Source organism: Pogoniulus pusillus, chromosome 30 (assembly GCF_015220805.1).
Source record: "Pogoniulus pusillus isolate bPogPus1 chromosome 30, bPogPus1.pri, whole genome shotgun sequence".
Taxonomy (NCBI): Eukaryota; Metazoa; Chordata; class Aves; order Piciformes; family Lybiidae; genus Pogoniulus; species Pogoniulus pusillus.
The window spans coordinates 1456093-1677159 of NC_087293.1; the positions used below are offsets into that span (position 1 = coordinate 1456093).

Consider the following 221067-nt stretch of genomic DNA (forward strand, 5'->3'; position numbering starts at 1 on the left):
GCACATACACTGCACACACAGACCCTGGGCACGGCAACACGCTGACCATGCACACACAAGGACAGTTGTGCAGGGCAGATGTGCATACATAGAACATATGTGCATGTACAAGGGCAGGTGTGCACTTGCAGGGCAGATGTTCATGTGCAGGGGCAGGTGTGCATACCAAGGGGCAGGTGTGCATGGGCACGTGTGCATGCACAAAGGTGGATGTGCACATGCAAGGCAGATGTGCATGCACAAAGACAGATGTGCAGGGGCAGCTGTGTTTTCACAAGGGCAGATGAACACATGAAGGAGAGCTGTGCAGCACAGATGTGTGTGTGCAGGGGCAGGTGTGTAGACGCAAGGACAGCTGTGCAGGGCAGGTGTGCATGCACAAGGGCAGCTGTGCAGGGACAGCTGTGCTTCCAAAAGGGCAGATGAACACATGAAGGAGTGGTGAAGTGCAGATGTGTGTGTGCAGGGGCAGGTGTGCAGACACAAGGACAGCTGTGCAGCGCAGATGTGTGTGTGTGCAGGGGTAGGTGTGCATGCACAAGGGCAGCTGTGCAGGGCAGGGGTGTGTGTGAAGTGCAGGTGTGCATGCACAAGGGCAGCTGTGCAGGGCAGGGGTGTGTGTGCAGTGCAGGTGTGCATGCACAAGGGCAGCTGTGCAGGGCAGCTGTGTGTGCAGTGCAGGTGTGCATGCACAAGGGCAGCTGTGCAGGGCAGACGTGTGTGCAGTGTAGGTGTGCATGCACAAGGGCAGCTGTGCAGGGCAGGGGTGTGTGTGCAGTGCAGGTGTGTATGCACAAGGGCAGCTGTGCAGGGCAGGGGTGTGTGTGCAGGGCAGGTGTGCATGCACAAGGGCAGCTGTGCAGGGCAGCTGTGTGTGTGCAGTGCAGGGGGGTGTGCAGTGCAGGTGTGTGTGCAGTGCAGGTGTGCATGCACAAGGGCAGCTGTGCAGGGCAGGTGTGTGTGCAGTGCAGGTGTGTGTGCAATGCAGGTGTGCATGCACAAGGGCAGCTGTGCAGTGCAGGTGTGTGTGCAGTGCAGGTGTGCATGCACAAGGGCAGCTGTGCAGGGCAGGGGTGTGTGCAGTGCAGGTGTGCATGCACAAGGGCAGCTGTGCAGGGCAGGGGTGTGTGTGCAGTGCAGGTGTGCATGCACAAGGGCTGCTGTGCAGTGCAGGTGTGTGTGCAGTGCAGGTGTGCATGCACAATGGCAGCTGTGTGTGTGCAGTGCAGATGTGTGTGCAGTGCAGGTGTGCATGCACAAGGGCAGCTGTGTGTGTGCAGTGCAGGTGTGTGTGCAGTGCAGGTGTGTGTGCAGTGCAGGTGTGCATGCACAAGGGCAGCTGTGTGTGTGCAGTGCAGATGTGTGTGCAGTGCAGGTGTGCATGCACAAGGGCAGCTGTGCAGGGCAGGGGTGTGTGTGCAGTGCAGGTGTGCATGCACAAGGGCAGCTGTGCGGGGCAGGGGTGTGTGTGCAGTGCAGGTGTGTATGCACAAGGGCAGCTGTGCAGGGCAGGGGTGTGTGTGCAGGGCAGGTGTGCATGCACAAGGGCAGCTGTGCAGGGCAGCTGTGTGTGTGCAGTGCAGGGGGGTGTGCAGTGCAGGTGTGTGTGCAGTGCAGGTGTGCATGCACAAGGGCAGCTGTGCAGTGCAGGTGTGTGTGCAGTGCAGGTGTGCATGCACAAGGGCAGCTGTGCAGGGCAGGGGTGTGTGCAGTGCAGGTGTGCATGCACAAGGGCAGCTGTGCAGGGCAGGGGTGTGTGTGCAGTGCAGGTGTGCATGCACAAGGGCTGCTGTGCAGTGCAGGTGTGTGTGCAGTGCAGGTGTGCATGCACAATGGCAGCTGTGTGTGTGCAGTGCAGATGTGTGTGCAGTGAAGGTGTGCATGCACAAGGGCAGCTGTGTGTGTGCAGTGCAGGTGTGTGTGCAGTGCAGGTGTGCATGCACAAGGGCAGATGTGTGTGTGCAGTGCAGGTGTGCATGCACAAGGGCAGCTGTGTGTGTGCAGTGCAGATGTGTGTGCAGTGCAGGTGTGCATGCACAAGGGCAGCTGTGTGTGTGCAGTGCAGGTGTGTGTGTGCAGTGCAGGTGTGCATGCACAAGGGCAGCTGTGCAGTGCAGGGGTGTGTGTGCAGTGCAGGGGTGTGCATGCACAAGGGCAGCTGTGCAGGGCAGGGGTGTGTGTGCAGTGCAGGGGTGTGCATGCACAAGGGCAGCTGTGCAGGGCAGGGGTGTGTGTGCAGTGCAGGGGTGTGTGCAGTGCAGGTGTGCATGCACAAGGGCAGCTGTGTGTGTGTGCAGTGCAGGGGTGCATGCACAAGGGGAGCTGTGTGTGTGCAGTGCAGGTGTGTGTGCAGTGCAGGTGTGCATGCACAAGGGCAGCTGTGTGTGTGCAGTGCAGATGTGTGTGCAGTGCAGGTGTGCATGCACAAGGGCAGCTGTGCAGGGCAGGGGTGTGTGTGCAGTGCAGGGGTGTGCATGCACAAGGGCAGCTGTGCAGGGCAGGGGTGTGTGTGCAGTGCAGGGGTGTGCATGCAAAAGGGCAGCTGTGCAGGGCAGGGGTGTGTGTGCAGTGCAGGGGTGTGCATGCACAAGGGCAGCTGTGCAGGGCAGCTGTGTGTGTGCAGTGCAGGGGTGCATGCACAAGGGGAGCTCTGTGTGTGCAGTGCAGGTGTGTGTGCAGTGCAGGTGTGCATGCACAAGGGCAGCTGTGTGTGTGCAGTGCAGATGTGTGTGCAGTGCAGGTGTGCATGCACAAGGGCAGCTGTGCAGGGCAGGGGTGTGTGTGAAGTGCAGGTGTGCATGCACAAGGGCAGCTGTGCAGGGCAGGTGTGTGTGCAGTGCAGATGTGTGTGCAGTGCAGGTGTGCATGCACAAGGGCAGCTGTGCAGTGCAGGTGTGTGTGTGCAGTGCAGGTGTGCATGCACAAGGGCAGCTGTGCAGTGCAGGGGTGTGTGTGCAGTGCAGGGGTGTGTGCAGTGCAGGTGTGCATGCACAAGGGCAGATGTGTGTGTGCAGTGCAGGGCTGTGTGCAGTGCAGGGGTGTGTGCAGTGCAGTGTGCATGCACAAGGGCAGATGTGTGTGTGCAGTGCAGGGGTGTGTGCAGTGCAGGTGTGTGTGCAGTGCAGTGTGCATGCACAAGGGCAGATGTGTGTGTGCAGTGCAGGGGTGTGTGCAGTGCAGGTGTGTGTGCAGTGCAGTGTGCATGCACAAGGGCAGATGTGTGTGTGCAGTGCAGGGGTGTGAGCAGTGCAGGGGTGTGTGCAGTGCAGTGTGTATGCACAAGGGCAGCTGTGCAGGGCAGGGGTGTGTGCAGTGCAGGGGTGTGTGCAGTGCAGTGTGCATGCACAAGGGCAGCTGTGCAGTGCAGGTGTGTGTGCAGTGCAGGTGTGTGTGCAGTGCAGTGTGCATGCACAAGGGCAGATGTGTGTGTGCAGTGCAGGGGTGTGTGCAGTGCAGGGGTGTGTGCAGTGCAGGGGTGTGTGCAGTGCAGTGTGTATGCACAAGGGCAGCTGTGCAGTGCAGGGGTGTGTGTGCAGTGCAGGGGTGTGTGCAGTGCAGGTGTGCATGCACAAGGGCAGCTGTGTGTGTGCAGTGCAGATGTGTGTGCAGTGCAGGTGTGCATGCACAAGGGCAGCTGTGCAGGGCAGGGGTGTGTGTGAAGTGCAGGTGTGCATGCACAAGGGCAGCTGTGCAGGGCAGGTGTGTGTGCAGTGCAGATGTGTGTGCAGTGCAGGTGTGCATGCACAAGGGCAGCTGTGCAGTGCAGGTGTGTGTGTGCAGTGCAGGTGTGCATGCACAAGGGCAGCTGTGCAGTGCAGGTGTGTGTGTGCAGTGCAGGTGTGCATGCACAAGGGCAGCTGTGCAGTGCAGGGGTGTGTGTGCAGTGCAGGTGTGCATGCACAAGGGCAGCTGTGCAGTGCAGGGGTGTGTGTGCAGTGCAGGGGTGTGTGCAGTGCAGGTGTGCATGCACAAGGGCAGATGTGTGTGTGCAGTGCAGGGGTGTGTGCAGTGCAGGGGTGTGTGCAGTGCAGTGTGCATGCACAAGGGCAGATGTGTGTGTGCAGTGCAGGTGTGTGTGCAGTGCAGGTGTGTGTGCAGTGCAGTGTGCATGCACAAGGGCAGATGTGTGTGTGCAGTGCAGGTGTGTGTGCAGTGCAGGTGTGTGTGCAGTGCAGTGTGCATGCACAAGGGCAGATGTGTGTGTGCAGTGCAGGGGTGTGTGCAGTGCAGGGGTGTGTGCAGTGCAGTGTGTATGCACAAGGGCAGCTGTGCAGGGCAGGGGTGTGTGCAGTGCAGGGGTGTGTGCAGTGCAGTGTGCATGCACAAGGGCAGCTGTGCAGTGCAGGTGTGTGTGCAGTGCAGGTGTGTGTGCAGGGCAGTGTGCATGCACAAGGGCAGATGTGTGTGTGCAGTGCAGGGGTGTGTGCAGTGCAGGGGTGTGTGCAGTGCAGGGGTGTGTGCAGTGCAGTGTGTATGCACAAGGGCAGCTGTGCAGGGCAGGGGTGTGTGCAGTGCAGGTGTGTGTGCAGTGCAGTGTGCATGCACAAGGGCAGCTGTGCAGTGCAGGTGTGTGTGCAGTGCAGGTGTGTGTGCAGTGCAGTGTGCATGCACAAGGGCAGCTGTGCAGTGCAGATGTGTGTGCAGTGCAGGTGTGCATGCACAAGGGCAGCTGTGCAGTGCAGGTGTGTGTGCAGTGCAGGTGTGTGTGCAGTGCAGGTGTGTGTGCAGTGCAGGTGTGCATGCACAAGGGCAGATGTGCAGTGCAGTGCAGTGTGCATGCACAAGGGCAGCTGTGCAGTGCAGGTGTGTGTGCAGTGCAGGTGTGTGTGCAGTGCAGGTGTGTGTGCAGTGCAGGTGTGCATGCACAAGGGCAGATGTGCAGTGCAGTGCAGTGTGCATGCACAAGGGCAGCAGTGCAGGGCAGCTGTGCACGCGGCAGGCAGCTGTGCGCGGGGGGCGGGGCCGCGCTCGCGCCTCCTGCGCCTTTAAGGCGCCGCGCAGGTGGGGGGCGGGGGCTGACGTCACGGGAGGGGCAGGGCCGCAAGGTGAGCCGGGCCGGGGGGGCCGGGCCGGGCCCGGGGCCGCTCGCTCAGAGCTCCGCCGATGGAGCTGGCCCGGCGCGGCAGCGCGGACCAGGGCTCGGCCGCCGCGGCGGGGTCCCGGCCCGGCCCTCCGTGGGGTCCCGCGGCCGCCGCCTTTCCCGCGCGGCCGGTGTCCTTCGGCTCCGGTGGCACGGCCCGGCCACAGCCCGGGAGCGGGACCCCGGCGGCGCCTTTCCTCGGGAACGGCGGCGTCTCAGGCGTCCGCAGGAGCTCCCGCCCGGACGCCGCCTGCGACCCCTTTCTCTATGCCTGCCCGCGGCCCGGGGGCGCGCCCCGCGGCGGGTCGGAGGAGCGGGCCCCGGGCAGGGCTGCCCAGCCGCTGCCGCTGGAGCCCGGCCGGGTCCAGCCTGAGGGGACCGGCGGGCATCACAGCTTCGCGCTGCCGGCGCTGCTGCCGCCCAGCCCGGGCGCCCCCGCGCCTCGCCCCGCCATGCCGTCCCCCGTAGCGCCTGGCCCGGCACCGAGCCGACCCGCCTTCGCCGAGCTCAGTCCTCTGGAGCATGACGCCCCCGGCAAGCCGATGCCCGCCGAGCGGAGGGAGATGCTGCCCAAGGCGGAGTCGAGCGACCACATCTCGGCCTGGGCGAGCTCGTCCCCCCGCGCCGCCGGGCTGCCCAAAGCCATCTCCAGCGAGTTCATCGCCGGCGGGCGGGTGGGCCTGGCCAAACCTGCCGCCCTCTCCAAGCCGGAGCCGGACGAGCTCTCCCTCTTCGGCAAGTCCCTCGGCCTGCCAAGCTCCGCCGACTCCTGCGATGCGCTGCTCGGCGGCTCGGGAAGGGGCCCCGAGGACGGCTCGTTCCGGTGAGCAGGTGTCGCCGCCGGCGGAGCGCAGGGGGACCCACGCCGGGCAGAAACTGCCCTTGCTATGAAGCAGCGAGCGAAACCTGCCGCGGGCTGGAGATGCCCCTGGGCTCCTGCTGGGGGGAGTAGGGCGGGAGGTGTTCGGCTGGAGGAGATCTGGGGTGAGGGGCTGTGGACAGACAGTTTTCGAGGGAGGGGGAGGGGATGCCCAGCGCCTGCTGTCTGTGCAGGCAGCGTTCGCGGGAGGGGATGGGGGATGCTGCGTTGGGCGGCATGGCAGCGGCGCAGGCTGAGGAGCGGGTCTGCAAATGCCGTGGCATTGCCCCCCCTCGCTGTTGAAACGCGTCCCCTGTGTCTGGGGCTTGTCCCAGCGCTGCCGAAAGCGCCCGCGGGCCGCTGGTGCATGCTGCGTAACGGCACTAATGTGTTGTGACTGCTGATGTCTTTGCGCCGGTGAAGGACACTGCTGCGGGGCTTGCAGCGCTGCTGTCACATGCGATGCCCTGGCGTTTGGGGCTGGCCGCGTTCTGGGGCAGGCTGGGGGCTGAGGAGCCCGAAGGATTCCTGGGGAAGGGAAGTGGGTTTCTGGCGATGTCCTGTCTCGCAGGCTGCCTGCTGTGCTAGGCTGCCTGTGCCAGTCGGCAGCGATGGAAATGTGGGCTCTTTGTTTGGAATTTCACCAGGGCTTGGTTTGCAGCAGGGTTTGCCATGTGCCAGGGAAAGGTGCAGCCCCTGGGGGAGTTGAGAGGCAAGAACCTGTTTCCCTCCAACGGGACTTAAGGGCCTCCTGTAAATGCCCTGGCTTAAGCTTCAGCTGTGGCCACTTCTGTTGTAGGCAGAGAGCTTCTTTAATGGAGTTAGAAGCTGAGTAGGGGGGGAGACGCAGACGACAAGGAACACTTCTGAGCCCCAGGGTTAGTTTGTTCTTCCTTTGTCCTCCTAAGCATCACAGTGGTCACCTGGAACGTGGGCACAGCCATGCCCCCGAGCGATGTGACATCCCTGCTGCACCTCAACACGGGCGAGACGAACGACGCAGACATGATTGCCATTGGGTAAGAGCCTGAGGTGCAGGGCCCCACCTCTGCCCTGCAATGCCCCTTTTTGGGGGATCCCCATAGCCCTGGGTGAGGGGGTCAGGCAAGAGAAGAGCTGCAGCCCCAGCCCCCCCTGGAGTGAGGTGAGCAGGGAGGGCTGTGTGTTGCAAGCCATAAGATATGGTGACAGGCTCACAGGATGTCAGGGGTTAGAAGGGACCCAGAGGATCATTGAGTCCAATCTCCTTGGCCAGAGCAGGACCATCCAGTGTAGCTCAGGGCACACAGGAACACATCCAGACAGGCCTTGAAAGTCTCCACAGAAGGAGACGCCACAACCTCTCTGGGCAGCCTGTGCCAGGGCTCTGGGACCCTTCCAGTCAAGAAGTTCCCCCCTGTGTTGAGCTGGAACCTGCTGTGCTGCAGCTTCCATCCATTGTAAAGAAAGCCTGGATGAGGCACTTAGTGCCATGGTCTGGTTGATTGGATAGGGCTGGGTGATAGGTTGGCCTGGATGAGCTTGGAGCTCTCTTCCAACCTGGCTGATTCTATGATGAGTGCTGCTTGTCCTATCCCAGGGAGCCAGTGAGCAGAACCTGTCCCCCCTTTCCTGACCCCCAGCCCTCAGATAGTTATAACCATTTATTAGATACCCTCTATGGTGATGGAGAATCTTCTGCTAGTAAAATGGGGGTGCTGAGAGGAGCTGAACCCCTGGGATCCTGGGCAGCCCATAGCAAGCTGTGCCTTGGTGGGCAAAGCTCCTGCTTGAGCCTTAGCAGTGCTGGGCTCAGGTCTGTAGAGGCATTCAGCTTGCCTCGGGAAGTCCTCTGGGAGCGTTTTCCTCCTCTCAGCCTTTGCCCACGGTACGTAGGCCTCAAGGGCACAAATGTGCTGTGCCCACAGCTGGATTGGCTCCGTGCCTCTGGCAGCACTTAGCGGCTGGGCGAGCCGGCGCCGTGCCCGTGCGGGGAGGCGGTGTCGGTGTGGCTGGGCGAGGCAGGGTCCGTCGGTGGGGCGGACTGGTCCCTCAGGCTTCGCTGCGGTGTGTGCCGGTTCCTGCTGCGCCCGGGGACGTGCTGCCTTTACAGAGGCTGTGAGGACCGGTTCTGCCCGTGGGTGTGAGGTGAAGGAGGGCCCCTAGCGATCCTGAGCCCAGGCTGAGGGCGGGCAGAGCTGCCTCGGGCTCCTCCATCCTGGGCTGGAGCTGCACGGGGCTGTGGATGGATGGGGCAGAGGCGTAGCTGGCAGCCAGGGACATGCTGGAACTGTGTCCTGGCCAGGGCAGGGTGTCCTGCTGCTCCCCACCTCCAGGGTGTCTCTGCCTGGCTTCGTCCTTCTTCTGACCCGTGTCTTTGTGCCCTGAGTACTTGATATTTTTGGGCAAGACATTTCCTGATTCTGCCGTTCTCTGCGGATGTTCTTCCCTCCCTTTACTAACTGCTGAGCCATGAGGAGCTCTGTTAACCTTTTCTTTGCTGCTGCTCCCAGCTTTGGTGGCCAATATGCATCTGGACATCCTGTGCTGAAGTACTGGTGAGGCTTAGCTTCTCTGTAGAGCCCAGTGCAGCTAAAATGTCCCCTAAGCCCTTCTTGGACCTAGAGAGAGGCTTTGAACTGCTGTCCAGCCCCATGCAGCTGAACTGCTCCTGCTTTAAAATGGGCTAAGGCCTCATGGGCTCAGGGCCACTCGTGCCCTGCTAGCCCAGCATTGCTGGAGCGAGGATGTGGCTGGTTTGTGCTCTGAACCCAAGGTCTCCCTTGAGCTGCTCTTCATGCCCTGGCCCCACTCCCCAGCGCTGTGCTTTGGCACCTTTCTTGCCAGCTGGGGCGCAGACTGCTTCCTGCTGTGGCTGAGGAGTGTGTCCCTTGCTTCCCAGGCTGCAGGAGGTGAACTCTAAGATAAACAAGCGCCTGAAGGATGCCCTCTTCACGGATCAGTGGAGTGAGCTCTTCATGGATGTGCTGAGCCCCTTCCACTTTGTCCTGGTAAGGAGGCCTCAGTGAGGCTGTGCAGCTGGGGTTCCCTCTCTGTCTGAAAGGCAGGTGGACCATGGGCAGGCGAGTTTGGATGGTGTTGGGTGATAGGTTGGCCTTGATGATCTCAAAGGTCTTTTCCAGCCTGATTAATTCTGTGAGCTGGGCTGCAGAGCGTGAAGGAGGAGATGCTGTGGGACAGTCTACTGGAGGGACATACTGCAGCTGTCCAAGTAGCAAGTGGGGGCTGATCTGAGGGCATCTCACCAGCGTGCCATCTAGCCCGTGCCACCCTGTGCCTTAGGCTTCCCCTGTGGTGCTCTGGGGTCTGCACCAGGGCGAGGGGGCGAATGTGGGAGCAAGCCTGTGGCTGCCAGGCCAGGTTCACCTGGCTTAGGTGAGCCTTGGCTCTGCTGCACTGTTCAGCTGCCACTGTTGAGGAGGGTGTGCACAGATCTCTGACCTAAACGTGCTGGTGGCCAGCTGCAGGATGGGGGATGTGCAAAGGACGGAGGTGGGGGGAAGTTGTCCCTGCAGCCCTGGGCTCTGCTGTGGCTATCGTCTTACCTCATCCCCCGCTGCCACTGCAGGTCAGCACGGTGCGGATGCAGGGTGTGATCCTCCTGGTGTTTGCCAAGTACTACCACCTGCCCTTCCTGCAGGACATACAGACAGACTGCACGAGGACGGGGCTGGGAGGCTACTGGGTGAGTGTGGCCCGAGGGGAGGCCAGCAAGGGGCTGGCTTCCCAAGGAGTCATGGGATCCTCTCGGTGCAGGGCAACAAGGGTGGGGTGAGCGTTCGCCTCTCCGTCTTCGGCCACATGGTCTGCTTCCTGAACTGCCACCTGCCAGCACACCTGGAGAAGGCTGAGCAGCGCAAGGAGGACTTTGCCACCATCCTGCACATGCAGCAGTTTGAGGGGCGCGTGGCCAACGGCATCCTGGACCATGAGTGCGTACCCCATGAGGCTGCTGGCAGTACCCCACTGGCCAGGGTGCCAGTGCCAGCCCCCACCCTTCAGCCCTTCCAGATAGGCTCTGGGGTCTGTCATCTGAATGCCACCATAGCTCAAAGATGAGGTCCTGCTTGCAGAGTTGCAGAATTGTCCTGTGGGCCCAGTGGGAACTCAGCAAGGTGTTAAGAGGAGCCCTTGGTTCCCCCTGGGGCACATCCAGGCCTGGTGCTGCAGCTTTACAGCTCCACAGATTGCATCGAGTTGAAAGGGGCCCTCCAAGGTGATCTTGTCCAGCCCCACTGCAGTCAGCAGGGACACCTTCAACTAGGTCAGGCTGCCCAGGGTCACATTGAGTCTGATCCTGGATGTCTCCAGGGATGGGGCTTCTGTCACCTCCCTGGGCAGCTGCTGCCATATTGGTGCAGCTGAGGGTTTGGGAGCGGCGAGGTGGAGGGCCTGGCATCGCCCCAGTGTCGTGACTGTACAACTCGACTCTGGCAGGTGACTCATAGTGGAAATTTCCATCCTCAGTGTCTGCCCAGGGAAGTCAGGGCTACTTGGGTAATGGTGCTTGAGCCTACCTGAGGAACCCTGGCAGCGCTGGCAGCCACCCAAGCCGTTGGCTAAGTGCTGACCTGCATCGGTGCTCCCAAGAGCGCCTCTGCTGCAGGCTGAGGGCTGCTTCCTCCCTGCCGTGCTGCCTGGCGCCTTCCAGCCTGTCGCCCTCCTTCCCACCCTCAGCCTCGTGTTCTGGTTTGGGGACCTCAACTTCCGCATCGAGAGCCTGGACATCCGCTTCGTCAAGTACGCCATCGACAGCAACATCCTGAGCCAGCTCTGGGAGAAGGACCAGGTGGGCACACGTCTGCCTGAGCCTCAGATGGGCCCTGGCTGCACTGTGGCTCTTGCCAGATCTGCCTGTGCGGCTGTGCCCTTGCTGCTTGCAGGGCACAAAGGGCCAAGGGGCAGCACAGCCCCGGCATGGTCTGTCAAAGGGTCTGCAGGAAGGCTGGGGAGGGACTACTGACAAGGTCTTGTGATGACAGGAGGAGGAGGAGGAGGAATGGGTTTGAACTGGCAGAGAGGAGGTTCAAACTAGGTGTTAGGAAAGGGTTCTTTACAGTGAAGGTGGTGAGACACTGGCACAGGTTGCCCAGGGAGGTTGTGGAGCACAGAAGCACAAATCCCAGGGAGGTTGTAAAGCACAGAAGCACTCAATGTGATCTTTGATCACATTGAGTGCTTCTGTGCTCTACAACCTCCCTGGATGTGTTCAAGGCCAGGTTGGATGAGGCCTTGAGCTACCTGTTCTAGTGGGAGGTGTCCCTGCCTATGGCAGGGGGTTGGAATTGGATGATCCTTTAGATCCCTTCTGACCTAAACCATTCCATGATTCTATCTGCTTCCCTTAGCGTGCTGGGAAGAGCTTAGGGGCATTGGATGAGGCATGAGGACTTGCTGCTTGCATGGCATGGAGAGATCCCCAAGAGCTGTGTGGGGCAGGGATGTGTGTGCTGTGCTGGAGCAGTCCCGGGGGCTTGCAGTGGGGGCTGCTGTGCTGTGCTGGAGCAGTCCCAGGGGCTTGCAGTGGGGGCTGCTGTGCTGTGCTGGAGCAGTCCCAGGGGCTTGCAGTGGGGGCTGCTGTGCTGTGCTGGAGCAGTCCCAGGGGCTTGCAGTGGGGGCTGCTGTGCTGGAGCAGTCCCAGGGGCTTGCAGTGGGGGCTGCTGTGCTGGGGTGGAGCAGTCCCAGGGGCTTGCAGTGGGGGCTGCTGTGCTGGGGTGGAGCAGTCCCAGGGGCTTTCAGTGGGGGCTGCTGTGCTGTGCTGGAGCAGTCCCAGGGGCTTGCAGTGGGGGCTGCTGTGCTGGGGTGGAGCAGTCCCAGGGCTTGCAGTGGGGGCTGCTGTGCTGGGGTGGAGCAGTCCCAGGGGCTTGCAGTGGGGGCTGCTGTGCTGGGGTGGAGCAGTCCCAGGGGCTTGCAGTGGGGGCTGCTGTGCCCTTCTACCTGCTCTCTTTGCCACAGCTGAACATTGCCAAGAGCACCTGGCCTGTCCTCAGCGGTTTTCAGGAGGGACCCCTGAACTTCCCACCCACTTTCAAGTTTGATGTGGGCACCAACAAGTATGACAGCAGGTAGGAGAGCAGAGCTCAAGTGTGTGCTGGGCATGGGGACAGGTGGCATGCCTGAGGGGTGGTGCAGGAGTGGTGGGGCTCAGAGCCAGGGCAGGAGCTAATACTGGTGTGGATGGCTGAGAGAAGCCCATGCAGGGGCAGGCTTGGGCTGGACTGGGGATGCCAGGCTGGCACACAGCTGTTATGTTGGGGCAACCCTGGCCAGGCTGGGGGTGGCAGGCTGGGGCACAGCTGTCATGCCGCGACGGGCACGGGCTGGACCGAGGGTGGCAGGCTGGGACACCACTGTCATGCTGGTGCCAGCACGGGTCTGTCCCTGCAGCTGCACTGAGCTGTATGCTGAGACCGGCTGCTTCCCCTCCCAGTGTGTGCCGTAGTGCCAGGGGGAGGCAGTTTGGGCTGGAGCCCGCTGCCCTCTGCCAGGCAAGAGATGCCCCTCTGTGCCCCGCAGTGCCAAGAAGAGGAAGCCTGCCTGGACCGACCGCATCCTCTGGAAGATCAAGGGCGGCGTCGGGGCGGGCGGGCGGCGGCCCAGCCGCAGCGTGCTGTCGGTGAGCCAGCTCTGCTACTGCAGCCACATGGAGTACACCATCAGCGACCACAAGCCCGTGGCCGCTCTCTTCGCCGTGCAGGTGAGCAGCAGGCAGGAGGTGCTCCTGCGGGCACCATGGGGTGTGCAGGGCTCGGCTTTGCTCGGCCAGCTCAGCTGCTGGGGGTGGATGTGCAAGCACCCAGCCCTAGGGGGTGGTTCTCTCTGGCGTGCCCCTTGCTGTCAATGTGTCTCTGCCAGTTTGCTTCCAAGGCAGACAAGCCCCCGGTTGAGATCTACGTGGCTGATGAATGGAGCAGGCCTGAACAAGCAGTTGTCAGGTACAAGATGGCTGCTGGCTTCCACCGGAGCTCCTGGGACTGGATAGGACTCTACCGGGTATGGCCTTGGGGGGGCTGCTGGGGCTGCAGGGAGCGGGGGAGCCCTGCACGGCACCACAGGAGCCTCTCTGAGCCACCCCCCACCAGAAGGCACAGACACAGGGCATGGACCATGGTCTAGTTGATCAGACAGGGCTGGCTGCTAGGTTGGACTGGATGATCTTGGAGGTCTCTTCAACCTGGTTGATTCTGATTCTGTGACCTGTGCTCTGCATTCTCCCTTCCCCTCTGAAGCTCTGGCAGTTAGCAGCAGGATTTGGCCCTGCTTCAGGAGGCTCAGATCCAGCAGTCCTCTTTTGCTCCTGCTCCATGGGACTTATAGGGTCCAGAGCCTGGCACTCAGGGCTGGGGGTCGGAGCACTGCTGGGTGGTTTTAAGGCAGCTCTTTGTTTCCCTATGCAGGGAGAAGGGGGTCAGAGAGAGAGGAGAGCTGAGGCCAGGCAGGGGCGATGGTGCTGAGCAGAGCTGATGTGTCCCTGTGCACACACAGGTGGGCTTCCGGCACCCCAAAGACTACGTCTCCTATGTCTGGGCCAGGAGTGATGATGGAGAGCGCTGCCTGGAGAAGCAGCTGTGTGCCCAGGTGAGCCGGGGCCAGCCCTGCTGTGCCACCTGTGCCCCAGCCGGCCCCCTGTGACCCCAGCGGGGCAGGAGGAGGACTCCATGGTGGTTTGTACTGAGCCTCGGGCAGCCCCACTGTGCTGTGTCTTTGGGGACTTCTGCTGCCAGCTGGGGCTGGGAGGGGGCACTCCTGTGCCCAGCCCTGATGCCCATGAGCTGTCTCTGGGCTGCAGGTGACGTTCTCGGAGGAGGCACTGCCCAAGGGCAAGGGCGAGTACATCCTCGGCTACTACAGCAACACCTCCAGCAGCATCGCTGGCATGACCGAGCCCTTCCAGGTCAGCGTGGCCGAGGGAGGAGGGGGGCAGGGAGGGAATCGGTGCAGGGCTGCTTGGCTGGCAGGGGCCAGCCGCTGTGCTGCCCCCACAGCCCCCCGTGAGGCAGCGGTGCTGATGCGGGGACACAGATCTCGCTGCCCAGGTCGGAGGAGGGCAGCAGCCCCACGGACAGCTCGGGCAGCAGCTCGGAAGAGGAGGATGACAGCACCCTTGTCCTGCTGGCCCCCAAGTCCCGCAGCCCCAGCCCGGGCAAGATGAAACGGCACCGGAGCCGCAGCCCCAGCCTGGCCAAGTTCCAGGGCCTGATCCTGCGTCCGTCGAGCCGGGACAGGGGTACGAGCCGCAGCCCCTCGCCTCAGAGCCGCCGCGGCCCCGCCGGGGACATCCCCACCATCCACCTGCCGCAGGAGGAGCCGGCCCGGGCGGCGGACGGCCAGGAGGGCAGCGCCTTCCACCGGACTGCGCAGGAGCAGAGCCGCTCCCGGCTCGGCGCCGCCGACAAGCCCCTGGCCAGGGCCGACCCCAGGAACCTGGGGCTGCTGCCCGCGCTGCGCCTGGAGATGATCGACCAGGCCCTGGGCCGCCGCAGGGAGAGCGCCGACCAGGGCTACCCTTGCCAGAGGATGAGCCCCAGCAGCCCCCTGGGCAGCACCCCGAAGGAGGGCAGCAGCCCCCAGGAGCTGGACAGCCATAGCTGCGCCCTGGGCCGCTGACAGGCTGGCCCTGCCTCCCCTCTAGTCTGCTTGCTGTGTGCTTTCCTCTGCCCCTTTCCTGCTGAGCCTTCCCTCCCCCGTGTTTACCGCAGCGATTGCTCACCCTGAGTGCGGGCCAGGCTGCCCCCGGCTGAGCTCCTGCCCTGGGGCTGGTAGGGCCGGCAGGTGGCACAGGGGAGGGCGAGGCTGGTCCAGGGCAGGGGGGAGCCCCTCATGCAATTCAGAGTGCAAGACCCCTTCGGTCACCTTGGGGGTGCTGGCCTTGCACCTGGGGAGGGACAGGAGGCCAGGGCAGGGCTACGGTGGCATTGGTGATGGGCATAGAGTGAGGATCACCCCAGGGTACCCGAGATCAAAGCTTGCTCCTTCCACCCGTTAACCACTGTGCCTCAGCCTTGGATGTAGTGCAAGCAACGAAATAAACTGTCCCGCCCCGCCCGGCTGCGCTGTGCTCACTGCTGGGGGCCACAGTGTGAACGAAGAGGGGCAGGAGGCTCAGCCCTGGCGCCATAGACCATGCTCAGACCACCCTTTATTTTAATCTTCTGCCACACACAGGGGCTGACTCCTCCCCAGGGCACAGCCCCAGGCCTGCCTTAGCTGCTCCACCTCCCCCAGCAGACCCCAGCCCTCTGCACTGCCTCCTGCCCTGCCTGGGGGAGGGTCAGCCACACCACCCTGCTCATGCCCCCCAGCTGAAGGAACGCAGTCCAGGGAAGGGGAGGGGGGGTCCTGCTCTCCTGCCTGCCTCATCAGGGAACACCTTGGTGGCTTTTCCTTCCCGTGGTGCCCGTGGATGACAGCCATAGCTTGTTAAGAGCCTTCTCACTCCAGCTATGGGCCCCCAGCTCCATGCAGTCATGCCAGCAGCCATGCTTAGTGCCACCCAAGGGCCAGAAGTGGAGCAGCCCCACTCCGTGGCTGCAGCACAGCACATCTTCCTCCCCACCGGAGGCAGTGCTGCTTGGGCATCATCGAGGCACCGCATGGTGCCAAGTACCCGGCTTCTGCTCCAAGGCCAGCTGCAAGCATTGCTCATAGAGGGTGCCTCCACTGTACTGTGTCTTCCAGTCGGGATGCCTGGCCTTGGAGGTGCCATGCAGGGGAGCCCAGTGCCTTAGGGCCTTTCTGAGGTGCTGTGCAGGTACAAGGACCGCCCGGGCTGCTGCCGTACAGCTGCCAGAGAAGCAAAGCTGAGCATCAGTAAAGCTGCAGCACTGACATGCACTGCCTTCTACCCGGCCCTGCTCACAGCAGAGCAGAACAGGAGATGCATTTGCAATGCCAGCTTCATGCCAAGCCCGCAGGACAGCACCCAGCCCTCCTGCCCACCCATGGCATGCAAACTGTGCTCCCTTGACCCTCTCCACTTACTTGTGCTGTGCCCCTTCGCCCGGGCTGCAGTCGGTGGGTGGCTCCAGAACAAAGCAGTCCATGGCGATGCGGTCAGCCAGCACAGCCACCTCGGCGGCGCTGAGCTCCCTCGCCCTGCGCAGGAACCGTGCCAGCCTGCAGGCGCGGGACGGCAGCCATCAGCAGCTGCTGGCCAAGGTGGGCATCCCTCTGTCCCGCCTGGCCCCAAACTAGGGACAACGCGGGACACAAAGCCCTGCCTGCTGCTACTGGCCACACACCTGCGAGTGCAGTTGCAGTGGAAGGCGGTGCGGGTGCCCACGTTGTGCAGCTGGTACTTCACCCCCTGGGCTGCGACCTGGTGCTCGCACCTCTCCAGGCGCTTGTAACACCTGCACGCTCTGCCCGCCCCTGAGGACAGCAGGGGGGTGAGGAACCCCCCAGCACAGCACCCCAACGGGCTGAGGCATCCAGAGACCCCAGCTGCAGCACCTCAACGGGCTGAGGCATCCAGAGACCCCAGCACAGCACCCCAACGGGCTGAGGCATCCAGAGACCCCAGCACAGCACCCCAACGGGCTGAGGCATCCAGAGACCCTAGCTGCAGCACCCGAATGGGCTGAGGCATCCGGAGACCCCAGCTGCAGCACCCGAACGGGCTGAGGTGGCTGGAGACCCCAGCTGCAGCACCAAGGCTGCCCCCAGCACCGACTCACCCCGCTGCCGGCGCCCCTCCAGGGCAGGCACCGAGGTGGCTCTGCACTGCTGCGTGGCCAAGCTGGATGCGGGGCTGTCGTGGCGGGAGCGGGCGGCGCAGGGAGGCTGTGCCGAGCCCGCAGTCCGCGGCTGCGCTCCTATTAACGCTTGCCTTCCTCCAGCGAGGTCCTGCTCCAACACAGTCACCGCTGTTGGGGGGCCGGGCTCCAACCCCACACCTGCTGCCGGGTGCCTGGTCGTGGGCTCAGCCTTGTCCCCTGTGGCTGCAGGGGACAGGGGCTGTGGGCCCTGCAAGTGCTGTGCTGTCACAGGTCTCTGCGCCTGTCGGAGCCTCGGGCTTTGTTCCAGTCCTTGTCGGAGCCGCTTGCGCCCTGCCCTAGAGCCCTTCCTTCCCTCGGCCGCGGGCCGCACGGCAGGGCTGCCGGTCTCCTCCGCAGGCAGGCTGTACTGGTACTGACTCTGCTGCACCATCCTGGCCAGGGGCACTACTCCGTACCGCGCACACCTGTTGACACCGTGTGCCATGAGGCCCTGCCGCGGCCGTGCCGTGCCCCCTTCCAGCAGGTGGGGCACCAGGCAGGGCATGCTCGGGGCTGCAGCAGCAGCAGGCACGGGCAACCCCCGGGGACACTCACCCTCCCCACCAGTGCCACTGGACGCACTCTTCGCTCTCCTCCAGCACAAAGCAGGGCACCTCCAGCAGGTTGAAGAAGGTGACGCCGATGAAGTTGGAGACGGTGTCATTGAGGGCCAGCAGGCACTGCCGGAACCTGCGGGGCAGTCGGGGGCCGTGAGCTGCCCGGCAGCTCCCTTGGGCGGGGGTCGCAACCGCTTCCAGCCCCGTCCGGCCCGGGCAGCCCCCGGCGCACCTGGCGTCGCAGTCGCAGTGCGAGACGGTATGCAGGCGGTAGTTGCGGATGCCGTAGCTGAACTGCAGCGCCGCGATCTGCGCCGAGCACAGGTCGTGCTCCCGGCAGCACCGGTCGGGCCCGCGGAAGAGACCTGCGGGCAGCGTCGGTGAGTAACGGCCGCTGTCAGGAGGACGGATGGGGCGCTCCCGCCCGCCTCCCCCGTACCCAGCTCGCTGCTGTTCCCTGCCGAGTCACCGAGCCCGCACCACAGCGTGCCGGGCAGCGTCCAGCCCCGCCGGCGCCGCTTTCCCGTCGGCGCGGGGTCGGCGCAGGCGGCGCGGTGCCGCCAGAGCGCAGCCAGGTCCCGCCGCAGCGCGGCACCGGGGGCGGCGGGCGGGCGGCGGGCGCAGGCGGCGCGGAAGGCGCGAGCCAGGCGCGGGTCGCGGCGCACCCAGCAGGCGCGGAGGCGGCCGCGGCCGGCCCCAGGCGCTCTCCACCAGCGCGGCCGGGCCGGGCTCGGTGCCGCTGCCGAGGAAGGCCAGGTAGCGCGCGCCGCCGGGCCCCGCCGCGCCCCGCGCGCACACCGCACCCCCGGGCCAGGCGCGCGCGCACGCGCACAGGGCCGCGCACGCCAGCACCGCGCGCGCCCACATCCTGCCCTCCCCCCCCGCCCCGGGCCCGCTTTAAGCCCGCGCGCGGGGCGCACCCGGCGCTGATTGGGCCGCGCCCCCCCGGCCCCGCCCCCGCCCGGGCCCCTCTCGCCGCCTCCCTGCGCCCCGCGGCGTGGGCGCTCCGCCCGGGCCCCTTTCGCCGCCCCCCTGCGCCCCGCGGCGTGGGCGCTCCGCCCGGGCCCCTTTCGCCGCCCCTCTGCGCCCCGCGGCGTGGGCGCTCCGCCCGGGCCCCTTTCGCCGCCCCCCTGCGCCCCGCGGCGTGGGCGCTCCGCCCGGGCCCCTTTCGCCGCCCCCCTGCGCCCCGCGGCGTGGGCGCTCCGCCCGGGCCCCTTTCGCCGCCTCCCTGCGCCCCCGCGGCGTGGGCGCTCCGCCCGGGCCCCTTTCACCGCCCCTCTGCGCCCCGCGGCGTGGGCGCTCCGCCCGGGCCCCTTTCGCCGCCCCCCTGCGCCCCGCGGCGTGGGCGCTCCGCCCGGGCCCCTTTCGCCGCCCCTCTGCGCCCCGCGGCGTGGGCGCTCCGCCCGGGCCCCTTTCACCGCCCCCCTGCGCCCCGCGGCGTGGGAGCACCGCCCGGGCCCCTTTCGCCGCCCCCCCTGCGCCCCGCGGCGTGGGCGCTCCGCCCGGGCACGCCGCGCCGCGGGCACTCCTTGTCCCATGTTCCCTCTGCCTTGCGGCGCCGCCCGCACGCCCCGGGGTGCGCACCGCTGGCGGAGGCAGCGCTGCGCGGCAGCCCGCGGGCCGTGCGGAGCTCCCGGGCGGGCGGGCGGACGGAGAGGTGCGGGACCCGGCGGGAACACCCCCCCGCCGTGTGTGCACGTGCAGGTGCCCGTGTGCTGTGCGTGCCCGAGCATGTGTCACGCACCGGCACCGGCACCGGCACCGGGCGCCCGCACGTGCGTGCCCGAGGTGGCTGCGGACGGTCCAGGCAGGGAGGCATCGTCCTGCCCTAGCGCTGCTGCGCCTGCCGTGTGGCTCGGGACTGTCTGCTCAGGCGCTGGGGACCTCCAAGGATGGAGACTCCGCAGCCTCCCTGGGAAGCCTGTGCCAGTGCTTGACCTTCAGCGCTGAAAGGTGTTTCCCTGACCAGAAGCGGCACACCAGTGCCGCTTCATCTCTCTGCCGCAGGGTGCGAGGAAGGGTCTGGAAAGGGAAGGAAGCAGAAAGAGGCACCATGATTTTTCTGGGGCAGGTCCTGCTTCCGGGGCCAGCCCCGGGTTTATTTACTTGCTTGGGACGATGCTGTGCCCTTCTGGGATGCTGCATGCCGAGGGGTCATGACCGATGGTGTGTGGAGCCCTGTGTACCCAGGGGTGCTTGAGGGCAGCTGAGGTCTGGCAGCTAGGGTTTGGCTCTGGAGCCTTATCTCACTTTATCAGGATTTCCCTGATAGCCTGGCTGGAGGCCAACACCGTGCACAGTGCAGAGTCCACTCTGCAGCTGCTACAGGGCTGCCAGGTGCCACTCACGATACTGCCCGAGGGCTCCTAAAGGTCTCTCAGCTGCTGCATCACCTGGCTCGAGTGGCCCCTGCTCCGTGGAAGGACATTCCTGTCCCGGAGGCTGTTTTCTCCGAGGAAGAGCTCTGCTAGGAGATGCTGCAGCCCCGAGGGGTGCCAGCTTTCCACCTTCCCACTGGCATCCTCCTGCTGCAGACCCTGCCACACTGCACTGCTGGCCTGTCCCCTGCACTCCCAGTGGGCCGCTGGGCTGCCTCATGCCCACCCGTGCCCTTGTCACTCCCAGGGCAGCTGGGGCTGCCCCATGGCTGTGCTTACAGCCCCATGGGGAGAGCCTCGTGCCAGCAGCGCCGTGCAGCCTTGGCTGGCAAGTGTCTGAGTGCATCAGGGAGTCGGGAGCCAGTTTGGGTTTGTCTGGGAGATAAGCAGGGAGGGCTGTGGCTCTGCTCCTCACTCTCACAAGCAGCCAGCACGGGGGACGTGGCTGGCCCCATGCTGTGCAGCACTCTGCCAGCCAGATGGCTACTGCCCCACTGCCCGGGTGCTGCTGGGGTGTAGCTGCAGCGTGGGGCTGAGCCCTGGGCTGCCTGCCCTGATAGGCAGCGCCACGCAGCCCTGCCACCAGCTCCACTGACGTGGCTGAAGGTTGCTGTCAAGGACAGTGCAGGGCTGAGACACCAAGGGCTTGCTCTGCCTAAGCTGCTGCAGTGCTCGGGCACCACTGGGCCTGCAGTGGGGGAACGCTGGGCTCTGGCTCAGATGCCAGCAGCCATAGTCCCGTGCAGCAAAGGGGGTCAGTGAGTTCTGGACTGGGCTGACAGGAGTGCAAAGATGGCCTGGAGAAGTGATTCTCCTGCCCTGCACTCCACATCCCATTTGGGTCTCCCCAGTGCGAGGCAGACATCCCATACTGGGTCAATGGAGGCTGCTGAGCTGGCCAAGGCTGGAGCTCTGCTTCCCTGGGCTGGAGGAGGGGAGGAGAAGCTGAACCTCATCGCCTCTGAACTTGTGGTTGAGGCCAGCATAGTTTCTTCTCCCTTTGTACCCTAAGTCCAGCATGAACACTGAGGTGACCTTCTGTGCAGAGATCCTGCAGGCAGAGGCTGGATGTGTAGGTGACTGCTGGACCTGGGGTCTCATCTGTGCCACGCATCCCCAGCTGCCTCCATGCCCAGCCTTGCCCTTCGCCCCAGACAGCAGGCAGCACTGGCTCCCGCAGGCACGTCAGTGTCTGCACAGTGTGTGCTGCCAGCTGCACCCTGCTTGTGTCCCCACGGGAGAGGCACCAGTGGAGGGGGGACACAGCTCTCCCCACTGCAGGTAAGGGGCTTTTACTCTGTCCAGGACAGAGCTAGAGGAGTAGAGCTCTTCACAGCACAAGCAGGGGGAGGAGCTGGCTCTGCAGAGCCCGGGGCAGCCCTTGCCAGGTCCTGCATGTAAACACTGAGTGGTTCAAGGACTGCCATGGGACAGTGTCCTTCATGTGGGACATCCACAGGCATCATTACATAAGGAATTGCTGCAGTGTTGGACGTGAGCCTTTCTCCTTTCCACTGCTCTGGAAAGCTGGGCCATACAGCCATGTAGAGGTGGCAAGGAGAGGACGAGCATGTGTCCATCCCATGCAGCAGGGCACCAGGCACTGCTGCTGGCTCTTGGCACAGAAGGCAGAACTGAAAAGCAGCTGCTTTAGGCAAGCAAAGGAAGGTTGGAAACCAAAACAAGAGCTGCAGCAAGAGAAGGGATGGTGCAGCTGTTCCACACCTGAACTGAGGGGAGAGGGCTGATGTGGACTCTGCTATGCACCCATCCACAAGTTCCTCCGTCTCCTGCCAGGACCTGGTGGGTTGGAACTCAACTGCCTGACAGCTGCCATGGCCTCTCCCTGAGTGCCATCTTGTCCATCACTTGTCTCGGTCTAGAAGAGCCTGGGTCAAGCCATGGCTCCATGTCACAGGTTCACAGGCTCACAGATGTCAGGGGTTGGAAGGGACCCAAAGAGAGCATCCAGTCCAACCCCCTGCCAGTGCAGGACCATACAATCAGGGCACACAGGAGCACATCCAGACAGGCCTTGAAAGGCTCCAGGGAAGGAGACTCCATGGCCTCTCTGGGCAGCCTGTGCCAGGGCTCTGGGACCCTCACAGGCAAGAAGTTGCCCTTGTGCTGAGCTGCAACCTCCTGTGCTGCAGCTTCCATCCACTGCTGCTTGTCCTATCCCAGGCAGCAGTGAGCAGAACCTGTCCCCCCACTCCTGACCCCTAGCCCCCAGATATTGATAAACATTGATCCAATCCCCTCTCAGTCTTCTCCTCTCCAGACTAAGCAGCCCCAGGGCTCTCAGCCTCTCCTCACCAGGCAGTGCTCCAGTCTCTTCATCATCCTCATAGCCCTCCCCTGGACTCTCTCCAGCAGATCCCTCTCCCTCTGCAAGTGGGGAGCCCAAAACTGAAGGCAGTGCTCAAGATGAGGTCTCAGCAGGGCAGAGTAGAGGGGGAGGAGAACCTCCCTGGATCTGCTGGATACACGTTTGTGTCTCCCCTCCTTTGCCACCAAAACCCACACTTGGGCCACCCTGGCATGCTCCTGTGTGTACCCTCAGCACACAGCAGCCAGCAGTGCTCCCAGTGCCTCTGCCCCAGCCCTCTGAACTGATGCCTGGGCTGGCAGAAACGGGGCTCAGTGTTCCCATCAGCTGGTGGCACTAGGACGTGGTGGGAGTTAGGCTCTTCTGCAACTCTCCTGGCATCTGCCTGCTCCCTGGCTGCCACCCAGGTCCCGGGGTGAGGGTAGTGACCCATGCCCTGCAGCCCTACATCGAAGGGAGAGCACTGCTTCAGGCTGAGATTGCACTGGTGTCTGTGGGTGCTCAACCCCCCCGGGCAGGACCAGGCAGGGAATGCTCTGCCTTCACAGGCAGGCCCACATGGCTCTGATGCCACACTGGGGCTGGGATGTGCTGTGTGCCTGAAGCCCCTTAAGGAAAGGGCACCCTCTGGGATGTATATTCTAATATAGGCCTGTGGGGCACAGATTGCAGTGGGGGGGATTATCTCTGACTCTCAGTGCAGACTCTCAGTGCAAGCCCTGGCAGTCAGATCAGGCTCCACAGGCAGCTGCAGCTTCTGCAGCTCACACCACTCCTCTTCTGCCCCACCTTCTGCTGGGTTTCTGCAGGGCTCCTGCTGGGCTTCTGCAGGGCTTCTGCTGAGCTTCTGCAGGGCTTCTGCTGAGCTTCTGCAGGGCTTCTGATGAGCTTCTGCTGGGGCTTCTGCTGAGCTTCTGCAGGGCTTCTGCTGTGCTTCTGCAGGGGCTTCTGCTGGGCTTCTGCTGGACTTCTGCTGGGTTTCTGCTGGGCTTCTGCTGAGCTTCTGCAGGGCTTCTGATGAGCTTCTGCTGGGGCTTCTGCTGTGCTTCTGCAGGGCTTCTGCTGTGCTTCTGCAGGGGCTTCTGCTGGGCTTCTGCTGGACTTCTGCTGGGTTTCTGCTGGGCTTCTGCTGGGCTTCTGCAGGGGCTTCTGCAGGGCTTCTGCTGTGCTTCTGCAGGGGCTTCTGCTGGGCTTCTGCTGGACTTCTGCTGGGTTTCTGCTGGGCTTCTGCTGGGCTTCTGCAGGGGCTTCTGCAGGGGCTTCTGCAGGGCTTCTGCAGGGGCTTCTGCAGGGGCTTCTGCAGGGCTTCTGCAGGGGCTTCTGCAGGGGCTTCTGCTGGGCTTCTGCAGGGGCTTCTGCAGGGACTTCTGCAGGGCTTCTGCCGGGTTTCTGCTGGGCTTCTGCAGGGGCTTCTGCAGGGCTTCTGCTGGGCTTCTGCTGGGCTTCTGCAGGGGCTTCTGCAGGGACTTCTGCAGGGCTTCTGCTGGGCTTCTGCAGGGGCTTCTGCTGGGCTTCTGCTGGGGCTTCTGCTGGGCTTCTGCTGGGCTTCTGCAGGGGCTTCCAGCAACAACCAACCATGGTCTCTATTAAACAGCTATGCACTGAGACATGAGACATGAGAAAGCCACGATGAAAATCCCCCAGACTCCCCAGGAAACACAGGTTCCTTGTCAGAGGTCAGATTCTGATGCTAGGAGGAAATTCTCACTGGTTCCTGCTTTCCCTGTGGCCCCAGTCAGTGCCATCAGGAGGTAGCAGCTGTTAGTGCCCTGCCCAATGCCCTCCTCTTCCTTATGGGAGCTACCCAGCAGGAAGCAGTTCTGCAAGGAGGAGCTGGTACATGTCATTGGAGTGCCAGGTGAAGGTCAGGTAAGCAGTGATGCAATCTGGGAATCTGGGAATGAGTCAGCAAGGCCTGGGTGCAGCAGCTTCAGAGGCAGGGAGCCACTTGCCAGGCTTGGCAGGAATCCTGTGGGCTGAGGAGCTGGGGAGCAGCAAGGGCCCCGTGGCTGGGGGGTCACCTTGAAAGCAAAACCTCCTTCCTTTGGGTGTCCAAGGTAAACACTGTGCTGGGATTGTCATCTTTTGGGAAGTTACCAAAGCAATTGGGAAAGAACCACCAGAGGGATCAGTCCAGGTTGGGGACTGAGCTGCTAGAAGGCAGTGAAGGGGAAAAGGATCTGAAGGGTCCTAGTGGATGGGAGGGTGACCATGAGCCAGTGATGTGCTCTGGGGGCCAGGAGGGGCAATGCCATTCTGGGGTGAATTAGAAGGGCTGGGATTAGGAGGTCAAGGGAGGTTCTCCTGCCCCTTTGCTCTGCCCTGGTCAGGCCTCATCTGGAATACTGGGTCCAGATCTGGGCCCCCCAGTTCAAGAAAGACCTCAGGGAACTGCTGGAGGGAGCCCATCCCAGAGCCACAAAGGTGATATAGGCAGTGGAACATCTCTGTTAGGAGAGCCTGAGGGAGCTGGGGCTGGGAGCTTGGAGCAGAGGAGCCTGAGAGGTGACCTCAGTCATGCCCACCAATATGTAATGTTTATCAGTATGTGAATCAGTGGTTATCAATATGTGATGTGTGAATAAAGGTTTGTCAGGCTGCAGTGTTTGTGAGTACATAAATCAATGCTTGGCAACAGGTAATGTTGTAAATATGGACACCAATGGTTATCAATATGTGCAGGTGAGTGCCAGGAGCAGCAGCCAGGCTCTGCTGGGTGGTGCCCAGGGACAGCACAAGGGGCACTGGGTGCAAGCTGAGGCAGAGGAAGCTCCATGGAAACATCAGGAGGAATTTTCCCTGTGAGGGTGACAGACCCCTGGCACAGGCTGCCCAGGGGGGCTGTGGAGTCTCCCTCTCTTGAGATATTCCAAACCCACCTGGATGTGTTCCTGTGGGATCTGGTACAGGAGATCCTGCTCTGGCAGGGGGCTTGGACTGGCTGAGCTTTGGAAGTCCCTTCCAGCCCCTCACATTCTGTGGAAGCAACTCAACAAGAGAGAAAAAGATTCCCAGGTGCTTCATTGTCTGCATGCTGCACCTGCCTGAGCTCCTGCATCTGCTGAGCAGGTCTGAGTGCCTATGGCAGAAGTGCTGCATGGTCCCAGGTGAATCAGTAACCTGCAGAAGAAGGCTCACAGGCCATGGCTTGTATGTCTGCACCACTGCTGCCATGGGCAGAGGTGGGTCTGAGCATGCAGACAGCTCCACATGGGCCACAGCAGCCTTGAGGGATCCTTGTGCTGGCAGAGCTGCAGGCATCTGCATCACAGCCACACTGCACAGAGCTCAGCACAGGGCTGGGGAGTGCAGAACACACCTCAAAGCTGCAGGTTTCCTTCTGGAGCCCCACACAGCTCTCACCAAAGGCAGGTGCCCTGCTCCTGGTACACGAAACAGCCAAGTTCAGACAGTCACAGAATGGGTTGGGTTGGAAGGGAGCTTAAAGAGCAGCCAGTGCCAACACCCTGCCATGGGCAGGGACACCTCCCACCAGCACAGGCTGCTCAAGGCATCATCCAACCTAGTCCTGGACACCTCCAGGGAGGCTGTGGAGCACAGAAGCACAGAATGTGATCAAAGATCCACAACCTCCCTGGGAATCCTGTGCCAGGATCTCACCACCCTCAACCTGTGCCAGTGTCTCCCCACCCTCACTCTCAATAATCTTTTCCTCATCTCCACTCTCAATCTGCCCTACTCCAGCTCCAATCCATTGTCTCCCATCCTATCACTTCCCAGCCCTTGTCAAGAGTCCCTCCCCAGCTCTCCTGGAGCCCTTTCAGCTACTGGAAGGCTGCTCTAAGGTCTCCCTTGAGCCTTCTCTTCTGCAAGCTGCACAGCCCCAACTATCCCAACCTGTCCCCATAGCAGAGATTCTCCAGCTCTCTGAGCATCTTCATGGCCTCCTCTGGACCTTTTACACTGAGGGCACCAGAACTGGAACCTTCAGTCAGCTTTGGGCCCCAGGGGACTTCTCCTTCCCACTAGAGCTGATTCTGGTACAACCAGACCTTGGTTTCTCCTGGCTTGGTCCAGTGCAATGGTTGTTGTGGCTCCTATGTGTAGGTCCAGCCCAGAATCAAGGCAGACACACACAGGCACACAGCTTCTCCAGCAGTTTCCACAGAGGGTGACCCTCAGGAGCAGCCACACCATGCAGTCTCTAGAGTTCTGCCTTCAGTTCTGCTTCCCTATCATAAGAAAGGCACAGAGCTGTTAGAGTGAGGCCAGAGGAGGCCACAAAGATCACCAAAGGAGAGGCAGCAAGTCCCAGAGCAAGCTCCTGCAGCTGACTCAGGCCAAAGCCAGACACAGATCCAGGCTGGGTGCAGAGAGGTCTGAGAGCAGCCCTGAAGAAAAAGCCTTGGGGGTGCTGGGTGCTGAGCAGCTGCCTAGGAGCCAGCAGTGCCCTCCTGCAGCCCAGCAGGCAGCTGTGTGCTGGCTGCAGGCAGAGCAGTGTGGGCAGCAGGGCAGGAGAGGGCATTGTGCCCCTTGGCTCTGCTCAGAGCTCACCTCCAGTGCTGCCTCCAGTGCTGCTGTGGCCAGCAGGAGCAGGCCACAGAGCTGTGGAGTGAGGGCAGAGGAGGCCACAGAGATGCTGGCAGGGCTGGAGCAGCTCTGCTGGGAGCACAGGCTGAGGGAGCTGGGGGGGTGCAGCCTGCAGGGCAGAAGGCTCCAGGGGCAGCTCAGAGCTGCTGCCAAGAGCTGAAGGGCTCCTGCAGGGAGGCTGCAGAGGGACTTGTGCTGAGGGGGTGTGAGGCAGGCCCAGGGCAATGGTTTGGAGCTGAGGCAGAGCAGGGGGAGAGTGGAGCTGAGGAGAAGTTCCTCAGGATGAATTTTCCTGGAAAGGTTGTGGATTCTCCCTTCCTGGAGGTGTTCAAGGACAGGACAATCAGGTCATGTGTTTGTGCCACTCTCATGGTTGATGCCTCTGCAGTAGCACCAAGGTCTTGTGAGCAGCAGCAAGAGCCCATGGATGGGGACAGACCTCCGTGGGGCTGGAAGGTGAAAAATCCCTGGGGACTTGTGCCAATCTATCCTGGAGGAAAAAATACCCTCCTGAAAGTTGTATACAGCAAGAAACAGTAAACCTGACTTCATGACACTGGGAAGAGCCAGGGATGAGCTCCTGGCAGAGCCCAGACCCCTGTGAAAGCAGCTGTAAGATCTGCCACGAGGTAAAGGTTGATTCCTCTGAGGCTTTGGGATCACACTGGAACTCAGAGCACTCCAAGCCCCAAATGAAGCTGCCTCAGACACAGCCTGTGCCAAGCAGGACATGGCTGGGGGGGGCTGGAGCAGAGGGAGGTCACAGCATCAGGTGCCCCAGAGCAGAGGTGCAGCAGGGAGCTGTGTAGGACAGGAAGGGAAGAGAAGAAAGTGCTCTAGCGGCTGAAGATCGACTCTCTTGTGACACTTCAGATGTCTCCTAGGCCACCTCCACTTCTGTAGCACAGTCCTGGCCTGCTCCAGTAGCTGCCACTCGCATGTCCTGCCCCTGTGCCGCCTCTTCATGTCTGTGCCAGGGCTGGAGAGCAGCTGTCATGCGAGGGGACACAGGGCACTTCGTGCCACGTCGTAGCACACCACGCCGAGCCCACACGTCCCATCCGCATCCCCAGAGCGTGAGCATCGCCACGGCCTCTGCAACGGGTCCTGGTCGGAAAGGGCCCCGACGAGCTGTCTGCTCCGCACCCGAGGTGTGCCGGTGGCGTCCCCCCCGCGGCCGTTCTCACACAGGCATCTCTGGCTGGACCCGGATGCTCCTCAGCATCCCCGCGGGGCTCCGCTCGGGGTACTTTTCACACCGCTTCTGCTGCTCGGCCCAGCTCGGGTCCGTCCGCCTCTGCTCGGCTGCCTCCGCTCCTCTCACATTCGGCTCGGCTCGGCTCTGTTCGCCTCTGCTCGGCTCTGTTCGCCTCTGCTCGGCTGCCTCCGCTCCTCTCACATTCAGCTCGGCTCGGCTCCCTTCGCCTCTGCTCGGCTCTGTTCGCCTCTGCTCGGCTGCCTCCGCTCCTCTCACATTCGGCTCGGCTCGGCTCTGTTCGCCTCTGCTCGGCTGCCTCCGCTCCTCTCACATTCGGCTCGGCTCGGCTCTGTTCGCCTCTGCTCGGCTGCCTCCGCGCCTTTCACATTCGGCTCGGCTCGGCTCTGTCCGCCTCTGCTCGGCTGCCTCCGCTCCTCTCACATTCGGCTCGGCTCGGCTCTGTTCGCCTCTGCTCGGCTGCCTCCGCTCCTCTCACATTCGGCTCGGCTCGGCTCCCTTCGCCTCTGCTCGGCTGCCTCCGCTCCTCTCACATTCGGCTCGGCTCGGCTCCGTCCGCCTCTGCTCGGCTGCCTCCGCGCCTCTCACATTCGGCTCGGCTCGGTTCTGTCCGCCTCTGCTCGGCTGCCTCCGCTCCTCTCACATTCGGCTCGTCTCGGTTCTGTTCGCCTCTGCTCGGCTGCCTCCGCTCCTCTCACATTCGGCTCGGCTCGGTTCTGTTCGCCTCTGCTCGGCTGCCTCCGCGCCTCTCACATTCTGCTCGGCTCGGCTCCGTCCGCCTCTGCTCGGCTGCCTCCGCGCCGCTCGTACCCGCTCGGCTCAGCTCGGCCCAGCGCTGTTCGCCGCCGGTCGCGCTGCTCGTATTCGCTCGGCTTAACTAAGCTCGGCGCTGTTCGGCTGGGCTCGGCTCCACTCGTCTCTGTTCGGCCGGGCTCGGCTCCACTCGTCTCTTCTCGTCCGGGCTCGACTGCCTTCGTCTGGACTCTTCAGGAGACAGCCGCGGCCTGGCCTCAGCGAAGGCGAAGGCAGGCGCAGAGGCGGGCGCCAGAGGCGGGCGCGAAGGCAGGCGCGGAGGCGGGCCGGGTGGCTGCGCCGGTGGAGCCGTGGGCTGCCCGGTGGTCTCCAGCGCCGAGGCTGGCAGAGCGCCGCTGACGGCGGGGCTGGGGGGTCAGCGGCAGCGTCTCCGTTCTGGGCAGGCCGAGGAGCTAGGCCGTGCTCCGCGGAGGGCTTGAGCAGGCCCGGCCGGCCCTAGACGGCCTGGTGCGTCCCAGGCTTCCCTGCCAGCCCCCGGGGCAAGAGGCCTGTAAAGCTTTGGACGAGTGGAGAGGAGCACCTCCCCGGGAGCTAAGGCGCAGGTGTGGCGGCTGTCGGCTTTGAGTGTGTGATTTGGGTTAGAAGGGACCTTAAGCCACTGCCGTGGGCAGGGGCACAGGGTGCTGAAGGCCTCATCCAGCCTGGCCTTCAACACCTCCTTCAGGGAGGTTGTGGAGCACAGAAGCACCCAACGTGATCTTTGATCACGTTGGGTGCTTCTGTGCTCCACAACCTCCCTGGGAAACCTGTGCCAGGCTCTCGCCACCCTCAACCTGTGCCAGGCTCTCACCACCACCTTCTCCAGACTCAACCTGCCCTCCTCAAGCTTCTCCTTGCAGATGACACCAAGCTAGGAGCAGGTGTTGATCTGTTGGAGGGTAGGAGAGCCCTGCAGAGGGACCTGGCCAGGCTGGATGGGTGGGCAGAGGCCAATGGGATGAGATTGAACAAGGCCAAGTGCAGGGTTCTGCACTTTGGCCACAACAACCCCAAGCAGCACTACAGGCTGGGGCCAGAGTGGCTGAGAGCAGCCAGGAGGAAAGGGACCTGGGGGTACTGATAGATAGTAAGCTGAAGATGAGCCAGCAGTGTGCCCAGGTGGCCAAGAGAGCCAATGGCATCCTGGCCTGCATCAGGAACAGTGTGGCCAGTAGGACAAGGGAGGTTATTCTGCCCCTGTACTCGGCACTGGTCAGGCCACACCTTGAGTACTGTGTCCAGTTCTGGGCCCCTCAATTCAAGAGAGATGTTGAGGTGCTGGGAGGTGTCCAGAGAAGGGCAACAAAGCTGGTGAGGGGCCTGGAGCACAAATCCTATGAGGAGAGGCTGAGGGAGCTGGGCCTGTTTAGCCTGAAGAAGAGGAGGCTCAGGGGTGATCTTATTACTGTCTACAACTACCTGATGGGGCATTGTAGCCAGGTGGGGGGGTGGCCTCTTCTCCCAGGCAACCAGCAATAGAACAAGGGGACACAGTCTCAAGTTGTGCCAGGGTAGGTATAGGCTGGATGTTAGGAAGAAGTTCTTCACAGAGAGAGTGATTGGCATTGGAATGGGCTGCCCAGGGAGGTGGTGGAGGCACCGTCCCTGGGGGTCTTCAAGAAAAGACTGAATGAGGCACTTAGTGCCATGGTCTGGTTGATTGGATAGGGCTGGGTGCTAGGTTGGACTGGATGAGCTTGGAGGTCTCTTCCAACCTGATTGATTCTATGATTCTTGTCCTGTCACTCCTGACCCTTGTCACAAGTCCCTCCCCAGCTCTCCTGTATCCCACTTCAGCTGCTGCAAGGCTGCTCTTAAGTGTCCCTGGAGCCTTCTTTAGGCTGAACAGTCCAAACTCTCCCACCCTGTCCTTACAGGGGAGCTGCTCCCAACCCTCACTGTCAATTCCTTCCCAGTTTCCAGTAATCCTATAGTAGCTAATAATAGGTGTGTGGTGACAGGGAGTGACAGGCAGTGACAGGACTTGGGGAATGGAGCAAAGCTGGAGGTGGGGAGAGTCAGCCTGGAGGTGAGGAGGAAGTTGTTGAGTATGAGAGTGGTGAGAGGCTGGCAGGGGTCGCCCAGGGAGGTGGTTGAGGTCCCATGGCTGGAGGTGTTTAAGGCCAGGCTGGATGAGGGTGTGGGTAGCCTGCCCATGGGAGGGGGCTTGGAACTGGCTGCTCCTTGTGGTCCCTTCCAGCCCTGCTCAAACCCACCTTGCTGTTGTGAAACAGACACTTGGGCGTGTTCAGGCTGGTGGGAGACACTGGTGGGAGTTAAGATTGTTGCTGCAGATGTTCTCTAGAGGGAGGAAGTCCCCATCTGGTGTGACAGGATGAGATGTAGTGAGGAGTTAATTTGCTTCTCCTGCTTCCCTAGGCTGGCATTCAGGCAGAGAGAGAGATGCCACTGAAGCCATTTACCTATCCCTGGCCTGAAACAAGGTTCCTCCACGCAGGCAGGCTTGTGTACAAGTTCAAAATCCGCTATGGCAACTTCACCAGGTGAGCATCTTCGTGCTAAAGCTGCGGAGAACTCACTTCTTAGCAGCCCCAACAGTCACAGAGTCACAGAGTGCCAGGCACTGGAGGGCACCTCCAAAGCTCAGCCAGTCCAAGCCCCCTGCCAGAGCAGATCCCACAGGAACACATCCAGGCAGGGTCTGAGTATCTCCAGAGAGGGAGACTCCACAGCCCTCCTGGGCAGCCTGTGCCAGGGCTCTGGCACCCTCCCAGGGGAAAAAATCCTCCTGAACTTCCTCTGCCTCAGCTTGCACTCAGTGCCCCTTGTGCTGTCCCTGGGCACCCCCCAGCAGAGCCTGGCTGCAGCCTCCTGGCACTCACCCTGCACACACTGATAACCATTGGTGTCCATATTTACAGACAGTACATACTGATAAGCATTGGTTCACCCATTGATAAGCATTGCATAGTGATAGATCTTGATTCACATATATGCACACATTGCATATTGATAAGCATTGATTCACATATTGATAAGCATGGATCTGTGTCTTTGCAGACATTACTTATTGATAGGCATTGATTCACATATTGATCACATGGATCTATATCTTTGCAGGCATTACATATTGATAAGCATTGATTCACATATTGATACACATAGATTATATCTTTGCAGACATTACATATTGATAAGCATTGATTCACATGTTGATAGCATTGATTCACATATTGGTACACATTGATCTATATATCTGCAGACATTACATATTGATAAGCACTGATTCACATATTGACACACATGGATCTATATATTTGCAGACATTACTTATTGATAAGCATTGATTCACATATTGATAAGCATTGATTCACATATTGATCACATGGATCTGTATCTTTGCAGACATTACATATTGATAAGCATTGATTCACATATTGATAAGCATTGATTCACATTGACACACATGGATCTGTATCTTTGCAGACATTACTTATTGATAAGCATTGATTCACATATTGACACACATGGATCTCTATATCTGCAGACATTACATATTGATAAGCATTGATTCACATATTGATAAGCATTGATTCACATATTGATACACATGGATCTATATATTTGCAGACATTACATATTGATAAGCATTGATTCACATATTGATACACATGGATCTAAATATTTGCAGTCATTACATATTGATAAGCATTGATTCACATATTGACACACATGGATCTATATATCTGCAGACATTACATATTGATAAGCATTGATTCACATATTGACACACATGGATCTCTGTATTTGCAGACATTACTTATTGATAAGCATTGATTCACATATTGACACACATGGATCTCTGCATTTGCAGACATTACTTATTGATAAGCATTGATTCACATATTGATCACATGGATCTATATCTTTGCAGACATTACATATTGATAAGCATTGATTCACATATTGACACACATGGATCTGTATCTTTGCAGACATTACTTATTGATAAGCATTGATTCACATATTGATAAGCATTGATTCACATACTGATACACATGGATCTATATATTTGCAGACATTACATATTGATAAGCATTGATTCACATATTGACACACATGGATCTCTGTATCTGCAGACATTACATATTGATAAGCATTGATTCACATACTGATACACATGGATCTATATCTTTGCAGACATTACATATTGATAAGCATTGATTCACATATTGACACACATGGATCTCTATATCTGCAGACATTACTTATTGATAAGCATTGATTCACATATTGATGCACATTACAGAGGGATAGACATTGATTTACATATTGATACACATTACATAGTGATAAACATTACATAGTGATAGATATTGAGTCTCATATTGATAAACATTACATATTGCTAAACACTGATTTGCAGATTGATAAACATATTGATAAACATTGCAGATTGATAAACACTGGTTTACATATTGGTAAGCACTGCATATTGATAAACATTGGTTGGCATATCAATAAATATTGCATATTGATATGCATGTTGATAAACAATGATCTGCATATTGAGAAACATTAATTTGCATATTGACAATTAATAATCTTTACATATTGATAAACATTGCATATTGATAAACATTGATTTACATATTGTTAACCATTACATACTGATAAACATTGATTTACATATCAATAGGTATTGATTTGCATATGATGAACGTTGCATGTTGATAAACACTGATTTGCATATTGATGAACATTGACTATTGATAAGCATCGATTCACATATTGATAAACATCGATTTGCATATTGATTAACATGGATTTGCATATTGATAATCACTGCTTTGCATATTAGCAAACATTGCTTACTGATAAGCACTGATTTGCATATTGGTAAATATTGAATGTTGATAAGCAGTGATTCACAGGTTGATACACATTGCATATTGATAAATATGGATTTGCATATTGATAACCATTGATTTGCATATTTATAAGCATTGATTTACATATTGACAGACATTGCATACTGATAAATACTTATTTGCATATTGATGAAGATGGATTTCTATATTGACAAGCACTGCATATTGATAGGCATTGATTTGCATATTGATAAGCATTGATTCACATCTTGGTAAACGTTGCATATTGATAAACACTGATTTGCTTATTGATGAACATTGATTTACATATTGCTAACCATTACATACTGATAAACACGGATTTGCTTATTGCTAAGCATTGATTCACATCTTGATAAACATTGCATCTTGATCAGCATTGATGTGCACATTGATAAACATTACATGCTGATCAGCATTGATTTGCATATCGATAAGCATTGCAGCTTGGTAAACATTGATTTACATATTGATAAGCACTCAGCTCCTGGGGGGGTGTCCTCATTTCCTGGCTTCTTTCCCAAGCTCTGCATGTGGTTGCTTAGAAGTGGCTGCTGCTGCCCTTGCACACAGGGTAAATGGGCCCGAGGGAGTGATTTGAGCTGCAGTACTGCACTCCTGCTTCGCTGTCAGGGGTGGCGGTTGTGCTTTGATGGGACAAGAGGCTGATTTTACTGACAGCGGTTTGAAGTCTCCTAAGTGTTTAACTGAGAAGCTCTGGAGCCTTTGTCATGGTTTAACCCCAGCTGGCAGCTATCTCCTGGTGGCTGCTCACACACTGCCCCACAGTGGGGCAAAGGAGAGGATCAGAAGGGTGAAAGAGACAAAACCCATGGCTTAAGAACAGTGTAGTGAGTAGAGCAGAAGTCCCACTCACAAGCAAAGCCAAGTCAGGAGTTCATTCACTTCCACCAGTGGGCAGGAATCCAGGCTCCATCATGTCTAACAGTACCAAGCATCCTCCTTCCCCCCCCAGAGAGTGATGTCCTGTGGCCTGATGTATGCCTTAGGCCAGCTGGGTTCAGCTATCTCAGCCTTGTTCCCTTCCAACATCTTGTGCACCCCCAGCGTGCTCCCTGCTGGGGCAACGTGAGGAGCAGAGAAGACCTTGAGGCTGTGTAAGCTCTGCTCAGCCATGGCTACAGCCCTGTGCTATCAACACTGTTCTCAGCACGGAGCCAAAACACAGCCCTGCCCCAGCTGCTGTGGGGACTCAACTCTGCCCCAGTCAGAACCAGCACTGCTGTGGAGTGGTGAATGTCAGAAGCCTGGAATGGGCTAGGCTGGAAGAGACCTCAGAGGTGACCCTCCAGGGGCATGTTGTCCCTGCAGGCAGCAGGGACAGCTGCAGCCAGAGCAGGCTGCACAGGGACACAGCAAGACTGAGCTTGGATGGCTGCAGGGATGGGGCCTCAAGCACAGCCCTGGGCAGCCTGGGCCAGGCTCTACCACACCCTCCCTGGTCACAACTCCCTCCTGGTGCCCAACCTACCTCTGCCCTGCTCCACTACCAAACCACTGCCCTGGGCCTGTGCCCACAGCCCCTTCTGAGCAGTCCCTCCCCAGCCTGCCTGCAGCTCCCCTGCAACTCCTGCAGTGCAGCTCTGAGCTCTGCCTGCAGCCTTCTCCTCTGCAGGCTGCACAGCCCCAACTCTGCCAGCCTGTGCCCACAGCAGAGCTGCTCCAGCCCTCTGAGCACCTTGGAGGCCTCCTCTGGCCCCTCTCCAGCAGCTCCATATCCCTATTGTGCTGGGGCCTCCAGAGCTGGATGCAGTGCTGCAGGTGAGGTCTTATCGGAGCAGATCAAAGGGGCAGAATCTCCTCTCCCTGTCTGCTGTCCACAGTCTTGCTCTTAGCGGCTCTTTGCCAGCGTGTGGGGATGTGTGAGCAGCCGCAGGGTGTGAGAGCTCCGGGAGGGCTGTGCTGGCAGGAGCTGGCCAGCTCCCTGCTGCCCCTCGTGTTGTACCCTTCGTGTGCATTGCCACATCGGTTCTTGCAACACATTGTTGCCGTGGAACGGCTCAGGTTGGAAGGGATCCTACAGATCATCTGCTCCGGGCTGCCTGCCACGGGCAGGGACAACTCTCATCTAGCCTTGGGTGCTCTGTGTTTCATCCAACCTGGCCTTGATATTGGCAGGCATCTCTAAGGTCCTCCCAGAGTCTTCTGCAGGCTGAACAGTCCAAACTCTCTCAGCCTGCCCCCACAGCGGAGGTTCTCCATCTCTCTGCCCTTCTTTGTGGCCTCCTCTGGCCTCACTCCACAGCTCTGTGTCCTTCTGCTGGGGCCAGCAGCACTGGAGGCAGGATTGGAGGTGAGGTCTGAGCAGAGCAGAGCCAAGGGGCACAATGCCCTCTCCTGCCCTGCTGCCTGCTGGGCTGCAGGAGGGCACTGCTGGCTCCTGGGCAGCTGCTCAGCACCCCCAAGGCTTTTTCTTCAGGGCTGCTCTCAGCCCCCTCTGCACCCAGTCTGGATATGTGCCTGGGCTTGGCCTGAGCCAGCTGCAGGACCTTGCCCTGGGACTTGCTGAACCTTGTTGAACCTGAGAGATGAGGGCAGCAGACCTGTTACAGCAGCTTTTGTGTTTCATAGTACCTTCTGGAACTGGTGGTGACCTCACCAAGTCGGCCTGCCCAGCAGCCTGGTGCAACTCCTTTGACAGTGAAACTTCCTCCCTGCTGTGCCATGGCTGTGCTGAGTGGGGGTTGCTTACTCAAAGCAGCTGGATTCACTCCTGCAGACAGGCCAGGGGAAGCTCCTCTGGCCCACAGTGAGATCTGAAGACAGGTTCCCAAAAGAGCATGGAAAGAGCTGCAAGAGCTGACCTGAGCTGGTGACAGAGCTGATGACCTGTACCTGCAGGCAGGCTTCTGCTAGAGTGAAGTCCTCTTGCCTGAGGGGCTGCTGTGTCCCCAGGGCAGACCAGTCCACACTGAAGCTTCTCCCCTTCTTTACAGAGCCAAAGGTGTCTCCCTTTTCACATCTCCAAGCCCTCTCCAACCCAACCAAGGAGCCTGCCCCAGTCAGGTGGCAGATCTGGCACCCAGGTCATGAGGCCTTGGATGCTGCCTGCTTCTCTTCCTGCCAAGGGTCAGGGCTGGGCCAGCCAGGAGGCAGCTGCAGATGCTTCTCATGAGCCTCCAAAGGGAAGAAAAGAGGAAGAAGGGAGAGAGGCTGATGGGCTGGGAGAGGAACTCAGCCAGCTGGGATGGAAAGAAGAGGAATAGAGACACAGAGACAAACACTTGATGGCAGTGACAGCACCACTGGCACCACTGCTGACAGGGGCAGGCACTGGGCAAGGCCCACACTGCACTCAGTGGCAGATGGGAACTAGATTTAGGAGCTGGATTCTGAAACTGGATTCAAGAACACCTGGATCAAGAACCAGGCAGGAGGGACAGAATCCTCCTGGGATAGTGGCCAGTAAAGAACCTCTCAGCTAGACCCATCCAGCCTGGCCTTGAGCACCCCCAGGCAGGAGGCAGCCACAGCCTCCCTGGGCAGCCCAGGCCAGAGGCTCAGCAGCCTCACACTGCACAGCTTCTGCCTCAGCTCCACTCTCCCCCTGCTCTGCCTCAGCTCTAAACCATTGCCCTGGGCCTGCCTCACACCCCCTCAGCACAAGTCCCTCTGCAGCCTCCCTGCAGGAGCCCTTCAGCTCTTGGCAGCAGCTCTGAGCTGCCCCTGGAGCCTTCTGCCCTGCAGGCTGCACCCCCCCAGCTCCCTCAGCCTGTGCTCCCAGCAGAGCTGCTCCAGCCCTGCCAGCATCTCTGTGGCCTCCTCTGCCCTCACTCCACAGCTCTGTGGCCTGCTCCTGCTGGGCACAGCAGCACTGGAGGCAGCACTGGAGGTGAGCTCTGAGCAGAGCCAAGGGACACAATGCCCTCTCCTGCCCTGCTGCCCACACTGCTCTGCCTGCAGCCAGCACACAGCTGCCTGCTGGGCTGCAGGAGGGCACTGCTGGCTCCTGGGCAGCTGCTCAGCACCCAGCACCCCCAAGGCATTTTCTTCAGGGCTGCTCTCAGCCCTCTCTGCACCCAGCCTGGATCTGTGCCTGGCCATGGCCCGAGCCAGCTGCAGGACCTTGCCCTGAGACTTGCTGCCCCTCCTGCAGCTGGCACTGGCCACTGCTCAGGCCTGTCCAGAGCCTTCTGGCTGCCAGCCCTGCCCTCAAGTGAGTGCCCTGCACCACACAGCCTGGAGCCATCAGCAGACCTGCTGAGGCTGCTCTCAGTGCCACTGCCCCTGTTGCTTTTCTAACATTGGATGTTGTGAAGAGTTTCTTGAGATTCCACCTGCTGCCTGCTGTTTGCCCTGTGCAGTGGGAAAGGTGCTGTGGTGTTGGATAAACTCTTCCCACACAAGAAGCTGCTGTGCTTGGAGACTCTGCTGGAGCTGACTCCCTCTGCTTGTTTCACAGCTCTCCTGATCTTGACCACGTGGAAAGTGCTGCCGAGGAGTTAGAGGTAGGAGATGAAGCAGCTCTGCAGCCTGGAGAAGAGAAGGCTTTGAGGAGACCTTGGAGTGGCCTGAAGGGGGCTACAGGAGGGCTGGGGAGGGACTATTGACAAAGGCTTGTAATGACAGGAGGAGGAATAGGTTTGAACTGGCAGAGGGAAGATTGAAACTGGGTGTTAGAAAGGAGTTCTTTGCAGTGAGGGTGGTGAGACACTGGCACAGGTTGAGGGTGGTGAGACCCTGGCACAGGTTGCCCAGGGAGGTTGTGGAGCACAGAAGCACCCAATGTGATCTTTGATCACATTGGGTGCTTCTGTGCTCCACAACCTCCCTGAAGGTGTTCAGGACCAGGTTGGATGAGGCCTGGAGCAACCTGTTCTAGTGGGAGGTGTCCCTACCTATGGCAGAGGGTTGGAACTGGATGATCCTTGAGCTCCCTTCCAACCTATCCCATTCTATGATTCTCTGATCCAGGACCTTTTGGCTGAATGTTGTGCTGAGCAAATCTTTGGCTCACTTGGGGGCCTGAGGACCTTTTGTCCAATGCAACATTCCAAGTGGGAGGAGTGAGGAAGCTCTGTGGAGGGTGTGAGGGTGAAATGCATGATGGAAAACACAGAAGTCATACATCAGGCAGCAGCAGCTCTAGGGAGAGCTCCAGAACCTTCTGTGCCATGATCCCTGCAAACCACAAAGTAAAGCAAGAGCTGTAGGGAGAGCTCTAGAACCTTCTCTGCCATGATCCATGCAAACCACAAAGTAAAGCAAGAGCTGTAGGGAGAGCTCTAGAACCTTCTGTGCCATGATCCCTGCAAACCACAAAGTAAAGCAAGAGCTGTAGGGAGAGCTCTAGAACCTTCTCTGCCATGATCCATGCAAACCACAAAGTAAAGCAAGAGCTGTAGGGAGAGCTCTAGAACCTTCTGTGCCATGATCCCTGCAAACCACAAAGTAAAGCAAGAGCTGTAGGGAGAGCTCTAGAACCTTCTCTGCCATGATCCATGCAAACCACAAAGTAAAGCAAGAGCTGTAGGGAGAGCTCTAGAACCTTCTCTGCCATGATCCATGCAAACCACAAAGTAAAGCAAGAGCTGTAGGGAGAGCTCTAGAACCTTCTCTGCCATGATTCATGCAAACCACAAAGCAATTTAAACCAATAGGTGGAGGGAGAGCTCCAGAACCTTCTCTGCCATGATTCATGCAAATCACAAAGCAATTTAAACCAATAGGTGGAGGGAGAGCTCTAGAACCTTCTGTGCCGTGATCCATGCAAACCACAAAGTAAAGCAGAAGCTGTAGGGAGAGCTCCAGAACCTTCTCTACCATGATTCATGCAAACCACAAAGTAAAGCAGAAGCTGTAGGGAGAGCTCTAGACCCTTCTCTGCCATGATTCATGCAAGCCACAGAGTAAAGCAAGAGCTGTAGGGAGAGCTCCAGAACCTTCTCTGTCACGATCCATGCAAACCACAAAGTAAAGCAGAAGCTGCAGGGAGAGCTCCAGAACCTTCTCTGCCATGATTCATGCAAACCACAAAGTAAAGCAAGAGCTGTAGGGAGAGCTCTAGAACCTTCTCTGTCATGATCCATGCAAACCACAAAGTAAAGCAATAGGTGGAGGGAGAGCTCCAGAACCTTCTCTGCCATGATTCATGCAAACCACAAAGCAATTTAAAGCAATAGGTGGAGGGAGAGCTCCAGAACCTTCTCTACCATGATCCATGCAAACCACAAAGTAAAGCAGAAGCTGCAGGGAGAGCTCCAGACCCTTCTCTGCCATGATCCATGCAAACCACAAAGTAAAGCAAGAGCTGTAGGGAGAGCTCTAGAACCTTCTGTGCCATGATCCCTGCAAACCACAAAGTAAAGCAAGAGCTGTAGGGAGAGCTCCAGACCCTTCTCTACCATGATCTATGCAAACCACAAAGTAAAGCAGAAGCTGCAGGGAGAGCTCCAGAACCTTCTCTGTCATGATCCATGCAAACCACAAAGCAATTTAAAGTGTTTTCCAAAGCTTCATAGTGGAATTGTGTCTGGGTTGGTAATGTTCTTCCTTCCCCCCTCTCTTTTTCTGCCCTCTCCAGGAAGCAATTCGAGTCATCCTTGGAAATCTCCATGATTTGCATCCCTTTTCTACTGACCACTTCACTGTCTTCCCCTGTATCCTTTCTTTTCTCCTTGTGTCTGTTTGGCATTGCTTCATTGGACATTCAGGAGCAGGTCTTGGACTGGAGTCTGACTCCTCTGAGCTTTGCAGTTGGCTGTTAGTGAAAGATGCTGGAGAATAGGTTGGGAGAGTTGGGGCTGTGCAGCCTGGAGAAGAGAAGGCTGCAGGGAGACCTTAGAGCAACCTTTCAGTAGCTGATGTGGGCTCTGGGAGAGCTGGGGAGGGATTTCTGGCAAGGGCTGGGAGTGACAAGAGGAGGAACAATAGATTGGAGCTTGAGGAGGGCAGATTGAGAGTGTAGAGTGAGGGTGAGCAGACCCTGGCACAGGTTGCTCAGGGAGGTTGTGGAGCACAGAAGCACAGAATGTGATCTTTGATCACATTCTGTGCTTCTGTGCTCCACAACCTCCCTGGAGGTGTTTAGAACTAGGTTGGATGAGTCCTTGAGCAGCCTGTGCTGGTAGGAGGTGTCCCTGCCCTTGGCAGAGGGTTTGGCTCTGGCTTTGCTTTGAGCTCCCTTCCAACCCAACCCATTCCATGCATCTCTGAAGCTGATGGAGTCTTTGTGTCATGTGGGCAAACCTTGGGCTCCATCTCCAGATTTCAGGGTTACTGCCAGCAAATGGACTCGAATTCTCCCTTTGACCTTTGTCTCCCTGAGCTCAGAGGGGTGTCAGGAGGCTGCTGCCCAGTGTCATCCACCCTTGTGTGCAGGAGCTCCTGGTGTCAGAGTCGCAGCTGCAGGAAGCCTGGTGGTTGGAGATGAACTGAGCTGCTGCTCCTCCCTGACAGCCTGCTCAGCCCTTTGCAGTTTTTAGGGTGATGACTTTTTAGTGAGCCCAGCTGGGGAGATTTTAGTCATCAGGGTTGGTTGAGCCTGGAACACTGCAGGAGAACATCAGGATGGAAGCCAAATACAGTTAGGGAAACACAGCAAGAGATTGATGGGAGAGCATTGCCTGGGTGAGTGCCTCTTGTCAGGAGGGAGGCTGAGAGAAGACCTTATTGCTCCCTGAAAGGAGGGAGGGGTGGAGTGAGGAGGGGCTTGGTCTCTTCTTCCTGATATCAGGTGATAGAATGAGAGGCAATGGTTCCAGGCTGCCCCAGGGCAGGCTCAGGCTGGAGCTCAGAAACTCTTTCTGCCCTGGAAGGGTTCTCAAAGCTTGGCACAGGCTGCCCAGGGCAGTGCTGCAGTGCCCATCCTTGGAGGGTTCCAGCAGCTGTGGCCCTGGTGCTGAGGGGCAGGGTTCAGTGGTGCCCCTGCAGTGCTGAGCTGGGAGGGCTCTGCCAGCCAAAGCTATTCTGGGATGCTGTGAGTGCTGGTTCTGCACAGACAGGTTGCATCTGCTGCCTGTGCCCCGTGGTTTGGCTCTGGAAGCTGTAGATGCAGGCACTGTCAGGGCTGCTGCTCCTTGGAAGTCTCAGTGCCATGTCCTTAAGTCTTCCTCAGACCTGAGTAAATGGGAGAGGGTGTCCAAGATGAGGTTCAAACATGAGAATGTGCAGCTGGTGCCATATCCATACATCTGCACCATGTACCTGGAGCTCAACTCCTTCCAGCAGAGGCTGCATGGGGGTAAGTCCTGTGCTCTGCTTCAGAAACATCTACAGTCAGCCTCTTGCATTTCACAGCTGCACAGCTGGTGCTGGGCTGGAAGGGACCCTCCAGGCAGCAGGGACAGCTGCAGCCAGGGCAGGCTGCACAGGGACACAGCAAGGCTGAGCTTGGATGGCTGCAGGGATGGGGCCTCAAGCACAGCCCTGGGCAGCCTGGGCCAGGCTCTCCACACCCTCCCTGGCCACAACTCCCTCCTGATGCCCAACCTACCTCTGCCCTGCTCCACTGCCAAACCACTGCCCTGGGCCTGTGCCCACAGCCCCTTCTGAGCAGTCCCTCCCCAGCCTGCCTGCAGCTCCCCTGCAGCTCCTGCAGTGCAGCTCTGAGCTCTGCCTGCAGCCTTCTCCTCTGCAGGCTGCACAGCCCCAACTCTGCCAGCCTGTGCCCACAGCAGAGCTGCTCATGCCTCTGAGCACCTTGGAGGCCTCCTCTGGCCCCTCTGGAGCAGCTCCAGCTCTCTCTGCTGCTGGGGGCACTAGAACTGGACACAGATGATTTCAGAAGTCTTTTCCAGCCTTGATGATTCTCTGAGTCTGTGACAGGGGCAGAGTTGCTTTGCTCCCCACAGGCCTGCCCAGAAGTGGCTTTTCTGTGAGGGATTCAGCCCCAGAAGCAGCAGCCTGTGGGAAGGCAGTGGGGGGAGGTTGAGCCTCCTTTCAGCAGCCCCTTCTGTGGCTCACCAGGGAGCAGCTGAGCCAGGGCTGATGGGCTGATGCTGCAGTAAATGGGGGGGGGGAGGCGGAGGCGGAGGAGGAGGAGGTGGAGGAGGAGGAGGCAGAGGAGGAGGAGGTGGAGGAGGCAGAGGAGGAGGAGGAGGAGGAGGAGGAGGAGGAGGAGGAGGAGGAGGAGGAGGAGGAGGAGGAGGAGGAGGAAGCAGAGCAGCCACCTGAGGAGGGCTGTTTGGAAATGTGGTTGCTCATAGTGGGCAGGCTGAGAGCTGGCCCAGGGCAGCTCCTGCAGCTCATCAAGGAGCAGTGCAGAGAGGTTGTGGAGTCTCCTGCTCTGGAGCCTTTCCAAGCCCCCCTGGCAGTGTTGCTGTGTGCCCTGCCCTGGGTGCCCTGCTTGGGCTGGCTGCTCTCTGGGGCTCCCTTCCAATCCATAGCAGCCTTTGATTCTTTGATTTTAAGACTTCTTCAGTTCCTTCTCTTCTGAGGACTCCTCCCAGAAGCACTCTTGTCCCTCTCCCATCAGTGTGTGCTGTTGATTGCCAGGAACTGGAGCTCTGGGAGAGCTGTGTTCAGTTTTTCATAGAGCAGGAGACTCCACAGCCTCTCTGGGCAGCCTGCTCCAGGCTCCAGCACCCTCACAACAAACAACTTTCTCCTCAGCCTCACCTCCAACTTCCTGGCTCCCACCTTAGCCCTCTTGGGCCTTGTGCTGGCCCTGGGCACCCCCAGGCAGAGCCTGGCACCTTCATCCTGCCCCCAGCCCTCAGCTAGTGCCAGACATTGCTCAGGTTCCCTCTCAGCCTTCTCCTCTGCAGATTAAGCAGCCCCAGGGCCCTCAGCCTTTCTCATAAGAGAAATATCCCAGTCCCTCCAGTCCCACTTCTTCTATTTCCTTCCCCTCCAGTCCCATTCTTCTCTCCCTTCTGCCTCCCTCAGCTCCAGCAGGGTTTGTCCTGCTCCCAGCAGTGAGCTGCAGTGCAGGAGTGCACTTCTCAGTTGGTTAAAGAAATTCCACTCACCAAACCCTGCCCACATTGTCTCACACCTCTCTTACAGAGAAAGAAGGACCCCAGGGCAGTGATGAGCTGGTAAGTTGTGGCTGTGGGTTGGGTTTTAGGTTATATCTGGTCTGGAGAGGCAGAATAGCTACAAGAGCTTGGTGTAATTGTCAGTGTCATGGCTGGGGGGGGTGGGTCACAGAATGGTTTGGGCTGGAAGGGACTGTCCAAGCTCATCCAGCCCAAGCCTGCACTCAGCAGGGACATCCTCCACCAGAGCAGGCTGCCCACAGCCCTGCCCAGCCTCACCTGCAGCATCTCCAGGGCTGGGCCTCAGCCACCTCCCTGCAACCTGCTGCAGTGCTCCAGCAGCCTCCTGCTGCAGAGCTTCTTCCTCACAGCCAATCTGCATCTGCTCTGCTCTCATTCCAAACCACTGCCCTGCTGCTGTCCCTGCAGCCTGTGGGCACAGTCCCTCTGCAGCCTGCTTGCAGCCCCTGCAGGCACTGACAGGCAGCTCTGAGGTCTCCTTGGAGCCTTCTCCAGGCTGAACACCCTCAGCTCCCTCAGCCTGTCCTGAGCAGAGCAGCTCCAACCCCTTGAGCATTTTTGTGGCCTCCTCTGAGCCCACTCCCTAAGGTCCACATTGAAGGACCCTCCGAGGGCATCCTGCCCACCCCTGCAGGCAGCAGGGACAGCTGCAGCCAGGGCAGGCTGCACAGGGACACAGCAAGGCTGAGCTTGGATGGCTGCAGGGATGGGGCCTCAAGCACAGCCCTGGGCAGCCTGGGCCAGGCTCTCCACACCCTCCCTGGCCACAGCTCCCTCCTGGTGCCCAACCTACCTCTGCCCTGCTCCACTGCCAAACCACTGCCCTGGGCCTGTGCCCACAGCCCCTTCTGAGCAGTCCCTCCCCAGCCTGCCTGCAGCTCCCCTGCAGCTCCTGCAGTGCAGCTCTGATCTCTGCCTGCAGCCTGCTCCTGTGCAGGCTGCACAGCCCCAACTCTGCCAGCCTGTGCCCACAGCAGAGCTGCTCCAGCCTCTGAGCATCTCTGTGGCCTCCTCTGGAGCCTCTCCAGCAGGTTCAGGTCTCCTGTGTTGGGCTCCCACAGCTGCCCCCAGCCCTGCAGCTGAGCTCTCCCCAGAGCAGAGCAGAGCAGAGCAGAGGGGCAGGAGCTCCTCTCTGCAGCTCTGCCCACACTGCTCTGGGTGCAGCCCAGGCTGCCCTTGGCCTCCTGTGCTGCCAGTGCCCACTGCTGGCTCCTGCCCAGCTTCTCCCCCACCAGCACTCCCAAGTCCTTCTCTGCAGGGCTGCTCTCATCTCCTCCTCCCAAGCCTGCCCTGATCTGAGAAGGGTTGCCCCAGCTGGGTCCTGGTGTCCTGGTCAGAGGAGCTGCTTCCACCTGTTGAGTATAGCTCTCAGGATGGCCTCTCAGTGCTTTCCCTTTGAAGAGAGCAGCCAGCCTCTTGTTCCTGGATCAGTTTTTGGCTTTGCTGCATAAAGATGAGCCATTTCTCCCCACATCCATTTCTGCTACCTCTGATTCTGTTCTGAAATAGAAAAAAAACTACAAATCCAATTTCTTCAGTGCCAAACCTGCAATGTTTTGAAGGTCAAGAGAGGAATTGAAGCCTTGGAAAGTCCTGCAGTGGGAGTGACAGTGAAGAGGAGAAGAGTTGAAGTGGAAGCAGAGGCCTCATGCCCACAGCTGGGTCTGGACAGGTTTGCTGGCAGCAGAACACTCTCCTGGGCCTATCTCCTGGGCCTGCCTCCTGCTTCACTGCTGTGCAGAGGGCATCTGGCACTGTCCCACAGGACGTCCTGGTCTCTAAGATGGAGAGACAGGGAGGTGCTGGATGGACACTCAGTGCCTAAGGGCAGGCTGGATGAGGCCTTGAGCAGCTGGGGCTAGTGGGAGGTGTCCTTGCCAGTGGCAGGGAGGCTGGAACTGGATGATCTTCAAGGTCTCCTCCAACCCAAACCATCCTGTGACTCTCTGAGCTGCCTGAATGGTCACACTCAGAGAGCTGTGGCCAGTGGCTGCATGGCCAGATGGAGAGCAGTGACAAGTGCAGTTCCTCAGGGCTCTGCCCTGGGACCAGGGCTGTGTAACATCTGAGCAGTGGCACTGAGAGCACCCCCAGCAGGTCTGCTGATGGCTCCAGGCTATGTGGTGCTGGGCACTCACTTGAGGGCAGGGCTGGCAGCCAGAAGGCTCTGGACAGGCCTGAGCAGTGGCCAGTGCCAGCTGCAGGAGGGGCAGCAAGTGCCAGGGCAAGGTCCTGCAGCTGGCTCGGGCCAAGGCCAGGCACAGATCCAGGCTGGGTGCAGAGAGGGCTGAGAGCAGCCCTGAAGAAAAAGCCTTGGGGGTGCTGGGTGCTGAGCAGCTGCCCAGGAGCCAGCAGTGCCCTCCTGCAGCCCAGCAGGCAGCTGTGTGCTGGCTGCAGGCAGAGCAGTGTGGGCAGCAGGGCAAGAGAGGGCATTGTGCCCCTTGGCTCTGCTCAGAGCTCACCTCCAGTGCTGCCTGCAGTGCTGCCGTGGCCAGCAGGAGGAGGCCACAGAGCTGTGGAGTGAGGGCAGAGGAGGCCACAGAGATGCTGGCAGGGCTGGAGCAGCTCTGCTGGGAGCACAGGCTGAGGGAGCTGGGGGGGTGCAGCCTGCAGGGCAGAAGGCTCCAGGGGCTGCTCAAGGCCAGGCTGGATGAGGTCTGGAGCATCCAGGTCTAGCTGAGAGCCCAGCCCTGCCCATGGCAGGGGGTTGGAGCTGATGCTCTCTGAGGTCCCTTCCAGCCTGAGCTATTTGTGACCCTCTGAGGGGTCTGTCCTTGGCCAGAGGAACTAAGCTCCCTTGCAGTAGTCATGCACCGAATTGATTCCTTTTGGTGGCTCTCTGCTAACTGAGCCCTTCCTTGTCTGACTGGCAGAGCTGGAGCTGAGTGTGGGCACCAGAGGAGCAAAGCAAAGCATGGATTTGAAGTGGTAAGCTGCAGAGTGGTCAGGAGGGGAGCACAGCTCTTGGTTACTGCTGGGTTCTCACAGCAGCAAGCAGGGCAATGCCTTCCTGCTGCACAAGAAGCTCAGCAGGATCCAGCAGTCACTGCAGGGGCAAAGAAAGCCAAGAGGGTGCTGGGTGGCATCACCAAGGGTACCAAGGACACAGATAAAGGAGTCGTTGTCCCACTCTGCTCACTGCTGGTCAGGCCACTCCTGGAGCTCTGCCTGCAGCTTTGTACAAAGCAGCTGTGGACAGGCTGGGAAGTGCCCAAAGAAGGGCCAGGAGGGCACTCAGAGGCCTGGCAGCCCTGCCATGGGAGGCTGAGGGGGCTGGGGTTGTGCAGCCTGGGCAAGAGAAGGCTCAGAGCAGACCTCACCATGGAGCAGCAGGCAGAGGGAGGCTGCCAGGGGGATGGAGTCTCCCTTTGGCCAAGCTGGCCCATGGCAGAGACAAGGGGCATGGGGACAAGGCACTGCTGGGGAGATTCCCTCTGGGCTCCAGAAGGAAATGTTTGCCATGGGGACAGCTGGACACTGGAAGCAGCTCCCAGGGCAGGCAGTGGAGTGCCCTGCACTGGGCAGTTTGGCACTCAGCTTGGCAGGCTGCTGGGGCAGCTCAGTGCAGCTCCACCAGCCCCTGGGAGGGTTGGAGCAGGGGAGCCCTGGGGGCCCTTCCAAGCTGCCCTTCTGGGACCCTGTGGCCAGGGGGAATGGTTTGGAGCTGAGGCAGAGCAGGGGGAGAGTGGAGCTGAGGCAGAAGCTGTGCAGTGTGAGGCTGCTGAGCCTCTGGCATGGGCTGCCCAGGGAGGCTGTGGCTGCCTCCTGCCTGGGGGTGCTCAAGGCCAGGCTGGGTGAGGCCTGGAGCAGCCAAGCCCAGCTGAGAGCTGCCCCTGCCTGTGGCAGGAGGCTGCAGTGAATGAGCTCTGAGCTCCCTTCCAACCTGAGCCATTCTAGGTCCAATGAATCACAGCTCTCAGTTAGGCCTCTGAGGAGGGAGGGGTAGAAGGATCTTGGTGAAGGCAATCTGCATGCAGCAGCAAACTGCTTTGGAGCCTGTGACAGGTCCTGGGTTCCTTGTCCTTGCAGATTGCCTCCAGAGAAGAGGAGCCTGAGCTGCAGCCAGCACCCCCTGCTGTGGGCTGCACCCAAGGGAGCTGCTGTAAGTCAAGAATGCCTGTGGGACTGCTTCACATGGGTTATGCCCAGCTCAAGGCTGCCAGGGTGCCCTGGGCCTCAGGCTGCTGCTGGGCCACCTCCAGCAGGTGAGGAGCTGCAGCTGCCATCACCAGTGGTGCTGCTGGGCCACCTCCAGCAGGAGAGGAGCTGCAGCTGCCATCACCAGTGGTGCTGCTGGGCCACCTCCAGCAGGAGAGGAGCTGCAGCTGCCATCACCAGTGGTGCTGCTGGGCCACCTCCAGCAGGTGAGGAGCTGCAGCTGCCATCACCAGTGGTGCTGCTGGGCCACCTCCAGCAGGAGAGGAGCTGCAGCTGCCATCACCAGTGGTGCTGCTGGGCCACCTCCAGCAGGTGAGGAGCTGCAGCTGCCATCACCAGTGCTGCTGCTGGGCCATCTCCAGCAGGTGATGAGCTGCAGCTGCCATCACCAGTGCTGCTGCTGGGCCATCTCCAGCAGGTGAGGAGCTGCAGCTGCCATCACCAATGCTGCTGCTGCCTGAGATGCTCCTGCCTAGCAGATCCCCACCCCCAGAGCCCAGCTGCAGAGCTGACCCTGAGATGGGTTTCTCCCTCCAAGGAAGCCTGCACCGTGCTGGCTTGGGCAGCTCTCAGGTGGCACTGAGAGTTTGGGCTGGGCAGCCTGAGGGGCATTGACACAGATCAAGGGTGGGTGTCAGCAGGCTGGGGCCAGGCTTTGTGCAGTGGTGCCCAGTGACAGGACAAGGGGCAGTGGGCACAAACTTGACTATCAGAGGATCCATCCAAACATGAGGAGGAACTTCTGGAGCCCTGCAGCAGGCTGCCCAGAGAGGTTGTGGAATCTCCTTCTGTGGAAGCTTTCCCATCCTGCCTGGATCCATTCCTCTGTGACCTTCTCTAGGTGAACCAGCACAGGGATTGGACTGGATGATCTCCAGAGGTCCCTTCCAACCCCTGCCATTTCTGTGCCATGCCAGGCAGGGTCTGGACCTAACTTCTCAGTCTGCTCTTGGGCCTGCAGGGAGGGTGGAAAGAGCAACGTTGGGATTTGGTTCTTGCTGCTGCTTCTTACAGGGGGACCTGCAGAACCTAAGCTTGAGCAAAGAGCAGGAAGTGGCCAGGCTGAGGGTGCAAGGCAGCAAATGGACCAAATGGGGAACAGAGGAAACCTGCAGCCAGCTGGGAGAGGACTCTCAAAGTTCTGGAGAAGGTACAACCACTGTGGCTGGGAGCAGATGCAGGCCTGGTTAGGGAGGGCAGAGTGAGGCTGGAGGTGAGGAAGAGGTTCTTGAGAGGGAGGGTGAGGAGAGGTTGGCACAGGTTGAGGGTGGTGAGACCCTGGCACAGGTTGCCCAGGGAGGTTGTGGAGCACAGAAGCACCCAATGTGATCTTTGATCACATTGGGTGCTTCTGTGCTCCACAACCTCCCTGGAGGAGGTGTTCAAGGCCAGGCTGGATGAGTCCTTGAGCAGCCTGTGCTGGTGGGAGCTGTCCCTGCCCACGGCAGGAGGTTGGCACTGGCTGAGCTTTAAGCTCTCTTCCACCCCAACCCATGCTGTGAATCCATGAATCAATGTCTGAGCCTCTGACAGAACCTGTGGCTGATTCTGGCAGTCTTGGGGCCAGATTCTGCATCATCTCAAGGAGTGGATCCCTCTGTGCTTAAACCAAAGCCTGCCAAGGCAAAGGGACACTCAGGGATCTCCTTTAGTCTGGGGGGTGAAGGTGCAGAGTGCCCTGTAAAGCCTCTGAGCTCTCTTCTAACCTGGGGCAGCATCCCAGAAGACCTGCAGAGGAGAAGGCTGAGAGGGGACCTGAGCAATGTCTGGCACTAGCTGAGGGCTGGGGGCAGGATGAAGGTGCCAGGCTCTGCCTGGGGGTGCCCAGGGCCAGCACAAGGCCCAGGAGGGCTAAGGTGGGAGCCAGGAAGTTGGAGGTGAGGCTGAGGAGAAAGTTGTTTGTTGTGAGGGTGCTGGAGCCTGGAGCAGGCTGCCCAGAGAGGCTGTGGAGTCTCCTGCTCTGGAGCCTTGCCAAGCCCCCCTGGCTGTGCTGTGTGTGCCCTGCCCTGGGTGCAGGGAGGTTGGGTGTTGGGCTGGCAGGGGGTTTGGGCTGGCAGGGAGTTGGGCTGGCAGGGGGGTTGGGTTGGCAGAGGGGGTTGGGTTGGCAGAGGGGGTTGGGCTAGCAGGGGGGGTTGGGCTGCCAGGGGCCTTTGGTTGGCCGGGGGGGTTGGGCTGGCAGGGGGTTGGGTTGGCAGAGGGGTTTGGTTTGACAGGGGGGGTTGGGCTGCCAGGGGGGTTGGGTTGGCAGGGGGGTTTGGGCTGGCAGGGGGGTTGGGTTGGCAGAGGGGTTTGGTTTGACAGGGGGGGTTGGGTTGGCAGGGGTTGGGCTGGCAGAGGGGTTTGGTTTGACAGGAGGGGTTGGGCTGGCAGGGGGTTGGGCTGGCTGCTGGCCGCAGGTCCCTCCGCCCTCTCCCATGCCTGCGGTTCTCCGGGCGGGGTCTGACCCTGCTGAGCTCCTTTCCTTGCTTCCCCAGGATGATCTTCTCGCCGCTGCGGCAGCTCCTTGGAGGGAAGAGCTGAACCTGGGCGTCCTCTGGCGCCTGGGAGCTTTCTGCCTGCCGGAGCCTTTCCTGCCATTGGGCTCAACTGTTCAGAGCTCCCAAGGCCGTTCCTGGCGGTGCTGGGTTGCAGTGTCAGGGTTTGTTCAAACGTGGAGCTTCTGGGAGGAGTTGGTTCTTGAGTGTCAAGAGTTAGGAGCTTTACCTTTATGCATCCTTCAAACAAGTCTAATAAAGCTGGCATCAGCTTGGTGAGCTGTGGCACTGGCATCAGCCCTGCCCTGCCAGGGGAGGCTCTTTCCCTCCAAGAAGGAGCAGAGGTTTGTAGAGTTACAGAATGGCTCAGGCTGGAAGGGAGCTCAGAGGGCATCTGCTCCAGCCCTCCTGCTGTGGGCAGGGGCAGCTCTCAGCTGGGCTTGGCTGCTTCAGGCCTCATCCAGCCTGGCCCTGAGCACCCCCAGGCAGGAGGCAGCCACAGCCTCCCTGGGCAGCCCATGCCAGAGGCTCAGCAGCCTCACACTGCACAGCTTCTGCCTCAGCTCCACTCTCCCCCTGCTCTGCCTCAGCTCCAAACCATTGCCCTGGGCCTGCCTCACACCCCCTCAGCACAAGTCCCTCTGCAGCCTCCCTGCAGGAGCCCTTCAGCTCTTGGCAGCAGCTCTGAGCTGCCCCTGGAGCCTTCTGCCCTGCAGGCTGCACCCCCCCAGCTCCCTCAGCCTGTGCTCCCAGCAGAGCTGCTCCAGCCCTGCCAGCATCTCTGTGGCCTCCTCTGCCCTCACTCCACAGCTCTGTGGCCTGCTCCTGCTGGGCACAGCAGCACTGGAGGCAGCACTGGAGGAGAGGTCTGAGCAGAGCCAAGGGGCACAATGCCCTCTCCTGCCCTGCTGCCCACACTGCACACAGCTGCCTGCTGTGCCCTCAGCCATGGCTCTGTCCGGACCTGTTCCATCAGCTCCCTCCCTGCTGCCCTGCAGCCAGATGTGCCCACCCTGCCCCCAGCAAGCCCTGCCTGCCTCAGAGCCCTGCTGCTGCTCTGTGCCCTGCTGCTCTGCAGCCCTCCGTGCCCATAGGCCCTGCTGCTCTCCGGGATGCCTTTGCAGGTGGCAGGCGCCGTGCAGGGCAGCTTTGCCCTCTAGTGGAGCAGAGCATCTCTGCAGAGGAGGCTTCGTCTGGGGCTGCTGCAGCAGACACCGGAGTGGGAGTCAGAGAATCAAAGGATCGTTTGGGCTGGAAAAGCCTCCAAGCTCACCCAGTCCAGCCAGCAACCCAAGCCCACCATGGCCATCAAACCGTGGCCCCAAGTGCCATGGCCACACGGCTCTGGAACACCTCTTAGCAGTGAGAGTGAGGAGAGACTGGCACAGGTTGAGGGCTGTGAGACCCTGGCACGGGCTGCCCAGGGAGGTTGTGGAGCACAGAAGCACCCAATGTGATCTTTGATCACATTGGGTGCTTCTGTGCTCCACAACCTCCCTGGAGGTGTTCAGGACCAGGCTGGATGAGGCCTTGAGTACCCTGGGCTGGTGGGAGCTGTCCCTGCCCGTGGCATGCGGTTGGCACTGGTTGAACTTTAAGGTCCTTTCCAACCTAACCCATTCTGTGCCAAGGCTTTTCATTTGGTTCAACCATCCATGCTCTCTGGAGCTGTGAAGAGCTTTTCTGGCCAAGAACCTTCTCTTTGCAGGCTTCCTGATGTGAAACTGCTGAACACAAACCAGTTCCAAGCAGGGTTAAGAGAAATCAGAGTATTATTGGTACAGATGGTACTGAGGGGTTGAGAAAGTGAAGCTCCTGCAGCTGGCACTGGCCAAGGGCAGGCACAGATCCAGGCTGGGTGCAGAGAGGGCTGAGAGCAGCCCTGAAGAAAAAGCCTTGGGGGTGCTGGGTGCTGAGCAGCTGCCCAGGAGCCAGCAGTGCCCTCCTGCAGCCCAGCAGGCAGCTGTGTGCTGGCTGCAGGCAGAGCAGTGTGGGCAGCAGGGCAGGAGAGGGCATTGTGCCCCTTGGCTCTGCTCAGAGCTCACCTCCAGTGCTGCCTCCAGTGCTGCTGTGCCCAGCAGGAGGAGGCCACAGAGCTGTGGAGTGAGGCCAGAGGAGGCCACAGAGATGCTGGCAGGGCTGGAGCAGCTCTGGTGGGAGCACAGGCTGAGGGAGCTGGGGGGGTGCAGCCTGCAGGGCAGAAGGCTCCAGGGGCAGCTCAGAGCTGCTGCCAAGAGCTGAAGGGCTCCTGCAGGGAGGCTGCAGAGGGACTTGTGCTGAGGGGGTGTGAGGCAGGCCCAGGGCAATGGTTTGGAGCTGAGGCAGAGCAGGGGGAGAGTGGAGCTGAGGCAGAAGCTGTGCAGTGTGAGGCTGCTGAGCCTCTGGCATGGGCTGCCCAGGGAGGCTGTGGCTGCCTCCTGCCTGGGGGTGCTCAAGGCCAGGCTGAGTGAGGCCTGGAGCAGCCAAGCCCAGCTGAGAGCTGCCCCTGCCCATGGCAGGAGGCTGCAGTGGATGCTCTCTGAGCTCCCTTCCAGCCTGAGCCCTTCTGTGGTTCCAGAGGGGTTTGTCCTTCCTGGGCTTGCACAGGAGAACCTACAAATGGAGGAGGGGAGGAGGCCCCAGGGGCTTTGCCTTCCTGAACCAGTGCCCAACACAGGTTTGGTATGAGCCCTTCCCACCCCTCCCCTTCCCACCCCTCCCCTTCCCTCCTTCTCCTGAGCCAAGCTCAGGAGGGCTCCCTGGGAACATCTTGACCCTCCCAGCAGCAGGTCCCTGAGTGACCTCTCCCGATGTTTCTAACCCTGCCACACAGCTCCGTGGTGCTGCTGGCAGCTGCCCGAGGTCTCCAGGGCAGAGGCAGCCTCCTGCCTCCCTGCCCCCGCAGCAGGGCTGGTGGCTCCAGGCCGAAGTGGCCCCGGTGTGCTCCAGGGGGGAGCTCTGCAGCTCTTGCTGCTTTGGCTGGGGCTGTGGCAGGAGGTGAGGACCTCACCCCGGGCTGTCCCTGGGCCTCCTCTCGTGCTGTGGTGCCCATCTCTGTGCCCAGCACAGCCAGGCTCCCCGGGCACTCTGTGCTGTGCCTCCTCCAGCTGCAGCTCCTGCACGCAGCGCTGGATGTGGTGCAGGAGCCCCAGGGAGCCATGGAGACGCTGCTGGAGCCCAGGCAGGGTGCTGAGGGACCCCCGGGAGCTGGGCCAGGGCTGGAGGTGGTCACTGCACCCCTGTGAGGGAGGGAACCCAAGCTCAGCCCAGGCCTGGAGGCAGCAGGAGACACAGCCCTGCCTGCCCTTGGCTGGCCGTGGGCACACAGGGCCCTTGTGCCACATGGCTGGGCACACATCTGTGCCAGCTATGCCAGCAGCACACAGCTGGCCCTTGCAGCCTCTGGGGGGGGGGAGCTGGAGATCCCCAGGGAGCCCAAAGACCCCAGCCAGAGCAGCCCCTCCTGAAAAAAGCCACCTAAATCCCCCTCCCCAGCCTGGCACAGGCCAGAGGTAGCTCCGGGGCAGGAGCTGGAGCATTCCCCCGGGCCGGCTCCTCCCGCGGGGCTCCCGCAGCTGCTGCCCGCTCCGTGCAGCGCCGCTCGGGCTGCTGCCTCTGCTCGCCCTGCTGCGGCCGGCCAGAGAGCAGCGGCTCAGCTGGCAGCGCCTGGCACAGCGATGCCCGCAGGGCACTGCGCCACACCCCCCGCAGCCTGCGCTGCCAGGACCGAGGAGCAGGCTGCCCAGAGAGGCTGTGGAGTCTCCTCCTGCGCAGAGCTTCCAGCCCCACCTGGAGGTGGTGCTCCCGGGCAGGCTGCCGTGGCTGCCCCTGCTTTACTGGGGGGGCTGGGCTGGCTGATCTCCAGAGGTCCCTTCCAGCCCCCAGCACTCTGTGGCTCCTCCAAGGGCTGGCACCTGCCACGGGCTCCATCTGCTTCAGCTGCAGAGAGAAGCTGAGGGCTTTACAGGGGGCAGGGGGAGAGCAGGACCTGCCTGGCGCCATCACTGCCCTGCCCCGAGCAGCAGGCACTGCCTGGCGTGGGCAGAGGGTGCAAGCACACAGGCTGGAGCCCTTGGCCACGCAGGGCGTCTCTGGGGGGCAGCAGTGCCCCAGCGGAGGGGTGGATGGGTGCAAGGAATGCACCTGGAGCCCCAGCCCCGAGCCCTGGCTGCGTGGCACAGGCAGAGGGCACAGGCAGAGGAACCAGCACTGCCCTCTGGGCCAGGCACCGTCGGCCAAAGGCCACCCTGTGGGCTGCGTAGTGTGAGACCCTCCTGGCCCGCTCCGAGTCACCTCCTTGCTCTGCCCGGTGCGTCCCTGGGCTCCCGCTGCCCGCTGCAGCTCGCCAAGGTGGCGCTGGACCTGCTGTCGGAGGCCACGCAGGGCATGGAGCACATGGCTGGGGAGGGAGTGGGGAGGAGCTGCAACTGGGCCGTGCTCCAGAGTGCCCTCCAGGGAGGATGCCCACGGTTGCAGGGCACAGGAGCCCGCACCACCCATGCTGGGCAAACAGCTTCCCACCAAGGTGTGAAGCCCCCTGTGGGCATGGAACTCACCTGACCACTGCTGGTGAAGGGTCCTGCCCCACGGCATGGCTGGGGAGCCAGCAGTGCTGGCATGGGCACGCTGAGGTGGCCCCCAAGGCTGGGCAGCACCCAGCCTGCCCTGGCATCACTGACTCCCGTGGGTGGCTCAGGAGCTGCTGCAGACACAGCCGGGCACCTGTGCCAGTCCCTGCCTGGGCAGCAGCAACCAGGAGAGGTGGGTCAGAGGAGCCCCTGCACCACCCCGAGCTGCCCCCAGACCCACTCAGCCTCCTGGGTAAAAGCTGTCTGCCTCTGCCCTCCTCAGGCACCCAGGGAGGCACCCAGGGGACATCTCTGCCCTCCCCAGGCACCCATGGAGGTACCCAGGGGACATCCCTGCCCTCCCCAGGCACCCATGGAGGCACCCAGGGGACATCTCTGCCCTCCCCAGGCTCCCAGGGAGGCACCCAGGGGACATCTCTGCCCTCCTCAGGCTCCCAGGGAGGCACCCAGGGGTCATCTCTGCCCTCCTCAGGCACCCATGGAGGCACCCAGGGGACATCTCTGCCCTCCCCAGGCACCCATGGAGGCACCCAGGGGACATCTCTGCCCTCCCCAGGCACCCATGGAGGCACCCAGGGGACATCTCTGCCCTCCCCAGGCACCCATGGAGGCACCCAGGGGACATCTCTGCCCTCCTCAGGCATCCCCAGCTCAGTGTGCAGAGCTGAGCTTGCTGCCAACGAGCCCAGCAGATGTGACCATCTCTGCCCAGCCGTGGGCAGGGAGCAAGACCTGGCTGCTGCCAGGGGAGCAGCACATCTGGGCTGCTGTGCTCCCCACTGCTGCCTCCCAGCCCTGCCCCCGGGCAGCAGTTCCGCTGTGGCTGGATGCGAGCGGCTGTGGTGTGGCTGTGCCAGGGCAGCTGCCCCCTGCCCTGCGGTGTCCCCCTGGCACCTCAGCTCCGGAGTTACCCTCGGCCAGCTCCTGACCTGCTGCAGGCTCTCCCCCTTCTCCCTCCGGAGCAGCAGGAGGAGCTGGCGCAGGGCTCGGTGCCGCTGCCGCAGCAGGGAGCGGCTGCGCTGCTCCAGCTCCTGCAGCCTCTGCAGGAGAAGATGGGCACCCATCACCCCCTTGGCAGCCCATGCCAGCCCTCCAGGGCCAGGCAGGCTCTTCCCAGGGGCGGTGTCCGTGCAGGATGCCTGAGTCCCCCGTGGCCAGGGCGGCACCAGCTCGGCCAGCCCCAGCACAGGAGCTGGAGCCCTGTCTGGAGGTGCTGCTGGGTGGCCTGCTCTGGGTTGTGCTCCTGCTCTGCAGGGGGCTTGGACTCGATGATCCCCAGAGCTCCCTCCCAGCCCCTAACGTCCTGTGAGCCACGGTCCTGTGTGATCCCCGCCAAGCAGGGAGGGGTGGGAGGGAGGTGGCATCAGCATGGGCACCCCCACCCCGGATCAGTGCAGAGCTGTGAGCCCTGCCTGCTCCTGCTGCCCGAGCCCAGGGGGGTCCTGGGCTCTCCTGGCCTCTGCTGGAGCTCTCCAGGGCCCTTCTGCCCTGCAGCCACGGGAGTGGTGTCCCAGACAACTTCTTTAAGGAGCTCCTCTCCTCCATCAAACCTTGCTCCAGAGCCCTCTCCTTTGGCTGCTCAGGGACTGAGGGCATCAGCAGGCACCGAGGGGCATGGCTCAGCAGTGCCCTGCAGGGCTGCCTTGCACTCACTCATCTGAGAGGGCTTTCTGGACTGGTGATTCCCATGGGATCTGTGCCTGCCTGGGAAAGGGGCTCAGCCTTCATGGGGGGTCTGATGTCCTCCCCCCCAGGGTCCTCCATAGCATCCTGGGCCCACTGAAGCGCCAGGAGAGCACTGACCTGCCACAGCTCCAGTTTCTCCTCTTGCAGAGTTGATGTCCTCCTTCTCCCCTCCTCCACTCCCTCCTGGTGGCCTGCACAGGTTCTCTGTCCCTGCTGAGAACCCCAGCAGGGTGGGCTTGGAAGGGGCCTCTGGAGCTCAGCCAGCCCAAGCCCTGCTCCAGCAGGGCACCCACAGCAGCTTGCCCAGCAGCACAGTGCCCGGGGTGGGGGTGGAAGCTCAAGGACACTCCACAGCCTCTCTGGGCAGCCTGCTCCAGGCCTCCAGCACCCTCACAACAACTTTCTCCTCCTCTTCACATGGAAGCCCCTGGGTGCCACTTTGTGCCCTCTGCCCCTTGTCACCACTGAGCAGAGCCTGGTCCCAGCCTCCTGTCCCCCACAGCTCCTTTAGCTGCTGCTGAGCACTGCTCAGCTGCCCTCTGGGGCTGCTCTGCTGCAGGCTCTCAGCCCCAGGGCTCTCAGCCTTTGCTATTGCCAGAGCTGCTCCAGGCCCCTCAGCAGCCTGCCCTGGGCTCTCTGCAGCAGTTCCCTGTCCCTCCTGAACCGACCAGTCCCACATCCTCCTCTTTTCAACTCCCCACATCGTTGCCTCTCCCAGGAGCAGGCTGTGGCCCTGGCATGCTGCACAGCAGGGATGGCTCTTCCTTCTCAGAGCAGGGCACAACCCTCTGCACCCTGCTGCTCCCCAGCCCACCAAGGGATGCCTGAAGCCCCCCTCAGGCTGCCCTGCCACCTGCAGCTGTGCTTGGCCACACCTCACTATCTTCTCCAAGTTCTTGGGGTGCCCATGGCAGGAGCCCTGAGGTTGTGCCAGCAGCTTCAGGCCACCTTTGTGGTGAGGACACTGTCACCCACATATCATCCTTACCTCTCCCTGGCACTGTGGGCAGAGAGCCCATGGGATGCCCACCCAGCACCCAGGGACCCAGGACCTCCTTGGGCTTCAGGTGTCACCTTCTGCTGCCAGGGCACTGGCTGGCATCCCTCCAGCCTCAGTGCAGGACCTGTCCCTGCAGCCTCTGCTGTACCTGGCTCTGTCCCCTCTGCCTTGAGTGCCCCTCACAGCAGCTCCCAGCTCTCGTGTCCCCTCCTGGCAGTGCCAGCAGCCACCTACCTCACTGCACCTTACAAACCCACATGCAGCTCCACGGTCACCACATGGGACCCAAGGACTGGGGCTGGCTTGGAGCTCTCAGCCACATCCCCTCTGCACTCCACAGCTTGGTGGCCTGGAGCCATCAGCAGTGGCCAATCACCTGGGCAGCAGGGGCTGCCCCCTCGGTGGCAGGAGCAGCCACCCCCTGTGCCCCAGGGCACACACGGCCAGCCCAGGGCTGTACCTTGCAGGGCAGCAGAGCTCTGTGCTTCCCACGCTGCCAGCAGGGCTCAGCTGCTGCTGCTGGGCAGGAGGATGCAGCTGTCCCTGGTCCGCACCGCCCAGGGGGTCCCACTGCCATCCCAGCACCTGCAGCAGAAATGACCTTTTGGGGTGCAAGGAGCCCACACAGCCCAAGCAAACCCCACGAGCAATTGGAGCTGGTCTCTGCCACCGTGCCCTGCCCACAGCTCACTGCCCCTGCCCAGAGAGGGTCTCTGTCCCTCCCCGCGGGTCCTCTGCCCTCCTCCAGCACTGGCCCAGCTCTTGGCCAGCCCAGACTCACGGTGAGCCAAGCAGGGAGCTCTCCTCTGCAGGCTGCCTGCTCCTTCCTCCTGCACCTCAGCCGCAGCCAGGCCCATGCCCGCTCCGTGCCATCCTCGCAGCCGTGGTGGCTTCTGCTGGCTCAGCCCCGGGGACTCGCTGCCGGGATGTGCCCTGCTGCTGCCACCGCTGGCTCTGCCAGGAGAGCCTCCCCTCGCTCCAGCCCCGCTGCTGCAGGCAGAGCCGCCAGGAGCTCTCCAGCGATGCCTGGCGGCTGAGTGCTCCCCACGCCGGGCGGTGCCCAACACATGCCCCCTGCAGCACAGAGCCTCGCGGGGGGAGGGCTCCTGGCCTAGGGCTGGCTGTGCGGAGGGGCCTGGCCAGGGACCCCCCCCGGGCACCCCCAGAGCAGGGCTCTGGCTCAGCCTGGATATCCTCCCCCCCAGGGACTCCAGGCTGGCTCTCCTCCCCGGAGCTGCACACCTGCCCCGCAGGGCATCCCTGCCCGGGCCCCCCGCCCGCACCTCCAGGCTGCTGCCCGCAGGGCACCGCCACCCAGCCCGCCCCGCATCGCCTTCCTCAGCAGGGAGAGCCCCAGCGGGCTCCTCTTCCTCCTCCTCAGAGGACAGCAGGGGCTCCACCGTGCCCTCCCGAGACCCGGCGGTGAAGTCCTCGGTGCAGGCGGAGCTGGAGCTGCCCTGGTGCCCGGGGCAGTGCTCCTCCCACGGGGCAGGGCTGGCATCGCCCAGCGGCCACCTGGCACGGCGTCCTTCGAGCTCTGCGTGGGGGAGCAGAGCGGTGAGGCTGCCCTGTGCCCGGGCAGGGGCGGGCAGGAGCCACCTCCCCCAGCCGATCTCACCCAGTGCTGCCCAGGGAGCGTTCGGTGCCCTCCGGAGCTCAAAGCCTGAAGGATCCCAGCTCGGAGCCTCAGCTGCTGCCAGAAGGAAGACATCACAACAGCATCGGGGGTTACACCCAGGGGCAGTTCCCTGCATGCTGCCAGGCACAGTGCCAAGGCCTGCTGGGCTGACAGGACGCTGGTGGGGTCCTGCCAGCTCTGCTGTCATCCACCATGGCTTGGGTTGGAAGGAACCTTGGAGCTCATCCAGCCCAAGCCTCCTGCAGCCAGCAGGGACATCCCCACCCGCAGCAGGCTGCTCGGAGCCCCAACCAACCTGCCCTGCAGTGGTGCCAGCAGCGGGGGCAGCACAAAGCCGCAGGGCAGCCAGCGCCTGGTGCCAGCCTGCCCTCTGCAGCGCTGCACAGGAGCCTCTGCCAGGGTCGCTGCTGCAGGCTCCCAGGGCAGGGCTGCTCCGGGCTCTGTGCTGCTCTCCTCTTGACTGAGCACCTCCAGCATCTGCTGCCCCCCAGCAAGGCATTGCCTGCGGGGGGTGGGGGTGCTGGTGGAGGGGGCAAAGCAGGGCTGGGAGAGCACCCAAGTGCCCACCCCCACTCAGCAGCCAGCCGGCAGCCAGCAGAGGAGGCGCCAGGGCAGATGCCACCGCTTCTGCTGCCACCAGCGCCCTGCCGCAGAGGGGAGGAGGGGGCAGGGGGCACGGGCGGCAGCTGAGGGTCACTGGAGGGTGGGACAGTGCCGGCACTGCACTGCCCCCTGGCTCCCACTGCACTCCCGCGTCTCAGCCCCACGCCGTGACTCCTTCCCACACCCCACACCTGCAGCAGGGGCCAGCCCATGGTCCTGGCACTCCCTTTGCCCAGGCTGCAGGTCCTGGCTGCTTCCCTGGCTGCAGAGGAGGGCAGAGGAGCTGCTGGCCAGGACAGGCAGCAGGATAGAGGCCCTGGGGGGACAAACTCCCTGTGTCTGGGGTGGGACAGACCCCAGTGGGGCTGGGCAGGGAGCAGCTCTGGCTTGCTGCGCCCTGAGCAGGCTGCTCCACAGTGCCTGGCACCACAGGGGCAAAGGTGGGCTGGGGCTGGGGGAGAGCAGGGTACCCTTATGCCCTGGGTGCAGGGGTGGGCACCAGCTGGAGCCTTACTGCAGAGACAGCCTCCTCCAGCTGCCACCCAGGCCTGCAAGGCAGGGCAAGGTGAGAGTCACCTTTGGGCTTCAGAGTGACCATGCTGGGGATGACCCAGCTCAGCCCACCCAGGGCTGAGGCCATGCCCCAGGGGTGGCACTGAGTGGGCATGCAGGTTCTGTGGCCCAGGGCACGCAGGGAGGATCCTCCTCACCCACACACCCACCAGCAGCCAGTGGGTCCTCGAGGCTGGGTCCCCCAGCACAGCCCTGATCAGTGCTCACCTGGCAAGGCTGGGCTGGGGCAGGCAGGGCAGCAGCAGGGCAGCAGCAGGGCAGCAGGGCAGGACAGCAGGACAGGACAGCAGGGCAGGACAGCAGGCAGGCCAGCAGGGCAGGACAGGCAGTGCTGTGTGTGTCTGTCTCCTGGCAACGCCGCAGCCAGCCAGGCTCAGCCTGTCCTGGGCTTCCCAACCTGCCTCCACAGACCCTGCCCAGACCCTCCTCCTCCTCCTCCTCCTTCCCTGGGCCTCCTCTCCCGGGCCAGCTGCTCTTGCCCCAGATAACGTCCCCCAGGCCACCTCTGTCCCACCCCCCAGAGAAGCTGCTTTATCCCAGCCCACCTCCTGCTGCTCCTTCCCTGGAACTCCTCCCTCGGGCAAGCTCCACTGCGACCTCCTCCCTGGATGCTCTTCTGCCCTGGTCCCACTCCCTCCTTAGGCAACTCCTTCCCTTGTCCTCCTGCTCCTCTAAGCTGTGTCTCCTGGAGAACCTCCTTCCATGGCTACCTACCCCTGGGCCATCTCTCCTGTTCCTCCTTTCCTGCCTCTCCTCCCCTGGCTGATCCTCTCTTGGCCATCTCCTGCCTTGGATCGCCTCTCCTGGGCCATCTTCTCTCCTGCTCCTCCTCCTTGAGCCACCTTTCCCAGACCATCTCCTGTCCTGCACACCTCCTTCCCTGGACCTCCTTGTCCCCTGGGCCACTTCCCATAGCCCTCATTCCCAGGACAACCTTTCCTAGGCCACCTCTCCCCTACCCAGGCAACATCCCCCAAGTTCCTTCTCCCTCCTCCAACCTCTTCCCTGCATCTCCTTTCCCACTGGGCCACCTCCTCCTTCCCTCACCCACCTCTTCCCTGGCCACCTCACCCCCATGTGCCCTGGGCCTCCTGCATGCCCAGAGCTCCTGCAGGAGCCCAGCTGCCCCCCTGGGCACCGAGTCACCACCTCAGCACCACAGCTTTTCGACCTGCCCAGGTTTTGCTGGCAGGGAGGAGAAGAGTGCCCCACTGCCAGCACTCAGAGTGGGCTGGCAGCAAGGCCTGTGGGCAGGCAAGGGGGAGCTCAGGAGCTGCTGCTGCTGCTGGGTCACCTCTGGAAGGTGGAGCCTGACAACCAGAGGGGGTTTGGGATGCTCCTCCTGCTCCCCTGAGCTGTGCAGGGCTCTGTGGTGGTGACTTTTGGACAGGTGCAGCAATAGAGGCAGAGCAGAGAAGACCTCTCAGGGTGCCAGAGCCCAGCAGGACCCCTTGGTGCCAGCACCTGTGGGGTGGCATCTCCCTCCCTGCCCTCCCGCGCCGGGGTCCTGCTGCAGGAGGTTCTCCCTCCCCTCCATGCTCTCAGCTGACTCTTGCAGTGCCAAAGCACAACTGAGGCAGGCTGAAGAGTTCCAGTTCTGGCCCAGTTCACAAACCACCTCAGGCCTGGAGGGGAACAAACCCCCCCAGCAGCTTTGGTTGCCACCACAGCCCAAGGTGGCGGTGCCAAGGGTTAGTGTGGAGCCCAGGCCAGGGCAGCTGCAGAGCTCTGGAGCATTTCAGACCTGTGGCAGCTTCCCCCAGCCAGGGACAAGCCTCTGGGGAGAGTCTGGGAGCAGGCAACACAGCAGCAGAGCTGGGAGCTGGGAAGGGGCTGGCAGCAGCCTGCCCCTGACCACGAGGGGCACCAGAGCCCTCCCGAGCCCAAACCAGCCTCTGCACAAGGGGATGGCCTGGGCACAGCCCCTGGATGCCACCAGGTCTAGAAGGGGATGACTTGGGCACAGCTGAATGGCACCAGCTCTAGAAGGGACTGGCTTGGGCACAGCTGAATGCCACCAAGTCTGAAAGGGGGTGGCCTGGGCACAGCTGAATGCCACCAGGTCTAGAAGGAGATGCCTTGGGCACAGCTGAATGCCACCAGGTCTAGAAGGAGATGCCTTGGGCACAGCTGAATGCCACCAAGTCTGTAAGGGGGTGGCCTTGGGCACAGCTGAATGCCACCAGGTCTAGAAGGAGATGCCTTGGGCACAGCTGAATGCCACCAAGTCTGTAAGGGGATGGCCTGGGCACACCTGAATGCCACCAAGTCTGTAAGGGGGTGGCTTGGGCACAGCTGAATGGCATCAGGTCTGGAAGGAGATGGCTTGGGCACACCTGAATGCCACCAGGTCTAGAAGGGGATGGCTTGGGCACACCTGAGTGCCACCACAACCACCCCTGGAGCCAAATATGCCTTCCCTGCTTTGGCATCTCCTCGGTTGCCACCACCCCTCCCCTCAATGCCCTCTGACTGACAGGACCATGGAGTGCCCATGGGCAGGGACACCTCCTACCCAGCTCAAGGTGGGCAAAGCCTCACCCAGCCTGGTCCTGAGCATCTCCAGGGAGGTTGTGGAGCACAGAAGCACCCAACGTGGTCAAAGATCACATTGGGTGCTTCTGTGCTCCACAACCTCCCTGGGCAACCTGTGCCAATCTCTCCCCACCCTCTGCAAAGAGCTGGCAGCCCAAAGCTGCCTGGGCAAGCTGTGCCAAGGTGTCCCCAGTGGTACAACAAGAACTCAGACAGAGCCTTCCTTGGCTTCAGGGATTTTCATCTATTGTGAACCATAGAAATGTAAGCAAAATAATTTGATCTCTTTTGTTGTTGGTTTAGAGAGAGAGAAATGAGAAGCAAATAAATAAGATGAAGTAAGGGTGAGGGTACACTGGGCACTGCCACTCACTACTGACTGCCAGGCTGGGCACAGTCTCTAGCTACTGTACACGTCTTTTGCTGCGAGGATGAGGATGGAGGTGCTGGAGGAGAAGCTGAGCAGCAGGAGTGGATGGATGGATGGGTGGATGGATGAGGAACCTGATTGCATTTAAGTGGCCTGTGTGCAGCTTGGCTGCTCCAGTGGCCACTTGACTCCCAAGTTGGTTATTGCTAATTCCCATCTGGATGTGCCAGTTCAGCCCAGGCTGGCTCTGAGCTCCCAGGGAGCAGCAGGGATGGGATGATGGCAAAAAGGACATGGGAGAATGGTTGCTGCAGCTGGAAGGGACCTTTAAAGCTCGTCCAGTTCCAAGCCCCTGCCATGGGCAAGGGACACCAAGCTCTAGAGCAGGTTGCTCAAGGCCTCATCCAACACCTCCAGGGATGAGGCACCCACAGCTTCTCTGGACAGCCTATTCCAGAGCCTCACCACACCTCGGGGCGAAGAACTTCTTCCTCGTGCCTTGAGCTGGCAGACAAATGTGGCTCTCTGGGTCTCCCTGATCCTCTCTGGCCCAGCAGATCTCATCTTTGGGGGGGTCTTGCCAGCCTCACTCCCCCACCCTGTGGTGCTGGTGCTGGGTGGTAGCTGCCTGTGTGGCCTGAGCCCCTGCACTGCTCCCTCCTGGTGCCCACCGCTCATCGGCTGCGCTTTGCTCCGCTCCTCCCGGCGGGCCCAGGGCTGCTGCCAGCTGCTGGCACACAGCAGGGGTGAACAGGAGCCATGGGGGTGCCCCTGGGCAGGGCTGCAGGCTGCTGGAGTGATGGCTTGGAACTGCTTCTGGCAGAGAGCAGCCAGGAGGAAGAAGGGATGGAGCCAAGCACCAGGCTGCAGGTGACTTCCTGTGCCAGAGGACTGTGGATCAGTGCCCCCTGACGGCGAAGGCACAGGGATGGGAGACCCAGGAGCAAGGCTGCACAGCAGGGAGGCTCCAGCCTGGTGGCACCCTGGCATCTCTCCCCTCCCCTCCTACCTGCAGTAGGGCAGAACTCAGTGCACACCCAGCTCTGAAGCCCAGGCACCACCAGCCCCTGCATGTGCCAGTCTGGGGTGGGAGAGAGTTGGTCCTGGGTGCCCAGAGCAGCCCTGGCCTGCAGAACCCCTGGCAGCTCTCTGCCCTGTCTCTGCCCAGCCTCCCCACCCTGAGCCTGTTTCCCCCTTCAGCCACGGGTGCAGGAAAACCAAACCAAACCTCACTGCAGTCACTCTCACAAAGCATCTTTGCGGTAAGGCCAGGTCCAAAGCCTGGCCTGAAGCCAGCAGGGCACGGAGAGTCTGCCCCAGAGCTGCTGCCAGGAAGAACCAGAATCCAGGTCACAACCCCACAGAGTCATCAGCTGAAGCCCTCTGAGCAGTGGAGCTGGGGGGTGGGCATGGCAGAGCCCCTCAGAGCCTGGGGAGCCCCTGGGGGGGGGGTGGTTTGCTGAGCAGGAGGTGGGAGCTGTTTCCTTTCATGTCCACCTTTGAAGCAACCTGAACCAGGAGCAGGAGTTCCATTTTTGTTCTTCTTTTTTTTGGTTGTTTTGGGGTTTTTTGGCTTTTTTTTTTTCTTAAAAAAATAATTCCATCAAGTCCAGAGAGGAAGGGGGAAAGAAAACCAAACCAGGCTGAAAGGAGGGTCCAGAGCTCACACAGCTGCACAGCATCCCCCGCGGGGAGGGCATCTTCACAGCTCCTGGCCCGGGGGTGCTGACAGGGAAGAGGCAGCAGGTCCTGGCAGAGAGAATCAGGCTGCCAAGGAGCCAGCCCCAGCTGTGCTCCTCCTCTGAGTGCTGCCAAAGCCACCTCTGAGACACCAGGGGAGGGGAGGGGAAGGGAGGGGAGGGGAGGGGAGGGGAGGGGAGGGGAGGGGAGGGGAGGGGAGGGGAGGGGAGGGGAGAGGAGAGGAGAGGAGAGGAGAGGAGAGGAGAGGAGAGGAGAGGAGAGGAGAGGAGAGGAGAGGAGAGGAGAGGAGAGGAGAGGAGAGGAGAGGAGAGGAGAGGAGAGGAGAGGAGAGGAGAGGAGAGGAGAGGAGAGGAGAGGAGAGGAGAGGAGAGGAGAGGAGAGGAGAGGAGAGGAGAGGAGAGGAGAGGAGAGGAGAGGAGAGGAGAGGAGAGGAGAGGAGAGGAGAGGAGAGGAGAGGAGAGGAGAGGAGAGGAGAGGAGAGGAGAGGAGAGGGGGAAGGGGGAAGGGGGAAGGGGGAAGGGGAAGGGGGAAGGGGGAAGGGGGAAGGGGGAAGGGGGAAGGGGGAAGGGGGAAGGGGGAAGGGGGAAGGGGGAAGGGGGAAGGGGGAAGGGGGAAGGGGGAAGGGGGAAGGGGGAAGGGGGAAGGGGGAAGGGGGAAGGGGGAAGGGGGAAGGGAAAGGAGAGAAGAGAAGAGAAGAGAGAAGAGAAGAGAAGAGAAGAGAAGAGAAGAGAAGAGAAGAGAAGAGAAGAGAAGAGAAGAGAAGAGAAGAGAAGAGAAGAGAAGAGAAGAGAAGAGAAGAGAAGAGAAGAGAAGAGAAGAGAAGAGAAGAGAAGAGAAGAGAAGAGAAGAGAAGAGAAGAGAAGAAGAGGGAAGAGAAGAGAAGAAGAGGGAAGGGGGAAGGGATGGGAGGGAAGAGAAGAGAATATGGGAGAGAAGGGGGAAGGGAGAAGAGAGGGGATGGGAGGGGAGAGGAGGGAAGGGAAGGGCAGGGGAGGGGAAGAGAGGGGAGGGGAGGGGAGGGGAGAGGAGAGGATGGGAGAGAGCTGCTGGGGATTAGTGCATACAAAAATAGGTTGGAATCCCTGGGTGGAGTTGCTGCTGGAGTTGCGCCGGGCTCGGCTCTGTGTGCTCTCCTCGGGGGAGGAGCTGGCTGTGGCCAGCCTGTCCCTGCTGTCCCTCTGTCGGTCGGGCCGTGTCAGAAGATGTCCGGGCACTTGCTCCAGTCCTGCTTGTCCTTGGCCTCCCAGTAGCCTCCCTTATAGACGCAGATCAGCTCCCCGGTGACGGCATCCACCTTGCGCTCGAACCACTGCGGGATGTAGCCCTCGTAGTCCTTCCCTGGGGGGCAAGAGGCTCTGAGGGCTGTTGGGGGGGGTCTGGGACCCCACCCCAGCCCCACCCCCAACACCCAGGCTCACAGCATTGTTTGGGTTGGGAAAGACCTCCAAGCTCACCCAGTGCAACACCAACCCAGCCCCACCATGGGCACCAAACCATGGCCCCAAGTGCCATGGCCACACAGTCCCAGAGCACTGCCAGGCCTGGGCACTCCACCACCTCCCTGGGCAGCCTGTGCCAGTCCCTGACCACTCCTGCAGCAAAGACATTTTTCCTCCTCTCCAACCTAACCCTGCCCTGGCACAATTCCTGTCACCTGAGCCCAGGCAGCAGAGCCCAACCCCAGCTGCCTGCAGCCTCCTCTCAGGGAGCTGCAGAGAGCAATGAGGTCTCCCTCAGCCTGCTCTGCTCCAGGCTGCACCCCCCCAGCTACAGACTCACAGAATGGTTTGGGCTGGAAGGGACCCCCAGAGCTCACCCAGCCCAAGCCTGCACTCAGCAGGGACATCCTCCACCAGAGCAGGCTGCCCACAGCCCTGCCCAGCCTCACCTGCAGCATCTCCAGGGCTGGGCCTCAGCCACCTCCCTGCAACCTGCTGCAGTGCTCCAGCAGCCTCCTGCTGCAGAGCTTCTTCCTCACAGCCAATCTGCATCTGCTCTGCTCTCATTCCAAACCACTGCCCTGCTGCTGTCCCTGCAGCCTGTGGGCACAGTCCCTCTGCAGCCTGCTTGCAGCCCCTGCAGGCACTGGCAGGCAGCTCTGAGGTCCCCCTGGAGCCTTCTCTTCTCCAGCCTCAACACCCTCAGCCTGTCCTGCAGCAGAGCAGCTCCAACCCCCTGAGCGTTTTTGTCACCTCCTTAGGACCCACTGCACAAGGTCCATAGTGAGGGACCCTCCAAGGGCATCTTGTCCGACCCCCTGCAGGCCAGGGACAGGTCCTGCAGCAGAGGAGTTCCCTCAGCTGCTCCTCCCCTGCTCTCCAGACCAGCTCCAGCGCCCTCCAGTCCCTCGCATGCCCCATCCCATCCCCAGGCACCCTCGGGGTCCTTTCTCCAGCCAGCAGGGTGTTTTTTGCCCCCCCACATCCCATTCCTAGGGCGAGGGCTGGCAGCAGTCCTCGCCCAAGCGTCTCACCCTCCTCCAGGGCTTCCACGGCCTCGGCCTCCCTCCTCCTGCGCACCGCTCGCTGCTTCTCCTCCAGCCGCTGCTTCTCCACGTTGGCCTCGTCCCAGCGCCCGCTCTCCATCAGCCTCTGGTCGGGCCGCAGGCGGCTGTCGGTGGGGGCCACACGCTCCTCGGGCTCGTTCAGGGTGAGGGCCAGGTGGGAGAAGAAGTACATGTTCTCGGCGTTGTCCCTGCGGCGGCACACGGCGCTCAGCACGCCCGGCACAGCTCCGCCTGCTCCCGCCCGGCCCCGGCCCCGGCCCCGCAGCGCTCTGCCTGCTCCCGCCCCGGCCCCAGCCCCAGCCCCGCAGCGCTCTGCCTGCTCCCGCCCCAGCCCCGCAGCGCTCTGCCTGCTCCGGCTCCAGCCCCGCAGCGCTCTGCCTGCTCCCGCCCCAGCCCCAGCCCTGCAGCACTCTGCCTGCTCCCGCCTGGCCCCGTAACGCTCCTCCTGCTCCCGCCCCAACCACGCAGAGCCTGCTCCTGCTCCCGCACCTGCTCCCACTCCTACTCCTGCTCCTGCTCCCACTCCTGCTCCCACTCCTGCTCCCGCACCTGCTCCTGCTCCAGCACCTGCTCCAGCACCTGCTCCCACACCTGCTCCCGCTACAGCACCTGCTCCTGCACCTGCTCCAGCTTCCGCTCCTGCTCCAGCACCTGCTCCTTTTCCTGCTCCTGTTCCTGCACCTGCTCCTGCTCCCACTCCTGCACCTGCTCCTGCTCCTGCTCCAGCACCTGCTCCCTCTCCCACTCTCGCTCCCACTCTTGCTCCTGCTCCCACGCCTGCTCCTGCTTCTTCTGCTCCTGCTCTCACTGCTGCTCCTGCTCCCGTGCCTACTCCTGCTTGTGTTCCTGCTCCTGCTCCCACTCCTGCTCCTGCTCCCGCCCCTTCTCCCAGCCTGCACTCACGGGAGGGGGTACTTCTTCCACAGGACCTTTGGGGTCAGGGTCTGGTAGACAGTCTTCTGCTTGCCCTCCATGCTGGTGCTGCCATGGCTGCTCTGCACGATCTTGGAGCACTCCATCTTCTCATCCCAGGTGCCAGACATGACGTAGTGAGCCTTGCCATCCGCATCGCTCACCACGCCGGTCACCTGGCACAAGCAGAAGGCTCTGGTGGCGTTTGGAAGCACCCAGAGGGCAGGAAAGAGGTGCAGGAGGGCAGAGCAGCCCCCCCCCCCCCAGATGCCCCAGACAGAGCTCTGTGTCCTCAGGCACCAGCTAAGCCCAGTGCAGGGGGACACTGGCACCATCCTGCACACACCACAGGGTCTGCAGCCCAGCAAACCCTCGCCAGGTCTCAGTGCTGCAGCTCCAGAGAACCAAAGTGCAGGCTCTGCTTGGAGGTCCCCCCCAGCCCTCCCTGCTGCCCCATGGCACAGCTCCTCAGCCCCATGCTGGGGCTCACCCCAGCTGCAGTCCTGGGACCCCACGAGCCCATCTCGGGTCCCAGCCCACGCCCGGCTGCCGGGAGGAGCAGGGAGCTTGCTGGGTACCCACCTTTCTGGGCACATCCCTGGAGAAGTAGCTGTAGGGGGTAAATTTCAGCTGGCATTTATCTTTTGACTTATGGTTAACAATCTCAATTTCACCAGACTAGATGGAAGACAGAACCACAGCGAGTGAGAGGCTTGGCAAGGAGACAAAGCAGGCATTAGTCGCAGCGCGGGCACCGACCAACCCCCCCCGGGCACCCACCAGCCACAGAGCCCAGCAGGTGGATCACCACCCTTGGCAAGAGCCAGCAGGAGCTCCAACAAACTTCCTCTGGCCCCTGCCAGCCTCCCATGGTGGTAGCAGTAGGGTGGGGACATGGCAGAAGGGCAGAGCCCTGCCAGCCCCCATGCCAGGGAGGATGCAGGGGCTGGGCACTGCAGACACTGACCTGGTCAATCCAGAGCTTGCCCACGATGATGTTGTGGACAGTGGAGGTGACCTTCCTCCAGACATAGTGATTCCCACTGGAGTGAAACTCGAGGTGGATGGCTCCTGTGGAGAGAGAGGCACCCCCAGCTCAGCGATGGCACAGTTGGGGGTACCCTGCCCCGGAGCACACAACCACCCTGGCACCAGGATGAGCACAAGCTCGGAGTGCCCCTGCAGCTGCCACCAGCAGCCCCCAGCCAGGGCTGGGCTCAGCCACGCTCCATGCCGTGCTGCAGCCAGGGAGCTGCCAAGCCTCCTGCCCGCCCTCCCCCCTTGCCAAAGGCACTGCTCAGCACCATGGCACAGCTCTGGCACCAGCCCCAGGCACACTGCCCAGCCCAGGGAGAGGCAGAAGACAAATGAGACATCGGAAGGAGGCTGCCAGGGAGAGGGGCACAGCCAGCAGCGAGCTGCCCTCTCAGCACCAGCTAAGGAGTGAGCTGCAGGGCAGGGAGGAGCTCCCAGAGCAGAGCCCCTCCGGCGCTGGCGCAGTTCCCATCCCCAGGGCAGGCAGCTGGTGTGGAGCCGGGGGTGGAACTCCCTGAGCTCTGCCCTGTTGCTTTAGCTCCTTGGGCGCTGCAGGAGCAGCAGAGGGAGGCAGGCAAGGCCCAGGGGCCGGGGCCCAGCTCACCTACCCAGTGGCATGATGGAGAGGTATTTGCCGCGGAACTTGCTGGCGATGGTGATCTCCTGCCACAGCGTCCAGCCGCGCCGCGAGAAGACGTGGTGGGCAGCTGCCGGGGGGTGGTGGCTCACCTGGCACAGGGGAACAGCCTCTGAGGGCACACTCACCAGCGCCAGGGACGGCCCCACGCAGCTCGGGCCCTCAGGATGCTTCCCCTGGGCACTGGAGCAGCTTTCCGTGAGGCTCCTCAGCAGCGCTGAGCTCCTGACAGCATCTCCCAGAGCTCCACAGCAGGGCTGAGCCTCAGCCCCCTCCCTGCAACCTGCTGCAGTGCTCCAGCAGCCTCCTGCTGCAGAGCTTCTTCCTCACAGCCAATCTCAGTCTGCTCTGCTCTCTCTGGGCCCCTCAATTCAAGAGAGATGTTGAGATGCTGGAACATGTCCAGAGAAGGGCAACAAAGCTGGTGAGGGGCCTGGAGCACAAATCCTATGAGGAGAGGCTGAGGGAGCTGGGGGTGTGCAGCCTGGAGAAGAGGAGGCTCAGGGCAGAGCTCATTGCTGTCTGCAGCTACCTGAAGGGGCATTGTAGCCAGGTGGGGTTGGGCTCTTCTCCCAGGCAACCAGCAATAGAACAAGGGGACACAGTCTCAAGTTGTGCCAGGGGAGGTCTAGGCTGGATGTTAGGAAGAAGTTCTTCACAGAGAGAGTGATTGGCATTGGAATGGGCTGCCCAGGGAGGTGGTGGAGGCACCGTCCCTGGGGGTCTTCAAGAAAAGCCTGGATGAGGCACTTAGTGCCATGGTCTGGTTGATTGGTTAGGGCTGGGTGCTAGGTTGGACTGGATGAGCTTGGAGGTCTCTTCCAACCTGGTTGATTCTATGATTCTATGATTCCAAACCACTGCCCTCTGCCTGTCCCTGCAGCCTGTGGGCACAGTCCCTCTGCAGCCTGCTTGCAGCCCCTGCAGGCACTGGCAGGCAGCTCAGAGGTCCCCCTGGAGCCTTCTTATCTCCAGCCTCAACACCCTCAGCTCCCTCAGCCTGTCCTGTGGCAGAGCAGCTCCAACCCCTCGAGCATTTTTGTGGCCTCCTCTGGACCCATTCCCTAAGGTCCACATTGAAGGACCCTCCAGGGGCATCCTGCCCACCCCTGCAGGCAGCAGGGACAGCTGCAGCCAGGGCAGGCTGCACAGGGACACAGCAAGGCTGAGCTTGGATGGCTGCAGGGATGGGGCCTCAAGCACAGCCCTGGGCAGCCTGGGCCAGGCTCTCCACACCCTCCCTGGCCACAACTGCCTCCTGGTGCCCAACCTACCTCTGCCCTGCTCCACTGCCAACCCACTGCCCTGGGCCTGTGCCCACAGCCCCTTCTGAGCAGTCCCTCCCCAGCCTGCCTGCAGCTCCCCTGCAGCTCCTGCAGTGCAGCTCTGAGCTCTGCCTGCAGCCTTCTCCTCTGCAGGCTGCACAGTCCCAACTCTGCCAGCCTGTGCCCACAGCAGAGCTGCTCCAGCCCTCTCAGCATCTCTGTGGCCTCCTCTGGAGCCTCTCCCACAGGTTCAGGTCTCTCCTGTGTTGGGCTCCCACAGCTGGCCCAAGCCCTGCAGCTGAGCTCTCCCCAGAGCAGAGCAGAGCAGAGCAGAGCAGAGGGGCAGGAGCTTCTCTCTGCAGCTCTGCCCACACTGCTCTGGGTGCAGCCCAGGCTACCCTTGGCCTGCTGTGCTGCCAGTGCCCACTGCTGGCTCCTGCCCAGCTTCTTCCCCACCAGCACCTTCTCTGCAGGGCTGCTCTCATCTCCTCAGCCCTGTCTGTGTCAGGAAGCAGGGATGTGCCCTGATCCCAGTGCTCCCAGGATAACAGCACCTCTGCTGCCAGCAGTGGCTTCACTGCTCTGCCCAAATGCCCCCTGGGTACCCCAAGGCACTCAAGACACAAGGACCTGCCCAGCCAAGGTTTCAGCCTTGCTCCCACAGCCACACTGGGCTGCTGCTGGTGCAGCATCCAGCATGCAGGGATGACCTGTACAAGGAGGCTGCTCCCACTGCCCTGCACAGGAAAAGCTGCCCAAACCCAGCTGGGAGCAGCACATCCCACCCAGACTGCTCTGTCCTCAGCCAGGGTCTCACCCAGCTGGGATGTGCTGTGCAGGGGGGCACACACCACCCACAGGTGTGTGCCCAGGGGCCGTGCCAGCAGGCTGGAGGTGAGTTGCAGTGCTGTAGTTACAGGCTGAGCACCCCCAGCTGCTGGATTAGAAATGTGAGCAGAGCCAAAGGCTCTGTGAAATCCCAGGCCCAGGGGCAGGAAATCCTCTTTGGGTAACTGGATTTCAGGCACAGGATTATTGGAGTCCTGCTGGGCTGAGCAGCACAGCAGTGTCCCAGGGGATGCCAGAGCAGTGGAAGGGACTCTGCCTGCCAGCCCTAGCAGCACAGACAGGCTCAGGTTGGAAGGGAACTCAGAGAGCATCTGCTGCAACCCCTGCCATGGGCAGGGACAGCTCTCAGCTAGACCTGGATGCTCCAGGCCTCACCCAGCCTGGCCTTGAGCACCCCCAGGCAGGAGGCAGCCACAGCCTCCCTGGGCAGCCCATGCCAGAGGCTCAGCAGCCTCACACTGCACAGCTTCTGCCTCAGCTCCACTCTCCCCCCTGCTCTGCCTCAGCTCCAAACCATTGCCCTGGGCCTGCCTCACACCCCCTCAGCACAAGTCCCTCTGCAGCCTCCCTGCAGGAGCCCTTCAGCTCTTGGCAGCAGCTCTGAGCTGCCCCTGGAGCCTTCTGCCCTGCAGGCTGCACCCCCCCAGCTCCCTCAGCCTGTGCCCACAGCAGAGCTGCTCCAGCCCTGCCAGCATCTCTGTGGCCTCCTCTGCCCTCACTCCACAGCTCTGTGGCCTGCTCCTGCTGGGCACAGCAGCACTGGAGGCAGCACTGGAGGTGAGCTCTGAGCAGAGCCAAGGGGCACAATGCCCTCTCCTGCCCTGCTGCCCACACTGCTCTGCCTGCAGCCAGCACTTGGACTGGCTGCTGCCCAGAGGTGCCCTCCAGCCCCTGGCAGCCTGCGCCTCGGTGCTGCCCTGGGGGCTGTGTCCTGCCTCACCTGCTCGCAGAGGGAGCGGTAGCCGAGCTCCTCCAGCCGGTCCAGCTCGTAGGTCTCCCCCAGCAGGGGGTTGAAGGGCTTGGCCGTGCGGTGCACGGTGGTGGAGTAGGAGGAGACCGAGAAGGCAGCCACGAAGCACATCTGCTCCGTGGAGCTCTCGCACTTCACTGCCTTGTCCAGCAGCTCGTGGTACTCCAGGTCCTCCGTCAGCCGCTGCAGCATGGACAGAGGCTCGTTGAAGTTCACCTGCGGCACAACAGGCAGAGGTCAGCAGAGCAGCAGCGCTGCCCAGCTGGGCACAGCTCCCCCTGCCCCTCACCCAGCCCCGTGCCCTGCCAGCCACCTGCACACACCTTTGCCTCTCCAGGCACAGGATCCCAGCAGGGGAGGGGTTGGAAGACACCTCCAGAGATCACCCAAACCAACACCCCCTGCCAGAGCAGGGCACCCAGGGCAGGGCACACACAGCACAGCCAGGGGGGCTTGGCAAGGCTCCAGAGCAGGAGACTCCACAGCCTCTCTGGGCAGCCTGCTCCAGGCTCCAGCACCCTCACAACAAACAACTTTCTCCTCAGCCTCACCTCCAACTTCCTGGCTCCCACCTTAGCCCTCTTGGGCCTTGTGCTGGCCCTGGGCACCCCCAGGCAGAGCCTGGCACCTTCACCCTGCCCCCAGCCCTCAGCTAGTGACAGACATTGCTCAGGTCCCCTCTCAGCCTTCTCCTCTGCAGGCTAAGCAGCCCCAGGGCTCTCAGCCTTCCTCCCTGCCAGAGCTGCTCCAGGCCCTTCAGCATCCTCACAGCCTGCACTGGACTCTCCCCAGCAGGTCTCTGTCTCTCCTGAGCTGGGCAGCCCAGAGCTGGGCACAGCACCCCAGCTGTGGCCTCAGCAGGGCAGAGCAGAGGGCAGCAGAACCTCCCCAGCCCTGCTGCTCACAGACTCTTGCTGCCCCCAGGCTGCCCTTGGCTCTCTCAACCACGAGGGCACTGTGCTGTGCCAGGCAGCACTTGCTGCCCAGTGGCACTCCAGGGTCTCTCTCTGTGAGCTGCTCCCCAGCAGGACTGTCCTGCTCTGCCCTGGGGCCTGGAGCTGTTCTGCCCAGCTGCAGGACTCTGCACTGCTCCTTGATGAGCTGCAGGAGCTGCCCTGGGCCAGCTCTCAGCCTGCCCACTATGAGCAACCACATTTCCAAACAGCCCTCCTCAGGTGGCTGCTCTGCTTCCTCCTCCTCCTCCTCCTCCTCCTCCTCCCTCCTCCTCCTCCTCCTCCTCCCTCCTCCTCCTCCTCCTCCTCCTCCTCCTCCTCCTCCCTCCTCCTCCTCCTCCCCTCCTCCCCCTCCTCCTACCTCCTCCTCCCCCTCCTCCTCCTCCTCATCCTCCTCCTCCTCCTCCTCCTCCTCCTGCTCCTCCTCCTCCTCCCCCTCCTCTTCCTCCCCATTTACTGCAGCATCAGCCCATCAGCCCTGGCTCAGCTGCTCCCTGGTGAGCCACAGAAGGGGCTGCTGAAAGGAGGCTCAACCTCCCCCCACTGCCTTCCCACAGGCTGCTGCTTCTGGGGCTGAATCCCTCACAGAAAAGCCACTTCTGGGCAGGCCTGTGGGGAGCAAAGCAACTCTGCCCCTGTCACAGACTCAGAGAATCATCAAGGCTGGAAAAGACTTCTGAAATCATCTGTGTCCAGTTCTAGTGCCCCCAGCAGCAGAGAGAGCTGGAGCTGCTCCAGAGGGGCCAGAGGAGGCCTCCAAGGTGCTCAGAGGGCTGGAGCAGCTCTGCTGTGGGCACAGGCTGGCAGAGTTGGGGCTGTGCAGCCTGCACAGGAGGAGGCTGCAGGCAGAGCTCAGAGCTGCACTGCAGGAGCTGCAGGGGAGCTGCAGGCAGGCTAGGGAGGGACTGCTCAGAAGGGGCTGTGGGCACAGGCCCAGGGCAGTGGTTTGGCAGTGGAGCAGGGCAGAGGTAGGTTGGGCACCAGGAGGCAGTTGTGGCCAGGGAGGGTGTGGAGAGCCTGGCCCAGGCTGCCCAGGGCTGTGCTTGAGGCCCCATCCCTGCAGCCATCCAAGCTCAGCCTTGCTGTGTCCCTGTGCAGCCTGCCCTGGCTGCAGCTGTCCCTGCTGCCCACAAGGACAAGATGCCCCTGGAGGTCCCTGCCAGCCCAGTGCCAGCTGTGACCTGTGGATCACTGAGTCCAAGCACAACCCAGGCAGCAGCAGAGGAGCTGCCAGCAGGGCTGGGCCCCAGGCTGAGCCCAGAGCTCTGCTGCCCATTCCCAGCAGTGCTGGAAGCAGATCCCTGCCCCCGGCAGGGCTGCAGGAGCTCCATCCCCTCCCTGGCCCGGGGCTGCTGTGCCAGCAGAACATCCTGCTCTGGGCCTGAGCAGCTCCCCGAGGGCAGGGACAGGGAAGGGATCGATGTCCCCTCTGCAGTGCTGGCATGTCACAGCCTCAGCTTCTTCCTGCACCCAGCAGGCCCTCAGCTGCTGCTGCAGCTGCTGCTGCTGCTGCTGCAGGAACGCTGCCGCCGGGGCTGGGCTCTGCCTGGGGCTCCACACAGCAGCAGGGAGACACAACCTGAGGCCTGGGGCTCCGAGAGGGACAGGCTCTGCTCTGGGGCCAGGCAGCACCAACAGTGCAGCATTCCAGCCCCTCTGACCTGCTCCTTCCCTGCAGCCAGCAAAGCAAGATGCACAAATCCATACAGGGGGCTGGGCTGGCAGGCACCTTCAGGACCATCAGTGCCAACCCTACTGCCATGGGCAGGGACAGCTCTCAGCTGGGCTTGGCTGCTCCAGGCCTCACCCAGCCTGGCCTTGGACACCCCCAGGCAGGAGGCAGCCACAGCCTCCCTGGGCAGCCCATGCCAGAGGCTCAGCAGCCTCACACTGCACAGCTTCTGCCTCAGCTCCACTCTCCCCCTGCTCTGCCTCAGCTCCAAACCATTGCCCTGGGCCTGCCTCACACCCCCTCAGCACAAGTCCCTCTGCAGCCTCCCTGCAGGAGCCCTTCAGCTCTTGGCAGCAGCTCTGAGCTGCCCCTGGAGCCTTCTGCCCTGCAGGCTGCACCCCCCCAGCTCCCTCAGCCTGTTCTCCCAGCAGAGCTGCTCCAGCCCTGCCAGCATCTCTGTGGCCTCCTCTGCCCTCACTCCACAGCTCTGTGGCCTGCTCCTGCTGGGCACAGCAGCACTGGAGGCAGCACTGGAGGAGAGGTCTGAGCAGAGCCAAGGGGCACAATGCCCTCTCCTGCCCTGCTGCCCACACTGCTCTGCCTGCAGCCAGCACACAGCTGCCTGCTGGGCTGCAGGAGGGCACTGCTGGCTCCTGGGCAGCTGCTCAGCACCCAGCACCCCCAAGGCTTTTTCTTCAGGGCTGCTCTCAGCCCTCTCTGCACCCAGCCTGGATCTGTGCCTGCCCTTGGCCCGAGCCAGCTGCAGGACCTTGCCCTGGCACTTGCTGCCCCTCCTGCAGCTGGCACTGGCCACTGCTCAGGCCTGCCCAGAGCCTTCTGGCTGCCAGCCCTGCCCTCAAGCGAGAACCTCTCGGAGCTCCAACCCAAATCCTTGAGCTGTGCCTAACCTCCACTGCCAGTGCCAGAGGCCCCCCACCTCCAGCAGCCTCTGGCAGCTGGCACAGGCTCACTCACAGGCATGGGGATCTTGGAGAGCTCTTTGCCAATGCAGTTCTTCATGATGCTCCAGAGGTTAAGGCTGTAGTTGGGTTTGTCAGGGATGCGACTCCTCCTCCTCTTCTTAGGCAGCAGATCTCTGCAAGTGGACTCATTGTAGCTGCTTTGATTTGAGCTCTCAAACACCTGCACAAGCAACAGGAGACTAAAAACCAACCAAACCAAACCAACCAATAAAAATAGAGCTGAGCTGGATGTGCCCAGCACAACCTGGCAGCTCCTGGGAGCAGCAAGCAGAGCTCAGGTGATACTGGAAGCGTGGAATGAGCTGGGTTGGAAAGGACCTTTGAGATTCCAACTGCTACTGCCATGGGCAGGGATACATCCCAGCTAGCCCAGGGTGCTCATGGCCACATCCAGCCTGGTCCTGAACACCTCCAGGGAGGTTGTGGAGCACAGAAGCACCCAATGTGATCAAAGATCACATTGGGTGCTTCTGTGCTCCACAACCTCCCTGGGCAACCTGTGCCAGGCTCTCACCACCCTCACTCCAAAGACTTTCTTCCTCATCCTCAATCTCCCTCCTCCCTCTTCCAGTCCCTCTGCCCTGGATTCACCCCAGCAGGACCATCCCCTCCCCCTCTGCTCAACTCACACTGTCCTCCAGGTTCCACTCCTCGGGGTGGCCTTCGCTGGCCCCACTCAGGTTGCTGCCCGAACGCCTGCGGGGGAAGAAAAGCAGCAAGAGAGAGCAGGGGAAGGGAGAAGAGAGTTGGGGTAGAGACAGCACAGCCAGCAGCACCCAAAGCAGCTCCTCAGGGTGCTGCTGGGAAGGCCCAGAGGGTGACAGAGGCCGGGTGGGGGTGCTGGAGGTGGATGTGACCCAGCGCAGGGCAGAGGCAGCCCAGAGAGTTCAGCCCTCAGGTGCCTCCAGCCCAGAGAGATGCCCAAGGAGGTGCAAGAGAAGGTCAAGAACAGAGGAAGAGGAGATGGTCTCTGCTTCTGCCCAGTGCTCCAAGGGATCTCCCTCTCCATGTCCCTGCCCAGGCTCTCCTGGAGCTCACACTAGCTGCTGACACAGGACTTGGCTTTGCCACCTCAACCAACTCCCAGGAGCAGCAGCTGAGCCTCACTCATGCCACTGCCACCCCCCGTGGCTGTGAACTTGGCAGTGCCAGGGCACTCTGGCCTCCCTCCACGCACTGTGGCTGCCCTCCAGCAGCCAGAGGTGTGCCCACCACTGAGGGCTGAGGCTTCCAAACCAGCCTGGAACAGTGTCAGCAACCTGGGCACAAACCCTCTGCTGCAGCTGCACCTCTGGGACAGCCAAGGCAGAGACCCAGAGGCTCCTAAAGCACTTTGAGCTGGAAGGGACCTCCCAGGGGCACCCAACCTCCCCAGCCAGCAGGGACACCTCTGACCCCTGCAGGTTGAGCACGACCCCAGTCAGCCTCACCTGCACTGCTGCCAGCCCTGGGGCAGCTCCCAGCTCTCTGGGCAGCCTGGCACAGGCTCTGCCCACCCTCAGGGCCAAGCATTTCTCCTCTCTCTCCACTCTCCATCTGCCTCCTTCAGCCCAAACCCTCCCCCCTTGGGCTCAGAGTCTCAGACTGGCTTTGCTGGAAGGGACCTTTACAGCTGCCCCAGGCCAGCCCCTGCAGCCAGCAGGGACACCCCCAGCTAGAGCAGGCTGCTCACAGCCCCACACCCCCTGCCCTGCACTGCTGCCAGCCAGGGGGCATCCAGCACCTCTCAGGGGCCCTTCTCTCCACTCTCCATCTGCCTCCTTCAGCCCAAACCCTCCCCCCTTGCCCTGGCACCACAGGCCCTGCTCAGAAGCCTGTCCCAGCACTGCAAGGCCCCCAGGAGGTCTCCCTGGAGCCTTCTCCCCTCCAGGCTGCACTCCCCCAACTCTGCCAGCCCCCAGCAGAGCCCTGCCAGCCCTGCCAGCACTGCTGTGCTCCCCTCTGGCCCTGCTGCAGCAGCTCCCTGCCTGTGCTGTGCTGAGGGCTCCAGAGCTGCCCCAGCACTGCAGGGGGAGCTCAGCAGGCAGAGCAGAGGGGCAGAATCCCCTCCCTGCCCCTGCTGCCCACTGCTGGGGATCAGCCCAGGGCAGGCTGGGGCTGGGCTGGCAGCACTCAGTGCCAGCTCATGCCCAGCTCTGCACCCCCAGCACCCCAAGGCCTTCTGCAGGGGCTGCTCCCAGCCCTTCAGCCCCAGCCTGGACTGGCACCAGGGGTTTGATGTCTGTGCTTCCTCACTGGCTTTGCTATAGCTGCCACCATCCTCACCCTCAGCCTCTGCAGGGACACGAGCACAGAGGGGCACAGCTCAGAGCCCTGGGCAGAGAGGAATATGCAGACAGAGCAAGCCCAGGGAGCAGGATGCTGCCCTGGGGGGCACGGGAAGGCTCTGTCCCTGCCCCCCCTGCCCCCAGAGCAGGCCCCAACAGCCTGCACCCTGCAGCAGGTGCCCTGGGACAGAGGCTCCTACCTGTGGTGCTTGGGGTCTGCAGTCACAGTGATAAAGGCTGGGGCATCCTCCATGGCATCGAAGTACTCTGTCTCCTCATCTTCATCACTGGCCTCTCCTTTGGCTGCCTGCACACTCCCTGCTGGCACAAAGGGCTCCGACGCTCAGCTGCTGCTGCTGCCCTCTGGAGCCCACCCTGGCCTCCTGCTGTGCCCTGCCCGTGCAGCTTCTCCTCCCCCTCTCCACCCCACTCCCCGCCCGGAGGATGCTCTGCCCATTGCCAGCTCTCAGAGCAAGGCTGGGCCCTGGCACTGCAGCTTCTGCTGCCCACCACAGGCACACCAGAGCAGGCTGGCAGGGGCAGACTCAGCTGCACGCCCAGGCACAGCCCCGGTGCCTGCCAGGCCAGCACCAAACTGCCTGGGGCTGGAGCAGGGAAACACTGCCAGCTGCAGGCCGTGCCCAGGGGCATCCCCAACCCTCAGCAGTGCCAACCTTCAGCAGTGCCAGGTCTCAGCCTTCCCAGCCCTCAGCAGTGCCAACCCTCAGCAGTGCCAGCCCTCAGCCTTCCCAGCCCTCAGCAGTGCCAACCCTCAGCAGTGCCAGCCCTCAGCCTTCCCAGCCCTCAGCCTTCCCAGCCCTCAGCAGTGCCAGCCCTCAGCAGTGCCAGCTCTCAGCCTTCCCAGCCCTCAGCAGTGCCAGCCCTCAGCAGTGCCAGCTCTCAGCCTTCCCAGCCCTCAGCAGTGCCAGCTCTCAGCAGTGCCAGCCCTCAGCCTTCCAGCACTGCATTTCACTGCCTGTTTCAAACTAGCACACCCTTAAGGCCACCAAGTCCAACCCTGGGCCCAGCAGTGCCAGGGCACCACGAGGCCATGTTCCTCAGCACCATATCTGCATGGCTTTGAAAGCCCTCCTGGCATGGGGCCTGCTTTGGGCAGCCTGGCACAGGCCTTGACAGCCCTGCTGGAGAAGAACTCACTCCTCCTGTCCAGCCTAACCCTGCTCTGGGGCAGCTGTGAGATGTCTCCTGTCACTGTGTCCCATCTGAGCCCAGCCCCAGCTGGCTGCAGCCTCCTCTCAGGCAGCTCAGAGAGCACTGAGCTCTGCCTCAGGCTCCTCTGCTCCAGGCTGCACCCCCCCAGCTGCCTCAGCTGCCCCTCCCCACCCTGCTCTCCAGACCCTTCCCCAGCCCTGGTGCTCTTCTCTGGCCCTGCCCCAGCTCCTCAGTGTCCTTCCTGCAGTGAGGGCCTCAAGAAGTGCTGCTCTGTCCCCACAGCCCCTGGCCCTCAGCACCACCTCCACACAGCTCTGGCCCCCTTCCAGGGATGGGGATTCCACCACTGCCCTGGGCAGCCTGGCACTGCCACTGCTCCCTGCCACAGGCACTGCTCCGTCCCTTAAGTCTATTGTTTAGAACCAGAAACCTGCCACGGCCATGGAGCAGCAGCAATGGGCACCCAGCAGGGGAGGTGGCCCCAGGGCACTGCCTGCCACAGGGCACTGCCAGGTACACTGCACTGCCTTCCACAGCACACTGCCTGGCACAGGGCACTGCCAGGCACAGGGCACTACCTTGCGTGGATCACTGCTATTTGGAGTGCACTGCCTGCTGCAGGTCACTGCTATGCATAGGGCACTGCTGGCCAGAGGGCACTGCCAGGCGCAGGGCACTGCCTGCTGCAGATGCTTCCAGGTGCAGGGCACTGCCAGGTGCAGGGCACTGCCTGCTGCAGATGCTTCCAGGTGCAGGGCACTGCCAGGTGCAGGGCATTGCCTGCCACCATGCCAGGTGTAGGGCTCTGCTATTCGCAGGGCACTGCCTGCCACAGGACACTGCCAGGTGCAAGGCAGTGCCTGCTGCAGGACACTGCTATTGGCAGGACACTGCTATTGGTAGGGCACTGCTACTGGCAGGGCACTGCCACGTGTAGGGCACTGCTATTGGCAGGACACTGCTATTGGCAGGGCACTGCCAGGCACAGGGCACTGCCTGCCGCAGGACACTGCTATTGGCACGACACTGCTATTGGCAGGACACTGCCAGGCACAGGACATTGCTATTGGCAGGCACTGCTATTGGCAGGACACTGCCAGGCACAGGGCACTGCTATTGGCAGGACACTGCTATTGGCAGGACACTGCCAGGCACAGGACATTGCTATTGGCAGGCACTGCTATTGGCAGGACACTGCCAGGCACAGGGCACTGCTATTGGCACGACACTGCTATTGGCAGGCACTGCTATTGGCAGGACATTGCTATTGGCAGGGCACTGCCAGGCACAGGGCACTGCTGTTGGCAGGACACTGCTATTGGCAGGACATTGCTATTGGCAGGGCACTGCCAGGCACAGGGCACTGCTATTAGCAGGACACTGCTATTGACAGGGCACTGCCAGGCACAGGACACCGCTATTGGCAGGGCACTGCTATTGGCAGGGCACTGCCAGGCACAGGACACTGCTATTGGCAGGACACTGCTATTGGCAGGGCACTGCCAGGCACAGGACACTGCTATTGGCAGGACACTGCTATTGACAGGGCACTGCCAGGCACAGGACACTGCTATTGGCAGGGCACTGCAGGCACAGGACACTGCTATTGGCAGGGCACTGCCAGGCACAGGACACTGCTATTGGCAGGGCACTGCAGGCACAGGACATTGCTATTGGCAGGCACTGCTATTGGCAGGACACTGCAGGCACAGGACATTGCTATTGGCAGGGCACTGCTATTGGCAGGGCACTGCCAGGCACAGGACACTGCTATTGGCAGGGCACTGCAGGCATAGGACACTGCTATTGGCAGGGCACTGCTATTGGCAGGACATTGCTATTGGCAGGGCACTGCTATTGGCAGGGCACTGCAGGCACAGGACACTGCTATTGGCAGGACATTGCTATTGGCAGGGCACTGCCAGGCACAGGGCACTGCTATTGGCAGGACACTGCAGGCACAGGGCACTGCTATTGGCACGACACTGCTATTGGCAGGACACTGCTATTGGCAGGCACTGCTATTGACAGGGCACTGCCAGGCACAGGGCACTGCTATTGGCAGGGCACTACTATTGGCAGGACACTGCTATTGGCAGGGCACTGCTATTGGCAGGGCACTGCTATTGGCAGGGCACTACTATTGGCAGGACACTGCTATTGGCAGGGCACTGCTATTGGCAGGGCACTACTATTGGCAGGACACTGCTATTGGCAGGCACTGCTATTGGCAGGGCACTGCCAGGCACAGGGCACTGCTATTGGCAGGGCACTGCAGGCACAGGGCACTGCTATTGGCAGGACACTGCAGGCACAGGACACTGCTATTGGCACGACACTGCTATTGGCAGGCACTGCTATTGGCAGGGCACTGCCAGGCACAGGGCACTGCTATTGGCAGGGCAGTGCCTGCCGCAGCCCTCCCGCCGCCGCCCCCCGTGGGCGCCCCGCGGGGCCGTGCTCACCCTTGGCGGTGCTGGGGACGCCGGCGGCGGCGGGGGCGAGCCCGGGGGCGCCGCGGCAGGCCCGCTCCAGGCTGTTGTGCTGCTTGGCTAACTGCTCGATGGTCTCCTCCAGGCGGATGCGCTGCTCCCGCTCATGCTGCAGCGCTCGCTGCCATTTGCGGCTGTGGCTCTCGGCCAGCTCCAGGAAATCTCGGCAGGCCTGCGGGGGCAAGGCACAGGTCAGCGGCGGGCAGCAGGCGGAGGGCAACGGTGGGCAGCAGGCAGAGCGCAGCAGAGGGCAGCAGGCAGAGGGCAGCAGGCAGAGAGCAGCAGGCAGAGGGCAGTGGTGGGCAGAGGGCAGAGGGCAGCAGGCAGAGGGCAGCAGGCAGAGGGCAGTGGTGGGCAGAGGGCAGAGGAAGACAGCAGGCAGAGGGCAGCAGGCAGAGGGCAGTGGCAGGCAGCAGGCAGAGGGCAGTGGCGGGCAGCAGGCAGAGGGCAGCAGGCAGAGGGCAGAGGGCAGCAGGCAGAGGGCAGCGGCAGGCAGCAGGCAGAGGGCAGAGGGCAGCAGGCAGAGGGCAGTGGCGGGCAGCAGGCAGAGGGCAGAGGGCAGCAGGCAGAGGGCAGCAGGCAGAGGGCAGGGGTAGCAGGCAGGGGGAAGGGGCAGCAGGCAGAGGGCAGCAGGCAGAGGGCAGGGGCAGCAGGCAGAGAGCAGCAGGCAGAGGGCAGTGGCAGGCAGCAGGCAGAGGGCAGCAGGCAGAGGGCAGTGGCGGGCAGCAGGCAGAGGGCAGCAGGCAGAGGGCAGTGGCGGGCAGCAGGCAGAGGGCAGCAGACAGAGGGCAGAGGGCAGCAGGCAGAGGGCAGTGGCGGGCAGCAGGCAGAGGGCAGAGGGCAGCAGGCAGAGGGCAGCGGCGGGCAGCAGGCAGAGGGCAGCAGGCAGCAGGCAGAGGGCAGAGGGCAGCAGGCAGAGGGCAGTGGCGGGCAGCAGGCAGAGGGCAGAGGGCAGCAGGCAGAGGGCAGCAGAGGGCAGCAGGCAGAGGGCAGAGGGCAGCAGGCGGAGGGCAGAGGGCAGCAGGCAGAGGGCAGCGGCAGGCAGCAGGCGGAGGGCAGAGGGCAGCAGGCAGAGGGCAGAGGGCAGCAGGCGGAGGGCAGAGGGCAGCAGGCAGAGGGCAGCGGCAGGCCGCAGGCGGAGGGCAGAGGGCAGCAGGCAGAGGGCAGAGGGCAGCAGGCGGAGGGCAGAGGGCAGCAGGCAGAGGGCAGCGGCAGGCAGCAGGCGGAGGGCAGAGGGCAGCAGGCAGAGGGCAGCGGCAGGCAGCAGGCGGAGGACAGAGGGCAGCAGGCAGAGGGCAGCGGCGGGCAGCAGCGGCTCACCCAGCCGGCACCGGCACAGGCAGCAGCTCGGCTCGGGAGGGAGCTCAGAGGGTATCTGCCCCAGTCCCCTGCCACAGGCACCTCTGGGCCAGGGGAGGCTCTTCCCCTCCGGGAAGGGGCAGAGGTTTGCAGCGTCAGAGGATGGCTCAGGTTGGAAGGGAGCTCAGAGCTCATCCACTGCAACCTCCCTGGATGCTCTCAGCCAGGCTTGGGTGACCAAAGCCTCACCCAGCCTGGCCTTGACCTCCCCAGGCAGGAGGCAGCCACAGCCTCCCTGGGCAGCCCATGCCAGAGGCTCAGCAGCCTCACACTGCACAGCTTCTGCCTCAGCTCCACTCTCCCCCTGCTCTGCACCCCCTCAGCTCCCTCAGCCTGTCCCCATGCCCATTTACCACAGCCACACGGCGAGTCCAGAGCTGAGCCTCCACCTCACCTCCTCCTATCCCAGCACCATGGTGTGCCACAGAGCAGTGTGGCAGGTGCCCAGGGTGGCTCCTGCCAGCTCAGAGCACTGTGGCAGGTCCCTGGGCTGGCTCCTGCCAGCTCAGAGCAGTGTGGCAGGTCCCTGGGCTGGCTCCTGCCAGCTCAGAGCAGTGTGGCAGGTGCCCAGGGTGGCTCCTGCCAGCTCAGAGCCGTGTGGCAGGTGCCCAGGGTGGCTCCTGCCAGCTGAGAGCAGTGTGGCAGGTGCCCAGGGTGGCTCCTGCCAGCTGAGAGCAGTGTGGCAGGTGCCCAGGGTGACTCCTGCCAGCTCAGAGCCGTGTGGCAGGTGCCCAGGGTGGCTCCTGCCAGCTGAGAGCAGTGTGGCAGGTGCCCAGGGTGACTCCTGCCAGCTCAGAGCAGTGTGGCAGGTGCCCAGGGTGGCTCCTGCCAGCTCAGAGCACTGTGGCAGGTGCCCAGGGTGGCTCCTGCCAGCTCAGAGCAGTGTGGCAGGTGCCCAGGGTGGCTCCTGCCAGCTGAGAGCAGTGTGGCAGGTCTCCCTGCTCTGCTGTTCCTCTGCCTGCAAGCAGAGAGGTGCAGGCTTTCCTCTCCTCAGGCCTTTGCTGAGCTCCCATCCCACAGCCCCCCAGGCTGGCAGGGCTCATGCCCCCTGAGCCAAGGCCCTCGTGGAGCTGTGGGGCTGGGCACAGAGTGCCAGGCTGCTTTGCTCCACACGGTCTGTTCTCTGCAACCAGCTCAGCTCTTCTCCCTGGCTTGAAAACCACCCAAGTTGGCAGCCACCCACAGCCACAAAGCCCACGAGTGTGCCCTGCCCTGAAGTCTCCACTGCCAGGCTGCAGCCGAAGCCTCCTGCCATGCCCCGAGCTGGCACTCAGGCTGCCTTTATGCCACTGATGCATTGCACTAAGAGGATGAGAGCACAAAGGCAGTAATGAGATAGTGGCCATGACCCTCCCGCCCAGCAAAGCTCATTAGCTGCTCCTGAGGGCCCCCCCTGCAGGCAGCGGGCACACGAATGCCCATTTGGGCTCTGAGGGTGGGAAGTGCCAGTCCCAGCCAGCTCGGGAGCAGGCTGAAAAGATGCAGTGGGAGACCCCCTGGAATTGTCCTGCTGCAGTGAAACGTGGCTGGAGGGGCAAGAGGGGACACGAGGGGAAAGGGGGTGACAGGGGCAGTGGCACTGAGAGCACCCCCAGCAGGCCTGCTGATGGCACCAGGCTGTGTGGGGCAGGGCACTCACTTGAGGGCAGGGCTGGCAGCCAGAAGGTCTGGGCAGGCCTGAGCAGTGGCCAGTGCCAGCTGCAGGAGGGGCAGCAAGTGCCAGGGCAAGGTCCTGCAGCTGGCTCGGGCCAAGGCCAGGCACAGATCCAGGCTGGGTGCAGAGAGGGCTGAGAGCAGCCCTGAAGAAAAAGCCTTGGGGGTGCTGGGTGCTGAGCAGCTGCCCAGGAGCCAGCAGTGCCCTCCTGCAGCCCAGCAGGCAGCTGTGTGCTGGCTGCAGGCAGAGCAGTGTGGGCAGCAGGGCAGGAGAGGGCATTGTGCCTCTTGGCTCTGCTCAGACCTCACCTCCAGTGCTGCCTCCAGTGCTGCTGTGCCCAGCAGGAGGAGGCCACAGAGCTGTGGAGTGAGGGCAGAGGAGGCCACAGAGATGCTGGCAGGGCTGGAGCAGCTCTGCTGGGAGCACAGGCTGAGGGAGCTGGGGGGGGTGCAGCCTGCAGGAGCCAGGACTTCAGACAGCTCCATGGCTCTGCCCTGGGGGTCACAGCAGGGCAGGGCTGGGAGGGAGCTCAGAGAGCAGCCAGGGCAGGGCACCCAGGGCAGGGCACACACAGCACAGCCAGGGGGGCTTGGCAAGGCTCCAGAGCAGGAGACTCCACAGCCTCTCTGGGCAGCCTGCTCCAGGCTCCAGCACCCTCACAACAAACAACTTTCTCCTCAGCCTCACCTCCAACTTCCTGGCTCCCACCTTAGCCCTCTTGGGCCTTGTGCTGGCCCTGGGCACCCCCAGGCAGAGCCTGGCACCTTCACCCTGCCCCCCAGCCCTCAGCTAGTGCCAGACATTGCTCAGGTCCCCTCTCAGCCTTCTCCTCTGCAGGCTAAGCAGCCCCAGGGCTCTCAGCCTTCCTCCCTGGCAGAGCTGCTCCAGGCCCTTCAGCATCCTCACAGCCTCCACTGGACTCTCTCCAGCAATTCCCTGCCCCTCTTGCCCTGGGCAGCCCAGAGCTGGGCACAGCACTGCAGATGTGCCCTAACCAGGGCAGAGCAGAGAGGAAGAAGATTTGCTCTGCTCCCTCCCAAGGCCCAGGCACGGCTGGCAGTGCTGGGCACACAGGGTTTGGGGAGCCACCTTCCAGCACCCCAGAGCAGTGCCCATCGAGGGGGCAGCCACAGAGCCAGCAGATGCCCCAGGCTGGAGCAGAGCTTTGGGCCACAGGTGGAGCTGGGTGGAGGGTTGGCCTGGATGCTCTTCCAGGTCTTTCCCAACCAAAATAATCCTGGGATTCTGTGGCAAGGTGGTCAAAGAGTGTGAGGAAAACAGCACTGAGGCCCTTGCAATGCCCAGGGAGAAACAGGCAAGGCTCCATCCAGACCCTGCTGGGCAGCAGGAGGCAAGAGGTGGTGCCACCAGCTCCGAGGGCTCTGCCTGTGCCCAGCAATCACCAGGCAAACCTAGCACCTTCCTCACAAACCTTCCTGGCCAACCAACCCCATTTCACAGCTTGCTGCAGGCTCACAGCAGTGGTACCAGCCCCTGGGTGCTCTCTGCTGCTGGAAAGCATCACCCCTGGGCACTGAGCCTTGCCAAGGAGCCCCTGGGCAGCACCACAGAGCCCTCAGCTCTGGCTCCTCAGCTCCAGGCAGCACTCAGAAGCAGACAGAAGGAACAGGGAGGTGAGATGAATTAGCTGGAAAGTGGCCACGGTCAGAGTGAGCAGTGCCAGCCCAGGGCTCTGAGCCAGAGCAGTGCCAGCCCAGGGCTCTGAGCCAGAGCAGTGCCAGCCCAGGGCTCTGAGCCACGTTGGCTGAGGAGCTCCCGGGAAGTGCCAGCAGGGCTGAGCTGCAGCACCCCCAGCACGGCGCCGGAGGGACCTGCAGTGCCCTGAGCGCCCTGGAGCAGCAGCCCTGAGCACCCAACCGCCGGGGAGGGAAAAACCTGCCCACAGCTCTGGCAGCGACAGCCCTGCGGGGACAGGCTGCTGGGCACCGCAGGGCTCGGGGACAGTGACCACCTAGGGCTGGGGCAGGGCTGCTGTGGGAGGCTGCCTGGTCTGGAGCCCTTGGCCGTGTTGCAGCCATCTCCATCTGCCACAAGCAGCTCCTGGCACAGTTGGCAGCTTCTGGATTGGGCAGATCCACTCTAAAATTGATCAAGAACTGGCTGGAGGCAGGGCCCAGAGAGTGGTGGTGAATGGTGCCACATCCAGCTGGCAGCTGGCACCAGTGCTGTGCCCCAGGGAGCAGTGCTGGGCACAGTCCTCTTCAATGTCTCTACTGATGATCTGGCCCAGGGGATTGAGTCCAGCAGCAGTGAGTTTGCAGCTGACACCAAGCTAGGAGCAGCTGTGGAGCTGTTGGAGGGTAGCAGAGCCCTGCAGAGGGACCTGGCCAGGCTGCATGGGTGGGCAGAGGCCAAGGGGAGGAGACTGAACAAGGCCAAGGGCAGGTTCTGCACTTTGGCCACAACAACCCCAAGCAGCACTGCAGGCTGGGGCCAGAGTGGCTGAGAGCAGCCAGGCAGAGAGGGCCCTGGGGGTGCTGGGAGAGAGGAGCTGAAGCTGAGGCAGCAGTGCCCAGGTGGGCAGCAGAGCCAATGGCATCCTGGGCTGGCTCAGGAGCAGTGTGGGCAGCAGGACAAGGGAGGTTCTTGTGCCCCTGTGCTCAGCACTGCTCAGGCCACCCCTGGAGTGCTGTGTCCAGTTCTGGGCTCCTGCATTGCAGAGAGATGCTGAGGTGCTGGAAGGTGCCCAGAGCAGGGCAGCAAGGCTGGGGAGGGGCCTGGAGCAGAGCCCTGTGAGGAGAGGCTGAGGGAGCTGGGGGGGTGCAGCCTGCAGCAGAGGAGGCTCAGGGCAGAGCTGATTGCTGCCTGCAGCTGCCTGCAGGGAGGCTGTAGCCAGGTGGGGTTGGGCTCTGCTGCCAGGCAGCCAGGGGCAGAACAAGAGGACAGAGCCTCAAGCTGTGCCAGGGCAGGTTCAGGCTGGATGCCAGGAGGAAGCTGTTGACACAGAGTGAGCCTCCCTCAGCCTGCCTCTGCCGCTCTGCACCAGGGCTGAGGAGCTCTTAGAGGAGCTGTGCCCTGGGCAAGGGCTTCTTGGGTGGTTAAGCAGTGCTGAGCCTCCCTCCTGGTGCTGACGTTGGTGTCTTGGTGGCATTGATGCAGGCTGCCCAAAATAACCTGCTGAAGTAAGGGGAGTCCAGGAGACAGCACCAGGAGAGCAGGTCTGACCCCCCCATCCTGCCCAGCTCTGCCTTGGGTGTCTCCACCCTGGATGTCTCCTTACAGAACTAAAGCTGTGGTGGTGCCCCTGGCTTGGGCACTGCTGAGGGCACAGCTCGAGTGCTGGGCTCAGTTTTGAGCCCTTCACTGCAAGAAGGACATTGAGGAGCTGGAGCAGGGCCAGAGAAGGGCAGCAAAGCTGGGGAAGGGTCTGGAGAGCAGGGCTGGGGAGGGGCAGCTGAGGCAGCTGGGGGGGTGCAGCCTGCAGGAGGCTGAGGGAGGCCTCCTTGCTCTCTGCAGCTCCCTGAGAGGAGGCTGCAGCCAGCTGGGCTTGGGCTCCTGAGGACCAAGTGACAGAATGAGAGGAGATGGCCTCGAGTTGCCCCGGGGGGGGGTTAGGTTGGACACGAGGAACCATTTCCCCCCTTTGAGGGCTGCCCAGGCCTGTGCCAGGCTGCCCAGGGGCAGTGGTGGAGTCCCCATGCCCAGAGGGGTTTCAGAGCCGTGGAGCTGTGGTGCTGAGACCTATGGGCTGGTGGTGCCCTGGCACTGCTCACCCAAGCCAGGATGCTGGTGGCCTTCTTGGCTACCTGGGCACACTCTGGCTCACCTTCAGCCAGCTGCTGGCCTGCATCCCCAGGTCCTTATCCACCAGGCAGCGTTTCAGTGAGGGTTGAGGTCGACTGAACCCCTCTGGGGCAGCCTCCTGGGGCACCTCAGTGCAGGTTGTGGTGCCCTGCCAGGCGCTGAGCCCAGGTGGATGTGTTCAGAGCTGCAAGGATGCTGAGGACTCGCCCTTGGCTGGGGAGGCTGCGGTGCAGCGTCAGCAGCACAGCTGTGTCCCAGGCTCCTGCTGACTCCAGGAAGGAAAGGACCACTTCAGCTGCAGGCTGCAGGCACACCCAGCACAGGCAGGCAGGCAGGCACTGGGTCCCCAGCTCAATGGAGCCAGAGCTCCTCCTCCGATCGAGCCCTGAAAAGGAGCTGATTGAGCACAGCTGGTGGCTGCTTTGTCTGCTGCCCTCCTGGCGCTGAAGTGGCAGGCAAAGGAAGGGGCTGGGTGAGAAGCAGATCCATGGATGCACTGAACGGGTTGGGGGTTGGAAGGGAGCTTCAAGCTCACCCAGTGCCAACCCCTGCTCATCCAGCCTGGCCTTCAACACCTCCTCCAGGGAGGCTGTGGAGCACAGAAGCACCCAATGTGATCTTTGATCACATTGGGTGCTTCTGTGCTCCACAGCCTCCCTGGGAAACCTGTGCCAGGCTCTCACCACCCTCAACCTGTGCCACGCTCTCACCACCCTCAACCTGTGCCACGCTCTCAGCACCCTCAACCTGTGCATCCCCAGGGCTCTGCCATGGGGTTCAGATCAGCTCAGTCTCAGCAGTCAAGCCTGAATCAAGCAGCTTGGAAGAGACTCTCCAAGCCCAGCCCAGCACCCAGCCCTGCCCAATCACCCAGACCATGGCACTAAGTGCCCCAGCCAGGCTTGGCTTCAACACCTCCAGCCACAGCCACTCCACCACCTCCCTGGGCAGCCCATTCCAATGCCAATCACTCTCTCTGCCAACAACTTGGGCTCTGTGTAATCCAGCACTACAGAGAGGATTAGTGTGGAGCAGCAGCAGATCACTGCTGGGCTCACAGGCTCTAATCCTGCCCCCCACACAGCCCCATGGGCACCAGGCACTCAGCACCACCAAAAGCAAGGCTCTGGAGTCTCCTACTTTGGAGTCTTTCAAAGCCCACCTGGGTCCTCTACAGACAGCTCTGGGTGTCTCTGGAGCTCCCTCTCAACCTCTGATGTTCTGTGACTCTCTGAGGCCAACATCTGCCAAGGACCACAGCAAGGGCAGCCAGGAGCTGTGACCTGGGAAAGGCCACAGAAGGATGGAATGGTTTGGGTCAGAAGGGACCTCAGAGGTCATCCAAGATGCCAAATGGTTTGCATCTGTGCTCCCAAGATGAAACTCCTGCAGGCCTTGTGACTAGGAACTGAGAAAGTGAAAGGGGAAATGGAACCACAGAAGGGCTCAGGTTGGGAGGGACCTCAGAGAGCATCTCCTGCAACCTCTTGGCTGCTCAAGGCTTCATCCAGCCTGGCCTTGAACAGCTCCTCCAGGGAGGTTGTGGAGCACAGAAGCACAGAATGTGATCAAAGATCACATTCTGTGCTTCTGTGCTCCACAACCTCCCTGGGAAACCTGTGCCAGGCTCTCACCACCCTCAACCTGTGCCAGGCTCTCACCACCCCTCAACCTGTGCCAACCTCTCACCACCCTCAACACCTCACACTGCACAACTTCTCCCTCAGCTCCAAACCATTCCCCCTTGGCCTGCCTCAGACCCCCTCAGCACAAGTCCCTGCAGGAGCCCTTCAGCTCTTGGCAGCAGCTCTGAGCTGCCCCTGGAGCCTTCTCCCCTGCAGGCTGCACCCCCCCAGCTCCCTCAGCCTGTGCCCACAGCAGAGCTGCTCCAGCCCTGGCAGTATCTCTGTGGCCTCCATGTCAAGATCCAGGAACTGCTCTCCAAGCATCCTTCTCTGTTGGACCTGAAGTAGTTCCTTTCTTCCTCAGGTCCCTTCCTACACCTCAGGGATTTGCTGCATGCTCACAGCTTTTGCCCCCTTCCACCCTAAACCTCACCAAGCAGGACCTGGCATCCTGCATCAGCCACAGTGGAGGGACTGGCATGCCAAAGACGTGCCAGGACCAGCTCAGAAGATGCACAGGAAGCTGAGAGCATGCTGAAACCTCCTGCTGCAGAGTGGCCAGCCCTGAATCCTGCCCTTGCAGGGCTTCACTGCCCTCCCACAGCAGCTCTCATGCTTTTAGCTTCTCCACTCACTGCTCTCACCCACCTGGCATCACCCACCTGGTGCCAAAAAGCATCTCACAGAGCTGCAGCCTGGCAGGGGATGGAAGGGACCTGCAGAGAGCAGCCAGAGCAGGGCACCCAGGGCAGGGCACACACAGCACAGCCAGGGGGGCTTGGCAAGGCTCCAGAGCAGGAGACTCCACAGCCTCTCTGGGCAGCCTGCTCCAGGCTCCAGCACCCTCACAACAAACAACTTTCTCCTCAGCCTCACCTCCAACCTCCTGGCTCCCACCTTAGCCCTCTTGGGCCTTGTGCTGGCCCTGGGCACCCCCAGGCAGAGCCTGGCACCTTCATCCTGCCCCCAGCCCTCAGCTAGTGCCAGACATTGCTCAGGTCCCCTCTCAGCCTTCTCCCCTCAGACTCAACGCCCCCAGGGCTCTCAGGCTTCTCAGTTCCTGCCCTGGGGAAGCTCCTGGCAATCAGCTCTTCCCCTCCCACAGCTCCTGCAGTTTCCTCCTGGCTTGCCCAAGCCACCAAACCCTGCACAGGCACTCGCCCAGCAGCCTGCAGAGCACAGTGCCAGCCCCACGAGGGCAGCTGAGCTCTGCTCCCACCCCCGCCCCGAGCCCCGATCCTGCCTCTGCTGCCCCCGGAGGGCTCTGCCCTGCACAGGCTCTGACACAGAGGAGTTAAGGAGGCTCTGGCTGGCTTCTCTCCTGCCTCCCGATGGAGCCATCTCTGCGGGCTGCGGGCGCAGCTGTCCCCAGCGCAGGCGGGCGGCGAGCAGCTGGCATTGCCCATGGGCAGCTCCGACCCTGGGAGCTGGAGGAAGCTGCTGGGGTTGGACCCTGGGTTTCAGCCTCGTGTGGTGCCTTTGCAAAGAGCTCTGCTGTGCCAGGTGCTGCAGGAACAGGGCTTGCCCTGAGCAGCTCTGCTCCTTCCCACCCACCTCCTGCTGCCACAACTGCCCGGGTAAGGCCGGAGTGGTGCTGGCATCGCAGTGCCTTCTCTGGCAGAAGCTGGAGGAAGGAGGCAGAGAGAAGCAGCTGGGGGCACAGAATCAGAGAGTGGGTTTGGATGGAAGAGACCTTTAAGACCATCCAGTGCAACCCTGAACTCAGCAGTGCCAGGGCACCACCAACCCATGGCCCTCAGCACCACATCTCCACGGCTCTGAAACACCACCAGGGATGGAGACTCCACCACTGGCCTGGGCAGCCTGGCACAGGCCTGGGCAGCACACAAGGGGAAGAAATTGTTCCTTGTGTCCAACCTAAACCTCCCCTGGGGCAACTTGAGGCCAGTTCCTCTTGTCCTGTCACTGGTTCCTTGTGAGCAGAGCCCAACCCCCAGCTGGCTGCAGCCTCCTGTCAGGCAGCTGCAGAGAGCACTGAGTTCTGCCCTCAGCCTCCTCTCCTCCAGGCTGCACCTCCCCAGCTCCCTCAGCTGCCCCTCCCCAGCCCTGCTCTCCAGACCTTCCCCCAGCTTGGCTGCCCTTCTCTGGATCAGTTCCAGCCCCTCAATGTCCTTCTTGGAGTGAGGGACCCAAAACTGAGCCCAGGACTCAAGGTGTGGCCACACCAGTGCCAGTCCAGGGGGACACTCCCTGCTGTGGTCCTGCTGGCCACTGTGTCTGCATGCCAGGTACCTTCCCAGCCACCTGGGTGTAACTCTGGCTGATCTTCAGCCACCTCTCAGCCACTGAGCAGTTTCCATCAGCACCATCCTGGGCAAAAGCCAAGCACAACTTTGTGACCCCTGAAGACATTAACCCAGTGCCCCTCTGCTACTTGCCCTCGCCAGACTCCTGCCCCACGGTGCTAAGCAGCAGCAGGCACAGAGCTGGCAGCTGCCAGAGGACCACAGAAGCCTGGGCAGGACGTGGCAGGGCAGAGCCTGGCTGGGCTGCCTCAGGGCTGGGCAGGCTGCAGCGGGACACTGCTGACAGCGCAGTCCCCAGCTCTGCCGCGCTAAGCCCACCAGGAGCCAGCCCTGCTGACCCAGCAGCTGCCCGGGCACAGGCTGCCATGGCAATGTGGCCAGAGCACAGGGAGGCAGAGCTGGCAGAGGCACCCCCACGCTGGGGACAGATGTGTCCCCACCTCAGAACCAGGGAGGAAAGGACCTCTGCAGCTCGCCCAGGCCAACCCCTGCAGCCAGCAGGGACAGCCCCAGCTAGAGCAGGCTGCTCACAGCCCCAGTGGCCACTGCAGGTTGAGCACAGCCCCACACAAACTCACCTGCACTGCTGCCAGCCCTGGGGCAGCTCCCAGCTCTCTGGGCAGCCTGGCACAGGCTCTGCCCACCCTCAGGGCCAAGCATTTCTCCCCTCTCTCCACTCTCCATCTGCCTCCTTCAGCCCAAACCCTCCCCCCTTGGGCTCACAGTCCCAGACTGGCTTTGCTGGAAGGGACCTTTACAGCTGCCCCAGGCCAGCCCCTGCAGCCAGCAGGGACACCCCCAGCTAGAGCAGGCTGCTCACAGCCCCACACCCCCTGTCCTGCACTGCTGCCAGCCAGGGGGCATCCAGCACCTCTCAGGGGCCCTTCTCTCCACTCTCCATCTGCCTCTTTCAGCCCAAACCCTCCCCCCTTGCCCTGGCACCACAGGCCCTGCTCAGAAGCCTGTCTCCAGCAGAAGGTCTCCTTCTCTTCTCCAGGCTGAACAACCCCAAGTCCAAGCTCAGTAACCCCAAGTCCAAGCTCAGCAATCTCAGCTCCAGGCTCAACAACCCTCTTCTCACATGACACTAAGAGAAGAGCCCCAGTACAGAGTCTGAAGCCTCCTGGATTTGGGACAGTGAGGAGGAGGAGGAGGAGGAGGATGAGGAAGACAAGGAGGAGGAGGAGAGGAAGAGGTGAGGAGCCCCAGGGCATGGTGAGGATAAAGCAGGTCTGCCAGATCAGCAGGCACAGAGACCCCATGGACACCTGCGAGGTCTGAGCACCCACACCGGGGTACGACCTGGCTGGAAGGACTCAGGAGATGATGATGATGATGATGATGATGATGATGATGATGATGATGATGATGATGATGATGATGATGATGGGGGCTGGAGGAAGGCACTGCTTGCCTGGATAGCTCTGCTCTGCGATGCCCTCGAAGTCAGAGCAGCTGTAAAGGGCACACCAGAAGCCACCGCAGCAGCAGCAGCAGCAGCTCCGAACGCAGGCTGCCAACCTTCTGCCTGCCCCAACCCCTCTCTGGCAGCTGTCCCGACAGGGCCAGGCCCTAAGGTGACACCCACCACCCTCTGCCACCTTCCCCGGGGGCACAGCAGAGTGCCCATCAGTTATTTACCCGTCGGCGCGGCGCATCCGCAGCAGCAGGAGCCGGGACCCGCGGAGCTGCAGCCTCCCGGTCCCGGCAGGATTAGGCTTGGCTTGGGAGAGTTAATCCCGGGGCCGGGGCTTTTCTGGGTCGCTGACACGGTTCTCCCCGTGCCAATTAGCGCTCGTGGTTAGCGCCGCTCGTTACCGGAGCCAGCTCCCGCCCTGCGCCTTCGCCGCCGCCGGAGGCAGCGGCAGGAGGGACCCTGCCCTAGCGCCGGGGTCCCGCTCGGCGTTAGGGAGCAGAGCTCCTGCCTGGAGCTGCCGAGGCCAATCCTTCGCTGCTCGGTAAGCAAATCCAGGGGGGAAAGCGGCAGAGTCTGAGTTAACCCTGAGCTGGGAGGCTGCACAGAGCAGAGCTGCTCCAGCTCCGTCGCCTGCGCTGGGCTGAAACGTGCCCGGAGGGGGCTGCGGGAGAGCTGGGGAGGGACTTGTGACAAGGGCTGGGAGTGACAGGACGAGAAGCGATGGATTCGTGGATTCACGGAACGGTTTGGTGTTGGAAGGGAGCCTGGAGATCAGCCAGTGCCAGCTCCCTTCCCTGGCACGGGCAGGGACACCTCCCATCAGCACAGGCTGCTCAAGGGCTCATCCAGCCTGGTCCTGAACACCTCCTCCAAGGAGGTTGTGGAGCACAGAAGCACCCAATGTGATCTTTGATCACATTGGGTGCTTCTGTGCTCCACAACCTCCCTGGGAAACATGTGCCAGGGTTTCAGCACCCTCAACCTGTGCCAGTGTCTCCCTTGAAGGTCCTTTCCATCCCAACCCATTCCATGAATCTCTGAAGTGGGAGCAGCCCAGCAGCTGCTGTTCCCTTCTTGCTCAGCATCTCTGCCCCAGCAGTGCTGTGCAGGCTAAGAGGAGGCCAGGTCCAATGTCCTGCCTGTGCCACCATGGGTTTGGGAAGCCCAAGGGATGGCACTACAGAGTCACCCACACTGGCAGCTGCTTCTGTGCCAGGACCTGGTTGGGTTTGCACCCACAGCATCACCTTGAACATTTGGGCACCACAGGACTCTGTCTCCTGCCAGGTTTGAGGAGCTCTGGAACCAAACCCAAAGCCCTGCAGTAGCTAACCCAACACTAAACCACAGTGATCCACCACTGAGCCATGAGGAATCCACCACTGAACCACGAGGAATCCACCACTGGACCAGGAGGAATCCACCACTGGACCAGGAGGAATCCACCAAGGAAACATGAGGAATCCACTACTTGAACCACAGGAATCCACCACTGGACCATGAGGAATCCACCAAGGAAACATGAGGAATCCACCACTTGAACCACAGGAATCCACCACTGGACCATGAGGAATCCACCACTGGACCATGAGGAATCCACCACTCAACCATGAGGCATCCACCACTGGACCACAGAAATCCACCACTGGACCACAGAAATCCACCACTGAGCCATGAGGAATTCACCACTTGAACCATAGGAATCCACCAAGGAACAATGAGGAATCCACCATGGAACCACAGAAGTCCACCATGGAACCATGAGGAATCCACCAAGGAAATATGAGGAATCCACCACTGGACCATGAGGAATCCACCACTGGACCATGAGGAATCCACCAAGGAAATATGAGGAATCCACCACTGGACCATGAGGAATCCACCAAGGAAACATGAGGAATCCATCACTGAACCACAGGAATCCACCACTGGACCATGAGGAATCCACCAAGGAAATATGAGGAATCCACCACTGGACCACGAGGAATCCACCACTGGACCATGAGGAATCCACCAAGGAAACATGAGGAATCCACCATTTGAACCACAGGAATCCACCATCTGAACCAAAGGAATCCACCACTGAGCCATGAGGAACCTACCACTGAACCACAGGAATCCACCACTGGACCATGAGGAATCCACCAAGGAAATATGAGGAATCCACCACTGGACCATGAGGAATCCACCACTGGACCATGAGGAATCCATCACTGGACCATGAGGAATCCACCAAGGAAATATGAGGAATCCACCACTGGACCATGAGGAATCCACCACTGGACCATGAGGAATCCACCAAGGAAACATGAGGAATCCACCAAGGAAACATGAGGAATCCATCACTGGACCACGAGGAATCCACCACTGGACCATGAGGAATCCACTAAGGAAACATGAGGAATCCACCATTTGAACCACAGGAATCCACCACTGGACCATGAGGAATCCACCACTGGACCATGAGGAATCCACCAAGGAAACATGAGGAATCCACCATTTGAACCACAGGAATCCACCATCTGAACCAAAGGAATCCACCACTGAGCCATGAGGAACCTACCACTGAACCACAGGAATCCACCACTGGACCATGAGGAATCCACCACTTGAACACAGGAATCCACCACCTGAACCAAAGGAATCCACCACTGAGCCATGAGGAATCCACCACTGAACCATGAGGAATCCACCACTGGACCATGAGGAATCCACCACTGAACCACAGGAATCCACCACTGGACCATGAGGAATCCACCACTGGACCATGAGGAATCCACCACTTGAACCACAGGAATCCACCACTGGACCATGAGGAATCCACCACTGAACCACAGGAGTCCACCACGGAAGCAGAGGAACCCCAGCCTGGGCTGGGAGCTGCTCTGCTGCCCCTGGCACCAGCCCAAAGCCACCTTCAGGAGCAAGGATCAAGGCAGCAGCAGCCCCAGGAGCAGAGGAGGCTCCAGCACTGCCCAGACCAGCCCTGAAGATGGGACCTTGGAAGGCAGAGGAGCAGCTCTGGCCAAGCACATCCACCCACAGCTTGTGCCCTGGACCCCAGGAGTGCCCTCCTGGCACCAAGTAGGTCTCCAAATAAATCAGCTGAGCAGCTCCAACCCTTAGAGCCTCCACAAGCCCATCTCTGGTGCCCACCAGCTGCTCCTCGAGGCACCAGGAGATGGCACAAAGCCACCCCATCACTGCTTCTGAGGCAGAGGATGGCCCTCAGGGGCTCCAAGGAGAGAAATGCTGCCGGGGCTGCGGGGTGCAGCCTCAGGTGTGCTGCTGAGCACCCTGGAGAGGCTTAGAGGAGCAGCCCAGGGCTGCCTCCCGGGGGCGAAGCAGCAGAGGCTGCGGTCAGCGCCTGCAGCTCCAGCTGGGAGCTCTGCAGTAACCCTCCCGGCAGGGTGGCAGGGCTGAGGGATGCTCCTTGCTGCTGCCTCTTGAAGGCCACAGGGGGTAGGCACAGTGCCCTGCCCAGTGCTGGCACAGTGCCCTGCCCAGTGCTGGCACGCTCGGTGTGCTGGGCTCAGGTGGCCTCTCTTCAGGACTCCTGCTCCAGGTCTCACAGGACTCCCTCCCCACACAGCACCTCCAGCACAGCCTCACACCCTGCCCTGCCTGCCTCTGCCACTCTCTTTGCCCATGCTGCACCAGCCCAGCTGAGCCTTCCTCCAACTCTGCTCCTCAGAACCAAAGAATCACAGAATGGGTTGGGTTGAAAGGGACCTGGAAGGTTGCCTAGCTCCAGCCCCCTGCCCTGGACAGGGACACCCTGCTCTAGCCCAGGTTGCTCAAAGCCTCCTCCAGCCTGGCCTTGAACACCTCCAGAGATGAGATGTCCACAACTTGTCCAGGCAACCCCTTCCAGTGCCTCACCACCCTCGGAGCAAAGAACTTCTTTGGGGTTAAGAAACCTTAGGGGAAGACACAAACTGACCCAGGAGTGATGCCTGCCCAGGCCAAATCCCAGGCCCAAGCCCTGCTGCTCTCCATGCTCCATCCCTCAGGGAAGCACCACGCAGCAGGGGAGTGCTGCTGATGCTGCTGCAGGCTCACAGGCAGCTCAGCCACCTCCCAGCCCGGCTGTAGCCATCCCCATTCCCACTACAAACCTATTTCCAGCACCACCCACAGCCCTGCAGGCTCTTCCTGACGCCCAAGCTGGCTTCCTCTGCACGTCCACACAGCCCTGCTGCCTGCTGCCTGCTGCTGAAGGAGCAAACACACACACCCGGCTTGGGAAAGCCTCTCAGCATCACCAACTCCAGACCCCTGCTCTACAGCCCGCACCCTAAACCCAAGCACCACATCCCGATGGCTTCTGAACGCCTCCAGGCTCGGTGACCCCACCCCGGGCAGCCCATTCCAAAGCCTGACCACTCCCTGATGTCCAGTCCAAACCCAGCCAGTGGCAGCTTGAGGCCACTCCCTGCTGTCCCATCGCTGCTCACCTCGGGGCAGAGACCGGCACCGACCTCTCCACAACCTCCTTTCAGCTCACTGTAGGCAGTGATGAGGTCTCCCTCAGCCTCCTCTCTTTCAAAGCAAGAAGAGATGAAGCAGGAGCCTCCCCTGCTCCCTGGCAGAGGCTGCACACCCAGCCCGGGGCTCCTCGGCTCTGCTCCTCCAATTAACCCTTTCATTTCTTGCTCCTTAGCTTCTCATCCCTCCCACTCCTCCCCGGCCGCAGACTGGGACTTGCTCTTCGGCCTCTGCCCCTCCTCGCTGCTGCCAGCCCTGCTGGCACAGAGCCTCTGGGGCTCACCAAGGCTGAACTCTGCCATGGGCCTGCCCCCGTGCAGGGTGCTCAGGCAGGGCTGGCAGCAGGGCGAGCGGCGGCTGGCAGAGCTGCCTGCTGCAGACGCTCACCTGGAGCACAAAGGCTCCGCACCTCCCGCTCCGCCCCTGCCCGAACCTCCTCTGGCATCCCTCAGCCAGGGGCAGGCTCGGCTGCCTGCTCCTCCCGCTCCCTGCAGTGGGCTGAGGCAGCAGCCGGGGCACAGGGCGGGGGTGACCTTCGCGCAGAGCTCCTGCGTCTCCGTGGGGGTTTGTTTATTCCTCCTCGCTCGCTGCCGCTCCTCCAGGCTCCGCCGCATCTGCATAATCGCATCACAGGCAGCCGGATGCGAACCGCCAGCATCGGCCCCGAGCGCCCATCCCGCAGCACCCATCCCGCAGCACCCATCCCTCAGCACCCATCCATCGCAGCACCCATCCCTCAGCACCCATCCCAGAGCACCCATCCATCGCAGCACCCATCCCTCAGCACCCATCCATCGCAGCACCCATCCATTGCAGCACCCATCCCTCAGCACCCATCCCACAGCACCCATCCATCAGAGCACCCATCCCACAGCACCCATCCATCAGAGCACCCATCCCGCAGCACCCATCCCGCAGCACCCATCCATCGCAGCACCCATCCATCGCAGCACCCACCCCTCAGCACCCACCCCTCAGCACCCATCCATCGCAGCACCCATCCCACAACACCCATCCATCACAGCACCCATCCCTCAGCACCCATCCCGCAGCACCCATCCCTCAGCACCCATCCATCGCAGCACCCATCCATCGCAGCACCCATCCATCGCAGCACCCATCCCTCAGCACCCATCCATCGCAGCACCCATCCCTCAGCACCCATCCATCGCAGCACCCATCCATCGCAGCACCCATCCCTCAGCACCCATCCATCGCAGCACCCATCCATCGCAGCACCCATCCATCGCAGCACCCATCCCTCAGCACCCATCCATCGCAGCACCCATCCATCGCAGCACCCATCCATCGCAGCACCCATCCCTCAGCACCCATCCATCGCAGCACCCATCCATCGCAGCACCCATCCATCGCAGCACCCATCCCTCAGCACCCATCCATCGCAGCACCCATCCATCGCAGCACCCATCCCTCAGCACCCATCCATCGCAGAGCCCATCTATCGCAGAGCCCATCTATCGCAGAGCCCATCCATCGCAGCACCCATCCCTCAGCACCCATCCATCGCAGCACCCATCCATCGCAGCGCCCATCCATCGCAGCGCCCATCCATCGCAGCACCCATCCCGCAGCACCCATCCCTCAGCACCCATCCATCGCAGCACCCATCCATCGCAGCGCCCATCCATCGCAGCACCCATCCATCGCAGCACCCATCCATCACAGCACCCATCCCTCAGCACCCATCCATCGCAGCACCCATCCATCGCAGCACCCATTCCTCAGCACCCATCCATCGCAGCACCCATCCATCGCAGCACCCATCCCTCAGCACCCATCCATCGCAGCACCCATCCATCGCAGCACCCATCTATCGCAGAGCCCATCCATCGCAGCGCCCATCCATCGCAGCGCCCATCCATCGCAGCGCCCATCCATCGCAGCACCCATCCATCGCAGCACCCATCCATCGCAGCACCCATTCCTCAGCACCCATCCATTGCAGCACCCATCCATCGCAGCACCCATCCATCGCAGCACCCATTCCTCAGCACCCATCCATCGCAGCACCCATTCCTCAGCACCCATCCATCACAGCACCCATCCATCGCAGCACCCATTCCTCAGCACCCATCCATCGCAGCACCCATTCCTCAGCACCCATCCATCACAGCACCCATCCATCGCAGCACCCATCCATCGCAGCACCCATCCCTCGCAGCACCCATTCCTCAGCACCCATCCATCGCAGCACCCATCCATCGCAGCGCCCATCCATCGCAGCACCCATTCCTCAGCACCCATCCATCACAGCACCCATCCATCGCAGCGCCCATCCATCGCAGCACCCATTCCTCAGCACCCATCCATCACAGCACCCATCCATCGCAGCACCCATTCCTCAGCACCCATCCATCGCAGCACCCATTCCTCAGCACCCATCCATCACAGCACCCATCCATCGCAGCACCCATCCATCACAGCACCCATCCCTCGCAGCACCCATTCCTCAGCACGCATCCATCGCAGCACCCATCCATCGCAGCACCCATCCATCACAGCACCCATCCATCGCAGCACCCATCCATCGCAGCACCCATCCATCGCAGCACCCATTCCTCAGCACCCATCCATCACAGCACCCATCCATCGCAGAGCCCGTCCCTCAGCACCCATCCCCGCAGCACCTATCCCAGAGCACCCATCCATCGCAGCACCTATCCCTGGAACACCTATCTCTGGAGCATCCCATCCCCACAGCACCCATCCCTGGATCATCCATCCTGGAGAGCATCCAGCTCTGGATTGCAGAGCACCCATCCCCACAGCACCCATCTCTAAGCACCCATCCCCAAGCACCCATCTGCACAGCCCCTAGCCCTGCAGCACCCATCCCTTCCTGCTGTGGGCAGCAAAGCCCATCCCTGCCCTGCCCTGCCCCGCCCTGCCCCGTCGCTTCCCTTGCCCCTGGCCAGCTCCTAGGCAGAAGCAGGTCCCAAGACTCCTGTGAGCCTGGCACGGCTCAGGGAGGGGGCAGGGCACACAGCTCCTGGGCGTGTGGTGGAGCTGGCAGCTCCTGCGACTGAACTCAGAGGTGCAAGCAGAGACCTGAAGGCAGGGCAAGCTCCGTGACAAACATGGCACTGTCCCCAGCCAGCCAAGGCACAGATGAGCCACAGTGTGCCCTGCAAAAGCCAATCTCTGCTGCACGGGGGGAGGTGGTGCCCTCAGAGGCAGGGTTTGGCTGTGCTGGCTGCAGCAGGTCAATGAGGCTTGGTGCCAGGGCCAGGGCAGAGGGTGGATGTGGAGTACCCACACAGCAGCACCAGCTGCTGGCTGGGACCTCTGCAGGGGGGAGCTGGCAAGCAAGAGCCATTTAATAGCTCTTAAAGCTGGAGCTGCTGGAGGGGGTCCAGAGGTCACAAAGGTGATCAGATCAGAGGGCTGGAGCAGCTCTGCCGTGGGCACAGGCTGGCAGAGTTGGGGCTGTGCAGCCTGCACAGGAGAAGGCTGCAGGCAGAGCTCAGAGCTGCACTGCAGGAGCTGCAGGGGAGCTGCAGGCAGGCTGGGGAGGGACTGCTCAGAAGGGGCTGTGGGCACAGGCCCAGGGCAGTGGTTTGGCAGTGGAGCAGGGCAGAGGTAGGTTGGGCACCAGGAGGCAGTTGTGGCCAGGGAGGGTGTGGAGAGCCTGGCCCAGGCTGCCCAGGGCTGTGCTTGAGGCCCCATCCCTGCAGCCATCCAAGCTGAGCCTTGCTGTGTCCCTGTGCAGCCTGCCCTGGCTGCAGCTGTCCCTGCTGCCTGCAGGGGTGGGCAGGATCACAGAATCAAGCAGGCTGGAAGAGAGCTCCAAGCTCACCCAGCCCTGTCCAATCACCCAGACCATGGCACTAAGTGTCCCATCCAGGTTTGGCTTCAACACCTCCAAGGACAGAGACTCCACCACCTCCCTGGGCAACCCATTCCAATGCCAATCACTAGCATCCAGCCTGAACCTGCCCTGGCACAACTTGAGACCTTGGATGCCCTTGGAGGGTCCCTTCCAGCCCGATGCCAGCTGTGAAGCTGTCACTGTGTAACTCCTCCTGCAAGGCACTACCACAGCAGCCTGCGGGGTTGAGTGGCCCTGAGAACGGGGTGGGGATGGAGGTGGGCAGCAGCAGGGGTATCTTCACCTGCTGCCAGGGCATGGCTTGGCCCCTGTGCTTCTCTGTGGCAATGCTTTGTGTTTCTGTACAGCTCTCAGGCCCTCTGCACAATGCCAGCCCCAAGCCCATCAGAGGCTCCCCAGGTAGGAGCCATGCAGCAGCTGGCAGCAGGCACCACCCTGTGCAAGGTGCAAAAAGAGATGGGTGCAGGACAAGGTGATAGTGTAGCTAATGCCCACCACGGTGCCAGGCTGCCACTCCTCCTCCCCTCCTGCCTTCCATGACCCTGCCCTGCTCTTCCTTTTGCTTTTCTAATCCATCCCCTTGCAAATTGTCACTGCTTTGTGGGGTCAGAGTCCCCCTGCCCACCTCTCCATGCCCTCCTCCCAAAATGCCAGCCTCCTCAGCAGGCTGCCAGAGCCACAACCAGCCCCCAGAGCTGCCACTCTGCTCCCACCTGGCTTCCTCCACGTTACAGCCTCTGCCTTTCAGAGACCATCTCCAGACTCAGCCAGAAGCTGAAGTCCAAAAGGATGCTGTTACAAACAGGGCTCTGGTGTCCACTCAAAGCCAGCTCTGCTCCCTCCCTGGCCCCTCTCACTGCTCAGGGTTTTGGCCAAACCATGCTGCTGCTGCTTCTCACCCTGAACAGGACTCTTCATGTCTCTTCCAACCAGGCTGACTCTATGATTCTGTGGTTTCCTACCATCCAGACAGCCTCACTCAAGCTTTTATCACATCACAGCCACCACAACCTCCTCCTCTCCAACCTGGACCCAGCAAATAATTGCTCTGCTCATCCCTTCCTAAAAGGCTGCTGGAGAACTCAGACAATCACAGAGTCACAGATGGTAGGAGGCTGGGATGAAGCTCCAGAGAGCAGCCAGCCCCAGCCCTGCCAGAGCAGGGCACCCAGGGCAGGGCACACACAGCACAGCCAGGGGGGCTTGGCAAGGCTCCAGAGCAGGAGACTCCACAGCCTCTCTGGGCAGCCTGCTCCAGGCTCCAGCACCCTCACAACAAACAACTTTCTCCTCAGCCTCACCTCCAACTTCCTGGCTCCCACCTTAGCCCTCCTGGGCCTTGTGCTGGCCCTGGGCACCCCCAGGCACAGCCTGGCACCTTCATCCTGCCCCCCAGCCCTCAGCTAGTGCCAGACATTGCTCAGGTCCCCTCTCAGCCTTCTCCTCTGCAGGCTAAGCAGCCCCAGGGCTCTCAGCCTTCCTCCCTGGCAGAGCTGCTCCAGGCCCTTCAGCATCCTCACAACCTGCACTGGACTCTCTCCAGCTGCTCCCTGTCTCTCTGGAACTTGCAGAGCCCCAGAACTCCTGGATGCAGCACCCCAGCTGTGGTGTCAGCAGGGCAGAGAGCAGCAATTCCCTTCCCCACATCCCCTCCCTCAGCCAAGCTCTGCTGTGCTGCTCTCACCACACTGCCAGCCCTGCTCCAAAACTCCCCTCAGCTCTCCCCGGGGAGAGCCCTGCATAAGCACCCCAAGGCTGCTCCACAACACCAGACACCAGCTCAGGAAGCCTTCTTCTCTCCACGGGGACAAAACCCTGCGAGCAGTGCCGGGGAGGGAGCTGCAGCTGGGGACTGCTGGGGCCACAGAGCTCCCCAGTGCCCTCCAGCCCCTGCTGTGGGCTCTGAAGAGGTTTTCCAGGCTCACACAAAGCAACACACGACCTCCTTTTGCTGAGGGCTGGGACAGTCACAATTCCCCCAGCTCTGCCTGCATCTACCACTCCAGCTCCGGTGGCCTTTGGGACTGGTTTGGTTTGGTTTTTCCCTTTAAATCTTGCATTCACAGTGTCACAGTATCACAGCATCACCAAGATTGGAAGAGACCTCACAGATCATCAAGTCCAACCCTTTACCACAGAGCTCAAGGCCAGACCATGGCACCAAGTGCCACGTCCAACCTTGCCTTGAACTGCCCCAGGGATGGCTCCCCGGGAAAGGTCTGCCTCAGTGCCACGGGGGCAGGGCCCACACCCCGACCAGGAGCTGACCACGAAAATAAGCAGGAAGCAGCAGAAAAAGCAGCAGAGGGCAGGGAGCAGCTCCGGCGGCAGCCTCCAGCTCCGCGGGCCGGGAGAGCAGAGCCCGCAGCAGGCAGCGCTGGCACCCCGAGGGGGGTGAACTGCCCAGCTCGGGTCAGACGAGAGCAGCTTCATGGAAGTCCGAGGATGAGAGCGATGCGGGGGGCGTGGGGCTGAGCCTGCAGCAGCCACAGGCTCCCAGCTGCTGCGCCAGCCCAGTCACCCCCTGCCAAAGCCCCCCCCCCAGCCCTTGGCACCCCAAACCTCTGCCCCACCCACCTGTCCCGTTCGGGGGCAGCTCCCCAGAGGGCACTCCGGCATGATGTGCCAGCCCTGCCTCGGAAGCTTACCCACGCCCATGCCCGCTCCCGCAGCTGCTCCTTCCCAACCTCACACCGCCGGCAGCGAGCCCCCGGCCGTGCCCGCGCCCCGCACCGGCACCCGAACCGCTGCCCGCGGAGCAGAGGGGACCGTGCGGGAGGGCAGGGGAGGGCTGGGGCAGGAGGGGGAGGAGGAGGAGGAGGAGGGCGGCAGCGGCACTCACGTTGATCATAGCATTGGAGGTGATGCGGAAGAGCGTGGCTCGCTCGTTCACCGCCTTCAGCTTCTCGCCGCCGTCGGCAGGCAGGCGCAGGTTCTCCAGCTCGCTGAGCGAGCGCTGCAGGGCGGCGCCGTGCTTGGCGATCAGCTCGTTGCAGGTGCTCAGGTCCTCCAGCTTGCTCGACAGGGTCTTCAGCGTGCCCTGCAGCTCGCCCTTGTCTGACTGCGAGGCTGGCTCCTCGTCGCCGGAGTCATCTGCGGAGGGAGGGATGGAGGGACAACGGTTTCCATGGCTACCCCCTGCCCGTGCTCACCGCGGCGGCCCCGGGGACACCCCCTGCCCCTTCCTGCCCGCCGGCGGCTCCGGGAGGCATCGTCGCCACGGGACCCAAGTGTGGTGTGCGGAGATGGGACCCGCGGCCCCGAGGGTGCATCTGAAGGGGTCCTGCGGCTGCCGCCGGGATGCGGCTCAAGGGTGCGGAGGCTAAGTGGCACCGGGAGGGGGCACGGGGCAAAGCTCTCCCCTCCACAGCAGGCACAGGAGGCAGGCACGATGCCAACGTGCCCCGCACCTGGGCTCCGCAAGGTCTGCTACGGGCAGGATGAAGTATTTCGCCCGAGGGAAAGGTCGCAACGCCACGGGGAGAGCAACAGCCTTTAGCCAAAACCATCACCACGCCTTCGGGAGGCAGAAAACTCCACCCTCGGCAGCTCAGGTGCAGCAGAAAAGGTTGTTCCTGCGACTACAGAACACTTGAGTGACTTAAAGCCAGAGATTCGCCCCCGAAGCCAGCAGCACTACCAGGCAGCGTTTCTCCAGCTCATCCCACCAGTGCCCTGTGGAAGGTGGAGGTGGTGAGCAGCCCCCACAGGCAGCACTGCCCCCAAAGCGAGTACTGAAAGGGACAGCTGAGCAGGTCCATCACGAGGTCTTTATGTCCAAGGCTCGGCTAAGGCTTCTCTGGGTACACCCCAAGCCCACGAAGGCAGCAGAGCAGGGAGCAGCCTTTTCATTTCCCCTCCCTCGGTCAGCTGGTTTGGGATTAAAAAGAGATGGGGACCAGCAAAACCTGTCCCCAGCTTCCCTTCCCCTCCCTGGGGGAGCTTGGAGCAGGGGGCAGAGGCACAACACAAGGGAGACATGGACCTGATGGAGAGGGGCCAGAGGAGGTCACAAAGGTGATCAGAGATCTGGGGGTGGTTGTGTCCCTGTGCAGCCTGCTCTGGTTGGAGCTGTCCCTGCTGCCTGCAGGGGGTTGGATGCCCCTGGGAGGTCCCTTCCAACCTGTGACTCCGTGGAAGGAGGTGAGGTGAAGACACTCATGCTGAGCTGAGCAGTGATGCTGCCTGGCACCAACCTCTCTGGGCTGCAGGGCAAGGAGAAGAGCTGGGCGCTCACTGAGGGGCTTGGGTTTGCCTCCTGGAGCGTTTATAAGACCTTGAGAGGTGCTGCAGGTATTGAGAGGGATGTTCAGCCATGGCTCAGGTGGATTCCACCCCTCTTGGGCCAGCCAAGGGAGATCAGAGCAAGAGCAGCCTGCGTTTGCCAACACAAAGGCAGCAGCTCCAAGGCAAGCCCAGTCTGGAGGATCTAAAAGCACCACCAAGCTGGAGCTGAAGAATCAGCAGAGCACAGCACAGAGCTGCACCAAGGCTGGGGGCTGTGGAGCTACTCAGAGAGGAGGTGATGGGACCAAGAAGCACTGCCCAGGCACATGAACCAGGAAGGAGGGGGGGAGGAAATCCAAGTCGTGCCGAGCAGCAGGACACAGAGCAAAGGCAAAGAGCCCATGCAGCACCAGGGCAGCAGCTCCCAGCAGCCATCTGCTCCATCTGCAAGCCAGCCCCGAGCGTCCACAGGGCTCTAACCTCTGACAGACACAGGGAGCAGCTGCCAGAGCCAGGAGAGGGAGGCAAACAGGACTGTTTTGCTTGGAAAAAGCCTTTAGGATCATCCAGTCCAAGCATTAACCCAGCAGTGCCAGGGCACCACAGAGCCCCGGCTCTCAGCAGCACAGCTCCATGGCTTTGCAGCCCCTCCAGGGATGGAGACTCCACCACTGCCCTGGGCAGCCTGGCACAGGCCTGGGCAGCACTCAAGAGGAAGAAATTGTTCCTCATGTCCAATCTAAACCCCTGCTGGGGCAACTCGAGGCCAGTTCCTCTTGTCCTGTCATTTGTTCTTTGGCAGCAGAGCCCAAGCCCAGCTGCCTGCAGTCTCCTCTCAGGGAGCTGCAGAGAGCAAGGAGGTCTCCCTCAGCCTCCTCTCCTGCAGGCTGCACCCCCCCAGCTCCCTCAGCTGCTCCTCCCCAGCCCTGCTCTCCAGATCCTTCCCCAGCTTTGTTGCCCTGCTCTGGCCCTGCTCCAGCCCCTCAGTGTCCTTCTTGCAGTGAGGGGCCCAAAACTGAGCCCAGGATTCAAGGCACAGCCTCAGCAGTGTCCAGCCCAAGGGCTCCATCCCTCCCCTACTCCTGCTGGCCACAGCACTGCAGATCCAGGCCAGGCTGCTGGTGGTCTTCTGGCCACTGCTGGCTCATCTTCAGCTGCTGCCACCCAGCACCACCATGCCCCTGCCTCACCAGTGCCCCATCGAGGGGGACAATCCCTGCCCCAGTCCTGCTGCCAGAAGCCAAGCACAGCAGCTCAGCTTCCATGGCAGACCCGAGGCCACCACCAACGACCTCAGCAAACAGCCCCAGCTCTCTGGCACTGGAGGAGAAGAGCCAAAGCTGCAGTCTGTGTGTTGGCAGACACCAGCAACACTTCCTAAAGATCATCTGAGCTGCTTACAGAGACTGCAAGAGCTGTGCCAAGGCAGCTTTTAACACCCAAATCCCTCCCTCCATTTCTCCCCAGAGCACAACATGTGGCCAGCAGGGCTGGGGAGGTTCTGCTGCCCTCTGCTCTGCCCTGCTGAGGCCACAGCTGCAGTGCTGTGCCCAGCTCTGGGCTGCCCAGGGCAAGAGGGGCAGGGAATTAGTGGAGAGAGTCCAGTGGAGGCTGTGAGGATGCTGAAGGGCCTGGAGCAGCTCTGCCAGGGAGGAAGGCTGAGAGCCCTGGGGCTGCTTAGCCTGCAGAGGAGAAGGCTGAGAGGGGACCTGAGCAATGTCTGGCACTAGCTGAGGGCTGGGGGCAGGGTGAAGGTGCCAGGCTCTGCCTGGGGGTGCCCAGGGCCAGCACAAGGCCCAAGAGGGCTAAGGTGGGAGCCAGGAAGTTGGAGGTGAGGCTGAGGAGAAAGTTGTTTGTTGTGAGGGTGCTGGAGCCTGGAGCAGGCTGCCCAGAGAGGCTGTGGAGTCTCCTGCTCTGGAGCCTTGCCAAGCCCCCCTGGCTGTGCTGTGTGTGCCCTGCCCTGGGTGCCCTGCTCTGGCAGGGCTGGGGCTGGCTGCTCCCTGAGCTCCCTCCCAAGCTGTGCCATGCTGTGATTGCCAGGGCAGAGCCATGAGGCTGTCACAAGTGCTGGCTCCTGTGGCTGCTCCCTGTTTGCCAGATCAAGGCCTGGATCCAGCTGCAGTCTCAGGCTGGGTGCGTTTGCCCCCCACTAACGGAGGAGAGAGGCAGCAGGGCGGGGGGTGGGCTCCATCCTTCCCCAGGACATCCCCTGCTGGCCCTGGCTGGAGGCTGTGAGCTGATGCCTGCTCAGCTGGAGGCAGCAGCACAGACACAGCCTGGCCCACTTTGCACAGCACAATTACATAAACCCCTCAAAGCCCAGCAAAAGAGGGGGGGATGGGAGGCAGCTGGGTCAGGCCACACCAGTTGTGATGCTGCTGGTTCAGGCTGTGCTGGAGCTGAGCAGCCCTCACCAGCTCCCTGCTGCCCCACGGCTGCTCTCATGGCCATGGGGGGGGGAGCAGGGATCCACCCTCCTGTCCTGCTGGAAAGCAGCTCCATGGAGAAAGACCTTGGGAGTGCCAGGGGAGAGGAAGCTCTGCATGGGGCAGGAATGGGCTCTTGGCACCAGGAGGACCAGCAGTATGCTGGGGTGCAGGAAGGAAAGTGGCCAGCAGGGCTAGGGAGGTTAGGCTGCCCCTTACTGTGCCCTAGTGGGACCACGGCTGGAATGCTGTGCCCAGCTCTGGGCTACCCAGGTCTAGAGGGGCAGGGAATTGCAGGAGAGACTTCAGCAGAGGCTGTGAGGATGCTGAAGGGCCTGGAGCAGCTCTGCTGTGAACCAAGGCTGAGAGCCCTGGGGCTGCTTAGCCTGCAGAGGGGAAGGCTGAGAGGGGACCTGAGCAATGTCTGGCACTAGCTGAGGGCTGGGGGCAGGATGAAGGTGCCAGGCTCTGCCTGGGGGTGCCCAGGGCCAGCACAAGGCCCAAGAGGGCTAAGGTGGGAGCCAGGAAGTTGGAGGTGAGGCTGAGGAGAAAGTTGTTTGTTGTGAGGGTGCTGGAGCCTGGAGCAGGCTGCCCAGAGAGGCTGTGGAGTCTCCTGCTCTGGAGCCTTGCCAAGCCCCCCTGGCTGTGCTGAGTGTGCCCTGCCCTGGGTGCCCTGCTCTGGCAGAGGCCTTGGGCTGGATGATCCCTGGAGGTCCAATCCAAGCCCTTCCACTCTGTGCTTGCTGCTCCTGCTCTGGCACAGGGTGTCAGAGCCTCTGCTGTGGCTGTGGACATCAAGCAGGACCTGGAGGCTGGGGGCTGGTGGTGCAGCTGCTGACCTGGGAGCAAAAGCAGAGGCAGTGCAGAGGGTGGAGACCTCCAGCCCCAATATTCACATCCCCCTGACCCTGCCTCTGAACCCACAGCCCTGCTGCCCAGGGCACCAGGGGGCCTGGACCAGCTCATGCCTCTGTGGCCCAGGGGGGAAGACAAAGCTCTGAGGCAGCAGTTTGCTGTGATGACTCAGCACAGGAAGGAGGAAACACAAAGCCAAGGCTGAGGCCAGGCCAGAGCGAGCCAGGGGGCACACAGAGCACCCCAAGCAGATCCCTGCCAGCCCACTGGGGGCAGGGGGGAGTCTGTGATCCACAGCCACTGAAACACCTCCCAGTGCTGGAACCCCTGAACCCAGCAGGGTGGGCTTGGAAGGGACCCCCAGAGCTCAGCCAGCCCAGCCCCTGCTCCAGCAGGGCACCCCCAGCAGCTTGCCCAGCAGCACAGTGCCCAGGGGGGGTTGGAAGCTCTGCACACAAGGACACTCCACAGCCTCTCTGGGCAGCCTGCTCCAGGCCTCCAGCACCCTCACCACAAACAACTCTCTCCTCCTCTTCACATGGAACCTGCTGGGTGCCAGTCTGTGCCCTCTGCCCCTTGTCACCGCTGAGCAGAGCCTGGCCCCAGCCTCCTGCCCCCCGCAGCTGCTTTAGCTGCTGCTGAGCACTGCTCAGCTGCCCTCTGGGGCTGCTCTTGTGCAGGCTCTCAGCCTCTGCTGCCCCTCCGGGCCCCCCAGCAGCTCCTGTCCCTGCGCAGCCCAGCGCCCCCCGCACACCTCCCGGCCCGCGGTGCCCATCCCGCACTCCTCTGCCCCGCAGGGCACCTCCCGGAGCCGGGGTGCGAGCAGCGTTCGCAGGGCAGCGGCAGGCAGCGGTTGCCATGGGAACAGCCTCACGGTAAGCCGCGGAGGCTATTTTTGGAGCCCTGCTGCTCCTTAATCCGTGTCCGACGGCTCCGCACCGCCGGCCCTGAGCCCGCAGCGCTCCGCGCCCGCAGCAGCGCCGCACCGGCAGGCGGCGGAGGCTGCTCGGGGCCTCCCTCCCCTGCCCCGGAGCTTCCCTCGGCTCAGCCTCTGCCCCGGCGGCGCTGGTGGCTCGCCAGGGGCTGGCACGGCGGCTGCCGGGCACGCTGGGTGGCAGGGCACAGCCACGCAGCACACCCGCCCCGACCCCCCGGGGGCACCAGAACCACCCCAGGCTGCTGCTGCTGCTGCTGCTCCCGGCCAGGCTGCCTCGGCGCTGCCCCTGGACGGGCAGAGCTGGCGAGAATCACTGAGCCACAGAATGGGGATGGAGGGGGGGGGGGGGAGGGACCTGCGGGGACATTCCAGTCCCACCCCACTGCCACAGAAGGGCACCCAGGGCAGGGCACACAGCAACGCAGCCAGGTGGGCTTGGGACGCCTCCAGAGGAGACTCCACAGCCCCTCCTGGGCTCCAGCACCTTCACCTCTGACCCTTCAGGGCAGCCCCTCCTGGGCTCCAGCACCTTCACCTCTGACCCTTCAGGGCAGCCCCTCCTGGGCTCCAGCACCTTCACCTCTGACCCTTCAGGGCAGCCTCTCCTGGGCTCCAGCACCTTCACCTCTGACCCTTCAGGGCAGCCCCTCCTGGGCTCCAGCACCTTCACCTCTGACCCTTCAGGGCAGCCCCTCCTGGGCTCCAGCACCTTCACCTCTGACCCTTCAGGGCAGCCTCTCCTGGGCTCCAGCACCTTCACCTCTGACCCTTCAGGGCAGCCTCTCCTGGGCTCCAGCACCTTCACCTCTGACCCTTCAGGGCAGCCTCTCCTGGGCTCCAGCACCTTCACCTCTGACCCTTTCAGGGCAGCCTCCCCTGGGCTCCAGCACCTTCACCTCAGACCCTTCAGGGCAGCCTCTCCTGGGCTCCAGCACCTTCACCTCTGACCCTTCAGGGCAGCCTCTCCTGGGCTCCAGCACCTTCACCTCTGACCCTTCAGGGCAGCCTCTCCTGGGCTCCAGCACCTTCACCTCTGACCCTTTCAGGGCAGCCTCTCCTGGGCTCCAGCACCTTCACCTCTGACCCTTCAGGGCAGCCCCTCCTGGGCTCCAGCACCTTCACCTCAGACCCTTTCAGGGCAGCCTCTCCTGGGCTCCAGCACCTTCACCTCTGACCCTTTCAGGGCAGCCTCTCCTGGGCTCCAGCACCTTCACCTCTGACCCTTCAGGGCAGCCTCTCCTGGGCTCCAGCACCTTCACCTCTGACCCTTCAGGGCAGCCTCTCCTGGGCTCCAGCACCTTCACCTCCTACCCTTTCAGGGCAGCCTCTCCTGGGCTCCAGCACCTTCACCTCTGACCGTTTCAGGGCAGCCTCTCCTGGGCTCCAGCACCTTCACCTCCCACCCTTTCAGGGCAGCCTCTCCTGGGCTCCAGCACCTTCACCTCTGACCCTTTCAGGGCAGCCTCTCCTGGGCTCCAGCACCTTCACCTCTGACCCTTCAGGGCAGCCTCTCCTGGGCTCCAGCACCTTCACCTCAGACCCTTTCAGGGCAGCCTCTCCTGGGCTCCAGCACCTTCACCTCAGACCCTTTCAGGGCAGCCTCTCCTGGGCTCCAGCACCTTCACCTCTGACCCTTTCAGGGCAGCCTCCCCTGGGCTCCAGCACCTTCACCTCTGACCCTTCAGGGCAGCCTCTCCTGGGCTCCAGCACCTTCACCTCCTACCCTTTCAGGTCAGCCCTGCCCACAGCTGGGCCCCATCCAAGCAGCCTCAGGGTGCTGGAACTGCTGAACCTCAGGATGGTGAAGGGCTCCTGCAGGGAGGCTGCAGAGGGACTTGTGCTGAGGGGGTGTGAGGCAGGCCAAGGGCAATGGTTTGGAGCTGAGGCAAAGCAGGGGGAGAGTGGAGCTGAGGCAGAAGCTGTGCAGTGTGAGGTGTTGAGGGTGAGGAGACACTGGCACAGGTTGAGGGTGGTGAGAGCCTGGCACAGGTTTCCCAGGGAGGTTGTGGAGCACAGAAGCACCCAATGTGATCAAAGATCACATTGGGTGCTTCTGTGCTCCACAACCTCCCTGAAGGTGTTCAGGACCAGGCTGGATGAGTCCTTGAGCATCCTGGGCTAGGTGGAAGCTGTCCCTGCCCCTGGCAGGGGTTGCAGCAGATGACCTCTGAGCTCCATTCCAAGTTCAGCCACTGCAGGGTTTAGGAAACTCAAGGACACAAACCAAGGCTGAGCAAGGGGCTGGGGCTGGGACCCCCTCCCCTCCAGGGCTCAGTCTGTGCAGGGCTCTGTGCCAGCTGTGGTAACTGCTCCTGCTAACTGCAGCTGTAAGAGAGCTGCAGGGATGAGGGAAATTCAGCACACAGCTGCTTACAGACTGCAAGATGGAGCTTGATGATGCAGCAGGGTGGGCTTGGAAGGGACTCCCAGAGCTCAGCCAGTCCAAGCTCCCTGCTCCAGCAGGGCACCCCCAGCAGCTTGCCCAGCAGCACAGTGCCCAGGGGGGTTGGAAGCTCTCCACACAAGGACACTCCACAGCCTCTCTGGGCAGCCTGCTCCAGGCCTCCAGCACCCTCACAACAAACAACTTTCTCCTCCCCTGTTCATATGGAAGCTCCTGGGTGCCAGTCTGTGCCCTCTGCCCCTTGTCACCGCTGAGCAGAGCCTGGCCCCAGCCCCCTGCCCCCCACAGCTCCTTTAGCTGCTGCTGAGCACTGTTCAGCTGCCCTCTGGGGCTGCTCTGCTGCAGGCTCTCAGCCTTTGCTGCTGCCAGAGCTGCTCCAGGCCCCTCAGCAGCTCTGCAGCCTGCCCTGGGCTCTCTCCAGCAGTTCCCTCTCCTGAACTGGGCAGCCCCCAGCTGGACCCAGGACTCCAGATATGATCCTCCTTAGGGCAGAGCCTCTCCCCACCTGCCAGCCACCCTCTTTCATGCACCCTACTGGCTCCTGGTGTCCAGCAGCACTCCCAGGACCTTTAAGGTCCCTTCCAACCCTGCAGGGTCTGCCCAGACTATGAACAGGAGAGCAAAGGCAGAGAAGGCAGCTGGGGTTAATCCCTCTGCTCACATCCAGGATAAACTGCAGCTTAGGAGGAAAACAAACAGGCAAATCCATGTCCTTAGAGCAGGGAATAGCCTGGGGAGCCCTCACCCCAAAAGCCTCTGAGGCTGGTCCTGGGAAGATGCCTCCTTGGCAGCAGAGATGCTCCTGGAGAGGAGGATGCCCGAGGAACTTCTGAGACAACAGGAACTGGGTGGAAATGAGTCCAGCCAAAGCCACAGCTTCACAGCAGCACAGCAGGGCAGGGCTGGGAGGGAGCTCAGAGAGCAGCCAGAGCAGGGCACCCAGGGCAGGGCACACACAGCACAGCCAGGGGGGCTTGGCAAGGCTCCAGAGCAGGAGACTCCACAGCCTCTCTGGGCAGCCTGCTCCAGGCTCCAGCACCCTCACAACAAACAACTTTCTCCTCAGCCTCACCTCCAACCTCCTGGCTCCCACCTTAGCCCTCCTGGGCCTTGTGCTGGCCCTGGGCACCCCCAGGCAGAGCCTGGCACCTTCACCCTGCCCCCCAGCCCTCAGCTAGTGACAGACATTGCTCAGGTCCCCTCTCAGCCTTCTCCTCTGCAGGCTAAGCAGCCCCAGGGCTCTCAGCCTTCCTCCCACAGCAGAGCTGCTCCAGGCCCTTCAGCATCCTCACAGCCTGCACTGGACTCTCTCCAGCAGGTCTCTGTCTCTGTGGAACTGAGGAGCCCAAAGCTGGGCACTTGGATGGTGTGGCCTCGGCAGGGCAGAGCAGAAGGGCAGGAGAACCTCCCTGAGCCTTTTGACACAACAGGTCTGAAGGAACAGCAGGAGCCACACAGGGCAGGGAAGGCTCCAGAGCAGGAGACTCCACAGCCTCCCTGGGCTGCCTGCTCCAAGGCTCTGCCACCCTCAAAGCCATGAAGATAGAAGTTCCTTTGTTCAAGCTTATAGACTCACAGAACCAAGCAAGCTGGCAGAGAGCTCTAAGCTCACCCAGCCCTGCCCAATCACCCAGCACTGCCCAAGCACCCAGACCATGGCACTCAGTGCCCCAGCCAGGCTTGGCTTCAACACCTCCAGCCACAGCCACTCCACCACCTCCCTGGGCAGCCCATTCCAATGCCAATCACTCTCTCTGACAACAACTTCCTCCTAACATCCAGCCTAGACCTGCCCTGGCACAGCTTGAGGCTCTGTCCCCTTCTTCTGTCCCTGGGGCCTGGCAGCAGAGCCCAACCCCACCTGGCTACAGCCTCCCTGCAGGCAGCTGCAGGCAGCAATCAGCTCTGCCCTGAGCCTCCTCTGCTGCAGGCTGCACCCCCCCAGCTCCCTCAGCCTCTCCTCACAGGGCTCTGCTCCAGGCCCCTCCCCAGCTTCATCACATCACCTCCAGTCCTGCCACTGCTCTGGGGACAGTCTGCCCCCACCCTCCTGACACCCACCCCTGACACCCACCCCTCAGGTGTTTGTAAGCATGAAGGAGATCACAGTCACAGAATGGGTTGGGCTGGAAGGGACCTTAAAGCCCATCCAGTGCCAAGCCCTTGCCATGGGCAGGGACACCTGCCACCAGCCCAGGCTGCTCCAGACCCACCCAAGCCAGCATCCTGCTGCCTTTCTTTGCCCACTGCCCACCCAAGCTGAGTTTGTTGCCCACCAAGGCCCCCAGGCCCCTCTCCCCAGGCTGCTCTCCAGCCAGCTGGACCCCAGTGTGAGCTGCACTCCTGGGCTCTGTATTGCCAGCTGCAAGCCCTGCCAGCTCAGCACTAAGCCATGTCCCTCAGAGCCACTTCTTAGAGAATCAGAGTGCCAGGGGCTGGAGGGCACCTCCAAAGCTCATCCAGTCCACCCCCCTGCAGATCCCACAGCAACACATCCAGGTGGGGTTGAGTATCTGCAGAGAGGGAGACTCCACAGCCCCCCTGGGCAGCCTGTGCCAGGCTCTGCACCCTCACAGGGGAAAATCCTCCTCAGGCTCACATGGAACCTCCTCTGCCTCAGCTTGCAGCCTTGTGCTGCCCCTGGGCACTGCCCAGCAGAGCCTGGGGCCAGCCTCCTGGCACTCACCTGCACGACTGAGGGCACCTCTCAGGCTCCTCCTCTCCAAGCTCCCAGCCCCAGCTCCCTCAGGCTCTCCACACAAGGAAGATGCTCAACTTCCTCAAGCATCTTTGTGGCTCTATGCTGGGCTCTCCCCAGCAGTTCCCTGAGGTCCTTCATGAGCTGAGGGTTCCAGAACTGGACCCAATACTCCAGAGGAGGCCTCACCAGGGCAGAGCAGAGGGGCAGGAGAACTTCCCTCAACCTACTAACCCCAGCCCTTCTAATCCACCCCAGAAAGGCATTGCCCCTCCTGGCCCCAGAGCACATCACTGGCTCATGACACCCTCCCACCCACCAGCACTCCACAGCCCTTCTGCCCTTCACTGCCCTCCAGCACTCCCCAGTCCCTCTCCCCTTCAGCACTCTCCAGTCCCTCTCCCCTTCTCTGCCCTCCAGCACTCCCCAGTCCCTCTCCCCTTCTCTGCCCTCCAGCACTCCCCAGCCCCTCTCCCCTTCTCTGCCCTCCAGCACTCCCCAGCCCCTCTCCCCTTCAGCACTCCCCAGTCCCTCTCCCCTTCACTGCTCTCCAGCACTCCCCAGTCCTTCTCCCCATCATTGCTCTCCAGCACTCCCCAGCCCCTCTCCCCTTCACTGCTCTCCAGCACTCCCCAGCCCCTCTCCCCTTCTCTGCCCTCCAGCACTCCCCAGTCCCTCTCCCCATCACTGCCCTCCAGCACTCCCCAGTCCCTCTCCCCTTCTCTGCCCTCCAGCACTCCCCAGTCCCTCTCCCCATCACTGCCCTCCAGCACTCCCCAGTCCCTCTCCACTGCTCTCCAGCACTCCCCAGTCCCTCTCCCCATCACTGCCCTCCAGCACTCCCCAGTCCCTCTCCACTGCTCTCCAGCATCTCAGTCCCAGCCTGTCCTGCTCCCTGGGGTTGCTCTTGCCCAGGTGCCAGCCTCCCCACTTGGCCCTGCTGAGCTTCCTTCCATGTGTCCCTGCCCACCCCTGCAGCCTGCCCAGGCCTCTCTGCACGGAGCACAGCTCTGCTGTGGCAGCCCCTGCAGCCAGCTGGGTGTCACCAGCACACTGGTGGCAGTGCCCCCTGTGCCCCCGGCCAGGGCACTGATGAATACACTGAGTACTGCTGCTGCCAGTGCTGAGCCCTGAGGCTCCTCACACACCTCCAGCCAGACCCTGTCCCACTGACCACATCCCTGACTCCAGGGCTGGGCACTCCCCACTGCCCTGGGCAGCCTTTCTCTGTGCCCACTCTCTACCCACTCTATTCCCTCCTTGGAGGGAGGGGCCCAAAACCGAGCCCAGGCTTTGAGCTGTGGCCTCCCCAGTGCCCAGTCCAGGGGTACAATTCCTGCCCTGGTCCTGCTGCCCACACTCTTGCTGGTCCAAGCCAGGATTGCTCCAGAAGCATTCCACAGCTGTGCTGAGGAGCTGCCAGAAGGGCTCTGCCAGGAGGTTTTGGGTCCCTCCCTTTTGCAGGAGGGGGATGGTTGGGTTTGGGTTTAATGCTGGGGGGGTGGGGTACAACATTCTGCTCTCCACTGCCACTGGGGCATCGTTTGGCAGCCACCAGAAGTGCAGAGCCAGCCCTCAGAGCTGCCAAGGGGGCAGGCAGAGGAGCACAGCTGGCAGGGGACGCAAAGAGGCCAACGTGAGCCCAGCTGATGCTTGGGGAAAGCTCTGGAGAGCCCAAGAGGCCCCCAGTGGCCAGCAGCAGATGTGTCCTGCGTGCCCTGGGGACAGCTCTGGAGGGCAGTGGGGGTGGAAGGGTGGGGAAGGTGGTCAGAGGGCAACAACAGCTCATCAGCTGCTGTCAGCTGCTCATCAGCTGCTCACTGCTGGCTCAGGCTGCTGGGGAGAGGAGAGGAAAACCACTGCAGCCCTGAGCGGCTGAGCATGGAGAAGTGTTTTGAGCCCAGGCTTGGAACAGCACCAGCACAGCAAGAGCTGAGCCTGGGAGAGCTCTGGGGGCTGCTCTGAGTGGGGAACTGGAGCAGCTCTGCTGTGAACTAGGGCTGAGAGCCCTGGGGCTGCTCAGCCTGCAGAGGAGAAGGCTGAGAGGGGACCTGAGCAATGCCTGGCACTAGCTGAGGGCTGGGGGGCAGGATGAAGGTGCCAGGCTCTGCCTGGGGGTGCCCAGGGCCAGCACAAGGCCCAAGAGGGCTAAGGTGGCAGCCAGGAAGTTGGAGGTGAGGCTGAGGAGAAAGTTGTTTGTTGTGAGGGTGCTGGAGCCTGGAGCAGGCTGCCCAGAGAGGCTGTGGAGTCTCCTGCTCTGGAGCCTTGCCAAGCCCCCCTGGCTGTGCTGTGTGTGCCCTGCCCTGGGTGCCCTGCTCTGGCAGGGCTGGGGCTGGCTGCTCTCTGCCAGGCTCTGATCCTGTGCTTCTCCTCCTGGCTCACAGGCACAGAGCTGCAGGGCCCTGGGGAGAGCTGCTCTGCTCCCACCCCCTCCTGTGAAACCAGCCAGGCTGCTTCCCTGGCTGGTAAAAGGCCCAGACTGGTCCCACTGGCACCACCACGGGAGCAAGTGAGCAGCCCAGAGCCTTCAGCACCACCTCCCAGCTCCTCAGCTGCTTTGTGGGCCCTGTCCTGCCCCTCCAGCAGGAGCCTTGCACTGTGTCTCTCAGCAGCCCCTCTGCCAGCCAGGGGTCACTGCAGGTTTGCAACCCCCCGTGCTGCTATGCAGGAGTGCCCAGCGCTGGGTGGCAGCACAGCAAGGCAACAAGAAGCCTCTGTGCCTCAGCGAGGGCTGCAGGGAGCAGCAGGCACAGAGTGGCACAGGGCTGGGCACAGGCAGCCTGCTTAGCCTCAGCCATGCCAAGGGGAACACCAAAGCAAGAGGCTGTGGAGATGAGACTCACAGAGATGGGCATGGCAGGACACAGCCAGCAGCAGTGCTGCCCTGGCATCAGCTCCTGAAGCCACCCAGGAGCTTGGCTGCCTTCCTGCCTGCATCATCACCATGCACCTTAACTGCTGCTTCCAGCCCCAGCTCTGCCTGGACTCCAGCAGCCTGGGCAGGGCAGCTCAGGCAGGAGCAGCTCTGCTGTGGGCACAGGCTGGCAGAGTTGGGGCTGTGCAGCCTGCAGAGGAGAAGGCTGCAGGCAGAGCTCAGAGCTGCACTGCAGGAGCTGCAGGGGAGCTGCAGGCAGGCTGGGGAGGGACTGCTCAGAAGGGGCTGTGGGCACAGGCCCAGGGCAATGGGTTGGCAGTGGAGCAGGGCAGAGGTAGGTTGGGCACCAGGAGGGAGCTGTGGCCAGGGAGGGTGTGGAGAGCCTGGCCCAGGCTGCCCAGGGCTGTGCTTGAGGCCCCATCCCTGCAGCCATCCAAGCTCAGCCTTGCTGTGTCCCTGTGCAGCCTGCCCTGGCTGCAGCTGTCCCTGCTGCCTGCAGGGGTGGGCAGGATGCCCCTGGAGGGTCCCTTCCAGCCCAGTGCCAGCTGTGACTCTGTGGTCTCACTGCCCAGGCTGTGAAGTGAGGTCCAGCAAGAGGCAGAGCTGAGTGCTGTGGAGCAGGGCTTGGAGCTGCTCAGAGCCCTCTCCCAGCTGCTGTTCCTGCCCAGCTCATTCCAGCTGCCTCCTGCTGCCAGCCCCAGCAGAGCTCTGAGCTGGGCAGGCAGCAGGGCTGTGCTGCCAGGGCAGGTGATGCTCTGCCTGAACCTGTCCCCAGCTCCCTCAGCCCCTCCTCAGCCCCAGCTGCTCCAGGCCCTTCTCCAGCCTGGCTGCCCTGCTCTGCACAGGCTGCAGCCCCTCAGTGTCCTTCCTGCAGGCAGGGGCCCAGAGCTGAGCACAGCACTCCAGGGGTGGCCTCAGCAGTGCTGGGCACAGGGGGATGGGCACCTCCTGTCCCTGCTGCCCACCCTGTTGCTACCACCAGCCTGGAGGCCACTGGCCTGCTTGCCCACCTGGGCACTGCTGCCTCATGGTCACTCACTGCCACCCAACACCCCAAGGTCCCTCTCCAGGCTGCAGCTTTCCACCCACACATGCCCAGGTCTGGAGCTCCCCATGGGGCTGTTGTGCCCTAGGGGCAGGACCTGGCACTGGCCTTGTTGAACTCTACCCAGTGAGCCTTGGCCCCTGGCTCTGGCTGCCCAGCCCCCCCCTGCAAAGCCTCCCTGCCCTCCTGCAGAGGGCCATGGCCACCAGCTTGGTGCCACCTGCAAACTCCCTGAGGTGCCTCAATGCCCTCCCCCAGCTCCTGGACAGAGACATGCCAGAGGGCAGGCCCCAGCACTGAGCCACTGGTGCCTGGCACCAGGCAGGCTCAGCTCCACTCCCACCACTGCCTGGCCACCAGCACAGGGGGCACAGAGCCAAGCCTTGTGCCAGGAGCTTCTGCAGCAGGACCCTGGGGACAGCAGCAGGGGCTGGAGGGCTCCCAGATGGATGTGGGGACAGCTCCAGACCCAATTCACTTGGCTGCAGGTCCTTAGGGGCCAGCAGCTGCTAAGGAGGCTTCACTGCTGCCTGGCAGCCTCCCCCTGGGGGAGCTGAGCTGAAGTCTGCCCCACAAACCCTCCCCCAGTGGACCTCACCTAAGGCCATTAAAAGCTGCAGCTGATCAGCACCCTTCAAGCTTCTCAACTCCCAAGGCAGAGCACAGCTGCAGATGTTCACCTGTGGTGGGCTGCAGAGTGCCAGCCTGTGCCAGGCTGCCAGTGCTGGCTCAGCACAGGATGCCCAAGGGCAGCAGCCAGAGGAGGAAGCATCAATTTCAGCTCACTTCTGCAACATTTCAGCTCACTCCTGCAGCCTCTGAGCATCTCTGTGGCCTCCCTGCTCTGGCTGCAGCCAGCACACAGCTGGCTCTGGGCTGCAGCCACCAGTGCTGGCTCATTTTCAGCAGCCATGCAGGACTGGCAGGGGCAGGGGAACACTGAGGCACCCTCCAGGGAACCCAGCCCAGCCACAGCACCAGCTTGCAACCCCCTCCTTGAAAGTGCTTCTCCCAGGTGCTCACACTCCTGCCTGCTCTGGAGCTCCTCAGGGCAGCCAGGCTCTTGGCTGGCTCCCTGGCACAAGGGTGCCTGGCACAAGGACTCCTGCCCCCTGCAGCCCCCGGGAGGGAACAGTCTCTGCAGAACCCTTCTGAGCACCGCAGAGAGCAGGGCACAGCTTCAGAACCTGCTCCCTTTGTTCTTCACTAAAGGCAGAGAGCCCTGGGGTGGCTCAGGCTGGGAGGGAGCTCAGAGAGCATCTGCTGCAACCTCTGCCAGGGCAGGGGCAGCTCTCAGCTGGGATTGGCTGCTTCAGGCCTCATCCAGCCTGGCCTTCAGCACCCCCAGGCAGGAGGCAGCCACAGCCTCCCTGGGCAGCCCATGCCAGAGGCTCAGCAGCCTCACACTGCACAGCTTCTGCCTCAGCTCCACTCTCCCCCTGCTCTGCCTCAGCTCCAAACCATTGCCCTGGGCCTGCCTCACACCCCCTCAGCACAAGTCCCTCTGCAGCCTCCCTGCAGGAGCCCTTCAGCTCTTGGCAGCAGCTCTGAGCTGCCCCTGGAGCCTTCTGCCCTGCAGGCTGCACCCCCCCAGCTCCCTCAGCCTGTGCTCCCAGCAGAGCTGCTCCAGCCCTGCCAGCATCTCTGTGGCCTCCTCTGCCCTCACTCCACAGCTCTGTGGCCTCTGATCCCATTCTGTGCTTCTGTGCTCCACAACCTCCCTGGGCAATCTGTGCCAGGGTCTCACCACCCTCAACCTGTGCCAGTGTCTCCCTACCCTCACTCTGAAGAATCTCCTCCTGCTTCCCACAGCTGCTGGGTTCAGAAGCAGAGCTGGAGCCCAGGGCTGAGGCTGTGCCCTGCAGAGATGCTGCCACTCAGGGCAGGACACACGCAAGGGCGCAGCAGATTCAGCCCCAGCTCACAGCCCCCCCTGGGCTGGGAAGCTCCAAGCAAGGACAAGCAGGAGCAAGGCAGCTTGTCCAAGGGCAGGCAGGAAGGTTGTCTCCAGAGGAACAGATCCCTGCAGGCCCAGCATGAGCTCTGCCCAACAACTGCCTCCTCCCTTTGCACTTCCCTCCTGCCTCCTGTGGCTTGGAGCTCCGCTGGAGCGGCAGCAAACCGCCAGGGGCTGCAGCTTGTTTACCACCCCCACCCCCCCAGAGTCCCACGGGGAGCTGGCAAGCTGCACAAAAGCCTTCTGCTGCTGATCAGCTCACCCTGCAGAGGGGAATGAAGGGAACCTCAGAAGCACAGCATCACAGAGTGCACCAGGTTGGAAAAGGATCCCTGAGACCACTGAGTGCAGCTGATCCCCTGACACCTCCTGATTCACCGACCCCTGGCACGGAGTGCCTCATGCAGCCTCCTCTTCAACACCTCCAGGCATGGGCCCAGAGGAGGAAGTTCTCCACCACGAGGTGTGCCTGCACCAAGGGCTCACCACATCCAGAAGTGCTGTGCTGACATCCCCTGGGGGGGGCTGCTGCTCCCGGAGATGAAGAACCAACTGCTGGGGGCTGACCTCAGGTAGGACATTTGGAGCTTCAACACCAAAGCCCTCTGTAAGGAGCTAGTCTGGAGCTGATCTCTTCAGGGAGGTCCTCTCCCTCTGGCAGCAACTCACTGCTGAGGAGCTTCAACCTTCAGGCCCAGCTAAAGCTGGAGAGGTTGTTAAGGGGCAAAAAGGAGGGCATGGCAGAGTGATAAAGCCCCAGCCCATGGCTCTGCCCTGAAGGTGCTGAGAGGAGCTTCAGCTGCTGCTGCAGCCTTGCTGAGGGCAGTTACATTGAGCATGGGGGACACAGCAGTGAGATGGCACACAGTGGGCAGTGGCACTCAGCCTGTGCAATGCCCTTGCAACGCCAAACACAACTCCAGGCTGGGCAGGGCCAGGCTGGAGAGCAGCCCTGAGGAGAGGACTGCAGCAGCAGAAGTGTGGCCAGCAGGGCCAGGGAGGTGATTCCCCCACTCTGCTGTGCTCTGCTGAGACCCCACCTGGAGTGCTGCATCCAGTGCTGGAGCCCCTGGCACAAGAGGGCTGTGGAGATGCTGGAGAGTGTCCAGAGCAGGGCCAGAAAGATGCTCAGAGGCTGCAGCAGCTCTGCTGTGAGCACAGACTGAAAGAGTTGGGGCTGTGCAGGCTGCAGCAGAGGAGGCTCCCAGGGGACCTTCTTGTGGCCTGCCAGCATCTGAAGGGGGCTCCAAGAAAGTTGGGGAGGGACTTTTGAGGCTGTGAGGGAGTGACAGGAGTGGGAGGAATGGAGCAAAGCTGGAGGTGGGGAGAGTGAGGCTGGAGGTGAGGAGGAAGTTGTTGAGCAGGAGAGTGGTGAGAGGCTGGAATGGGTTGCCCAGGGAGGGGGTTGAGGCCCCATGGCTGGAGGTGTTTGAGGCCAGGCTGGCTGAGGCTGTGTGCAGCCTGCTCTAGGGTAGGGTGTCCCTGGGCATGGCAGGGGTTGGCACTGCCTGATCCTTGTGCTCCCTTCCAACCCTGACTGATTCTGTGATCCTGTGCCTGACACAGGCAAGGACTCTGCTGAGAGCCCTCTGACACAAGAGAGGCAGAGAAGATGCTGATGGTGTAAGGTACTGATGGTGTAAAGGTGCTGATGGTGCAAGGTGCTGATGGTGTAAGGTACTGATGGTGTAAGGTACTGATGGTGCAAGGTGCTGATGCTGTAAGGAGCTGATGGTGTAAGGTGCTGATGGTGTAAAGGTGCTGATGGTGTAAGGTACTGATGGTGCAAGGTGCTGATGGTGTAAGGTGCTGATGGTGCAAGGTGCTGATGGTGTAAAGGTGCTGATGGTGCAAGGTGCTGATGGTGTAAGGTACTGATGGTGTAAGGTGCTGATGGTGTAAAGGTACTGATGGTGTAAGGTGCTGATGGTGTAAGGTACTGATGGTGTAAGGTACTGATGGTGTAAGGTGCTGATGGTGTAAGGTACTGATGGTGTAAGGTGCTGATGGTGTAAAGGTACTGATGGTGTAAGGTACTGATGGTGCAAGGTGCTGATGGTGTAAGGTGCTGATGCTGTAAGGTGCTGATGGTGTAAGGAGCTGATGCTGTAAGGTGCTGGTGCTGACATTGGAGAGGATGGAGGGGACAAAAAAAGCTGCTCAGGCTGTTGGGTGCTGCAGGAGGAGGTGTCCCAAGCCAGGGAGGGTTTAAGCAGTGTCCTTCAGGCAGGGCAGTGGGGTTGGTTGTTCTCACAGCACAGCCTGGGCTGCTGCTGGGACTCAGAGATTCACAGAATGGGTTGGGTGGGAAGGGACCACAAAGCTCAGCCAGTGCCAACCTCCTGCCGTGGGCAGGGACAGCTCCCAGCAGCACAGGCTGCTCAAGGACTCATCCAGCCTGGTTCTGAACACCTCCTCCAGGGAGGTTGTGGAGCACAGAAGCACCCAATGTGATCAAAGATCACATTGGGTGCTTCTGTGCTCCACAACCTCCCTGGGAAACCTGTGCCAGGCTCTCACCACCCTCAACCTGTGCCAGCTGCAGCTCTCCTGGAGTCTCTTGAGCTTGGGGGTGGGGGATGGTGAGAGCACACAGGTTTCCCAGGGAGGCTGTGCTCCACAACGTCCCTGGAGGTGTTCAGGACCAGGCTGAATGAACCCTTGAGCACCCTGTGCTGATGGGAGGTGCCCCTGCCCATGGCAAGGAGTTGGCACTGGCTGAGCTTTGAGCTCCTTTCCAACCTAGCCCATTCTGTGATTCTAAATTCAGTTGGAAGCCTCCTCAGCTCAGCAAGAACTCTAAACTGCCCTGGCTGCACGCAGGGAGATGTCCCAGAGGAGCACCTCTGGGTGCCAGAGCTGACTGCAGGGCTGGCAGGAGGTGAGAAGAGCAGGAAGCACCACAAGATGCCAGCACTGCCTGCCTGGGTCAGCCACTGCCACCCCCATGGCTCCAGGCAGAAGGTGTTTTGGGGTCCCCAAGGGTCCCCAGATGCAGTGAGCAGCCTGTAGCACACCCCTGGCTCCCAGCTGACATGGTGGGGAGAGGAGCAGCAGCTCTTGCCCAGCAGCCCCACCAGAAGAGTTTCCTCTGCTGCCCAGGTGGAGAGCACTCGAGCAGGGTCTGCCTGCCCAAGCCCCCTCCTGCACTTGCAGAATGGACTAGAGGCAAATCACAGAATCACAGAATCAGGCAGGTTGGCAGAGAGCTCCAAGCTCACCCAGCCCAACCTAGCACCCAGCCCTGCCCAACCAACCAGACCATGGCACTAAGTGCCCCAGCCAGGCTTGGCTGCAACACCTCCAGCCACAGCCACTCCACCACCTCCCTGGGCAGCCCATTCCAGTGCCAATCACTCTCTCTGACAACAGCTTCCTCCTCACATCCAGCCTCATCCTGCCCTGGCACAGCTTGAGGCTGGGTCCCCTACTTCTGGCCCTGGCTGCCTGGCAGCAGAGCCCAACCCCACCTGGCTACAGCCTCCCTGCAGGCAGCTGCAGGCAGCAATGAGCTCTGCCCTGAGCCTCCTCTGCTGCAGGCTGCACCCCCCCAGCTCCCTCAGCCTCTCCTCTCAGGGCTGTGCTCCAGGCCCCTCCCCAGCCTTGCTGCCCTGCTCTGGGCACCTTCCAGCACCTCAACAGCTCTCTGCAATTCAGGAGCCCAGAACTGGACACAGCACTCCAGGGGTGGCCTGAGCAGTGCTGAGCACAGGGGCACAAGAACCTCCCTTGTCCTGCTGCCCACACTGCTCCTGAGCCAGCCCAGGATGCCATTGGCTCTGCTGCCCACCTGGGCACTGCTGCCTCAGCTTCAGCTCCTCTCTCCCAGCCCCCCACTGCTCTCAGCCACTCTGGCCCCAGCCTGTAGTGCTGCTTGGGGTTGTTGTGGCCAAAGTGCAGAACCTGCCCTTGGCCTTGTTCAGTCTCATCCCCTTGGCCTCTGCCCACCCATGCAGCCTGGCCAGGTCCCTCTGCAGGGCTCTGCTACCCTCCAACAGCTCCACAGCTGCTCCTAGCTTGGTGTCAGCTGCAAACTCACTGCTGCTGGACTCAATCCCCTGGGCCAGATCATCAATAAGATGTTGAAGAGGACTGTGCCCAGCACTGCTCCCTGGGGCACAGCACTGGTGCCAGCTGCCAACTGCATGTGGCACCATTCACCACCACTCTCTGGGCCCTGCCTCCAGCCAACTCTTGACCCATATCAGAGTGAATCTGTCCCAGCCAGGAGCTGCAGCTGTGCCAGGAGCTGCTTGTGGCAGACAGTGCCAAAGGCTTTGCTGCAGTCCAGGCAGACTCCATCCACAGCCTGCCCCACACTCACCAGGCAGGAACCTGATCATGAAAGGAGCTCAGGTTGGTCAGGCAGGACCTGCCCTGCCTAACCCCATGCTGGCTGGGCCTGATCCCTTGGCCAGCCTCCAGGTGCTGTGTGATGGCACTCAAGATGACCTGTCCCATGCCCTTGCCTGGCACTGAGGTCAGGCTGACAGGGCTGTAGTTTTCTGGCTCCTCCTTACGACCCTTCTTGTGGATGGCATCACAGTGGCAGGTTCCAGCCCTCAGGGACCTCTCAGTGAGCCAGGACTGCTGATAAATGATGGAGAGTGGCTTGGCCAGCTCAGCTGCCAGCTCTCTCAGCACCCAGCTCAGCTGCCAGCTCTCTCAGCACCCAGCCCAGCTGCCAGCTCTCTCAGCACCCAGCTCAGCTGCCAGCTCTCTCAGCACCCAGCCCAGCTGCCAGCTCTCTCACAGCACCCAGCCCAGCTGCCAGCTCTCTCACAGCACCCAGCTCAGCTGCCAGCTCTCTCACAGCACCCAGCTCAGCTGCCAGCTCTCTCACAGCACCCAGCTCAGCTGCCAGCTCTCTCACAGCACCCAGCCCAGCTGCCAGCTCTCACAGCACCCAGCTCAGCTGCCAGCTCTCTCAGCACCCAGCCCAGCTGCCAGCTCTCTCAGCACCCAGCTCAGCTGCCAGCTCTCTCAGCACCCAGCCCAGCTGCCAGCTCTCTCACAGCACCCAGCCCAGCTGCCAGCTCTCTCACAGCACCCAGCTCAGCTGCCAGCTCTCTCACAGCACCCAGCCCAGCTGCCAGCTCTCTCACAGCACCCAGCTCAGCTGCCAGCTCTCTCAGCACCCAGCTCAGCTGCCAGCTCTCTCACAGCACCCAGCCCAGCTGCCAGCTCTCTCAGCACCCAGCTCAGCTGCCAGCTCTCTCACAGCACCCAGCTCAGCTGCCAGCTCTCTCAGCACCCAGCTCAGCTGCCAGCTCTCTCACAGCACCCAGCCCAGCTGCCAGCTCTCTCAGCACCCAGCTCAGCTGCCAGCTCTCTCACAGCACCCAGCCCAGCTGCCAGCTCTCTCACAGCACCCAGCTCAGCTGCCAGCTCTCTCACAGCACCCAGCCCAGCTGCCAGCTCTCTCAGCACCCAGCTCAGCTGCCAGCTCTCTCAGCACCCAGCTCAGCTGCCAGCTCTCACAGCACCCAGCCCAGCTGCCAGCTCTCTCAGCACCCAGCTCAGCTGCCAGCTCTCTCAGCACCCAGCCCAGCTGCCAGCTCTCTCAGCACCCAGCTCAGCTGCCAGCTCTCTCAGCACCCAGCCCAGCTGCCAGCTCTCACAGCACCCAGCCCAGCTGCCAGCTCTCACAGCACCCAGCTCAGCTGCCAGCTCTCTCACAGCACCCAGCCCAGCTGCCAGCTCTCTCACAGCACCCAGCTCAGCTGCCAGCTCTCTCAGCACCCAGCCCAGCTGCCAGCTCTCTCACAGCACCCAGCTCAGCTGCCAGCTCTCTCACAGCACCCAGCCCAGCTGCCAGCTCTCTCACAGCACCCAGCCCAGCTGCCAGCTCTCTCACAGCACCCAGCCCAGCTGCCAGCTCTCACAGCACCCAGCTCAGCTGCCAGCTCTCTCACAGCACCCAGCTCAGCTGCCAGCTCTCACAGCACCCAGCCCAGCTGCCAGCTCTCTCACAGCACCCAGCCCAGCTGCCAGCTCTCTCAGCACCCTAGGATGGAGCCCACAGAGACCTTCAGTGACCTCCAGGCGAGGCTCTCGGCAGGGACATCTCTCCTGCAGGAGCCGAGGAGCCTCACGCCGTGCTGAGCACCGGCAGCAGAGAGGCTTCGTGCAGAGAGTGCCAGGAGAGGGCAACCTGCCCCTGCCGCAGCGCTGGGCAGCAGCAGGCAGGCAGGCGGCGCTGGCAGCAGCCCTGCGCTCCACAGGGGCAGAGCCATGAGGGGCTGGGAGTGAAGCCCCAGCGGAGCCCCCGCGAGAAAAGCCAAGCAGGGCCACGCCGAGGTCCTGCCCGTGGAGTTTCTCAAGCCCTCGGGGCTGAGCTGAGGGCTGAGGAGGCATTTATCACAGTGTCACAGTGTCACAGCATCACAGCATCACAGTGTCACAGTGTCACAGTGTCACAGTGTCACAGTGTCACAGTGTCACAGCATCACAGTGTCACAGTGTCACAGTATCACAGCATCACAGCATCACAGCATCACCAAGGTTGGAAGAGACCTCACAGATCATCAAGTCCAACCCTTTACCACAGAGCTCAAGGCCAGACCATGGCACCAAGTGCCACATCCAGTCCTGCCTTGAACAGCTCCAGGGACGGCGACTCCACCACCTCCCCGGGCAGCCCATTCCAGTGTCCAATGACTCTCTCAGGGAAGAACTTTCTCCTCACCTCCAGCCTAAATCTCCCCTGGCACAGCCTGAGGCTGTGTCCTCTTGTTCTGGTGCTGGCCACCTGAGAGAAGAGAGCAACCTCCTCCTGGCCACAACCTCCCCTCAGGTAGTTGTAGACAGCAATAAGGTCTCCCCTGAGCCTCCTCTTCTCCAGGCTAACCAATCCCAGCTCCCTCAGCCTCTCCTCGTAGGGCTGTGCTCAAGGCCTCTCCCCAGCCTCGTTGCCCTTCTCTGGACACACTCAAGCATCTCAATGTCCCTCCTAAACTGGGGGGCCCAGAACTGAACACAGCACTCAAGGTGTGGTCTAACCAGTGCAGAGTACAGGGGCAGAATGACCTCCCTGCTCCTGCTGACCACACCATTGCTGATGCAGGCCAGGATGCCACTGGCTCTCTTGGCCACCTGGGCACACTGCTGGCTCATGTTCAGGTGGGTATCAATCAGCACCCCCAGATCCCTCTCTGTCTGGCTGCTCTCAGCCACTCTGACCCCAGCCTGTATCTCTGCATGGGGTTGCTGTGGCCAAAGTGCAGCACCCTGCACTTGGAGCTATTGAACTCCATCCCCTTGGACTCTGCCCATCTGTGCAGGCGGTCAAGGTCCTGCTGCAGAGCCCTTCTGCCCTCCAGCTCAGTCACATCTGCCCCCAGTTTAGTGTCATCTGCAAACTTGCTGGTGACTGACTCCATGCCCTCATCCAGATCATCTGTGAAGATGTTAAAGAGGATGGGGTTTGGCAGGGCTGGGCCTGCCAAACAGGGCTGGGAGTCCATGCACTGCTCTCCAGGCACAGCAGTGTGAGTCCAGCAGCACATCCCCCTCCAGAGAGCAAACCAACCCTTCCAGCCAGCCTGGGCACAGGCAAAGGCACTAAGCCCCAGGGAGACCCCCAGAGGGACTCTGCTGGGGCAGGGCCAGAGGAGACCACAGCCATGAGGAGAGGGCTGGGACCCCTCTGCTGGGAGGCCAGGCTGGGGAGCTGGGCCCCACTCTCCCCCTGCTCTGCCTCAGCTCCAAACCATTGCCCTGGGCCTGCCTCACACCCCCTCAGCACAAGTCCCTCTGCAGCCTCCCTGCAGGAGCCCTTCAGCTCTTGGCAGCAGCTCTGAGCTGCCCCTGGAGCCTTCTGCCCTGCAGGCTGCACCCCCCCAGCTCCCTCAGCCTGTGCCCCCAGCAGAGCTGCTCCAGCCCTGCCAGCATCTCTGTGGCCTCCTCTGCCCTCACTCCACAGCTCTGTGGCCTCCTCCTGCTGGGCACAGCAGCACTGCAGGCAGCACTGGAGGTGAGCTCTGAGCAGAGCCAAGGGGCACAATGCCCTCTCCTGCCCTGCTGCCCACACTGCTCTGCCTGCAGCCAGCACACAGCTGCCTGCTGGGCTGCAGGAGGGCACTGCTGGCTCCTGGGCAGCTGCTCAGCACCAGCACTCCCAAGGCTTTTTCTTCAGGGCTGCTCTCAGCCCTCTCTGCACCCAGCCTGGATCTGTGCCTGCCCTTGGCCAGTGCCAGCTGCAGGACCTTGCCCTGGCACTTGCTGCCCCTCCTGCAGCCTGCAGTGCAACTCAGCAGCCAGGCAGAACTCTTCATTGTAACTTTCAGGGTTCCAAACTGCTTTTCCTCCTCAGCCTTTTTTTCTGTGCCAGCTCAGAAAGGAACTCACTTGGGAACCTTCAGTGCCTAAAAATAACACCCAGCTACACTGACCCCATTCCAGGAGCTGCCAACACCCTCCCAGTGCTCCCAGCCCATGAAAATCCCTCTCAGGCTGCTGAGATCTGGGCTAAAAACCACTCACAGCTGAGACTTGTTTGGCTTCAACGTCCAACTAAGAAGCATCTTTTAGCTGCACACAGCTGCAGGCAGCAGAGGTGTGTGAGGACCCAGCTGTGGGGCTTTGCCCTCCTGCATCACAGAGGTTCTCCTGGGGCTGCTTAGTCTGGAGAGGAGAAGGCTGAGAGGGGACCTGAGCAATGCCTATCAATAGATGATCCATGGAATGGGCTGGGTTGGAAGGGAGATGAAAGCTCAGCCAGTGCCAAGCCCTCTGCCATGGGCAGGGACAGCTCCCAGCAGCACAGGCTGCTCAAGGACTCATCCAGCCTGGTCCTGAACACCTCCCCCAGGGAGGCTGTGGAGCACAGGAGCACAGAATGTGATCAAAGATGGGAGCAGGATGATGCCAGCACAGGGTAAAGAAGCCTCAAAGACTTTTAGATGCCTCTCATTGGAGTCACTTCCAGAGTGCTCTCTCCTACCCTGCCAGCCACAGCTGGGCAGATGCCAGGCAGCCCCTGCAAGGGTTTGGGTTGCTGCAGCTCACCACCTAACTCTGCAGTTACTCACAGGAGCAGCCCCTGGCTACTGGAGGAGTCCCAGCCCCTGCAGCAACCACCTGCTCCTGCCCCTGCCCCTGAGCCTGCCAGCAGAATCCTCCTCCAGGAATGCCCTTCCAGGTCTACCCCTCCTCAGCTCCTCTGAGATGTCCCAAGGGAGCAGAGGGAACCACCTGAGGCAGAGGCACCACAGGCTCAGCCTTCCCCAGCCCCCCCACATTCCACACAGCACTTGGCAGCCATGGATTCATGGAATGGGTAGGGTTAGAAGGGAGCTCAAAGCTCAGCCAGTGCCAAGGCCATTGCCATGGGCAGGGACAGCTCTCAGCAGCACAGGCTGCTCAAGGACTCATCCAGCCTGGTCCTGAACACCACCTCCAGGGAGGTTGTGGAGCACAGAAGCACCCAATGTGATCTTTGATCACATTGGGTGCTTCTGTGCTCCACAACCTCCCTGGGAAACCTGTGCCAGGCTCTCACCACTCTCAACCTGTGCCAGGCTCTCACCACCCTCAACCTGTGCCAGCTCCATCTCTCCTGGAGCCTCTTGAGCTGACTTCATCCTCACTCCAGCTCTAAGAGCTACCCAAATGACAACTGAAGCTAATCTTAGCAGGTGCAGCAGAGCAGGAATGACTTGGATCATCCCTCCCCCTCCTGCCACCCACAGAAAGGGAGGGGGATTTCTGACACCAGAATGGATGTGTGGTGCAGGCCTGGCAAGAGCTGAGGGCAGACTGGCTCTGAGTGGCACAGCAGGGCCCAGCAGCTGCTTGACTGCACCCACTCTGCACAAGAGAGGCCACAGGGCAGGATCATAGAATGGCTCAGGTTGGAAGGGAGCTCAGGGAGCATCTGCTGCAAGCCCTGCCATGGGCAGGGACAGCTCTCAGCTGGGCTTGGCTGCTCCAGGCCTCACCCAGCCTGGCCCTGAGCACCCCCAGACAGGAGGCAGCCACAGCCTCCCTGGGCAGCCCATGCCAGAGGCTCAGCAGCCTCACACTGCACAGCTTCTGCCTCAGCTCCACTCTGCCCCTGCTCTGCCTCAGCTCCAAACCATTGCCCTGGGCCTGCCTCACACCCCCTCAGCACAAGTCCCTCTGCAGCCTCCCTGCAGGAGCCCTTCAGCTCTTGGCAGCAGCTCTCAGCTGCCCCTGGAGCCTTCTGCCCTGCAGGCTGCACCCCCCCAGCTCCCTCAGCCTGTGCTCCCAGCAGAGCTGCTCCAGCCCTGCCAGCATCTCTGTGGCCTCCTCTGGCCTCACTCCACAGCTCTGTGGCCTGCTCCTGCTGGGCACAGCAGCACTGGAGGCAGCACTGGAGGTGAGCTCTGAGCAGAGCCAAGGGGCACAATGCCCTCTCCTGCCCTGCTGCCCACACTGCTCTGCCTGCAGCCAGCACACAGCTGCCTGCTGGGCTGCAGGCAGGGCAGGGCAGGGCAAAGCCAAGTCAGGCAGAGCAGAGCAGAGCAGAGCAGAGCCAAGCCAAGCAGGGCGGAGCAGAGAAGGGCACAGCAGGGCAGGGCAGGGCAGAGCCAAGCCAAGCAGGGCAGAGCAGAGCAGGGCAGGGCAGGGCAGGGCAGGGCAGGGCAGGGCCCTCGCTTGCCATCACTGCAGAGTGAAGCTCTGCCTCTGCTCTGCTGCTGCTCTATCAAACCAGCCAGCATGGCCCAGCCCACAGCTGGGGGGATCAGGCCTTTAATCCCCCCCCACAGTGGGCACAGGATTCAGCTCAGAGTGCAGCAGTGAAGCAGAGAGCAGCCAGCTCCAGGGTGTGCTGTGCTCAGTGCCCACCCAGCTCTGCACAGGGCTGGCACAGAGTCAGCAGCTCCTCGTGCCCTTTGCACAAGGCATGGGACACAGGCAGCACAGAACTGCTGCACGAGAGGATGGCAGCCTGAGAGGGCTGCTTCAGACCCTGCTGATGAGAAGGCTCCAGGGGCAGCTCAGAGCTGCTGCCAAGAGCTGAAGGGCTCCTGCAGGGAGGCTGCAGAGGGACTTGTGCTGAGGGGGTGTGAGGCAGGCCCAGGGCAATGGTTTGGAGCTGAGGCAGAGCAGGGGGAGAGTGGAGCTGAGGCAGAAGCTGTGCAGTGTGAGGCTGCTGAGCCTCTGGCATGGGCTGCCCAGGGAGGCTGTGGCTGCCTCCTGCCTGGGGGTGCTCAAGGCCAGGCTGGGTGAGGCCTGGAGCAGCCAAGCCCAGCTGAGAGCTGCCCCTGCCCATGGCAGGGGGTTGGAGCAGCTGATCCTCAGCTCCCTCCCAAGGATGCCATCCCCTGCTCCCTGCACTGCAGCTCTGAGCTCCCTCCCAAGGATGCCATCCCCTGCTCCCTGCACAGCAGCTCTGAGGTCTCATCCCAAGGATGCCATCCCCTGCTCCCTGCACTGCAGCTCTGAGGTCTCATCCCAAGGATGCCATCCCCTGCTCCCTGCACTGCAGCTCTGAGGTCTCATCCCAAGGATGCCATCCCCTGCTCTCTGCACTGCAGCTCTGAGGTCTCATCCCAAGGATGCCATCCCCTGCTCCCTGCACTGCAGCTCTGAGGTCTCCTCCCAAGGATGCCATCCCCTGCTCCCTGCACAGCAGCTCTGAGGTCTCATCCCAAGGATGCCATCCCCTGCTCCCTGCACTGCAGCTCTGAGGTCTCCTCCCAAGGATGCCATCCCCTGCTCCCTGCACAGCAGCTCTGAGCTCCCTCCCAAGGATGCCATCCCCTGCTCTCTGCACTGCAGCTCTGAGGTCTCATCCCAAGGATGCCATCCCCTGCTCCCTGCACTGCAGCTCTGAGCTCCCTCCCAAGGATGCCATCCCCTGCTCCCTGCACTGCAGCTCTGAGCTCCCTCCCAAGGATGCCATCCCCTGCTCCCTGCACTGCAGCTCTGAGCTCCCTCCCAAGGATGCCATCCCCTGCTCCCTGCACTGCAGCTCTGAGGTCTCATCCCAAGGATACCATCCCCTGCTCCCTGCACTGCAGCTCTGAGGTCTCCTCACAAGGATGCCATCCCCTGCTCCCTGCACTGCAGCTCTGAGGTCTCCTCACAAGGATGCCATCCCCTGCTCCCTGCACTGCAGCCCTGAGGTCTCATCCCAAAGATGCCATCCCCTGCTCCCTGCACAGCAGCTCTGAGCTCCCTCTCAAGGATGCCATCCCCTGCTCCCTGCACAGCAGCTCTGAGCTCCCTCTCAAGGATGCCATCCCCTGCTCCCTGCATAGCAGCTCTGAGGTCCCCTCCCAAGGATGCCATCCCCTGCTCCCTGCACTGCAGCTCTGAGCTCCCTCCCAAGGATGCCATCCCCTGCTCCCTGCACTGCAGCTCTGAGGTCTCCTCCCAAGGATGCCATCCCCTGCTCCCTGCACTGCAGCTCTGAGCTCCCTCCCAAGGATGCCATCCCCTGCTCCCTGCACTGCAGCTCTGAGCTCCCTCCCAAGGATGCCATCCCCTGCTCCCTGCACTGCAGCTCTGAGGTCTCCTCCCAAGGATGCCATCCCCTGCTCCCTGCACAGCAGCTCTGAGCTCCCTCCCAAGGATGCCATCCCCTGCTCCCTGCACTGCAGCTCTGAGGTCTCCTCCCAAGGATGCCATCCCCTGCTCCCTGCACTGCAGCTCTGAGGTCTCATCCCAAGGATGCCATCCCCTGCTCCCTGCACTGCAGCTCTGAGGTCTCATCCCAAGGATGCCATCCCCTGCTCCCTGCACTGCAGCCCTGCAGCACACAGCAGCTGCTGTGCTCACTCCAGAGGCCGAGGCAGCAGCAGCAGCAGCAGCGGTGGCCTCAATCCTGCAGCCTGCACCGAGCTGCTGCCCCGTGTGGCTGCTGCTGTTACGTAAGGAGCTGCTCTGTGCTCCCTCCTGGAGCAGCAGCCTGCAGGGCCCAGGGCATCAGGGATCTGACAGCAAGGGCAGGTGGGGAGCAGAGCAGCAGCAGTGCAGGGAAGGTGTCCCGTGGCTAACTGCAGCCCAAGGGGCCAGTGGAGAACAGCAACAGGAGAACTGGGAACAGATGAGGCAAAAAATAAACCAACCCCCCCAGAAGAGGAGGGGAGGGCTCCTGGCTGGTGAAATGCTGGAGAATCCTCCAGACTCCTCCTGTCCTCCTCCTGTTTGCAGTGCCAGGCAGCCCCAGGCAGGGAGCTGAGCAAAGCCCAGTGGCCATCCCACAGGACCTCACCAGCTCAGACACCCACAGCCCTCCCCTGGGCCTCCCAGCCCCAGGCCTGGGAGCTTCTCTGCTTGGCAGAGCCCCCCAGGCTGAGCAGACAGGCCCCAAAGGCAGCAGGGCTGGAAAGCACTTGGGGCTTCTCCTGCCCAGGTGGCTGAGGACAGGCCAGAAGCAGAGCACAGCAGCACAGCAGGGCAGGGCTGGGAGGGAGCTCAGAGAGCAGCCAGAGCAGGGCACCCAGGGCAGGGCACACACAGCACAGCCAGGGGGGCTTGGCAAGGCTCCAGAGCAGGACACTCCACAGCCTCTCTGGGCAGCCTGCTCCAGGCTCCAGCACCCTCACAACAAACAACTTTCTCCTCAGCCTCACCTCCAACTTCCTGGCTCCCACCTTAGCCCTCTTGGGCCTTGTGCTGGCCCTGGGCACCCCCAGGCAGAGCCTGGCACCTTCACCCTGCCCCCAGCCCTCAGCTAGTGCCAGACATTGCTCAGGTCCCCTCTCAGCCTTCTCCTCTGCAGGCTAAGCAGCCCCAGGGCTCTCAGCCTTTCTCATAAGAGAAATATCCCAGTCCCTCCAGTCCCACTTCTTCTATTTCCTTCCCCTCCAGTCCCATTCTTCTCTCCCTCCTGCCTCCCTCAGCTCCAGCAGGGTTTGTCCTGCTCCCAGCAGTGAGCTGCAGTGCAGGAGTGCACTTCTCAGTTGGCTGAAGAAGCTCCACTCACCAAACCCTGCCCCTGCTCTCCACCACCAGAGCCTTGCTGCTGGGATGTCCTCCTGGGGGTGCTAAGGTGGAGCTGTGGCTACAGCAACCACAGAACGGGAGGGGTTGGAAGGGACCCCCAGAGATCATCCAGTCCAACCCCACTGCCAGGGCAGGGTACCCAGGGCAGGGCTCCCAGGGCAGGGGCACCCAGGGCAGGGGCCAAGGGGCTCTGTCTCTGACCTTTAAGGTCTTTCCCAACCTAAGCCATTCTGTGAATCTCCAGCTCCAGACAGACAAGAAGCTGCTGCAGAGAGCCCAGGGCAGGCTGCAGAGAGCCCAGGGCAGGCTGCAGAGAGCCCAGGGCAGGCTGCAGAGAGCCCAGGGCAGGCTGCAGAGCTGCTGAGGGGCCTGGAGCAGCTCTGGCAGCAGCAAAGGCTGAGAGCCTGCAGCAGAGCAGCCCCAGAGGGCAGCTGAGCAGTGCTCAGCAGCAGCTAAAGGAGCTGTGGGGGGCAGGAGGCTGGGGCCAGGCTCTGCTGAGCGGTGATAAGGGGCAGAGGGCACAGACTGGCACCCAGCAGGTTCCACGTGAACAGGGAAGGAGAAAGTTGTTCGTTGTGAGGGTGCTGGAGGCCTGGAGCAGGCTGCCCAGAGAGGCTGTGGAGTGTCCTTGTGTGGAGAGCTTCCAACCCCCCTGGGCACTGTGCTGCTGGGCAAGCTGCTGGGGGTGCCCTGCTGGAGCAGGGAGCTTGGACTGGCTGAGCTCTGGGGGTCCCTTCCAAGCCCACCCTGCTCTGTGGTCTCAGCAGCACTGCAGTTGCACTGCCATGGCAGCTCCTCCTGTCACCAGTGAGCTGGGCAGATCCAGGCTCCAAGGATCACACAGCCAACTAGAGGAGGATGGCATCCAAGGGCTGGCAGCCAGCACCTCTGCCAGCACAAGCCCCAGGGGGTGCCAGTTCACAAGAGGATGGAGAAGCATCACAGGGGGACAGGCAAAGGGAGGAAAAGCTTTGGTGAGAGGAGCTGGAAATAGCAGAGAGCACTCCAGGAAGCCTGGAGCTGGCATCGAGGGCACCCAAGCGACAATGAGGGGCATTGTCTGCTCCTGGCACAACAGAAGCCAAGGCCACCTGGGCAGGAGCGTGGGGTGAGGAAAGGGAGGGAGCAACAAGGGGGCATTGAGAGAGCAGGGCAGGGAGGGCTGCAGATGCTCTGCAGAGTCACACTCCCCAGTGAGAAAGGCTCCAGCAAACCAACTCTGCCCTGGGCAAGACAGGCAGAAGGCACCAACAAAACTGGCATTAGCAGGGGGCAAGGAAAGGGAGAACCAGGGGAGGATCACAGGGTGCTAGAAGGGCCAGGAGGGCCAAGGGCAGCCTAGGGGACAGCAAGAGCAGAGTGGGCAGCAGGGCTGGGAAGGTTCTGCTGCCCTGCTGAGGCCACAGCTGCAGTGCTGTGCCCAGCTCTGGGCTGCCCAGTTCCAGACAGAGACCTGCTGGGGAGAGACCAACAGAGGCTGTGAGGATGCTGAAGGGCCTGGAGCAGCTCTGCCAGGGAGGAAGGCTGAGAGCCCTGGGGCTGCTTAGCCTGCAGAGGAGAAGGCTGAGAGGGGACCTGAGCAATGTCTGGCACTAGCTGAGGGCTGGGGGCAGGGTGAAGGTGCCAGGCTCTGCCTGGGGGTGCCCAGGGCCAGCACAAGGCCCAAGAGGGCTAAGGTGGGAGCCAGGAGGTTGGAGGTGAGGCTGAGGAGAAAGTTGTTTGTTGTGAGGGTGCTGGAGCCTGGAGCAGGCTGCCCAGAGAGGCTGTGGAGTCTCCTGCTCTGGAGCCTTGCCAAGCCCCCCTGGCTGTGCTGTGTGTGCCCTGCCCTGGGTGCCCTGCTCTGGCTGCTCTCTGAGCTCCCTCCCAGCCCTGCCCTGCTGTGCTCTCCCTGCACACAGCTGACTCAGCTCAGCAGGGAGGCAGTGCAGAGCCAGCAGGCAGCAGCAGAGCGCAGCAGTGCCCTGAGCCTGGAGCAGGCTGAAGGCAGCAGGAGCAGCCCCCAGGACAGGAAGCCTTTGCTGTGCTCATGCCAAGGCAAGGCAGAGGCAGGGCTCATGGCCGCAGGCAGCAGCACCAATCTGCAGCCCTGCCAGGGCAGCTGCCTCGCCCCACCCCTGTGCCAGCGCTGGGGAAGGAGGAGAAGGAGGCACACACCAACCTCTGCCATGGCACAGACCCTGCCCCTCACACCCACCCCCTCCACGCCAGGGGCAGTGACAGCCACCACTGCCAGCTCCTGCAGCCACCACTGCCAGCCACCACTGCCAGCTCCTGCAGCCACCACTGCCACCTCCCGCAGCCACCACTGCCAGCTCCTGCAGCCACCACTGCCACCTCCCGCAGCCACCACTGCCAACTCCTGCAGCCACCACCGCCAGCTCCTGCAGCCACCACTGCCACCTCCCGCAGCCACCACTGCCAGCTCCTGCAGCCACCACTGCCACCTCCCGCAGCCACCACTGCCAGCTCCTGCAGCCACCACTGCCAGCCACCACTGCCAGCTCCTGCAGCCACCACTGCCACCTCCCGCAGCCACCACTGCCAGCTCCTGCAGCCACCACTGCCACCTCCTGCAGCCACCACTGCCAGCTCCTGCAGCCACCACTGCCACCTCCTGCAGCCACCACTGCCACCTCCTGCAGCCATCACTGCCAGCTCCTGCAGCCACCACTGCCACCTCCCGCAGCCATCACTGCCAGCTCCTGCAGCCACCACTGCCACCTCCCGCAGCCACCACTGCCAGCTCCTGCAGCCACCACTGCCACCTCCCGCAGCCATCACTGCCAGCTCCTGCAGCCACCACTGCCACCTCCCGCAGCCACCACTGCCAGCCACCGCTGCCAGCTCCCGCAGCCACCACTGCCAGCCACCGCTGCCAGCTCCTGCAGCCACCACTGCCAGCCACCGCTGCCAGCTCCCGCAGCCACCACTGCCAGCCACCGCTGCCAGCTCCTGCAGCCACCACTGCCAGCCACCACTGCCAACTCCTGCAGCCACCACTGCCAGCTCCTGCAGCCACCACTGCCAACTCCTGCAGCCACCACTGCCAGCCACCACTGCCAGCTCCTGCAGCCACCACTGCCAGCTCCTGCAGCCACCACTGCCAGCCACCACTGCCAGCTCCTGCAGCCACCACTGCCAGCCACCACTGCCAACTCCTGCAGCCACCACTGCCAGCTCCCGCAGCCACCACTGCCAGCCACCACTGCCAGCTCCTGCAGCCACCACTGCCAGCCACCACTGCCAGCTCCCGCAGCCACCACTGCCAGCCACCACTGCCAGCTCCTGCAGCCACCACTGCCAGCCACCGCTGCCAGCTCCTGCAGCCACCAGTGCCAGCCACCACTGCCAGCTCCCGCAGCCACCACTGCCAGCTCCTGCAGCCACCACTGCCAGCCACCACCGCCAGCCACCCCTGCCAGCCACCCCTGCCAGCTCCCGCAGCCACCCCTGCCAGTTCCTGCAGCCACCACTGCCAGCCACCACTGCCAGCTCCCGCAGCCACCACTGCCAGTTCCTGCAGCCACCACTGCCAGCCACCACTGCCAGCTCCCGCAGCCACCACTGCCAGTTCCTGCAGCCACCACTGCCAGCCACCACTGCCAGCCACCACTGCCAGCTCCTGCAGCCACCACTGCCAGCCACCGCTGCCAGCTCCTGCAGCCACCAGTGCCAGCCACCACTGCCAGCTCCCGCAGCCACCACTGCCAGCTCCTGCAGCCACCACTGCCAGCCACCACTGCCAGCCACCACTGCCAGCCACCACTGCCAGCCACCACTGCCAGCTCCCGCAGCCACCACTGCCAGTTCCTGCAGCCACCACTGCCAGCCACCACTGCCAGCTCCCGCAGCCACCACTGCCAGCTCCTGCAGCCACCACTGCCAGCCACCACTGCCAGCCACCACTGCCAGCCACCACTGCCAGCCACCACTGCCAGCTCCCGCAGCCACCACTGCCAGTTCCTGCAGCCACCACTGCCAGCCACCACTGCCAGCTCCCGCAGCCACCACTGCCAGTTCCTGCAGCCACCACTGCCAGCCACCACTGCCAGCTCCCGCAGCCACCACTGCCAGTTCCTGCAGCCACCACTGCCAGCCACCACTGCCAGCCACCACTGCCAGCTCCTGCAGCCACCACTGCCAGCCACCGCTGCCAGCTCCTGCAGCCACCAGTGCCAGCCACCACTGCCAGCTCCCGCAGCCACCACTGCCAGCTCCTGCAGCCACCACTGCCAGCCACCACTGCCAGCCACCACTGCCAGCCACCACTGCCAGCTCCCGCAGCCACCACTGCCAGTTCCTGCAGCCACCACTGCCAGCCACCACTGCCAGCTCCCGCAGCCACCACTGCCAGTTCCTGCAGCCACCACTGCCAGCCACCACTGCCAGCTCCCGCAGCCACCACTGCCAGTTCCTGCAGCCACCACTGCCAGCCACCACTGCCAGCCACCACTGCCAGCTCCTGCAGCCACCATTGCCAGCCACCGCTGCCAGCTCCTGCAGCCACCATTGCCAGCCACCACTGCCAGTTCCTGCAGCCACCACTGCCAGCCACCGCTGCCAGCTCCTGCAGCCACCAGTGCCAGCCACCAGTGCCAGCTCCTGCAGCCACCACTGCCAGCCACCACTGCCAGCCACCACTGCCAGCCACCACTGCCAGCTCCCGCAGCCACCACTGCCAGTTCCTGCAGCCACCACTGCCAGCCACCACTGCCAGCTCCCGCAGCCACCACTGCCAGTTCCTGCAGCCACCACTGCCAGCCACCACTGCCAGCTCCCGCAGCCACCACTGCCAGTTCCTGCAGCCACCACTGCCAGCCACCACTGCCAGCCACCACTGCCAGCTCCTGCAGCCACCATTGCCAGCCACCGCTGCCAGCTCCTGCAGCCACCATTGCCAGCCACCACTGCCAGTTCCTGCAGCCACCACTGCCAGCCACCGCTGCCAGCTCCTGCAGCCACCAGTGCCAGCCACCAGTGCCAGCTCCTGCAGCCACCATTGCCAGCCACTGCTGCCAGCCACCACTGCCAGCTCCTGCAGCCACCACTGCCAGCCACCAATGCCAGCTCCCGCAGCCACCACTGCCAGCCACCACTGCCAGCTCCCGCAGCCACCACCTGGCACAACGGCAGCCTCTGCCAGGCAGAACGAGGCTGCCTGGCACCTCCTGCCGTGCCAGCTGTGCTCTGTCTGGCTGCTCACTGCCCCTAGAGCTGCAGTGTGGAGTGACAGAGAGCTCACAGCTCTGCCAGGGAACTCGTGCCCAGAGCACGGCGCTGGCAGTGCCACACACGGGCACTGGGTGACCTTCTGGGACAGCTCAGCCTACAGCAGCCAGAGCAGGTCAGGCCAGGCTGGGGGCTGCAGCTGCATCCTCAGTGTGCTGCTGACACCAAGCTGGTGCTGGACTCACTTGAGGGCAGGGATGGCATCCAGAAGGGTCCAAACAGACTTGAGAAGTGGCCAGTGCCAGCTGCAGGAGGGACAAGAAGTGACAGGGCCAGGTCCTGCAGCTGGGTAAGACCAAGCCCAGGCACAACTCCAGGCTGGCTGCAGAGGGAGCTGAGAGCAGCCCTGAAGAAAAAGCCCTCGGGGGCTGCCCAGAGAGGCTGTGGAGCCTCCTGCTCCGGAGCCTTCCCAAGCCCCCCTGGCTGTGTTGCTGTGTGCCCTGCCCTGGGTGCCCTGCTCTGGCAGGGGGTTGGACTGGCTGCCCTTTGGAGCTGCCTCCCAACCCCTGCCACAGGGCATTCACCTGCCAAGCCACCCTGAGCTGTGGCTCAGTCAGAGCAGCACAGCTCTGGAGCTCTGCTGACAGTTGGGCTCCCCTGGAGTGCCCCTGGGTGCCTCTGGCAGCCTTCCCCATGCACACAGCCCAGCACAGAGCCTGCAGGAGAGGCTCATCCACCTGCCTGCCAGAGCAGCAGCTCCTGAGAGGACTTCTACTGCTCCTTACAGCCACACCCAGGTGCTTTACCGACCTGCTGAATGCTGCCTGCCCAGAGGAGGGGACTCTGCTCAGTGCCACTGGTGAGGGCACAGAGTCCTGCAGCAGGTTTGCTGAGGGTACCAAACCAGGAGGCTTGGCACAGACACCTGAAGGCTGTGAGGCCATGCAGTGAGAGTGGGACAGGCTGAGAGCTGGGCAGAGAGAGCCTGGTGAGGGTCAGCAGGGACAGGAGCAGAGTCCTGCAGCTGGGCAGGGAGAAGAAGCTGCAACAGTGCAGCTCAGGAGGTGACTGCTGCAGAGCAGCCCTGGGGACAAGGCCCTGGCAGGGCTGGGGCACAACAAGTGCTGCATGGGCACCAATGTGCCCTGCTGGCCAGGAAGCCCAATGGGCTCCTGGGGGGCACTCAGGAGAGGGTGGGCAGCAGATGCAGGCAGCTTCTCCTGCCCCTCTGCTCCGCCCTGCTCAGCACACAGCTGCAATGGTGCCCCCAGGGCTGGGCTGCCCAGGCCAGGAGGGACAGGGATCTGCTGGGGAGAGGCCAGGGCAGGGCTGCAAGGATGCTGCAGGGCCTGAGCCTGCCTGAGGAGCAGAGCTGAGAGCCCTGGGGCTGCTTAGCCTGCAGAGGAGAAGGCTGAGAGGGGACCTGAGCAATGTCTGGCACTAGCTGAGGGCTGGGGGCAGGGAGGCAGGCACAGGGACAGCCTCTGCTCACTTGTGCCCTGGCACAGGACAAGGGCACTGGGTGCAAAGTGCAGCCCAGGAAGCTGCAGCTCAAGGTGAGGGCAGCTCAAGGTGAGGGCAGGCTCTGGGGCAGGCTCTGGGGCAGGCTCCGGGGCAGGCTCTGGGCAGGCTCAGGGGCAGGCTCTGGGGCAGGCTCTGGGGCAGGCTCTGGGGCAGGCTCTGGGCAGGCTCTGGGGCAGGTGAGGGCAGGCTCTGGGGCAGGCTCTGGGGCAGGCTCCGGGGCAGGCTCCTGGGCAGGCTCAGGGGCAGGCTCTGGGGCAGGCTCTGGGGCAGGCTCTGGGGCGGGCACTGCTGGGGCAGGCTCCGGGCAGGCTCTGGGCAGGCTCTGGGGCAGGCTCTGGGGCAGGCTCCGGGGCAGGCTCTGGGGCAGGCACTGCTGGGGCAGGCTCCGGGCAGGCTCTGGGCAGGCTCTGGGGCAGGCACTGCTGGGGCAGGCTCCGGGCAGGCTCTGGGCAGGCTCCGGGGCAGGTGAGGGCAGGCTCCGGGCAGGCTCTGGGGCAGGCTCCGGGCAGGCACTGGGCAGGCTCCGGGGCAGGTGAGGGCAGGCTCCGGGCAGGCTCTGGGGCAGGCTCTGGGGCAGTGCTGCTGGGGCAGGCTCTGGGCAGGCTCTGGGCAGGCTCCGGGGCAGGCACTGCTGGGGCAGGCTCCGGGGCAGGCTCTGGGCAGGCTCTGGGGCAGGCTCCAGGCAGGCTCTGGGGCAGGCTCTGGGCAGGCTCTGGGGCAGGCTCCGGGCAGGCTCTGGGGCAGGCTCTGGGGCAGGCACTGCCGGGGCAGGTGAGGGCAGGCTCCGGGCAGGCTCTGGGGCAGGCTCTGGGGCAGTGCTGCTGGGGCAGGCTCCGGGGCAGGCTCTGGGCAGGCTCCGGGGCAGGCTCCGGGCAGGCTCTGGGGCAGGTGAGGGCAGGCTCCGGGCAGGCTCTGGGGCAGGCTCTGGGGCAGTGCTGCTGGGGCAGGCTCCGGGCAGGCTCTGGGCAGGCTCTGGGGCAGGCACTGCTGGGGCAGGCTCCGGGCAGGCTCTGGGGCAGGTGAGGGCAGGCTCCGGGCAGGCTCTGGGGCAGGCTCTGGGGCAGGCTCTGGGCAGGCTCCGGGCAGGCTCTGGGGCAGGCTCTGGGGCAGGCACTGCCGGGGCAGGCTCCGGGCAGGCTCTGGGGCAGGTGAGGGCAGCGGCGCCGCAGCGCAGCCGGAGCCTACCTGACTGATTGTTCCTCATGCGGATGGCTTTGGCCTTGGCCAGCTCCAGAGCTGTCACCCAGCGCTGCCTCTCCACCTCCGAGCTGGCCTTCAGGTGGTAGGTCCTGCCCCCGTTGGACAGGACGATGTTGCAGGAGTCCTCCGTGTCGATGTGAGCCGTGGACAGGTTGATGGTGCCGCGGCAGGTGTGAGCCATCTCCGCCTGCGTCCTGCGCCGGGGGAAGGCAGGGTCAGTGCCTGGCACCCAGCCTGGCCCAGCCACCCCCAGCAGGCAGCCCAGAGCCACCTCCAACATCATCCATTCGACCCCAACCCAACTACCACAGCCACTCGACTCTGTCCTGCAGCTCCACCTCCAGCCCTGGGACTCCAGCACCTCCCCGGGCAGCCTCTGCCAGCCCCAGAGCACTCCTGCAGCACACAAACTGTTCCTCACCTCCAACCTAACCCTCCCCTGGGGCAGCCTGAGCCCAGGTCCTCTCATCCTGTCACTGGTTCTTGTGAGAAGAGCCCAACCCTGACCTGGCTGCAGAGAGCAAGGAGCTCTTCCTCAGCCTCCTCTTCTCCAGGCTGCTCACCCCCAGCTGCTCCTCAGCTGATGCCCTCCAAACCCCTCCCCAGCCTCATTGCCCTCCTCTGGGCACCCTCCAGACCCTCACTGTCTTTCCTATCCTCTGGGGCCCACAACTGCACACAGTGCTCAGGCTGTGGCCTCACCAGAGCCCAGCCTCAGGGGCACCATCAGTGCCCACACTGCTGCCCACACTGCTTTTCACCCAGGCCAGGCTGCTGCTGCCCTGCTTGGCCACCTGGGCACTGCTGCCTCATCTCCAGCCATCCACCAGCACCCCCACATCCTCTTCCACTGGGCACTTTCCAGCCCCTGTGCCCCCAGCCTGGAGCATCCTTGGGGTTGTTGTGACCCCAGTGCAGGGCCCAGCACTTGGCCTTGCTGAGCCTCATGGCCCTGGCCCATGGATCCAGCCTGGCCAGAGCCCTCTGCAGGCATCCTGTGACCTGCCCTGCTGCAGAGAGCCACAGCAAGGTGCCCAGCAGGTGGCAGGCACCCTGAAGCCACCAAAGCCAGGCAAGCTCCTGAGGCAGAGAAACAAGGACAGGCTGCAGCACCCAGCTAGAGCCTCTTCAACCCCTGCCATGCTCTGATCCTCCTCTGCCCACACCTGGGAGGAGGCTGAGAGGTGCCCTTCAGGGCAGCCCTGCCCAGCTGGCTCTGCCTACTGCCAGGCAGCAGCTCCAGGCTTGCATAACCAGATCCAAGCATACTGCCTGAGGAATCCAAGGGCTGCCCAGCCAGGCAGGCTGCCAACACAGCCCCGGGGAGGGGGCAAGCTGGGCACAGACCACACAGAGGTGGGCACTGCCGAGGAGCTGGCATCCTCCTCCTGCTGCTGCTGCTGCTGAGGGATGAGATTTGCCTGCAGAGACAGAATTGCCACAGCGTGGGACAGGAGGCAGAGCTGCCAGCCCCTGCCCACAGGAAGGGGAGGAAAAACAGCCCACACTGGCACAGGTTGAGGGTGGGGAGAGCTTGGCACAGGTTGCCCAGGGAGGTCGTGGAGCACAGAAGCACCCAATGTGATCTTTGATCACATTGGGTGCTTCTGTGCTCCACGATCTCCCTGGAGGAGATGTTCAAGGCCAGGCTGGATGATCTCTAAGGTCCTTTCCAACCTCTGATGAAGTGAAGCTATTTCCCAGGAGCCAGAGGAGGCCTCCAAGGTGCTCAGAGGGCAGGAGCAGCTCTGCTGTGGGCACAGGCTGGCAGAGTTGGGGCTGTGCAGCCTGCACAGGAGAAGGCTGCAGGCAGAGCTCAGAGCTGCACTGCAGGAGCTGCAGGGGAGCTGCAGGCAGGCTGGGGAGGGACTGCTCAGAAGGGGCTGTGGGCACAGGCCCAGGGCAGTGGGTTGGCAGTGGAGCAGGGCAGAGGTAGGTTGGGCACCAGGAGGGAGTTGTGACCAGGGAGGGTGTGGAGAGCCTGGCCCAGGCTGCCCAGGGCTGTGCTTGAGGCCCCATCCCTGCAGCCATCCAAGCTCAGCCTTGCTGTGTCCCTGTGCAGCCTGCCCTGGCTGCAGCTGTCCCTGCTGCCTGCAGGGGTGGGCAGGATGCCCCTGGAGGGTCCCTGCCAGCCCAGTGCCAGCTGTGACTCTGTGAACATGATCCCTTCTGCCCCAAGCACAGCAGTGAGCTCCTCAAAGCACAAGCAAAGCTCCACACAAGCCTTCAACTACTGAACAAGTGCCAGGTGCACTGCCCTGCTGTGGGCTGGACTAAGGGCCCTGAGGTGTGGGCAGAGGTGCCAGTGCTGGCTCCCAACATGACTCCATTGGCACTGGTGCTGCTCACTGTCCTGGTGTGAGCAGAGCAGAGCTAACCCTGCTCACTGCTGTCCCTGCCCACCTCAGCCTCTGCTCACTGAGGCACTTCTGCAGCTCAGGGCAGCTTGGCACAGCCAGGCAGGGAGAAGCTGATGGGCACAGCTCCTGCCAAGGGCTGGACTGCAGAAAGCCTCTGCCTGACACATGCCCCTGGGCACACCGAGGGCACTGCCATAGCTTGGGGGGCAGGAAGTCAGAGGAGGCACCTGCAGGGAGGAGCAGGCAGGACAGGAGAGCCTCAACTGCCCAACTGATCCCTGCCAAGCTGAGGGACCAGCAGGGCCAGGCCTCCTCCTCACAGGCTGCTGCCCCAGGAGGACTCTGTCCCTCTGCCTTCAGTCTGATCCAGTTGTTCCTGAACACAGTTCCAGTCTGCCAGAGTCCAGGCTGGGACTTCCCCAGGGCCCCAGCTGGCACCAGTGGCTTTGGAGGAGATGCTGCCTGAGGTCCCTGCCACTCTGTGACCCAGCAGGCAGGAGATGCTGCCTGAGGTCCCTGCCAGCCTGACCCTGCAGGCAGGAGATGCTGCCTGAGGTCCCTGCCACTCTGTGACCCAGCAGGCAGGAGATGCTGCCTGAGGTCCCTGCCACTGTGACCCTGCAGGCAGGAGATGCTGCCTGAGGTCCCTGCCAGCCTGACCCTGCAGGCAGGAGATGCTGCCTGAGGTCCCTGCCACTCTGTGACCCAGCAGGCAGGAGATGCTGCCTGAGGTCCCTGCCAGCCTGACCCTGCAGGCAGGAGATGCTGCCTGAGGTCCCTGCCACTGTGACCCTGCAGGCAGGAGATGCTGCCTGAGGTCCCTGCCACTCTGTGACCCTGCAGGCAGGAGATGCTGCCTGAGGTCCCTGCCACTCTGTGACCCTGCAGGCAGGAGATGCTGCCTGAGGTCCCTGCCACTCTGTGACCCTGCAGGCAGGAGATTCTGCCTGAGGTCCCTGCCACTCTGTGACCCTGCAGGCAGGAGATGCTGCCTGAGGTCCCTGCCACTCTGTGACCCTGCAGGCAGGAGATGCTGCCTGAGGTCCCTGCCACTGTGACCCAGCAGGCAGGAGATGCTGCCTGAGGTCCCTGCCACTGTGACCCAGCAGGCAGGAGATGCTGCCTGAGGTCCCTGCCACTCTGTGACCCTGCAGGCAGGAGATGCTGCCTGATGTCCCTGCCACTCTGTGACCCAGCAGGCAGGAGATGCTGCCTGAGGTCCCTGCCAGCCTGGCCCTGCAGGCAGGAGATGCTGCCTGAGGTCCCTGCCACTGTGACCCAGCAGGCAGGAGATGCTGCCTGAGGTCCCTGCCACTCTGTGACCCTGCAGGCAGGAGATGCTGCCTGAGGTCCCTGCCACTCTGTGACACTGCAGGCAGGAGATGCTGCCTGAGGTCCCTGCCACTGTGACCCAGCAGGCAGGAGATGCTGCCTGAGGTCCCTGCCACTGTGACCCTGCAGGCAGGAGATGCTGCCTGAGGTCCCTGCCACTCTGTGACCCTGCAGGCAGGAGATGCTGCCTGAGGTCCCTGCCACTCTGTGACCCTGCAGGCAGGAGATGCTGCCTGAGGTCCCTGCCACTGTGACCCAGCAGGCAGGAGATGCTGCCTGAGGTCCCTGCCACTCTGTGACCCTGCAGGCTGCTCCAGCACCACACCAGAGCCCCCCCCAAGGCTCAGCAGCTGCAAGAGCTCAGTGCATGCAGAGAGCAAAGCCCTCAGCAGGGCTCAGGTTTAGCACCAGAGGCAAGCACTGGAAGAAGCAGATGACAAAAAGCCTTTCCCTCCACCTGCTCCAGGGCTGTGGGTTTGGTGACAGCACAGCAGCAAAGGGCTGTGCTCAGAGGCTGGGAAGAGGCTCTGCTGTGCTCCTGGGACTGGCACCAACTGTGCAGCTCTGCCAGAGGGCAACAGGACACAGCAAGACACAAAGAGCTGCACGGCTCCCACTCTGCTCCTAGCACTGCTCATGCAAAGCAGGCAGAGAAATCAGTCACAGAAGGTAGGAGGTTGGGAGGCAGCTCCAGGGAGCAGCCAGTCCAACCCCTCTGCCAGAGCAAGGGCACCCAGGGCAGGGCACACAGCAACAACCCTCACCCCAAAAGGCTCTGAGGGTGGTCCTGAGAAGATGCCTCCTTGGCAGCAGAGATGCTCCTGGGGAGGAGGATGCCCAAGGAACTTCTGAGACAACAGGAACTGGGTGGAAATGAGTCCAGCCAAAGCCACAGCTTCACAGCAGCACAGCAGGGCAGGGCTGGGAGGGAGCTCAGAGAGCAGCCAGAGCAGGGCACCCAGGGCAGGGCACACACAGCACAGCCAGGGGGGCTTGGCAAGGCTCCAGAGCAGGACACTCCACAGCCTCTCTGGGCAGCCTGCTCCAGGCTCCAGCACCCTCACAACAAACAACTTTCTCCTCAGCCTCACCTCCAACTTCCTGGCTCCCACCTTAGCCCTCTTGGGCTTTGTGCTGGCCCTGGGCACCCCCAGGCAGAGCCTGGCACCTTCATCCTGCCCCCAGCCCTCAGCTAGTGCCAGACATTGCTCAGGTCCCCTCTCAGCCTTCTCCTCTGCAGGCTAAGCAGCCCCAGGGCTCTCAGCCTTCCTCCCTGGCAGAGCTGCTCCAGGCCCTTCAGCATCCTCACAGCCTCTGTTGGTCTCTCCCCAGCAGGTCTCTGTCTGGAACTGGGCAGCCCAGAGCTGGGCACAGCACTGCAGCTGTGGCCTCAGCAGGGCAGAGCAGAGGAGCAGCAGAACCTCCCCAGCCCTGCTGCCCACACTGCTCCTGAGGCAGTGCAGCATCACCCCCAGCTGCACAGTGCCACAGCAGCAGGTGACCATGGCTGGGCTCTGGAGCAGCTCCCAGACAGGGACAAACATTTCCATCCTGCTCTGCCGAGAGCAGACTGAGGCACTTCAGCTCCTGCCTTGCAGGAGGCACTTCTGCTCCCAGACAGAAGACCTTTTCCTGCATCTGCTCAGGGCTCCCCAACAGCCTGCTCCCTCCTGGGGCAAAGCAGTGCTGGCTCAGCAGGTCTGGCCCTGGAAGGGCAGAGGGTGCCCTGCAGAGGGCTGTGGAGGGGCATCAGCCCTGCAAAGCACAGCCAAGGGGCACAGAGCACCACAGAGCCCTGCCTGGCACTGCCTGTCCTGGGAAGGGCACTGAGGAGGCACAAAGCCCTGCAGCAGGACCTGCTGGAAAGCAGCTCCACAGAGGAGGAGCTGAGAGTGCAGAGGAAGGAACAGCCCCAGAGCCAGCAAAATGCCCTCCTGGCCAGGGGGCAAATGCAGTCCTGGGGGGCAGCAGTGTGGCCAGCAGGTTGAGGGAGGTTCTCCTGCCTCTTTCCTCTCCCTGCAGTCCTGGTCCTGTTCTGCAGCTCAAGAGAGACAGAGAATCACTGGAGAGTGCCCAGCAGAGAGCCAGGAGGCTGCTGGGGAGCCTGTGAGCAGCAGAGGCTGAGAGCCCTGGGGCTGAGAGCCTGCACAAGAGCAGCCCCAGAGGGCAGCTGAGCAATGTCCCTGGAGGTGTTCAAGACTGGATGGGGCACTTGGTGCCATGGCTTACTGGGGATAGGTTGGACTGGATGAGCTTGGAGGGCTCTTCCAACCTGCTTGATTCTATGAATGCTCAGCAAGAGCCAAATGAGCTGTGGGGGCAAGAGGCTGGGGCCAGACTCTGCTCAGTGTGCCCAGAGACAGGACAAGGGGCAACAGGCACAAACTGGAACCCAGGAGGCTCCACCTGGGCAGGGGAAGGAGAAAGTTGTTTGTTGTGAGGGTGCTGGAGCCTGGAGCAGGCTGCCCAGAGAGGCTGTGGAGTCTCCTGCTCTGGAGCCTTGCCAAGCCCCCCTGGCTGTGCTGTGTGTGCCCTGCCCTGGGTGCCCTGCTCTGGCAGGGGGGCTGGGCTGGAAGCTCTCTGGAGGTCCCTCCTTAACCCCTCCAGGGCTGGCCCAGGCTGCCCAGGCAGTAGTGGAGTCCCCAGCCCTGGAGGGGTTTCAAAGCTGTGGAGATGTGGTGCTGAGGGCCACGGCTTGGTGGTGCCCTGGGGCAGTGCTGGACTCGATGGCCTGAAAGGTCTCTTCCAGCTGCACTGATTCAGTGACTGCCTCTCTGCAGAGCTGGGCAGTGCCCTTTGGGGTGATCAGGCCAAGAGCAGAGTCCTGCAGCTGGGCAGGGAGAGGAAGCTGCAGCAGTGCAGCTCAGAAGGTGACTGCTGCAGAGCAGCCCTGGGGACAAGGCCCTGGCAGGGCTGGGGCACAGCAAGTGCTGCATGGGCACCAATGTGCCCTGCTGGCCAGGAAGCCCAATGGGCTCCTGGGGGGCACTCAGGAGAGGGTGGGCAGCAGATGCAGGCAGCTTCTCCTGCCCCTCTGCTCTGCCCTGCTCAGCACACAGCTGCAATGGTGCCCCCAGGGCTGGGCTGCCCAGGCCAGGAGGGACAGGGATCTGCTGGGGAGAGGCCAGGGCAGGGCTGCAAGGATGCTGCAGGGCCTGAGCCTGCCTGAGGAGCAGAGCTGAGAGCCCTGGGGCTGCTTAGCCTGCAGAGGAGAAGGCTGAGAGGGGACCTGAGCAATGTCTGCCACTAGCTGAGGGCTGGGGGCAGGGAGGCAGGCACAGGGACAGCCTCTGCTCACTTGTGCCCTGGCACAGGACAAGGGCACTGGGTGCAAAGTGCAGCCCAGGAAGCTGCAGCTCAAGGTGAGGAAGAGCTTCTGGGCTGGAAGGCTCCCAGAGGCCTGGCACAGGCTGCCCAGAGAGGTTGTGGAGTCTCCTTCTCTGGAGCCTTCCCAGCCCTGCCTGGATGTGTTCCTGTGCCACCTGTGCTGGGTTCTCTGCTCCTGCTCTGGCAGGGGGCACTGGGAGCTCTCCAGAGGTCCCTTCCCACCCTCCCATCCTGGGGTCTGTGAGCTGCAGAGGCTGCTGCAGGAAGAGGAAGCACAGAAATGAAGGGCAGGGAACAAAAGCAGCAGCAGCAGGAGTGACACTGCAGCAGGAGGGGACAGAAAAGATGAGCTGCCCAAGGGGATCATTGACCCTCCCTGGCCCACAGGGAGAGCAAAGCACTGCACCACTTGCAGCAGAGCCTGGGGGGGTTAGGATGATGCAGAGGACTCCCTGCAGTCTGTGAGGGCAATGAGGCTGATCCCTGCCTTCAGCCAGCGAGGAGGGAAATGGCTCCCTGGGGACTCTGTTCCATTATCAGGAGTGGGGAGAGCACAAAGCCAGCACAGGAGAGGCCCTTTGTGCCCAGCCACCAGCAGCAAGGCTCACTCCTCCCCTAGGGCACTGCCCTCTGCTTGTGTGGCACCAGCACAAAGCCACTCAGGATGGCAGAGGAGGGGTCCTGCACAGAATTCAGCTTGCCAGGACTGCAGGGGAGCTGCAGGCAGGCTGGGGAGGGACTGCTCAGAAGGGGCTGTGGGCACAGGCCCAGGGCAGTGGGTTGGCAGTGGAGCAGGGCAGAGGTAGGTTGGGCACCAGGAGGGAGTTGTGGCCAGGGAGGGTGTGGAGAGCCTGGCCCAGGCTGCCCAGGGCTGTGCTTGAGGCCCCATCCCTGCAGCCATCCAAGCTCAGCCTTGCTGTGTCCCTGTGCAGCCTGCCCTGGCTGGAGCTGTCCCTGCTGCCTGCAGGGGTGGGCAGGATGCCCCTGGAGGGTCCCTGCCAGCCCAGTGCCAGCTGTGAATCTGGATGTGATTGAGCTCTCTGGCCCCTCAGTGACCCCAGAGGACCCCCTCAGCATTTCCACACAGCACAGGGACAGGAGCCAGGCCTGTGCCAGCCCTGTGCCCCCACAAACAAAGGGCTGTTGTGCCACTGCCACCTCCCAGCATCGCCTGTGCCGGTCACTGCCTCCCTCCCCACTGCAGCATCAGCTCCCAGCCCTGCAGCAGCACTCCCAGCCCCATCCTGTGCTGCTTCAAGGCCCCCTGAGCCCAGCAGTTCATCCCTGCTGAAGCCTGGTGCTCAGTTTCACAGCCACCAGCATCCTGGCCCCAGCACAGCAACACCTGAAGCAGGTCCTGCAGGGCAGCTCCACTGGCACAAGCCCTCCTCGCCCTCTGCCCCAGCAGCTGAGGGTGTGCACAGCCTCTGTGCAGTGTACCTGGGGCTCCAAAGCCTGGCAAAGCTCTGCCTCCACTTGGAAGTCTGGGAAATGCCCAAAAGCACTTCAAAAACGTTTCCTCTCTGGGCTGGAGCAGCTCTGCTGTGGGCACAGGCTGAGGGAGCTGAGGGTGTTGAGGCTGGAGAGGAGAAGGCTGCAGGCAGAGCTCAGAGCTGCCTGCCAGTGCCTGCAGGGGCTGCAAGCAGGCTGCAGAGGGACTGTGCCCACAGGCTGCAGGGACAGCAGCAGGGCAGTGGTTTGGAATGAGAGCAGAGCAGATGCAGATTGGCTGTGAGGAAGAAGCTCTGCAGCAGGAGGCTGCTGGAGCACTGCAGCAGGTTGCAGGGAGGTGGCTGAGGCCCAGCCCTGGAGACATTCAAGATTAGGCTCACCAAGGCTCTGAGCAACCTGCTCTAGTGGAGGATGACCCAGAGGAGGGGTTGGACTGGATGAGCTTTGGAGGTCCCTTCCAACCCAGCCCACTCCGTGGCTCCTTTGAGGCCAAGAGCTCAGAACCCTGCACCCAGCAGGCAGAAGCAGCCCAAACCTCCTGGGGCCAATGCCCTGCCAGGGCTCAAGGCAAAGGGAACTGTATGAGGGCAGAGCTCCAGAGGAGGACTGCCCACGGGAAGTGGGGCTCAGGAGGGATTTTGCCAGCCCAGCAGCTGGCAGGGCTCCTGCTGAGCACACCCCAGGCTGGCTCAGCACAGCTCCCCAGCCCCCGTGACAAACAGCTCCAGCTCTGGGCTTCTGCCTTCCTCTTTCTCCCTGCACCAAACCACAGCCCAAGAGGCAAACAGCAAGAGCTGAGATTGCCACCACCAGCCACGACCTGCTGCTATTTAAAGGCTGATTAATCTGCAGCTGGCAGCACTCAGGACGGGCCCAGATTAGCAAGGAGCAGATGCAAGGGCAGAGCCAGGCTGCCAGCCGTGCCAGCCAGAGCGGGCACCCACTGCCCCTGCTCCCCCAGAGCCACCCAGCAGCTGCCCACGCTGGCAGCTGGGGCAAGCAGGCAGGACTCAACACTGCTGAGCTGCAGCCAGCACTGCACAGGGCAGGACTCAGGGGTGGCTGTGCTGGAAACCTCAGCTGCAAAGTCAGAGGTGCAGTAAGACCATGGAGTGGCTCAGGCTGGGAGGGAGCTCAGAGAGCATCTCCTGCAACCTCCTGCCATGGGCAGGGACAGCTCTCAGCTGGGCTTGGCTGCTCCAGGCCTCACCCAGCCTGGCCTTGGACACCCCCAGGCAGGAGGCAGCCACAGCCTCCCTGGGCAGCCCAGGCCAGAGGCTCAGCAGCCTCACACTGCACAGCTTCTGCCTCAGCTCCACTCTCCCCCTGCTCTGCCTCAGCTCCAAACCATTGCCCTGGGCCTGCCTCACACCCCCTCAGCACAAGTCCCTCTGCAGCCTCCCTGCAGGAGCCCTTCAGCTCTTGGCAGCAGCTCTCAGCTGCCCCTGGAGCCTTCTGCCCTGCAGGCTGCACCCCCCCAGCTCCCTCAGCCTGTGCTCCCAGCAGAGCTGCTCCAGCCCTGCCAGCATCCTTGTGTGCTCCAACAGTTCCATGTCCTTCTAATGATGTTTTTTTTCCTCCTGACCACTGCTGAGGATTCCTGGCAGCAAACCTGCCCTGGGCACCTGGGGGAGTCACAAATGTCTTCTAAAAGCTAACCCTGAAGAACCATCCAGGCTGGATGAGGCCTTGAGCAACCAAACCTAGCTGAGAGGTGTCCCTGTGCATGGCAGGGAGGTTGCAGGAGATGATCTCTGAGGGCCCTGCCAGCCTGAGCCATCCCTTGCAGAGCTGAGCAAGCAGAAGCCTGGCAAAGGACCTCGGTGCTGGGGCTTAATGCATGCAAAATGGTCACAAATACAACAGGCTTTAAAAGGGAAACCAAAAAGGTCCGCAGGAAAGTTCCCCACTCCTTCCACCACTTAGAATCACAGAACCAAGCAGGCTGGCAGAGAGCTCCAGGCTCACCCAGCCCAGCCTAGCACCCAGCCCTGCCCAACCACCCAGACCATGGCACTAAGTGCCCCAGCCAGGCTTGGCTCCAACACCTCCAGCCACACAGACTCCACCACCTCCCTGGGCAGCCCATTCCAGTGCCAATCACTCTCTCTGCCAACAACTTCCTCCTCACATCCAGCCTAGACCTGCCCTGGCACAGCTTGAGGCTGTGTCCCCTTCTTCTGGTGCTGGCTGCCTGGCAGCAGAGCCCAACCCCACCTGGCTACAGCCTCCCTGCAGGCAGCTGCAGGCAGCAATGAGCTCTGCCCTGAGCCTCCTCTGCTGCAGGCTGCACCCCCCCAGCTCCCTCAGCCTCTCCTCACAGGGCTGTGCTCCAGGCCCCTCCCCAGCCTTGCTGCCCTGCTCTGGGCACCTTCCAGCACCTCAGCATCTCTCTGCAATGGAGGAGCTCAGAACTGGACACAGCACTCCAGGGGTGGCCTGAGCAGTGCTGAGCACAGGGGCACAAGAACCTCCCTTGCCCTGCTGCCCACACTGCTCCTGAGCCAGCCCAGGATGCCATTGGCTCTGCTGCCCACCTGGGTACTGCTGCCTCAGCTTCAGCTCCTCTCTGCCAGCACCCCCAGGGCCCTCTCTGCCTGCCTGCTCTCAGCCACTCTGGCCCCAGCCTGTAGCTGCTTGGGGTTGTTGTGGCCAAAGTGTGGAACTCTGCACTTGGCCTTGTTCAGTCTCATCCCACTTTGTGCTGTCTCCTCTCCACCTCTGGGGAGGCTGGGGGTGGCCCCAGCTGATAACAGCAGTGTAGATATGGCAGACAGAAGAGGCTCTGCAAGCCACTGCTCTGGGTGAGAAGCTGCCCTGGCTCTGGGGTGAGCTCTCCCCTCGCTCTGCAGGGCCAGGAGCAGCTCTCCACACTGCTGTGATGCTGCCCAGCCACAGCTCTGCTCCAGCTCTGCTCCCCAAGCAGGGCTTTCACCCCTCCCCTCCCAGCAGAATCAGAACTTCAGAGGCTGGAAGGGACCTCCAGGGAGCAGCCAGTCCAACCCCCTGCCAGAGCAAGGACACCCAGGAACACATCCAGGGGGGCTTGGAAAGGCTCCAGAGCAGGAGACTCCACAGTGTTTCCCTCCACCTGCTCCAGGGCTGTGGGTTTGGTGACAGCACAGCAGCAAAGGGCTGTGCTCAGAGGCTGGGAAGAGGCTCTGCTGTGCTCCTGGGACTGGCACCAACTGTGCAGCTCTGCCAGAGGGCAACAGGACACAGCAAGACACAAAGAGCTGCACAGCTCCCACTCTGCTCCTAGCACTGCTCATGTGAAGCAGGCAGAGAATCACAGTCACAGCAGGGCAGGGCTGGGAGGGAGCTCAGAGAGCAGCCAGCCCCAGCCCTGCCAGAGCAGGGCACCCAGGGCAGGGCACACACAGCACAGCCAGGGGGGCTTGGCAAGGCTCCAGAGCAGGAGACACTGAGCAAAGCCTCTGAGCACAGCACTGACACCTCTGCTGCACTGCCTCTGTGCTGCTGCTGCTGCTGCAACCCCCCTGGGGACGCTGAGCAAAGCCTCTGAGCACAGCACTGGCACCTCGGCACTCTCCAGTCTGCACTGCAATTCCTCCCACAGAGAGTCAGGGGAGTGGCAGCCTGGAGAAGACCTCTCAGAGCATCCAGTGCAGCCCTGAACCCAGCAGTGCCAGGGCACCACCCAACCCTCGCCCTCAGCACCACCTCTACACAGCTCTGAGACCCCTCCAGGGATGGGGACTCCAACACTGCCCTGGGCAGCCTGGCACAGGCCTGCACAACCCTCAAGGGGAAGAAATTGTTCCCCATGGCCAACCTAAACCTCCCTTGGGGCAACCTGAGGCTGTTTTCTCTTGTCCTGTTACTTGCTCCCTATGAGCAGAGCCCAAGCCCAGCTGGCTGCAGCCTCCTCTCAGGCAGCTGCAGAGAGCACTGAGCTCTGCCTCAGGCTCCTCTCCTGCAGGCTGCACCCCCCCAGCTCCCTCAGCTGCTCCTCCCCAGCCCTGCTCTCCAGAGCCTGCCCCAGCTTTGCTGCCCTGCTCAGGACCTTTCTTTGCTCCAGCAGAGCCTGATGCTCTCCTCTGACCACCTTGTCTAGTTGTAGGTCCTCAAGACACAGGCTCAGTTCAGGGCTCTGCCAACTACAAAGAGCCCTGAGGAGCTGCCCAGCTGCTGCCCACAGCTCCCAGGGATGCTGGCAGAACCAGGCACATGCTTGGTGCTCCAAAGAACCCTCTTAGGAATCCTGCTCATCTCCCCAAAACCACCACAGCCACAGGATTCCAGGACCTTGGAGGAACCTCCAGAGAACACCCAGCCCAACCCCCTGCCAGAGCAGGGGCACCCTGGGCAGGGCACACAGCAACACAGCCTGGGGGAGAGGGGGCTTGGAAAGGCTCCAGAGAGGAGGTTGGAGGTTGGAGCAGACAATCTCTGAGGTCTCTTCCAACCTGAGCCATTGCAGGATGCTATGAACTGCCTCAGCACAGTCCCAGTGCTGCCCTCCAGCCCCAGCAGCTCTCCTGGGTACAGGCACAGCCTGGGCAGGAGTCTCACAGGCAGCACCATGAGAGGCAAAGCAGCAGCTCAGAAGGCAGCAGCTGCCACCCCCCCCCTACCCCCACCCCATCAGCCACAGCAGCACTGACCCAAGCCACAGCTTCCCATGCCAGCAGAGGCCTCCCACAGAAGCTGCTGCCCACTGCCCACGAAGGCAGAGCAGCAGCCCCTGGCCAAGCCCCCACTGCCTGCAGCCCAGCACCCCCGGGCAGCTCACCCAGCTCAGGGTGCTGGGCAGCAGATGGAGCTCTGCCTGCAGGTCCCAAAGACCCACAGCAGCTCCCACCCACGAGTCTCAGAGCCCCACCACAGCTGCTTGGTGCTCCCCAGCTTTGGGAGCTGACAGCATGAAAGGCTCCCATGCCCAGGGGCTGCTGCCCAGCAGCTCTCAGCACAGCTCACACTCAGAGCTCAGCAGCACGAAATGCCCTTGGAGATGCACCAAGCACTTCCCTCCTCTCCACCCCTGCCTCCCCTGCCTCTGACAGGCTCCCAGGCAGGCTGATGGAGATTTCTCGCTGCTAATTAGGCCAATTTCAACCGGACCAAGGAAGCAAAGGGCTGAGGAGCCCAGGGGGCAGCAGCTGCTGCCTTGGCTTACTGCAGCAAGCCCAGAAGTGGACACCAGGAAGGCAGAAGATCTTCCCTGCGCTGCCCCAGCTCCAGGGGATGGCTGACACCAGCCCAGGGAGGTGTGGCATGGGGAAGGCTTCCACCAGACACTGCCAGGCACAGCTCATCAGCACCAGGAGGAAACCAGCTCAGCTGCTTCACAGCTTTACAGCTTCTCCAGGCAGCACAACAGCTGAATCCAGCTGCACAGCCCCAGAGCACAGCCCCAGCATGGCTCTGGAGGGAAAGGAACTTCAGCATCCAACCCAACCCTGCCCAGCACTGCCAGGGCACCACCAAACCATGGCCTTCACCTCCACAGCTCTGAAACCCCCCCAGGCATGCAGACTCCATCACCACCCCTGGGCAGCCTGGCACAGGCCTGGAGAACCCTCAAGGGGAAGAAACTGTTCCTCATCTCCAACCTAACCCTCCCCTGGGGCAGCCTGAGCCCAGGTCCTCTCATCCTGTCACTGGTTCTTGTGAGAAGAGCCCAACCCTGACCTGGCTGCAGCCTCCCCTCAGGCAGCTGCAGAGAGCAAGGAGCTCTTCCTCAGCCTCCTCTTCTCCAGGCTGCACCCCCCCAGCTCCCTCAGCTGCTCCTCAGCTGATGCCCTCCAAACCCCTCCCCAGCCTCATTGCCCTTCTCTGGGCACCCTCCAGACCCTCACTGCCTTTCCTATCCTCTGGGGCCCACAACTGCACACAGTGCTCAGGCTGTGGCCTCACCAGAGCCCAGCCTCAGGGGCACCATCAGTGCCCACACTGCTGCCCACACTGCTTTTCACCCAGGCCAGGCTGCTGGTGCCCTGCTTGGCCACCTGGGCACTGCTGCCTCATCTCCAGCCATCCACCAGCACCCCCACATCCTCTTCCACTGGGCACTTTCCAGCCCCTGTGCCCCCAGCCTGGAGCATCCTTGGGGTTGTTGTGACCCCAGTGCAGGGCCCAGCACTTGGCCTTGCTGAGCCTCATGGCCCTGGCCCTGGCCCATGGATCCAGCCTGGCCAGAGCCCTCTGCAGGCATCCTGTGACCTGCCCCAGCAGAATCACTGCCCTTGAGGTGTATTCAAGAGCTGAAATGTGCCCTTCACACCAAGGAGGATGACTGCCCTCTGGCTGCAGCCCCAGCAGTGCACTGGAGGCAGGCAGTGATGGTCAGCAGCTGTAACCTGCCCCTCCACACACCCTGCCCTGCCCCATGCTGCTGCCCTTAGCTGCCTCCTGGGTGAAGCCAGCAAGCCCTGCACTGGCAGCTACAGCACTGATGCAGTGCCCAGGTGAGAGCTGCACTGAGAGCAGGGGTCATGGAATGGCTCAGGCTGGGAGGGAGCTCAGAGAGCATCTCCTGCAACCCCTACCAGGGGCAAGGACAGCTCTCAGCTGGGCTTGGCTGCTCCAGGCCTCACCCAGCCTGGCCTTGAGCCCCCCCAGGCAGGAGGCAGTCACAGCCTCCCTGGGCAGCCCATGCCAGAGGCTCAGCAGCCTCACACTGCACAGCTTCTGCCTCAGCTCCACTCTCCCCCTGCTCTGCCTCAGCTCCAAACCATTGCCCTGGGCCTGCCTCACACCCCCTCAGCACAAGTCCCTCTGCAGCCTCCCTGCAGGAGCCCTTCAGCTCTTGGCAGCAGCTCTCAGCTGCCCCTGGAGCCTTCTGCCCTGCAGGCTGCACCCCCCCAGCTCCCTCAGCCTGTGCTCCCAGCAGAGCTGCTCCAGCCCTGCCAGCATCTCTGTGGCCTCCTCTGCCCTCACTCCACAGCTCTGTGGCCTCCTCCTGCCGGGCACAGCAGCACTGGAGGCAGCACTGGAGGTGAAAAGTTCCTCTGCAGTCTCCTCAGCACAAGTCCCTCTGCAGCCTTCCTGCAGGATCCCTTCAGCTATTGGCAGGCAGCTCTAAGGTCCCCCTGGAGCCTTCTCTTCTTCCTCAGCTCCAGTCCAGCCCTGCTGTGCTTCACCCACAGACCATTGCCCCTTGTCCTATTTAAGGCACCACACACAGCTCTGCAGCCACACACCAGCCCCAAGTGCCCCTCTCAGCTGGCAGCTGCCAGAGCAGCCTTAGGGCTTGCATTTTGTGCTCCCCTCCTTCCTGTGCCCCATAGGAACTCAGTGGCCAGCAGAAAGAGGCAGCAGAAGCACACAGGCTGCAAGCTGCACATCAATAATTCAGAGGCAGGCAGCTGCTGTGTGTCCTCTGAAGGCTCCTCCAGTTTCACCTTGCTGAGTCAAGAGGCTGCTCTGATGCAAGGCTTGAGGTGCTGCTGCTTATCCTGCCAGGGATGCTCTGCTGCTGTGCTGTGAGCTGACCAAACACCACCTCCTCCATCAGACCTTCCTCATTCAGAGATCCAAAGATTGGCTTGGGTCAGAGAGGACCTCAAAGCTCAGCCAGTGCCAAGCCCCCTGCCATGGGAGGGGCTCAAGGACTCATCCAGCCCGGTCCTGAGCACCTCCAGGGAGGTTGTGGAGCACAGAAGCACCCAATGTGATCTTTGATCACATTGGGTGCTTCTGTGCTCCACAACCTCCCTGGGAAACCTGTGCCAGGCTCTCACCACCCTCAACCTGTGCCAGGCTCTCACCACCCTCAACCTGTGCCAGGCTCTCACCACCCTCAACCTGTGCCAGGCTCTCACTCCCACCTCTCCAGGAGCCCACTTCAGCTACTGCAAGGCTGCTCTCAGGTTTCCCTGCAGACCTTCTCCTCTCCAGGCTGCACAGCCTCAGTTCTGCCAGCCTGGCCCCACAGCAGAGCTTCTGCAGCCCTCTGAGCATCTGGGTGGTGATGTGGGACCCAAAAGCTCTGCTGCTGCCAGCTTTGAGCCTCACATCAACAAAACCTTTCCCCTAAGCTGTTTGGAAGGCAGTGCTGGTGGCAGTGTGAGGCTTACTGCAACACCCCCCCCCCCCCCAGGGGCTGGTGAGGTTGGGTTGGTTGTAAATAACATCAAGAGCAAAGGAGAAGCAGCAGGGCCTGGAAATAAACCACTGCTCTTGGTTAAAAATAGACCTGGTGTGTGTAATTGGAGCTCACTCACCACATCCCAGCAGGGTGGGCTTGGAAGGGGCCTCTGGAGCTCAGCCAGTCCAAGCTCCCTGCTCCAGCAGGGCACCCCCAGCAGCTTGCCCAGCAGCACAGTGCCCAGGGGGGGTTGGAAGCTCTCCACACAAGGACACTCCACAGCCTCTCTGGGCAGCCTGCTCCAGGCCTCCAGCACCCTCACAACAAACAACTTTCTCCTCCTCTTCACACTGAAGCTCCTGGGTGCCAGTTTGTGCTCACTGCCCCTTGGCAGAGCAGGAAAATGCTGTCCTGAGCAGCTGCTGCCTGCCTGTGGCTGCTGTGTGCAGCTCATCTCCCAGCCTGGGGCTCGCTGATAGCTGTGGAGCCTCCTGACCCCTGACCCTGCAGCTGAGTGGCCTTGGGAAGGCTCCCACCAGCCCAGCAGGCTGAGGCTTGGAAGGCTCCTCTGGGCATCAGCCAGCCCCTGCCAAAGCAGGGCACCCACAGCAGCTTGCCCAGCAGCACAGTGCCAAGCTGCTGTTGCCTCCTGCAGGGGGTCAAGGCCAGGCTGGATGAGGCCTTGAGCAGCCTGGGCTGCTGGCAGCTGTCTCTGCCTATGCCAGGGGGGTTGCAGCTGGGTCACCTTTGAGGTCCCTTCCAACCCAAAGCATGCAGAAAATCTCTGCACCTCCTGGGTGCCAGTCTGTGCCCTCTGCCCCTTGTCCTGGCCCTGGGCACCACTGAGCAGAGCCTGGCCCCAGCCTCCTGCCCCCCACAGCTCCTTTAGCTCCTGCTGAGCACTGCTCACTCCCCTCTGGCCCTGCTCTCCTGCAGGCTCTCAGCCTTTGCTGCTGCCAGAGCTGCTCCAGGCCCCTCAGCAGCTCTGCAGCCTGCCCTGGGCTCTGCCCAGCAGCTCCCTCTCTCTCCTGCACTGGGCAGCCCACAACTGGCCCAACTCTCCACCTGTGCCCCCCTAGAGCACAGTTGGAGGGAGAGGAGAAGAGCAAACTGCTCCTCCAGCTGTCAGATGTGACCCCAGGGGTGGGCAGCAGTGACCCTGGGTGGGCAGCAAAGCAGCTTTGGGCAGAGCCCTGAGCCCTTGCTGGGGCCTGGCTTAGGTCACTCAGGGGCTGCTCCCCCTGGGGTTGGCTCCTGCTGGGCTGGAGGTGCAGCCCTGCTGCCAGGGGCTGCTCCAGGCCCCTCAGCAGCTCTGCAGCCTGCCCTGGGCTCGGCAGCAGTTCCCTGCCCCTCCTGCACTGGAGCCCAGCAGCAGACACAGCACTGAGCTGGCCTGATGCAGGATCCCTCCCTGGGGCACAGGACTTGCTGCTCTGAGGTCTCTTTCTCCACAGGGAGATGCAAACCAGCAGGAATCTCTCAAGGCTGACTTGCTGAACCTGAGACAAGCCCCAGAGCCCTCCACACCTGTGCCAGTGCCCTGCTCCAGGGCAATGCCTGCCACGGTCAGAGGCCAGCTCACTGCTGGCACCAAAGCTGCTTAACTCCCAGGCCCTTCCTTCCCAAACCCTCAGGAACTGGCAGTCAGCATGGGAACAGCTCAGCCTGCACTGGCCCAGGCTGCCCAGGGCAGTGGGGGAGCCCCCAGCCCTGCAGGGGTTTCAAGGCTGTGGAGATGTGGTGCTGAGGGCCACAGCTTGGCAGTGTCCTGGCACTGCTGGGCTAAGGGCTGGGGCTGGATGGACACTTCAAGGTCTCTTCCAAACCAAGCTCTGAGCTTCTATCACCACCTTCACACTGCCTGAAACCCAGGAGGCTCCCACCCCTGCTACAACCACCCAGCCCCACCCTGGGGCACGCAGGGCACAGCACAGCAGCCACAGGATGCTTCGGGCTCCTCCAGTCCAGCCTTGAGCCCAGCACTGCAGGGTCCCCCTGAGCCCTGGCCCTCAGCACCAGCTCCACAGGCTGCCTGAACCCCTGCAGGGCTGGGGACTGCCCTGGGCAGCCTGGGCCAGGCTTGGAAATGCCACATTACAGTGGCACAAACACATCACAGCCTCCCTGCTGCACCCACAGGGATCCTTCCTGACTTGCCAGACCTCTGCAAGTCCACTTCCACACCTGAACCTGAGCTCCCAAGCAGTCTGCACCCACAGGCTTCCCATTCCAGGCTGAAACCTCCACCCTCAGTGGTCAACTCCTCTCCAGGCTGCATCTCCCTCCTTTAGCTTCACACCATCACCCCTTGTCCTGGCACGACAGCAGCCCCACTGCCTCCTGCTGGCACAAGCCTCTGGGCTCCCACAGCCTGCCAGCACGGGGCTGGGCACAGCAAGGCTCTGCCCTTCTCCTCTGCTCCAGGCTGAGCACTGCCACAGCCTGCACCACTGCACCCTCCTCCTGGGGAGCAGCAGAGCAGCCTCCCCAGTGCCAAGACCAGGAGCTGGTGCCAGTGCCGAGACCAGGGGATGGTGCCAGTGCCAAGCAGAGGGGACAGTGCCAGTGCCGAGTCCTGCAGATGGCCTCGGTGCCGAGATCAGGGGATGGTGCCAGTGCCAAGCACATGGTACAGTGCCAGTGCCAAGTCCTGCAGATGGCCTCAGTGTCGAGATCAGGGGATGATGCCAATGCTGAGCAGAGGCGACAGTGCCAGGGCTCAGACCAGGGGATGGTCCCAGTGCCAAGCAGAGGGGATGGTGCCAGTACTGAGCAGAGGGGACAGTGCCAGTGCCGAGCAGAGGGGATGGTGCCAATGCTGAGCAGAGAGGGCAGTGCCAGTGACAAGACCAGGGGATGGTGTCAGTGCCAAGACCAGGGGATGGAGCCAATGCTAAGCAGAGGGGACAGTGCCAGTGCTCTGACCAGGGGATGGTCCCGGTGCCAAGCAGAAGGGATGGTGCCAATGTTGAGCAGAGAGGGCAGTGCCAGTGCTCAGACCAGGGGATGGTGCCAGTGCTGGGCACAGGGACACTGCTGGTGCCAGTGCTGAACCCTGCAGATGGCCTCATGTCAAGACCAGAGGACGGTGGCAGTGCCGAGCAGAGGGGACAGTGCCAGCACTGAGACCAGGGTACGGTGCCAGATTGCCTCAGTGCTAGGCAGAGGGCACGGTGCCAGTGCTGGTGCCCTTCTTGTGCCCCGCGCAGAGGCTCACCTGCGAGGCTGCCTTGCCCCAGCTCCCAGGGCAGGGCTTGCGCTGCCAGGGGCGAGCAGCAGGAGGTTGTCCTCGCCCTGCTCCCGCAGCGCTCCCGCAGAGCTCCAGCGCTGCCTCCTGCCCAGGCAGCCCCTGCGGAGCCTGGCAGAGCCTGGCAGAGCCTGGCAGAGCCTGCCTGCGAGGGCACTCCCCCGCACAGCGGCACCAGCGGCGAGCCCCGGGGCTAAGGTGCTGTGGTCTCCTCCTGTCTCACCGAGCAGACCGAATGAGCCAGCACTGAGCTGCTGCCACCTCCTGCGCCTCCAGAGCGGCTCCTGGCTGCAGAGCTCTGCCCTGGGCTGGCACAGACCAGCGCAGGGACGCGCAGGGAGCCTGCGGCAGCCTCTCGCCAGCGCAGACCGCGGGGCGCAGCCTGGCACAGGAGCAGAGACCGCGGCCGGGATCAGACCAAGTCACCTCCCTGCTCCGCCTGCCGCGCACCGCCAACCGGCAGCGCCTCTGCTGCACGGCGGCGGCAGCGGGCACGGCCACGCAGGCAGCCTGGCACAGCCTGGCACTGCCAAGCTGCAAGCTCCCAGGCTTTGGGCACAGCCACGCAGGCAGCCTGGCACAGCCTGGCACTGCCAAGATGCAAGCACCCAGGCGTTGGGCACAGCCACGCAGGCAGCCTGGCACAGCCTGGCACTGCCAAGCTGCAAGCTCCCAGGCTTTGGGCACAGCCACGCAGGCAGCCTGGCACAGCCTGGCACTGCCAAGATGCAAGCACCCAGGCGTTGGGCACAGCCACGCAGGCAGCCTGGCACAGCCTGGCACTGCCAAGCTGCAAGCTCCCAGGCGTTGGGCACAGCCACGCAGGCAGCCTGGCACAGCCTGGCACTGCCAAGCTGCAAGCTCCCAGGCGTTGGGCACAGCCACGCAGGCAGCCTGGCACAGCCTGGCACTGCCAAGCTGCAAGCTCCCAGGCTTTGGGCACGGCCACGCAGGCAGCCTGGCACAGCCTGGCACTGCCAAGCTGCAAGCTCCCAGGCTTTGGGCACGGCCACGCAGGCAGCCTGCCTTAGCCTGGCACTGCCAAGCTGCAAGCTCCCAGGCGTTGGGCACAGCCACGCAGGCAGCCTGGCACAGCCTGGCACAGCCAAGCTGCAAGCTCCCAGGCTTTGGGCACAGCCATGCAGGCAGCCTGGCACAGCCTGGCACAGCCAAGCTGCAAGCTCCCAGGCGCTGGGCACAGCCATGCAGGCAGCCTGGCACAGCCTGGCACTGCCAAGCTGCAAGTCTCCAGGCTTTGGGCACGGCCACGCAGGCAGCCTGGCTTAGCCTGGCACTGCCAAGCTGCAAGCTCCCAGGCTTTGGGCACGGCCACGCAGGCAGCCTGGCACAGCCTGGCACAGCCAAGCTGCAAGTCTCCAGGCTTTGGGCACGGCCATGCAGGCAGCCTGGCACAGCCTGGCACTGCCAAGCTGCAAGCTCCCAGGCGTTGGGCACAGCCACGCAGGCAGCCTGGCACAGCCTGGCACTGCCAAGCTGCAAGCTCCCAGGCTTTGGGCACAGCCACGCAGGCAGCCTGGCACAGCCTGGCACTGCCAAGCTGCAAGCTCCCAGGCGTTGGGCACAGCCACGCAGGCAGCCTGGCACAGCCTGGCACTGCCAAGATGCAAGCTCCCAGGCGTTGGGCACAGCCACGCAGGCAGCCTGGCACAGCCTGGCACAGCCAAGCTGCAAGCTCCCAGGCTTTGGGCACAGCCATGCAGGCAGCCTGGCACAGCCTGGCACAGCCAAGCTGCAAGCTCCCAGGCGCTGGGCACAGCCATGCAGGCAGCCTGGCACAGCCTGGCACTGCCAAGCTGCAAGTCTCCAGGCTTTGGGCACGGCCACGCAGGCAGCCTGGCTTAGCCTGGCACTGCCAAGCTGCAAGCTCCCAGGCTTTGGGCACGGCCACGCAGGCAGCCTGGCACAGCCTGGCACAGCCAAGCTGCAAGTCTCCAGGCTTTGGGCACGGCCATGCAGGCAGCCTGGCACAGCCTGGCACTGCCAAGCTGCAAGCTCCCAGGCGTTGGGCACAGCCACGCAGGCAGCCTGGCACAGCCTGGCACTGCCAAGATGCAAGCTCCCAGGCGTTGGGCACAGCCACGCAGGCAGCCTGGCACAGCCTGGCACAGCCAAGCTGCAAGCTCCCAGGCTTTGGGCACAGCCATGCAGGCAGCCTGGCACAGCCTGGCACTGCCAAGCTGCAAGCTCCCAGGCTTTGGGCACAGCCACGCAGGCAGCCTGGCACAGCCTGGCACTGCCAAGCTGCAAGCTCCCAGGCTTTGGGCACAGCCACGCAGGCAGCCTGGCACAGCCTGGCACTGCCAAGCTGCAAGCTCCCAGGCTTTGGGCACAGCCATGCAGGCAGCCTGGCACAGCCTGGCACAGCCAAGCTGCAAGCTCCCAGGCGTTGGGCACAGCCACGCAGGCAGCCTGGCACAGCCTGGCACTGCCAAGATGCAAGCTCCCAGGCTTTGGGCACGGCCACGCAGGCAGCCTGGCACAGCCTGGCACTGCCAAGCTGCAAGCTCCCAGGCTTCTAAACACAAAGAATGAAGCTTCTGAATCTCACAGCCCTGAGCCTCAGCCACCCCCAGGTGCTTGTGTCCAGACACCTCCACAAGGGCTCTGACCACAGGCTAAAGCTCCCCTCCACAGAATGCCAGGATGCCAGGGGTTGGGAGGCAGCTCCAGAGAGCAGCCAGCCCAAGCCCTGCCAGGGCAGGGCACACAGAACACATCCAGGGGGGCTTGGCAAGGCTCCAGAGCAGGACACTCCACAGCCTCTCTGGGCAGCCTGCTCCAGGCTCCAGCACCCTCACAACAAACAACTTTCTCCTCCTCTTCACACTGAAGCTCCTGGGTGCCAGTTTGTGCCTGTTGCTCCTTGTCCTGCCTCTGGGCACCACTGAGCAGTCTGGCCCCAGCCTCTGGCCCAAGCCAGTCAAGAGCTGTCCCTGCCATGGCAGGGAGGTAGCAGCAGAGGATCTCTGAGGTCCTTTCCAACCTGAGCCACTCTAGAGCCCTGTGCTCCTTCTGCAGCCAGAGCCACCCAAACTCACCTCATTACCAAGGCAGCTTCTCCTCTACCTCTACTCTGCCCTGCTGAGACCTCCTCTGGAGTTCTGCCTTCAGTCTGGGGCTCCCCAGTTGCAGAGGGGCAGGAGTCCAAGGGAGGGCTGTGAGGATGAGGAGGGGACTGAAGCACTGCTTGGTGAGGAGGGGCTGAAGGCCCTGGGGCTGCTCAGTCTGGAGAGGAGAAGGCTGAGAGGGGATTGGATCAATGTCTGTAACTCTCTGGGGCTGGGGGTCAGGAGGGGGGCACAGGCTCTGCTCACTGCTGCCTGGCACAGGACAAGCAGCAGTGGATGGAAGCTGCAGCACAGGAGGTTGCAGCTCAGCACAAGGGCAACTTCTTGGCTGGAAGGGTCCCAGAGCCTGGCACAGGCTGCCCAGAGAGGCTGTGGAGTGTCCTGTGGAGCCTTTCCAGGCCTGTCTGGATGTGTTCCTGTGTGCCCTGAGCTGGGTTGTGTGGTCCTGCTCTGGCAGGGGTTGGGCTGGATGAGCTCTGTGGGTCCCTCCCAACCCCTGCCATGCCTGAGGCTGTGATTATCCCAACTGGAGCCTGTCTCTTTTCCACCCCTCTCCAAGAGCCCTGCCTGCCAACAGCTGCAGCAGACCTGGACACAGCAGTGTGGAACCAGCCCTGTGCCTCCCACAGACAGAGACTTCAAGCCCGGGGCAGACTCCCAGGAGAGGCCAAACAGTTGCCATGGATATTTGCTGCTGCAACCAGACCTCGGGTCCTGTGCCCGGCTGAGTGACAGCCACAAAGCACCAACTCAGCCAGGAGAAGCCAACAGCAACCCTCAGCACCACATCTCCACAGGCTTGAAACCCCTGCAGGGCTGGGGGCTCCCCCACTGCCCTGGGCAGCCTGGGCCAGTGCAGGCTGAGCTGTTCCCATGCTGACTGCCAGTTCCTGAGGGTTTGGGAAGGAAGGGCCTGGGAGTTAAGCAGCTTTGGTGCCAGCAGTGAGCTGGCCTCTGACCGTGGCAGGCATTGCCCTGGAGCAGGGCACTGGCACAGGTGTGGAGGGCTCTGGGGCTTGTCTCAGGTTCAGCAAGTCAGCCTTGAGAGATTCCTGCTGGTTTGCATCTCCCTGTGGAGAAAGAGACCTCAGAGCAGCAAGTCCTGTGCCCCAGGGAGGGATCCTGCATCAGGCCAGCTCAGTGCTGTGTCTGCTGCTGGGCTCCAGTGCAGGAGGGGCAGGGAACTGCTGCCGAGCCCAGGGCAGGCTGCAGAGCTGCTGAGGGGCCTGGAGCAGCCCCTGGCAGCAGGGCTGCACCTCCAGCCCAGCAGGAGCCAACCCCACGGGGAGCAGCCCCTGAGTGACCTAAGCCAGGCCCCAGCAAGGGCTCAGGGCTCTGCCCAAAGCTGCTTTGGTGCCCACCCAGGGTCACTGCTGCCCACCCCTGGGGTCACATCTGACAGCTGGAGGAGCAGTTTGCTCTTCTCCTCTCCCTCCACCTCTGCTCTAGGGGGGCACAGGTGGAGAGTTGGGCCAGTTGTGGGCTGCCCAGTGCAGGAGAGAGAGGGAGCTGCTGGGGAGAGCCCAGGGCAGGCTGCAGAGCTGCTGAGGGGCCTGGAGCAGCTCTGGCAGCAGCAAAGGCTGAGAGCCTGCAGGAGAGCAGGGCCAGAGGGGAGTGAGCAGTGCTCAGCAGCAGCTAAAGGAGCTGTGGGGGGCAGGAGGCTGGGGCCAGGCTCTGCTGAGTGGTGCCCAGGGCCAGGACAAGGGGCAGAGGGCACAGACTGGCACCCAGGAGGTGCAGAGATTTTCTGCATGCTTTGGGTTGGAAGGGACCTCAAAGGTGACCCAGCTGCAACCCCCCTGGCATAGGCAGAGACAGCTGCCAGCAGCCCAGGCTGCTCAAGGCCTCATCCAGCCTGGCCTTGACCCCCTGCAGGAGGCAACAGCAGCTTGGCACTGTGCTGCTGGGCAAGCTGCTGTGGGTGCCCTGCTTTGGCAGGGGCTGGCTGATGCCCAGAGGAGCCTTCCAAGCCCCAGCCTGCTGGGCTGGTGGGAGCCTTCCCAAGGCCACTCAGCTGCAGGGTCAGGGGTCAGGAGGCTCCACAGCTATCAGCGAGCCCCAGGCTGGGAGATGAGCTGCACACAGCAGCCACAGGCAGGCAGCAGCTGCTCAGGGCAGCATTTTCCTGCTCTGCTCCTTACCAAGTGCTCAGCAGAACTCTGCCCCAGCTACTGCTGCAGGTTAGGACTGGCTGTTTTGGGTTAGAGAAGCAAAAGAGCAGAGCAGAGACTCCCACACCCTCAGCTTCACCTCCACCAGCAGGGCAGGAGCTGCTGGCAGCTGCCAGGGTGCCCAGACAGCACTGCTGTGCCAGGCAGGCTTGGAGAACTCAGCCTATTTTTAGGGAGCAAGTTCCCTCCCCCTGAGTCACTGTGGGGACAGACATCTCCAGGCTCGTGATTGCCAAGCAGAAATACCCTTGAAGCAGCAGAGAAAAGATCAGCTAAGCAGGAAAGCTGGCAGAAATGCAGCCTGCCCCAAAGCAGCCTCTGCACCACAGCCAGGGCCACACAGCCAGCAGGGCAGGCTGGCACAGGGGGCAGCAACATCACCTGGGGACAGCAGGAGGCTGGAAGGGCCACAGGGTTCAGAAATGCACTGCCAGGAGCCCCTGCTTGCAGAGGTGAATGCTGACAGAGCCTGGGCAGGGACCAAGCAGCAGACACAGCAAACCTGGGCTGCAGGCAGAGCAGTGTGGGCAGCAGGGCAGGAGAGGGCATTGTGCCCCTTGGCACTTGTGGAGTGAGGCCAGAGGAGGCCACAGAGATGCTGGCAGGGCTGGAGCAGCTCTGCTGGGAGCACAGGCTGAGGGAGCTGGGGGGGTGCAGCCTGCAGGGCAGAAGGCTCCAGGGGCAGCTCAGAGCTGCTGCCAAGAGCTGAAGGGCTCCTGCAGGGAGGCTGCAGAGGGACTTGTGCTGAGGGGGTGTGAGGCAGGCCCAGGGCAATGGTTTGGAGCTGAGGCAGAGCAGGGGGAGAGTGGAGCTGAGGCAGAAGCTGTGCAGTGTGAGGCTGCTGAGCCTCTGGCATGGGCTGCCCAGGGAGGCTGTGGCTGCCTCCTGCCTGGGGGTGCTCAAGGCCAGGCTGAGTGAGGCCTGGAGCAGCCAAGCCCAGCTGAGAGCTGCCCCTGCCCATGGCAGGAGGGTTGGAGTTGATGAGCTCTGGGGTCCCTCTCTCAGCCTCTCCAGGACTCTGTGGCAATGGTTCCAGGCCAGGGCAGGCAGCCACTGTGCCCCTGCAGCGTGCCCATGGGGGCCAGGGCAGGCAGCCACAGTGCCCCTGCAGCGTGCCCAGCACCGCACAGCCAAGGCTGGCAGCAGCTCCCCCGAGGGGGGCAGAGTCTCTGCTGCCACCGAGCTGCAGCCTGCCCACGCCAGCTGTACCAGGCAGAGCTGGGCAGCAGGACCAGCAGTGGGTGGCAGGAGGCAGGCCTGGAGCTGTGACCTTCCTCTGCCCTTACAGAGCACCACAAGGAGGGCTACGAGCAGCAGAGGTCCAACTGCTCCTCTGTGCTCCTCAGCACCAGTGCAGAGCAGAAGCAGACAGCAGAGAGGAAGGGACTCTGCAAGGGCTGCAGTGACAGGGTGAGGGAGAATGGCTGTGAGCTGAACAGGAGAGCTCTGCAGGGCAGATGAGGAAGACACTCTTGCCACTGAGGGTGGCGAGGCACTGGCACAGGCTGCTCAGGAAGGCAGTGGCTGCCCCCTCCCTGAAGGTGATCAGGGCCAGGCTGGAGGTGTCCCTGCCCAGGGATAGGGTAGGAACTGGATGACCTTCAAGGTCCCTTCCAACACAACCCAGGAATCTAAACCAGGCCTCTCAGTCTCCCATAAGCATCCAGGCAGCTTCCTACCTGCCTACAGCTGCAGGACATAGAAGCACAGCAAGAGTGATGCTGCCTGGAGGCTCCCCAAGCAGTCCACCTTGAGACAGGCTTCAGCCACTAGACACAAACCCAGACTGCACTGACCCTCTGCAAAGGTTGGTTCGGCACCAGACAAAGCATTTGGGCCTGCAGAGGTGGATGGGCAGCAAGAGAGCATCAGGACAGTTCTCAGCTCTTGTTGGGGGCTTGCAGCTAGCAAACAGAAGCAGGCAGCATACACTAAGTGAAGGAACACAGGAGAGACCTGGAGCTGCTGGAGAGGCTCCAGAGGAGGCCACAGAGATGCTCAGAGGGCTGCAGAAGCTCTGCTGTGGGCACAGGCTGGCAGGGTTGGGGCTGTGCAGCCTGCAGAGAAGGCTGCAGGCAGAGCTCAGAGCTGCACTGCAGGAGCTGCAGGGGAGCTGCAGGCAGGCTGGGGAGGGACTGCTCAGAAGGGGCTGTGGGCACAGGCCCAGGGCAATGGGTTGGCAGTGGAGCAGGGCAGAGGGAGGCTGGGCACCAGGAGGGAGTTGTGGCCAGGGAGGGTGTGGAGAGCCTGGCCCAGGCTGCCCAGGGCTGTGCTTGAGGCCCCATCCCTGCAGCCATCCAAGCTCAGCCTTGCTGTGTCCCTGTGCAGCCTGCCCTGGCTGGAGCTGTCCCTGCTGCCTGCAGGGGTGGGCAGGATGCCCCTGGAGGGTCCCTGCCAGCCCAGTGCCAGCTGTGAAGCTGTGTCTCTCCGACCACAGCTTTAAACTGGGAGCAGAGCACTCAAGCCTGCAAGCAGCAGCCCAGCCCAGCTCTCTCAGCACTGCTGCCATGTGCTGTGCCAGCACCGTGCCTGCAGCTCCCAGGCAGAGGAGAGGAGCTTCCAAAAGGCAGGCAGGCAACGGCTGAGCAGCGCTCCCCAGCAAAGCCCAGATGGATGAAGGCAGCACCATGTGAAAACAGGATGAGTGGGAACACAAATTATTACAGCACTGCTTCAAAACAAGCAGCTCAAAGTCACTTTGCAGCTCCAGGGCTGTCCCTGAAACCTGGCACCCTGCAGGTGCTGCACCAAGCCAAGGGTCAAGGAGAGGCAGCTCTTGTGTGAGGGAGGGACAGGGACCAACAGGGCTGAGCTGGGAGCCAGGAAATTCCACCTCAACACGAGGAGAAAGTTGTTTGTTGTGAGGGTGCTGGAGCCTGGAGCAGGCTGCCCAGAGAGGCTGTGGAGTCTCCTGCTCTGGAGCCTTGCCAAGCCCCCCTGGCTGTGCTGTGGGTGCCCTGCCCTGGGTGCCCTGCTCTGGCAGGGCTGGGGCTGGCTGCTCTCTGGAGCTCCCTCCCAGCCCTGCCCTGCTGTGACTCTCTGCACCCTGTGACCACAGCAGGTCCTGTCTGAGGCTCTTCAGGCAGCTCCCCAGGGGACAGCAGGCTGCAGGGCAGAGCTGCAGAGGAGGCAACATGGAACTGGAGCTGCACAAAAGCTGAGAGGGCTGCGTGGGGGCAGACAGCACTGCCCTGGAGCAGCCATCTCAAGAGGCAGTGCCCACCTGGGACGAATCAACGCTCACCCAAAGGCCTCCCCAGCCTCCCTGCAAACACTTCTCTGCTCAAGGTGATGAGGTTCTCCTGTGCAGAGACACTAATTATAGATAATGAGGCATCAGTAAGTGGCAGCCAGGCAGAGCAGTTCAGAGAGAGAGCTGTGATCATCAGCAAGTCAAGCAGAGGGGCTGTGCCATGACTAAATGCCTTCCAGCACTGGCATCACCTCCACGCTGCTGCTCTGCGAGGCAGCCAGAAAGCTCAGGCAAAAAACAACCCAAGAGAGACAGCCAAGGGCAAACTAAATGATCCCCGAGCCATGCTGTGCCTGAAGAGCCTCAAGCCATATGGAATCACCACATCCCAGCAGGGTGGGCTTGGAAGGGGCCTCTGGAGCTCAGCCAGCCCAGCCCCTGCTCCAGCAGGGCACCCCCAGCAGCTTGCCCAGCAGCACAGTGCCCAGGGGGGGGTTGGAAGCTCTCCACACAAGGACACTCCACAGCCTCTCTGGGCAGCCTGCTCCAGGCCTCCTGCACCCTCACAACAAACAACTTTCCCCTCCTCTTCACATGGAACCTGCTGGGTGCCAGTCTGTGCCCACTGCCCCTTGTCCTGTCCCTGGGCACCACTGAGCAGAGCCTGGCCCCAGCCTCCTGCCTCCCACAGCTGCTTCAGCTGTTGCTGAGCATTGCTCAGCTGCCCTCTGGGGCTGCTCTTGTGCAGTCTCTCAGCCTTTGCTGCTCCCAGAGCTGCTCCAGGCCCCTCAGCAGCCTGCCCTGGGCTCTCTGCAGCAGTTCCCTGTCCCTCCTGACCTGGGAAGCCCACAGCTGGGCCCTGCACTCCAGATGTGGCCTCCTCAGGGCAGAGCAGAGGAGGAGCAGAACCTCCTTAGACCTGCTGGCCACGCTTCTCTTCATGCACCCCAGGACTCCAGTGGCCTCCTTGGCCAGGAGGGCTCCCTGCTGGCTCCCGGGGAGCTCCTTGTCCCCCAGCACTCCCACTGGCCTTGTCAGTGAAGCTGCTTCCCAGCAGGTCCCCCCTCACCTGTACTGGTGCAGGAGTTTGTTCCTCCCCAGGGGCAGGACCAGGCTGAATGGCAGCACAGCCCTGGGGGTGTCACCCACTCCTCCCATCAGGTGTCTGACTCTAGAGGATGGCACAGCAGAGTAAACCCTGAATCACTCCACTGTTAGCATTTTCCACAGGTCCAGAGCAGGGAGTATGAACCAAAAGCCCATGATCAAGATGAAGGTGCCAGGCTCTACCTGGGGGTGCCCAGGGCCAGCACAAGGCCCAAGAGGGCTAAGGTGGCAGCCAGGAAGTTGGAGGTGAGGCTGAGGAGAAAGTTGTTTGTTGTGAGGGTGCTGGAGCCTGGAGCAGGCTGCCCAGAGAGGCTGTGGAGTGTCCTGCTCTGGAGCCTTGCCAAGCGCCCCTGGCTGTGCTGTGTGTGCCCTGCCCTGGGTGCCCTGCTCTGGCTGCTCTCTGAGCTCCCAGCCCTGCCCTGCTGTGATTCTGTGATCCTGGGTCTAACTCTGGCATCTGCTCTGAGGGATGGAAGTGCTTGCTTTGAGCCAAACCTCCCCAGGAGCTTCCCCTCCACTGCTGCTGCCTGTGGGTATTGCCCCCTTGGCAATGTGCTGGTTGGTACCCAGGGCATGAGTACAGCTGCAGGTGGCTGCAGTGTGCCCCACTGGATGTAGTCAGAATCGAATAGAATCACTCAGGTTGGAACCAGCAACAGAAGAAGGGGAGGACACAGGCCCAAGCTGTGCCAGGGGAGGTCTAGGCTGGATGTTAGGAAGAAGTTCCTCACAGACAGTGATTGGCACTGGAATGCCCAGGGAGGTGGTGGAGTCGCTGCCCCTGGAGGTGTTCAGGGTGTTCCTGTGTGCCCTGCCCTGGGTGCCCCTGCTCTGCCAGGGGGTTGGACTGGATGCCCCCTGGAGGTCCCCTCTAACCCCTGCCGTGCTGCGACTCTGTGACCCGCAGGGCAGATTTGATGTCCCCATAGGTGCAGCAAAGATACAGGAGGCTTTAACTCCTCCCTCGGGAAAGGAGTCCCTAATTAGAAGCTTTCACTCAGCAAAACCTGTCCCTGTGAAGCCACCTGGGTGACACCCAGGAGCTGCCCCTGGCTGCCCAAGAGCAGCCCAGCCAGCAGCTCCTGCGCTCAGCCCTGTGCCATCACAGCAGCACCTCCCAGCAGGATTTCAACTCCACAGACAAAAAACAACCCCCAAAGCCTCCCAGGAGGCACCAACACACCTGAGAGGCTGGTTTCAGAGCAAGCTGAACAGCAAAGGAAACGAAAAAGCTCCAGCCTGGATCCAAATCAATACCCACGAGGAGGCCACTTGGGCACCGCTGCTGCTGCTCCTCCAATGAAGATGATTTCACCATGCAGGCAAAGGGAAGCTTTCTACCAAGCCTGTCCTGAGCAGTCAACAGCTTAATCATCCAGGCTGTGTAGCACCTTCCAGACAGAATCCCACCACAGTGGGCTCAGAAGTGACCCCTGGAGATCAGCCAGATCAAGCCTCCTGCTAAAGCAGGGGCAACCCAATGGCAGCTCACCCAGGATCACGATGGGCAGGGGGTGTTGGAAGCTCTCCAGAGAAGGAAGCTCCACAACCTCTTATAGATACATGGAATAGGATGTGTTGGAAGGGACCATAAAGCTCATCCAGTTCTTATCCCCCTGCCATGGGCAAGGACACCTCCAAACCAGCACAGGGTGCTCATGGCCTCATCCAGCTTGGCTTTGAACACCTCCTCCAGGGAGGTTGTGGAGCACAGAAGCACCCAATGTGATCTTTGATCACATTGGGTGCTTCTGTGCTCCACAACCTCCCTGGGTAACCTGTGCCAGGGTCTCACCACCCTCACCCTGTGTCAGTGTCTCACCACCCTCACTCTAAGGAATTTCTTCCTCATCCCTGCCTAAATTCTCTCCCTAAATCCTCTGCATCCAAGTCAAGCCCTGCCCAGCAGCCTGCTCGCACAGGAGCGGTCCATGAAGATGCTCAGCCTGATATCTGGAGGCTGCTGTCAGTTAGCTCTGCTCTGGGGAGGCCTCAGCTGCAGGGCTGGGGCCAGCTGTGGGACCCCAAGACAAGAGAGAACTGAACCTGCTGGAGAGGCTCCAGAGGAGGCCACAGAGATGCTCAGAGGGCTGGAGCAGCTCTGCTGTGGGCACAGGCTGGCAGAGTTGGGGCTGTGCAGCCTGCAGAGGAGAAGGCTGCAGGCAGAGCTCAGAGCTGCACTGCAGGAGCTGCAGGGGAGCTGCAGGCAGGCTGGGGAGGGACTGCTCAGAAGGGGCTGTGGGCACAGGCCCAGGGCAGTGGGTTGGCAGTGGAGCAGGGCAGAGGTAGGTTGGGCACCAGGAGGCAGTTGTGCCCAGGGAGGGTGTGGAGAGCCTGGCCCAGGCTGCTCAGGGCTGTGCTTGAGGCCCCATCCCTGCAGCCATCCAAGCTCAGCCTTGCTGTGTCCCTGTGCAGCCTGCTCTGGCTGGAGTTGTCCCTGCTGCCTGCAGGGGGTGGGGGCAGGATGCCCTTGGAGGTCCCTTCCACCCAGTGCCAGCTGTGACTCTGCATGACAGTAACCCCACGTCCAGCCCTGCCCCGCAGCGAGTGCTGTGAGCTGCCCCCCGACGTGCTGGCCTGGCTGGCACCGAGCAGTGCTGCTTCTGAGGAGGCTCATGGAGACTTCTCTCCATTTAAGAAGAACTCCACCACGTGCTCCCTACTGTATTTTTGTACTCCTGACTCACAGCCAAATTAACTCAGCTCTGATCAAGCCCCACGACGAAAAGGCGGCACAAAACCCTTCAGCATCCCCCAGCAGCTGCTGCAGGAAGGCTCCCCCAAATCATGCAGCTCCAACTCCTTCCCAGGCTGCTCAGAAGCAATTCCTTGGGTGTTTTTGTTTGTTATTTCAACCTAAAACAGATCAAATTGCCTTAAAATAACCCCCAGCTGCTCCAATCTAAACTAATTGTAAGAAACCCACTTGTTTGCCCATGACAGCCTTGGCAGGCACACAGGAGCGTTGTGAGATGGTTCGGAGTGGAGCATTACACTGCAACCACCTTCTCAAGCCACAGAGCTCTGCTGGCCCAGAGCTGGGCAGGAGCTAAAGAGCATGAGCATACCAGAAGGGATTGCAAGCAAATTAGCTTCATTACTAAGAGGCAACCACATTCCTGTGGGGGTGTTTGCTCTGGACCACTTTTGGGGGCGGTTTGAACAACTCCAAGTAGATAAAGACACTGCTGAACTTCTGACCTCTGACCTGTCACGGTCTGACTCCAGGATTCAGGTTTCAGATCTCTCTTTAGAGGTGGAGGAGTTTAAATCAACACCTGAGAGCAAGCTGGAACTCGGGGATCTGCCTCAGGCTAGGTGGCATGAGCTGGAGCAGAGAGAAAAGCAGGAGGAGGACTTTGTCAGGAGGAAAACAGCTTTTAGACAGCAGCCCTCGCTCACAGGGGTTGGGACTCTGCCGATGCATCACCAAACTCCTGACTGTAATATCCAGGACGTTTCCCATGCTCTGAAACACAGCCAGCATCTACTGCCCAACGCTGAAGGTGACGGAGCTGTCACCCTCCAAAGGACAAGAGCAAGGGTGAGCCTTCCCAAAGGACAAAACCACCCAGCCCCTGTAACAGCCACGGGTTTATTTTTACCACTCCACCACCACGAGAAACATGAGAATCAACCCCAGAGTCGTGGACGTGTTTCGGCTGGAAAAGACCTCCAAGATGCCCAAGTCCAACGCCATGGCTCTGCAAGCAATCCCTGCCCTGGCAAGAAGCCAGCCAAGAGGTCAGACCTGCGCGAAGGAGATGTGATCCCACAGGAAACAGGATGTGCAGGAGCTGTGGTCCAGCCCTCCGTGCCCTGTGCCACAGAGAGGATGGCCGAGCTCAGACCACTCCGCTTTGGGGTGGGTGTCAAGAGAACGCCCAGCGGTGCCCAGTGACAGCAAAGGGGGCGACAGGCACGAACTGGAATCCAGGAGGTGCCATGAAACGTAAGGGCAAACTTCCTCGGTGTGAGGGTGCTGGAAGCCCAGAGCAGGTTTGTGGAGCCTCCTCCTCTGCAGAGCTTCCAAACCCACCTGGTCATTGTGATCCTGGGCGAGCTGCTGGGGGTGACCCTGCTTTAGCAGGAGGACTGGACTGGATGATCTCTGGAGGTCCCTTCCAACCCCACCACCCTGCGATGCTGCAACTCTATCTGCTGTCAGAGAGAACCTACCACGACGCCGCCACCTCGACTCAACTCTCGCAGCCTCCCACCCGATCCCCTCCCCACCGGACCTGCAACGAAGTCTGCCCACAGCCCACCGCGTCAGACAGTGCAGAAAGCCAGGCAGGGCTTGGGAGCCCCGGGTGAGCGCTGGAACTTCCTTCCTTCCTCCACCAGCACAGCCTCCTGCCCCGGCTGCCTCCGGGCACAGCCGCCCAGGCCACCCTGCCCCCTCGGCGCAGCGCTCGCCCTCCCACTCGGCTCCTGCCAGCATTCGCAGCCTCCGGGCTCCTGCCCGCAACAACACAGCAGCAGAAGCAGGTTACAAAAGGGGGCGGATTTGAAGCGAGGGTTTTGGGGGCAGGGTGTTAGCAGGCTGCTGGCTCTGGCTGCACGGGCAGCCGGAGCAGCGGCACCGCCGCGGCCGCAGGGACGGCAGATCTCCCCGGACGAGCCCCGCAGCCGCTGCAGGGGGCCGCGGCAGACCCTACCGGCGCCGCCGGATCGGACACTGCGTTCTGCTTTACAAGGGGGGGGCAAACCACAACGCGAACGGAGCGAAACCAGGCGGCTGCCGCTCCGCAGGCGCAGACCCTCGGACTCCACCACGGCCTCTGCCTGGCGGGGACGCCCGACCCCGGAGGCGGCACCGGGCACCCGAAGGACACAGTCCCCGCCGCGGCAGGCCCGGGCCAGGCCGAGCCGAGCGGCCACCGGTACCGGCCGGTTCCCCACTGCAACCCCCGTCTGGGTACCTGTAGTAGCTGAGCAGCCCGTTGCTGAGCACGAACCAGCGGCGCTGGTAACCCTTCAGGTAGTTGGTCCACTTGAAGAGCCAGCCCTTGTACGTGTCGGAGCCCGGGGCGGCGGGCGGCCCTACCGCCGCTCCCCCGCCGCCCCGGCCCCCCGGTTCCGCGCTCATGGCCGGCAGCTCCTGGCAGGCCAAGCAGGGGACGGCGCTGAGAAGAGAAACCAGCCCGCGGGTGCTGTTGCCGCCGCCACACAGCGCGGCCGCCTTCCCCATAGACCCCGCGGCTCGGCTCCGCTCGGCCCCCGGGCTCCGCTCCCGCCGCCCGCTCCGCTCCGCCGGGCACCGGCTGGGGGCGGCGCCGCCGCCACGTGACGCGCGGCTGGGGCGGGGGCGGGCGGGGGAGAGGGGCGCGGGCGGCGGCGGGGCGCGGGCGCCCCCTGGCGGCCGGGGGGGAACGGACGCCCACACCGGCGGTGCTGTGGCACAGCTGCCCCCGCCGCCACCTCGCCGCCCCGCCGGTACCGGGGGCGCGTATGGCGGCCTCGCCGCGCCGAGCCTTCCCTTCCAGCCGGGCAGCGGGGGTGAACAAAGCGTCTGCGCCTCGGCGGAGTGCCGGAGAGCGCTGGGGACAGCAGGGACAGGGAGGTCTGCGCTTACATACGGCCTCGGAGCGCCGAAAGGAAAGCTGCGGACAGGCTTCCGAGCAGGGCCCGCGGGGCCAGGACGCGGGGGGGTGGTTTGAGACTGAAAGAGTGGAGAGAAGGGAGAAGTGTTCGCTGCTGAGAGCAGCGAGAGCCTGGCCCAGGCTGCCCAGGGAGGTGGGCGCTGCCCCACGGCTGGCACCAGTGCAGGGCAGGCTGCTTGGGGCTGTGCTCAACCTGCTCTGCTTGCAGCTGTCCCTGCCGGCTGCAGGGGCTTGGACTGGGTGAGCTTGCAAGGTCCCTCCCCACCCAAAGCATCCCAGCGTTGTGTGATCCCTGGTGAGAAGAGCACCAGGAGGGGAGCACTGCCTGGCCCCGTTTGCCCCGGGCTCAGCCCCGCGGCCTCGAAGGCAGCGCTACTGCTGCAGCCAGAGCTCAGCCGTGCTGAGCTGGGGGCTGAGCTGGCTCCTGGCCTGGGCTCTGCAGGGGCTGGATGCCTGGGCTGAGGGAGCCCGAGGTGGTCCTGGCCAGCCAGCACACATGTTCCATAAGGACAAACTTGTTTGGTGTGAGGGTGCTGGAGGCCTGGAGCAAGCTGCCCAGAGAGGTTGGGAGTTCTCCTTGTGGGGAGAGCTTCCAACTCTCCATGGCCATTGTGCTCCTGGGCAAGCTGCTGTGGGTGCCCTGCTGGAGCAGGGGGGTTGGACTGGCCGAGCTCCAGAGGTCCCTTCCAAGCCCACCCTGCTGGGATTTTGCAGGGGTGCCTTGCTTCTCCTGCCCCCCTTATGCCTCACTGGCATTTCTCAGTGCTATTTCTTGCTTTCTTTGTTCTGTTGTTTTCTGGATCTAGATCCACAAGAAGGACCAAGTGATCAAAGACCTCAAAACCAGTGGCTGAAGACTCCAACCCCACCTGGACATTGCAATCCTGGGCAAGCTGCTGTGGATGCCTTAGCAGGGGGGGTTGGACAGGCTGATCTCCAGAGGTCCTCTCCGACCCAAACCCATCTGATTCTATAAAGTGCTGTCACAGCTCGCACCGAATCCCTGCCTGCTCAGCCATGTGAAGCTGTGTCCCACTCACCTACCCCTCCCCATCAGCCCATGGTCCTTTTCTCTCTGAGCTGGGTCACATCTGCCTGGGCTCCCTCTCCACAGTGAGCTCAGCAAGGCACCGGAGGGCTCTGTGACAGATGCTGCCCTGTGTCCGCCAAGGCTCCTTATCTCCACACCCCGGGGGATCGCCTTTCTCTGATCTCTCTAATCTGCTCTGATCCCCCTGATCGAATTACTGCTCACCCATCACCTGCACCTCTGCTGCCTCATGACAGCCCTGCCAGCACAGGCAGCCCACACCAGGACTCCTGCCAGTCTTGCTGGGCTCCCACAGGGCTGAGGTGTGAGTGAAGGGGCTCCTCCAGCCCCTGCAGACAGCTCCACCTGGCTCCAGCCCTTGGCTGAAAAAAGAGGTAGGCAGACTCCATCCACTGTCCTGAATGGAGCTGCTTCTGCTCTCCTGAAGCTAGCTGAGCATCTTCTCCTGCTCTAGAGATGACCCTGGGAGTCCTTCAGCCACAAGGACCAGCACCTCTGGCACTAGCAGACACTGAGGCAGCTCTAAGGGCAAGGCTTGTGTCCAGAAGCAAACTGAGAGTAAACTACTCCAACAGTTGTGTACTGCCATCAGAAAGTGTTCCACAACCTGGCACCCAGCTGAACACCTCTCCAGACAGGCTGCAACACCTGGAGGCAATATCTGGAGGTCTCAGACAAACTCTGAGACACAGAGGCATCAGAACCAGTGTCCAACAGCTCTTGCAACATCCCAATCTAAAAGCATGTCCAGGAGACAGTAAAATCCTGCTTGGCTGTGATCCTGGACAACCTGCTGTGGGTGCTCCTGCTTCAGCTGGGCACTCTCCAGAGGTTCCTTCCAACCCCCACCATGCTGGGATCCTGTGATCTTATGCCAAGAACTAAAGGGCTGTGGGTGTTTGTCAGCTGAGGAGCAGAGGAGCTGAGGAGCAAATCCACCCCAGACTACCCACATGGATACTGACATCTGAAAGTCTCCACAGATTCTGCATCCCTGTGTGGCCACAAACGAGGGGGAAAACCTCTTCCATACCTCTCCAGAAGGAGAGAAGAGCCCCACCTGATCCTGCCTGTCCAATCCTTCTGATCCCTTAGTGATTCCAGCACCTGCTTGGGATTGAGCCCTGCTCTGGACTGGACACAGGAGGGCAAAAATCCTGTGCTGTGTGTGTGGCATGTTACAGACCTGTCACACTGACCCTGTGACTCCTAACCAAAGCAAGAGTCAAGGACAAACTTGGCAGGCCCTCGTGTTCTGTAGTGAGGGTGCTGCTGTGGGATCTCCCCCTCCTCACGGTGAGCCCAGCCCCTGAACATCTCAGGTTACTCTTTGTCCTCAGCACAATGTCCTGCTCTCCACTTTGGCTTGCATTAGATGCTAAAGAGCTTCTCAGCCCTTCTGCCGTAGGTACCTATTCATGGCCAGTCGGAAGGACAGACAGGACAGAGGGACCTGGTGGCTCTCTGAGCTTTGCAGCAGTGTCCCTGGCCTGGCCTGGGCAGAGAGGCTGCAAGGAAAGGCTGCTGAAGCTGGAAGTGATCAGAGAACCACAGAATACATCTGGGTTGGAAGAGACCTCCAAGCTCATCCAGCCCAGTCCTTGACCCAGGGACTAAACCATGTCCCTGAGCACCACGTCCACAGAGGGACTGCAGCACTGCCCTGGGCAGCCTGTTCCAAGGTTGGAGAACCCTTCCAGTGCAGAACTATTTCCTGAGCCTCCCCTGGGGCAGCTTGGAACCATTTCCTCTGCTCTTGTCGCTTGTTACAAGGGAGAGGTTCCCTCCTCACTCCATCCTCCTTCCAGGGAGCTGCAGAGAGTGGAGTCTGGACCCAAAGTGCTGTTTGCTCCCAGCCTTGCTAAATGCAAACAATATGTGCAAGGAGGTGACCAGACCTTTATGGTAACTCCTGGCAGCCAGGTTTCCCAAGAAGATGGCACAGACAAGATGTGACACTCTCTCTGTGGCTCTCTCCATGCCCAATCTCAGTCCTGGTGAGCAGAAGTGTAGCATGAAATTGCTACACAGCCACTGAAAGTGGCAGACCGAGGGAGTAAAGCCACTTGGCTCATCCCTGCAGAAGGGAAAGGCTGCTCCTGAGGCCTTAGACACTGGAGAATCCAGGGGCCAGCGAGCTGTCAAAACAGGGATCTTCATGAACAGGGCTCAGGGAGTGGCTTGCAGGACTGGGAGCATTGCTGGTCTGTGCCACATCCCACCCTTCAGATGGCCTCTGCTGGAAACTGCAAACTGCCAGGGGCAGTGCCCAGTCCAGACTTGTGTCCCTTCTCTCACTGAGCACCACCAGTCCTGCAGCCTGTCGAAAGGGACATGGCCTCTGAAATCCACCTGAGGAAAGCCCATGTCAGCTGAGGGGAGGGCCTCATCCTGCCCCAGGAACTCTTTTATTCCTATCTTTAGTAAGGGTGCACAAGCAAGGTGTAAGCAGGGAGGCTAAAGCCAAGGAGACAAGACAGGAGCCTACACTCCTGGCTCAGGAGACATCCTCCTCCTTGCAGAGGTGGCAGAGCCAAAGCTTGGCTGGTGAGAGATGTCCTCCTGGCACCTCTCTGAGGCACTCTGACGGTGAGAGGCAGGCTCAGCACCGGCAAATGCCCTCTCAAGTGTGATGCTTTTGTCTTGAAGGTCTCAGTCCCAGCAGGAGCAGCAGCTTTGCCAGGAAGAGACAGAGCACGTTTGGTGCATTACTTCTTGGCCTTCTTGCCCTTGCCCTTGCCCTTGCCCTTGCCCTTCTTTGGCTTCTTTTTTAACTTGAAGAGGGAGCGCACTAAGTATCCTCTCCAGAAGGCCTGGATGCAGGTGGCAGCCAGAGTCTTGGTGTTCAGCTCCTCCAAAGCCTCCTCCTCCTCCTTCTGGCGTTTCCTGCGCTCCTCCTCGATCTGGGAGTACTCCTGGAGCAGCACAACACGTCTCTCCAGCAGCAGGGACAGCTGGGCCTTCTCCTCGCTGTAGGCACCAGAAACCTCCTCATACTCAGCCTAGCAAGGCAGAAGGTACCAAGTACAGCAACTCAGAGGATACTCAGCAGCTCTTGAACCCATCCCCACTCCAGGCAGCACCACGGCTGGGAGCTGAGCCCTTCCACAGGGACTCAAGGACACGTGTGCCCAGGGAATCCCATCAGATCGTGGACTCAGAGACTGCTTCCAGTTGGAACAGACAAATCATCATGGCAGGGACACCCCCTTCTTGCTAGACCAGCCTGCTCAACGCCTCATCTAGCCTGGCTCTGAACAGTTCCAGGGTTGTAGCCTCCACAGCTTCTCTGGGCAACCTGTCCCAGTGCCTCACCACCCTCGTGGGGAAGAATTTCTCCTAATGCCTCATCGACATTCAGCTTCTTCCAGTTTGAAGCCATTGCCCTGCATCCAGGCACTCTCTGCCTCTGCCAATAGTTCCTCTCCAGCTCTGGACTTCTGCCTGGGATTGGCCTGACCCAGATGCAGAACCTTTGAATCACAGAACTGTCAGAGTTGGAAGTGACCTCAAGGATCATCCAGTCCCAACCCCCTGCCATGGGCAGGGACACCTCACACTAGAGCAGGTTGCTCAGAGCCACATCCAGCCCAGCCTTAAAAACTTCCAGGGATGAGGCTTCCACCACCTCCTTAGGCAACCCCTTCCAGGCTCTCACCACTCTCACAGTGAAGAACTTCTTCCTAACATCCAATCTGAATCTCCCCACTTCTAGTTTTGCTCCATTCCCCTCAGTCCTATCACTCCCTGACACCCTAAAACCTCCTTCCTCAGCTTTCTTCTAGCCCCCTTCAGATCCTGGAAGGCCACAAGAAGGTCTCCTTGTAGCCTTCTCCTCTCCAGACTGATCCACCTCAACTCTCTCAGCCTGTCCTCACAGCAGAGCAGCTGCAGCCCTCTGACCATCCTCATGGCCCTTCTCTGGACACCTTCCAGCACCTCCAGATCCTTCTTGTAACCTTATCTTGTAACCTTGCCCTGTGACTTGTTGAACCTCATGCAGACTGCACTTGAATCTGCTCGAGCATCACCTCATGGGATGGCCAAGGCCCTCGCAGTGGTACCTGTTTCTCTCCCATGTCTGTGTTGTATTTCTGGATCCAGTTCACAATTTCTGTCTCCACTCTGCGCTTCCTCTGAAACACAAAGCAAGAGAGGTTCCCCGCGGGCCCCTGCAGCTGGCTGCAGAGCAGCCTGAGTTAGCAAACAGTGGAGCGCTGAGCCCCAGCACGGCCGCACTGGAGCAGAGCACCTCCTCCTTGTGGCAAGCTCCCTTCAGCGGACACCTGCTCTGCTCGTCCTGCTTTGATGATTCTCAAGGGACATTCCCCGGGGCCAAAAGGGCCTCGTTTGGTTTGGAGTGTGGGGCTGGGGGATTGCAAGGCAGCTGCAAGGTGCACTCTGCAGCAGGAAATGAGCATTTCCAACGGAATGTGGCAAGTCAGCCACGAACTGGGCCAGCCACCCTAAACCTGCAGCAACAGAGAGCTGCTAAACATGAAAGCAGGACAAAAGGGACCGGGGAGATGGTTCCTTTTACAAGAGGGAGCCTTCCAGCTGTAAACCAGTTTACCTGTGGGGGGTACTCCAGTATAAGCAGGTGCTGACGGCGTACCCCAAGCTGCTGTGTCTGTGCCTTGAGGAACCACCAAAAAGAAGATCAGCAGGAGACCATCACAAGTGCCACATGATCTGTGTGACTCTGATCCAGGACACCCCAAGGGCCATCATGAGGTCAGACTTCAGCTATTTAAGACCACAAAGGCAACCTTGGGCCACACAGGGTGTGCAGAGGAAGGGGAAGGAGACCGCAGTGGCCAGTACATCTGTCTGCCTGAGCATGAGCAAGAGCTGAGCAACTCACCGCCAAAGCCTGCAGGGCTGCAGGCTCAGGAGCGCCTCTCAAAGCCACTGCACTGAAGGAGGGGTAAGTGGGTGGAGCTGGCACTTTGTCCTGTGCTCTAACTTGCATTTGATGCTTTGCCCATGCCCAGCCCTGCTGCTACTTGGCTCTGCAGCATCCAACACCAGAGTGAACGCTGCCCCAGCACTGGGGTGTGTGCTCCTGCCCACGGGAAGCCAGTGCTTGCCTGGAGCAAATACCCAGCGGGAGCCAAACGAGGGGGGAGAACCCCACTCCTTGTGCAGTTCTAGATCCCTGTGCCCTGTGTGACCAGCAAGACAGGGCACAGCTCAGGGCAGAGCTGTTAATAAAGCAGCCTAAGCCTGCCTGCTGCTCCTCTTTCCTCCTCCTGTGTCTGCTCAGCTGAGGGATAAATCACATTTCTGCCTTGTTCAGCTCAGCCTGACTCCTTGGCTTGCAGCTTCAGCAAAGTGCCAGACAGAGTAGGAACAGCTCAGTTCCCCGGATCAGCTGCCACCAGCTCTGGAAGATGGCTTTATGCAGAGCCAGTCTGATGTTTGCTCTGCCCCCCCTGCACCGAAGCCTTGTTTAGCACAGGCCTTGCCCACCTTGCTGTCACCTCCCTCGCAGGGGACTGCGCAGCGCTGGATGAAGGTGTTTGCGCGGCTGGGTCAGCAGGCAGGGCAGGACCTGTCAGCAGGCTCCTTCCCTGCTGTCGCCGCAGGGCTGCTTTCCACTGGAGTCAGCAGAGCATGAGGACAGAGCAGGTACAGGCTGACAAGCACCATGTGCGTGCTGCCAGGAGCTGCCAGGGCCCACATGACTGCCCACAGCAGCCAGACCTGACAGCGCTGCAGAGGGGTTGAAATCTTCCCAGTTACCTGCTTCAGATCCAGCTCTGATGCTCGATGCTCCCGAATGAGGGCACTGAGCTGTGCTCCCAGCTGCTCAATGTCCTCCTGCAGCCTGGCACACTTGGCCTGGGAGAACTGAAGGTCATTTTCTTGCTGTTTATCTCCTTCCTGCTTCATCTGCTGGATGCCAGCCTTGCAGCCTTCAGCCAGATCTTGCACACTGGTTTTGAGGTCTTTGATCACTTGGTCCTTCTTGTGGATCTAGATCCAGAAAAAACAGAACAAAGAAAGCAAGAAATAGCAGTGAGAAATGCCAGTGAGGCATAAGGGGGGCAGGAGAAGCAAGGCACCCCTGCAAAGGTGGACGGGATCACCAGCAGGGTGGGCTTGGAAGGGACCTCTGGAGCTCAGCCAGTCCAACCCTCCTGCTCCAGCAGGGCACCCACAGCAGCTTGCCCAGGAGCACAATGGCCATGGAGAGTTGGAAGCTCTCCACACAAGGAGACTCCCCAGCCTCTCTGGGCAGCCTGCTCCAGGCCTCCAGCACCCTCACAACAAATAACTTTCTTCTTCTGGTCAGGAGGAAGCTCCTGGGTGCCAGTTTGTGCCCATTGCCCCTTGTCCTGTCTCTGGGCACCATTGACAAGAGTCTGGCCCTCCACAGTCCTTTTAGCTCTTGCTGAGCTAAAGATCCCTTCTAAGGCTGCTCTTCTGCAGGCTCAGCCCCAGGGCTCTCAGCCTTTACTCCTCACAGAGCTGCTCCAGGCCCCTCAAGATCTTTGTAGTTCACAGATCTAAGAAGAAACTCTGGTGATGTGGTAGCAGCAGGGACCTGCCACTGCCTGCTGAGGGAACAGAGTCAGATCTGCACGTGGATGACCTTCCCTCACTGCTGCTGTGTGAGCCTGGGAATAAAGGCAGAGAAAGAACAAACCATAGCAAGATCCCCTGGCACTGCTAGCTGAGGTAGAGCCAAAACCAGAGGTGCTGGAGTGAGCCTCAGGCTCTAGATGAGGCTCAGAGTGAGTGTCTGGGGGATGCAGCCCAGTGTGCTGCCTGAGAGAAACCCTCAGCTGGGCCCAGTGAGACAGATTTATTCATGATGCCCTGGACAAGCTGCCAAATCACACATAAAAGTCTCAAGTGTCTCAATTCATGATCTCCAGGGAGCAGAGGGGCTGGGGAAAGCAGGCCCTTGTCTCCTTTAGCACCATTCAGCACAGCAAACACATGACAAAACCTTCCCCTCAGACCCTTCTTGCAGGGAGGAGAAAGAAAAGCATTTTGAAATGCATACAACAAAGGATGGCTTGTCAGGAGGCCAGGGGCTGGCACAGCCCACAGGCTGGCAGAACAAGCCTGCAGAGTGCCCATTTGCTTATTGGTAACCTCAGCTGTCTTCACTGAAATCATGAAGAGTTCTTATCAGCAGAGGTTCACAGAATGGCTTGGATTGGAGGGCAACTTAAAGCTCAGCCAGTGCCAACTCCCTGCTGTGGGCAGGGACACCTTCCATCAGCCCAGGGTACTCAAGGCCTCATCCAGCCTGGCTTTGAACATCTCCAGGGAGGTTGTGGAGCACAGAAGCACCCAATGTGATCAAAGATCACATTGGGTGCTTCTGTGCTCCACAACCTCCCTGGAGGTGTTCAGTGATTCTGTGCTCCACAACCTCCCTGGGCAACCTGTGCCATTGTCTCCCCACCCTCACTCTCCAGAATTTCTTCCTCACTCTCCAGAATTTCTTCCTCATCTCCAGCCTAAATCTGCCCTCCTCAAGCTTCAATCCATTGTCCCTCATCCTGGCACTCCCAGCCCTTGCTAGAACTCCCTCCACAGCTCTCCTGCAGTCCCTTCAGGTGCTCTGAGGTCTGCCTGGAGCCTTCTTTTCTCCAGGCTGCACAGCTCCAACTCTCTCAGCCCATCATCACACACTGCTCACAGGCAACTCATGTTAGGGACTTGGAGGTCACATAAACGTTGGCTTTAAGCAATAGTGAAAGCAGAGCAAGACACTAAAAAATGGGTTTTAATCAGAGCAATCTCTCCCTGGAATGACTTTTCATCATTCCATCAGCACTGACCCAAGTCTGGAGCTGGCAGCTGGGCACTGCAGCCCTGCCAAAGCACCACGGCAGCAATTTGTGCCTGCCCTCCAGCTGCTCTTTAAACTCAGCCACTTGTGTCACTCAGGTTGGCCAGTGAGAGCAGGCCCCTGACATGTCAGATTGCAGTTGGTTGGTTGGGTTGTTTGAATCTAGCATGCAGTAAGCATTTTTCATGGTACTTTCTGATGACAACAGTGCCTTTAAATTTAGGGTCTGGTTTAGAAATCATGTCTGGAACTTCCTGTTTAGGAACTGCAAAGGAAGGGCTGAGGTTTTAGCTCACCAAAGTTTGGATTCTGTAACTCTTTGTTGGAAAACATTGCCACAGCATCATACCTCCTCCTCTCCAGCCTGGCAGGCTGCTGCCAGCTCTGCCTGGAGAGCTGCAATTGCTTCAGTGCTTTTCTTTATCTGCAGGGAGATGTCCTCCAGGAGCCGAAGCTTTTCTTCCTCTTCCACAGGACTCGTCAGGAGTCTTTCAACCATGAGATTCCTGAACTCCCCAAAGGCTTTGATAAACCCTTCAGCTGGTGACTTCCGTGCCCAGGTTTCCTGCCTCAGAGCCTGGCACAGGGAAGGGTTGGCCAGCAGGAGTCTCAGGACATCTCGAACAGAACGGGTGAGGCGTTGCTCTAGCAAGCAGAGGCAGCGCTGTTGCTCCTCAGCTCTCATGGGGGCCTCTCCCTCAGGGCTAGCAAGCAGCTGCTCCATTTCATTTGAAAGCTTCTGGTGCTGGATCAGGCTGTTTGTGATCTCAGGTCCCAGCACATCAGCAAACTTGTCCAGAGAGCTGATAATATGTGGAATCAAACTGCTCATCTCCAGCTTGGCAGCGGTCTCATCCAAGACAGTTATGATTCTTTCTGTCTCTGTGCTATCAGGGTGCAAATGACATGGCTCTAGCATCTTCAGCTCACCCAGTGGGATTGTTTCCTCCTCTGGAGTGGCCATGCCTGTAGCCAAGGGCTTTTTCCTTTGCTTCACATCCCCAGGTGGTGCTTGGAGTGCAGCTGGATCCTCTGTTGCCATGGCTTCAGTCAAACACTTGTGAGGCCTAGGATGTCTTGCACAAGGTGAGACTCAGCCATCTCTGCTGCTTCTGTCAGATATTCTTCTTTCTTGGGTTTTATCTCTGAAGAGAAGATGTGGTAACAGCATTAGAGGAACAGCATAGTATGGGAAAATGCAGGCATTTCAGATTCCACTGGGTTCTGAGCACAGGATCACCACATGGGGTTGTACAAAGAACTGGCCTCAGTGCCAGGGAGGGTGTGGAACACTCAGGGGAAAGGAGGAGAGCAATGGACACCTGACTCTGAAGAGTGGTGGGGAGCAAGTGCCCAGCCCCTGAGCAGCAGCTGAGGAGGGAGTGACACACTGCAGGCCTGCAGGCCCTGCAAGTGTATGGAGAGAGGCTCACAGGTGTATGGAGAGAGGCTCACAGGTGCATGGAGAGAGGCTCACAGGTGTGTGGAGAGAGGCTCACAGGAGTATGGAGAGAGGCTCACAGGTGTGTGGAGAGAGGCTCACAGGTGCGTGGAGAGAGGCTCACAGGTGTGTGGAGAGAGGCTCACAGGAGTATGGAGAGAGGCTCACAGGTGTATGGAGAGAGGCTCACAGGAGTATGGAGAGAGGCTCACAGGAGTATGGAGAGAGGCTCACAGGTGTATGGAGAGAGGCTCACAGGAGTATGGAGAGAGGCTCACAGGTGTGTGGAGAGAGGCTCACAGGAGTATGGAGAGAGGCTCACAGGAGTATGGAGAGAGGCTCACAGGTGTATGGAGAGAGGCTCACAGGAGTATGGAGAGAGGCTCACAGGTGCATGGAGAGAGGCTCACAGGTGTATGGAGAGAGGCTCACAGGAGTATGGAGAGAGGCTCACAGGAGTATGGAGAGAGGCTCACAGGTGTATGGAGAGAGGCTCACAGGAGTATGGAGAGAGGCTCACAGGAGTATGGAGAGAGGCTCACAGGTGTGTGGAGAGAGGCTCACAGGAGTATGGAGAGAGGCTCACAGGAGTATGGAGAGAGGCTCACAGGTGTATGGAGAGAGGCTCACAGGAGTATGGAGAGAGGCTCACAGGTGCATGGAGAGAGGCTCACAGGTGCGTGGAGAGAGGCTCACAGGAGTATGGAGAGAGGCTCACAGGTGCGTGGAGAGAGGCTCACAGGTGCGTGGAGAGAGGCTCACAGGTGCATGGAGAGAGGCTCACAGGAGTATGGAGAGAGGCTCACAGGTGCATGGAGAGAGGCTCACAGGAGTATGGAGAGAGGCTCACAGGTGCGTGGAGAGAGGCTCACAGGTACGTGGAGAGAGGCTCACAGGTGCGTGGAGAGAGGCTCACAGGAGTATGGAGAGAGGCTCACAGGTGCGTGGAGAGAGGCTCACAGGTACGTGGAGAGAGGCTCACAGGTGCATGGAGAGAGGCTCACAGGAGTATGGAGAGAGGCTCACAGGTGCGTGGAGAGAGGCTCACAGGAGTATGGAGAGAGGCTCACAGGTGCGTGGAGAGAGGCTCACAGGTGTATGGAGAGAGGCTCACAGGTGCATGGAGAGAGGCTCACAGGTGTGTGGAGAGAGGCTCACAGGTGCGTGGAGAGAGGCTCACAGGAGTATGGAGAGAGGCTCACAGGTGTGTGGAGAGAGGCTCACAGGTGCGTGGAGAGAGGCTCACAGGTGCGTGGAGAGAGGCTCACAGGAGTATGGAGAGAGGCTCACAGGTGTGTGGAGAGAGGCTCACAGGTGCGTGGAGAGAGGCTCACAGGAGTATGGAGAGAGGCTCACAGGTGTGTGGATGGGGGGGGGGGGGGGGGATTTGGGTGACCAGAGGAGCTGAGCTGACAGGGACCCGAGCGAGAAGAGGGCAATCAGAGGGCAGGTGTTGGGGGGAAACTGGGAGGGAGAGAAAGTGCGGAGCTGCGGACAGCAGGGTGCCAGGGGCACTCAGGGATCCGCTCCCGGGAGACAGCCAGAGAGCGGGGCACAGGCACGACCGGGCGAGGGGAAGTAGGCTCGGGAGCGCCGGGACCGGAGCATCAGGGTGGGGTTCCGAGGAGAGATCGGGGGCCTGGGGGTACAGCGCCGCAGGGAGGCTCGGGGAGGGTCGGGGGTGTCTCAGGGCTCAGCTCCCGGGGGACGTCGGTCTCGGGCTGCCTCCGGTTCCGCAGCGCACCCGGTCCCGATCCCGGCCCCGGCCCCGATTCCAATCCCGGTCCCGATCCCGGTTCCAATCTCCGTCCCGGCCCCGGTTCCAATCCCGGTCCCGATCCGGTCCTTCCTCCGCTCGCCGCCGCCGCGGCCCGCTCGCTCTGCTGCGCCTGTTGCTAGGCAACCCAGAGCGGGGGCGGGCCCTCTCCCGCCAGCCAATGGTGATCGGTTCCTGCCCACCTCCTAGCGCCGTCGCTCTCGTGATGGGCAGCGCCAGCGTCCAACGTACGGCAGCGCCGGACGGCCGGGAAGGGGCGGTCGCCATCTTGGCGGCGGCAGGGGCCGGGGGCGGTGGGAAGGGGAGTGCGCGGCCCTGGCGGGGACAGGGCTGCGCTGGGGGTAGTTACGCTGAGGGCAGGGCTGCGCTGAGGGCAAGGCTGCGCTGAGGGTAGGGTTACTCTGAGGGGAGGGCTGCGCTGAGGGCAGAGGTACGCTGAGGGTAACGCTGCGCTGGGGATAGGGCTGCGCTGAGGGTAGAGTTACGCCGAGGGTAACGCTGCGCTGAGGGTAGGGTTACTCTGAGGATAACGCTGCGCTGGGGGTAGTGCTGCGCTGAGGGTAGGGTTACGCCGAGGGTAGAGTTACGCCGAGGGTAACGCTGCGCTGAGGGTAGGGTTACTCTGAGGGTAGCGCTGCGCTGAGGGGAGGGCTGCGCTGGGGGCAGAGTTACGCTGAGGGTAGCGCTGCGCTGGGGGTAGTGCTGCGCTGAGGGTAGGGTTACTCTGAGAGTAGCGCTGCGCTGGGGGCAGAGTTACGCTGAGGGTTGCGCTGCGCTGGGGGTAGTGCTGCGCTGAGGGTAGGGTTACTCTGAGGGTAGCGCTGCGCTGAGGGGAGGGCTGCGCTGAGGGTAGGGTTACTCTGAAGGCAGGGCTGTGCTGAGGGCAGAGTTACGCTGAGGGCAGGGCTGCACTGAGGGTAGGGTTACTCTGAGGGTAGGGTTACTCTGAGGGTAGCGCTGCGCTGGGGGCAGAGTTACGCTGAGGGCAGGGCTGCGCTGGGGGGAGGGCTGCGCTGAGGGTAGGGTTACTCTGAGGGTAGCGCTGCTCTGGGGGTAGTGCTGCGCTGTGCTTTCCTGACAGCTTTAAAGCGGGGAAACGGCTTCCCGAGCAGCTTGGGGTCACAGCAGCCTCCCCCCCGGGCTCCCCGCAGTGCATTCCTCCGAGACCTAAAAATAAGACCGAGAATAAACCTGAGGCCCGCTGTGATCAAGGCTCCCGGGCCCTGCTCAGTCGTCAAAGAGCAGCAGTTAAGTAGGGGGTGAGTCGGTGCCCCGCAGCCGGGAGGGAGCTGGACGTGCTAATGAGCATGGGGAGCGCCTTGCCAGCTGCCCGCCGGGCAGAGAGATCAGGCAACGGCCACGGAGCCATCCACGGCACCCACTGGCTGCGACACGGAGCCTTGGCCGTGGGGCTGTGCTGAGGAGAGCTCAGGAGGGTAACGCTGTGCCGATCTGTGAGGTCTCTTCCAACCTTGGTGATACTGTGAGGTCGCTGCCTCTGGGCACAGGCAGGCTGACATTAAGGCTGTTTAGATGATGCCGACCTCAGCGACGCTTAGAGCGCACTGCAGTGTTAAATCAGACAGAGTCTGACAGGGCTTTGACACCAGCAAGCAAGAAATGACCCAAAGTGAACTATGGAAGAAAGCATTATAGAACCATAGAATGGGTTAGGCTGGAAGGGACCTCGAGGATCATCCAGTTCCAACCCCTTGCCGTAGGCAGGGACACCTCCCACTAGAACAGGTTGGCCTCATCCAGCCTGATCCTGAAGACCTCCAGGGAGGTTGTGGAGCACAGAAGCACCCAATGTGATCAAAGATCACATTGGGTGCTTCTGTGCTCCACAACCTCCCTGGGAAACCTGTGCCAGGCTCTCACCACCCTCAACCTGTGCCAGGCTCTCACCACCCTCAACCTGTGCCAGGGTCTCACCAGCTTCACTGTAAAGAACCCTTTCCTGACGTCTAGTTTGAATCTCCCCTCTGCCAATTTAAACCCTCGTCCTGTCATTACAAGACCTTGTCCATAGTCCTGCATTCCAGGCCATAAAAACACCCCTGAAGGGCAGTTGATGAAGATGCTGGTGCCGTGCATGCCCAGTGAGTTGGCACCTCAGGAGTGAGCAAGCCTTGCAAAGAGCACCCTGGAAAGGCCAGCACAAGCCCTGCTCTTGCCCTGCTGGGTGGTGTGTGAGAGGAACACATCCAGGCAGAGGATGGCTTTGGTTTCCCGAAGGACGCTTGGAAAGTTGCCACATTGCCAGCCCAGGCTGCCAACTCTGTCCATGGGCAAGAGCCAACGTGAAGCAGTGGCACGGTGGCTGTGGCACCCAGGGGGCAGCCTTGGCCCAGACCTCAGCCAGCGCAAGCCTTTGCTCATGGGAGCAGTCCCCTTCGCTCCTGTGTGCAGCGTGTTCCAAGCCCATCAGCAGTGCTCCAGCGCTGGGCACTGTGCCCACTGCTCCAGCATGTCACCAGCTTTTTGTCCTTTCCCTACACAAAGCAAACCGAGGGCTGGTGATGGACGCTGCAGTGGTGAGGATGGATGGGAGGATGCCCCTGGCCTGCCCTGGTCATCTGCCCCCTGTCGAGACTGGACCATGGCTCCTGTATGAGGTGCAGGAGGAGGACAGAGCTGTAAGGGTCAAGGCAGGAGCAGGCCTGTGTCAGCTCTGGGGTGTCAGGGTGCACGTATCCAGCTCACTGCCTCGCCAGGGAAGCAGTGCCTTACCCGTGGGTCACCTCCTGCCCTCAGTGACCCAACTAAAGATCTGACTCAAAGGCAACACCAGGATTCAGTGTGAGAATAAGTCTGGGCTTGGGTCCAAATGCTACAGCCCCTGGCACAAACCCTAAGCTGGGCCATTCCCAGCCTGCTTGTTCTAACTGCAGGTCTCAGACAGGCCTGGCTTGGCCTCAGCCTCCAACAGCTGTAAGCAAAGAGCTGTTCAGAAATGCCTTCTCCTGCTCTGATTTGGCAGGTGGGATCCTGTGATCACACTGGATCTGGCAGATCCGTGCTCTGCTGGCTGCAGCGCGGTCAGGAAAGGAGGCATTTAAGCCTGGCAGGGACAGGAGCATACAAAGGCAATGTGCTGTCAGCTGGGTGCTGCCGGCACAGCAGAGGAGCAGCCCTTGTGGGGAGGTGCTGCCTTGCCTGGCAGGGGCTCACGGGCAAGCCTTGCCCCGGTGAGACGCTGCCACTTGCCCTGCAGACCTGCTGGCAGCTGAAGCCCTCTTGGAAAGAATGTCTTTTTCTTTCCAAAAGCTGAGCTCTGCCTCTGCTCTCCAAGAAATGCAGGCTTGCAGCCCTGACCTGCAGGTGCCATCAGCCGCCTGTACCCCAAAGGGACAGAGGGTCCTTGGGACTCACAGGCAGAGAGGAAGAAGAGTGCAGAGCGGTGAATTGCGTCCAAAACTCCTCTCATGTGGGGAAGACCTGTGGAGCACTGCTGCTCCCTCCTGGATTTGGGTAGTCAGAGACATCCCAGGCTTACAGGTGGCGATGAGGGTGGTGACACATGGTTACATGATCACAGGCTCACAGCATGTCAGGGGCTGGAAGGGACCCAGAGAGAGCATCCAGTCCAACCCCCCTGCCAGAACAGGACCATACAATCTAGCTCAGGACACACAGGAGCACATCCAGACAGGCCTTGAAGGGCTCCAGAGAAGGAGACTTCACAACCTCTCTGGGCAGCCTGTGCCAGTGCTCTGGGACCCTTCCAGGCAAGAAGTTCCCCCTTGTGCTGAGCTGGAACCTCCTGTGCTGCAGCTTGCACCCATGACACTGTCCTGCAGCATCACTCACTGTGCCAAGCCAGCAGCAGCTCTTCTGCCAGGAAGGAAACCTGCTTGCCTTGGGAAGTGGATGAGAAGTCACCACAGCTGCATCAGTCCCACCTCACCCAGGACATAGAAACTCCTCCCACTCATCCTGAAATCATTCCCTGCATCCAAACCCACCGGACCACAGCATTGCCCTGGGCCAGAGATGCCCAAGAACCCAAGCTATGTGGGCAGAGGAGTGGTGTGGAGCAGTCAGAGCTGGGAAGGGAGATCTGAGAGAGCCTGGGTGCAGTACAGCCCAGGCACACTGCCCCCCATCATCCCAGCCCAGCTGTGCTCAGGCACAAAGGCCTTGGGACTGCAGAGCTGCCCATCAGAGGCCTCCCTGACCCACTTCAGCCCCACTCTGCAGGAGCTGAGTCCCTCTCCCGTGCAGCAGGCGAAGCAGAGTTCCGTCTGTGGGAGCAGGCAGGCTCGGTGATCCACTGGGAAGCCTGGGATCCACCTGGAAGCCTGGGGTCCATCCCAGCCTGGCTCTGCTCAGATCATTCCCCTCCTCCTGCTGCCTGCCGCCCGCTCAGGCATGGGGCAAGGGAAGGGAGGTCAGGGAGGGGTGGGTGGTGCCAGTGTAACTGATGGAGTGATGGCCAAAAGGCACACAACGATGCCTCCCTGCGGGCTGGGTGGCAGGCGTAGGGCACCAGTCCCTGCACTGCCTGGTGTCACTGTAGGGACAGTCCCCTCCTGTGCAGCTACAGTGGGGGCAGGAACTGATTCTCTGATGTGGTGGAAGGAATCTTCTGCTCCTCTGCACACCAGGAGCTCTGAAGGCACTGACCCTGTGTGGCCCTCGGCGCTGAGCTCTGGCTGAGCTGGAGGCACACAAGCACCTCGCAGGCTGCCCCTGCCCTGGCACAGAGCTCTCTGTGAGGAGCTGCTCCTCAGGACACCCTCAGGGGAGCCTGCTTGCTGCTCGCTGTGCCACACCAAGCCTTGCACCTGGCTCTGCTGGGAACGTGCTGCTCCAGCAGCCACGCCAAGCCCTGGGGGAGTCTGTGGTGCTGACTGATCCCTGCCCATGGCCCAGCTGCAGCACCAGCTATGGTCACTCCTTCTCGTCTCGTTTTCAGTGGGGTGTCTCTTGTCCATGTCATGAGGTGGGAAGGAGTCTGCGCTTCCCTTGGCCCCTAGAAAGGCTTGGGCAAGGCTCTGAGATTGTCCTAAGTACCAGTCAGGCCTTTTCTCAGGGCCTGTCTCCTGGCAGAGGGAGAGGGCACCTTTCCTGTGGGATCAGCTGTGCCCTGTGAGAGAGTGATTTCCCATTGCAATGGGCTGCCCAGGGAGGTGGTGGAGGCACCGTCCCTGGAGGTGTTGAAGCAAAGCCTGGATGAGGCACTTAGTGCCATGGTCTGGTTGACTGGCTAGGGCTGGGTGCTAGGTTGGACTGGATGAGCTTGGAGGTCTCTTCCAACCTGGCTGATTCCATGATTCTATGATTCTGTGATTCTGTGTTGCCTGATTCCCTCGCCAGCTAAGTCAGGGTTGAGTGTAGGTTAGCTAAAGCATGGCAGAGCTTGCCAAGAACCACCATGGGGACAACAGTTCCTGTTTCTGTGGTGGTGCCCAGGCAGACAGGCCCGGAGTGGTCCTTGGTTGTGCATAGTACAGAGGACTCAGCACACCGAGTGGCACTGCAGGGATGAGGAGGTGCAGCTGCTTGCCCAGGCACAGGCACACTGGCTGAGGCAGAGGGGACACCTGCCCAGCAGCCGTGGGGAGCTGGCACAGAAAGGAAGTCCCTCATAGCCGTGGCACATCTGGCTCTGTGAGGAGGAGAGCTGAGAGACCTGGGGCTGCTTAGAGGCTGGGGCCAGGCTCTTGTCAGCGGTGCCCAGCGACAGGACAAGGGCCAACAGGCACTCACTGGAACCCGGGAGGTTCCATCTGAAACCTCTTTGCTGTGGGGGTGAGAGAGGAGAGCAGCTGTAGCGGGGCTGTGGTAAGCGCTGAGCAAAGTGGCTCCTAAGGAGGGGCTGGAGGGGCTGGTCCAAGGCAAGCAGCCGGAGCAGCAGGGCGGCAGGCGGCTGGCAGCAGCGGCGCAGCTGAGAGGGGACACTGGCGCAGCAAGCAGCGCCCTCTGCAGGCAGCTGCGGGCAGCCACAAGCGCAGCAGCGGCAGGGCAGAGTCGCCCTGGGGGTACCGAGTCCAGCATGGTGGGGTTCAAAGGGACCTCCAGAGATCATCCAGTCCTAGCCTCCTGCTCCAGCAGGGCGCCCCAGGAGCACAATGGTCAGGGGAGGCTGGAAGCTCTCCAGAGAAGGAGACTCCACAACCTCCCCAGGCCTCCAGCACCTTGCATTGATAAACACTGAGGCTCACTGCCCCAGGGTGCTGTGGGGCTCAGAGACGTTCAGGAGAGCCCAAAATCCCTGTGGGACGAGGCTGCTGCAGCCCAGGCTGCTGAGAGCTGGAGCAGATCGGCTGCAGCAGCCTGTGCTGGGGCTTGCCTGGGTGGCACATTTCCCAGCTGCCAGAGCCAGGCTCTCCAGGCAGTGTTCAAACAACAGCTCAGGTGTTGCTTGGTAACACCTGAACGTCGGAACCAAACCCAGAAGCTTTAAACCAGTCCTTTTCTCACAGCATCTTCCCACAGGGAGAACCCTGGGGGTGGCCAGCACAGGTCACCCCTGGATGGCAACCTCCAGGCTCCTCTCTAAAACTTGATGGCATCAGTTTCTTTGTGGCACTTCCCTGCTTTTCACCTCAGCACATCTCTTCCTGCATTTCAGTGCTACTGAAGCCCAGCTGAGGAAGACAGACACCTCTCTGACCCCCAGAGAAGGACTAAGGGAGAGAGGCTGATAGGCTGGGAAAGAAACTGAACAGACTTCAATGGGAATGGGAACAGAGAAATGAAAGAGATACAAACCAGTGTTGGAAAAACCAAACCTCCAGGCCCTGGGGACCTTGGTGGCCCTCTGAGGGACTTCTCCTGGCAAAGCAGTGTTGTGCCAGCCCCTTCCCTTGGGGCTCAGTGCAGAGGAGATGGCACACCCCTTCAGAAGGTATGGTGTCAGGGAGGGGGTGGGAGCTGGGAAGGAAGGGCTCACAAGGACCCACGGCCACCGACGAACCAGCTGTTGGTGTCAGGGAGGTGGAAAAGGTGGGGCAGCAGCTGGCCACCCAGCTGGTGTCAGCTGCAGTGGTCCTGCTGCTGGTGGGGCACTGGCACAGCACCCAGGCTGAGCCAAGCAGCCACCAGCCCATTCCTCTCCCCCCACCATTGCCCCTCTGGGTACCTGCAGTAGCCAAGCAGCTCCTTGCTGGGCACAAACCAGCGGCACCGGTAACCCCTCGGGTCCACATGAGGAGCCAGCCCTTGTACGTGCTGGCCAGGGCAGCAGGCAGCACCCCCGCTGCTCCCCAGCACCCTGCTTCCACGCTCCTGACAGGCAGGTGGGGACAGTGCTGAGGAGAGAAACCAGCCTGTGGGCACTGCTGGCAGTGCCACACAGCACAGCCACCTTCCCCAGACACCCTGCGGCTCCACTCCACTTCTGAGTGCATCCACCTGCACAGGCCCCTGCTCATCCTGCAGGTGGGTACACTGTATGAGCTCCTGCTTGTCTTCAGGTGGATCCACCTGCACAGGCTCCTCTCATCCTGCAGGTGGGTACACTGTATGAGCTCCTGCTTGTCTTCAGGTGGATCCACCTGCAGGGCCTCCTCATCTTTGAGTTGATATACCCTGCAGTGGCCATCGTGGAGGCAAATCTATATCCCTGAGTTCATCCTTGTCTTCATGTGGATCCATGTCCATCCTCCTTAAGTTCACACTATCACAGTATCATCAGAGTTGGAAGAGACCTCACAGATCATCAAGTCCAACCCTTTACCACAGAGCTCAAGGCCAGACCATGGCACCAAGTGCCACGTCCAGTCCTGCCTTGAACAGCTCCAGGGACGGCGACTCCACCACCTCCCCGGGCAGCCCATTCCAGTGTCCAATGACTCTCTCAGGGAAGAACTTTCTCCTCACCTCCAGCCTAAATCTCCCCTGGCGCAGCCTGAGGCTGTGTCCTCTTGTTCTGGTGCTGGCCACCTGAGAGAAGAGAGCAACCTCCTCCTGGCTACAACCACCCCTCAGGTAGTTGTAGACAGCAATGAGGTCTGCCCTGAGCCTCCTCTTCTCCAGGCTAACCAATCCCAGCTCCCTCAGCCTCTCCTCGTAGGGCTGTGCTCAAGGCCTCTCCCCAGCCTCGTTGCCCTTCTCTGGACACGCTCAAGCATCTCAATGTCCCTCCTAAACTGGGGGGCCCAGAACTGAACACAGGACTCAAGGTGTGGTCTAACCAGTGCAGAGTACAGGGGCAGAATGACCTCCCTGCTCCTGCTGGCCACACCATTCCTGATGCAGGCCAGGATGCCACTGGCTCTCTTGGCCACCTGGGCACACTGCTGGCTCATGTTCAGGTGGGTATCAATCAGCACCCCCAGATCCCTCTCTGTCTGGCTGCTCTCATCCACTCCGACCCCAGCCTGTATCTCTCCATGGGGTTGCTGTGGCCAAAGTGCAGCACCCTGCACTTGGAGCTATTGAACCCCATCCCCTTGGACTCTGCCCATCTGTCCAGGTGGTCAAGGTCCTGCTGCAGAGCCCTTCTGCCCTCCAACCCAGCCACATCTGCCCCCAGCTTGGTGTCATCTGCAAACTTGCTGATGACTGACTCCATGCCCTCATCCAGATCATCTGTGAAGATGTTAAAGAGGATGGGGCCCAGCACTGATCCCTGAGGGACACCACTAGTGACAGCTGCCAGCTGGATGTGGCACCATTCACCACCACTCTCTGGGCTCTGCCCTCCAGCCAGTTCCTAACCCAGCACAGAGTGTTGCCATCCAAGCCATGGGCTGACAGCTTAGCCAGCAGTTTGCTGTGGGGGACAGTGTCAAAGGCCTTGCTGAAGTCCAGATAGACTACATCCACAGGCCTCCCCACATCCACCAAGCAGTCACCTGATCATAGAAGGAGATCAGGTTGGAGAGGCAGGATCTGCCCTTCCTAAACCCATGCTGGCTGGACCTGAGCCCTTTGCCATCCCTCAGGTGTGCTCTTATCACCCCCAAGCTAACCTGCTCCATCAGTTTCCCTGGCACTGAGGTCAGGCTGACAGGTCTGTAGTTCCCAGGTTCCTCCATCCGACCCTTCTTGTGGATGGGGACCACGTTGGCAGTTTCCAGTCTCCTGGGACCTCTCTGGTGAGCCAGGACTGCTGGAAAATGATGGAGAGTGGCTTGGCCAGCTCAGCTGCCAGCTCTCTCAGCACCCTGGGATGGATCCCATCTGGTCCCATGGACTTGTGGGTGTCCAGGTGGCTCAGCAGGTCCTGAACTAATTCCTCATGAATTTCCAGGGGAACACACTGCTCCCCGACCCCATCCCCCAGCTCAAGAGGCCTCTTGCCCTGAACTCCTCCCTCCTTGCTGTTGAAAACTGAGGTGAAGAAGGCATTCAGGACCTCAGCCTTTTCTACATCATCAGTTATAGTGTTCCCCTCCTGGTCCAGTAAGCAGTGGAGGCTCTTCTTGCCCTTCTTTTTAGCATTGATACATTTATAAAAGTGCTTTTTATTATCCTTCACAGAGGTGGCAGCCTAAGTTCTAACTGGGCCTTAGCCTCTCTAATTTTTCTCCTGCATAATCTGGCTACCTCCTTAAACACGTCAGGAGAAGCCTTCCCTCCTTCCAGAGGTGATACACCCTCTTTTTCTCCCCCAGTTCCTTCAGGAGCTCTTTGCTCATCCAGGCTGGTCGCCTCCCCCTGCGGCTCATCTTTCGGCACATGGGAACTGCCAGCTCCTGTGCCTTCAAGAGCTCCTGTTTAAAGTGGGTCCAACTATCCTGGACCCCTTTGTTCCCAAGGACTGCTGCCCAGGGGACTTTGGAAATAAGTTTCTTAAGCAAATTGAAGTTTGCCCTCCGAAAGTCCAAGGTGTAGGTTTTGTTGTAGTGCCTCCCTGCCTCCCTGCATATTGAAAACTCCACTAACTCCTGATCACTACACCCCAGGCAGCCTCCCACTGCCTCATCTCCTACCAGCCCTTCTCTGTTGGACAGCAGCAGGTCAAGCTGAGCTTGACCCCTAGTAGGCTCACTTAACAGCTGGGTCATGAAACTGTCCTCCATGCACTCTAGAAATCTCCTGGACTGCCTCCTCTCTGCTGAATTAAGTTCCCAGCAGATATCTGGCAGGTTAAAGTCACCCACAAGGACAAGATCTGAAGATCTTGAGACAGCCTCCAACTGTTTGTAAAATATCTCAACTGTTTCCTCATCCTGGTTGGGTGGTCTGTAACAGACTCCAACCAGGATGTCAGATTTGTTAGTCCTCCCTCTGATTTTAACCCACAAGCTCTCAACCCCTTCGTCCCTCACCTCAAGCTCAGTGGCAAGGAGTGACTCCCTAATATACAGAGCCACCCCTCCTCCTCTTCTCCCTTGCCTATCTCTCCTGAAGAGGCTGTATCCCCCCAGTATAGCAGCCCAGTCATGCCTGTCATCCCACCAAGTGTCTGAAATGGCAACTATCTCATAGTCACCCTGGTGGACCAGGACTTGCAGTTCCTCCTGCTTGTTACCCAAGCTGTGTGCATTGGTGTAGATGCACTTCAGCTGGGCTCTGGGTTCCCCAATTGTCCTTAGTTTCCTTCCCACTGTCTCCTTCTCAGAGAGAGTAATTGCCTCACCCACCCCCTTCAGACCTAGTTTAAAGCCTGCCTGATGAGCCCTGCCAACTCCAGTGCCAGGACTCTCCTGCCTCTCCTAGACAACTGCACCCCATCAGGATCGAGCAGGTCTGGCTCAGTAAAAGTTCCCCCATGGTCGAAGAAGCCAAAGTGCCTCCTCTCACACCATCCCTTGAGCCAGCTGTTGATGTCATAGGTTCTGCTGTTCCTCTCTGTGAACTCCCTCGCCACAGGGGGGACTGAGCAGAACACCACCTGTGCTCCTGCCCCAGCTATCCATTTCCCCAGGGCCTTGAATTCCTTTTTAATTGCCCTGGTGCCCTTCTTCTCGATCTCATCCCTGCCAGCCTGTATTACCAGCAAGGGGTAATAATCAGAGGGCTGGATTAGGTTAGGGAGCCTCCTGGTGATGTCCCTAACCCGGGCACCAGGAAGGGAGCAGACCTCCCTGTGAGATGGGTTGGGACAACAAATGGGTCCCTCTGTCCCACTCAAAACTGAGTCCCCAACAACTATGACCCTTCTCTTTTTCTTGTTTTTTGTGGAGCTAGTCACCACAGTTGGTGGGGACTGCTCCACCCTAGGCAATGTCACAGTTGGATGCTCCTCAGCGCTCTCATCCTCTGTGCCCTCTGTGTGCAGGGCCTCATACTTGTTGTGCAAGGGCAGAGGAAGAGGAGGAGAGGGCCGGGGTGGACTTCTCTTACTGCCTCTGACAGGGATTTGTATCCATCCCTCACTGTTTCCAGGGGCAGATCCCTTAGCAGGGGCGATCTGCAGTGCCTGCTCCCACAGATCCAGCTCCCTTTCATTTTCCCTTATCGACCTGAGCCTGGATACTTCATCCTTCAGCTCAACCACCTCATCTTTCCATTCTGCCACCAAAGTGAGCAGGAAGTTCACCTGCTCACACCTGGCACAATTGTTCTCCCCTTCCCCTTCTGCAGCAAGTGAGAGGCTCCAGCACTCCCTGCAGCCAGTAGCCTGGACTCCTGTGTGTTCCAGGCTTGAGTCTGTCTGTGTGCACACGCTTTTCCTGCCCTTCGTAGTGCAAGTGACAGGCAGAGTGCACAGTGATACTGACAGTCAGAAACAGAAGGAGGAAAAAAAACAAACAACAAAAACAAAAACAAACAAACAAAAAAAGCTCCCAGCTGCAGGAGACCTGGCTCTGCAGCCACAATGGAGCAGCAGAACAGAGCAGAAAACCCGAGCTCAGCAGCAGTGCCTGCAGTGCTCTCGATCGGCTCTGCAGCCACAATGGAGCAGCAGAACAGAGCAGAAGATCCGAGCTCAGCAGCAGTGCCTGCAGTGCTCTCTCTATCGGCTCTGCAGCCACAATGGAGCAGCAGAACAGAGCAGAAGATCTGAGCTCAGCAGCAGTGCCTGCAGTGCTCTCTCTATCGGCTCTGCAGCCACAATGAAGCAGCAGAACAGAGCAGAAAACCCGAGCTCAGCAGCAGTGCCTGCAGTGCTCTCTCTATTGGCTGTGCAGCCACAATGGAGCAGCAGAACAGAGCAGAAGATCCGAGCTCAGCAGCAGTGCCTGCAGTGCTCTCTCGATCGGCTCTGCAGCCACAATGGAGCAGCAGAACAGAGCAGAAAACCCGAGCTCAGCAGCAGTGCCTGCAGTGCTCTCTCTATTGGCTCTGCAGCCACAATGAAGCAGCAGAACAGAGCAGAAGGCCCGAGCTCAGCAGCAGTGCCTGCAGTGCTCTCTCGATCGGCTCTGCAGCCACAATGGAGCAGCAGAACAGAGCAGAAAACCCGAGCTCAGCAGCAGTGCCTGCAGTGCTCTCTATCGGCTCTGCAGCCACAATGGAGCAGCAGAACAGAGCAGAAAACCCGAGCTCAGCAGCAGTGCCTGCAGTGCTCTCTCTATTGGCTCTGCAGCCACAATGGAGCAGCAGAACAGAGCAGAAGACCCGAGCTCAGCAGCAGTGCCTGCAGTGCTCTCTCGATCGGCTCTGCAGCCACAATGGAGCAGCAGAACAGAGCAGAAAACCCGAGCTCAGCAGCAGTGCCTGCAGTGCTCTCTCTATTGGCTGTGCAGCCACAATGGAGCAGCAGAACAGAGCAGAAGATCTGAGCTCAGCAGCAGTGCCTGCAGTGCTCTCTCTATTGGCTCTGCAGCCACAATGGAGCAGCAGAACAGAGCAGAAGATCTGAGCTCAGCAGCAGTGCCTGCAGTGCTCTCGCGATCGGCTCTGCAGCCACAATGGAGCAGCAGAACAGATCACAACACCCGAGCTCAGCAGCAGTGCCTGCAGTGCTCTCTATCGGCTCTGCAGCCACAATGGAGCAGCAGAACAGAGCAGAAAACCCGAGCTCAGCAGCAGTGCCTGCAGTGCTCTCTATCGGCTCTGCAGCCACAATGGAGCAGCAGAACAGAGCAGAAAACCCGAGCTCAGCAGCAGTGCCTGCAGTGCTCTCTATCGGCTCTGCAGCCACAATGGAGCAGCAGAACAGAGCACAAAACCCGAGCTCAGCAGCAGTGCCTGCAGTGCTCTCTATCGGCTCTGCAGCCACAATGGAGCAGCAGAACAGAGCAGAAAACCCGAGCTCAGCAGCAGTGCCTGCAGTGCTCTCTATCGGCTCTGCAGCCACAATGGAGCAGCAGAACAGAGCAGAAAACCCGAGCTCAGCAGCAGTGCCTGCAGTGCTCTCTATCGGCTCTGCAGCCACAATGGAGCAGCAGAACAGAGCACAAAACCCGAGCTCAGCAGCAGTGCCTGCAGTGCTCTCTATCGGCTCTGCAGCCACAATGGAGCAGCAGAACAGAGCACAAAACCCGAGCTCAGCAGCAGTGCCTGCAGTGCTCTCTATCGGCTCTGCAGCCACAATGGAGCAGCAGAACAGAGCAGAAAACCCGAGCTCAGCAGCAGTGCCTGCAGTGCTCTCTCTATTGGCTCTGCAGCCACAATGGAGCAGCAGAACAGAGCAGAAGACCCGAGCTCAGCAGCAGTGCCTGCAGTGCTCTCTCTATTGGCTCTGCAGCCACAATGGAGCAGCAGAACAGAGCACAAAACCCGAGCTCAGCAGCAGTGCCTGCAGTGCTCTCTCTATTGGCTCTGCAGCCACAATGGAGCAGCAGAACAGAGCAGAAAACCCGAGCTCAGCAGCAGTGCCTGCAGTGCTCTCTCTATTGGCTCTGCAGCCACAATGGAGCAGCAGAACAGAGCAGAAGACCCGAGCTCAGCAGCAGTGCCTGCAGTGCTCTCTCGATCGGCTCTGCAGCCACAATGGAGCAGCAGAACAGAGCAGAAAACCCAAGCTCAGCAGCAGTGCCTGCAGTGCTCTCTCTATTGGCTGTTCAGCCACAATGGAGCAGCAGAACAGAGCAGAAGATCTGAGCTCAGCAGCAGTGCCTGCAGTGCTCTCTCTATTGGCTCTGCAGCCACAATGGAGCAGCAGAACAGAGCAGAAGATCTGAGCTCAGCAGCAGTGCCTGCAGTGCTCTCGCGATCGGCTCTGCAGCCACAATGGAGCAGCAGAACAGAGCACAAAACCCGAGCTCAGCAGCAGTGCCTGCAGTGCTCTCTATCGGCTCTGCAGCCACAATGGAGCAGCAGAACAGAGCAGAAAACCCGAGCTCAGCAGCAGTGCCTGCAGTGCTCTCTATCGGCTCTGCAGCCACAATGGAGCAGCAGAACAGAGCAGAAAACCCGAGCTCAGCAGCAGTGCCTGCAGTGCTCTCTATCGGCTCTGCAGCCACAATGGAGCAGCAGAACAGAGCAGAAGATCCGAGCTCAGCAGCAGTGCCTGCAGTGCTCTCTCTATCGGCTCTGCAGCCACAATGGAGCAGCAGAACAGAGCAGAAGATCCGAGCTCAGCAGCAGTGCCTGCAGTGCTCTCTCTATCGGCTCTGCAGCCAAAGTTACGGACTCAAGCAGCATGGTCTCCCCCTCATCCTCAGGTGGATCCAGCTATGTGGTTTCCTTACCTTCCACAGTATCTGACTGCATTGGCTTCACCTTATCTTTAGGTGGATCTACCTGTGTGAGCTCTTCTTCACCTTGAGGGGGATCCACCTGCGTGGGCTCCCCCTCACCTTTAGGTTAGGAAGTTACCTTAGTAACTTCCCTGCCTCAGACACCTGTTTCATTTACTGTTAAACTTCTTAACTTCCAAATCGAGAGAGATGAATCTCTTTGGCTGTACTTTGTCGTTTCCTCTCGCTCCATCTAATTCCTTTCCCTTGGGAGAGAAGGGGGCAGAGGGAAGGGCGCTCTAGGAATTGCTTTTTGTTCTGCCAAGTTTATTTGAGTCTCTGGGAATTTAAATCAGAACTGAGACAAGGTGGATCCACCTGCGTGGGCTGCTCCCCATCTTTAGGTGGATCCACCTAGGTGGGCTGCTCCCCATCTTTAGGTGGATCCACCTAGGTCGGCTGCTCCCCATCTTTAGGTGGATCCACCTGCGTGGGCTGCTCCTCATCTTTAGGTGGATCCACCTGCGTGGGCTGCTCCCCATCTTTAGGTGGATCCACCTGCGTGGGCTGCTCCCCATCTTTAGGTGGATCCACCTAGGTGGGCTGCTCCCCATCTTTAGGTGGATCCACCTAGGTTGGCTGCTCCCCATCTTTAGGTGGATCCACCTGCGTGGGCTGCTCCTCATCTTTAGGTGGATCCACCTGCATTGGCTCTTCTTGGTCCTTAGGTGGATCCACCTGCATTGGCTCCTCTCCATCTTTAGGTGGATCCACCCGCGTGGGCCCCACCCCCCCAGCTACATCAGCACCAGCTCCACCAGCCAGGCACAGAGTACCCACCCAGCTGGTGCCAGCTGCAGTGACCATGCCAATGGTGGGACTCTGCCAGGCACTTCTCTGGCACCTTGTCAGTGGTGGTGTGGAGGGGAGGCCTGGGCTGATGTAGTGGTGCCAGGGGTAGCCATCCTGGAGGTGGATCTGCATCCACTGCTTTATCCTGGTCTTCAGGAATCCGCCTGCATGGGATCCCCCTTCAGGAGGATCCATCTCCCTCTGACCCTCCTTCTTTTCCAGTGGATCCCTCTGCATGGCTTCTGCTTCATCTTCAGGTGGATCCACATCCATTGGTCCCTCTTCTGCTCTGGTAGTTCAGCCTGCATGGGCTCCTCACCCTCAGCTTGCTATACCTGCATGGACCATCCTGGAGCTGAACTTGCATCCATTAGTTCATCTCTATCCTTCTTACCTTCCAGGATCAGCCTGCATGGGATCCTTCTTATCCTCAGGTGGATCCAAGCTGCATGGACTTCTTATCTTCAGATGGATCCAGCTGCATGGGATCCTCCTTTATGAGGTTCCATCTCCTTCTCTTGCTCCTTATTTTCAGGTGGATCCGTCTGCATGAGAGGATCCCCCTCTACTGGTTCCTCTTTGTCCTCAGATTCATCCACCTCCATGGTCTCCTCCTTGTCTTTATTTGGATCCATGTTCATGTGCTGCTTGTCATCTCAGAGTGGGTCCACCTGAATCTCCACCACACTTGCAACAAGCTGTGTTCCAAGAGGGTTGAGTACCATGGAGCTGATGGTGGCTCTCCTCAGATGCTGCCTCCCTGCTTCCTAAATCTGCTTCTCTGGCTGCCCACACAGGGGTGGGCCACAGCTGCTGTGGGACCTCTTCATGCCAGGCACTGTGGCATTGGCTTGGTCACACCCTCAAGGACTGTGGAATGAACTCAGTGAAGGAGGCCACTGTGGTGTCTGAGCAAACAACCAGGCATGGCTTTTCTGGCAGCTAGGGTAAGGCACGACCTTAAAGGTCCCTGCTGTGGGATGCAGAGGAGGGTTGGGAGAGCTGAGGACCCCTTGTCTTGAAGGTCCCTGCTGTGGGATGCAGAGGAGGGTCGGGAGAGCTGAGGACCCCTTGACTTGAAGGTCCCTGCTGTGGGATGCAGAGGAGGGTTGGGAGAGATGAGGACCCCTTGCCTTGAAGGTCCCTGCTGTGGGATGCAGAGGAGGGTTGGGGGGAGCTGGGAGCCGCTTGCCTGAGGATCACTCTCCATGTCCATTCTCCATGGAGGGATATTTCAGGGGCCAGATCTGAAATGTGAGCAAAGACTTCTGAGGCAGGTTGGACTCCTGAGTAGGTTTGGACTCTCCTCACCCATCCTTCTGGGTATTTTAATGGCCAAGAGATGGTTCAAAATCTCTGTGCACCAGATGGAGGCTTCCCACCAATCAGAGTGGCACTTGGGTCAGCCCCAGTGTGAGTGGGGCCCTGCAGAGCTTGGGGAGCAGAAGGAGACACTTTGCAAGGTGTGAGTGGCACAGAGAAGCAAGGCAAGAGCCAAGAGGACAAGCACTGAAGGCGCTGCTGCAGGAGGCCAGATTGCCAGTGTCTCAGGGAGGAGGTGAAGGAGCCCTGCCCATGATCCCTTCTGCCTGCTGGGAAGATGAAGAGGAGCTTTACTAATGGCCTATGTGAAGCCACAGCACATCCTAAATCCCACCAGCTCCCACCCCATCCCCAAACCCAAGTGCTGTGTGCTGAGCACTGCCACAGACTGAGCTCTCAGCCTGTCCCAGTCCTGGCTGGACAGGGAAGAGCAATCCTCTGGTGCAGCGGTGCCAGCTGGTTTGAACTGTTCTTTGTTCTTGAAGAACCACCTGGACTGGCTCTGGAGCTGAGCTCCAGCAGCTGCAGCACCAAACCTTTGTGCCTGGCAGACACAGCCAATACAACTGGCTCCAGTTGTGCTGTGTTTTGTGCTTTACAACGGCAGGGTGGGACAGAGCTTCTGCCTTAGAGCCACGGAACCGCTGGGGTTGGAGAAGACCTTTAGGATCATGGAGCCCAACCATAACCCAACCACCACTAACCTCTATCCTGCAGCTCCACATCCACACACTTCTCAAACACCTCCAGGATGGGGACTCCACCACCTCCCTGGGCAGCCTCTGCCAACTCCAAACCACTCCTGCAGCAAACAAATTGTTCTTCATCTCCAACCTAACTCTCCCCTGGCACAGCTTCAGCCATTTCCTCTCCTCCTGTCGCTGACTTCTTGGGAGCAGAGCCCAGCCCCAGCCTCGCTGCAGCCTCCTTTCAGGGAGCTGTAGAGAGCAATGAGGTCTCTGCCTCAGCCTCCTCTTCTCCAGACTAAACCACCCCATTCCCCTCAGCCACTCCTCACACGATGCCCTCCAACCCCCTCCCCACCTTGCTGCCCTTCTCTGGAGCCCCTCCAGCCCATTAGTGTCTTTCCTGTGCCATGGTGCCCAGAACTGAAAGCTGTGCCTCACCAGTGCCCACTGTGGGGGCATCATCACTGCTCTACTCCCGCTGGCCACGCTGGTTTTGATCCAGGCCAGGATCCTCCTCCTTCTCCTAACCAGGTCCAAATCCTGCTAGAGATCCTGGCCCTGGATCTCACCGTTCCCCAATTCAGCAGGGAGGAAGAGAGGTCTGGCTGGCTGGAGAGCTTTGGCTGGAACTAGGGAAGGAGAGAAGAGGTTATGGCCTTAGGAAGAGGGGGCAGGGCTCTGATGAGGACTGCAGAGATGTGGTGAGGCTACACAGGGGGAAGATCAGGAGGCCCAGGTAGAACTCAGCCTAGCTACTGCTGTTAAAGGCTACCAAAAGTGTCTCTGTGAATGCATTCGTGGCCAAAGGAGGACTGGGGAGAGCCTTCATCCTTTACAGCATGCAGGGGGTCACAGTGACGAGGGATGAGGAGGAGGCTGAGGTGCTTCACGCTGCCTTTGCCTCAGCCTGCAGCAGCAGCACTGGTTGCTCCCAGCCCCTGAGCTGGAGGGCAGGGAGGGGGAGGCAGAGTGAGGCCACCACAGTCCCAGAGGAGATGCTCAGTGACCTGCTACACCACTTCACCACCACAGGTCTCGGGGGTGGAGAGGCTGCACCCAAGGGTGCTGAAGGAGCTGGCAGAGGTACTCAGCAAGCCTCCTGCTGCCATCTGCCAGCAGTGCTGGCTGCCTGGGGAGGTGCCAGGGGACGGGAGGGTGGCAGATGTGACTCCATCTGTAAGAAAGGCCGGGGGGAGGATCTGGGGAATTGCAGGCCTGTCAGCCTGGCCCCTGTGCCAGGGGAGGTCATGGGGCTGGGGTGGAAGGGACCTGCACAGCACAGCTCTCAGCAGGGACATCCTCCACTAGGGCAGGTTCCCCACAGCCCACTCCAGCCGCACCTGCAGTATCTCCAGGCATGGAGCCTCAGCCACCTCCCTGCAACCTGCTGCAGTGCTCCAGCAGCCTCCTGCTGCAGAGCTTCTTCCTCACAGCCAATCTGCATCTCCCCACTTCCAGTTTTGCTCCATCCTCCCCAGTCCTATCGCTGCCTGACATCCCAAAGTGTCCCTCCCCAGCTTTCCTGCAGCCCCCCTCAGACACTGGAAGGCTGCAGTAAGATCTCCCTGGAGCCCTCTCCTCCAGGCTGCACAGCTCCACCGCTCTCAGCCTGCCTCCAAACAAGAGCTCTTGTGGCTGCCCCTGGCTGCGCCGGGCACAGGCTCTGCTGGGCCGAGCACTGCTGGGGCGGGGGGCAGCGGTCGGTGGAGCTCCCCGGGGCTCAGCACTGGCACCAGCCCTGCTCACTGGGGACCCAGGGCACCATGAAGTGAGCTGCTGCAGGGCAGGGAGGCTGCCCAGGGGGACCAAGAGCACCCCCAGTCAGGCACCATGAAGTGACCTGCTGCAGGGCACCCCCAGTCAGACACCATGAAGTGACCTGCTGCAGGGCACCCCCAGTCAGGCACCATGAAGTGACCTGCTGCAGGGCAGGGAGGCTCCCCAGGGGCCTGGGCAGGTTGTGCCCGGGGCTGAGGCCAAGCTCCAGGAGGATGAGCAGGAGCCAGCAGTGGCTGAGAGCCCGTAGCCGGGACGCTGTCGCCCCCTGGCGGTGCCGCTGCTCTCTGTCGGGCCGTGTGGTGCGTGTGCAGCGGGCGGGCGTGGGCTGCAGGGGCATATGAGTGGGACACTGCTGCGGACAAGCGGAGGACCCAGGGCGCAGGCACTGCCAGGCCAGGGCCGTTACCCGCCGTGAGGGCGTTCGTGCCAGCCGCTCAGCCCTCGGGCCCCGGGCGAGGCCACTTCCAGCCCCGGGCGGTGCTGAGCTGGGTGATGGCTGCCACCGCCGCACCCCGGGGTGCACCCAGCAGCGCCCAGGGCGCCGACACCAGCTCTGCCCTCCTGTGCTCCGGGAACCCAGATCCGAGCTCTAGGGGTTGTGGAGCCCCAGCACCCACCGGGGCTGAAAGCAGCCTGCCATGGGACCGCAGCAGCTCCGTTCCGCGGGCTGCGCAGGGAGCCCAAGCCCCGTGCCAAGAGGATTCTCAGCCCCTGCACCCAGGGGTGCCACAGCCAGCCCTTGGACTTGGGGCCGGGCGGGAGCCCTGCACTGGCAGTGGGCTCCAGAAACGCTGCAGCCCTCAAGCAGCTCTGCTCCCAGATAACAACCTGTGCTCTGACACCATAACTCAGGAGGAGACAGGAACACGCCTGGAGCTCAGCGCACTCATTAGGAACCACTCCTTCCCCCGGGCACTGGTTCTGCCCCTCCTCGCTGGGCAGCGCAGGAGCAGCACTGGCAGCTGCAGTTACTTCCTGCCGTGGAAAGAGCCTTCGGCTCCTGCACCCTGCCCCAGCCCACTGCGGGGTGCTGTGCCCCCAGCCTCGACCCCTGGAACGCAACAGGGCAGTGTCTGCAAGCACAGGGCCATGTGCCGGGCCAGGGCTGGGCTCTGCTGCACAGCAGAAGGGTCTCATGCCCGCCTGCACAGCCGTGCACTGGGCCAGTATCCGTGAGTGCCTCCCAGACACCACCCCACGCCCCCGTGCCAAGCACCCTGCCCCAGCAATGCCAAAGGGACGCAGAATCAGAGGCAGCGACCCACAGCCACCGGCGAAGACCTCAGCTTTATTCCAGCCCCTGCAGCATCCCGTCCCGAAGGCTGCCGCCGCTGGCTACAGGAGCATCAGAGGCGGGCTGCAGGCTTGCGGAGGTTCACCCCTGCGCCGAGCCAGGCTCGCAGGGCCCCGGCCGAGGTCTCGAGGTGCTCTTTCACCTTTGCTCCCCGTTCCCCATGCACCAGGGGTGTTGCCTCCCCAGTGCCAGCGCAGGGCAGCGCTTGTGCGGAGGCTGTTGAAAGGCTGCGCCAGAACCTATGGGTGTGGTGAGAAGGGGACGAGCAGGGCCAGGAGGAGCAGGGGGAAGAGGAGGTGGCAGCGGCCGCGGCCCGGGGGGGCGCCGCTGGCTGTGGCTGCCCGGGAGGCGAAGACCTTCCTGCCGCCCAGGGGCTGCGGTGGGCGGAAGTTGTTGGTCATCTTCAGCAGCCTGGGGCCGTCGGCCGGGAAGTGGAGGGTGCTGACGAACGCCCGCAGCTACGCAGGGGGAGAGGCAGGGGTGGGCAGCCGCTCCGCCAGGCACGCTGGGCTCCCACCCGCTTGTGAGCCCCCTGTCGTGCCGCCCCAGCGTGGCACAGCACCCGCGACGTGACCCAGTGCCCCTCGCCACCCCTCGCCGCGCTCCTGAAACCGGACCCGAAGGGCAAGCACAGAGGCAGGGTCTTGCGAGGATCGGGTTTGGAGCTTTGGAGGAGTTAATCGGGTTCCACTGCCCGTGCTGAGCACTTAGAGAGCAGCTGGCCCATGACACCCTCAAGGAAATGCAGCTGCTAAGATGCTTGGGCAGCAGAGGAGAACTCCGTCCGTACATCCACCCACCCACCTCCTCGGAGCCTCTTCTGAGCTCCAGTGGGTTCACTTCCATTTCTCTTTATCAATGGCAGGGCTGGGCGGGAAAGCACCGCGGGATTTCTCCCCGCTGGCAGGTGGCCACAGCTCCGTTACTTAACCCTCCCAACGTTACACAATGGCCAGGAGCAGCAGCACGGAGAGACCTTTCCGCGCTGCAGGGTCAGGCGAAGCACGAGTGGAGGGACCAGGCAGCAGCCCAGCCCTTGGGATGCTGGAGCCTGCGGCTGTGCACGCCAGTACCTGTTCCCGTCCGATCGCCACCGGCTCCTCGAAGACGGTCCAGATGACAACCTCGCTGCAGTCGGGGGTGGTTAGGGACCCCTGGTAGCGGTAGTACCCGGAGAGGCGGCTGGGCGGCGGCAGCAGCGTGTCCAGGCGGAAGGTGGAGGCCAGATCCACGGATTGCCCTGCAGGGTGGGACGCGAGCATTCAGCCCACCTCATGCCAGAGACCTCCATCTCTGCGGTCAGGTGGCCCCACAGGCCAGCAGGTCCCCCCAGCCCACCCTGCCAGGGCTCATCTCTGCCCTCCCACACCAAAGTCTCTGCTTTGGGTGAGAAGGTGACTCACCAGCGCTGGAGACGTTCCTCAGCCCCCCCACGATGGTGTTATAGTTGGTGTTAGGGGTTTCAGAGACCTGCAGAGGGTGAGAATAAGCGGCTGGAGCAAGGTGGAGCTGGGTCAGCCTGCACCTCTGAGCACCCACAGGCAGAGCTGGCCCCAGTTCCACAATGCTGCAGTGATGGGAATGGGTAAGTTCCCAGCCAGGACCCCCTTACATGAAGACGGGGATGGGGGAAGGGAGTCATGGCAACTTTCACTGCTGAGGCTCCCCGGCACCTTCTGGCATTGACCCAGTTTCTCCACCCTGCCTCACACCCTTGCAGTGGCCATATGAGCCCTCCCCAAGCTGCACCATGAGCAGCCTGTTCCCTGCAAGGGGCGGGGGATGTGTGTGTCTGTGTGTCCCACTCACGGGCGGCACCAGCTCTCACAGACCCACCTGGAAGAAGAAGCCAAGGACAGCCAGCCCGTTGGGATGCCCCTTGGCCTCTGCCAACGTCTGGTACTTAACATTCATGTGGACGATGTGCAGCTGTGGAAAGCACAGAGGGACCGAGCGTGGGCTGAGCTCTCAGCAGTGGGATGCTTACCCACGGATCTCCCTGGGCAGCCCGAGGGCACCCAACCAGACACCGAGCCAGCAGCTTCCCAGAAAAGCTCTCTCAGTCCCGTGGGTGCCCCCACACGGCAGCGCTCGGGGGATGGAAGCGCCCCGGTGAAGCAGGCATCTTTTGAAGGGCTCGGGGAAAGGGGGCAGCGGTCCCGGGGCGCCTGCCAGCCGCAGCAGATAAGTTCTGCTCTCCACTGGCAGATCATTAATATTTGAGAGGCTCAGGGCTTCTCTGGCCCAGCAGGCTGCCGAGGCGCTGGGCACAGCGCACTCCATAGGCTCTCGCCGGCGTTTGCTTGCTCAGCGCTTGGTCCCAGCAGGGCACAGAGCCCTCCAGCCCCCGCTGAGTGCCTCCAGCGAGGCAGCTTGGCCCACGCACAGTAAAGAACAACCTTGAGCCTCCTGCCAGTCACTGCGTTACCACTCAGGTGCCCTGAGCAGGAGCTGGCTGTGTCCCAGCGGCAGCACAGGGTGGCTGGCAGGGAGCGCGGTCGGGCTCGCCGGCGCAGCGTCAGCCTGGCCAGCTGGCTGCGCGGGACGCATCCCAGCAAGGACCTGTGCCACCCGAGGGCAGAATGGGTGCTTGTTCTCACCTACCTCCATAGGGAGTTGGTGGCCATCGAGGGTGTGCTCAGAGCCATTCCCAGCTGGGCTGCCCCAGTGGAAGTGGAGCTGCAGCGCACGGTACCTGCCGGGGAGGCCTCCGCTGCTGATGGTGATGTGTTCCGATGCCAACTCGCTCGCCAGGCTCAGCATCACTGCAAGGGCAGTGGGGCAGGGTAAGCACAGGCCGTAAGAGGGATGGTTAGGATGGGCAGCAGCCCTTGCACACCTGGGCTCATCCTCCCCGGGCTTCATCCCAGCCTTAGCACAAACCCACCAGGCAGGGGCTGCCCGTGGAGCTCCAGGGCAGAGAGACCCCAGGGATGGTGGCAGGGCTGAGCCCCAGACGAGATGATGGCCAAGGAGCCAGGGCATGGGTGAGTGCCTGGCCACAGCACGCACCTGTGTGCCCATCATTTGCCAGCCTCCACTTGCCGGGGGGTGCCTGGTCATAGCGCTCAAAGAGGATGTCCCCCAGGGCGCTGTCCCGCTGCAGCCGGCGCCTGTCGATGTTCACGGGGGACTGCTTGTCACCACCGCACGTAGCTTTGAGCTCCTTCCAGTGGCTGGGTCCTGCAGAGGAGGAGCAGGGGCGCCACTGTTAACCACCGAGCTACTTGCCACCCCTGGCAGGGGCCATGAGGTCGTCCTGAAGGTGGCTGGGTCCCGTGCCAGTCCTGCTGTCCCTGTCCTGCTCACCTGCATCTGTGCCCTCCTGCGCGGGCAGCCTTGCTCCCTGGTGGTGAGCAGGGGCTTGCCGCAGCCTCAGCTCTAGTTCAGCAGGGTTCCCTGGTGGGCCCGGGGGCTATATTTAGCCCAGCAGCAGTGCCCAGCCCTCCATACTGCTGCTGCTGCTGCTTTTCTCCCAGCCCTTTCTGCCCACCCCTACCCACAGCCCCCACTACGGGGCTGTACTGGCCACCATGCCACCCTCACAGCCCTTGGGCTGGGGGTCACACTGGGTCTGGACTGGGGCTTGCTCTGCACAGAGGCAACAAACCAACCCCTGCAGCACCTGCCAAGGAAGCACAGACCGGAGGCACCAAGAAGGGGACAGAGGACTTGGGGCCCTTTCACAGAACACAAGGGTTGGGGTTAGCCCATTTCAGCCTGGCCACGCTGGTTTTGGCCACTTGTGGCAGGCGACAGCACGTCCTGGACACACAACTTGCCCTGGGGCAAATGCCACGTGGGGTTCAGCATAACAACATGATGCCCAGGCAGCACCTCCTGGGGTGGGGCATCACTGTGGCAAGAGCTAGGCAAGGACACAGCAGCACTGGCAGCCCACAGGACCCATTGCAAATCCACAGTGCTGCCTGGGGGCGGGTCCCTGTAGCTGCCACCACGGCCAGACCACACACCTCATGTGCCACTTCATCCTGGCATCATCTCTTCTTGCAGCATGCACTGTGGTCCACAGCTGTGGGACATAGCCAGCCACCTGCTGGTCACTGCTACAGTGTGGCTGCAGTGGTACCCAGCCCTTCACCCAGCAGCCACAGGGCAGCTGCAGGTGCCAGGGTGGAGGCGTTGGCGCTGGGCACTGCTGGTGGCTGTGTGCTGCTGTTCCAGTCAGGTACTGTGAGGTGCCCTGGCATCTCCATCCCTGTCCACTGTGGGCACCCCCAGTGCCAGGGGAGCACAGCGCATCCCTCCATGGGCACTGCTGGCTCTGCTCTGGCACAGGTGATGGCTGGGCAGCCTTTGGCTGACCCACACACCAGTACCCTCTGCATGCCCTATGATGAGGGGCTGGAGGGGCTGCTCCCCCAGCAGCACTCCATGGGGCAGCTCTCACACTTTCTTGCCTTCCTCTTGGGCAGACAAAACCACAGGCTTTGCTCACCACCCCCCTGTGCCCAGCCTTGTCTCCTCCCCTTCTCCTTGCAGTACTCCCAGGCAGCTTTTTTGCCCGGGCCATCGAGGAAGGGCAGCATGGCCCTGCCAATGCCACTGCCCCACCAGCTCCCTGGTACGGTGCTGCTGGGTGACTCCATCAATTACTCGATGCTTTCATTAAGGAACCATTCCCTGGGGCCCTGCTGTGGGCACACGGCCGGCTCAGCGCTGCCCGAGCCGCTTCCCACCGGCCCTGCTCCGCTGCTGAGAGCTGCCCTTACACCCCCCCCACCCCCCCGGTGACGTTCAATTGCTGGGATCACCCAGGGCGGCTCCAGCAGGGATGAGTGCAGTACAGCTTGCCGGCCACGGCCTCTGTGCCACGGCAGCTGGGCACGGGGCATGTAAACCCAAGAGCTATAAAACAGTTGGGCCGTGACAGCTGATTAAGTGCTCGTTGGTCCTTAATTAACCTTTTACAAGCCATTTACGTGCTCCCAGACCAAGCGCCCTCAGCCATGCTTCCCCTCCCCGTTCGCCTGCCCGAATGGAGCTGTCCCTCCCGTGCCCCACGGCCTCCTCTGTGCCTTGCTGGGGCTGCTAATGGCACATTTCGTTTGCTCCAGGAGAAAGGGAGGAGGCAAAGGCTGCGCTGGGGCAGGGAGCCGGGCCCGAGGCTCCCCGAGGGGCTCAGGCGCTTGTCTGCAGCCTCCGCACCAGCTCACAAGCGAAGCTGGTCCAACGCTTCCCACCTTGCTGTGGCACAGGGGACTCTGCCCTGCTCCTTGCTGATGCTGCTGAGGGTCCCCTCAGCTGGGCACCGCGGGGTGACACAGGGTCTGGAGCCCCACACGGCCCCACTCACCGCATTTGGGGTCCTGCGAGTCGTAACACCACTGCCCTGCGGGAGAGAGGAGAGCTCGGGGCAGGTGATGGATGGAGACAGGCACCCGCTCCCCAGACCCACCCACCGCCATGCCCAGCCCCCCCGAGAGCGAGGGCACCCCTCGGCACAGCCAGGGGTCCTGCCAGCACTTGTGTTCGTGCCAGTTATTCTTGGCACTGGTGTTTCACACTCTGCCTGCCTCCCCCGGCCGCTCCACAAGGAAGCCTCCCTCGGCATCGCCCTGCTGGGCTGCCAGGCAGCCAACCCTCGCTGCTCATGGGGCTCCTTCCCCGGCTGCTGCAGGGCCACCCCCGGTTCTTCGCCATTCTGAGCAGCCAAGGCAGCTCCTCACACCGCACCAGATGCCTTATCCCCCCCCTGCCAAGCCCCGGCTGAGCAGGGAGCTAAGGGGGGCGCTGCTGCAGCCCTCCCCGCTGCTTCTCATGGCTCCCTGCAGGTGGGCTGGCAGCAGCAGGCGGTTGCTGGGGGTTGTAGCAGGCAGGGGCTGGCAGTGGGCAGGCCTGTGCCCACGTTGCGGGGACGACACTCGCCCTGTCACTCAGGGCCACCTCAGCCGAAGCTGCTGAGCTCCCACCGGCACTGCTGCCCGCGCTTAGGTGGCCGTGGGGACTCCGAGCTTGACGCCTGGTGCCAGTGCAGCAGGTGCAGGGATGCTGAGGCATCCAAGGGGACGCCAAGGAAGCCAGAGCCCCACTCCTGCTGGCTGCATAACCACCCAGGACCATCAGCTCTGCAGCGGGAGCCAGGGAGCACATCCCTACCCTCCTCAGCTCCCTGTACCGCCCCTGCCAGGAGGCACCGAGCAACTCGGTGCTGGCCAGGGCCAGCCCACGCAAGTGGTGCCCAGGGATGGCCAAGGGGCTGTGCCAGCAGGCTGGCTGCAGGCAAGCCGAGCCATGCTCTCATGCCAGCCGTGGCCGCTCAGACTGGCAGGACTCAGGCAGCCCAGCCTGCCTCCACCTGTGCTGCTCCTGGCCCCAGCCTGCAGCACCACTTCCAAATCCTCATTATGGTGGCAGAGGAGGCACCAGCCGCAGAGGAGAGCCGGGAGCAGGATGGTGCAGGACTCGCAGGGCCCCGGGGCAGGGACCTCAGCCTTTCCTCCCAGTCCAGGGGAAAGCCAAGCTCCTGGGACGCCGGAGGCATCCTCTGGCAGGAGCCAGGTAGTGCCTGCTGCTGCCAGCCTGCCCCAAGCGCAGGTGAGCAGCCCAGCGCCTCGGGCACGGGACGAGGAGCTTTCATCCCCACTGCCGTAGTTCTGGGGGCAGATGGGCTGAAGCCCAACACCCAAACTCCCCACGGGGATCCTGGCCCAGACCATCGTCTGATAGGGTAGATAGTCCTGGGAGCCCCCTGAGCCTGGCAGCACAGGGGCACATCCACTAATGGGCAGGAGGATGGTGGGAGGGCAGGAGTGGGTTCCTGAGCCAGACCAGGTCCCCCAGTTCCTAGCTTCATCACCCCAGCTCCACATCTCCCCAGCAGCACGAAGGGAATGAATGAGGCTGGCACGAAGGGAATGGATGGGGCTGGCACAGGCACACCCCAGCCCCGCAGCCCCCTGTCCTCTTCCCACCACAGAGACCCACCGTCTCCTCCAGCCACCCCAGCCACCCCCGCAGGATGGACAGATGGAGCATCTCAGCATCTCAGCATCTCATCTCAGCATCTCACCTCCCGTGGCTGCTCGCACGACGAGAGGCAAAGTCAGGAAAGTTATCCCCAGCCCCTGTGTCCCCATGCCGGCGGCAGGCTGGGCAGCAGCGGGCGGCCCCCCCGTCGACGCCCTGGCCTCCTCCGCAGTGCACCCGGGCAGGCGGCAAGGCTGGGGAGGGAGGCAGCGCTGCCAGCCCGGAGAAATCCTCCGCTCCAGCCTGTGCTCCGCTGTTAAATATTCATCACAAGGGCTGAGTTTTAACTCCTCGGATGCTAGGAGGGAGCGGGGGGGAGGGAGGGGGGGAAGGCGGGGGGAGAGGTAAGTGAGAGCGGTCCGGCCCCCAGCCAGCCCCTCTGCCAAGCCCCTGCTCGATGCCAGCCCAAGGGCAGGAGGCAGGGACGAGGCAGGAACAAGGCAGGGAGAAAGCAGAGGAGCAGAGGACTGGCATAGCCTAGGGGTGTAGCGCACTGCCTGGCCTGCTGCCCCCCGAGGGGTGAGGGGGTGGCCCCCCAGTACCATCCTGTTCTCCACCCCCAAAGCAGGGGGTTGGCAGCATCCCCACCGTGCACCGTCCTGCCCACACAGAGTGGTCCCCACTCTGCAGGTACAGGCTGTGGGGCAGCCTTCCCCCACCCCAGCTTTGGCAACTCCGAGCCAGCAGCAGGTCCTGAGCCCCCCTGCTGAGACTGGCGGCTCCCATCAAGAGCCCAGGGGCAGCCCACACCGTGGGGATCCGGCGGCCAAGTCCAGCCCATCGGTGCCAACAGAGCCCCTCTCCAGGCGAAGCCCAGCAGCTGCCCGCAGCGCCCCCGCGCCCTCGGGGCACAGGCAGCCTCCACAACCATGCTGAGACACTCACCCCCAGGTCACCAAGGAGCAGCACACCGGTGGGGCAAGATTCGGCTCTTTCCTCTCCACCGGGCACAAGGTTGCACCACACCGTGGCAGCTCAGGGGAGCAGTGCCAGAGCATGAGCCGTGGCACCCACCTGGGCATCACAGGAGCCTGGCACAGGCATCCCGTGCCGGTGAACGCAGGTGTTCAGCTCCTCAGCAAGGAGGCAGCACAGGCTGGCCCCATGGCACCTGCCCGGGCGGGTCCCGCGGGAGCAGCAGGGTGCCCGCGGAGCTCTGCGCTCGCAGCAGGCAGGTAGGATGGGGGTGAGAAGACAGGAGCGTGGTGTTGGCACAGGCTCCTAAAATATCCCTGCCGGCTTTGGCAGCAGTGGAAAGGAGGCCACGGAGCCCAAGCCTGCAGCCCCTCGCCGCGGCGCTTGGCCCGGCCGGGAGCGCTGCCGAGGCGCTGCCAGCATGCGCGAAGCCGGCGGCAGTGCCAGGGCAGCGGGCAGAGGCCTCCTGCTGCCAGCTTGGCCGGGAACAGGCTCTGGCTCGGCAGAGCCACTTGGCTGCCATGTGCTAGAGGGCACAGCACACCCAGCGAGGCTCGTCCTCCGCGGGGCTCTTCGGGACACCCTCATCCCCCCCGGGCGCAGCCAGCGCCAGGCAGGGGCCGCAGGTTCGGGCGGCAGCGCAGGGCTCCCCCAGGCCGCTCTGGATCTGCTGCTCTGGACCTGCGCCACGGCCGCCACTTGGCCCCCGCCCCAGGGATGAGGTAGTGTGCAGAGGGCTGCGATCATCCTTCCGCAGCGAGCTGGAGCGGGCGGGCAGGTGAGGGGAGGGTCTCGGCAGGGCTGCAGCCTGCAGGAGAGGAGCTGCTCCGGCATGCGGCGGGCACCAGCACCTCCCTCGAAGACAGAAGCCCACCGAGTGGCACAGGCCCCATCACCTGCCTGCGGGTGCTGATTCTTGGCAAGGAGGGCAGGAGCAGAGACAGCTCCCTTGTCCCAAAGGGCCCTGCCAGGGCAAGCAGGGGCACGCCCAGCTAGGGATCCCATGGGGCCGGGAGAGCCCCGTGTGGCTAGAGGGGGACGCAGAGCCCTGGCAAGGCCCTGTCAGGCCCTGCCAGAGGCAGAGGAGAGTGGGCACCAAGCCCATGGAAAGGCAATGACAGCAGTGAGGTGCTGTGCCATACCCTGCCCCTGCCTGTCCCTGGCTGCCCTGCTCCTTGGGGAGCACCACTGGCTGCTGGCACTGGCACCAGGCAGGAGCTACCTGCAGTTTCTATAGGAACCAGATCAAAGCTTCCGAGAGCTGCTGTGTGCTTGCTGGCTCCTGCTGCCACCATGCTGCTGGGGAGCTCACAGTCGAGCCCGAAGATCTGTGTTGTCCTTAGGGAGGGACCCACATCCAGCATCCTGCCCCCGTGGAGCCAGCAGGCAGGTGAGGTGCCCACAGACACAGGCAGTCACAGCACCAAGGGCAAGAGCCATGAGAGGGGGAAAAAAGGCCACTGGAAACCAAAAATAGTTACTTAGGCTGCAGCCATTGATCAGCCGTGGGCACAGTGCCACCCTGCTGGGAACCCCCACCACATGCACCGTCAGCAAGTGCAGCACCAGCACACAGCAGAGCTGCCAAGAAGAGCTGCTGGAGGTAAATCCTGCACTGCCACCAGGAAGCCTGAGCTGGTCGGGACAAGGCTCACAGTGCCCAGGGAGGGGTGCAGTGAAGGGCTGCGGGCATGCAGCGAGGC

At 61.7% G+C, this 221067-nt stretch overlaps 6 protein-coding genes and 1 long non-coding RNA gene across 11 annotated transcripts; 2 read left to right on the top strand and 5 right to left on the bottom strand.

The window, feature by feature from the left end:
* The first annotated feature begins 5080 nt into the window (after window positions 1–5080).
* Window positions 5081–14984, top strand: INPP5J (inositol polyphosphate-5-phosphatase J). The gene is made up of 12 exons (XM_064168813.1): window positions 5081–5903; window positions 6848–6958; window positions 8821–8929; window positions 9508–9624; window positions 9696–9871; window positions 10617–10728; window positions 11895–12004; window positions 12456–12636; window positions 12795–12932; window positions 13425–13517; window positions 13729–13833; window positions 13962–14984. The coding sequence occupies exons 1-12, from the start codon at window positions 5104–5106 to the stop codon at window positions 14544–14546; spliced, it is 2637 nt and encodes an 878-aa protein (XP_064024883.1). The 5' UTR covers window positions 5081–5103; the 3' UTR covers window positions 14547–14984.
* A 62-nt stretch (window positions 14985–15046) lies between these two features.
* PLA2G3 (phospholipase A2 group III) lies at window positions 15047–18120 on the bottom strand. The gene is given in 8 exon segments (XM_064168817.1): window positions 15047–15722; window positions 15921–16055; window positions 16181–16310; window positions 16616–17121; window positions 17252–17386; window positions 17486–17618; window positions 17693–17939; window positions 17941–18120. Coding segments are annotated over 8 exon segments (1671 nt in total). The 3' UTR covers window positions 15047–15517.
* Window positions 17556–50272, top strand: MAJIN (membrane anchored junction protein). 3 transcript variants are annotated; one of them, XM_064168819.1, is made up of 11 exons: window positions 17556–17633; window positions 30899–31023; window positions 37814–37859; window positions 39935–40010; window positions 41468–41593; window positions 43360–43391; window positions 44891–45024; window positions 46226–46280; window positions 47382–47454; window positions 48525–48660; window positions 49985–50272. In XM_064168819.1, exons 2-11 carry the CDS (start codon window positions 30923–30925, stop codon window positions 50028–50030), a joined length of 825 nt encoding a protein of 274 aa, XP_064024889.1. In that variant the 5' UTR covers window positions 17556–17633; window positions 30899–30922; the 3' UTR covers window positions 50031–50272. The 3 variants fall into 3 exon arrangements, with proteins under 3 accessions (XP_064024889.1, XP_064024890.1, XP_064024888.1); XM_064168820.1 differs by lacking the exon at window positions 17556–17633 and adding an exon at window positions 17937–18009; XM_064168818.1 differs by lacking the exon at window positions 17556–17633 and adding an exon at window positions 28765–29082.
* A 2487-nt stretch (window positions 50273–52759) lies between these two features.
* LOC135188967 (uncharacterized) lies at window positions 52760–54297 on the bottom strand. The gene is made up of 3 exons (XR_010307900.1): window positions 54257–54297; window positions 53753–53902; window positions 52760–53202 (listed from the first exon to the last, which is right to left on the bottom strand). It is a non-coding gene; the product is annotated as an uncharacterized LOC135188967 (long non-coding RNA).
* An 11041-nt stretch (window positions 54298–65338) lies between these two features.
* Window positions 65339–178631, bottom strand: OSBP2 (oxysterol binding protein 2). 3 transcript variants are annotated; one of them, XM_064168816.1, is made up of 15 exons: window positions 178292–178376; window positions 176575–176694; window positions 144021–144229; window positions 105641–105891; window positions 82347–82545; window positions 78909–79029; window positions 77071–77137; window positions 76434–76601; window positions 72804–73049; window positions 69721–69841; window positions 69045–69148; window positions 68660–68755; window positions 68069–68253; window positions 67133–67353; window positions 65341–65997 (listed from the first exon to the last, which is right to left on the bottom strand). In XM_064168816.1, the coding sequence occupies exons 3-15, from the start codon at window positions 144214–144216 to the stop codon at window positions 65855–65857; spliced, it is 2118 nt and encodes a 705-aa protein (XP_064024886.1). In that variant the 5' UTR covers window positions 144217–144229; window positions 176575–176694; window positions 178292–178376; the 3' UTR covers window positions 65341–65854. The 3 variants fall into 3 exon arrangements, with proteins under 3 accessions (XP_064024884.1, XP_064024885.1, XP_064024886.1); XM_064168814.1 differs by lacking the exon at window positions 176575–176694 and having other exon boundaries at window positions 65339–65997; window positions 178292–178631; XM_064168815.1 differs by lacking the exon at window positions 176575–176694 and having other exon boundaries at window positions 65340–65997; window positions 78909–79026; window positions 178292–178631.
* Window positions 178632–182391: 3760 nt separating this feature from the next.
* On the bottom strand, window positions 182392–191220 carry IQCD (IQ motif containing D). The gene is made up of 5 exons (XM_064168651.1): window positions 191022–191220; window positions 188186–188981; window positions 185769–186002; window positions 184088–184159; window positions 182392–183025 (listed from the first exon to the last, which is right to left on the bottom strand). Exons 2-5 carry the CDS (start codon window positions 188876–188878, stop codon window positions 182732–182734), a joined length of 1293 nt encoding a protein of 430 aa, XP_064024721.1. The 5' UTR covers window positions 188879–188981; window positions 191022–191220; the 3' UTR covers window positions 182392–182731.
* A 20213-nt stretch (window positions 191221–211433) lies between these two features.
* LOC135188863 (carbonic anhydrase 15-like) lies at window positions 211434–219495 on the bottom strand. Its single transcript, XM_064168601.1, has 9 exons — window positions 219335–219495; window positions 218493–218747; window positions 216777–216812; window positions 214472–214642; window positions 214064–214224; window positions 213296–213388; window positions 212863–212929; window positions 212533–212699; window positions 211434–211917 (listed from the first exon to the last, which is right to left on the bottom strand). Exons 2-9 carry the CDS (start codon window positions 218557–218559, stop codon window positions 211699–211701), a joined length of 981 nt encoding a protein of 326 aa, XP_064024671.1. The 5' UTR covers window positions 218560–218747; window positions 219335–219495; the 3' UTR covers window positions 211434–211698.
* Between the last annotated feature and the right edge of the window lie 1572 nt (window positions 219496–221067).

Bases quoted from the DNA above. Each gene is read 5' to 3' on its own strand.
- INPP5J (XM_064168813.1), top strand. From the start codon at position 5,104: ATGGAGCTGGCCCGGCGCGGCAGCGCGGACCAGGGCTCGGCCGCCGCG. The intron at 9,625-9,695 runs GTGAGTGTGGCC...CTCTCGGTGCAG, and splicing joins CGGGGCTGGGAGGCTACTGG to GGCAACAAGGGTGGGGTGAG. The intron at 12,933-13,424 runs GTATGGCCTTGG...GTGCACACACAG, and splicing joins ACTGGATAGGACTCTACCGG to GTGGGCTTCCGGCACCCCAA.
- MAJIN (XM_064168819.1), top strand. From the start codon at position 30,923: ATGCCACTGAAGCCATTTACCTATCCCTGGCCTGAAACAAGGTTCCTC. The intron at 43,392-44,890 runs GTAAGTTGTGGC...CAATTTCTTCAG, and splicing joins CCCAGGGCAGTGATGAGCTG to TGCCAAACCTGCAATGTTTT. The intron at 48,661-49,984 runs GTACAACCACTG...TTGCTTCCCCAG, and splicing joins CTCTCAAAGTTCTGGAGAAG to GATGATCTTCTCGCCGCTGC.
- OSBP2 (XM_064168814.1), bottom strand. From the start codon at position 178,560: ATGGGGAAGGCGGCCGCGCTGTGTGGCGGCGGCAACAGCACCCGCGGG. The intron at 76,602-77,070 runs GTGAGTTGAGCA...TTGCTTGTGCAG, and splicing joins AGTGGAACCTGGAGGACAGT to GTGTTTGAGAGCTCAAATCA. The intron at 73,050-76,433 runs GTGAGTGAGCCT...GTTGTGCCGCAG, and splicing joins TCTCCAAGATCCCCATGCCT to GTGAACTTCAACGAGCCTCT.
- IQCD (XM_064168651.1), bottom strand. From the start codon at position 188,878: ATGGCAACAGAGGATCCAGCTGCACTCCAAGCACCACCTGGGGATGTG. The intron at 186,003-188,185 runs GTATGATGCTGT...TTCTGGATCTAG, and splicing joins GCCAGGCTGGAGAGGAGGAG to ATCCACAAGAAGGACCAAGT. The intron at 184,160-185,768 runs GTAACTGGGAAG...TTTGTGTTTCAG, and splicing joins CAGAGCTGGATCTGAAGCAG to AGGAAGCGCAGAGTGGAGAC.
- LOC135188863 (XM_064168601.1), bottom strand. From the start codon at position 218,559: ATGGGGACACAGGGGCTGGGGATAACTTTCCTGACTTTGCCTCTCGTC. The intron at 213,389-214,063 runs GTAGGTGAGAAC...TGCTTTCCACAG, and splicing joins GCCACCAACTCCCTATGGAG to CTGCACATCGTCCACATGAA. The intron at 212,700-212,862 runs GTGAGTCACCTT...CCCACCCTGCAG, and splicing joins GAGGAACGTCTCCAGCGCTG to GGCAATCCGTGGATCTGGCC.